Here is a 220,619-nt window from a genome sequence, read left to right as displayed (position 1 = left end):
AGAGCCGGGAGCAGGAGGAGTGCAGGGTGGGGCTCACTGCTGTTGGCCAGATGGAACAAATGTGTAGGCTGTATCTGGAAGCAGAGTACGAAAGCCGAGTTGTGGGTCTTACCATGCAAGCAGTGAGTTTGCTGCCATGGAGGGTTTACGGGGGAGATGTGAGATCAGTCCCCTCAGTTCCTGAATGCACATGGTGAGTGTGAGTGGGGAGACGGGTGAGCTGCAATGGGCGGTGGGGTCTTCGAGTGGTCGGGGTGACATGCTGGACCCTGAACCTGGAAGGCAGGAGTGGGTGGTGTGGGCTCCTGGCTCCGGCCTGAGGCGAAGGCAGGGTTCTGTTGGATCCTTGCCGTCTGTGCTGGTCGTTGGATGGACAGCGGGTCTAGACCTGTGGTTGTTCAGAAGCGCTCAGCTTCCCTGCCGCCTGGAGTTGGCCCCGTGGCTGCACCCGGTGAGCCTGGGGCAGGCCTCTAACGCGTGTCACTCAGCTACCCCGTGAGTGAACCGGCAGAAGCAGGGCAGGCGCCCCGCTGGCCGCAGCACACACCCCTACGCCCACCTGTGGCCTGGCCCGGACGCACCCCAGGGGCTGGGAAGCCCACTTCAGGATGCAGGTGGCGGGGAGTCCTGGCCAAAGGGGTCTCGAGATGGTGACCTGGTGGCTTCAGTCCCAGCAGCGCCTCCCGGGGTCTGAGTGCTTCCGCGTGTCTCCACACTCCCTCCATTCTAAAGCTGTGACAGCGCAGGGGAGTCCGACTGCTCTGACTGTGTGTTTAGCAGAAGGGTGTTTTGGTCACTTATTAAAGTTTCCTCTGCCCCTTACAGATCTGATACATTGGAAATACCTTATGTATGTTTTTGCCTTAGCGTGTCTCTGGTTACAGTTTTATCTTAAAAACAGGACTTCTCCAAAGCACCTTCCTGCAGACTGTCTCATCTGTCTCCTGACTTTCACACAGGGTCCCTGCAAGGACAGACACCCGAGAGATGTGTGCTGTGTTAAACTGATAGGAATTGAACTGAGCCACAGCCCTGCTGAAAATCGGCGCTGCTGCTGGGGGGGGCCTGGGCCCTGGAGCCAGACTCCCCTGGGCCGTTTTGTTGCCAGCTTTGCCGCTGCCTGTGGCGTCAAGCAAAACCACTCCAACGCGCTGTCTGTTCCTCGTGTAAACCGGAGATAATAAAGCTTCCTCGCCCAGGATAGTTAGTGAATCAAGTAAAGGAACCCACGTGGCAGGCTGGAACAGTCCTTTAAGCAACCCCAGGTATGTCTTATCAACCTCATTGTACAGGTGAGCAGAGTGAACGGTAGAGAGATTGTCTTGCTCAAACCGACACAGGTGACGGCACATCCTTCTGAGGACCTTCCAAATAGTCACAACTAGTAGTCAGGCAAGGCTGATCACAGACATTCCTGGTCTGCCTCTTCCTGGCAGGCGGCAGGATTGCATCTTCCTTTTGCCGGCACCACAGAAACATGGAAGCCCATGAACACACCACTGAGGTCTCCCCAGGACCTTAGAAGGGCCCAGAAGCGTCAGCTGCATCAGCTCCACAGTACGTTCCCCAGGCCCTCCTCTGCTTTTATCTGGACACTTCCATATATATTCTTCTCGCCCAAACCGTGTTGTCTCTTTGGCACTTGGGAAGGCCTGTTATTCACGGGAATCATGATCGGCCAGACGCCCCATGAGCGAATGCTCTTTGTGTCAATGGGGCGAGGGTTGACTGGTGCAGGGGTGTGGTGGAGTGTGTCCCCCCTCTTCAGTTCCCAGTGAGAACCTCCCACTGGGAGGAAGGGGAGAGGGGCCCGGGAGACCCAGTGGACGCCTTCCAGCTGAAAACCCGATCCCAGAAGTGTGATGACCTGTGGCAGGCAGTGGATGGGCGGGGAGGAGGGGAGCAGGGGGACTTAGAGCGGAGCCAAGGTCATGTGCGCCCGACCTTGCTTACTTGTGGACCGAGTGCTGCTCATGAGCAGTGGCTCTTCCGTTGCCCTGTGCTTGTCTCTCTTCACCCGGCGCCATGGGCCAAAGCCTGAGACCCTGATCTGGTGGGGTCCTGGCCCCACAAACAGGGTCTCAGCCCTCCCTGGTGAAGGATCTTAATCCCTGCAGGACCGAAGGAGGGGCGCCCGTTCTCTCTCCACAGGCGGGGGAGCAGGGGCCCTCCCAGCCCCCGTGCTCTGGATCTGTGCACTGGCGAAGGTGAGGTCTCCAGCCTTGGGAAAGGGCTGTACAGACAATCTGCGTGAACGATACCCAGGACCATGAACAGTAACCCAGGACGGGATTACCGTCCTCACCCCTCACCCATGCACACTAATTTGGCCCTTCAGGAAATGTCAGTGTTTCCCAATTTGTCTACAAATCCTGTGGGTTTGTTGGGCCATAAGTTCTTTCACAGGCTTAAAGATTGTCTGAGTCAGACATATATCTGATCCATCTCTTTACCCTCGGTGCCTTCCTGGCACGTAGGAGGAGCTCAGTGCCTGCTGAACAAACAGAGAAAGCCACTGTCACCAAGGAGACACTCACTGTGGCTGCAGGCCAGTGCCTTGCAGGAATAGGCATGGTACAGTTCCAGCCTCCAGTGCGTTGCAATGTAACGCAGTGTCTAACCCAAGCCCACAGGATGTGGCTGTGGGTTATCCGTTCGTACTCCCCCGTGGTCTTAAAAATCTCCTGGCATACAGTGGGCGATTGAAAACACTCTAGACCAACAGAACTGAAATTAATTACCAGGGAAAAACCCCAAATAAATTAGGGGCCTAGCTAACGATCAGATTGAGAAACCAGGAGTAGAAATTAGGCCTTGCTGCTCCGGGGCAGCAGGCTTTCCTGGCTGTTCGTGTGCTTGTTTACTCAGGCCACCTTCTGTTACTTTCACAGCTCAGATGACCATTTAATATGACTTTTCTTGTATCTTTATCAGATTTACAAAATACTTGTGTATTCTTATGACTTTCTTATTTTAAAGACAATTGTTTTCTTTTTCTTTAAACCACCCAAATAATTTTCAAAGAACTGCTTTCAGAGCTTGATTTTACACCAGTGCCTCGGAGAGCCTTGATCACATCGTCCTGTAATTGCGTAGTAACTGTGTTAACTGTTTGTAGAAGTCTATCACCGTAGCCCTGTTTAATCAGTTTTAAACTTTTGCTAATTCCCCCACCACACTGTGCCAGGTTCTTTCTCCAGTATCTGCAATGGACTAAACGTGGGATGATTGCTTCATGACTCTCATTGTAAAAAAACAGAAGAATTTTCTCTTGTTGAAATTTTCTTTCTTCTTACTTTTTGAAGGCTTAGAGTTAAGGTTGGCCGAAGAGAACCTGATCCTGCCCGTCACCAGAGTCCCCAGGGTGTTCACGCCTGGCTCTGTTTGGGGAAACAGCCTTTGTCCCTCCGCTTGCCCCCTGAAGTCTGTGCCGCCTGCCTGTTTCTCCGAGGCAGGTGGTGCTCGAGCAGAGGGTACTCTGCTTGGATTTCCAGGCTCCCCCTGAGGGGAAAGTCCAGCACAGCGTTTCCTGTGAGATGGAGTTACTTTCCCCAAGAGTCACCTGCGGTTTACCGTGTGCACTCCTGCAGGTGTGGCCATCTCCGGCTGACCGCAGCGCCATGGCCGCCCCTGCAGGGGGAACAGTGGCAGCGCGGCGAGGGTGTCCGTGCCTCTCCGGCCCTCTCAGTTGCGTCCAGATTCCACAGGTGAAACGCTGTCCCTGCTCCTCTTCTCCAGCCTGACCTGGGTGTCTGGTCCTCTAAACTCAAACCACCTGCCCAAGCACAGCAATGCCCCAGCTTCCCCACGGGTTCTCCGCTGTCGACCAGCAAATGTCCTTCCATGAGGGGGTCAGTGTGTATGACTGGAACCGCTGCTTCCCTTTTGTAGTATCTGAGGGGCATCTTTGGGCAGAAGGACAGAAGCACTACCTCTCTCGTGCCGTCAGCTTTTTCTTAGCTATTCCACTCTGATGGGTTTCCCCGGACTGTTCTGCTGCAAACCTTCTGAGTTATAGACTCTCTAATAGTCCTGACTTACACACACAGAGGGGTCAAATATGTCAGTTTTAGTCTCCAGATCCCAGTTCCTGATCCTCAGGTCAGAAGTGAGTCTAGAGGCCAGTCTTCTGAAGCATCTGAGCATGCCGTGCTCTGATCTGGTAACTGTCTTCTGTGACAGTCACCCCTCAGGAGTCAAATCAAGCACGCTCGGTGTCCTCACGGGCAAGGGTCAGTGTGAGACGCTTGTGCAGAGCCGAAAGCAGTTCCCACCACCACCCGGTGAAAGCAGGTCGGCTTCTTTAGCCTCAGGAAGAGGAGCCCCTCCACAAAGTTCGAAGTTTGTTTCCCTAAATGACTGCCTTTTCCGGGTCATTAAAGACAGCCTGGCCCTCGCTGACCCCAGACCGCAGCCCCTGCAGACACTCCGGACTGTCTTCGTGCCTATCACCGCCGCTGCCGTTTCCCTTGACTCAGGAGGACCCGCCCTCCTCAGGGGGCTCCCTGAATTTCGTGCTCACCCAGCAAACACTTCCTTGAGCCGTCCCTTTGGGTGACGCAGTGGCCGGCAGGACCTGTCCTCGGTGTCGGAGACAGGCTGAAACTCACTCACATGTTGATACTAGCATGTTTGAGGGAACAGACAAGGACTGGGCAGGCAGCGTTGTGGCCAGCGCAGCAACGGTTCCTGTAAATGGACGGGCGACGCAGCACTTAAGAAAGACAGACACAAGAGTGAGATCAAAGATGGGACCAGGGGACTCAAGACCTCATGGGTCAAGAGCCCTGAATGCCCGGTCTGCGTTGCGTTTATTATGATTCTCTAGCAGCAGATAATCTGGGAGTCGTTTCGAAGGTTACTGAAGCCTCGTAGCGACCACCAGCCCTAGCCCCCTGGGCTAGTTGTGAGGAGACTGTCCCCTCCTGGCTTCACTCTTCCGACTGTGCGCAGGTCCGACCTGGTCCTTCTGACCTTCCCTTAGCAAACGGCAGGGTGAACGTGCTGGAGCGGTTTTCTGCTCATGTTAGCTCAGCTTGCTGAGACTAACATCATTTGCCTTCAGGAGGCATCTGGTTTCTGTTTAACAGCCTTAACCCGTCACAAGGGAGCTTTGTACCTTCCTTATTCTTTAGGAGACATTACGTTGTTCTGCATCCCCACAGGGTGGGAGCTGGCTCACGGGTGGAACAGCTTGGAGGTGAGTCCAGGGGAGCCCTTGAGGGTGGAGGCAGCACGGGCAGCATCTCCAAGAGAGAAGAGACAAGCCCGGGGTCGGGGAGCCCCCCTGGGTGGCCGGGGTGCGAGGTGCGCAGAGCCGGGAGATGGGGTGGGCAGGGCTGGCGGGGGCGGACCAGCGCCTCTTCCGGATTACTCGGGTCTGTTATCCAGCAGGCAGGTGGGGGGGGGGGTGGTCTCTGTACCTTCCTCTCAATTTTGCTGTGGACCTAAATCTGCTTTTAAAAATGTCTTTAAAAAAAAGAAAATGTGGAGTGAGGAGGGTACTGAGGGGCTCAGGGTCTCTAAACTTTCAGAGTTCCTTCTCTTGTCTGGAATTTTCTTTGAGTTGTTGAGTCTTTTCAGGTAGGAACCACTACACCATTGAGAGAGATCTCTCCAGGGCCTTCACCTAGGCCACTGATCTGGTGAAGGCCACTAATATTTACTATTTGTGTTAATTTTTCCATTAGATTTGACTAATTCCTGGAAACAACTTAAAAAAAAAAAAAAGCCCTTCCCCTAACAAATGTGAACTCTTAAAACAGGCCTCCTCTTCATTATTCATAATTTGGAACATTTAGTAACTTTGAGAAATTAATAGCACTCAATTGGAAGTTTTGATTAAAAGATAAAGATTTTTAAAAACAAGTAACCCAATCAAAAAATGGGCAGAAGAGCTAAATAAACATTGTGTTTTCAACTGAAATGAGTAAGTATTTGTTGATTAAATGCTGTAAGAAGGAAAAGTGTGTTCTTGTCATAATGTGGGGCGGGGGGAGGCCGGGTCAGGGGCACAGATTCACTTAAAACAGGGTCCCTGCCATGAAAGCACTTATCACATCACTTGCCCCGTGGAGGATGAGCTCCTCCGGCTGGGACTGCAGCCTGGGTCCCGCCTGGCCCGGGTCCACGTGGGGCCGCGGAGGCAGGCGAGCCCCGCAGGGACCTGGCAAGTGGGGGCCTCGGGCTCCCTGGAGAAACTTCCCGGAGCTGAGAGGCCCCCATTCCTCTGCCCTCCCCAGCCTGTCTGGGGTTCCTGCCCTTCCTGAGCGGCAGCTGACCTCCCACCCAGAGCAAGCCCCCCGCCCCTGCCCACAGGGTCCCAGAGCCCCTTTCTCCGCCTTGGGACTGGAATCCTGTCCCCTCAAATGTCAGTATGTCACCCTCAGAGATAATTGAGTCAGTTCCCACTAAAAATCAGTGCAAATTGTTTTAAGGTTTTGTGGCTCATCTGTGGGCAGGTCACCACCCCTCCAGCCTTTCCAATGACACCAATTCTTGGTGGGTCCCTTGGTGCCACGTGGAAGCTGGCCGTCAGCCCCTCCGTGTGGGGAGCTCTAGGGGGTCACACTCGATGGGCTCGGGGGCCAGGAGGGGTGGCTGTTCCCCGCACGTGGGCCTGCGGGCGGGGTCAGCAAGCTTGGGCCGGGTCCTCCTTGGCCCAGTGGCCACTTTCATGTCCCAGTCATGTCCCTGAGGGAGCAACTCCAGTAGCCTGGTTCTTTATGTCAGTGGTCCACGCCTGCGGGTTAGAACCGCCTGGGGCAAATTGTTTCCTTTTTTAAAGAATACTTTTTAATCTGATCAGAGGTACAGGTGTAAGGAATGATGGAAGTCAAGTGTTTCGCAAGGTTTTAAAGAAAACCTGCAGCCTCTTGCTGTCTCTCCCCACTGCTCTGAAGAGAGAGTCATTTTCAAAACGTTCATCTCTTTCTTCTGGTAATTGTCTCCAGATTTCAAAACAACGCGGCCTAAAGTCCTACTTGTTGATTTTTAATTTTAGATCAATTTACTCAGTTTTTGGTAAAATAATTAGAATCCCAGGCTCCCATGCCCTTCCCAGCCCCACAGCCTTCCTCTGTACTAACCCTCCCAGCACAGTTACATCATGACTTTTGCTTAAATCAATGTCCAGGGTTGACATTAATAAGCTCATTGTCTGCAGCTGAGCCTCACGGTGACCTGTGCCAACATTGCTTACACAAAACTTGACTGTTGGAAACCTTGACTCTTCTCCCATTTGACAATTGACGTACCGGATACGCCAGACTCGCTGAATACTTACCTGTATTCCGGACTTTGAAAGGATGTATCTTCGTAGAATAATGTGGTCATAATGCTAATATAAAATAATAATAGTGTGTATAATGTAATTAGTAATACTAATGTAAATGCTAATATGACAGTACAGATTATTATTAATAATGTTACTATAAACATACATGTTAGGAGAGAGATGTTACAAAATGTGAATAACACAACCACATGAGCTAGACCTGGTGGGCATCTGTAGACCCATCAAATAGAGAATGTAAATACCTTTAAAATACGCACAAAGATTGATCACATTTGACAAAAGTTTATTTTTCAAAAATTGTACATGGAAAGGTTATCACTCAATAAAAGGTCAAAATCCAATGAAAAATTAGTGATAGTCACAGTCAGGGAATTAACAAAATATGAGACATATATTCAATGAATTTATGAAACCTTATTCAATCTCACTAAAACTTATATAAAATTCTGTTTATTGCAAGACATTCTAGATTCCAGTATGTCACATGGGCAATTTTCCTTAATCCAGTACAGCATCATGGCAGTATGTTAAGAATTGTCAAGACATGCTTATAACCTCTTCACCAATAATTCCACTTTTACAAAATAAAACACTGATTATATAATAGTAATCTTGGGAGAAGTTTTAACCATTCTCAAAAGTCAACATCATAGAAATCACATTCATGGACTCTGCCCATAGTGCAGGAGCATTAGCAACTTGGAGAAAACTCACACAGACATACTTGCATACTTAGAAATAATTCATGCATCAAGGGACCAAGACCAGGCAGAAAGACTAGAAGAAAACATAGGCACCATGGAGTAATTTACAGAATTACTAGCATAAAAACACATTTAGATCTTAAATGATAAGACCATAATAAGACCTAGAATCAATAGCAAGTGGGTAATTAATACATCCATGCAAGTTTTGCAGGAACACATACAACAAAGAATATAAAACAGTCATCCTTTGGAATCTGGAGGGATTGGTTCCAGGGCTTTCTGAGACACCAAAATCCACAAACGCTCAAGCCCCTTACAGTCAGCCCTCCACAGTCACAGATTTGGGACTCAGATACAGATGGCCAATCGTACAAAAAACACATTGGAATGACTGACCATGGAAAAGTGGAGGAAAATTAAAGTGGGGAACAGGGACACTGAAAGTCATCTAATAAAAGTAAAAGGAAAATACAAGTTACAAATAATAAATATTTAAAGATAGCTGATTTTCTGGTTTAGTCTTTAAAGATTTTTTTAAGCTCTCAGCAGTTTTAAAATAAAATTATTTGTAATTACGGTGTTCAATGTGTTTGCCAATGTAAGTAATATTACCCTTCACCTATGTCATGTCTAGATCCAGAAATATACAAATCTCAAGAGTGATGTGAACTGTTTCACATTATAAAACACGCATGTTGTTAAGCCTCCCACGGAACACAAGTGGGCCTGAGCAGGAGTGAATAAACGAGTGCTCCCGGCTATGGAAAACGGTGACTTCGTCCTGCCAGCATCTCTTCCGGTTCCGATACCTGGGCAGGAGGGCTGAACGAGGGGCTTGCCTTCTTCCTTCACCCAAGCACTTCCGCCTTCATGCGCTTCTGCACATTGAAGCATTACCTGTCTTCAACCTTGGCAACAGCCCACCTACAGCCCTCAGGACACTTAGATACAGGCATCTTCTGCTCTGAAGACAAACAGGCAAACGGTGTGCAGTGTTTCCATGGAGACTGAAAATGTCAGCCGAGAGTGAGTGCTTCAGGTTTGGAGGTTACCGGCTATGTTTACCAGCACCGAGGACTGGATCTTGAGTGACAAAGCATCCAAATACGCCTTGATAATGCAGGTTTGTTAGCGCACACTGCATAGGGTTTATATGAGCATTGTATTCATGTGTGTGTAGTGTAGGGACATTTGAGCGTTGCACAAAGCAGGGAACCCCCACTGCTGGGTCTAAGTAAGTCTGATTTTGTGACCTTACCCAGTTCACTCACCTGCTCAGGGCAGAGGAAGGAGACAGCAGACCGGTTTGTTACCTGAGCAAAGTATGAGCATGAGGTTAAGGAAATAACCATTTCTGACGAGGAAGAAAGTATGCTTTTGAATATATGAACCAGAATGAGTGAAATAAAATGAGAGACTGGAAGACTGGAACGTCAAAGACTGAGACAGAGCAGGTTTGGGAGATGTGGTGAAAAGAACGACTGTGGTCAGAACGTAGAATTTCTGGATCTTGTATCTTGGAGATGAAGTACTTCTGATGGCGAGTAGGTGAGGCGGGTTTGTGGATGGAGCATTGTGAGGGAGAAGCCTGGTATTTAAAAGGGTTGTTGTCAGGGTCCTGAGCACAGTGTCTGTGAGCAGAAAGAGAAGCCTGGATCCCTGCGGAGACAAATAAATGAACTTCGGTAAAGTAGGTAGAAAGGAGAGGGCACCAGTGAGAGTGGAAACACGGCCCCTGCAAACTGCAGATACAGTGAGTTAGGGAGAGAAGTTGTCGGGAGAGTGTCTGAAGCAATAAGTCAGCTGTGAGTTAGGAGAACCGCAGAAAAGGCCAGATTCCACTAGTGGAGTAGATCCTGAAAGGAGTTTTTCCCTCTGGTGTCCGGAGTAGCAGCGCGGAGAGTGGAAGTGGGTTTAAAAAGCAAGAAGGAGGGGGGAGGGCACAGCTCAGTGCTGTGCTGGAGGTCCTGGGTTCAGTCCCCAGTGCCTCTATTCCTCCATTAAGAATAAAAACCTAATTACCTCCTCCCCTCCAAATTAAATTAAATTAAATAATTATAAATAAAAAGCAAGGAGGAAAGAGACAAGTGCGGTGATACAAGAAAAGCGGAGGAAGGGGAAGTCTGGCAAGCCTCCTGGACGCCAGTCAAACCTTCAGCTGTTTGGTGGGAGACTCCCAGCAATGAACTATCCCCAAAGACACAGCCTCGTCCACACCGTGGGGGGCGCAGGCGCTGCTGCCACCAGAGGAGGTTAACCTGGGGTCGCACGGAACGGGCTGGCCGTTCCTTCTCATGTAGATGCAGAGAACTTTGCTCTGCAGAGTCGGGCGACCCTTGGAGCCTGGTCTGGGGGGGCGCACCGACCCAGCGTGGGGAACTCCGGGCTGCTGGCTGCGCCCCCGCGGGGAGGCGGGGAGGCGGGGAGGCGGGGAGGCGGGCCGCCCGGCATTGTCGCGGCTGCGCAGGTGAGGCGGGCCTGCGCCCCCGCGCCGCGCCCGCCCTCCGCCCTCCGCCCCCCGCCCCCGCGGCTCCGTTCCCACAAAGGGCGCCTCAGCTCCCGACGCGGCGCCAGGCGTGCGGGCTCCAGGGCAAAGCCGGAGCGCGGGTTCCGCGGGTCTGGAGGGTGCGAGCATCTGCACTTGGACGAGGTTCGCCCGCACGGGTCCGGACGCACCTCGGGGGCCGCGGCTCCGGGCCGGGTCGTTAGCAGCTTCAGGATCGGTCCGGGAGGGAGGAGCCCGGGCTCGCGAGGCGCACCCGCTGGACCCCCAGGTCCGGGGAAGGACCTTCCCGATGTCAGCGCTTCGCGCAGGGACGTGGCGACCGCGCAGAGGGAGGGAGGAGTCCAGGCCGGTCGGGGGCAGGGGTCCCTGCGGCCCAGAGCCCGCCGAGGGTGTCGGGGAGCGGCCCCGCGGCGGGTAGGGCCCTAGGGGTCCCGGGGAGGGGTGTCCCTGTCGTTCCGCGCTCCGGGTGCCAGGCGGGCCGGGCGGATGCAGACGTGGGGGGGAGGTCTGCGGAGGCGGCCTGTCCAGGGCTGGGGGAGCAAGCCTAGGGCGGGGGTTCGTCCACCTGGTGAGCTTGGGGCCGGGCTCTCCCCCTCCGCCGACTTCCCCGCCCGTGGTCCACCCTGCCGCCCGGCGCCCCGTCCCCGGTCGCCCGCGGGGCCTCGGTCGGCCCGCACCCTGCGCTCCACTCCGCAGCGCGAGGAAAAGCGTGGGCCGCATGGACGGTGAGAAGTGGAGCGGTGGGACCTTCAGAGCAGGGAAGTGGGAGACTGGGCTGGAGGTAAAAACGAGGCCCTGCAGGAGAGGCCTCCACGTTGCAGGCAGTGTTCTCTCTGCTGAAGACCAGTCGTGAGAGGCCGTTCCTCAGCCCTGGACCATCTCTGGCGAATCTCCCAGAGATTATTCTGTGTTTATAAACCTTCCGCGGAGGCTCGGTCCTCTCTCACTAGGTAGCCAGTGTCCAAAAACCCAGCGCTTCAGCAGAGACTGTCCATGCAGCTGTCCCGCTCCGGGCAGCAGACAGGGCCTCGGGGTGCTCCTGCCGGAGTCCAGGCGCCGCAGAAGCCAAAGACGGCTGCGCAGAATTCTGCCTTCCGGTGGGGCCCCCTCTGTCCTCCCCACCATCCTCCAAGGCCCAGGCCTGGCTCAGGCCCCACCGCCTGCCCTGCCTGGGGGGAGCCTGACCTTTGTTCTGTCCTGTTCGTTTAGCATGCAGACCCTCTTGGTGAGACTTGTGGCCCTCCTGGGCCTGATGTCAAGGCTACTGGAAACGTCTGCGCTGACCGGAGCCCCCTGGGGCAGGTGCGTTTGGAGGGAAGGGTTGGGAAGTTTCTGCCTGGGCTGGAACTGTGCCCGGGGCCCTGGAGGAGAGGCCTTCCGAGTTGCCCATCCTGTGAGTCTCGGGGTCGCCTCTGGAGGATGTCATGTGTCTCTGTCCTTGCAGGGCCTCCAGGGTTTTCCTCAGTCCCTCGCAGGTGAAGGACCGACGCTTGGGCCTGAAAGTTAAGGACTCAAACTTCACACTTGGTGGCTTTCCTTCCCTCATCTTAGCGGGAACCATCCACTACTTCCGGGTGCCCAAGGAGTACTGGAGGGACCGCCTGCTGAAGCTGAAGGCCTGCGGCTTCAACACCGTCACTACGTGAGTGCCATCAGTGGTGACTTCAGGAACGTATGCCTCGTCAGTCCAGTCTGAGCCGTGACCCTTTGGATACCTTCTTCACTGTTTTGAGGATGGCTCAGTCCCCACTTGGCCCCCAGAGTCTCCTGTGGGCAGAGCCTCCCCACTTGCTCTGTCTGAGCTGGTCACTCTGGCCTGCATGCAGGAGTCTCACATCAGAGGCAGTGGCAACCGCAGGCGGCCCTGCCAGTGGTCCCCACATCCTGAGGGTTCTGGGCACAGTGGCCCTGCCCGAGTCGTAGGCCCCGTCATGGGTTTCAGGTTGAGAGGCTGTTCCGGAAAGCTCTGTCTTTGAAGATGGGTTTCACTGAGAACAGGCCTGGCAAACACTGAGCATCCTCATTCTAGAAGCTGAGAATTAACAAAAATAAGAGATTTCTTGACTTCAAAAATAAGCTGAGAAAGTGCTAACCCATTATTTTCAGTTTTAGTTGTCCTTTTTTTCAGTGATTTGATTTTTAAAATACAGATCTTAGACGGAAAATATCTGGAATTTAATCTGGTGGATGATGGGGGTGATATTTTGAAGCACTTGTGCCCAAAGTGTCCTGAAGCCATTTACACATCACATCATTTTCCTTTTTTGTTTTCTTGTTATCTTGTTGGTTTTGTAAAGCAGTGATTCAGACATTGAAATTTCATGAACGTTTATATTCGATACAGATCCTGAATCACTATGCCGTGCACCTGAAACTAATATAACACCAGATTCAGCTATACTTCGGTAAAAAACCCACAAACTATTAAAAATGGAAAACGTTTATGGTTTAAATGGGCCTACCAAGATTTATTTGTTTTTCATATACTTGCTTAGAAACGTAAAAATGATTACCATTATTTCATAAACTGTAAAACGCTCTAGGTCATCCAGAGCGGAGGAAGAGTGTCATCTCAGAGTAAAGGCAGCACTGAGTGTGTTTAACATTGTAAACAGGCTGCATTCTCTTCTTTTTTTAATTACTAGCAACCAGCCGGCCAGAGGGGACTTTTGAAAGGTTGGGGTCCAGCCCAAGGCACTTGAGGGGGTCAGGAGAGAGCAGGCATGAATTCTGGATCGATTGTTGCTTCTGATGCAGGATTAGAGGAAGCAGCGATTGGCTCTGGGTGGGGCGCTGGTGTGAGGTCAGGGCGGCCTGGTGTCGGCTTTCCCTGGGGATGGATGGGTCTGGTGCCTGTGGGCAGGTACTGGGGTTGGTGCTGCCCTTTGGCTGTTGTGCATGGAGCTGCGGTGACCACTGTTGCGCAGATACCTATTCGAGTTCCTGCTTTTGGTTCTTACTGTGTGTACACCCAGAAGTGAAACTGCCAGATTAAATTGTACTTCTGTTTAATTTTTTGAAGAACCCTTATAATGCTTCCGTGGGAGCTGCACTGTTTTCCCTCCCACCAGCAACGCAGAAACCTTCCGGTTTCCCCACGTCCTTGCCAACACTTGTTTCGTTTCGTTTTTTCCAGTAACCATCCTGACAATGTGAAGTGGTATCTCATTGTGTTCTGGATTTGCCTTTCCCTAGTGATCAGCGGTGCTGAGCATTTTTTCTTTTGTTTATTAGCCATCTGCTTGTCTTTTTTCCAGAAATGCTCATTTCTAGATGCTCATTTCAAGTTCTTTGCTCATTTTTGAATCGGGTAGTTTTTTTTTTTTTTTTAAATATTGAGTTGTAGGAATTTTTAAGCATATTCTGGATGTTTGTCCTTTATCAGACATGTGACTGCAAGTAATTTCTTCTATCCTGTTACATTCTATCGGCAGTGGCCTTTTTTTTAAATTTTTCGTTTTTATTAGGTAGAATTGTGACAATTTGACTGCACATGTACAATGTATTGCATGTAAATACATGTATACAATATACTGCACGTATTTTTAAAATTCACATATACGTACTGTTCGTTGTTTCTAAGAATGTTTAGAGCTTTAGCTTTTTAAACTTACATAGTTACCAAAGAAATAAAGCCAACCACAAAATAAGAATTAATTCAGAAAGACACATATACCCTGCTATTATCAGCAACATTTTTTATAATTGCCAAGATATGGAAGCATCATAAATGCACATCAACAGGTGAACGGATAAAGAAGATGCAGCATACATGTGTGATGGAACACAGCTCACCCATAAGGAAGAAGGATATTTTTCCATTTGTGGCCTTTTGTTCACTTTTTTTTCCCTTTTCACTTCAAAAACCAGAATTTTATAACCAGCATAAACATTTCCATTGCATCGAAAACAACAAAATACCTAGAAATAAACCTAACCTAGGAGGTTACCTGTACTCTAAAAACTGTAAAACATTGATGAAGGAAACTGAAGATGATACAAAGAAATGGAAAGATATCTTGTGCTCTTGGATTGGAAGAATCAACATTATCCAAGTGGCCACAGTACCCAAAGTAATCTACAGATCCAGTGCAACCCCTGTCAGAATAAGACATTCTTCACAAAACTAGAACAAATAATTCCAAAATGTATTTGGACCCGTAAAAGACCCCGAATTGCCAAAGCAATCTTTTGTAGGTCTTTTTTTCTCTTTTTTTTTGTTCTCTTTTCTTATGGTTTGATGACTAGAGAAGTTCCTTTAACATTTGTTGTAAAGCCGGTTTGGTGGTGCTGAATTCCTTTAGCTTCTGATTATCTGTGAAGCTTTTGATTTCCCCCTCAAGTCTGAACAAGAGCCTCGCTGGATAGAGAGTGTTCTTAGCTGTAGGTTTTCCCCCTTCATCACATTAAATATATCGCGCTACTCCCTTCTGTCCTGCTGAGTTTCTGTGGGAAAATCAGCTGATAACCTTATCGGTGTTCCCTTGTACGTTACCTGTTGCTTTTCTCTTGCGACAGTGGCCTCTGATTTACAAAAAGATTTTAATTTCTGTGAAGTCCAGTCTGTCTCTTTTTCCTTTTGTTGCCTGTGCCTTTGTTGTCGCATCCAGAAAGTTACTGCCAAATCCAGTGCCATGCAGCTTCGCTCAGTGTTCTCTTCTAAGAGTTTTATCGTGTCAGTTCCTGGGATGTGAGCTTCATGAGGGCAGGACTTTTCTTGTTTGTGTTGTTGATGGTAATAATAGTACATGTAGCTCATAGTAAGTGCTCAGAAAAGTTCCTGAAGCACTTCTGTATGTTTCTACATTTTTTTCTGTCTTCATGTTAACTTTATAAGATGGATTTGCTTTGATTTTACATGGGTCCACAGCATGGAATCTTGGAATATGATTCCTACAACTGAGAGAATAATTGAAAGTGTCACTTGTGATGGCGAGGTTGGTATGGGGGTTTGTGTGTGCAGGGTTATTGCAGTTTTTTCCCACATTTTCTAATTTAATCAGATTTTCTAGCGACACTTCGGTACAGAAAGGACTTGATGCAGTCTCCTTCTGCCTTGGACACTGAAAGGCACATAGAGGTGGTGGCTCAGACCCCTCTGGGCTGGGTGGGGCAGAGGGTGGACAGAGGTGTGGTTTGGGACATGGGGCAGAGTGGGGATGGGTTCAGTTTCTTGTTCAGATGTCGCTGGTGCTGGGTGGACGCTGGGTGCCCAGGCTGGGTGCTGCAGTGGGGTCCACACCTGTCCGACCTGCTCGCTGCTCTGGGGCCACAACTGGACCTCCTCTGGGCCTCTCCACGGAGTCGCTGGCGTGGATGTGTAGGCTGAGGTTGTGCAGTGGGGCTGGGGCAGCCTCAGCCAGGTGGTGTGGACCACCTCGGGGTTTCCTCAACTGTGACTGGGGCGGGGCCGGTGGGCCTGTGGCTGATGAGATCTGGGCAGAGGGGCTCCCTGCAGGTCTTGGGTCGAGGTGAGTGCCCAGCAAGGTCGCCCGCTGGTGCTTGAAGCCCTTCTTCTCAAAGTGCTTGATCCCATCCCTGACTGGTCTCCCCTGTGCTCCGTCTGGCTTCCCTGCGACCAGAGACCCTGAGGTCCAAGAGACCCCCCAACAGGGTACCGGCAGGCAGACTGGGCAGGTGGTCCGCACAGCTGCCTCGCAGCGCGTTGCCCCTGGGGAGGCTGCCGCTGGTTGAGTACTGCGAGAGGCCCCTGACGTGGAGGGAGCCCCTGGGTGTGTCTTAAGCATGCAGCATGATCCGACCTGTGTGTACCTGTGAACAGACGCCCCCCCCGCCCAGTTCTTCAGCACATCCGTCACCTCACACCTTGGCCTGTCTGTGCTTGTTTGTTTCGGCGAGAAACGCTTCAGTTCTGCTTCCTTCACAAAGTTCACTTGTGCAGCATCGTGTCAGCAGCCCCACGGTGGACACTGGACCCTCAGACCTCCTTCATCTTAGAACTGGAAGTTTGTACCCTTTTGCAGATTTCTCCTGTTTCCTCCACTCCTCAGACCCTCACAACCACCATGCATTCTGTTTCTAGGAGTTCAATTACTTTTTTTTTAAAGATACAAGTGATATTATATGGTACTTGTCTTTCACTGTCGGTCTTAGTTCATTTAGCACAGTGCCCTCCATGTTCGTCGATGTTGTAGCAAATGACAGGGTTTCATTCTGTTTTAAAAACTGAATAATATTCCATTGTGTATGTGAGTATGTGAGTGTGTGTGTGTGTGTATGTAAATATTATATATATATATACATGTTATTTCCATACCTGGATTATTGTGAATGAAGCTGCTCTGATCTCTGAACATGGGTGTACAGCTATTTCTCTGAGATAAGAGTTTCATTTCCTTTGGATGCATACTCAGAAATAAGATTGCTGGGTCGTACAGTCTTAAATTTTTGAGGAGCCTCCATACAGTTTTCCACAGTGGCTGCACCGATTCACATTCCCACCGTGGTGTGCAGGGCTCGCTTTTCTCCGCATCCTCGCCAACACTTGTTATCTTCTCTCTTTTTGATGATGGACATCCCAGCAGGTGTGAGGTGGCACCGCGCTGTGGTTTGATTGCGTTTCCCTGATAACTAGGACCGGTAAGCTCCTTTTCATGGACTGTGTTTGAGATTTGTGTATATTCTTTGGAAAAATGTCTATTCTGGTCCTTTGCCCATTTTTAATTTGGGTTATTGGGTTTTTTTGTTTGTTATTTTTGTTTTGTTTTGTTTTTTGCCATTAAGTTGTATGAGTTCCTTGTATACTTTGGATATTAACCCCCATCAGATTTGAAAACTGTACTAGATTTGATGGTTTGCAGATATTTTCTGCCATGTCATAGGTTGCCTTTCCTTTTTTGATGGTTTCCTTTGCTGTGCAGAAGCTTTTTGGTCTGATATAGTTCCCCTTGTTAATTTCACTTGTGTTGTCTTTGCTCTCGGCGTCAAATGCCAAAGCTGATGTCAAGGAGCTTACCCCCCGTTTTTCTAGGACTTCTGTGGTTTTGTGTGTTATGTTTAATCTATGTGGAGTTGATTTTGTGTGTGGTGTAGGATGGCCCAGTTTATTCCTGTGCGTGTGGCTGCCCAGTTTTCTCCACATTATTATTGATGAGACCGTCCTTTTCCCTTAGTATATTTTTGGCTCTCTTGCCATAAATTAACAGACAGTATATGCCTGGGGTTGCTTCTGGGCTCGCTGTGCTGTTCCGTTGATCCATGTGTCTGTTTCTGGCTCTCTTGTTCTGGTCACTACAGCTTTGCAGTGCGGTTTAGAATCAGGAAGTGTTATACTTCCAGCTTTGTTTTTTCCCTCAAGATTTCTCTGACTGTTTGGTCTCTTCTGTGGTTCCGTACAAATTTTAAGGTCTTTAAAAACATTTGTGAGCAATGTCATTGGAACTCTGATAGAGACTACATTGAATCTGTAGATTTTTTTGGGTAGTACGGATATTTCAACATTTTTAATTCTTCACCAGTTGTGCAGTATGGGATATCTTCCCTTTAATTTGTGCTGTTTTATCTCCACGTATTTGTGAATTTTTCAGTTTTCTTCTTATAACTAATTTCTAGTTTCATATCTTTGTGGTCAGAAAAGATGCTTGATATGGTTTCAGTCTTCTTAAATTTATTAAGACTTATTTTGAGGCCTAACATATGATCTATTGGAGAATATTCAGTGTCTGCTTGAGAAAAATGTGTATTCTGCTGCTGTTTGATGAAATGTCGTTTAGACGTCTGGTAAGTTCCTCCGGCCTAATGTGCAGTTCAAGTCCAGTTTTCCTTGCTGGTTTTCTGTCTGGGTGATGTATCCAAGTGAAAGCGGGGGACTGAATTAAGTACTTTCTAAGGATCCTGGATTCGTTCCCAAAATTCTTATATAAAGGTCCATGCCTAAAGCCCTAAGTTCCTGGCTTGTTCTCTTCTCCAGGAAGGTGAAGCTGTCGCTGCAGAACCTTGCGCTTGTATGCGTCCACTGCCCTCTCCCTTTCCTTTGTGCTTTGTGCTACAGAATTCGTGCTAACATTTTTTCTGCTTTGAACATCTAATTGTATTTGAGAGAAATTTAAGATGATAAAAATGTCTTTTTTAAAGTTACTCACGTATTTACCATTTTTGATGCTTTCATTCTTGTGTGCAGATGACTTTTTCTGCTTGGTGTCACTTCCTTCTGCTGAAGAACTTCCTTTAACATTTCTTCCAGTGGAGGTCGCTTGATCATAATTACCTTAGATTTTGTTTTTTTGAAAAATACATTTCTTTCATCTTCAATTTTTAAGGATAATTTCACTGGGTATAGAATTTTAGATTGGTAGTTTTTTTTGTTTGTTTCTGTGTTTTAATTTCAGTACCTTAAAAATGTCTTTTCATCATCTTCCGATATACACATCACCTGATGGCAAATCTGCTGTACTTCTTATCTTGTTTTATTCTTCATATAAAGTGTTGCTTTTCTCTCTCTGGTTGCTTTTAAGATTTTCTTTTTCAATTTCATTTCATTCTTTTTCAGTGATTTGATTCTGATGTGCTGTGATGTAGATTTTTTTTCTACTTGTGGTTCATTGAGCTTCTTCAATCTGTAGGTTTATAGTTTTCATCAATTTACCAAAATTTGGTAAAATTTCAGCCCTATTTCTTCTAATATTTTTCTCTCCCCCTTTTTCCAGGATTCATTTACATGCTAGACTCTTGATGAGGTCCCATGTGTTACTGGTGCTTTGTTCATTTTTAGCCTTTTTTCCCCCCTCAGTGTTCTAGTTTGATAGTTTCTTTTGTTCTTTCTTAAAGCTTACTGACCTTTTATTGCCATTTCTGTTTTGCTGTTGGAATCAGTGGTACATGTTTCATTTCTTGCTGTTAACAGTATCCAGAGTATTTTTTATTTCAGACAGTATCTTTTTTAAAAGTTAGAAGTTCATTCTGGGTCTTTTTTGTATCTTTCCTTTTCCTCATCATGATCACGCCTTTCTTTACTTATTAAAGATGCGGTATGTGTATGTTGTACCTTTTTAACATTTTTCTACCAGTTTCAAACTGTGTGTCATTTCTGGGATTATTTCTATTGCTTGATTTTTTTCCTGGCTGTGTGTTGTATTTTCCTAATTGTTTTGCATAGTTGCCTCGTAAGCCTTTGTAATGGATCCTGGGTATTATGAATCTTACATTGTTAATCACTGCATTTCACTCCATTTATTTAAATCATATTGTATAATCCAGTTCTATAAACTTTTCAGATCTTTCTGGTTTCTATGTTATGGTTAATGGTTTTCCTTTTTTGCCATTATAGATGTGGATTTAAATTTTTTATGTTTTTGTGGGCATTAAAAAAAATTGCAGCTGTTCCCCAGCAGACATGACATACACATCTGTTTTACCTGAAGTCCGGAATCATGGACAAACATTGGCTGCTTGGATCTTTGTTGGGCATTTGAGGGAAGAATTTTGAAGCTGCTGCATAGTGCATATGCACGTAGAGATTTGGCTGTTGGGATGTTCAGTCTCTTTCTTGGTAGAGGCAGCCCAGGTGCCGTGTTAAAACTGAGGAGTCAATAGGGAATCAGAGCAAGTGGGTGAGAAGTTTTTATAGTTTTCTTTTTGCCGTTTCAGGCATGTTCCTTGGAATCTTCATGAGCCAAGAAGAGGCCAGTTTCAGTTTACTGGAAACCTGGATTTGGCGTAAGTTTCACATTTAGGTTCCCTATTTCTGTGGCTCAGAGACAGGGTTTGACTGTGGGAGCAGCTGAAGCAAGGGGTGCCTGTTTTCTGCTTTGAGAGCCACCAGGAAGCGCGGACAGTCTCGTTCCTCGGCTGCAGCCTCTTGAGCAGTGATTCTTTTCTCGGCAGTGGAGCCTGGACCTTCGTGTCTGGGGTGCATTTTGCTCACCTGTGGGTTAGAAAGTGTACATGCAGAGTGCCACAGGTTTAACCTATCATGGGGGGTCGGCTGTCTCACTTATGAGAGGAGACCTCTGATCTGTAGTTTGCAGGATTTCTGAAACATGGTACAGGAGAGCAGGTGTTTATTTGAAAATATGTACTGTCCACGTGCTGTGGTTCAGAGCTGTCTTTGGTGCTAGAGATGCACAGATAACACACTGTGTTGTCAGGAGTAAGGGTTCTCTGTAGAGAAGGCGGTAGATGACACAAAGTAGGGGGCAGCCCAGGGCAGATGACAGTGAAGTTGTAGTGAAATAAATCCGAAGTTGATCAGGAGTTTATTAGAGGAGGCTGAATGTTACTTCAGAAACAGGGTCCAGCCAGGGCACAGTCAGAGACGTGTGAGAATGGTTTATGTTAATTAAGCAGCGTTAGCTGCTGTAACAAGTAAGCCTCAGCGTCTGCATGATGGTCCCTTTAACTCTTCCACGGGCCAAAAATGTGACCTTGGAAGCTCTGACTCGTTAAGCTTTTGGTTCCTTATCTATAAAATGGAGGTGGTATTAGTACCCATCTCATAGAATCGCCAAGTAAAAGAATAAACTCACAGAATTGAGCTATCGTTCCTGATGCTGGGACAGGGTGAAAATTAGCTCCTGGTTTTGTTGTTGGTGCTGAGAGACTGGACAGACACTGGAGAGGTGTCAGGAGAAGGTAAGAAGGAAGGAGGGAGCTGCTGTAACAACTCCAGTGGAGATGAGGAGTTCTTCAAGCAGGAGGGTAACGGTCGGAATTAGAAGGCATCTCGTGTTCAGAAGTATTAAGTAGGAGGAATAAACACAATCTGGTGACAGACTGAAGGTGGGGATGAGGAGGAAGGAAGAGGCAGGAGGACTTCTTGTGCGGTGGTGCCAGTCAGTCGGGGGAGGAGACGCGGGGAGCAGGTCAGGAGGGAAGGCTGGCGTCCGGTCCAGGGTCCCTGCGCTTTCCCGTCGGTGTCCTGCTCTCTGGTCCTTGACTGAGCCCCTTTCTTGCCGAGTGCAGGGCTCCCTGCCCACCGGGTCCCGTCTCCTGCAAGGACTTCTGGAGGCCAGGCTGGGAGTCCCACCTTCTACCCATGGGAGAGGACATCTTGGGGAGAGATAGCAGCGAGTCCAGCCTCAGCTCTTTATGTGAAATTGTCTTTATTGCTTCACTCCCCAGGGTTTTTATATCCATGGCGTTGGAGGTGGACCTGTGGGTCATCCTGTGTCCAGGCCCGTACATCGGGAGCGACTTGGACCTTGGCGGCCTGCCCAGGTAGGCTGTGCTCTGGGGCCCCTGGCCGTGACTGCACGTGGGCCCCAGGCACTCTCACAGGTGAATCAGAGCAAAGCGTTTTCCTTGCTTTTCTATGTGCCTTTTTAATCTGCACTTTCCCCCTCATTTAATGATGTAGAAAATGAACCTTAAAATACTGGGAATTATATAGTATTTGTTTTTTATAAATCTCCATCTCATTTCTGCCATACAAATAAGGTAAAAAAAAAAGCTATTGGCTACCACTTAAGCAGTATCTTTGTAAGTTCTCGGTTTGGGGATAGCAGTACACACAGTGATTATCTCTTTTAAAAGAGGATTTTCTTTCTTTCTTTCTTTTTTGTTTCTATCATTTTTTAAATTGTAGTAAAATACACACAGTGTACAATTTACCATTTAAAAGTGTGCAGTTTTGTGGCAATTAAGTACATTGAAAATGCTCAACGACCGTCACCGCTACCAAGTTCCAGACCTTCTTCATCACTCGAAGAGGAAGCCCTCAGCCCCGTCACCCCCACTCCTGCCCCACAGGCCCTGGCAAGCACCCGTGTGCTTCCCGTTTCTATGGATTGGCCTGCTCTGTGTTCCATACACATGGGATCGTGCGTTATGTGACCTTTGTGCCTGGCTTCTTTCCCGTGACGTAATGTTTTCAGGGCTCATCCATGCTGTAGCATGAACCAGTTCCTCATTTTTAATGGCCAGATTATGTTCCATTAAAGAACATTTAAAAAGAAACTTTAAAACAGCTTTATAAAAATCTCATTCTAGCCTGGGGTTTGGCAAACTTTTTTGGTAAAAGGCCAGATAATAAGCATTTTCGGCTTTGGGGGACAGTCGCTGTTGCACTTACTCCGTCCTGCAGCTGCAGCAGGAACATGCTGTGGGGACTGCAGACAGACGGAGGGGCCGTGTGCCAATGAAGCTTTATTCACAGGCACAGACAGCGGCTCTGCTTTGGCTGGTGGGCTGCAGCTTGACGACCCTCCCGGGTCGTTTCCTCACCTCACCACCTCCAGTGTGTGTGGAGGAGAGAGGTGGTGGGGAAGGTGCTGAGCTCTTGTAACCGAGCACAGACTGCGTTTCCTGAAGACGCGCTGACATCTCGCGATGTGCTCGCTGCTCCCGGGTGGCTGTGCACATTTGGGCTGTGCTTGTAGCCCCAGGTGCGTGAACGTTTCGTTTTGCTGTCTCCCACCCCCAGTCTGAGTCTTGCCTTTTCAACCCCAGCTGGTTACTCCGGGACCCTAAAATGAAGCTGAGGACAACGTACAAGGGCTTCACTAAAGCCGTGAATCACTATTTTGATGAGCTGATCCCCCGGATAGTGTCCCTCCAGGTAAAGCCCAGCCGTCTCTGTGGCCCAGGGAAGGCGTCGCCTGCCCCGATTTCCTGGGTGGGCCGCCTCCTCTCCACCACTCACAAGTCGGAAGCATGTGCAGCAGCTCATTCCAGCTCCTCATTTAAGAAGTGTCAGGCTGTTTTGCTCTGCTTTTGTGCCTTTCCTCATCTGCTGCCCGACCAGATGCCTTGTTCCTGGCAGTGCGCTTGGAACTGCACTCTGTCCATTTTCATTTCATCTTCTCCATTATTTCTTTGCTCTCCATCACCATAAATGGGAAGTTAATGATAGTCACCAAAATGCCTTAACTTAGGTGCTAACTTAACTTAGTTACATAGATGAGCTTAGGAAGTTGAGTTTTATCACGCCTCCCCGTGCGTGGTGTCGCGCGTGCTCGCGCTTGAGTGGAAGTGGTGTGTCGCGGCAGCTCTTACGTGTGTGGGAAGTGCCTCAGGGACTGTAGAGCCGGGCAGACAGTGAGTGGGGGAAGGAACAAACGTATGGAGTCTGAGAGGTGTCGAGCAGCTCGCTGGGTGACTACCACTGAGCATGTGTCATCATCACTGTCCTCATCTGAATGGGCTTTGCATCCCGTGAGCCACTCGGAGCAGAGCTGGTTCCTGACACCGTGAGTGTCCCGGAATTAATCAGACTCAAGGAAGCCATTTAAACTACTCAGTCACTGAAGAGCAGAGTCAGTGTGCCGTTGGAAACAGGAGACAGTAGAGCTAGTCCTTTACAGAGATTGGAGCCGTGCCGTCCAGTATGGTAGCCATGGCCACGTGTGGCTGTTTAATTTACAATTAAAACTAAATAAAATGAACAGTTTAGTTCCTCATTCACAACAGACACATTTCAGGTGCTCAACAGCCACACGTGGACGGTGGCTACCACACTGGACAGTGAGAACCCAGAACATCTTCATCATCACGGAAAGTTCTGTTGGACAGCATTGAACTGGAGCGCTCACTCCGCTCCAGATAAGACCTCCTTAGTCTTGGAACTCCTGGGAAGCTGAAGGAGAAATCAGAAGGTTGCAGGGGCAAGCACAGAACCAGGGCCTGAGGAAGCCGGGGGTCTGGACAGCATGAGCACAGCCTGCTGAGTCAGCACTTGCCACCGAGTACCCTCCTTCTAGAACTTCCGAGTGCGTTTATCGTGTTCAGGGTCTCTTGCTTTAGATAATCCCAGGTGCTGTCAACTTCTGGGTTTTCCCCTTTCCTTTTCTGTTCTCTAATCTGTCAGATTCCTCATTGTGTGGGTGGGAAGGGGGAAGAAAGAAGCAAGTTTTGGAAAAGGTTTTCAATGTTTGCCATCAGAGGATGAGATGTGAAGACTTGGAACTCTCTGTTAGGCCTTGTGACCTCTTCTGTCCCCTGTCAGGGTGCAGTGCAGCCACTTACTCTTCGCTTGCTAAATATCTTCCCATTTCAGCTCTCTTCTCCCAGTTTCTCCGAGGTCATGATAATCACAGTGTTTGACGTGCAAGCACTTCAGTCACACTTCACACAGTCCTGGCTGTTAACCCAGATTCTTACTTTCGCTGTTGGCGTGGAGTTTAATTTTTAGGGGTCAACACTGTTTTTCTTAATTCTGCATTCTGAGAGGGATACCTCATGGTGGCTCATGTGTCTCCAAGGGCAGTTTGAGAGGTGCAGAAGTGGGTGTGGTGAAACCTGACTAGGACTTGGCAGGTGCAAGGTACGGAGAGAAGACACGCCGGCCGGCCTGGCGAGAGCTACAGAGGCACGGCTGATTACACGTGGTGACGTCAGCTGAAGGGAACTGGGAAGGAGGGACAGTGAGAACATACTGGCAAGAGGGCATGTTTGAGAGCTCAGACGGGGATGCGATCCAGCCCAGCGTTGGGACTGATGGGGAACCATGAGCAACCTCAACACTGAAGAGGTGGGTGGGGCACGAGGAGCTCACAAAGAAGACTTAGGAGGGGTGGCCAGAGGGGCAGCACCTGAGGGGATGTTCCAGAAGACAGCAGAGAGGGCTTCGAGAAGGAGGAGCTACCCAAGGGCTTCAGCTGTTGCTGGAGAGGAGTGAAGTTAGGGTTAAAATGTATGTTTAAATTCAGCAACGAGGCGGTCAGTGTTCATAAAGCAGGCAGAAAGGAAGGAGTGCAAGTGGGACCAGAGGGAGACGGAGTCAGTGGGAGGATAAGAAGAGTGAGTGCAGAACTGTTCCACAGAGTTTGTCCCCGAAGGTGACGAGGACAAGAGGGTTAGTAACTGGAGTCAGTTTACATGATGGTGGGAAGGGATAAGTAAAGAAGGAGATGAAGATACAGGAGACAGAGGGACACCCAAGGGGCAAAGTCCTGGCACAGTGGGAAGGAGATGAGCTCCTGTGCGCAGGAGTGAGACAGCGCCTGGCGGGGAGGAGGGACGCCTTACTCACCTAAGTGGCACCAAAGTAGAAAGGCTGGAAGCAGAGGCTTGAAGCCTCTGCTGATGCGTTGAACTAGGGGGCGCTACCGGGCACAAACTACTTAGGGGGCACCAGGGAAAGGACGCTACGGGCACTTAACCTCCTGGCGGCGGTTGCTGGCTGTAGAGTGAGAGAAATTGCCGCAACTATAGTGTACTTGGAGGCGAGTCTAGAAATATGTCACTTTTTATGGCACTAGAAATACGTGTGTGCGACAACAGGTTGAGAACATCCAGCCTTCCCCCTCTGGTCACATCACTCTCAGACTCTCATCTCCTTGACCCTCAGGTCCAAGAAGATGGCCCCATTATTGCTGTGCAGCTGGAGAATGAATATGGTTCGTATCATATGGATAAAAAATACATGCCGTATGTTAAAAAGGTAAGTGCCCCTTTACTTTTCCTCCATGTTTACCTACTTCTTTTCTCACTTTGTTAGTTTGTGGCACAAACATCCTGAGTACCTGCAGACTACATGGAACCGTGGGATATGGAGATGAATGAGGTCCAGTTTAGTTCTTCCATGCATTTACGCCCTAGAGAGGGGACTGGAAACTACCTACGTGACTCTGATGTAAGGCAAAGAGAGATGTTAAAATATTTTCCCTTCTGTGGGTATCGCAGCTGTCTTTTGGTGGTTGTTTGTATAGTACATACTCGTTTATCCTTTTACTCTCAGTTTTTCCATCCATATTTTTAAGATGCATACCTTGTAAGCAATATATAATTAGAAATTGTTTTTATTAATCCATTATGAAAATTCTTGTCTTTTAAATGAGATACTTGGTTCATTTACATTTAATGTAATAACTGTTATTTGCATTTAAATCCATATCTTGTTAATTTTCATTTTTCTCTGACCTGTCTATGGTCCTTTCTCTCTGGTTTTTCTTTTTTTGAGTTGACTGAGTATTTTTATTATTATGTTTTCTCCTCTACTAACTTACTACACACTTTTCACTTATTTTTTAGACTTGGCCATAGACAGTACAGTATTCATCCTGAATCATTAATATCTGATATAAGTTAGCATATTTGCCAATTCCAGGGCAAGGGAAACACCTGAGACAGTTCAGTTGCACCTTCCTCTCTTCTCCCTTAGGTGCTATTGTTGTCATTTCTTTCCATGCTGTGTGTGTCTTAGACCCACATGGCATTATTCTTTTTATTATTGTATGGAGTCACTTAGATTTACCCACATAATGTATTTTGGTAGCTTTTCCCCTCTCTCTGCAACTCTGAGCGTTGTCTCTATGAGCACTTTCCTCTTCCCAAAGAGTGCCTTTTCTGTTCTCCTTGTCCCAGGTATACTGCTAACAAATTCTTGCAGCTTTTGTTCAGCTGAAAATGAAAAGAGCCATTGCTCTTCCCAGGGAGGCACCGTCCCCTGGGCCTTGGCCAGTCACTGACCTTCCGACTTCTCCGCAGGCCCTGGTGACAAGAGGGGTCAAGACGCTGCTCATGACCGCGGATACTGGACAGGACCTGACGGGAGGCCACGTAAAGAACGGTACCATGCTGGGGCCGCCCGCCCGCCTTCTCTGCCAGTTGGGTGTGAGGCAGAAGAGGGTCCCTGAAGCCTCGACGTCCCCTTTCCTGGGGATGGCCTGGCGGTGGGGCTTCCAGGCAAAGCTGACTCGGGAGCCAGTCTTCTCCCTGACACCCCCACCCCCCCAGCCGCTGCCCCTGAGTGCTGGCCGCCTGCTCCTTCCTCCTCGGTCCTGGCTTGGGCCGGGCCGGGACAGAGCAAGCCGTATGGTCAGGCCTGAGCTTGAAAGGGATGCAGAGGGAGGGTCCTGCCCTGGCCCCAGGCCCAGGCACTCATCGCGTGAATGAGACAGAGACTCAAAGCAGGGAAGAGACTCAAACTCAGTAGAGCAGCCGGGGAGGCAGGGTGAGTCCGCAGGAACAGGAAGGTCTTGTGCAGACGGAGCAGAGGACGTGCCTTTGGAATCTTTAACCCAGGCCATTCTGTCGGCATTTTGTCCCCTGCTGGTCTCTCCCCAGGCTCGTTGGTGGCCTTCCACTGTGTGTGGGGCGAGACAGAAGTGTGTTCTGCACATGAAGCCAGGAAGCCTCTGGTCAGGGCTGGGCCTGACACCCTCCTCTCCCTGGGCTCAGCCACTTCATTTGGCTCCTGTTTATTCATCAGCACAAAGTGGTTTATTCCAACTGCCTTTCTTGTTCCCTGGGTCACTCACTGTGAATGCCAGGTGAACAGGTGTGCTTGAAAGGCTCTGCGTGGTGCCCACATGGGCACAGACGCGGGCCCCACCTTCGCTGGCCGTGGCTGCACGGTGTTACCATGACCACCTGTGAGCAGGCCCGTGGGTGGTGCTGGCGGAGGCCCGGCTCCCCAGCCGCTGGACACGCAGTCTCTCCTCCCCCTGCAGTGCTGGCCACCCTCCACCTGAGGAGCATAAACAAGGCCACGTATGAAACGCTCTCTTCCTTTCAGGTAAGGGCTGTTCAGAGAGGGAGGCGTTTTGATTCTCGCTCGTGCTCGGACCTCTGAGCTCATGTGCTGGGGGAATTCTCAGTAGTGATTCGTTCAGTTAAAACTGGGATCTGTTGTGCACTTGAAATGCCTGCTATCGGTGGTTCTAGGTGCAGTTAAATCAAAGTCACGTGCCCATGGTGCCTGGCCCCCAGCCCCGTAGAAAGACACAGATAAAGCACAGTGATGGGGCAGCGTCCGCGGGAGTCCTCCCAGCGGTCTGGGCTGTGCCTGCACACGGTGTGGGAGCGTTAGCATTACCTGAATGTAGGGGGAGAACAGAGCTTTCGGGCCCCCTAGTTTGTTTTTGCGTTTTTCTACCAAAGAGAATCCTGTCCAAACTGGGCAAGGTAGAGCCTACACAGTTAAGGAGAGCTAGGGCTGAACTAGATGGGAAATCAGACGTAGATGCTGCGGAAGAAAGGATTGATGGACTTGAAGACAGCACAGTGGGATTCATCCATCTGAAGAGAAAAAGAGAAAAAGAACGAAGACAGCTTACGGGGCTTGTGGACAGGTCAATATGTGCTTTATAAGGGTTACAGAAGGAGAAGAGAGAGAGAAAGGGGCAGAAAGCTCACTTACCAAAATAATGGCTGAAAACTCCCTACCCTGTGTAGAGAAGCAGACACCCACACCCAGGAGGCCCGGGGGTCCTAAGCAAGAGGAGCCCAAAGGAACCTGCAGCAGGACACGTGGTAATGGACGTGGCAGAATTTACATACAAGGAGATAATTGTAGGAGCAGCAAGAGGAAGACAACTCGTTACACGCCAGGGGGCCCACAAAAGACTGTCAGCAGTTTCAAGCAGAAACCTTGAGCGATTTTCAGCAGAAGGCGGTGGGATGCTATGTTCAAAGTGCTAAAAGGGAAAAAAAGCCCTGCCAACCAAGGGTACTATACCTGGCAAGGCTGTCATTCAGAATTGAGGGGAGGGTAAGTAGTTTTCCAGACAAACCAAAGCTAAAGGGATTTAGCACCACTAGACCAGCCTTAGAGAAAGTGTTAACGTGAGTTCTTCAAGCTGAAGTGAAAAAATCCTAATCAGTAACAGGGAAACGTGGAAGTATAAAACCCACTGGTAAAAGTCAGTGTCTAGTCAAGTTCAGAATATTCTAATGTAGTGGTGGTGGGTCAGTCACTTACAGCTCTAGTGTGGAGGTTAGAAGACAAAGCTATTAATAACAGCTATAAGCACAGTAATTTGTTAATTGATGCACAAGGTGAAAGATGTAAATTGTGATGTCAAAACATAGAACGCAGGGACGGGAGAAAAACGTAGAGCCTCAGAATGTGTTTGAAGTTGTTACTAGTGAGATAACCGTTGTAAGTGTGGGATGGGTTATGTGAGCCTCACAGTAACCACGGAGCAAAACCCTGCTGTGGACACACAGAAGATGAAGAGAGAAGACTCACAGCAAACCAGTATGGAAAGTCGTCAGATCTCTCTCACACACACACACACACACACAAGAGCCAGAGAGTCAGAGAGAAACAAAAGAATCACAGAACAATCAGAAAACAACAAAATGGCGACAGTAAGTTCACACTTATCCATAATTACTTTAAATGTAAATGCATTCAGTTCTTCAATCGAAATGCATAGAGTGGCTGAGTGGATTAAAAAAAATAAGACCCAACTGTATGTTTCCTAAAAGAGACTCATCTCTGCTCTAAGGACACGTAGAGACTGAAACTGAACGGGTGGAAAAAGATGGACTCAAGTGGAAGCCAAAAGAAGCAGGGGTAGCTATACTCACAGGAGACAAAAGGGACTTCAAGATGTCTGCATCAAGAGTCGCGGAAGGTCTTTATATGACGACAAAAGGGCCAGCTCGTCAAGAGAACGTAACAGCTGTGCACGTTCGTGCACCCCACGGAGGAGCACCCAGATGCATGAAGCGCATTAGCCGGTCTGAAGAGAGGCAGACCGGAGCACAGTCCTAGCGGGGACTTCAGCGCCCCAGTTTCAGTCATGGACGGGTTATCCAGACACATGATAAATACGGAAACACTGGACTTAAGTTATACGTTAGGCCAGATGGACCTAATAGGCGTATACAGAAGTCCAGCCGACAGCAGCAGAAGGCACAGCCGTGTCAAGTGCATGTGGAATTTTCTCCAGGATGCGTCATATGCTAGGCCGTGGAGTAAGTCTTAATATGTTTAAGAAGATTCAAATTATCTCGAGCATCTCTTCCAACCACAGTGGTGTGAAACTGGAAATCCGTTACAGGAAGAAAACTGGAAAGTTCACAAATATGCGGACATTAAACAACATGCTCCTGAGCAACCAATGGGTCAAAGAAGAAATCAAAAGGGAAATAAAAATATCTTGAGACAAATGAAAATGGAAACAACAAACCCAAACTTCGGCCTGTTTTAAGAAGGCATTATTTCTATAAACGTCACTCTTAGAACTGCCTTTGCCGCATCCCATAAGTACTCAGTGGTGGAAAACTGAAAGCATTTCCTCCAAGATCAGAACAAGACAAGGATGCCCACTCTTGCCACTTTCATTCATCGCAGGACTAGAAGTCGTAACTAGAGAAGTAAGGCTGAAAAAAGAAACAAAAGGCACCCAAATTGGAAAGAAAGAAAGAAAACTGTTTGCAGGTGACATGATATTATACGTAGAAAACCCTGAAAAACCACCAAAAACTGTTGGAACTAACAAAAGATTTTAGTAAAATTACAGGATACAAAATTAATATACAAAAACCACTTGTATTTTTTTTTACAGTAAAACAAATTATCAGAATGAGAAGTTGAGAAAACAATCCCATTTATAGATTCAGTGCAATTCCTATCAGAAGTCCAATGGCATTTTCCACAGAAACAGAAAAAACACATTGTGAAGTTTGTATTGCACCACAAAAGACCCCGAACAGCCAAAGCGATCGTAAGAGGGTCACGGCTGGAGGCACCACATGCTCTGGTTTCAAACTGTTACAAACGTGGGACTCAGAGCAGTACCGTATTGGCATACAACCAGCCAGATGGACGGAACGGAATGGAGAGTCCAGAAATAAACCTGTGCCCTTACGGGCAATTAATTTTCAATAGAGGTGCTAAGAATGTACAGCGGGGAAAGGACAGTCTGTAAGAAATGGCTTGGAAGAGCTGGATATCCACATGCAATAGGATGCAAACTGGAGCTCTGTCTTCCTCCAGAAACAACTCAAAGTGGATTAAGGACTTGAACGTGAGGCTTGAAACCCTAACCCTCCTAGAAAATATGAAGAGCTAACTAACGCACCTTGACAGCAGTCTCGCTGAAGGTTTTGAATTTGACGCCCAGAGCCAAGGCCGCAAAGGCAGAAGTAAACACATAGGGCTAATTAGACTAAAGCAGCTAAGGGAACCAGCGACGGGAGGGGAGGCCGCCTGCGGAGCGGGGCTGATGAGAGCCTAACGCCCAAGCTAGGCAAGGAGCTCGCACAACTCGGCAGCAGAAAACGAAGGACCTGCTTTAAAGGTGGGCAAAGGTCCTGAATAGACATTTTCCCAAAGAAGACATGTAAGTGTCCAACAGGTGCAGGAACAGGTGCTCCACACCCCCGATCGCCGGGGAAATGCGAGTCAGAACCACGTGAGCCATCGCCTCACACCTGTCAGGATGTCTGGTCCAACTCCCATTCCCCAGGGGAATCAGAAGGTGAGGACCTGCAGGAACCTAGGGAGTTCTGAGTGCTGGCCCGTGTCTGTCGCGGTGGGCGCGCCAGAGCTACGAGGCCCCTGAGTGGTCGTCTGGCCAGCACCGCCCTTCCGGGAACACTGGTGCACTCACAGTCGTAGAGCTTCCTGCCCCTTCATTTTGCTGACCAGTAACACTACTGTAAGTGCGTTTGGTGTTTTGAAGTTCACAGGGTATTAATATGTTGGAGCACTGTGTCCACTTGCAGTCATAAACACCATTTACTACCTTGGTAAAAATTTTTGTTTAGAAGACGGGAGATAGCGTGTTGGGGAGGGTGTGGAGAAAAGGGAGCCCTGCGGCACTGTTGGGGGGAATGTAAACTGGTGCACTCACCATGGAAACAGTATGGAGGTTCATCAGGAAATTAAAAACAGAACCACCCTACGACCCAGCAGTCCTATTCCTAGGTGTGCAGGAAGGAAATCAGGTTACCATCCTGAAGAGGGATCTGTGCTCCCAGGTTCATAGCAGCCGCATTCACAGTGGCCAAGGCGTGGGGACAACCCAAGTGTGTAAGGACGGATGAATGGACAAAGAAAATGTGATATGTGCATAAAATGGAATACATTCAGTCTTAAAAAAGAAGGAAAGCCGTCATTGGTGACAACACGGATGGAACTGGAGAACATTATGCAAGTGAGATAAGCCAGACGATGTAAGACATATAACAGTTATGGTGTCACTCAGACGCGGAATTCAGAAAACCAGAGCAAACCGTGGACTCATACCACAGGGTGGAGGAGCGGTTGCCAGAGGCTGGGGTCACCGAGGGGCGGAGAGAGAGGGTGGCGGAGGTTCAGACTTCCACCTTCAAGGTGTGTGCTGAGCGTCCTGACATACAGCTGATGACCAGAGCCGCTGACACTCTTACTAAAGTGCACGTTGGTACAAAAAAGGTAAAAGAAGGAACTGGGGGTGAATCTCTCGCGAAGGGGAGACCCGTGTGGTGGCATCTTCAGAAGTCTGGAGTGTCTTCCTGTGGAAGGGAAGTCCTTCCAGTGCTGGAGCTCAGAACAGCGTCGGCGGCGAGTGACAGAGCACACACTGGCTCAGCATGTGGGCTGTGCTTTCTGACGGTCTGCGTTCCCCAGAAACGGAATGCACTGCCTCTCGTGGTGATGGCTCCCTCCCTCATCCCGCGAGAGCCAAAGGTGGCTGCAGGGGCCCTGCTTGGAGTCTGCGGTGCCTGCCTGGGGTGGGGAGTGGCCGGCTGGAATCCTCCAGGGAAAGCCCTGTCTGATGTGAGGACCTGTGATCTGGGAATTCTGTGAGGCTGAGCGTGCGTGGAACACACAGCTTCCATATGATTAGCCTTTATTAAAAAGGTGAGAACGTCATTTTGGGAACTTAGTAGACTATTTAAAAATGTTAAACATGCAGAGTGTCAGGCAGAAATGCATACAGCGTCAAACCACGTGCTCTGTGGTGGATAAAGTTGGCAGTGCTTTTTTCCCCCTTTCACTTTCTTTGAAGCATTCAGCAGCTTGGGCACGGACGTGGATGCTGCGGGGGGCTGGGTGCCAGGGCCCCGGCATTGGAGCTGCCGGTGATGAGAGCAGAAACCCGGAGGAGGCGCGGACTCAGAGCTAGGAGTGCAGTTGGGAGGCGAACTGACCGGGGTCCAAGCCTGAGTAGAGAGGCTTGCAAATCCCAGAGGCTCAGGAAGGTGAAGGCACCGGTGACACAGGGATGGAAAGAGAGCATGGAGACGGGAAACGTGCGGGGGCTCTGGCATCCAGGAATTCGCATTTGATGGGACCCAGCATTTGGGCAGTGGTTTGCTGGACATTTTTAGTGCTTTCTCTGGGTCAGGCACTTCCTTACTCGACCTCTGCCCTGGTGGGCCGAGGGGCGAGGAGGGTCTCGTTCTGGAAAGGGAAGCGTGGCCATGCTGCTGATTTTACCTGGGCCCGAGCCAGTGAAACCACGAGCAGACCAGCGAGACCCGGAGCAGGACGTGAGCTGGGCAGCAGAAGGGGGGCTGTGCAGGGGTGTTCTGAGCCGTTGGGGGTGAGGACAGGAGCCTGCGGCGGTGCCCTCAGGTGTGATCGGGACGCCTGACCGCACCGGACTGGGCTGAGCTGGCACTCCTGTTTTCCCAGGGCCCCAGCCCCGTGCTGATGACCGTGTACACCGCAAGCGCCCCGGACGGGTGGGGCGCTCTCCGTCACAGCCTGGACCCACATCGTGAGTGCTCCGTGGCTCCTTTCTCAGGAGAGAACGTGACGCACATGGCACCCGCCTGCTTTCCCCGCTGGTTAGAGTACTTGTGCAATGGGGGACGCGGCTGCCGGCTGTTGCAGCTTTCTGGGTGTCAGTGTGGCCAGATAGCCCCCTGGAGACATCTGTGCAGGTAAAATGACGACGTAGGAGTGGGCGCCCTACAGTCCCCGGGATTAGCCAGGTCTCCAGCATGGCGGTATTTTGTTGAGGCTGGTAAAATACTTCGAGTGAGTCGTTCTGAGAGGCAGGGCCCTTCAAGGACAACATGTTAGGTGGAGCGTAATGTTATCTGGCCCCAGATGACCGGCCCTGTCCTTCCTGGGCGAGTGACGGAGATCATGAAAGTGTGGCTGAAGGTACATCTTCCTGGTGCCACGCCTTCAGGTCGGGCACCCTGAGAACCACTCAGAAACCCTGAGCTGGACATACGTTTGCATAAGACAAGGGCGCACAGACAGGCATTCAGTAGCGCAGTTTCAGGATCCCCAGGGGGAATTCCTGTCCGCCAACATGAACCCCCTCGCTTCTTCCTGCCGCGCACAGTGGTCATGAGAGATGCCCGTGAGATGCTCGCCTTCAGGTTCTCCCTCAACTTCTACATGTTTCACGGCGGCACCAACTTTGGCTTCATGGGTGGATCTGCTCCCCTGCACAATTACCTCTCCACGGTCACCAGCTATGGCAAGTCCTGGCCCCCTGCAGCTGCCTGTCTTTTCATCTTTAGCTCCTGGTGGGGGTGGAGGGTTAGACCTTTGTTTCTTTCAACAGAACTGGAGGTGATCCACAACCAGAAGCCAGGCTGTGGGACTTTGCAGGCAGGGAACTCGCCAGCTTAGCCTGACACTCTGCCCTGCAAACCCTTGCTCGTAGGGGGCTCCCCGCAGAACCCGCTTCTTGGCACTCTTGATACCCTGGGTGGTGGGCGTTGATTCCTGGAGCTCCCTGAGTCTGCAGCTCTTCTGAGACACCCAGGGGAGCGTGAAGGGTGAAGAAAGAAAGAGGTTCAGTTGGAAATTGAACGGGAGGGGAAACCACTGGATCCGAGTGTCTTGGGCTGTCAGCCGGACTTGCTACCTCCAGGGACTGATGCCTTTGCCTCTGGTTGAAGCCCTTGGAAAGCATGGCGGAGTCACCTGGTTAAGATTAGCTGGGATTTGGCATTTTCTAGTCTAATGCTCAGAGGTTCCTCCCACTGCAGAGCTGCCGTATGAAGAATTAAGTGTCACCCTTCACCCCTTCCTCTGCTGGAGCTGGGGCTTTCTAGGGGAAAATGACAGATTGCTTTATTTTTTCAGACTATGGGGCACTGCTGACAGAGGATGGAGATTATACACCCGAGTATGTTACATTTCAGGAGCTTTTCCGCTCTGTTACGGTACCCAGCCACAACCTCAGTCCGAATGGTAACTCAGCCCCCGCGTGGTCTCTGTGCTATGAAGAGGGGAGGGGATGGGTAGAGATGTCCTCCCTGGGCGGGTCAGGGGGACGTCCAGTCTGCCCCAGTGTGTTTTATCACCAGGCGCTGGGGATTCAGGTCTGCGTGAGGCATGGGACCCGCCCTCTAGCCCTCACCTCCAGGGTCACGTTGCTCAGTTGGGGCTGGACGTCAGAATCCTGCAGAACTTCTAAAAACCAGAGGCACCAGGCTCTTCCCAGAGCTGCTGGACAAGTGTGCCTTGGTTGAAATGGGGAGAAGAGGGCAGAATCTGTGCACTTGTATTTTCCCCCTGGACTTTGGGAGATTGGGATGGGCAGGCAGGGTGGAGGACCACTGGTCCAGAGGAGGGAGCGATGTCCCTCTTCCATCTCCCAGACAGCAGGGCACCTGCTCAGAGCCTGTGGCGCAACTGCGGCCTGCCCTCTGACTCTCCCTGACACGGGCAGGCAGGCCTTGGGACCGGCCCTTCGTTCTTGGCTGTGGGATGGCAGAGGGCTTGGGCCCTGGAGTCGGGTTGGAGTAGGATCCTGGAAGGGCTCCACCTCCTGTTTTTCATTGCAGAGGTCCACAGGCCCCCGCAACCAGAGTCTCGACCTAGGGTTGTGTATAAGCCAGTGGCAGCAACATACTACATGTCACTGTGGGACGCCCTGCCTTACCTGGATGAGGTGAGAGTCCCCTGGGTGTCGAACTGTGGGATGGGTGGTGACAGGGGAGAGGCTTCGCTCAAAGAACAGGGAGCAACTCACTGGGAACAGAAAGAGACTTTGAGGTTTCAGTTCCTCCTAATTTCACAGTTCAGGATAAGAAGCCTAGATTCAGAATTCAGAATAAGGAAATTTGAACCTGAAGAACACTGCAAACATCGCAGGGTCCTGGGGACGCTCCCTTGCACAGCCGCCTCAGCCTCCTGGGGACGACTGGGATGGAGCCCAGGGCCTGGGTCCAGGGCACGCGTTTCTGTGCGCTCATCCTGGTAGAGGGACTCTTCCTTCAGACTCGCTGCGAAGCTCAGTCCATGAAGCGAGGTTGAGTCGGAGGCAGTTTCCTCCCCGCTGCGGGGCAGCCGTCCCTCATCTGGGACGGTCCACGTGCCACTTTGGACTCTCCCTGAGGACCCAGAGGGGCACAGGTTGAAGCCACTGGTCTAGAGGAAACCGCAGAGTCATTCACACAACACTACTAAACTGTAGTGTCTCAGAACCGCCTTTCTGGGAAGTTGCCCTCGTCTGGGCGGTGGGAGAGCTGAGTGGAGGAGAGGTGGGGTCAGAGGGCCTGGAGGAGGGGCCAGGGCAGCCAGCATCGTCAGGGCGGATTGGAGCCACACTGGGTTTGGTCCTTGCTCAGTGTTTACCTGAGGGAGGCCATGTAACCTCATTCTACCTACGTTTCCTCACCTGTAGGATGAGGCTGATAATCAGGATAGCTGTGTAAATTAAACAGCAAGAAGTAAGTGCTCAGTGTGTGCAGTCTGTTCTTACAGAGATGCAGCCAGAAAGCTGACGGCCACCAGACCCGAGAGCGTGTCCACCTGCGGTGACTTTGAGATCCCAGGGATGAGCAGGAGCTAGTGAGGGGACAGCAGGGTGGAGGGGCAGGGGGAGCTGGTGCACCATGGTCACCGCTCGGCAGGCACGGAAGAAACTGCAGGGAGGCCTGGGGGGAAGCCTGTGCGGCCACAGCGGCAGGGAGCCAGCCTGGTGCTAGGGGCCTTTGTGGTCTCGTCTTCAACTTTTTCTTATGGAATTTTGAAAACATGCCCCAAAGCAGACAGAACAGTGGTGGACCCCGTGTGCTCCACACCCAGCCTCCACTTGATCGCTATCTGGCCAGTCTTTTTCATTTACACCCTTTCTCCCCCAACCCTCCACTCTTTACAAGATTATTTTAAAGCAGATTCCAGACATCATACAGTTCAGCTGTAAACAGTTCAATATATGTCTCAAAAGATAAGGACTCTTTTTCAGAAACACAACCAAATCAGTATCACCCCTGACGGGGACGGTGGTGGCGACTGTAAGGACCCTTGGCATCAGTGTCTCCAGGGACGTGTTCACCACTGACGCCCTGGAAGAAGAATTCTGACGAGCAGTGTCTGTCCGTTCCTGGGGTGCAGATGCCCCACTGCAGCCAGCTGAGGCTGCCGACGGGATGCGTGAAAGCCAGAGCTGGGAAGGGACGGGTCCGCTTGGCCCCCCGAGCTGGTGCACCACACACCCCGTGGTCAGATGCCCTCACTGTCTCGTCAGTTTTGAGCCTCGGTTTGTCTGTCTCAGGAGCTGATTTAGGTCAGTCACATGCTGCTTTCAGTTAAGTCTCTGAAGTCATTCTGGGCTCATTAGTCCCCGCGTGTCTGGGGACGGGTGCTTACACTCCCTGCATTTTCTGTGAACTGATAGAGATGCTTGGTGAGATGGGAGTTGGGTGTGGTCTTCTCTGTTCAACTGTTTGCAGCTCTGCTCCATCGGTGGTGCTGCTGGACTGCTTGTGGGCACACCGAGGCACCGAGTGGCTGGCTGTTTCTGTTTCCGTGATGCGTCAGTGGAGTCAGGCCCCGGTCTGTTCATTATGCATTTTCCCGTCACCTTCTGCCTAGTGGTTTCAGCAGCTTTGAGGACACCTGCCTGCACCCAGTGTCTCGGTGGGGCTTGCAGAGTGGCACCGTCTGCCTGTCGTCCCTTCTGCATTTACTCACCTGCCGGCCACGCCGAAGGGCGTTTCCTTCACCGGCTGTCTTGGTACCTTGATGCAGAACAGTCAGGACAGAGCTCGAGTGCTTTCGTGTAGCAGGATGGTAACCGGTGTATTCTCGGATAGTCTCTGAAGAAAGCCAGGGAGCTGTTTTGACTCTGCCGCTCTTTGTTTGATGATAAACTCACACATTTTAACACATTCAACGTGTTTCTGCCCCAAGGCAGCCGTTCTTCTTGATGCTGACACTGTCCCACTTCAGACCAGCGGGTGCTCCTTTAAGTTGGCTCCCGTCCTCTTGACACGACACCAGGAGCTTCTGGTCTTCTTTGCGCTTTGGTTCCTAGGAGTTGCAGGTGGTGTGGTGCCACCGGCTTGGAGCCGTCTGCTTCTCTAAGGAGTTCTGAAGGGCCGTGTTTTTGTGCTGAGAAATTGGAACGTTTCTCTGAAAGCTGTGGGAAGCTATTTTAAAGCAGGATGGGGATCAGCTGACCCTCTCGCATTTCAGGATTCCCTGGCCGCCAGATGGGGATGGATTAGAGCGGGACCAGGCTCCGGCCCTGAGACCAGGCAGAAGTCTGCAGATGTTGAGCCGGGATCATGGGTGGGGAGGAGGGTCCGTGAAGCAGGTGCCAACGGCAGACTCTGAGGAGGTGGTGGCCGGAGGAGGAGGTGTGGAGGACGAGGGAGAGGGAAGACACTGGCCAAACTTCCACTTTCTGGATGGGTGTTGGTGTTGCTGTTTGAGGAGGAAAAAGAGTGGGATGGGTAAGTGCTGGGATAGGAACATCGACGGACCCTCAGACGCAGGATCCCAGGGGGCAGGAGGGTCCACGGACGTGGAGAGTCAGCGCCGTCTGAGTGGTCCGTGTGTGATCGTCCTCAGCCAGACTGGGCACAGGGTGACTCTCTCAGCTGGGAAAGGGAGGAGAGGGGGCCGAGGGTGGGCAGAAGCTGGCCCCTGGGCTGGGGCTGTGCAGCCCATCGTGAACTGCTGAGCACATTCAAAACATCCTTCCACTTTCTTGACTCCAGCTTCTCCGTCTAAAAAACAAGAATGCATCACTGGCTGGCACGTGCAGAGAAACACGAGAAACGTGGAAATTAAAGAGGGCAGTTTACCATTACACACACCCCATTTCTTCACTCTTGTGCTCGAGACGCTCGGGGTTTCTCCTCTGGGGAGGCGGGTTTCAGCGGGAGTTTCTAAAATTTTCCTCTCCAGCCCGAACCTTTAGCCCAGGTTTTGCTCCTGTTTCTGCCGCAGCCCACCCTGTCTGCCAAGCCCGTCTCCATGGAGAAGCTCTCCGTGAACCAGGGGAGTGGGCAGTCGTCCGGGTACATACTTTATGAGACCGCCATCTCCAGCGGAGGCCTCCTCACCTCAAGGGGTCATGTTCAAGATCGGGGTCAGGTAGGGGACGGCGGGGGGTCCCAGCTGCACTTCTCTGCTGGTAAAACCCCGTGGTGTTGCTGAATGTTCAAACGGTAGTCAGATCTCTTTCTGACCTTCAGAAAGTCGTCCCTGTTTCCTCACTTCTGTCCCTCCATGACACGTTTTGTACATAGGCTCCTGCTCTCCTCGGTGTCAGGAGTGTGGACGTCCCCGGGAGGGGCCTCGCTGAGCCCTTACTGGTGCTGACGGGCTCCTCGGAGGAGACCTGGGGGAGCTTCAGAAGCCCCCGTGCACGTGGGCAGCGACCCGGGACATTGCATGTCACACTGCAGTTTTTAGAGAACTGAATGAGCAGAGCCGGCTGGCACTCATTACAGATAAAGCTAAGATATTTATCACAAGCAAGGGCCGCCCTGAGAAGGTAATGACGTTGAAAGGACATCTGATGGACAAGCCGCAGAGCTGAGGCTGGGGCCGCCCTGTCTCTCAGCGTCCTTGTTGTTCTCCGCCCCCTTCCTCTCCTTCCCAGCAGGCCTGGCACCTGTCCCCGCCCGCCTCCGCCTGCAGGGGCCCCGGCCCCGTCTGGTCTCAGGGCCTTTCTCACTGGCCTCCCGGCTGAGCCGCTTGGGATGTGCTCACTTCTGTAAACCTGTGGCCGCTGGAGCCTTCTGGGGACCAGAGCAGCCACCTTCCCCAGAGCCTGCCCTCCACTGAGCTTTTCCCAGGCCCCCACCCTTTCCCTGCAGGGACCTAACAAGGCTCCCCTTTCCTCGGCAGGTGTTCCTGGATAACCTGTACATAGGAGTCCTGGACCACGCCAGCACCGAGCTGACTCTCCCCAGGAGAAGCGTATGTAGTCCGGGGTTAATAGACCAACAGCCCCAGCGCCCGCCTAGGCCCTGGGCTTGGCCTTGAGCATGGCCTGGCCTGTGTGAGGCCGTCCCACTCTGCTGACCTCGGACTCACTGCGTGGGGCCCAGCGAGGGGAAGCAGTGCGTATCTCTAAGGTGCGGGTTCGTGGCCCTAGGCGACCCGAACTTCTCCACATGGGATGTTTGTTGCTCAGAAGACTCTGGGTTGGTCACCAGCCTCAAAAGGATCTCTAGTAAAATATCCTGACTTCTTGAAGGCACAGAAGCAGGGGGCGGGGCAGTGGGGGGCGCAGGGGGCGGGGCACAGAATCAGGGGGCGGGGCAGTGGGGGGCGCAGGGGCTGAGGGGCTTGCTTGACCCAGAGCTGGAGGTCTCGGGGTTCTGAGGGTGCTCTCTGTCAGTCACCCTGCCTGCGACCTTGTCCTAGTCCTGGGGAGCCTCAGAGTCCACAGAAGAGGGGCTGAGTGGCCCCTCTGGCTGCTCTGTCTCCGGCAGGACTACGAGGGCTCCCAGATGTTGCGAATCCTGGTGGAGAACCAAGGCCGACTCGCCTATGGGCCTGACATCAACAAGGAGAGAAAAGGTGGGCCCAGACGAGATGCTTGAGACGTGCAGGACCAGATTCTTGCTGCTCTCACCCTGGGCGAGGGTGGCTGCGTCCAGGTTCACTGCTTGGAAGAAAGGGCTCTTTGGGCCTGTGAGACCCCTGTGCATAGAAGCTTTGACAAAGTCCTGCTTTGATGGGAAAGGATGATAGTGGCCTTTCTCCAAGGTCCCCCCGAGGGTGTTCTCCAATTACCAACCAGTGTGCTGCCTTTCCTGTTTCAGAGTGTTTTGAAGAAGGCTGCAGAAATGCCCTTGGAGAGTAAGGTGGTCAGAGTCCCTCCCTAGGAACTTTGATTTTCCTTCTCTGGAACCCATGCCTGTGTCCTGGCCTCCCCTGGCCTCCCCCTGGCCTCCCCCGGCCTCCCCCAGCCTCTCCGGGCCTCCCCTGGGCTGCCCTGTGTCACATGCACCTTCCTTCTCTCCCTCCATGTGCTTTGACCTGCCCCAGAGTTCAAGTTAGCTGAACCACTATGCTGGCCAGACCTGCAGGAAGTGCAGTGACTTCTGCTGTTAATGTGGGAGATACAGGTGCCACTCTGAGAGGTGTCTGTGGGCACCTGAGAAGGAAGAATGTTTGTAGGATTTTGCAGAGACGCCCGTCCTCCTCTGGGGGAACCGCAGCCCGGTCACATCTCTGCGTCCTTGCCTTCCTCATGGCCTCTGTCCTCTCTTCGGCAGGTTTAACTGGGGACATCTATCTGAACAAGTCTCCACTGAGAAAGTTTAAAATCTATAGCCTGGAGATGAAGCCCAAGTTCATACAAAGGTGGGCGCCAGACCCCGGACTCAAGGAGACTGATCAGAGCGGGGGACACTGAGACAGAAAGGAGCCCGGACTGCCCAGACGGACCCCCCTCGGTTTGCAGATAAGACATGGAGACCGAGAGCACGGGAGGCTCCCAGGTTTCACAGCTGTCCGGGCAGAGCGGGGACACCCCCACTCCCCAGCCCGGGTCTGCTGCTTCCTCACCGTGCCACGGACCTTGAGCAGGCTGCGCTGGCGGGGACCCGGGCTGGGAGGGCAGGGAGGAGACAAACCTCGTTGTGAAGAAGGGCGTGAACTTTCCACTGGGCTGATTCTCCCTTAGGGACCTTCCGAACATCTGGAAACCAGCCTTATTCCAACCTCGGGGCCCGGCCTTCTTCCTCGGTCTCCTGAGGGTTGGTGATCATCCCAGAGACACCTTCATAAAGATGCAGGCCAGTATGCCTATCTCTGCCGTGTCCCCACACAACCTTCCACCCCAAAAGGCCCTTTAGGAGAGCTCCTCGTGTGTGGGCCCTGCCCCGTGCAAGGAAACCTGGGCTCCCAGAGACCCCACACCCCACAGCCGCCTGGGAGGCTGCCCCTGCCCTGGTGTTGACGAGGCTGGGGACGGACGCCCAGCAGATGTGACAGAGGTGCCTGCCCCTTGTTCTCTGGGGACACGGTGGAGTCCACTGCATGAGGAATTCAGTGAGCAGGGTCCACTGGTCTCCAGACATAGCTGAGACAAGCTACTGAGATGCTTAGCTCACTGCCTGCAGTGGGATGTTGTGGAAGAGAGTCTAATTGCCACACCTGAAATCCTGCTACCCGATGATAAACGTGCTGGTGGTAAAGGGAAGTACCTTCCCGGACTTGGGGCGGATATGGGGAGGTACCTTCGGCCTGGAGGCTGAGCCCAGGCCAGGGGCAGTAGCACCGACCTCCCCAGGCCGCCGACCACCTGGGCCGCCCTTGGTGACCCCTCCCGTGTGAGAGCAGCTCTGACTGTGCTGGTGTGTTGTGGTGTCTGAGCGGGTGTGTGTGCACATCTAGCACTCAGAGCTGGAACCCTCCTTTCCAATCTTTCTCAGGACTGGACAAAAGGGGTCATATTCATCAATGGACAGAACCTGGGGCGCTACTGGAATATAGGGCCCCAGGAAACCCTTTACCTTCCAGGACCCTGGCTGCAGCCTGGAGCGAATGAGGTGACCTTCCCTGTCACCCCTCCCACCTGCCAGTCCCCTCACTGGGGCTCCGCCTGGCCTCGGGGCAGACCCTGGGCTCACGGCCACCTCACTTCTTCCGACAGATCGTGGTGTTCGAGGAGTGGAAGTCTGCCCTTGTGATCCAGTTCACAGACAGCCCGCAGCTAGGTAGGCTGTCCTGGAGGGACTGTAAGCATCCCAGACGCTGAAGCCTTTAGGGTCTTCCCGGTCAGGACAGAGACAAAGGAGGCAGCGTGTCCACCGCTCCTAGGTGGTGGCCGGCGTCCTCCTACCCCTCCGTCGTGGGGACCCAGACTAGCCTGCCCTCCAGCATCTGGGACCAGCTCCCTTGGCCTCCTTCCCTCCCAGACTGCCCTCTGCACCCTGACCGAGGTGTACACCGAGGGCCCGGCACCCCCACTCCTGGCCTTTCCTGAAACTTTCCCACTTTCTCCCGCTGCCGCGGCTGATCATCTCAGGGCACGTTTCCTGGGACTCTCCCCGCTGCCATGGGCAGAGGATGCAGGGCCCGGCCCCACCAGGCACATACGCTCTGTTTTGCCAGGTGGGTGCCTGGGATCCCTGCACCCAGCCTCCCACCCTCCTCTTGTCAGGAGCAGGATCCAGATATGCTTCCGGGGAGTCACCGCACCCCTTTCGTTAGAGTCTCCGTGGGACTGACAGGCCACCTTTCCTCCCCGCCTGCAGCAGTTCCTCTCTCTGGGGATGGGCTTAGGGTGCACGGTCGGCAGTCTGCCTTTCTTTGCCAGGATACTGAGTCTTGAGGGAGCGGCGTGGAGGAGGAAGAGACTGAGCTGAGTCATCTGGATGGTGGGGCTGTGGGGCCCACCTGTGCTGACAGCTGCCAGTGGGAGCCACCCTGGATCCCCTGTTCATCGTGAGCCCTGTGCTGGGCCTGAGGTCCACTTCCTAACCCGCCAGGATGGTCCTGCCTTGGCGTGACTTAGCTCCCTGTTTCTGATGCTGACAACAAAATAAACCTGTTCCACGCAAACCCTTTGTCGTATTGCAATAACAGGCTGTTTGACCAGGGAATAAAGTGTGGAGAAAGTGAGACGATGCTCCGAGCGCTCGGCCCACAAGTGTGGCTGTGGAGCAGGGGCTCTTCCAGGGTGTCGAGTGAAGTGTAGCAGCTAAGTCAGGAATTGACAGGCAGTTCGTATGTGCTTTGTCTCCCTTTTGCCCTGCATTTCCGTTCCACCACTGCTTTTCCACACTCTGGCGGAAACCCTGCTTTCCCTGTCGGTGCCTCTCCGTGTGGCCACTCCCCACTCCCAGTCCCGCCTCTGGTACCTGACCCGCAGCTCTGGTCTGTGTGCCCCGGGTCCTCGGAGCCGCAGCCTGGTCAAATCAGCCCGGAGCTCACTTTTCCAGCCACCGGAGTTCCAGCTTGGTGTAGACAGCCCTGGGGTCAACTGACTGGCCTCAGGGAGCTGGGGAGAGGGTCGCCACGGAGGTGAGCTGGCACTGGTGGAGGCCGCCAAGACCAGAGAGGCCCGCTCCACCCATCACTGCTTCTCTCAGGCGAAGCCCGACCAGGAGACTCCAGAGCCAAGCAGGGTCAGGCGTGTCCCATGTCCCCGCCTGTCAGCTCACGTGCGTCAGCCTGCGTGTGCACGGCGGCCACCTGGAGGGCCTCAAACCATGGACGGCTGGGCCCCATCCCCAGAAGTCATGGCTCGGTAGGTCTAGGGAGGGGCTGAGGCCTCACGTTCCTGCAGGCTCCTAGGTGATGCCCGCTTGGCTGGTCTGAGGAGCTCGCTTTGCGGGTTTTGGTCCTGGTGCAGGAGCTCAGCCACAGCACGACTCCTCTCCAGGCCACATAACTCTGGGTGGGGCCCCCTGTGCTTCATCGCATGTTGAGCAGCACCCTCAGTCTCTCCTCACTAGAGGCCACTGGCACAACCCTCCCTACCCTGGTTGTAAAGCCAGAAATGTTCCCGGACCCCAGTGGACCTCCTCTGGGGGTCAGAATCCCTGCAGGTGAGAGCCTGGGCTGCAGAGCACACTGGGTTCTCCCGGTCAGAACTGCTGCTTTCCTGCCCGTTAGGGAGGCATGGTCCACCCTCTACAAATAAAAGGCAGCGGTGACAGAACTGGGGAAATCCTTCCAGACGACTGTCAGTGGTTCTGTTTTTCTTCAGTGTAATCCTAGCTCTGAGTGATGGAAACTGCTTGTTACTTCTGTTTTTCTGTCTGCACTGCTTTTAAAACAGTCTAATATCCCCACACATACATGGATCCCTAGGGTAAGTTGGGGTGAACGTCACCAGCGCTGTTCCCTTTACATCTGCAAGCAAGCAGACGCGGTGGCTGGAAGGGTGCTGCTGGTGTCAGGCCTCGGTCCCCGACTTCGTGATCCCGCAGAGCCCCAGGGAGAGAGGAGGTGCTGGGCCAGACGCGAGCCCTCAGCGCGTCCTCGTTCTGCTGCTGGAGGAGCCTTGGGCGTGGCTCAGCGTTTTCTCCTGGTAACCGAAGCTAGTGCCTCAGGCAGAGTGTCGGGCTAATTGTACACAAAGGATAGGAGGCGACTTCTCCACCCACGAGGGCTGGAGTAGGAATAGTTGTCCTTCAACTTGTGTCTTTAGGGTTTATCACTGTGTGAGGCTTGGAGGTGATGCTGAGAGACGCAGAATTCAGTTGCATCGAGCATTTCCACCTGGTGTCTGCCAGAAATCCCAGCAGGAGGGCGGGGTGTTTGTTGTATCAAAAGTGGATTTCGTTTCTGTTTTTCCAGAAGCAGGTTGAAGAAGCTGGGGGCTGACAGAATTCTGTGCTCTCCCCCTGGATCGTGTAAGGGTCCTTGTGCTGCAGGAAAGATTTCAGTCCACAAGCTCTCTGCCCTTCTGACCGTGGGAACCCAGACCTGTCTGGGAGAGTGCGAAATTTTGGAATCTGTGAGGAGCTTAACTGGTTTCTAGAAGCCCTTCCCCTTTCTCCTTTTTTTTGGGGGGGGGGTGGGGGGCAACCTAAATTTATACAGAAAGTGTGATTCGTTGTGACGCATGTGTGGAAGGAGAGAAGGGTAATCAACTCAGGTCCGGGAAGGTCCTTGTGTTTGTCACCCTCCGGGGACTTGCGGTCCTTCAGACGACACCCCCTGGAGGGCCACCCCAACAGCCATTCCAGACCCTCCCCTCCACCTGAAGTCCAGCCAGTGGCAACTCGCCGTTCCAGACCTGCCCACCAACGGGCACTGGCCCGCCAGGAGAAGCTGAGGGGCAGCCCCCGGTTCTCAAGAGACCACGACGCTGACCCGAGAGAGAAGCCTGCATTCTGGAGACAGGGGTGGTGCGGACATCACCTCCCCATCCGAGCGCTGTCCTCCGAAAGCATTTTGGCAGCTGTTAGCCAGGGACAAGGGGACGGACCCTCCAAGGCTGCGCAGCCAAGACCAGAAGGAAGGCTCCTTGGGGCCACGGGACAGGCTGCTGTGCCTCTGAGCTCAGTCACAGGCCGGTACCAAGGGCCCCTCCTTTAAAAGCAGGGCATGCCCTCTGCTTATTCTGTTCACGGAAACCCAGGGGAAGGAATATGGAGGCCAGGCCTTGTGGAAAGACGAGACTGTCACACAACAGGCTCAGTCCTGGAACAGAACCTGTGAGGACATCACTTCTGCTTTGGGGGCAGGAAGCAGGAACAACTGCTTTAGGCCATCGTGCTTCACGGCCGGAACCTAAGACCCTCCGGCCATCTGTGGACGACAGCTCGTTCGAGGGCGATCCTAGAGGAGGAGGCTGAGCCACCACTGTCCTGGAGATCAGCAGCCCTCATGGCCGCCCCGCCTCAGTCCCTCCCTGCGGCAAACTGCCAGGCCCCGGGGTCGTGCTGACCCCTCCTCCCCTGGCCCCCGCGGCCCACCCCCAGCGTGTTCCAGCCGTTTCATCCACCTCGTTTCCCTGTGGACTGAGCCCACGCCCCTCCTGCTCTGACCTGGAGTCTTCCTTTTCTCTTCCCCACCCTTCACATGGCAGCAACAGGGGCATTTTAGGAACCCAGCTCTGTTCAAGTCAGGCCCATGTTAAAACCTGTCAGTGGCTTTCTGTTGTATTCCAAGTACAGTCCCACGACGTCCTGGGCCCTGGGACTCTGCCTGGTTTGGATTCCATCAGACTGCCTAATGCATCACTGGGTTGAAGTCTTGCCTATGACATTTGACACCTGAAAAGGCAGCCCAGTTCCCCGGGGGACCATCCCACAGAACGTGGTGGCCTTCTGCCCCCGTGCTGAGTGCCAGGCGGTGCTCCCGGCCACAGAGCACGGGCTGCGGCACCTGCACGCCGACCCGCAGACCAGCACCGAAGTCTTAACTGTGACCGAGGGCTGGACACCGAAGGCCTCTCTGTGGAAACACACTCACAGTCACTGAGTCTGTGCTGCACATCGCGTGGCACGAGGCTGTGCACAGAACAACCCACGGTGGAGGAGGCAGAGGTGTCGGGACTGACAAAGCCAATCAGCCAACCTTCACCGCTATTAACGCCGTCGCCGGAAATGACTGGGATGCTCAGAACACCGTCTCCTAGTGCGCACGGGACCCACTGCCTCTGCAGTGACGACCTGAGTGGGGTGAGCTGGCCTGGCCGTCTGCAGTTGTTTACGAATGGCGCACACCTCCCCGCCTGTCCTTGGCTGAGCTCCAAGGCACCCAGAGCTCAGGGGAGGGGAACTACAGTAATCTGACGAGGAACAGAACATTCCTCTGCCTTTCTTTCCAGCACAGTACCCACCTCTGCTTTCTTCCTGTTGTCTTGTAACCTCCGCAGACAGATGAATACTGATCACTGTGTACTTTCTGAACTTGCTTTGACCCCAGGAGATGGTCTGACAGAGCCAAGACACCAGGAAAGATCTGAACTCGTACGGTGACCTCCTTCGGCGGTCCCAGGGCCACCCTCTTCGGCCTGCAGAGGTCACTTGTAATGGCTGCAGAGTGACCGTGGGACTCCTTGCTTTGGAACAAGAAGGCAGATAGACTGGCCTGTCCCCAAGGGGGGTGATGGACCTCACCTGGGGGCACATGTGGCTAGAATGCAGAAGGCATGGGGCGGGGGTGGGGAGGCAAGGAGGAGTGAAAGGCGCTCTGGCCCAGGCCTGGCACAAGCAGCTCCACGCAGCCCCCGCCGCCATCCTGACTCAGCTCGAGAGCTCCTCGTGCTGCTGGCCGCGCCCCCCCCCCCATCTGTTCCAGACCAGATGCCTCACCCCAGAGGAGCGGCGTGCCTGTGCTGGGCGCCAGTCAGAGCTGCTGGGGTAGTGGTTATGGCTCGTGATCCCCAAGGACCCGGCTGTGGACTGACGGGGGTGACTCTGGGTGGCCCTGGATGCTCCAACCTGCCCCTTGTCTACTAGCTGAGTGGAGACTGGATGGGTGAGCTTGCATTAGTCAGTGTCAGCTGCGTCTTTCCTTCCTGAGGAGGTCACTTCTTCAACCAGGGCACCTCCACTGTTAACACAGACACGAAGCTGCTTCCGCCCTCCAGCCCTGTAAACACCAGGGCACTAGAGGGTGGGGCCGGCACCCTGACCCCCCGGCTTAAGCACTGGGGTAGGAGGAGCCTGGGAGGACTGCGTGAGTTCTACCCCCTTGCTGCTTGTAAGTCTGTTCCCAGTGACACCTGCTGTGTATCTGCCCCATGTGGCCCCCGTGGTGCATGCTGGGGGCCCTTTGTGTGGCACTCCCCGATACCCACCCTTCCACTCCTCCTGGTGTAGGAAGCTAGGTTTCGTTGTGGAATCTACACTTTAGGAAGGATAACCCGACCTGTTACGTGGAGCACGACTCTGCTTTATCTGGGCCGATCATGGTGATGTTCTGTTTGTCAGGGACTGGTTTGGAGGTGGGCTGTGATCCTGCTCTGAACTAGGAGACGCAAGGGACATCTCGCCCTCAAAAGAGACATGAGAACAGACGTGGATGCTGGTGTCGCCAACTCTGGAACCGCTGTGGCCCCGCCGTGCCGAGAGGGGGCTGCAGGGGAGGAGTCTGCTCCCCAAGGGCAGCAGGGAGAGGGGATGGGATCGCTGCTCACCTGGGTCAATCCCAGGTGTACATGTTATGAAGCTTTTGTTTAATTTTCTCCTGTTAATTTGTCTCATGTTAATTTAATTCTTAGATCAGCCAGAAAAGCCTTGCAGGATAGGAGAAAATTTCTTCCTCTTCAATAATTTTATTGAGATGTTTTAGAACAATGTTGGAAGATCTTAAAATCCCATAGTTTCAAGCAATGCAAACATTGCAGACGATACGTTCCTGACTCCAGCTGGCATCACCGCTAACAGGGAGGGTCACAGTGTGGGTGTCTGGCTGTGCTAGCAGACTGTGACTGATGTTGGAGGGTGAGTAACTCCGGTGTATTCGCAGTCCTCTGGCTCCCTTTATGGTTGGACACCCTGAGGCTCGCCCACCCCCTACTCAGTCAGAGTTGGACAGGACCAGTGTTCCTGGTGGTCTCGCTTCATAGTCCCTACACCAGGGGCTGCAAGGGTGCGGGGGGCCAGGGAGTGACATGTGGTCACTGTGTTGCACAGCTGGCTACCTGGCTGGACAGCATTCCTGCTCGAAGGCCGTTTTAAGACACAGCACAATGCTAGTTTGTGTAACAATGCAAATGATACTTGCTGACTTCAATTCAGCCTCTGCTGTGGTGAAGTTGAAACTAAAGACTGCTGCTCAAGTGTATACATGACTTAAAGAGATTTGATTATCCACCCACAGCATTTAGATCAGAGAACTTATTCTCTACAAGGGTTAAGACTCAGCACGAGGGATGTTGTTGTCTTGGTCTCCTCTTGGAGGCTGCCGGGATCAGTGGTCGCCCACCAAGGCCATGAAACCACAGTCAGTGCCTGACTCCCGCCGTGGGGCAGCGAGGCCCCGGCGAGAAAGTCTTAAAGGGCCATCCTGGCAATGACACCCTCAGTTCTCCGTGTTGTTTACCTGTTTTATGTATAGTGGTGAGTATCTGCAAATCTCCATTTATCCCTTCTCCCTTCCTCCCCTCTCCATAACCATACATTTGTTTTCTGTGTCAGTGAGTCTGTTTCTGTTTCGTAAATAAGATTGTGTCATTTTTCAGCACTTCTCATCATATTGAACTATTTCACCGTGTGTCTGGAACCAAAGAGGGTTCTCACTAAAGTTGCTGAACCGGTCGAATCAAACCTTCCTGGCTTGGCTCTCGGGTGCATGTGTGAGCTCAGCTGTCCTCCTTTCCTCCCACTCCTCCCCGCCTTTCCATCCCGATTGGCTGATGACACAGTTTCAGAAAATCAAGGTCCGGGGTGATAACCCAGGATCCTCCCGCCACACTTCCCCCAGCTGAAAGACATCTGTGCAGAGTGGCGGTTCCAAGACCCCAGGTTGGATGCAGGGCTCTGCTTCTCTCACTGTGCAGAGCCTGCCTCTGTGCCTCGGTCTCTGGATCCCCGCACAGCGCACACCTGAGTCTGCAGCCCTGGGGTCCGGGCAGCAGAGAGGCGACGGGAGCAGCGTGGGACGTGGGCTCCTGGGCCTGGCGGTGATGGGTCCCCCACCGCGCTTCAGGTGAAGGTCCCTCGGGTCACTGGCCCATCAGCCCTTCCAGGCATGGGCTGCCTCTGGCCCATCCTGAGTTCCTCATCACTGCCTCCTCCACCCACTCTGTGCTCTGTGTCCCAGCTGGTCTCCCACAGGCATTTACTGCCCTGGGACATTCCCAGGGCAAGGGCCACTTGGGCCTGGGACACCCTCCTGTACCCTCACATCTGCCAAGATTCTCCTCATCCACTCCCCTTCCAAGCCCCCTCTCCACCGGCACTGGCTTCTGCCCCTTCCTTACCCGCCTGGGAGGGTGTGTCCATTGTCTTTGAGGGAGGGTCAGGCTGTGGTGCAGAGAGGTGCTCCTGCCCCAGACCCTGCGTCCTTCCAGGACCTGGTGGATGAAGTGCCTCCATCTTTCACGGAGCCCCTGTCCCCTCCCGTTCCCTGCGCAGGACTCCTCCCCAGCTCCCAGCCTGGTCATGTTCCCGCTCTAGGCTTTTAGGACTGAAGGTCCACCCCCAGCTGTCCATCCATACTGTGGTGGGCTGGGGCCAGCCCTGGTGGTGCAGGGGCCCTCGGTGGAGCCAGCAGAGCCTCAGGCTTGCTGCCCACTGGTTCAGCCCAGAGACCTCCCTGTGATGCCAGCTGCCTCTCCCCTGCCTCAGAGCTGCTCTCGGGCCCCAGAGCTCCACCCAGGCCTTCCTGTGTCACTGTTCATTTCTCTCTTTCCAGCCCCCATCTTGCCTGGAGAAGAATCCTGTGCATCTTTTTCCTGCCATTTATCTCATCAGGTTTCGCTCCTCGGATAAAATATACAGATAAATTTATATTTGGAAAAGAACCGCTGACGTCATCCAAGCCAAGGTCGGCCAGAGTGGGGAGGGAGGGACCTCTCTCCTTTCTGGGAGGACAGAACTTCAGACGTACATGCAGATCGTGGCCACTAACACATCTTCTCTCTCCGGTAGGGCTTCCACAGTCCCCTTCTTTCCCGCTGTCAGATTTAACTGGTCTCACCTGACCCCCCTGGAGCTGAAGGACCGGTCTGTAGGACTTCAGGCAGAAGAGGGAGTTGGGAGGAATCCGTACTTCACGCTGGAGGGTCATGAGTTCCTCATCTTTGGGGGCTCCATCCACTACTTCCGGGTGCCCCGCGAGTACTGGAGGGACCGCCTGCTGAAGCTGAGGGCCTGCGGCTTCAACACTGTCACCACGTGAGTGCGGCCCCTTGGCCCTCCGAGACGTTGCTACCCCACAGGGCTCCAGCACCTGGGCCCGGGTCCAGAGCCCCTGATTTGGGGAGGCCCGCATGTGCCTTGTACACTTAAGTGTCACTTACGTCTCCCAGTTAGTTTGCTGTGGTCTAAGCCGTGGTTCACGGGAGAAACAGAAAAGGAGCAGGGCGTCCCCCAGGAACCTCTCTGAAGGGGGAGTCACGTGCCCCTTAGGAGGACTCAGTTTTATAACAGATGCTCAAAGTATACTGACTGTTAAATACATGGCATTTTAAAACAACTTTTATTTATGTATCTGGTTGTGAACGTGTAGAGGAGTAATTGGAGAACAAAAAAATGACCGTGTAAGGAAACATCAGGGCCGGTAAAGCAAAGTTCAGTGGTGAAAGGGAATGAAGACTGTGGCGTAATGACTAGGAGTCAGGTGGACCTGGTCCTCAGCCCCAGCACTGCCTCCAGCCATCACATCCAGGGCCCTGTAAAGGGGAAGGATAATTGCCCCCTACAGCTGTACTGATGGTTAAATGAGATAAAACCTTTGTCTTACTTCAGGTGAACCATGCCTGTCACCGTGCTTGGCCTCTGTGTACCCAGCTACAGTGGCAAAAAGGAATGCAGATCCAGTTTAGTCAACCCAAAGAATCTGAACGTGGGTTTACCGTATTTCACGTGATTGTGTCTGGTGACAAAAATGACATATTTAGGGTGTACTGATGGCTAGGCATTTTCTAAGCACTTTGATGACATCGCTGAAGCCCCACACCTGTCCTGGGCATGGATGGTGTGACCCCCATGGGGAGCTGAAGCACAGAGCACTCTGTCGGCTGGTCCAGGGTCAGCATCTCCTTGAGGCCTGACCGTGTGAGTGGGTGAGGCCGTCCCTAAGTCACCTGCAGCAGAGGCTCCTGCCTGTGCACGGCCCGCCAGTCAAGTGCAAAGCACGCCCAAAGCAACAGCCATATTTGAATGAGGCAGCTCACCCTGGCTGAACATGTGCACAGTGTTTACACACAGCGGGGGGTGGGGGGCAGTGACCTGGCCCGCCCGCAGCAGCCCCGCGTGGTGAGGAGTGTCACTGCCTTCTGGAGGTGCGGACTCTCAGGCATGTTCCCTCGTGCCCCGTCAGGAACAGCAGGGCTGTGCCCAGGGCCCTGCTGCCTGTCATGACCCTGGCCTGTGCGGGGCGTCGAGGGTCTCACCCACAGCACTGTGAACCCTCACTCAAGTCCGGGTCCCTCTGCAGTGCATCTCGCCATCTTATGAGGCAGGTGTGTTTCTGTTTCTTGATGAGACGCCTGTCGCTCTCATGGTCAGGCTGCGGGGTTTTCAGAGTTAACCTGCGAGAAAGGAAAGGCGGTCCTGAGCCGCTCAGACCCACAGGATAGAAAGGGAAAGGGCAGAAGCGTGCCGGCAAGCCCCGCGGGCGTCCGATGCTGCGGTCCACCTCTGTAACTGTATTGATGATGTTCGTCCCAAAGATTACGTCCCCTTGCCTTTCCGGTTACTCCTCCACGGGTTGTGTGGATGGTACTGGTAATGTATCGAACTTTCAGAGAAGTGAGGACCACGGATGTCCTCACACCCCTGACCACCGCAGGCAGGACCAGCGCAGGAGCCCTTTGCTCCTGGTGCCCCCCGCCCCCTTGTGGCGGAGCTGAGAATCGCACCGCGGACGCCGTGATGCTCCCCTGGGTGGGTGGGTGGGGTCCCGCGCAGACCGGATACAACAGTGAGCCGCCGTAAATTGATAATCTGCCTTCTGACTTGCAGATACTTTAATCATAAGTGACTGTTAAGTTTTACTGAGAGTCAATCTGCGTCTGTTGAAAGGATAATATGTTTTTTTCCCCACTCTCCTGTGAAAGCAGTAAGTTACACTGACAATTTTTCTGATACTCAACCCATCCACAGCTCCGTGATAAATTCTACCTGGTTATGAGACACGCACCTGCAGGCGTGCGCGCACACACATGCATACGCACACACAGAGAGCTGGACTTGATTTGCTAGTGTTTTCTTTCAAATAAGTATATTTATCATTATAACTGAACTGGATTTAAAAATTTATTTTTGTCCAACTTTGAAATCAATCTTATTTATAATAAATCCATCAACTGACTTTACTGTCTTTCTCTATTCACTAAAACTGTTATGTGAAAGAATTATATTTACCCTGAGTATTTCCAAAAATTCACCTGTTAAACTCTGTGACTGCTGTCTTTTGTGGTTGTGAGTTGAAGATTTGGGGAACAGTATAACTTTTTTGAATGGTTATTGTTTAACTCATTTTTATATTGTTTCTAGAGTATATCATAGCTTTATTGATCTTTTCTATTTTTGTTTTCTATTTCACAACTTAAGAGTTATGTATAATTTTCTTTCCTATAATTTATTTGATTTTGTGCCCTTCCTTCCTTCTCTCCTTCTTGTCTGCTGAGTTTAAAAATTTAGCTTATTTCCTTTCCAGGATTTTGTGACTTATATTTATTCAAGGATATAAGTGTACCTCCAAGTATTGCTTTGGTTACGTATCCCACAAATTTTGCTATACAGTAGCAAAGTCATTTGGTTTCAAACATTTTTAGCTCTTTGGGAATATGCTTTCTGTTTTATTTGTTTTATCGTTTTCTATTTTTAAAGTGAAAATTTCTAATTTGCTTGCATTTGTCTTGGGATTACAGACTATGTGATGTAGATTTTTGGATTTTGTTGAGATTTATTTTGTATTTTATAACTCTTCCATGTGATATTTTAAAAATTGAAGTATAGTTGATTGACAGTATTGTGTTAGTTACAGATGTACAGCAAAATGATGCAGTTATATACGTATTTCAGACTATTTACCATTACAGGTTATTATATAATCCCCTGTGTTACACAGTAAGTCTTTATTGCTTACCTACATTATGAATAGTAGCTTGTATCTGTTAATCCCGTGTCTCTAATTTATTCCTCCCCTTTGGTAACCATAAGTCTGTTTTCTATGTCTGTGAGTCATTTGTATAATTTTTTAGATTTACATGTACATGGTATCATATAATATTCGTCTTTGTCTGAGTTATTTAGTACGATATTCTCTAGGTCCATTGCTTTTTGTAGCAAATGGCATTAATTCATTCTTCTTACGGTGGAGTAATAGTCCATTGTGTGTATGTATGTGCACTTGGCTTGTTCCCATGCGTGGCTGTGGAAGTAGTGCTGCTCCGCTGTTCCACGTGTCACTGCTGAGTTCCCTGTGTACTTGTTAGATCCAGGATTTCAACTGTGTTGTTCAAATATGTATCCTTGCAGTTTTTTTTTTTTTTTTTTACTGTTACTATCTTTGCTTCTTAGAGAAGTATTTTAACTCTTCCCGCGATGGCTGTGGAGTGGTCCACGCCCTCTCTGATTCAGTGAGATTCTCCTTTACTTGAAGCCACATTGCTGACAGCATAGACGATGATGTCTTATTGGTGGATTATTCCTTTTATTATTATTTGGTACCTCTCTTAACATCTATTTGTGAGGTTTTACTTTTTGCCTTATAATCCATTTTGCCTGCTATTTAAGATTGCTAGGATAATTTTTCCTCCTCCAGGTGAGGTCTTGGCAGGGTCCCTCTTGCTGAGGCCTAGGAATGGCACCATCTTCATTATCCTCATAGAAACTCCTCCTCTGTTCTTATTTTGATTAATTCTTAGCGATAATTCACTGGGCATATATAGACGTTTGTGTTTTTTCCCTTTTCTTTATATTTTTCATGGATGGTACAAAGCACAGGCAGAGTAGGATAGTTCATGCGTAACTCCAAGGGATCTGAACTCAGAGGATCATTGGCAGCTTAGAACACGAGTGGGTAACAGGGAAAGGGACTATTGGAATAACCACCATTCGTGTGATGCAGGTTTAAGTGCTGCTGGAGGCTTCAACTTACTCCAAAATAGAGCGACCCCAGGGTTCGACGCGGGTTTGGGACTGGCCTAGCAATTTGGAGGGAAGAAAGAAAAGCATGGTTATTGTGCTTGTCTTTTCCTGCCACAGCTACGTCCCGTGGAACCTCCACGAGCCAGAAAGCGGCAAGTTCGACTTCTCCGGGAACCTGGACCTGGAGTAGGTGCTGCTGCTGCGCCCGCGACCCTGCGGGGCGGGGCGGGGCTCCTTGGGGCGGGCGGGGACCGTGGGCGTCTGCACTCTGCTCCCCCCCCACCCCCCCGAGAGCCAGAGAGAGACTGGGGTCTGGAGCCTGTTCCCAGGACCCGGGGGACTCGCTCCCGTGGTGACCCTGTTACTCCCAGGGCCCAGGCCATCTCCCCGTGCCCAGAGGTGTCCGGCCCCGTCCCCAGGGTGGGCCCCCCTCTGCAGTGCAGTCCATGCGTTCTGGCCACCTGGGCGGGGACGGGGGCTGCCCCTCCAGGGCCGCAAGGCCATCCGGGCCAGTCTCCCTGTCGGACCCCCGTACCCCTCTGTGCCCCTCCTCCTGCCCTAGAGGGCTGTGCAGACGTCCTAGGCTGGGGGCCTCTGCTGTGACCTGGTGGGGGTGTCCCCTGCTCTGTGTGTGGGGGCCGCGTCCTGCCCTCAGTGCCACCAGCCCTGTGAGAAGAGGGGAGGCGAGGAGGGGGCGCGGTGGTGCCGAGCTGTCCGCCACTTGGCTCTGAGGCCTGAGCGCTGGTGACTCTGGCTCCCTAGGGCCTTCGTCCTGCTGGCCGCGGAGGTCGGGCTGTGGGTGATCCTGCGTCCGGGCCCCTACGTCTGCAGTGAGCTGGACCTCGGGGGCTTGCCCAGGTGAGCGGGGCTGGGGGTGGGGGGGCAGGCTGTCCTGAAGGTCTCTAGCGCTTTCGTCCGGTCGGAGAACCGCGGGCGTGCGCTCTGTGTGCAGGGGGTGCTCTGAGCAGCGGCTCCTGCTCTGACCCCCATTTCCCTGATGAGGCGTCGCCCCGCGTGGTAGGCGTGCGGCCAGGAGCGTGTGCTGGGAAGGGGCGCGTCGGACCACTGGCTCCCACTCTCCTAACCTCTGGGAGGGGCCAGGCCCACTGTTTCCGGGGGCGGGAGGAGGGGAGGAGGGGAGGAGGGGTCCTGAGAACTTCTGGGCCTGTTCTGACTCCCGGTTCTCCTCCGACTCTGTTGATGGAAGCCCGAGTCCGCACTGTGCCGGGGGCCTCAGCTCCGCGCCCCCGTTTCCCTTTGGGGGATTCTCCATCTGTGATGCCGGCGGCCCTCGGAACAGACAAGGTTCGCGGTGCGAATCCAAGGTTGCTCCTCCGTTCTCCCTGAATCTGGCGGGACCCCCGCCCTCCCACGCTGTTCCCCGGGACGACGTCTGCTCGCTGGGCATCAGGGGCGTTGCTCTTCCCCAGAACGGGCCTGTGCCCATCGCAGCCCCCAGCGAGCGCGGGAAGCCCGACCACGGGAGTAGAAGGCCCCGCCCAGCCCCTCGCGGGTGCCCGGGCCTTCCTGGCTCTCAGCCTCTCCGGGCTAGAAGTCCTAGGTCTTAGGGGAAAGGGAGCCCTGTGCCTAGGGCTGTGCTGACCTGGGGAAGCGTTTTGAACGAGTATTCGATGCGAGGTCACGCCCGTCTCATCAGGACGTGGGCGGAAGAGCCTCTTGGAGCTGACAGCACCTCCTGCTTGTGAAGTGTCCTGGTGGTGGAGGTGGCATCTCTCCTCCTGAATCTAAGTCCGTGAGAACGGTCCAGAAACCTGGGCACGGTACACACCCTTCCGGGCCCTGGGTGCCCAGACCGTGGACGCGAGGACAGAGGACTTACCACCTCTGAAGGGAGCCCTGGGCATCCTGCTCACCCTTCCCCGCCTTCCCTCCGCCCGCTGGGCTGGCGCCCTCCCGCGCCCAGCCGGTTACTGCAGGACCCCACCACCCAGCTGAGGACCACCAACCGCACCTTTGTGGAAGCCGTTGACAAGTATTTCGACCACCTGATTGCCAGAGTGGTTCCGCTCCAGGTAAAGACAGATGACCGTCCCCTGTTTTCTTGTGTTTACTTTAGAAAAACAGTTATCCTGGCTTGCTGTCCCCAGAGCCCCCATGAGAACTGAGGCTGAGGGTCCTGCAGTGTGATTTCTAGACCCTCATCTTAGTGCGGCATTTCCTGGGGCTTCTAGAAAGAGGCGGATGGTGAGGCTGGGAAGGAAATCGTGCTCACTGTCCTCCGCTGGGACTCACGCCGCCTCCGCCTCCGGTTGGGAGGGTGGGGTGCCTCCCTCTAGGGCTGGCGTTGGTCTTGTGCTGGGGCGCCGGTGGGAGGGCCGCTCTGCTCCCCACCCACAGGCTTCAGGAAGCAGGGAGTGGACGCATGATGAAAGATTAAGTTAAGGGTGAAAATGTGATTCTGGCACATCTAGGTCCCTGTCGCCGGCTTAGGTGGTGAGACCTGGGTGGAAACTCCACCTGTCCCCAGGGTTTGAGGGGTGGGCTCACGGGAGAAGCAGAGCCGGTCAGTGTGGACCTGGTAACTCAGGAAGGGGGCCCTTAGAGTGGAAGGGGCGGGACTAGGGTGGAGGGGCGCCGTCCTGGAGCCGGTCCTCCTCCCCCTCCCTCTCTGTCGTGGGGGTTCTGGGTACATTTCCATGGTGATGGAAGTCGGTGGCATGGAAGAGAAGGTTGAACACACAGGAGGGAGGGGCAGTGGGAGAACCCAGCCCCAGCAGGGGGCGGGAGGCAGAGGGTGTGCAGAGTGGTGGCTTCTCCTAAGACCAGGGAGCCAGGATGACGCCATGTTCTCATTTGTCAGGTGGGAAGGGTCAGCAGGTGAATTTGTAGCTTTGAGATCTCGCAGTGGAGGAGCTACTTACTCTGAGACATGGGGGAACCACTGCAGTGGCTAGCCCACAAGACTAGGCAGGCAGGACGGGGGAGGGGTGTGGGCGACGCGGGTGCACCAGGGGCTTCTTAGCAGCAGCAAGCCTGGGGGCCCCGCTCTGCCGCGGCTCACCCTCTGCCATCTGCTCGTCCCCCAGTACCGCAAGGGTGGCCCCATCATCGCCGTGCAGGTGGAGAACGAATATGGGTCCTTTAACAAGGACAAGAACTACATGCCTTACCTTCACAAGGTGAGACCTGCCGGTCGCCTCGGCGTTTACACACCCCCTCCCTCACTCTGCCTCTTACAGCCCGCGTGTCCCTGCAGCGTGCCCATCCTGCCGCGCAGGTGACTGTGTGGGGTGCTGTGGGTGATGAGACTAAATCGTGTTCAGTTTCCCTGCAAATCTGTGACACAGTCAGGGCCATTGGGAAGGGCCAAATCACATCATTACGAGGCTGTTCCTTTCCGTGCCCGAGCTCTCACTGAAGCCGGGCAGGTGGACCCTGCGCCCCGGGCAGATGAGCTCGCGGGGTTTGTGCTGAGGTACCGCCTGTGGCTCTCTCTCTAACGCTCTTTCTGTTGTTACCTTTGCTCGCCGCGGGGTCGGGTTGCGGGGTGGATGCCTCAGGCCAGTGGGTAACTGCAGCTCTGTCTGGTGTCCCTTCTGGTGGATCCAGCCCCTCCCAGCCCCAACTTCCCATGTCCAGGAAGCAGGTGAGTTCTAGTCCAACCCCCCCACCCCCACCCCTGCCGGGCTGCTGAGTGGGATGCAGGGGTCCCGTGTGCTCTGTCCACGGAGACCCCTGGGTGGGGGCAGCAGGGAGGGATGCCCGCTGGATGGGGAAGCGGGCAGTGACGAGGGGGGGGGGCAGGGCTGGCCGCTGCAGTTCTGGGGACGGACATGGTCTGTGAGAAGTTCCCCTGCCTGACTTGTCTCCAGGACTTCACCTCAGACCCCTCACGTCGACCTCATTCAGCTAGCCTGGTTTTTATGCATTTTTCTGACTTTTACAATGTACCCTCGTCCTCAGTCCCAGGCTCAAGTCTGGCTCGGGGAACACCTAAGACACACGAGGGGGTCCCATTGCCCTCTGCTACCCGGCTGCTCCTGTGCTCTCAGTAAACACGACGTGCAGATTAGACCGTGCCTCCCCGAAGGCAGGCAAGCTTCCTGGAGGGTCCAGAAGGGACCCGAGTTTGTGACGTCACCTCTGATTTCTCAGGGTCCCCGGCCTTGGCCTCCCCCTCCCGCATCTTTCTGTCTCTGTCTCTTGTTTACTTGTCTGTCTGTCCACCCACCTGTCTATCATCTATATGTCTACGCATCTCCCCTCTCTCGTGGGGGTGGACCCCCCCCCCCCCCGTGTCTCCTTCAGGTTGAGCTTTTCCTTTAGAGCTCGAGGCTGGAGGGTCAGAGCCTGCACACAGCTGCCTGTGTGGTCGCCCCGGGAAGGGGCCGTATGCTGAGCTGCACCTGAGCAGGCTGGACTTGAGCCTTCCCTCCTGGTTCCCACATGCCTGTCTGAGCGCAGATGTATTTATTTCCTAGTTGTCTTATATTTCCTCTTCCTGTGGGAGCAGGGAGGTGGGTTCACTCTGTCCGGTTTTCTCTGCAGGCCCTGCTGGAGAGAGGGGTCGTGGAGCTGCTCTTGACCTCGGACAACACGAACAAGGTGCTGAATGGCCACATAAAAGGAGGTACAAGTTTAGACTTGTTTTATGGGAGAACCGAGGCTCTGAGCCAGACAGCTTGAACCTTGAAGGAGCCTCGAAGGACCAAGCACATCTCTGATGTCCTGCTTTCCTGCATGCACTGAGGTGGACCTCAGAGTTTGAGGTCGGAGCCAGAGGCCCCGGCCGGCTCCCGCCCTGGCCCTGGGGCCTGCGACCTTTGAGCAGAGCCGTGGCCCATCTCTTCTGTCCTCGGGGCCCCTTTCCGTCTTTCCTGGTTTTCCTGTGGCCGAGAGTCTGGGTTGGGGCCGGGACGACGGCTCACTGGGGACGCGGAGCAGCACCCGGGGAGAAAACTGGCAGAGCAGTTGAGGACAGAGTCATAAGGTGCTGAGGGTGAGGGAAGTGACGGGGGCAGCAGCAGCCACACGGGTCCAGGGGACATCTGTCGGTCCTGTCCCCCTCAGTGGCATGTCCCCACAACTCTGCCGTGCAGTGGGGGGTCTGTGGCCAGCCAGGAAGCCTGCAAGCGGGCCCCGGTCCCATCCAGTCACGCGGCCTCCGCCCGTCCACCTTCTCTGCATAAAACATGAAGACTTCCAGCCGCCTCCCTCCCTCCCAAGGCCCGTGGTGTCCAGGGGTGTGAGGGCTCCGCACCGAGCGGAGCAGTGGGGCCCGCCATCCCTCCCTCCCTCACTTGGCACCTCCCTCCCTGCGCCCCGCCCGGGGCTCACGCCGCCCTCACCCTCTCTCTGCAGTGCTGGCCACCATCAACATGAACTCGTTTCGGGCTGACACGTTCGAGCAGCTTTTCAAGGTGCAGGTAAGGCCGTGTTTGCCCCCCGCCCACAGTGAACCCGGCCCAGGCAGTGGTGCTCGGAACAGGGGCCTCAGCTGGTTCCAGAGCAGTTTGGGAGCTGATGCTGTTTGTCCTGGGGATGAGGAGGGGGTCTGCTCCTGTCACCGGCTAGTGGGGCGCTGGCGGGGAAGGGTGGGGGTGGCGAGCGGGCTCAGATGCCGGCTGTGCGTGTTGCTGGGGGAGGACTCCCCCAGCATCCTGGGGTCAGCTGTGCTGTGCCAGGCCCTGCAGACTGGGACCCAAGCAAGGTGCGTGGAGTAGCTCCAGTTTCCGCTCCTTGGGGGCCCCTTGGGATGGTGATGGAATGTGGACCAGTCCTAGCCCGTGCCTGTGGGGTCACATCCTTTCTCCCAGCACGGCTGCGTCAGCTGGGAGGGACCGACTCGGCCTCACTGACATCCCGGGCTCCCCTAGTGCCTGGGATGCTGTCCAGGCCTGCAGCGCCCGCGGGGCCTGCGGTACCCAACCCTCCCTTTCCAGGCCCAGCACCCACCTCCCGCCAGCACTCTCCCCTCAGCCTTCCACCCTCCTCTGAGGTTGTAACCGAAGAACGATTTAGCCTTAATTCCTTTGCTCACCAATTTCTGTGCGACTTCTGGCCTCGTGAAAAGGAGGGGCCCTGCCGGGGTAGAGCCCTGGCGACCTCTAGGTTTTAGTAAGTCTCCTCTGTTGTTTCTTTTTCCTTGTGGCTTTTTAAAAACGGCTTTATTGAAACATAGTTCACGCACCATTGGAAGTGCAAACTCAGCGTATGGAGTCTCCCAGCCACCCCCACGCTCTAAAAGGCTTCCTCCTGCCGTGAGGCCCCTCCCGTCGCCAGCCTGGGCCACGCTGCCGTGCTTTCTGGCTCCACCAGTCTGCCTTTTCTAGGCGTTCCATGTCAGTGGGATCAGATGAGATCCAGCCTTTGCTGCTGCTTGGAGTTTTGAGGGTCACCCGAGTGGCAGGATCGCCGAGTGGACCGTGCTCTTGCTGGTGCGGGTCGGATGTGCTGTGGGCTCCTCACGTCCCCCCTTTCCTGAGAATGGTTTCTGAATGTGAGCCCGCCTCGCGTTCCGGGGGTGATTCCCCCCACCCCCCGGGCGGGCTGTGTGATCGCGCTGGATTCTGCTGGATTCAGTTTGCTCCTCTTTTGTTGAGAATTTTTCTTCCATGTTCACGGGGGATATTGTTCGTCGTTTTTCTTTCCTTGAAACGTCTTTGTTCCATTTTGGAATTAGAGACACCCAAGTGTCCATCAGCAGATGACTGGACAAAGAAGATGTGGTATGTATACACAATGGAACACTACTCAGCCATAAGAGGACACAATTTTGCCATTTGCAGCAACGTGGGCAGACCTGGAGGGCACTGGGCTAAGTGAAGGGAGTCAGACCACGAAGGACAAACGCCTCATGACCTCACTTCTGTCCACTGCGCCCATATTTTGGCTACTGCGCATGTGTCTTTTCAAGTTAGTGTTTTCATTTCCTTTGGATAAATACCCAGAAGTAACATTACTGGATCACGTGGCGGTTTTATCTTTAATTTTCTGAGGACTCTTCATACTGTTTTCCATAGTGGCTGCACCAGTTTACATTCCCAGCAACAGAGCACAAGGGGTCCCTTTCCTCCGTGTCTTCACTGACACGCGTTACTTCTCGTCTTTTTGATAAGAGTCATTCTGAGAGGTGTGAGGTGACACTCACTGTGGCTGTGGCTTGTGTTTCCCTGGTAACTAGTGATGTTGGCTGTCCTTCCTTGTACCTGTTGGCCATCTGTATGTCTTCTGCCCATTTTTAAGTTGGATTTTATTTTATTTTTTACTATTGAGGTGTATGAGTTCTTTATATATTTTGGGTGTTAACTCCTAATCAGATGTGTGACTTGCAAATGTCTTCTCCCGTTCAGGAGGCTGCCCTTTCGCTTTGCTGATGGTCTCCTCTGCTAGGTCGTAGCTATTTACTTTGGCGTCGTCCCACTTGTTTACTTTTGCTTTCGTTGCCTTTGCTTTTAAGGTCAGACCCAAAAAACAATTGCCAAGACTGATGTCAGGGAGTTCCCTGCCTATGTTTTTTCCTGAGAGTTTGTGGTTTCAGATCTTACATATGACTCCTTGATCCATTTGGAGGCTGTGTGTGTGTGTGTGTGTGTGTGTGTGGGGCGTAAGATAGCAGTCCAGTTTCATCCTTTGCTCATAATGGTCCAGCTCTTCCCCACACCGTTTATGAAGACTGCCCTTTCCCCGTAGTATATCCTAGGTTCCTTTGTCATAAATTAATTGACTGTAAGTACGTGACTTTATCTGTAGAATCTCTGTTCTGCTCCGTTGAGCTACGGGCTATTTTTGTGCCAGTGCCACACTGTTTTGATGACTGTAGCTTCCTAATATACTCTGATATCAGGAAGCATGGTGTCTGTAGCTTATTCTTCCTTCTCAAGATTGCTTTGGCTTTTCATAGTCTTTGGAGTTCCACACAATTTTAGGATTATTTTTCTATTTCTGTGAAAAAAGCTATTGGAATTTTGATAAGAGATTGCACCAAAGCTGTGGATTGTAGTGTGGACCTTTTAACAACATTCATTCTTCTGATCCATGAGCATGGAATGTCTTTCCATTTATTTGTGTTTTCTTCAGTTGCTTTGATTAATGTCTATAATTTTCAGTGTATGAGTTTTTTTACCTCTTTGGTTAAATTTAGTCCTAGGTGTTTTATTTTATTTATTTTTTTGATACAGTTGTAAATGGGATTGTTTTCTTAATTTCTCTTTATAAGAGTTTGTTATTAGTGTATAGAAATGCAGCAGATTTTAAAAAATTGAAGTATATTGACTTACAATATCAGTTTCAGGTGTGCAGCATAGTATTTCAATATTTTTATAGGTTATACTCCATATACAGTTATTATAAAATATTGGCTGTATTCCCTGTGCAGTTCACTACATCCTTGTATTTGTTTACTTTATATGTGGTAGTTTGTGTCTCTTAGTCCCCCTCCCCTATCTTGACCCTCCCCCATGCCTTTCCCCACTAGTCATCACTAGTTTGTTCCCTGTACCTGTGAGTCTGTTTCTATTTTGTTGTATTCATTCATTTGTTTTATTTTTAAGATTCCACATATAAGTAAAAACCATATGGTATTTGTCTTTCTCTGTCTGACTTGTGTCACTGAGCATAATACTTTCTAGGTCCATCCATGTTGAAAATGGCAAAATTTCATTCTTTTTTATGGCTGACTAATATACCATTGTGTGTGTGTGTGTATGTATATATGTATATATACACACACATATATACATAATATATACATAAAATATGTAATATGTTTTATACTTTTTATCCGTTCATCTATTGATGGATACTCGGGTTGCGTCCATATCATGACTATTATAAATAATGCTGCTATGAATTCTGACATGTATATATCGTTTCAAATTAGTGTTTTTGTTTTCTTCAGCTACGTACCCAGGAGTGGAATCGCCGGACCATATGGTAGTTCTATTTTTAGTTTTTTGAGGAACCTCCATACTGTTCTCCATAGTGGCTGCCACAGTTTACATTTTCACCAACAGTGCACTAGAGTTCCCTTTTCTCCACATCCTCACCAACGCTTGTTATTTTTTGGTTACTTGTCTTTTTGACGAAAGCCCTTCTGACAGGTGTGATGTAACATCTCACTGTGGCTTTGATTTGCATTTCCGTGATGATTAGTGATGTTGAGCACTTCTTCTCGTGCCTGTTGGCCACCTCTATGTCTTCTTTGGGAAAAAAGCCTATTCAGGTCCTCTGTATTGATTTTATGTCCTGAAATTTTGTTGAATATGTTTATTAGTTCTAACAGGTTTTTTTGGTGGAACCTTCAGGGCTCTCTGTGTATATCATGTTGTCTGCAAATAGACACTGTTTTACTTTTTCCTTTTTGACTGAATGCCTTTTCTTTCCCTCCCTCCCTCCCTCCTTCCTTCCTTCCTTCCTTCCTTCCTTCCTTTCGCCTAATTGTCCTGACTAGGTCTACAAGTACTATGTTGAATAGAAGTGTTGAGAGTGGGCATCCTTGTCTTGTTCCTGATCTTAGAGGAAAAGTTTTCAGCTTTTCACTATTGAGTGGGATGTTAGCTGTGGGCTTGTCACATGTGGCTTTTATTAGGGTGAGATATGTTCCTTTTATACCACTTTGTTGAGAATTTTTGTCATAAATGAATGTTGAATTTTGTCAAATGCTTTTTCTGCATCTACTGAGATGATCGAATGATTTTTATTCTTCATTTTGTTAATGTGGCATATCATGTCGATTGATTTGTGAATGTTAAAGTATCCTTGCCTCCCAGGGATCAGTCCTGCTTGATCATGGTGTATGAGCCTTTTAACATGTTGTTGAACTTGGTTTGATAACATTTTCTTGAGGATTTTACCATCTGTGTTCATCAGGGACAGTAACCTTTAATTTTCTTTTCTTGTAGTGTCCTTGTCTGGTTTTGCCATTAGGGTCCTGTTGGCCTCAAGAAATGAGTTTGGAAGTGTTTATTCCTTTGGAAGAGTCTGAGGAAGAATTGCACTAGTTCCTCTAAATGTTTGGGAGTTTTCACCAGTGAAGCCGTCTGGTCCTGGACCTTTGTTTGCTGGGAGGTTTTTGATTTTCTGTCTTCATGATTCAGTCTCAGTAGGTTGTATATTTTTAGGAATGTATCCATTTCTTCTAGGTTATCCAATTTTTTGGCATAAAATTGTTCAAAGTAGTCTTGTTTTCCTTTGTATTTGTGTGGTAGCTATTGTAATATCTCATTTGTTTCTGATTTTGTTTATCAGAGTGAGTGAGTCTTCTCTCTTTTTTCTTCATGAATGTAGCTAAAGATTTGTGTGTTTTATTTCTTTTTAAAAGAAGTTTTACTTTCATTGAACTTTTCTATAGTCTTTTCAGTCTCTCATTTATTTCTGTTCTGATCTTTGTTACTTTCTTTCTCCTATAACTTTGGGCTTTGTTCTTTTTCTAATTCCTTGAGATGTAAATTTAGGTTGTTGATTTGAGATCTTTCTTGTTTCTCAATGTAGATGTTTATTGCATACATTTTCTCAGAACTGCTTTTGCTACAACCTGTATGTTTTGATATGTTGTATTTCCATCTTCATTTACCTTGAGGACATTTTTTGATTTGCCTTGTCCATTTGTTGTTTTAATAGCAAGTTTAGTTTTAGCCCTGTATTTATTGTCTTTTGCTATTTATTTCTTACATCCCAAATATTCTATTTAGGATCATTTTTCTTCTGCTTGAAGCATGTCCTTTTGAAATTCCTTTAGTGACATCCGGCTTGTGGCAAAATCTGTCTTTTTAAATGTCCGTCTTTCCCTAGCTCCAGGATTCCAACCTGGCACTTGTTTTCTTTTGGCACATGGTCTGCCAGCTTCACTGCTGCTTTTGAGAAGTCAGGCTAACGCCTTTGAAGGTAATTTTCCCCTTTGCCTGCTATTAAGTATTTATCTTTGTCTTTCGGTGTTGCAGTTGGACTATAATCTGTGTGAGTGTCATTTTAATGATTCTTCTTACAAGTGCTGGGCTTCTTGAATACATAATCTAAGTTAGCATCTCTTCAGATGTTGCTCGTGCCCTGTTCTCTCACGCCTTCATTCTGGGATTCCAGCTAAAGCTGTGTCAGACCTTCTCAGAGGTGCTCTGCACCTGCAGCTACCTTGTGCACTTTTGTCTCTTTATGCTGCCTTTTGGATACTTTCTTCTGATATGTCTTCACATGCGCTGTTCTCTTTTCAGCTCTGAGATGATGTATTTTATCCAACATACTTTCTTGTCCTTAGTGAGAGGTTAGTCCAATTAACATAGATCATAATTATTGGAAATTATAAGTATTCTATTATATCTTTTTATATGCTTTTATTTGTTATTTGGTTTAATCTCTTCAGGGACACAATTCATATGTAGCACAAACTTCTTCTGTCTCTGACATCTCCTCATCCATTTCTCTCTAATCCTTTCTGGTCTATGTTCATTTCCATTTGATTTTTGTTCACTTCTCACTATCTTTCTTTTCATGTCCCTTAAATTGTTCATTTCCTTTTTAGCTGCTTGCAGTTTTGACTTAATATTTTCTACCCTTTAAATATATCTTCATATACCTTCAGTATATTTACTTTAAAAAACCCTCTGCCAGGTTATCTTTTAGCTCCGTGTGTTTGCTTACCATGTCTTCCTTGAGCATTCTTAGTTCTGTTTCATGGTTTCAATGTACAGAGGTGATTGCTTCACTGAGATTTTAAACTTTACAACATTTTTGGGCCACACCATTGACCTGTCTCATGGCAAATTTTTGGCCTTTCTCCTTTGTAATTTTCCCCCTGTTTTCTCCCTTTTTTATTGTAAACTAAAGAAACAGGTCCTGTTCTTGTCCCTTTTTTATTATGACTCAGTTTCGGCGGGATGGGTTCTTGTTGTCTCAGGTACTCTGGGAGGGAGCGCACGACTCCATCCCGGGCTACGGAGCAGACCTGGTGCACGTTGCAGCCTGCAGTCTGAGCTCTTTTCTCTGCCGGCCTTCCTCCCCTTCCTGCCTCTCCCAGGGAGCCAGCTGAAATTTCAGGGCTGCTCTCAGATGCTTCACAAGCAGACTTCCTGCTAATGCTTTTATCCGTGATCCTTCAATACTTCCTTCCTTCCAAGCCTCTGACACATGGACTTATGCAGCGTGTGCTCCTTTTTGCCGGCTTGTGCACCCCATTCTGAAACTGCAAGTAAGAAGCTGTTGCTATTTCACTATAGGGTCTGATTCTCGCAAGAAATTTGTGCTGCTATGCTTTTTAAAAATCTTCAAAGATCATCTTCTTTCTGCATTTTTGGAACTCCTGGTAGACCGTCGATGTTCTGACACTCTTTCCTTCTAATTTGTGTTTCCTGGTTTCAGATGTCTCTTAGATCTGTGGGAGATGTCTTTGTCTCTGCTTCTCATTCTTCATTCTGACCTTGGGGATTTCCAGGAGGAGGACATCGAAGGCACTGGTCGCACTGTCCACGGTGACACTGAAGTCAGTCCTCCCATGTAAAACAAATGGAGAATCAAGTATTTATTTAGTAAAAGTTCCCAATGAGAAAATAATTAAGCTATAAATAAAGAAGAAAATGGACACCATGGAATATAGAGTTAACTCAGGAAGTGGAATCTAATATCAAAAATGCTCATTAATATGCATAGAGGTATGGATAAGATTATTTATGCAGACACAGGGTGAGCTGTTAAGGAAAAGGAATAATCAGAACCAAAATCAACTCTTTGAAATTAAACTCTAATATCTGAAGTTAAAAATTAAGTATGAGGTGAAGGTAAAGCTGGGGACATTTTCTAGAAATAGTACAAGCCAACAAGATATAAAGTGTAAGAGACAACACGAATGTCTTGCAAGCTAGCGCAGGGCATCCGGTATCTTACTAAACTACTTACTCAGCTACAGAAGAGAAGACAGAAGACGGAGGAGAGGAAACTGCAACTGACACAGAAAGACTTCCTCTGCCCAAAGGACGTATTTCTAGACTGAAAGTGCCCCTCAAACTGTCAGCACAGTAAGTGATTTAAAACAGAGCCACGTTGTGAGACTGACGTCCCACAGAGGGAAAGACCGGAGGCTAGCGTGCGAAGCAACAAGAGGCAGGTGTACACGATTTAAAAGTATCAACATTGGATGGCAGAAAGCTATGGAGCACGCCTTTAACACTTTGAGGATAAATGACTTTCAGCTCAGAATTTTACACCCAGTCTAAATATTTAGCAACTGTGTTGGTAGAATAAAGACCTTTTCAGACATTCAGAGACTTACAATACCAATTTTCTACTCACCGTGTCTCGGAAGTGTTTGGAGGATTCAGGAAATGAGGGATTAAACCAAGACAGAGGAGCGTGTGGGACCCAGAAGTCATGCTGTCCAACCCCAGGCACAGCTGAGAGGCGTCCCGGGAGGACGGCTGGCGGTTCTCGCCTGCGATGGTGGTGTGGTCGGGAGTTCGCGTGGACACCCGGCGGTCCCCGGGAGACTCTGCCGCTGTCAGACACGTGGCCCGACAACGGCTAGCCCAGCTAGTCCTGTGATTCTGAAGAAGAGCCCACATTATCAGCAGAGTGGGAAATGCTAGGCTAGACGTGGATGTGGGTGTCAGGCCGAAAGCCTGTGGCCTCTGACGGTTTAGGCCACAGAGATGTGAATTTTAAGAGAGATGCCTGTGTTTTCTAGGCAAGAGTTGGTCCAGAAGTTTTGGGAAAAGGAATTGCTTTGGTGTGTTTCCTTCTATTTTTAGAAATAAGTCATTTACAACCCAGAGGCAACACAGTGTAATGGTTAAGAGTGTGGGTCCTGGAGCCAGGCCGGCCGAGTTCACATCCCAGCTCTGCCACTTACTGGCTGAGGGAGCTTGGGCACCATCTAACCTCATTTCTTTGTTTGTAAAATGGGGACTGATACTATCTGTCTTAGCACATTGTTACACAGAACAAATTAAGTTCAAACAGTGCTCAGCACGTCAGAATTCAGTGGTCAGTAGTCATTGTCATATGACAGTAATTCCTTTTATAAATAAAAGACATAATTCATAAAGACACGGCAACATTTATGAGTTGTTAAATACCAGATTGTTTCTTAACAAAAATATGCAAAGTAAGACCTGTTAGAAATTGAAAATAAATGATAGAAACACAATTGCAATGGGCGCTTCAGCACAGATGAGGTAGAATACAGTTAAACAAAGATGCAAAGAGCTCTAGTGATGAGCTCAGCGGGCAATATGAACTGGTGGCTGATGGTTGGTCTCGGGGATTTGACTGTGGCTCCGACCTTCCAGCCATGTGACCTCTGACTCTCGGTCTCTCCATGAAGATTTGCTGTCAGGTCCTCTTCCAGCCCCGCTGGGCACGTGGCAAGGGGCGCGTGATGCTAGAAGGGTCTGAGGTGGGGGGCGTGGGGGAGCCGCTGCTGTGATGGTGGCGAAGGTGTAGTGGGCAGGGGATGGGAGGGGCGCTGAATTGGGGAAAGTGGAAAGCGTGAGTTCCTCAAATTTTCATCTGTTGTTTTCAGTTTGTCTGACTTGTCTTTTCCCTTTGTTAGCCTGGTTATTTGGTTTGGTTTGTTTCTAGAAGAATAAGCCCATCCTGATCATGGAGTACTGGGTTGGCTGGTTTGACACGTGGGGGAAGAGGCACACCCCTACAGACGCTGGCGGTAAGAGTCCAGGAGCCCGGCAGGCCGGTCTGAGTCAGGATCAGTGCTCATTTCTCTGATGGTCAGTCAGCTCTTCGTCCACACTGGTCTCTTCTGCACCTATCATGGACAGGGACCGGGCCAGGCCTGGGGATGCCCGGTGGGCACACATTACCTGGCCCCACCCTGGGAGCCTGTCACGTAGTGGACGGTCAGGTAATTAAGAAGTGCACAATCAGTGCAGGGTCCCCGTCCGACAGGTGGCTGGAAGCAAACTAACAGGTGCGGTGACAGGAGAGATGGGAACAGACCTGCAGTGGGGCCGCGGGAAGGGGCCCTGAGTAAGGGGTGTGTTGCTGCAAGTCCTGGTCCTCCCTGGAGGTGGCACAGGCCCTGCTCTGGGGACGTCAGCGGGTGGTAGAAGGGATCAGGAGGGAGAGCGAGGGCCCTGGAGACAAGGACTTCAGTCCTGGCTCCGCTGCACCAGCCGGGGGACCCCTGAGCGTCCCCACCCAGAACGGGGCTGCCACGCACCCCGCCTAACGGGGCTGTCGTCATGGTGAGATGTCGCCACCCACGTAACCACCCAGGACAGCGCCCCGCAGGTGATGGTAACGAAAGTATTTTTCGGCTAAAGATACCTCACCTATTGCTGCCGTATGAACAAGCTCACCGGTGCCTGAAATGAAGAGAACCGCTGAAAGGTGGTGGGTAGCTGAGAAGCCCCTGCTTTGGGCTGGCAAATGGAAAACAAAACAAAACAAAGCAAAAACAACCCCCCCCCCCCAATAAACAGCAGTTTTCTGACCACACGGACGCCGGGCACTGAGTGGTGTTCCTCACACACGTGCCCCCACCAGTCCTGGGTGTGGCAGGAATTAGGACTTCCATTTAACAGAGCAGGAAGCGGAGGTTCAGGGAGAAAACAGGTGGAACAGACCAGACCATCGCCGGGCGCACAGCCGGCGCCGAACCGCCACGCCGCCAACCTCTGACCGCCCGTCCCTGTTACGGGCAGGGCAGAGGCGGGCGTTTCTGTGGCTGAAGATTGTGGACTGTCGCAGTGGTTCTAAGTCGGTGTCCCCTGAGGCCTCACCTAGGAGGTAGTACTGATAGTGTACTCATTACCTGTACAATTTCAGAAAGTTTAGTGAACATGAGCTATTTAAGTGACATCAAGGCTCTCAGGATATTATTTAACAGATGTAGTTTGGAGTCAAATTTTGTCCATACTCTGGGAAAAGTAATTTTCAAAAGGTCTCTCTGTATTGACGAGACTTGGTTTCAGAGCATAGTTCTGGCCAAACCCACCTGTCACCTGAATCTGGTGGAGGCTGAAGGGGAAAACAATGAAGCTGATTGTGGGGCAGGGCTGGGAAGATTTCGGAGACTTCTGTCTTCTCGTAATTGTCCTCTATTTTTCATCTTCCTCCTCTGCAGACGTTGAAAATACCGTGACTGAATTTATCCAGCTGGACATCTCCTTCAACGTGTACATGTTTCACGGCGGGACCAACTTCGGCTTCATGAACGGCGGCATACACTTCACACACTACAGGGCTGTCATCACCAGCTACGGCAAGTGCTTGCTGCAGGGCCCCAGCGTCTGTGCGTCCTGGCGTCACCGGCTTCTTGACCTGTAATCTACGCTGAGCACTGGGGGTTTCCTCGTCTGCTTCTCCTCCTTTCCTCTGAGATGCTCACAATGTCCCCGCCTCCCGCCGCTGGCAGTCACTGCAGCAGAGGGGCTGCCTCTGACCTAATGCTCTGCTTCGCCGTCATGGACACACCCTGACCCAAAGCTTCTGACGCAGAGTGCCTGCGGTGCCTGCCACCTGGGCACCGACAGGCCTGCTGGGCCGTCAGGTTGAGGAGAGAGGACAGTGTCCACTCCAAGGGAAGGACAAGGATGGCCCAGTGCCACAGCCTCTGCCCCGGGAGGTCTGTGGGGAGTGCTCCCAGGTGGGCCCGGCCGGGCCAGGGGCGGGTGGGAGATGTCCCCCGTCTACCTCTGTGGCCCTGGCCCATCTCTTGCTGGAAGCACAGCCCAGTGACGGCGGCTGGTGTCTTGCAGACTACGATGCCGTGCTAACTGAGGCCGGGGACTACACAGACAAATATTTCAAGCTTCGAAAGCTCTTCCAATCCGTCTTCGGTACGCAGCCACCATTTTACCTGGGGTGGCCCTCCGTGGCGGGCAGGGGAGGGAAGGTTTCTCTGTGGGCAGGAGCTTCAAGGAGCGTGTTAAGGTCAGGGGCAGCCTTCAGTTCAAATCCTGGTTTTTCCACTTAAAAGCTGCGTGGTTTTGCACGAGTGTTTTTAAGCCCTTTAAGCCTCAGTGTCTTCACTAAATGTCTCCTATAATGACTGTGAAGATTAAGTAACTATTTATAAAGCTCTTAGTTTGATGTAATGCCCTACTTAAGTGTATTTATGACATGAAGTTAATGACCGCCTCCTGGGTGCCAGCAAGGAGATTAGCACGGGCGTTGTGGAAAGGCAGAGGTCGCGCTCCCTAAGAGCCCTCAGCCTCCCTGGCCCACGTTGCCCCTGGAGGGTGTATCTGTCACCCTCCACGGAATGGCTCCGACCTGGTTCCTGCTGTGTCTCTTCACTCTTGGGAGAGCTAGGCTAAGGGCACCAGAGCTCCTGGCCAGGTGTGGGGAGGCTCGGAGAAGGGCGAGTCATTCCAGGTGATGCTTGTCCAATTTCTCTGCAGTAACCCCCCTGCCCCTCCTACCTAAGCCCACCCACAAGGCTGTGTATCCGTCCATGAGACTATCCCTTTACTTGCCGCTGTGGGATGTCCTGCAGTACTTAAATAGGGTGAGTGCTGCCTGGGCACCAGGGGAGGGGTGGCCACTGGGGACATGGCGGGGTGTAGGCCCAGTCCCCAGAGCAGAGACCCCTCCAAGGGCTTCTTCCTGGGAAACATGAGAGTACTCCTCTGCATTTTGTCCAAATTTAGAACTATGGGGCCAGAGCTGGGAGTTCCTTCTGGCGGACTAGGAAAAAGCGTTTCTGAACTTGAAGCACGAGACGGGGTGGGCAGAAGTGGGGCCAGGTGGGGGTCCTCTCCCAGCTCAGGTGACCCAGCGGGGGGAGGCGCTCGAGCGGGGCTGCTCCGTCCGCAGGGGAAGGCCGCTGGGCCACCAGCCCGTGAAACTACTTTCTGCCTCCTCTTTGCCACCAACTGGCCGAACTACTGGTCCTCCCTGGGCTCCTGCCCGCCCTTCAGGGTCAGACGCCTGTCCGTGAAGACCGGTGCGCGGTTGGGCTAATTCAGTGTCCCACCACCTGTGCTCCGTCCGACAAAAGCCGTGCCCGGCATGTGGGTGTGCGGGGCGCGTGCTCCCTGGATCGCCCCCGTCATGTTGGATACAGCCATTCCTGTGTTTGTCCTCAGGATTACAGCGATGCCCCCTCCCAGTGCCCCCCACCCTGTTTCTTGGTCCGTGGAGACGTGGGCGCAGGGCGCCGTCTCCTAGCCCCCGTTTCAGTGTCTCCCCCCAGAGAGCCCCTGGGGACCAGGAGGCACAGCAGCCCTTGACAGGGTCTCACCCTGCCCCCGCTCCTGCTGTGTCCCCCCAGCCGGTGGTCTCCCGGACGCCGCTCAACATGGAGAACCTTCCCATCCACGGCGGGAACGGCCAGGCCTTCGGGCTGGTGCTCTACGAGGCGACCATCTGCTCTGGAGGCCGGCTCCACGTGGAGGCTCGGGACGCGGCGCAGGTGGGCCGCGGGCGGGACCCTGGCTTGCCCTCAGGGCGGGGAGTCAGCTGCTGGGCAGCGTCGCTGACAGCACTTTGAAACACCTACTGTGTGTGAAGCCCTGGGACATAGAGTCAAACTAAAGAGACTGCTTTGTTTATCTCAGCTTAAGTCTACTGGGGCGTCTGGTCGGGCTGGCCTTTGCCCCCATGAGCACCAAAGCCGGTCCCTTCCTTCTGAAGCCACCCCCCCCCCACCGTCCTTGGGTGGGCTTATCTGTCTGACACCAGCTCTTCTTTGGCAGGTGTTTCTGAATGAGACAAGTTTGGGAATCCTGGCTGACGAGACTCAGAATGTGGACGTTCCTACCATCACGGTATGTAATTTGGGAACCTGGAGCTGCCCTGGGCTTGGACTCCCGTGTGGCAGACCACGCCCTTTGGCACCGCTCTGTGCTTAGGGCCCCGCAGGACGTGTGCAGGGCACCAGGCCTCTCCCAGGCCCGGGTGCACCAGGGCTGCAGCTGGTTGCTGTGAGCACGGCCAAGTCCCCCCACCTCTCCTAGGCGGCTGGCGGGGAAGCGAGGCCCAAGTCTGAAGCCAGAGCGCCCGGGGTCCCTCGGGGGAGGGGGCTTCGGGCTCTGGGGCCCCCTTTCTCCCATCCGCGTGTCTTCCATCTGGGACTCCAAGGAAAGAGTGGGTTCCCGAGTAAAAGCCCCACGTGGCCGTGTGGTCCCCACGAGCTGGTCTGTCCCTACCAGGAATGTCAGCTTCTCAGGATCCTGGTGGAGAACCAAGGACGAGTCAACTTTTCATGGAAGATTCAAGACCAGCGGAAAGGTGGGCTCTGGGCCTGAGAAACAGGCCGGGACCTCCCTTCATGGCGATGGGACCCAAGACTGGGGCACTGCTGGGGTTGGAGGGAAGACTGGGCCCCCAGCTGTGGTAGGGCCCCCGGGTCCTGGAACCAACGGTGCAAGCTGCCCTCTCCCTTGTCCTCTGCCTCCCACTCTGGGGGGACGGGGACTTGTGTGGGGTCCTGTGTCTGGAAGAGGACCCTGACCCCTTGTGGGGATTTAAGGGGAAGCTCTGATCCTGGGCGGGGAAGCTTCCTTGGAAACACACGACAAGTCAGACCGGCGTGTGCTCTCCTGGCTGAGCCCTGGTCACGAGGTGTGTCTGGTCTGCAAATCTTTGCTGGAGAACGTCCAGTCCGGTCTGTTTCCTCCCTCCTCCTCCCACCCGCAGGAATAATCGGATCTGTCACCATCAACAGTGTTCCCCTGGAGAACTTCACTATCTACTCCCTGGAAATGAGAACCAGCTTCTTCAGGAGGTGTGTTCTTGCTTGGGCCCCGAGACACCCTGGAGGGCAGGGGCTTGGAGACCTCGAACTCTTCCCTTTGTAGAGGTGGGGCTGGAGTTCAGAGCACCCAAGTGATGGCCTCAGGATCCCCATTTAATGCTCTGGCCTCGCAATCCCCCCACCCAGAGCCCTAGTCCCTGCGGGGGCGTCTGGGCTCAGTCTGGAGTTAGGAAGGGACTTTCCTGTCCCTCAAGGCTTGGCCCTTTCCCAGGCTCCGCACTGCCATCTGGAGGCCGGTCTCAGACGACCACTTGGGCCCTGCCTTCTACCTGGGGACCTTGAAGGCCGGCTCTTCTCCCAGGGACACCTTCCTGGCTCTCCCGGTGAGTGGGCCGCCCTCCTCTGCTCTGGTGGCCCAGCCACATGTTCTCTGCAAGAGTCTCGAACAGGGCCGTCATGTTCCTGCAGGTTTCTCCCCTTTCTGCTGTTCTGACGTTTCTCAATCTTCCTAATGCATCACTGTTTAAAAATAATACATCAAAACGCAATGGAAAAATTCAAATAATAAGATGCAGAGCAAATGGTGGGAACCCTCCTCCCACCCCCACCCCCCCACTTCTAGAATCAGGCGCTGTCAGCAGTGTGAGTGCTCTCGTGTGCAGCTTTGCTTAAACACACACACAATCACTCTTTACAGCAACGGGATCCGTCCACAGATTGCGCTCCAGCTTGGTTTTCTGGGGCATTAATTTTCAGGTAGTCTGTCTTTTATGGATAAACACACATAGATAACATGAAAGCACAAAATATGAATGTATAATCAATAAAATATCACAAAGTGAACACCATAGAATTACTGTTGAGAGCTTTAGAAAATGAAACCTTGTCAGCACCTCTCCCAACCTGTGCCTCCCCTTCTCCCTAAAGGGCCCAGCGTGGAGTGTAGATGGTTTAACAAGGTCCCTTGATACTCAGTTTTTCTAAACAAAATCTAAACTTGTGAGGCTATGAAGGCCCTGCTTCTCAGCCCCCTTGTCCTGAATGAGCAGGTGCCTCCAGTGGGAAAACTGGCTCAGTGTCTTCTCCGAGGTCTTGGTCCTGGAATTCTTCATTCTACTGCAAGCAGGTTTATGGAAAATTCTGTAGCTTTTCTAGTCGTTGCAGTAGTGCTCACCTTGATTACTAGTACTTATTTCTGGAAGCAGAAGACCTGGTTTTAAAAAACACAAAGCACTGTGTGTCGCAGGTCTGGAGGTGCAGAGCGTCAGCACTGAAGGTCGTCCGTGTCCTTCTCTGCCCTCCCTCGAGTGGGTAGCCAGGAGAATGGGTAATCGCACCCGTCCTGAACTCACTGCCACTGTCACGCCCGAGTGCTTGAGGCTGCACCTCCCAGGGTGAAGCTGTTCCTCTGTCTCAAGCCTCCTTCCCTTCCAGAGCTGGAAGTATGGATTTGTGTTCATCAATGGACGTAACCTCGGGCGATACTGGAACATTGGACCTCAGGGGACACTTTACCTGCCTGGTGCCTGGCTCAACCCAGGGAACAACGAGGTGTGTCACCTCTACCCCGTCTTTCCATCCAAACGTGCAGATCTGCCTTCACCCCCATAGTGGGGTCACCGTATCTTTCTTGTCCTGTGTTCAGTGGGCTTACCTTTCCTTCCTGCCACCTGTCTGTTCTTCCTAGATCATCCTGTTTGAGAAAAGGAAGAGTGGTTCCTACATCTACAGCACAGACAAACCCGTGCTGTGAGACTGTGTTCTAACCCACTTCTCGGATTCCTGGAGTTCAGCTACATGCGGGTCTTCAGGAGGAAGGTTAACACCAGGAAGATCAAACACAGTGTGCCTACAATAGCAAAAATGTGAAAATGCCCTAAAAAATCAATAGGGAAACTGTCGTGTATGTTACAGGATCTGCATATGATGCCAATTTTAGGCTTTCAAAAGTCTCCGAACTCTGCAGTGACTGATTTGCTAGTTAGATGCTTAATTTAGCAGGTCTTGCTCTCTGCTCAAATGTGCCTTTAGGTAGATAAAAATAAAGCAAACACATTTTATTTCTGCCTCTCGGTACTCGGCTGGGAGGAAGGGAGGAGTCTCTGACTGAAGAGAGGGTGAGGACTGGCACTCTCCTCAGGGCACAGTGAGTATTGTGCGTGTGGTCTGCAGAATCCTGGTGTGTGTGTGTGCGCGTGCGTGCAGGAGGGGTGTGCAGCAGCAGTGAACCATGTCTTCAGACATTTCCCTGCAGTCTGTGTGTCTCCAAGATGACCTGGTGGGTCACGTCCCATCAGAGACGGTACGGCAGTATGGCTGTTTGGTTCTGATGTGTGTGACAGCAGAGCCTGGGGGGCACACACTGTGTCTCACCTCTCGGCCTCTGGGTGCAGTCGAAGCCCTTAGTGGGTGTGGACAGATACTGGTGGGCTAAGCCACAAATGCTTGAATTCCACAGCCAGTTTTCTCAGATGACACCACTGGAGACTAGCCACATGCCATCCTGCCTTGGTATCAGCAGGGGACTGATTCCAAGACCCCCGTGGACCCCAAGTCCGTGGACACTCAAATCCCGTATATAAAGTGGTGTATGTAGTAATTGCGTAAATCTACACACGGCCTCCCATACGCTGTACTTTACATCCTCTCTGGGTCATTTATAACACCTAACACAACGGAAATGCAAGGAAAGAGTTGCCAAGCTACAGCTAAGTTAAGTTTTGCTTTTTGGAACTTTCTGGAATTTTTTTTCCTGAATGTTTTTGTTTCCCAGTTGGCTGGATCTGTGGATGTGGGACCTGTGGATGCGGAGGGCCAACTGTGCTTATAATCAAAATATAGGCCCTGGTTAAATTCAAACCACTGCACCACAATAGAGCCTCTCACTTTGTTAGACAGCTTATCTAGGGGCTTCAAGAAATTTGGCAAATCATCTGGTGTCCAAAGGGAGGAAGAAGTCTTCCTGTTTGGGATGAAGACAAAGGAGTCCCAGTCTTCTCTCCCACTACTGTGAATGACTGGCTCGCTGAAGGAGAACCCTACCTTGAACCACACGGCTCCTACAAAAACCCTTACTCTCTGGGGCTTTAGACTCAAACCCATGGTGTCTGTGGGTAAATTACAGACTAACGGAGAAAACCAGAGATAAGGCTTGTGAAGATCACGAGGACGTATTATATTTCAGATGTAATATATGCATCACTTGTAAACCGTAGCAACGTGCCCGTTCTGTAGATGGAAAAACCAAGGCTCAGAGACGTGTGAACATGTGTCTCTGACTCACACCTCTTCTTTCTACTCGGCCTCAGCCCTGTGCCAGCCTCTCCCAGGTGTGACTGCAGCACAACCCAGAAGATGTGATACTCTCCGCATGCTTCGGGAAGGACACGCACAGCTTGGAGTTCTTTACCCAGCAAAACGGTCTTTAAGAAAAACAAAACAAAGGAAGAAAACAAAATACAGACTTTCACATAAACAAAAGCCACAAGATTTTGTCAGCGTTTTATCTGCATCCACAAGGGAAGCTGGCTTTCTCAGCGGGGTTCGGTGAGAGAATGAAATCCTACAGAAACGCCTCAGTGATTGGTTCCTTATGGTGTCATTCCAGATGCACACTGAGGAGGAGATTCACGCAGACCGTGGATGCCTTAGGGCATTGCAGCTTGTCTCTGCGGAAGCCCTGGGTGAGAAGAGGTGCCCTGAAGATCAGTACTGTCAGCAGAAAGAAACTGACCCCAGAGGGAGGCCTGGGATTCGGGAAAGGACGAGAGCGAGGGGAGGATCTGCCGAGTGAGAGCTCTCAGTCAGAGTCTGAGGGTAAAGTCAGTATGAAACCATGAGGCTGGGGGCAAGTCAGGTGAGGTGAGAGGCGGCAACACTGGGACCCCAGGTCCCTGCAGTTCTTGGACACTGACTTCAGGCCTGGTTGAACGTGCGCGTCAGTCAACATGGTGTAGCTGTTAACGAACGTACGTGGTGCTTGAACTTGAAACAAAGCCAAAGGGAATAAATGGAATGGAAAAGACCCAACAACTGAAAACTGAAGAATGAAAGGGACAAAAGAGTAGAAGACGAAGAAGGAAAATGAGCTTAGGTCAGGAGCATGTGATCAGACAGTGGAAAGAGATACAGGTGCATCGAGACCACAGTCAGCTTTGTAAATGGACTAAATCCTCTGATTAAAAGGTAAAAGTCATCGTTGGCCCGCACAGGAGCGGGGCTGGATCCAAAGCCAGGACCAGCCTTGGGACAGCCCGGGCCCCGCAGCAGCCGAGTGGGAACTGGCCCAGCCCACCAGCAGGCCAGCACTCGATCTGGGACCCTCAGCCCCATGACCACCCACCAGTGGACCGGTACCAGCCCTGGGACCCCCAGGGCCCTGCAGCCATCGCCTCGTGACTTGCCCTGCCCACCAGTGTGGCCGGCAGCCCCTGCACAAGGCGAGACCTGGCAAGCCTGCAGCCTAGGGGCCAACCACACCCACCAGACACAGTCCTAGCCCGCCACCCCAGGGGGGCCCACGCAGCTCAAATAAAGGTCAGCCCTGCGTATGTGGCACTGGTGGCCGGAGGGGAGTGTGCTGCTGGGGGGCCAGGGTGTCTCCTACAAGAGGCCACTTCTGCACGGTCGGGACACGTAACCAACCTACCAGATACATAGAAATAAAAACAAAATGGCAACTGAGGCAAAATGAGGCGACAGAGAAATATGTTCAAAACGCAGGAACCAACTAAGACCCCAGAAGAAGAACTAAGTAATGAGGAGACAGGCGGGCTACCTGAGAAAGAGTTGAGAGTGTTGATGGTGAAGATGATCAGAGAACTTGGGTGGAGAGTGGATACGCAGAGTGAGAAGTTAGACGTTTTTAACAAAGAGTTAGAAGACGTAAAGAAGAACCAAATAGACGTGAAGACACAGCAACTGAAATGAAAAATACGCTGGAAGGACTAGACAGATGACTAAATGAATCAGAGGAGCAGATCAGCTAGAAGGCAGGGCAGCGGAAGTCACTGAAGCTGAACAGAGAGGAAAAAAGAGAAGAGCTGAGGGCAGTTTAAGAGACCCTGGGACAACAGCAGGTGCAGCATTATAGGGTCCCAGAGGAGGGGAGGGAGGGAGAGGGGCAGAGAGCACACTTGAAGACATCGTAGCTGGAAACTTCCCTAACCTTGGAAAGGAAACAGACATCCAGGTCCAGGCAGCGCGGAGAGTCCCAAACAGGATCAACCTAAAGGGAACCAAGACACATTGTAATTAAAATGGCAAAAGTTAAAGATAGAAAATATTTAAATATTTAAGGCAACAAGAGAAGAGCAACACATTTCTTAAAGGGAGCTCCCAAGAGGCTATCAGCTGACCTTTCAGCAGAAACTCTGGAGGACAGAAGGGAAATCTGCACAATATATTTAAAGTGATGAAAGGGAGAAACCTACAACCAAGAACACTCTCTGTCCCGTGAGGCTCTTGTTAAGGTTTGAGGGGGATGCCAAAAGCTGCCAGACAAGCAAGAGGTGAGAGATCGCAGCACCCAGCCAGCGCCCCAAGGACTGTTGAAGGGCCTTCTCGGAGGGAGAAGAAAAGGCCACAGCAGACACATGAAAATTAGAAAAGGGAACTCGCATTGAAAAGGCAAAGAGAGTGGAGGTAGTAAACCAACCATGATAAAGCTAGTGAGAAGATTAAACGACAAAAGTAATAAAATCGTCTGTATCTGCAGTAAGTAGTTAGGGGAGACACCAAACAGGAAAGGTAAAATACGTCAAAAACGGGTGAAAATGCAAGGTTGTTAAAATGCATCTGAACTTAAGAAGTCAGCAGTGTAAGCTAACCACATGTCTGTACGCTGCTCTGTCCCGGGCGGGGCGTGTAGTCAAGAACTGCGTCACATCTCTGTGTGGTGACAGATCGTAACAGACTGGCTCTGGTGATCACTTTGAAATGTATAGAAACACCGAATCACCGTGTTGTGTATCAGGAACTAACACAGTGCGGTAGGGTCAGTCATACTTAAAAACAAACAAACAAGCTCATAGAAACAGAGACCAGATTTGTGGTTTCCAGAGGCAGGGGTGGGGGAAGGGGAGCTGGATGAAGGCGGTGGAAATGTACAAACTTCCAGTTTTAGGATAAAGCAGTACAAGGGGCGTACTGTGCAACATTATAACTGTGATATGTGTTGCATTCAAGTTGTTAAGAGAGTAAATCCTCAGAGCTCTCGTCACAAGAAGAAAATTTCTATTTCTTTGATTTGTGTCTGTGTGAGAGGAGGTACAGTCCCTAGCTCACTGTGACCACCGCGTCACGGTGTCTGTCAGTCACACCATGCCACACAGCTCACATGCTTCCTGTGCATGTCCGTGATGTCTCAATAGAAGTGCGAGAAAAAAAGACGTAAAGGACAAGTGTCCATCTCCCTCCAGGACCCCAGTGCCTGAGTTAATGCAGAATCAAGTCCTGTCCAGCCGTGTTTCCCAGCACCGAGCGCAGAGCGCGGCTCCACAAGATTCTCTGGATGAGCCAACTGCATGCCTGCAGGCACAGACGGCCGTGACAGCATTTCAGGGGAGGTACACGGGCAAGTGTCAGAGGGTCCTGGAACGTTCCGGGAACCACAAATACCTAGTTATATCGGAGAACGTGGTTTGGGTGAGGAAGCACTGAAGAGCGGGGCTAAAAAGAGAGGATAGAACCCCCGGGTTATAAAACTGCATCAAATAAAGGACTGTCTTCCAGGAATTCACTTCCCTGAAACCTAGAAGCAAGTCAGAGCACAAGTCAACCTCATTCACGTATTAGCGGTGCCTTGACGATCCTCCTGTGCGGTTTCCTGACTTTGGTTACTTGGCCAAAAGGAAGCGGAGCCTGGTGTCTCAACAGTGAAAACATATTTCTTTTGGTTGGAATAATGAAAAGTTCCGGAGAGGGACAGTGTTGCTGGTTGTACAACAAAGTGAATGCATTTAATGACACTGAATTGTGCACTTGAAATGATTAAACTGATAAATTTTACATTATGTGTATTTTACCACCATAAAAATATTTTTTGAAAACCTAAAAACAAGGTAAAAGTTTAACATGATTTTTAAAAACCCCTAAGTGTATGAGGTGTATAAGAGACACACCTTAACATAAGGACACAAAATGGCTGAAAATTCAAAGATTAAAAAGAAATGCCTTGTAAATTCTTACCAAAGCAAGCTGACAGATTCAGATGACAAACGTGGCTCTCCTTTCTGCAGCGCCCTGCCGCTCTGGTTGGAGCTCGCTCTGCCTCCCTCGTGCACGTCACAGGCCCAGCCTGCCCTTCCCTCGGCCACAGGCCCCACCCGCTTGCACCTCTTCATGGGTGCTGCCCGCTCACTCCTCCACGGTCTCTCCTGCTTCGCTGCTGGTCACTCTCCTCTGCGCGCGATCACTGTGTGTCCAAGCTCGCCGTGGCTGCCCCACCTACAGTGGAGATGAAAGCAGGGCCATGCCCTTGACTCAGGCCCCACGCCACCTGCTGCATTCCCATCTGTTCATTCCTCCTTCCAGCAAACATCCTGGAACGCGTCCTCTGTTCACTCCCAGATCCCTCTTCCCCCTTGGAACCTACTCCAGCCGCCCCAACCCCACCACACCTGCCTGCATCGCCATCACCCAAACCCTCCGCCAACTAAGCCACGGCTGACCCCCAGTCTCTCCTTAACGTGACCTCTGGGCGCAGGGGACGCAACCCAGCAGGCCCTCCTCCTCGGGACCGTCTCTCCATCAGGACACTGCCTTGGTGAACGTTCTGCCCCCTCATAGGTACTCCCTCCGGTCCACCTTTGCTGGTTCCTCCTCTTTCTCCATGTCAGGTGTCCAGCGCTCAACCTTGGTCCGCTTCTCCGTCCTCTCTTCCTTCACGGGGGATCTCATCCAGCTTAATGCCTCTAAATACCAACTCTGTCGACTCCTGAATCTCCATCTCCACCCCGGACCTCTCCCTGAACGGCAGGCTATAGTCCAACAGCTCACACAGTGTCTGCACTCGGGTCTAGCAGCTGTCTCAGGGCCAGCTGGCCCAGGCTGAGCCTGGAGACTCCCCTGCAGGCGTCCCTCCCAGCCTCCTCCATCTCAGGTGGAAAACCTCCTCTGGCTCTTTCCCTTTCTCAGGCCCAGTGATTGGAGTCATTCTCGAGTCCTCTTTATTTCTCTCACCCCACAAACCACCCAGGAATCACAACAGTCCTCTTGTCTCTGCTTGACAAATATTTCCAACACTTCCCTCCACACCATGGCTCCTGCCCGTCTGTGCCAGCACCATCTCATACACGGACTATTGCAGTAGCCCCCAATCTGAGCTCCTTCATGCTGCCCTTGCTCACTCCCAGCAGCCAGGGCGATCTTTTAAAGCAGAGCTGATGCCCCGTCCAAAGCCTGCCCTGGCTCCCGTCTCATTCACTGTCAAGCTCTGCCCGGGAAGGCCTGTCTGGCCTCACCCCCTGCAGGCCCCCACCCCCGCAGGTCCTGGAACACCGTGTACTGTGCCTCCCAAGGGCGTTCGCACTGGAGGTCTCTCTGCTCGGATGGCGCTTCCTCCAGTCCAGGCCTCTGTGCGCAGGAGCACTCCCCCTCAGCTCTTTGCTCCGTGACACCTTCTCAGGGAGGCCTCCGCTGTGCACCCTCTGGCCCTCCATCCTCCTTCCTTCACCCACTTCCTTTGTGCCATAGGATTTATTGCCCATGAACAAAGGCTGCAATTTACTGATTTGTTTGTTCGTTCTTGTTGTTTTCTTCCTCTGTAGAAGTTTTGTGTTTGTCCACTGCTGTACCCCAAGCACCTAGAAGACCATTCAGGCACAGTGGATGTTAAACACGGTCGATTTCTTCTTAATGAAGGAATTGCTGTGCGGTCAGGATCTTTGGCTTTTCGGCCTCCCAAAGACTGAGCTGAAAAGTGGCATTTTGGGGCCAGCATGGCCAGCATGAGGTGGGTGCAGTCCTTCCTAACACACAGTCCCCTTCCAGCCCCTCCAGTGCACCTTGTGGGGGAGAGGCCTGGATCGCTCATCTGAACTGGGCCTTGCTTTCCTTTTTCATTTTCCAGCGATGAGGATTTTCTACTTTATTTTTGTCCAGGGTTGAAATTCCTTGCTTATTCCTGGGATTCCCTATGTCCCTATTTCTTTGCTCAAGACTCTGGCAACGTGATGTGATAACTTGACTTCTTGAGGGACCCAGAGCAAAGGGGCTGGAAGTCCGGGCCCCAGGACCCTGATCTGGTCACGTGCTGGCTGGGGCCCGAGTGACTGCTCTGCCACAGCGGCCACGTTCTGCATCTTGTCCTCGTGACTTCAGGAGGGGTTTTGTCACATGTTTTCCTAAAATTCAGGTGCGTCATACTTAAGGCAGTAGCTCAGAAGCAGGACTTGTGACTGTCTGACCTATAAGCCCGTTTGTTACTTATTGAAAATGAAGAGTGAGTCAGCTGATGCAGTTAGTCTGATGGGACTGGTTTTCTCACATGTCTCCGTGTGCTAGCTCCCAGTGATAACCAGTTTCCCTCTCCCTGGGCTCTGTGCTCACACCTCTGTTTCCCGCTGGCTATGTGGGATTCAGGGACTCTCAGGGAAGGACTCACCTCTCTGGGTCTGTTGGAGCTCTGACTCAGAGTGGTGGGCTGAGGAGACCCATGGGACTTCATTTTTTTAGGAAAACTTTTTTTAAATTTTTTTCTGAACCAGACCCCCCGGCACCAGAAAGGCAGCCTGTGTGGGTCGTGATGGCTCTGAATCAGGGTTCACGCCCCACACGCCTGGCCAGACCGCTTTGTTCACAGCCCATCAGCCAGTTCATTCAACTGCAGCTTCTGTTCCCAGCGATTTGAGGATTTCATGTTCTGCTTCGGGTCAAGATCATCAAACATTTCGGAAAGGAGTATCTTGTGAATATTTTAAAACCAGAAGTCCTGGCTCGTCAGCAAACACACCTCTGTTAGTGCCACCTCTGTAGCCATCCTGGCATCACTAAGTCCACATAAAGCAAGATTGTTTTTAAGCCGTGAGGAGGGTGTGTTCATAGGTCTGCGCGTCCCAGCAGGGTAAGAGGTCATGATTTTTTCTTTAGCACTGAGTTATTTACATTTTTGTTCCATAAATAAAAACAGAGGACACAGGGATGACCTGAGGATTTCCGGGTTTTTATAGCCCGTGTTAACAAGTTTTACTACTATCCGGGAAAAAATGGAGATGCCAGTGCTGTTTAAATAACTTAAGGGTGCCCCGACTTACGGGACTGTGGGGGCTCACTGCTCAGCCCCAGGGGAGACTGTGGGTGTGTTGGGGATGGGCCTCTGCAGCTCGAAAGGGGACTAATGGCTGATACTGCCTCCCAGTCTCATGGGCTACCTTCTACCCCAGTTATGTCAAAATATTTTCATCACAGTCTTAACAACAACCAATCAATTTTATGACTTAGAAGTGGAAAGAAGGTACTGATTTCGGCGCATGTGCTTAGGGGGAGGTACTGCTCTCTGAGCTTCCCACCCCGTGCCCCTCTCTGGCTCTGAGTCACCCTCCCCCGCCAGCCCCTCCCCTGCTCTTGTTTGTGCGTTTGTTTTTGCCTCTCGTTGGCTTACCTTTTGCTACTTGACTAAATATTTGCTTAATGTTAGAAATGGGACCCTTCACGCTAACTCTGCATGTCTTTGTTCTAGAAGTAAAATCCGTTGTGTTCTTATCAGCTTTATGAGTCCAAAGCTATGTACGAGCGCAGGGAATGGTTTTAAAGCATGCAATGGGGACATTTTCTAGAAACTCTGATGCTGTGAAAAAGACATCAGCCTCCTTAGAAAGTGTTTCAGATTTTCTTTCAGTAAAATTTGAATTTTGTTCTTGGGATAAGTTGGGTTTGTGATGGTTAGAAAATATTAATTTTGCCCATATATTACACAACGTCCTTTGTGACATAATTCTGTGCCAGAATAAGAATTTTATCCATCCTTTCCTAAACTGTGAGGTTTTATCTGCACTTTTTTAAAGTTAAAATATTGAAAGTGGTGAGCGTCAGGTCCAGAACGAGACCTGTGGAACTAAAATCGGAAAATATTTCCACGTTTCCCCTCGCAACCCCGCACCGCCCTATTTGAACAGGAGCCACACTAAGCTACAAATGTTCTAGCTTTTCACATAAGTCACCACTTAAGAAATTTTTTACTTCAACCCCCGAATTGTTCTAAGATTTTGTGTTGGCTTTTCAGGAGCCTTTAAGCACCTGCTCGCTAATGCAGCGCAGCGGGGTGACTTCATCCCTGTGCTCTGCGAGTGTGCAAGGGCTGGGTGTGCAATGCGCGCCCTGTACGCCTGCACCTGTTTGCACATCGCGAGCAGGAAAGGAGCCCCCAACACTCGGAGTCCTCTCGGGGCGCGGGAGGCAGGCGGGGACCCGGGGCGCGGGGGAGCTGCAGACCGCCGGACCCCCACCAGCACCCCTACCTGCGCCCCTACCGGCGCCTCTCCGGCGAGGCCCCGCCCCTGCCGCGCTAGGCCAAGCGGCGCGGGGGCGGGACCGTGGGCAGCAGCTAATGAGCGCAGACGGCCGGGCGGGCGGGGACGCGTTGCCCCGGCGACCGGCCCCGCCCCCGCGGCCAGCCTCGGAGCGGAGTGCTGGCTGGAGCTCTGTGAGCAGGTGAAGGAGCCGCGGACGCGCGATGCCCACGTGGAGCGCTCGGCGGCGGCCGGGCCGCACACTCGGACTGCTGCTGCTGGTCATCTTGAGCTTCTTGGTGCTCCGCAGGTGAGCAGACTCCCAGCCCTGCACACCTGCGTTCTCGCCTCCCCTCGCACCGGGGAGCCAGCCCATGAGCCCGCGCACCGCCGCCCGCGAAGCCCGAGTCCCCACGGGACCCGCTCTCCAGCCTCTCTGATCTGGAGCGCCGGCACCCGGTACCTCTGCGCTCCCAGCGGCCTGGGTGACGCCAGGTGCTGCGCTCCCGGTCCCCGGGCGTCTGTGCCCAGGGCTCCCCATTCCTTCTCCTCCTGGAGGTCCGCAGAACGGGCCTTCAGACCCCTCTCCGACGTCCCCAGAGCCGCGCGCCCCTAGTCTTCCTGCAGGAGCCCCCTCTGCTCTTCTCCCAGGTCCCCACATTTCCTGCCAAGCCTAGTGCTAGGCTTCTCTGTTCGGCAGAGGCCAGAGCTCCAGGGCTCACACTAAGGTCAATTTGGCCTGCCCAGTGCAGTCACAAGGACGCTGTCCCAAGGGTCCTCCAAGATCCTACCCTGGGTGCATTTGCCCTGTTCTAGGATTGATGAGCCTTCTCTCTCCACTCTCCCACCAGTCACCGGCTTACCCCTCTGCACTAGCCCCTTACAAAATGTTTGGGGGTGCATTTAGTGATAGAATAATTTACCCACAGCCAGTGTGGATGCTGGAGCCCCAAATTTTCCTAAACTGTGTCTGTTTATAGGATGCTACAGCCCTGACCCTATCTTTGAGGTCAATGACTCGCACTTTCCATATTCAAAACCTCCGGTGTTGCTGGGAAGGCAGGCCACAGTATCCAGTGCTTTGGCAGGAAAGTTAGTGTTGCAGCTGAAGGCTGAGCCCTTGGACCTGGCGGCAGGCATGCCACCATCGGCTTTATCTTTTGCTTCTTCTCTGTCCCCGTCGGAGGTTCTCTGGACTTCCTCCAGGAGATAGGGAGGGACACTTTTGATGGAGGGCCCCTGACTCTTCCCATTACCCCTTTCCAAGACCTAGGTGTCGTCTTTGTTTGGGAGGTAGGACGTCACGGTGTTGTTTGGGATAAGGAGATGGTGCGCTTCTCACTCTGGGGCCCAGAAGATTTAAGGGGTATTTTGTTTTCCACTTGTTCCCAAGATGTCTTCTTTCCTGTCTGTGGCCACTTACCCCTTCCTGGTTGACTGGTCCTGGCACCTGTAGTTGCGAGGCTGATGCAAAACCCAGGGGGATTCCTCAGCACCTGTGGCCTACGGCAGGATGTCCAGGAACCAGTCCCCCAGGAAGAAAGGCCAGAAGTGTGCAGGGAGCATGTGCTGTGCCCACTGTTGGAGGTCAAGGACGTGGCAGTTCTGCAGGGGACCCAGACAGGTCACTGGGGGGTGGCTCTGAGGGGCCTGAGACAGGCAGGTGGTACACCCTGGCCATCCAGGGGAAGTGGGGGTGGGTGCTTGTGGGTGTCTGGCAGGACAGAGGGCAAGGTGTCAGGCAGCCGAGTGGCCATGAGGAAGCCTGGGCTCTCAGGGTGAGTGAACATGTCCCCGGGTGGAGTGGCCTCAGTAGGAGTTGGTTGGGGCTCCTGGGGCTGCTGGGAAGAGCCACAGAGAAAGAACGGCTGTGTCTTGAGCCCCGGAAGCGGTGGGAATGCTTAGGAAAGGTGTTTTTCCCGCTGAGCCTTCTTTCTGAGCAGGTAAGACAGAGGCCAGAGCGGCTCTGAACCTAGCTCAGGGCCGCCTCTTAGCGTCCTCTGGATGACTCGTCTTCCGGGTGTCTTTTGGACTGCATCACCCTCCCAGGGGGCCTTCCACCCAGCTTGCGCTGGACAGCAGGGATTACGTCTGGGGGCCTAAGCAGAACATCCTTTGTGGCTTCCTCTCCCTGCCCTACTCTAGGTTGACTGGGTCATTAACTGAGTGGGAGGTGGGGCCTCTGCCAGCTGGTGTTGGGGATGTGGGTGTGGCCAGTGGGACAGAGGTCTCCTGGGGACTGGCTACTTGGCTGATGACTTTGTGGGGCGAAGCTGTCAGGATCAGAGGCAGGTATTTGGATGGGGGAGGGGCTGCTCGGCTGCAGCTTTTGTGTCTGAGTTTTTTTTAATTTAAGTATATTCAGTTTACAATATGTCAATTTCTGGTGCACAGCATAATGTTTCAGTCATACATGTACATACATATATTCGTTTTCATTATAAGTTACTTCAAGATATTGAATATTGTTCCCTGTGCTCTACAGAAGAAACTTGCTTATCTATTTTATATATAGTAGTTAGTATCTGAAAATTTAAAACTCCCAATTTATCCCTTCCCACCCCCTTCCCTTCTGCTGTAACCGTAAGTTTGTTTACTATGTGTATGAGTCTGTTTCTGTTTTGTAGATAAGCTCATTCATGTCTTCTTTTTTCTTTTTTTAGATCCCACCTATGAGTGGTATCATATGGTGTTTTTCTTTCTCCTTCTGGCTTACTTCACATAGAATGATGATCTCTAGGTCCATCCATGTTGCTGCAAATGGCATTATTTTATTATTTTTTATGGCTGAGTAGTATTCCATTGTATAAATATACCACAGCTCCTTTATCCAGTCATCTGTTGACGGACATTTAGGTTGCTTCCACGTCTTCTTAGCTGTCGTATATAGTGCTGCACTTTTTAAAAAATGATCTTTACCTTGGGCTGGTTCCTGGTCAATCACAGCTGTTTGATTACATCATATCCAAGAAACAGGAGGACCGTGAGGACTTTTCAGGAAGATTTTACCCTTTGGTTTTTAGTTGAAGAAAGGTCTTTTAAAAAGTTACCTTGATAGCAGGGTGATTGTCATGCAATAACCACGTGTTTGGCAGGGAGAATCTGCCAGGTTTTGATATGTGGACCTGCCCATGGACCCACCGCTGAAGTGAAGATAGTGAAAGTACCCATCAGCCCCAGAAAGTGCTTGCGAGGCCCTGGCGTCTCCCTGTACCCACCTCCCTAGCCGTGACGTGCTGCTTTCTGCCACCACACATTAGTTTGCATTTTCTAGAGTTTTTCAGAAGTGTGACCCTGAGGTACATCCTCTGTCTCGTTGGCCTCCTTCTGTCAGCATGTTGTCTGAGGTCCAGGACGCGTGGGTCTATGTCAGGGAACCACGGCTCTGGGCCTCACTCTCCCGCCTCTTCCAGCTGCCTGGACACAGGGATGCGAGCCGGTGTTGTCAGGGCGTGGTGCCCACTCAGGGCTTTCTTTTAATATCAGTGCATCCCTGAGCAGTGGTCTGGTTAGCTCGGCACCCATCACACCTGAGAGCTTAGCTGGCAGAGTCAGCAAAGAGGAGGCCGTCAGTTAGACCACACACCTCTCGCCTTCTCTGGTGCGTTTGTGTCTCCCCTGCCCCAGCACTGTTTGGATCTCAGGCCCCAGATCCTCTCAGAGGACAAGGACCCCCCCAGACCCCTTGGGGTAGATGGGTCACTCAGCCACAGAACCAGGTCACTTTGTTTGGGCCGAATCATGGCCAGTCTGTCTTCGAAGGGCAAGTGCACAGCTCTGCCTCTCATCCTGGGCTCCTGAGAGGTCACTGATTTGATGAGTTTTGCCTGTTCTGGGCTCTGTGCATGAGGCCTGAGTTGCGTTCCCTGGGGGGGCTCTCTGCACGCTGTCCTATTCATCTGGCAGTGGAAGTGCCACCCCTCTGACCCCTGGGGGGGAAGCTCACACCCGAGGCAGTGGCACAGGTGGGGAGGAGGTGTCTGAGCCACCCTGGGCCGGAGGGTGGCGTGGGCTCTGAGAGTCTCGGGACAGTCCGAGCTGGCAGCTAGAGGGGACCAGAGGGTCTCAGCAAGCACGCAGACAGTGAGGGTGTGTTGTCCCAGGAGACCACTGGGAACTCAGCACTAAGGAGCCACAGGTATCAGGAAGTTGGCCAAGGAGTTCTCTCCCTCTTCGTGCAGGTAAGGGGCTGGTGAGATAAAAGCTTTTCATCTTCCATTATGTCACCTTGAGTGCTCTTCTGATGCAGATTTGGGAGATGCTGGAGCTTAGAGAGATCTTTTCAGAACATGTAGTACCTGCCAAGGACTCTGGAGTCCGCCCCCCCGCCCGCCCCCTTGATCCTGCTGAGTTCTTTTGGAGAGGGGGCGTCTGCTGCTTCCTCTCCACTCCGTTCTACCTTTTGCTTAAATTGATTGCCTGGATATTAAAGGCTGTGTTGGCAGAGAGTCCCCTGGGGAGGGGCCCCCCCTGGGATGGAAGGGCGGGGTGGGGTCCCCAGAGGCCCATGGTGGGGAGGCAGGCCTGTCTTGAGGGGGTCTCGGGTGGTGACTATGGGTTGGTACCCGCTGCAGGACGGTGGCCGGGCCCCCCTTACAAAAGCACATTGTGTGTTCATGCCAAATTTACTTTGTGCCTGCATCATCTGTGAAGAGGATGGAATAGCTGAATAAAATGAGCTTCTCCCGGTCCTGGCCCCTGGGCGCCCTCTCCCCCACCGGAGGAGGTCCCAGCAACCGCTTCTCTCGGGGCCCCGCACAGAGGCCGGAAGCTGTAGCGTCTCCCCTTGTGTCCGAGGCTCAGGCTTATTCAAACAGCCCTCCTCCTGGGCATCGGTTGCTGCAACGTTGCAGGGAGTATCTGTTGGGTGTATTTCTGTGCCTAGAATGGCTGACCCTTGGAGATACTCATTTTAAATCCTGACGGACATTTGAAGTAAGTAAAAATAAGTTAGAGTAAGTAAATCAACATCATGTTCCGTTTCTGTTGGATCGGGCTGCGCTCTGAACCTGACGGGGAAATTCTGTTTGTGCTCAGAGCGATCTTGTAAGAACGAGCCCCACTCTTACATACCCAGGTCTGTCGGCCCCATGTGGTGGATTTTAAAGGCTGTTCACCACGTTGTCCCCTGTTTGATGAAGTCCTTCTTTTCCGACTCCGCAGGCATCTCCCAGTGTGGAAGCCCGTCGTCAGGGGAGCCCTTGGGGTTATCTTACAGAGCCGTCCTCTCCCCCGGGGCTCAGATGTGGCACTCTTTCTGTTTACGATGCTGGCAATGGAAATTTTTCCCAAAGAAAGAGCGCGGCGGCTTGTAACGTCAGGTCACTTTTGTGGTTGTTGTGTGGGTGATCACTAAGGAGGCGATATCGTCATTTCACAAGGGGGTCTCAAGCCTTTCTCTGGTACACGCTTGTTTGCGCACAGAGCCCTGTGGTCTCTAGATGTGGCCCCACCTGACCTGCCGCAGCCTGGTGCCGGCCAGTGCCTGGCGTGCCTGGGGCCTTCCTGGAGCCGCAGCCACGCCACAGACCTGAGTGGTGCTGCAGGACGACTGGGCATCCCCGCGGAATCAGTGGCTTGCTTTTGGACGGAAGGCCAAGCCCTTTGGAAGTATTCAGTACCTCTCCCAGCAAAGGAGGAACCAGACCCTCAGGCCCAGGCCAAGGAGCACATCCAGGAAGCTGGGCCAGGCCTGCACACAGAGCTCCGTCTCCCGGGGCCGAAGTCCTTGGGGCCCAAGGGTTGATCCAGGAGGCAGTCTTTTAGAGCAGAGGCATTAGGGACACCGGCTGGGGCCAGGGAGTGGGTGGTCCCTCCTTCCCCAGCTGAGGGGGCATGTACAGGGCTGAAGGCAAGGCCCAGACATCCCCGGTGGGCAGTTCAGGGGGTTGGGGTGGCCAAGGAAATTGGAGCCACATCAGAATCTTGAGAGTGATAGACAGAAATTTGTATTTTGGACCCAAGTGAGGATGTGTCATCCGGGCAGTTTAACGTGTCCGTCTGAGTGAACCCGGCCACTTGGACGGGTGGAGAGGTGACAGCGTTCTTGGTCAGCATCTTTAGTACGATGCCTTCGACCCAGATTCCGTTGACCCTCTGCTTAGGGGCCCTAGTGGGTCCCAGAGCACCTGGAAATTGGGTTTGTTAAGTCATCATCTCAGATTAGCAAGTGCATGTTATGTGTGGAACCAAGCCATTCAACCCTCAGGACCAGCAGGGACTCAGGTTCTGGGAACCGAACTGAGGACCATTTCTGCAGGGTCCTACCTCGCATACCAGCTTGTCCACAGCCTTGGTCAGCCTGAAATTGTGTGAGTGCTGCCCTGTCGCTGCTGGAGACAAACACCCTGCAGGGCTTGATGACTCTGTCTCTGCCGCTTCTGGGTGCGTGGACGCCAGCCTGTCTGGATCTGGGCACGTCTGTGTGACCCCATGGCAGGCCCGCCTATCCCACCCCGACCCAGTCGTGGTCACCATTTGCTGCACCTACAGGGGACGCAGGGACGCCCTGCGGCAGGGCAGGGGGTGCTCCAGGCCTGTCCTGATTAGCGCACTTTGTTCAAGGAGGGGATGGGGTCTGGCCCTCCCCCACCACCGGCTGGGAACCCACTTGTGGGCCCGGCTCATGGGAGGGGTGCTGTGAGACTGTCACCTGCTCATCTGCCCATTTTCAACCAAACGTGTCCACTCGGTCCCTCTGACCACATCCCGTGACCTGCAGACCGTGCCCTCTGTCCTCAAGGATGGTGTGAAGTATGAGCAGGCTCCTCCCTCCCCCCTCCCTCCCCCGTCCCCTCCCGATGACACCCCTGCTCCAGGAGGGTCTCTGCTCCACGTTTCCCTGGCAGCCTGCGCTGTGCCTGCAGGAGGGGTGCCAGTGACAGGATCGCGGAGACCGTGAGGCTGTGTGAGGCCCCGCCAGGGTCCTGACACGGGACCTCCTGCCAGGAGCCTCTCAGGAGGCTGCAGACAGAGCAGAATAGTCCAGAGGACGATCAGGTCGGGGTTGAGGCCCGCTGTCCAGGTTGTTCTAGGACCGAGAGGCTGCTCACCCACAACGAAGCAAAGACAAAGGCAACAGGAATTCAGAAGGTGTTAATATGAGCTCCGGCCGGAGAGAAGGCAGGTGCCCTGGTCAGCGAGCCTGCCGTCCGTCCATGTGTCGCAGTGGCCCCAGGCCCGCCCACGGTTCCCGTCCAAAGCCGTGCTTCCCAGTCTGTTACTACACAAAACACAATAGAAACAAGTGACTGGAGAAAGGACACAGACAGAAAAGTATACAAGGTACCGCCCAGCCTTTCATGACTGGCGTCAGTGGACACATGGCCACTGCCATCGCAGGGAAGCGTCCCCACCTCTGGATGGACCCGGCAAGGACCAGGCGCTGGCTGTGTGGTGAGGCCAGCGGGCTGGAGTGGACCATCTACACCCTCTCCCGCCCGTCTGCTGGCCGTTCCCCGAGGACACTGGCCTTCACGTCTGTGCTGTTGCCCCCGGTTTACTGTGTGTTCTTGTATCCCTGGGTTCAAGCGCCCTCTTCTCCACGAAGTCCCCTCCGGCTCTGCCCAGCTGGTTTAGGTGGTTTAGGTGGGTTCTTCGTTCAGCAGTTACCTGTGCACTTGGCCGCTGTCCTCTGTCGTCATGAAGCCGGCTGCCCAGTGGGGCCCAGCACATGATGAAAACGGGGGCCTCGTTTAAGCATCACTAAGACTTTCAGGGTGGGGATATGTTTGCATGTGGTGACGTGGTGGCCACTGTAGCCACGTCTTGTGCCATCAGGGTGTGGGGTTGCTTGTCAGGCCCCAAGCTCACTCTCACGGGGGCCTCCTGAGTGTGGGGCCCTGGAGCTGCATGGTCCCTGCTGCAGAGCCGGCCTGCCGTGTGTGTGCGCGCGCGTGCGCTCACGCGCGCACGTGTGGCTGTGTGTGTGACTCCCTGCAGCTCTCAGGACTGGAGCTGTCCTCCCCGGCCTGCCTGGGTGGCGGAGGCCGCAGATGTCGGGGTCCTCCCAGGGCTGGGTGCTCGGAGGGGCTTTGGCGGGATGGGAGCGGGCTTTCTGAGGAGCTCACGCTCGTGCAAGCAGCTGTGTGTGTGCGCCACATGCAGTTGCTGAAGTGTGAACCGTTAAAGACTGCGGCCAGTGAGCAGCAGGGCCCTGGCTGCTCCACAGCACAGAGTGTGCATGTGGACAGTCAGAGCTGAGGCCCTTGGCCTTGTAGGTGGAGGAGAAGCCACCGGCACGTGGGAGAAGGAGGCCAGTGCTGGTGGCGGAGATGGGGGCACCCAGAGCTGGAGAGGGGCCCGCCCGCAAGCTCAGTGGGTGTTGGCCATGGGCCTGCGGGTCCGCCCAGGGCCTCCACCCGAGGCGCTGCAGGAGGAGCCGTCCTGGAGGGGAGTCTGGAGTCAGGACTTCTGGTTCTCACGTGACTGTTTCAACCAGCGTGTGGTTTTAGCCATTGTTTCAAAATGAGTGGAAAGACCAGAGTGGTTTAGGGACTTTTAAAGCAAAGGAAAATCTGCTTTCGCACCAGATGCACTCACTCTGGTTGTGTGTCTCCAACTTTCCGAAACTCCTGGCTGGAAACTCCTGCTCCCACCTCTCTCGCTGCTCCCTCTGGCCGTCAGGAGATGGGGCGCAGCAGAGAAGGAGGGGTTCTTGGAGCCCTGAGTCTCAGGGTCAGTTTGAGGGCCTCCCCATGGCCAAACCGCTAGATGCCAAGAGGTGCTTCTTCCAGGATTAAGACTTTCCAGCGTCCCCCAAACCCGCCCTGGGGCTCCCTGTCCTGCCGGCTTGTCCCTGGGCCAACACTCCATCTTCAGGTCACAGTAAGACCTGGAATCTGGTCAAGAGCTGACACCGTTCCTAACCAGGTGCCTCTTTCCAGGTCTCTGCCCCTCACGCCCGGCAGCTGTGACCATGAGGTGGCTCGGAGGTACTGTTCCAAGCAGTCGCTGCTTCGGTGTTTAGTCAGATGGCCTCGTCAAGCTGGCCATCGTAGGAAGCCGGGTCCTCCCCCGAGTTCCCCCCCGAGTCCCAGCACCCACAGGCAGCTTCTCAGCCCTAAAACCCCTCCCCGTGCAGTGTGACCCTTCCTCCTTGCTGTGAGCACATTCTCCGTGTGAAACACCACGTGTGTCTTGTGCACGGGCTGGAGGGTGAGGGTGTGGAGCTGGACACCGGGCAAGAGGAAGCCTGTCCCGGCTGCACTCTCACTGCCTGGACACCAGCTCGCCCCCCAGGATGGGCGTCCGACGACTGCTCTCCTTGCAGGTGGAGCTGGCGCGGCCTGGTCCCCACGTGGCTGAGACACCGGCACTCGGGGCTGCAGGCCAAAGGCCAGAACTTCATGCTGGAGGACTCCACCTTCTGGATCTTTGGGGGCTCCATCCACTACTTCCGGGTGCCCCGCGAGTACTGGAGGGACCGCCTGCTGAAGCTGAGGGCCTGCGGCTTGAACACCCTGACCACGTGAGTGCGGCCGCCCTGGCCACCAGGCCGCTTTCCTGGGAGAGGTCCTGGGGTCTGCGTCCCGGGCCTCTTGGTGTTTTGTGGACTGGCTTTGAAGACAGTTCTAAAAAGAGTTACAGGGATGTTCTGAGCTAGGACAGCATAGCTGAACAAAGTGTGTAATTTTCCAGGAAGACTACCTAATAAGGTCCTTTTATTGCAAATGTGAGTTCTGATCCGGGGGGGATGTCCTCATGTGGTAGGGCTCCTGGAGCCGGTGGCAAGATTGCAGGGTGAGCATTTTGCTTTATTAAAGCCAGATAATCTGTATAATCTCTTGAGTCTGAACTGGAAGCTGGCAAGCCTCTCCCTTTACCTGTGCAGGCTTGGCAGGGGGGGGAGGCTCCACCACAGCGGGGGCGGGGGGGGGGGCCGGTCCAGGAGAGAAGCCGCCATCCTTACTGTTACCACGTGTGACTCCACGCCTCTGCCTCCTGAGCGGGGTCCCTTAAAGGACCTGCTTCGTGTCCTTGTCTTCTCTTTAGAGTAAGAACCTCCATTCTGTCACCGGGTTTGGGATTCTGGAGGCGGCGGCAAACATGGGCTGATGATTGAGGGTTCCTCTTACCCTCCGTTGAACTGGGTTTCCTCTGAAGCGACTTCTCTGGCTGGGAGGGAGGGGGACGCGCTCGGGCTCCCCTGTGGCCTGTTTCACCCCCCCCCCACAGGAGGTGGCTTACCCTGGTTTCTCTGAGGTCCCTAAATCTCCTCAATTAGTTCTCGGTTCCAGTGCTGACACCATTAAGACAGTGCACCTAGGAAACACATCTTCAACCGTCATGACGGGTTTTGGGGATAGAAAGTGCTAATTTTTAGGGAGATGAAGTGGAATAAATGAACAGCTCATGCCTGTAATTCTCTTTCCTGCCACAGCTACGTCCCGTGGAACCTCCACGAGCCAGAAAGAGGCAAGTTCGACTTCTCCGGGAACCTGGACCTGGAGTAGGTGCTGCTGCTGCGCCCGCGACCCTGCGGGGCGGGGCGGGGCGGGGCGGGGCTCCTTGGGGCGGGCGGGGACCGCGGGCGTCTGCACTCTGCTCCCCCCCCCACCCCCCCGAGAGCCAGAGAGAGACTGGGGTCTGGAGCCTGTTCCCAGGACCCGGGGGACTCGCTCCCGTGGTGACCCTGTTACTCCCAGGGCCCAGGCCATCTCCCCGTGCCCAGAGGTGTCCGGCCCCGTCCCCGGGGTGGGCCCCCCTCTGCAGTGCGGTCCATGCGTTCTGGCCGCCTGGGCGGGGACGGGGGCTGCCCCTCCAGGGCCGCAAGGCCATCCGGGCCAGTCTCCCTGTCGGACCCCCGTACCCCTCTGTGCCCCTCCTCCTGCCCCAGAGAGCTGTGCAGACGTCCTAGGCTGGGGGCCTCTGCTGTGACCTGGTGGGGGTGTCCCCTGCTCTGTGTGTGGGGGCCGCGTCCTGCCCTCAGTGCCACCAGCCCTGTGAGAAGAGGGGAGGCGAGGAGGGGGCGCGGTGGTGCCGAGCTGTCCGCCCCTTGGCTCTGAGGCCTGAGCGCTGGTGACTCTGGCTCCCTAGGGCCTTCGTCCTGCTGGCCGCGGAGGTCGGGCTGTGGGTGATCCTGCGTCCGGGCCCCTACGTCTGCAGTGAGCTGGACCTCGGGGGCTTGCCCAGGTGAGTGGGGCTGGGGGTGGGGGCGGTGGGGCCTCCGGCAGTGGCTTGACTTGAATTCTGTGCTTGTGCAAAACGCTAATCAGAAATGTAGGTTTAATTTCATTGTCAAAGTTTATTTTTCATTCTGTCCTGAAGTTCCTTTTCAGAATAAGTGGCCCATTTAAGTGATGCCCCAGTTGTGGCCCTGGTCAGATTCCACGTGGTCCTTTTGTGGCGAGCAGCAGGGCCGCCATCCTCCCAGCCCTGGGCCTCCGTGTGGAGCCGGAACTCCGCGGGTTATTTGTCTGCCCCTGACCGGCCTCGCTTTCTGATAAGCAGGTTTTTAAAGCCCCAGTGTTGTGAGGAAGTGTAGGGGAAGCAGCTGCTTTGCTTCCTCCTTCGTCTTCAGATCTCAGACCTTAGTGCGCCGTCGTGGTGTGTGGTCTCCACGGGGGTCAGCAGTGTGTCTGGTCAGATGCGGACTTGGGCCAGAGTCCCCGGGCAGCACATCCAGTCCTCGTCCTCATCCTCGGGGCCACTGATTTCCAGCAAAAAGGTCTTCCTGTGAGCAGGAAGCCACCCTCAGTGCTCCAGCCAGTTAGCCTCCCCTCCCTGCCCCGCCGCTGGCAGGGGAGGGGAGGAGGCTGGTCCCGTCTGCTCTGTCTGCTGGGCCTTCTCCTGGGGGGCCCTCACACTCTCATCTCTAGAGTGACCCCGCCCCACCCTAGGGGCCCAGGCAAGCAGTCTCCTCTGTCCCTGGGCCATTCAGCTTGGCCAGGGCACCCCCAGCAAGGCTCACACAGCCAGAGTGGCCTCCCCACACCTGGGGATTAGAAACCTGTGTGTCAGCGATGTCTCTGGCTCAGGCCCCAGTCGGGAGATGGGGGGAGGACAGGATTAAGTCTTGGCCGAGTAGCAGCAGGGGCTCCAGCGCTCAGACCTCCCTGCACTCACCTGTCCATGCAGGTCTGGGTCGCGGGGAGGACAGGCTCGTGGTGGTGGGGCAGCCCCGGGGAGGGGGCGAGCTGGGAGCACTGGGAATCCCACAGGATCCCGGTGAGGATGAGAGACAGAGCTCTCTAGATAAGACGGGGTCAGACCCGAGGGAGCTGCCGTCTCCTTGTCCAGGGTTACCTGACTCAGATCGATGGCTTTCTGACCCCGTTCCAGACTTCAGATCAGGATGAAAGATGCATCAGAGCCTCTTGTAAAAATACCAGTGTTGCTCAGAATTTCATGTGAGAGGGGAAACACCCTGGCTCCAGCTCTGGGAGTGACGCTCCGCTCACCTGGGGAGCAAGGTCACACAGGCAGGTTGCAGGAGGGACTAATCTTGGTCTCCAGCTCCTCCCATGAGTGGGCTCTGAATACTGATGAGGGGAAGGTGGGCATGGAGGCGGCTGGACCAGAGTTGGCCTCTCAGCTGCATCTCATGCTTCTTCTTCTGGGTGACCTGGAAGGTGGCACCTGTGTCCTCTGACCCTGTGATTCCTCATTCCATTCTCCTCACCCCTTTGTATTGAGACTGGAGTAAACGCTTGAAAACTGGGCCTTGAGTTCAATGAGAAGCCTTTCTCACGCTGACTGGCAGCCAGCCCTGAAGCTGGAAATAGAGTGGCCTCAGGGCTGTGACTTCTGGGGACACGGGGCCGTGACCTCGGGGGATGCAGGGCTGTGCCCTTTGCGGGAGGCAAGCATGTGACCTCGGGGGGCGCGGGGCTGTGACCTCGGGGGGCGCGGGGCTGTGCCAGGCCTGATCCAAGCGGTGTCTGCCCCCAGTCTGTGGTGTAGCATCCTGCCTGCCACCCCCGCCCAGTGGAGGTGGCTCAGAGGTCCTTACTCGTTCCCAAGCTCTCTGACCCTGCCTCTTTGTCACGCATCACCCTGCCCAGGGCGAACCCACAGACAGCAAAACTAACCACCCTCCCCTTTGTTCAAGCTGGCTACTCCAGGACTCCGGCATGAGGCTGAGGACAACCTACAAGGGCTTCACTGACGCAGTGGACCTTTATTTTGACCACCTGATGTCCAGGGTGGTGCCCCTCCAGGTAAGGGTGGGCACGCTCTCCCTCCCCCTCCCCGTCCCCCAGTGGTGGCCGCAGCCTGGGTGGAGCCCTCAGGCCAGGGGCTCGCAGCACCTTTGACACAGGGCCCAGCCCTCCCCACGGCGGGGTCTCTTTGGAGGTCTATTTCAGTGTTGCCTCCAGGGGCCCTTGACGCCCGGATAACTGGAAACCCCCGTCTGTGTCCCCACAGCCCAGTGGCTCTGCTCTGCTGGGGGGAGTGTACGTGGGGAGGCCCCTGCCTGGGGGACGGCAGGACTTCTTGTAGTTGTAAAGTTACCACTGAGGACATTGCACGGTACATCCTTCTGCTACCAAAAAGGTGCCGCATGACACACCTAACATTCAAAGCATAGGCGTTAAAGCGAATTTTGGGGAGTATCTTAACATTGCATGTAATAATCGGAAACAGTGAAAAAGCAGGAATGAAAGTAATTAACCCAGTTGCTTCTGTAAAAATAAGAAGTGTGACGCCAAGAAGTTAGAACATCAGTAAAAACTGCTTTGAGTCAATGGTTTGGGATACTCCCAGCACACACAGATCAAAGGAACTGCTGGTCATTTGCATGGTAGGCAAATAAAACACAGGATACCCGATTAAATGTGATTTTCAGATAAGCAAGGAGTAAATTTTTTTTAGTATAAATGTGTCTCCATCTGTTTTGTTTCTGATTTTTAGTTATTTGAGTTTTTTCTCTCCTATTAATCTGACTAAAGTTTTGCCAATTTTGTTGATCTTTCCAAAGAACCAGCTCTTGGTTTTGTAGCTTTTTCTCCATTGTTTTTCTAGTCTGTATATTTTCTCTGCTCTAAAATTTATTATTTCCTTCCTCTGCTACCTTTGAGTTTAGTTTGTTTCTCCTTTTCTAGTTCCTTAAGGTGAAAAGTTAGGTTGTTGAGTTGAGAGCTCTCATCTCTTCTAATGTGTTTACAGTTGTGAATGTCCCTCTGAGCACTGCTTTCACTGCATCTCATACGTTTGTTCTGTTGTTTTCATTTTAATTTGTATCAAGATATCTTCCAACTTCCCTGTAATTTCTCCTTTGAGATACTGGTTGTTTATTCACATACTTAGGAATTTTCCAGTTTCCTTTCTGTTGCTGGCTTCTAGTTTCATCTTATTCTGACTGGAAAAGATACTCCATATGCTTTCAGTCTTTTAAAATTCATTAAAACTTGTTTTGTGGCCTAACATATGGTTTATTCTAGAGAGTGTTCTGTGTACATTTGAGAAAAACGTGTTCTGTGCTGTTGGGTGCTGTGTCCTCCGTGCACATGTGGGGTCCATTTGGTCTGTGGTACTGTTCAAGTCTCTGTATCCTTGCCTTGCTGATCTTCCATCTGGTTGTTCTATTACTGAAGATGGGGCGTTGAAATCTCCTGTTTTTATAGAGCCACTTTTTCCTCTTTAATTGTCAATATTTGCTTCAAATACTTTGGAGGTCTGATGTTCTGTGCATATATGTTTATAATTATTATATCTTCTAAATTGACCCTTTTATCATTGTGTGAATATATATATATATATGTATGTATATATGTGTATGTGTGTATACACACATACACACACACACACACACACACACACACCCATGTATATTATACAATGTCCTTCTTTGTGTCTTCTAACAGCTTTTGACTTTAAGTCTATTTTGGTTGGTATTAGTCATCCCTGCTCTCTGTTGGTTACTATTTGCATAGAATATTTTTTTCCATCCTTTCATTTTCAACCTGTGATTGTCCGTAGATCTAACATGAGTGTCCTGTAGACAGCACATAGTTGGATACTGTTTTTTTATCCACTCTGCAAATCTGTGTCTTTTGGTTGGGGAGTTTAATCCATTTACACTTAAAGTAATTACTGATAGGAAAGCACTTACTTTTGTTATTTGTTTTCTGTATGTCTTATAGTTTTTTTTTTTATCCCTCATCACCTTCATTACTACCTTCTTTGTATTTAGTTGATTTTTTTTAGTGATAAGTTTTGATTCCCTTTTCATCTCCCTCTGTGTATATTCTGTCGATATTTTGATTGTGGTTACCATTGGGATTACATATACTGTCCTAAAGTTATGGCATTCTGTTTTATGTTGACACCAGCTTAACTTCAGTCACAAAGGCTCTACTCCTTTACAGCTCTGCCCCCTTTTTATTACTGTTGTCACAAATTATACCTCTATATATTGTGCCAGTTAATACAGATTCATAATTATTTTATGCATTTGTCTTTTTAAATCCTGTAAAAATAAAAAGTGGAATTATAAACTAAAATTCTAATAGTGCTGGTTTGTACATTTTTTTTCACATATTTACCTTTACTGGAGAACTTTATATCTTCATTTGGCTTTGAGTTCTCGTCTAGCATCTTTTTATTTCACCTTGAGGGACTCCATGTAGCATTTCTTGTAAGGCAAGTCTAGTGGTAATGAGTTCCCTCGGGTTTTGTTTGTTTGAGAATATCTTAAAGTTTTCTCTTATTTTTGAAGGATAGTTTTGCTGGATATAGAATTCTTAGCTGGTAGTTTTTGTTTTTCCTTCAGCACTTTAATATATTATCCCACTGCCTTTGTCCTGCAAGATTTCTGATGAGCTATCCACTGATAGTCTTATTGGGGATGGTTAGCAGACATTTGGTCCTGTCCAAAATGTGCATAAGACATTTGGTCCACGCTAAAAGGTCTTTGATGTTTGGTCTTGTCCAAGACCATTTGGCATGGTCCAAGTATGCACATCGACATTTTGGACAGGACCAAATTTCAAGGACCTTTTGGCATGAATTAAATGTCTTATGGACTGAATGTCTTATGGATGTTTTGGATAGGACCACATGTCCTGCAAGGTTGGGGACCCTTTGTCCATGTCAAGTTACTTTTCTCTTGCTCCTTTTAAGAATCTCTGTCTTTGGCTTCTGACCATTTGATAATGTGTACTGGTATGGGTCTTTGATTTAATGCTCCCTGGAGTTCACGGAAGCTTCTTGGATTTGTATATCTATGTCTCCTCAAATTTGAGAGGTTTTTTAGCTATTATTTCTTCAAATAATCTCTCTGCCCCTTTCTTTATTATCCTTTTAGGGTGTCTGTACTGAATATATTAGTCTGTTTACTGATGTTGCTTAAGTCCCTCAGGCTCTGTTCACTTTTCTTCTTTCTTTTTCCTTTTTGCTCCTCAGACTCAATACTTCAAAATGACCTGTCGTCAAGTTTGCCCGATCTTTCTTCTGCCTGTTTGAATCTGCTGTTGAACTCCTATGGTGAATTTTTCTATTTAGATAATGTACTTTCCAGCTCCAGAATTTCTGTTTAGTTTTTGTAATAGTCTCTGTCTCTTTATTGATACTCTCACTTTGTCTGTATGTCCTTTTCCGGATTTCTCTGTCCATGTTTTTCTTTAGCTCTTTGAGCATATTTATGACAGTTATTTTAAAATCTTTGTCTAGTAAGTTCAGTGGTGTGTTTCTTTAGAGACTGTTTCTGGAGATTTATTTTGTCCCTTTGAATGAGGTATGTTTTCCTGTTTCTTTGTATGCCATGTTTTTTGGTTGAAAACTGGGCATTTGAGGAAACAGCCCCTCTCCCAGTTCTTGCAGTCTGCAGGGACACCTTTACTATTCAGGGGGCTCTTGGAGATCAGCCTGGGATGAAGGCTTGAGATCATTTCACATGTTTCCTTGGCATGTATCCTATCCGGCTAGTGTGTATGTTTTTATTTATTTTATTTTTAATTTACCCCAGCTGCTTTTATGCCTTGATTCCCAGAGTCTCACCCTGGCTTCTTCCTGTGGCCTGAGGTGTTCTTTGTGTTCCTCTGCCTGTGACACTTTGCCGCCAGGCATCCTTGGGTGCTGGTCCCCAAGAGTGCTGACATGCTGTGGGCCATGCCTGTCTTCTGCAGCTCCCAGCCAGAGGTCCAAACTGTACCAATATGCTCTGTCTGATCTCAAAGTCAGATAGCAGCGGCTAGTCCACCAGGCAGCGGGCAGCCTACAGACAGCTCTGAATGTTGCAAACAAGCTCTGTCCCTTCTATCCTGGGGAAGGGGACTGTAATCGGGGTGGGTCCTTCTGACTGTACCATGAGATACCAGGGAGGGGGCGGGACACCATGGAATTTCCTGCCATTTGAAAAATGTCTTCTTCTTGATTGGGCATTCAGTTGTTTGCTTAAACACTTGGCTTCTTTCCAAAGCCCCTACAAAGTTATTTTAGTCAGTGTGTAGTTGTTTATTTGATGTTTCCACAGGGGAACAGGGTCCTGGAGCCTCCTGCTCTATGTCCTCTGACGTCACTCAATTATACACCAAGCTTTCTGAGACCTGCTCTTTGAAGTGGGATGTATTTCTGGTATTCGGCGACGAGCTTCTGTGGCTCCCATGACACCCATGCCCTGACCGTTTCTCTCTTCCCCAGTACAGGTACGGAGGACCTGTCATTGCTGTGCAGGTGGAGAACGAGTATGGCTCCTATAACAGAGACCCTGCCTACATGCCCTATGTCAAGAGAGTAAGCGTCAGCTTGGGCCCTGTCTCCATGCTCTTTCCGTGGGGTGTGTTACGGGCTCTGGTGTGGTGTGCGGGTCTGGTGCTCCTCTCCGGTCAAGACCACATCTCCCGGCACCATTTACTAATTAGTGAACCCATTCTCCCTCCCTTTAGTTCCACAGAGTCCTCACCTGTTTACCCTTTGTTGGTTGACATTAGTGGAAGCACAGTTCACACGTGGTGTTGCCAGGGCCAAGGGTAAAGGATCCTTAACTGGGTGGCAGTGGTAGGGGGTCTTCCTGGGGGGCTGCTCTCACTCCGGCACCTGAGGCCGTGGCCGCACCCTCCGCCGCACATTGGCTCCGTATGGGGAGTTGCTTCAACTCGCTGTGCTCGGGCTACATGCTCTGCCGGTTAAATGAGGGTCCCTGGGGTGGAGTCAGATATTTGGGTCCAGTGTATGGTGCAGTCGGGAGTGCCACGGTGGGAGCTCAAGCTGACTGGAGCTTTGTTGAAATGCAGGCAGCTTTCTGCACAGAACAGTCGTTTGCGGAGACTCTCCCCCTTTCTCTCCTTTGAGGAACGGCAGGCTGACTTGTCTGATCCCTCACAGGCCTTGGAGGACCGGGGTATCGTGGAGCTGCTCTTGACCTCAGACAACAAGGACGGCCTGAGCAAGGGGGTCATGGATGGAGGTACTTGCCTGTTGGGCATGTAGGGGATGGGGGACTGGGGCGGCACCCTGGCCTGGCTGTGCTCCCCCAGACGGCCTGAGCCACAGCGGAGTTCTCTGTTGCCTGTTCTCCTGTGTGCGTGGGTCTGGGCCTCAGGGGGTAGGGGAGGCTGGGACAGGTGGACTTGGGTAGACCCTGTGGCTGGCCTCTCAGTCCCCACACCGGGCCGTCGCCCTGCGTCTCCCTGTCCTGTGGACGTGCTGCTCCCACACAAGCAAGCCCTTTCTCCCCAGCCCCGTCCTGTCGGCATAACCAGGTTTTCTCCCTCCTGGTCTGTAACACCCGCACATAAACGTGCTGCTCTTTCTCCCCCCGATAGGGCTCTGCTGGCCCACGTCCCTGCAGGGTGTTCTGTTTCTCCGCTGTCCCCTTGACCGTCCCCTCCTCCATGCTCCCTGGCCCCTGGCCCCTTGCCTCCCGGTCTTGGCCCCAGGCGAGCCCAGTACCACCCTCCTCTCTGCACCAGCCCTGCCCCTTTCGGGGTCGCGGTGGCCTCCCCATGCATGACACTGTCCCCGACCTCCGTGGTACCTTCAGTGTCTTTTCCTTGAAACGTCGTCGTTCTCCCTGGCGTCCGGGGCGATTCTCGGACCTGGCTGGTCTCCTGGGGGCCTGTCCTCCCACCGTAAGACGGGCGCAGTTCCCGTCGCTTCCACGCGGGGCGCTGTGTCCCCGCGGCTGCTTCCTGGGCTCCGCGCACTGGCTCAGCACCTGGAGGGGCTGCGGCCGTGCTGGGGCGGGGCCCTCTGGGCGGGGCGGGCTTAGCTGCCGGCCTGTCCGCCGAGGCGCAGGGAGGGTGGATGCGCGCTGGTCCCCGCCCCTCGCGCCCCCGCCTCTCCTCCTCCCACTCTCGTCCCCGCCCCCAGCCTCCGGATCGCTGCCTGCCGCCCGGAATTACTTATTTTAAATGATTTAGTTCAAATAAAGTAAAGTAAGGCTTTCCCAAGGTGTAAAAGTAAAATCATAGGAACGCGCATAAAGGAACAGTGTGGCCCTCCGCGCCCAGCAGTGACCATTCTGAACGTTTACGCTTCTCGGGCATCTTCTCCGTAAATCTCGGTAACGTGGGACTGCGCGCTCCTTCCCGCCGAGGGTTCAGGTCTCCTCTGCCGCTCTGGCCCCGCGGCCTTCCTGGCGGTGCAGACCCCTCCCCGCCCTGACTGGCGGCCGCACTGCTGCTGTAATTACCCCGTTTATTTTCCTCTCCTGTTGAGGGCTTTTCTCTCCCTCTTCCTCCCTCCCTCTTTCCTCTTCCAAACTCCTGTCGCGGTGTTGACAGGTTTTGCGCTGTCAGATTCTGATCCAGCCCGATGGCGCCGGCGCCGCGCTGTCCCAGGCCTGACCACGGCCGGCACGCCTTCCCTGGGACTGGGCCTGGGTCCCCATCCTCTTGTCTGTCCGCCTGTCTGTCCAGGTTTCCCAGTGGTGGTCTCTGCGGGGCGCCCCGTCTGAGCTGCAGGGCGGGGCGGCCAGCTGGCCCCTCCCGGCTGTGCCGTCCCGTCTGGTCTCTGACCGCTTGTGGCCGTGCCGCCATGGTGACCCTCCAAGTGCTCAGTGGTTCATCCCCGCCTTCCCTGCTGTGTCATGGGTGACATCCTCAGCTGTTTTCCTCCAGTCCTAGTTCCTGGGTCACACTCACGTTTCTCTTCAACGTATTTCTTTCCTCACAGCCTGCTTATTCAGGGACTCTGTCTTTCTCATCTCTCTCAGGGTATTTCACTGTTTTGCACATTAACTGGTTCTGCTCTGTTCCCCATGTCTGGGAGCCTCTTGATGGATCATCCGGCGCTGACCCAGCAGTTTAGGGAAGAGGCACCGAGTGGCCCTGGGGGCTGGTGGGGGTGTGGCTGGTGCTCTCTCTGTGGGTGATGGGCGAGTCCGTGTTCCAGTGAGAGGAACCACGTATGTGCTGCGGGTGCTGCTTCGCAGGATGAAGTGATGCTTGAGGAGAACCCTCGGGCCGTCACTGCGGGTGTCTGGCAGTAGGAACGGCAGGGGTCACCTGTTCATAGTGTCCTCTTCCCACCAAGCCTCTGCTTTCCTGGGCTAGAGGGGGCGTGAGTCTGGGATGTGGAGATGCAGGGGGCTGGGGTGGGGGCCGGCGGTCCCCTCGGCTCTCAGGTGGGTTCCAGACCCACCGCCCCTTTCCAGGCACCCGAGGTATCCTTGAACTACCGTCCCGTCTCCCGTTCTTGCTCCCTACTGTCTCCTCCTCCGTCTTGTTTCCTGGGCTGTCACGGAGGACGGAGCAGGTGCAGGGTTCGCTTGGCCGTGCTGACTGGGCTCTGAGACCCTGCCAAGGTTTCAGACCAGCCCCCTGTCTCAGGTGTCCACTTCTGGTGAGGAGGGCCTGGATGTGCAGTCTTACCCAGACTGGTGGGTTACTCACCAGTGGTGTGACCTGAGACAAGTCGTTTAACCTCCCGGAACCCCAGCTATTGTCTGTCTGTCTGTAATCACTGGTGCGTCGGGGGGCCAGCTGCCCAGGTGGCTGCCCTGCCTCCCCAGGCCCCCCATCTAGGGGCAAGACGCAGGCAAGGAGCCTCAGGGCCACGTCCATGGTCTCTTTCTCAGGGATCCCGTCCTCTGGCAGAAAGCCGTTTAAAGATCTTGGGGGTGGAACAGAAAATCAGCCATTCCCTAAGATGTAAAAGGGAGCCTTGGTTTAGAAGGGCACCCTGTACTGGGCACTGGACGTGCAGTGTAGGCTCCAGGCTCCGGTCTAAAGAGTATGTCGATCGAGAGCAGTGCAGGGTGGGTGCGTCTCTGGGGGGTGCGCCTCTCGGAGGGGCTCTGCCAAGTGGTGGGGTTTCTCCTGATGTTACAGGAAGTCAGCTGTGACTGGAGGTGGGAGACAGAGGCGAGATGAGTTAGTTGATTTGCCGGTGGGGTGAGGAGGGTCCAGGTCTTCCTGGATTTGGGGAGAACTCTCTGTTCTCCTCCCCTGCAGTGCTGGCCACCATCAACCTGCAGTCACAGAGCGAGCTGCAGCTGCTGGTCACCTATCTGCTAAGTGTCCAGGTGAGTCAGTGAGCACGGACCAGGTTCCCAAAGCGGGGCTGAGCCTCCATGTGGGGAGCCTGCCCCTGGCTCGGGTCCGCAGACTGAGGGAAGGCCCCGGCTCAGCCCCGGCTCAGCCCTGGGCTTCAGCCTCCCTTCCCCAGGGCCCATCCCACCCCCGTGCCCCTCTTCCTGCCCCGGCGAGGTTGCTCTGAGGGGTCCCTGTGTCGGCTGGTGCGTGAAGCTAGTTTCCTGCCTCTTGAGAAAGGGGCACTTTGTGAAGCTCTGGGCTTGGTGCGCTGTGTCCCAGAGGCCTTTTGTCTGGAAGTTTGTAGACTCAGGAGTTCCAGGTGTGCTCATTTTGGCCCTAGGGGTTGAGGGAAGAGACATTCCCTGCCCGTTTGTGTCTGACCTTAACCTGCTCTGGGCCCGGAAAGACGGTTGTCACCAGAAAACGGGAGTCCTAGTCCCTTCCAGGCCAGGAGGGGAGGAGCTCCTGGATGTATCCAGGAACTTATGGTGAAGTCCTACCCTGACTGACTCCTCCGGTCTTAGGTCCGCGTCCTCTCCCAGGGAGAGCGATGATCTGGCCCAGGCCACTGTGACCATTTGGGGAGCAGAGGCTGCATCTCACCCTGTGTTATGGGGCTGTTGGTGGGGGAGGCTGGGTTGTCCCCTGTTCCAGCTGTTCCTTTTCAGGAGCAGATGTGGTATCCAGAGGGACAGCCACGTGAAGCCATAACCACAGTGTGAAGCCGCCAGGGTGAGGGCCCCGGTGTGTGGGAGGTGCTACTGGAGTTTAGAGGGACCAGCAGGATGCAGAGAGGTGCCCAGGACGAGGTGGGACAGAGTGGGCCCCTGGACAGCTGCTCCACAGGTCCAAGAAGACAGCATGCAGGCGGCCCGCGGCCCAGCTTGTGTCCCCGCTTCCTCCGCCTGCCCAGCAGGGGTCTGAGACGACAGGGTCTCTGCCCACTGGGGAAGAGACGTGTTAGGGAAACAGTTGCCCAGGAGCCAAGTGGGCTTGTCCTGGAGTTTTCCCAGGATAGGGATAGTGTTGTGCCCCTCACCTTCTCTTCCCTCTTCTGTGAAGTGGGGGTCACAGTGGGACCCCTCATAGGGCAGTTAAAGGTCAAGTGGGTGATGTCTGGGGGGAACTCAGGCAGCCATGATCCCCAGAGGCTCCTGCAGCGTCGTCCGCAGAGGGGTGGCCCCAGGCCATTCGTCCTGTCCACAGCACTCGTGGCCACAACGTGTGCTTTCATCCAGGAAGGGGCCGTTCAGATCAGAGGTCCTTCAGGGGGTCAGTGCCCCTGCCCTGCTTTACTTGGGGTGCCAGGCTGTACCTTGCCGGCCTGGGTCTGTCCAGTGACTAAAAGATGAAAGCAGGTATCCCTGAGCACATCTTCAGGGGGCAGCGTGTGCTGAGGGCTCCAGTGTCCCATCCCCTGTGATTCTCCCAGTGGCCACAGGAGACAGATTCCAGGACAGGGAACCCCTGGCAGGGGCAGGTCAGGGAGTCCTGCACAGTCCAGGTACAGCCAGCTCTTGGCTACGTCGGGCCATTGGTGGACAGCCCGGCCCCTCAGGTGAGGGACCCCTCCTGGCACTGGAGGCTGCTGACGTGTGTGACTTACTGACCTAAACGAGGTATAGGGTGTCCCCTTGGAGGTAGGCATCCATGAGGAAACCAAGCCACTGGTCTTGCTAGAAAATTGTCGTGACTTCTGTGGCCTTTCCTGCGGCATGGTGGGGACCTTCTACTCAACGGACCACAAACCTGCCACCACCCTGAAGGGACAGTGACGCCCTGTGCCAGGGGCCCCTGACCGCCAGGCTGTCAGTGGCAGAGGGGGTGCTTGATGGGCGAGGAAGACCTGCGGTGCAGAGCCAGCGACACCAGCATCAGCCCCAACGCCTCTCTGGTGCTCTGGCACTTCTGCGAACGTGGCTGTGCGGAGCTGGTCCCTGGAGTGATCTCTGTGTCCCTGGGGCAGTCTTGCGCCAAGTCAGGATCTGGAAGCAATACTAGACTCTGGACCGTCCTGCGAGGCATCGTGGTGGCAGTCTGCGCTGGGACAGCTGTGGCGCCCTGGTCTTCTGGTCTGGTTTTGCAAACTTCTGATGAAACTGACCTGGGCCTGGTGGAGGGCCCACCCCACAGCCCCCGACCCCTCCAGCCAAAGGGACGTGGCAGCTGCGGGTCTGTGTCCACATGAGCCTCTCAGAGAGGGTGACTCTGGTGGAAGGCTCTCCCTCCCTGGAGAGGACACATAGAGCTTGGCTTGATCTAGAAAGCAAACCGGTGTGAGGACCACACGGCTGTGCTGCTGGGAAAGGCTCACCTCAGGCGGAACCCGGGGTTCTCCACCAGCACCGTGGGCAGCATTGACACCACATCCACGGGGCAGTGTCTGCTGTGTCCGCTTCGGTAGCCCCAGCCACTCACTCTACTCCGGGTGGAGGCTGCACATGGGGGACGAGCAGGTGCAGGTGCATTTGGTGCTCACCTGTGCCCTGCTTACAGGTGTCTGAGGCTAGGTGTGCAGCTGGGAAGGGTCCAGAAGTCGGAGGTGCTGGACTCCTCAGGAAGGGCCCCCATCTCCCTCAGCCAGCTAACATCTGCTTTTGTGGTGCGCAGAGCGTTCAGCCCAAGATGGTAATGGAGTACTGGACCGGCTGGTTCGACTCGTGGGGCGGCCCACACAACATCCTGGACTCCTCAGGTGAGCGCCGTGCGGGGCCGTGTCCAGCGCGAGTGTGAGATTAAGTTCTGGCTTGGCTGCTACGTGATGCAGAGGAGCTGCCGGGCTCCGGGGAGTCTCTGCCGCATAGTCAGGTCTTGATGGTCCGGAGTCACCAGTCCTGACGCATGAGGTGAGCGGTCGAACGGGGCTCTGGGACGCCTTTGTGAACAGGTGAGGACGCGTGTCTCTGGAGACACCTGGCCAGCACAATGTGTCAAGAAGAAGCAGAAGCCCTGGAGCGCAGAGCAGACATTGGGACGTGTGTGGCCCAGGCATCCTCCGTCTCCGTCCTCAGCCCTGGGCGCACCTGCAGACGGGTGTGGGCAGAGGTGGGCGCACCTGCTCCTGCAGCCTCGCGTGCCCGTGAGGGACACAGGTGCACAGCTTCCTACATGGTTAGGTGTGGATCCCATCACCACTTGAAGGAAAGCAGATAGCCTGGAGGGCTGATTCGGTCTCTTGTTGATGAGGACCTGGGTGGCCCTCCCGTGGTCAGGTTAGCTCACCTGGCCTGTCTCCTGCAACACCTTCCCAGCAACAGCCCTGCTTCATTAATGCACGTCTGACCGTGCTTACTCACCTGCCCCAGGAAGAGCCTAGCCGTCCCATTTCCAGCAGGCGCATTGACACTGAGTGTGAAAGTAGTTTTGGTGCTTGGTGGTCTGATAGGTCCTCGTTCAGCCCTCATGTCTTGGACCAGTGCTGAGGTTTTAAACCGTATGTATGTTTGTATTTATCAGCCGTTTATATCATTGCTCTGCTGTTACTGAGTGCTGAGGGTTCACTCTCCAGTCCAGTGGGACCAGGGAAGGGAGGGGGTCAGAACCACATCTCTCTTTCTGAATCTGGTCTCCCTGTCTCCTAAGTGGGCGTCACAGGAGAGGCCCGCCAGGAGGAGGGGCCCGCCAGGAGGAGGGGGCCGCCGTACTGCGGGCTGCAGACTTGGGTCAGTGCAGACTTGCCTGGGGTTCAAGAGCCCTGGAAGCCCAGGCCATGGGTCCGAGATCTGTCGTCTTCCCCCACAGCCTATGGTTGGGTTTAGTGGCAGCTCTAGGACGAGCGGTGAGGGGGTCGGAAGAAGGCCTCAGCGCGTGGCCCTCCCTCTCTCTGTCTCTCTCTCTCCCCCTCTCTCTGTCTTTGTCTCTCTCTCCGTCTCTCTGTCTGTCTCTGTCTCTCTCTCTATCTCTTTCTTTCCTTCTCTGACTCCGCACCCACCCGCCAGAGGTTCTCAAGACGGTGTCTGCCATCGTGGACGCCGGCTCTTCCATCAACCTCTACATGTTCCATGGGGGCACCAACTTTGGCTTCATGAACGGGGCGCTGCACTTCCAGGACTACAAGTCTGACGTCACCAGCTATGGCAAGTGTCCCCAGCTCGGGCCTTTCCTGTGCACCCAGCTTTGTGGGTCTGGCCTTTGAGGGGAACCCCTCGGGACGGCTTATGGCCCCATCAGTGTGATGGCCAAGGTTCTGTCTGCGTGATCACTTCTGAACTTTCAGAGCTGTTGGAGACGGGGGGGTCTTCGGAAGTCAGCCAGGGGAAGAGGGGGCACGGGCTGGGGAGGGAAGACCCTCAGGTGGGGGAACCCCCCTCCCTCCTCAGGCCTTGAGATGAGGCACCCCTGGCCCCCTGCCTGGAAATTCAGGGCCTGGCATTCTGGGTGGCGTTCAGTAGTATTTAGTAGGTGTGGTGTCTCGACTGATGACGCCCAAATTGCTGGACGAGGACCCTGCTGTCTGCTCAGCTTCTCCCCCTCCATCTGCTGCCACGCATGACATGTCCTGGGGCCCAGGGTCCAAGGCCATGACGGTGCTGGGTGTCTTGCAGACTATGACGCGGTGCTGACGGAGGCCGGGGACTACACCGCCAAGTACGTCAAGCTCCGGGAATTCTTCGGTTCTGTTTCAGGTACCTGCCTGCGTGGACCCAGGCCCTACTGGGCCCGGCTTCTGCTCTGAGACCCCAGATTTTGCTCTGAGTTGCTCCCCTCAACCCCAGCCTGCACCCCAGCTGGTCTGTGTGTGGGAACGTCCCAGACAAGGACAGGCATGTGTGAGGGGCAGTTCTCATCAGAGTTGGGGTCCCGCCAGCCCCACCTTCTCACAAGTGTCAAGGTCCCTGAGGACATGTGGATGCCCCTGCCCGCCCCCGGCCTTGCCTTCCCAGTGGCGTCTCGGCTCGACTGAGAGTGGCCTGGGCCAGGGGCGTGCTGGGCTGTGGGCAGGAGCCGGGCCCAGGGAGGCTGGAGGCGCCGTGACCGGGGGATCCTCTCGGACGGCCTTCTGTCTGCTTGTGTCACAGGGGCCCCTCTGCCTCTCCCACCCGACCTTCTTCCCAAGACGGCATACGAGGCAGTGAAGCCAGTTTTCTGCCTGTCCCTGTGGGATGTGCTGCCCTACCTGGAGGAGGTGAGAGCCACCCGCGGCCCTGAAGGAAGAGAAGCTGCTTGGCCGCGTCACGGTCTGCTCCCCACCTTCAGAACTCAGAGCAGAGAACCCACTCGTGCTGGAGCATGAGGCGGGAGGGACAGAAAGCAGCAGAGGAGGGGCTGGTCACACAGTCGGGACCTGGCCTCCAGTCTCGGAGGAGGTGGGGGATGGGGCTTCAGCCTCTTGAGAAGGGCGCCCCTCCTGGAGCCGCTTCCGAGCTGCCCTGGTGCAGAAGGTGTGGTGGATACAAAGCCGTCAGTCACTGCGCACTGGGCTTCGTGCTGCTCCCCCCCATCCCCACCCTGGTGACCGTGGGGAGCCATGCAGGCAGTGGGATGAGAAGTCAGGAGCAGAACCACGGAGCTCAACTGTGTGATGAGAAGTCAAGTGGAAGAAGTGTTCCTGCTGCCCAGCCGCCCCTGCCACCAGAGAGCTAACCCTGGGTCGGGGGGGGGGTGCCTGCTGCCCGCCACCCCCGGGAGACGAGGCCCTGCCCGTCTCTTCTCCATGCAGCCAGTCAGCTCGGAAAAGCCAGTCAACATGGAGAACCTCCCGATAAACGATGGGAACGGGCAGTCCTTCGGGTACACGCTGTACGAGACCACCATCACCTCGTCTGGCATACTCAGTGGTCTCGTGCGCGACCGGGGGCAGGTAGGAGCGGCCTGTCTGTCCCGCATGCCTGACCCTCCCCTGAGCGTCAAGGTGTGGAGAAGGCCCCTCGGCAGGAGTTGCGGCCTCCACCTCCTCCCAGGCTGGTGCACATGGCTCCCTCTGCCTGCCCCAGCCAATGGGGTGCGTCCTGGTCTGTCTGCTCGCTTGGCAGGTGTTTGTGAACACAGTCTCCGTAGGGTTCCTGGACTACAAGAGGAAGGAAGTCGCCATCCCCTTGATCCAGGTGTGCCCTGGGGCTGGTGGCGGGTGCTTGCCAGCTGCGCTCTGGGCAGGTGTGGGGGCGCCAGGCAGGGAGGCTGAGACACAGAGCTGCTGATGGGGAGGTGAGCGTGGCTTTCTGACCAGCGGGAACCCTCCCTGCCGTCCTCAGAGCTTAGGGAGAACTGGGGCTCCACGGAGAAACCCCGAGGGGCAGTTGTACCTGTGTGGCTGGGAATCAGGCTTTCCTCAGTGACAGCTGCATTCCTGGCAGGGGTTCATTTTGCTAAGGATCTTGGTGGAGAATTGCGGGCGAGTCAACTATGGGGATAACATCAACGACCAGCGCAAAGGTGAGTCACGACACATGCCTGGCTGTTCCTTCTCCATGGCAGCACACGGAGGCTGAGCTGTAGGTGGGGTCACGGGGGCCACTGGGGGGAGGGGGTCACGGGGGCCACTGGGGGAGGGGGTCACGGGGACCACTGGGGGGAGGGGGTCATGGGGACCACTGGTGGGGGTTACGGAGGCCAGTGGAGTGAGTTGGCATAAGACATTTGCCTTCTTGGTTCTTCACGCTGAATTTCTTTTCTCACTCTCTGGAGCCCGTCGATAGTCCATTTTGTGTGGGAAGGAGGACACATGAACAAAATGCTCCTATGCTCCTCCAGGAACATCCCACCGATTCATCTTATTTTTCCTGGCCTTCTAAACAGTCTCTGTTTACATCTGCCTTTTTTTTCCCTTCTGTATCAAAACATGGGTGGTTTTATGTAAGTTATGAAGTCAGAACTCAGACAATAAATCAGACTGTGGCAGGAAGCCTGGTGGCCTCCAGCGCTCACGGGTGTTGGTCTTTGTGACGAGGGAACCTGCAGAGCCCTTCCTCACCTCAGGGAGATGTGGCCCAGCCGCGGGGGCTCTTGGACCCCGGGGACCAGCCCGTCCAGAGGGCCTCAGCGCTGCCAGGCTGCCCAGGAATCCCTGTGTTCCTCTCTGGGTCTCAGCATCTCCTCTGGGCGCTCCCTCTGCAGGCCCACCTTCACTTCCCTTTTTCTTCTGGGGTGGGAGGCACTATAGCCTGGCCCTGGTCCCCGTCTTCGCCTCCCTGGGCCCCCGACCAAGGTGTGTCCTGGCCTCTCACTGTGGAGTCCTGTCCTAGTTCGTAAGTCACAGTCCTGCCTGCCGGAACTGTGTGCCCCTCCACACCTGTCCTGGCACTTAAGAGAGTCTGGGACCCCACCAAGCTGACCTGGAAGCTAGGCTGGAGCCGCTGTGAGCTCTTGGTCACCTGCCCCTTTGGCCTCATTTCATGGGGTTGGGATTCTCAGCCCCTGGAAGGGAGCGTCCCCCTCAGAGGGGCTCTGGCCAATGTTGCCCTCAGGCGCTGCCCCCCTGCACATCCTGGGGTCACTCACCACTTTGGGGTTGCTGGGGGAGGCTTTGAGTCGTGTGGAGAATGCCCTCAGGGAGCTGGCCCTTCAGAGGGAATCCTCGCCAGGAGACTTTCCAGAAATGTTTCTCGCAGGTGCCTGGGTGGTCAGCTGTCCCCTGCCATTGGTCTTGCTCAGTGTCCCCGCCTCCTCCCCACAGGTTTAATTGGGGACCTCTATCTGAACGATTCTCCCCTGAGAGGTTTCAAAATCTACAGCCTGGAGATGAAGAAGGGCTTCTTCAAGAGGTCGGTCCCTGCCCCGCACAGCCTGGGAGCTGCCCTGGCCTCAGCCCCAAGGCCCTGGAAACTTCCAGAGCCCAGAGCGGCTCCGCACCCCCCCCCAATGGCGGGGGAAGTGCCAGAGCTGGGGCGGATGTGCCCGTGGTACCCCCGTGCCCAGTGCTGTGCCCCAGTGGGGGCTGGGGGGCCTTGGGAGCCTAACCCTAACCCTCTTGTCCTCCATCCTGTCCATAGTTTCCTTGGAGACAAGTGGAACCCTGTCCCCGACGTGCCCACATTCCCTGCTTTCTTCCTGGGTGTCCTGTCTGTCCCCCTCTCCCCCTATGACACCTTCATGAAGCTGGAGGTTTGTAGCCCCGCCCTGCCCAGGCTCTGTGGGCTTCCCTCTCAGAGGCCCCACACTGCCTGTACCCAGAGGGTCTCCAGCTTGGCCTCCCTGGTGTGGGAGGGGTGGGCTCAGAGCAGAAGGACCACCTGGTGGACTCTCAGGCCCAGGCTCCTATGTCCAGTCTGAGCCTATGCACTCTGCCTGGGGGGCTCAGCACTCACGGAACGGGAGCTAGAACTCCCCACCTGTTAACCGCATGGCTGTTGGAACACCATCCCTGGGAGCTGAGAGAAGAACTCATGGCCTGTGTCTGTGTCTCTGCCTCCTGTGTGTGTGTTCGGTGGTCCTCGTGGTCGACTGACACCGTCGCTACTCTGCTTAAAGGGCTGGGAGAAGGGGGTTGTATTCGTCAACGGGCAAAACCTCGGACGCTACTGGAACGTCGGGCCCCAGGAGACCCTCTACCTCCCTGGTGTCTGGTTGGCCGAAGGCATCAACCAGGTGAGGGCACTTTTCCCAGGGACCGGTTCTCAACAATGCCCTCCCTGCACACAGTTTCCCTGGGGGCATTCGGCAGGCAGGAGGGGACAGAAGCCCCTTCTGAGTGGATCCCTGCTCCTTCCAACCGGTCCCCAGCCCTTCCTGAGGGCCCTGGTCTGGCTCCAAGACCTACCAGCTGTCTCTCCCCCAGGTCATTGTCTTCGAGGAGAAGATGGCGGGTCCAATGATACAGTTCACAGAAACGCCCCACCTAGGCCGGCGCCAGTACGTCGACTGAGCAGCTCCCGGCAAGGAACCAGCAGACCCTCCCTGCTGACCTGCCCGGTGCTGCCCCACCCACTGCCCGTCCAGAGTCCGGAGTGCTCCTCAGTCGTGGCGTCGGGGCCAGGACTCAGCTCTGCTTCTGCTGCAGTTCAGACCCTAACCCTGCAGACTGAAGGAGAGTAGGGGTGAGGAGGGACCCGTCTTCCCTGGAGTGCTTCTTGGCTGGGCTCTGTGCTGGCTCCTTCCGACTCCCCTTGACGGGCAGGCACGACTCCTGGAGGGGTTGCTCCTCTGAATGTCCCCCGGACCAGCCACGACCCTGACCCTGGGGCCCCTGTTTCTGAGCTGGTGTGCGTGGCACTGTTTGTAGAGGATGAGGGGCCCTGGAGTCGACCTGTTTCTCCTTCACAACCCTGCCCGAGCCTTCCCTGCGATTCACAAGGAAGTCCGTGGGATGGATGCAGGCCACCTTTCACTTCTACTCCAATGGCGCTGACAGAGTCAGGAAAATGGGCACTTGTTTTCTGAGTGCGAGGAGCTCCAGTTTCACTCTGTGAGAAGCAGTAACAGCTGAGGAGGAAAGGTCGCCACTCTCAGAAGGTCCAGGAGGACGGGGGCACCAGGCGTGGCTGTGGGGGCGTTGGCAGGAGTGTTGGGGTGTCAGGGGCCAGCGCTGGGCCCCAGGCGTTGGTCAGGATTCCCAGGGCTTGGCGGGGATCTGGCACTGTGTTACGGCCTAGCTTCGCTGCCCTGAGTTGCAATAAAGTAACAGAGTTGAATCAGATCCCCCTTGGTGATGTTCTGTGATCCCTTCTGTGTGCTGGGAGCCAGAGGTGAGGGTGATGTGGGGCTGGGCTGGGGAGTGGGGATGCGGACTCTGCTGGCTCTGTGTGGTGGGCAGGGTGTGGCTGCCAGCAGCAGAGCTGCATGTGAGCCACGGTGGGGACTCTGCTTCCCAAACCACATCTGGAGTCTCCTGCACAAACTGATGATCTTCGATAGGAGTCTGGGTGGAAGAGAGAGGCCTCCCAGGGGTGGGGATGGGCAGGGAAGAGCAGGTGTGAGGCTCCCAGCACCCCAGCGTTGGCATCGCGTGCTTAGCTAAAGAGGGGTCTGCCCTGGGGCAGTTGTGTGCAGCCACTGGGCCCTGGAGCTGAGCCGTCCTGTCCAGGCTCACCAGCTCTCCCAGAACTGCCTGAATGGGAATCATGGCAATGAGACAGAGATTGGACTCCGTGGGCAGGGCCAGCGCCGGGGAGTGTGGCAGGGCGCTGTGTGTAAAGGACTCCTGCAGGGACCCCCTCTGTAAGATTAATCCCCAGTTACTCTGCCACACACACCAGCTTGCACACGCACGGCTCTTTCCTGGGCAAGGACCTCCTGGGCCAGCCTGCTGTCCTCGACCTTACCTGTCAGATGACCCCAGCTTTTTGTCCAAGCCCCTCGGCAGGGAGCACCCTCCAGGCTTCTTTCAGGGTTTGTTGCCAGTGAGTGGCCCCACTCCTGTCTCTTTTGAAGACTCGTCAGCCCACCCTGTAAGTGCTGGAGGTCTCAGCCCCTCCCCGGCCCCCTCTTCCTTCGGTCCACACTCGTGCCGGAGGCCTCACCCTTGGGGCTGGTGACCAGCCTTCACCCCAGTTCTCTCCAACGTGGGCCGTGGTCTGAGCTCCAGGCACGCCAGCCGTCCCCAGCTGCAGCCCTGGTCAGCACACGCAGCCGCTAGGCTGGGTCTCAGGTCACTCTTGGCTCTTCCTACCCACGTCCAGAGTCCGACGGCTGCCCTATCCTCCCCTCATCCAACTCCACCGTCCCGGGCCTGGGTCACCAGTGGAAGCAAGTGACTCTTCCAAAAGGCTGGTTAGACTGAGTCCATCTCTGCTCCAAACCCTCCGACAGCCCCTCTCTTACAGGGCTGGTGTGTGCGGATGCCCCTGCTCCAGGGTCCGGCCACCCCCTCCTCTCCCAGTCGGCCGCCCCACAACGGCCTGTTTGCTGAACTCTCCCACTGGCAGGAGGTCCTCCTTCCTGGGCTGCTATGACCCTGGGCCCTGCATGTCTGCTGAGAGGTCACCTGGCTGGCCTGGGCAGGGGCCGGCGCCTCCCAGCTGCACGACCTTTCCTCCGCCCCCACTGTCTCCTTGAACAGATTGTGGCTGAAGCGCCCTGTTGTCCCTCTGTCTCCTCCCACGAGAAGGCAGCCCCGTGAAGGCAGTGCCTTGGTTTCCACTGCTCTGTCCTGGCTCCTGAAAGAGGTCCGTGGACCAGTGCAGCGGGATGGTTACATAAAGGAGAGAAAATAGGCAGGGCTGACGAGGGCTAGGACTGTTAAAAACCATATTTGACTTTTAATTTTGAAACAAATTAAATACAGTGGAATTAAAACATCAGATGGTGCAGCTGCGTGGGCTCCACACCCCCCACCTCTGTCCTTGGGACCCCCGGCCCGAGGGTTTGGAAACACACTGTAGTCATGGGCCCAATTCTGATTCACAACGAAGTCGCTCCCAACAAAGATGAACACTGCAGTCCACCTGGGTATAACTATAAATAAACACACATGCGGCTAAGAGAGGGTGTTAGGTGCAAACAGCTGGACTGGCATCAGAGAGAGAGAGAGAGGGAGAGACTAGCCCAGCTTGCTGTTCACTGCCAACCTCCTGAAAACGAGCCCTGGGTTTTGGCCAAGAAGGTGGCCCCAGCCCAGCCAAGCTGCCCTGCACTCGGGCTGGTCCTGGAAGCGAGGCAGCCAGGTGCCCAGAGTCAACTCACTCACAGACCGAGGCCCGTGCCCACGCCCTCCCCACCTCTCCCGCCACCTGCTTGGTCCCCAGGTGCTCCCACCTGGTGGCTCAGGGCTCTCAGGGAGGTGAGCCCGTCGAACGGTCTCATGACTACGGGGGTCGGGGGGCGGCGGAGTTAAACCCATTTCAAATAGTCAGCCAGTGCTGCTGTGTGACTGTTAGGTCCTGGACTGAGTCCCACCTGCCTGTGCACCCACGCACGCACACAGGGGTGGTTCTCAGGGGTCCTCAGACCCGTCCTGTGAGTTTCAGTGGAGTGGGGCTGTTAGCAGTTAAAAGTGAACACCCCCTCAGTAGGCTCAGGCCCTTCCTCTTCCTCCACTGGGAGGGAAATTGTGCTTCCAACCGTCAGGAGCGTGAGTGAGAGACCGGCGGAGGCCGGCCGGCCGGCCCATCGGGAAGCTGTGCACAGGCCCAGGGCCCAGAGCAGGGAGACAGGGGCCTCATCACCTGGGCCGAGGGCCGCATGCCGCACGTACTGTTCCTTCTTGGAGGTGGAGGGGGAGCTGGATGTGAGGCCAGCTTGCTCTATGTGACCCCCCACCGTTGAGGGAGAAGTGAGGTTTCCTCTCCCACTTTGTGTGTAAATTGCATGATTTCCAAAGTAGTGTGCACTCCGGCCTCCTGCCCTCAGTGTTCAGATCATCTCTGCCCCTTCCATGAACTCCTCCCGAATCCAAAGTCCCTCAGCAGGAGTTGTGGGGCTGCCCGGGCCCTCCTCCTTCCCTCACACCCGGGCCCCCTCGACCCCCTGTGGCCTGAAGTTCTGAGGGCTCTGGGGGCAGGGAGGGCTCCCACTTCCCCAGGCTCAGCCTAGGCAAGGGGCCTGGGGCCCACGTGGTCTTCATCCAGGTCAGCCCACATCCTGTGCTAGCTCAGGGTCCCACCTCCTTCCCTGTGCTGGAAGGAGCAGGCTTGAGGGACGAGGGTTGGGGAAGGGGGTCTACTCCCACCACGAGGTACGGGAAGGGGGAGCCCGTTGGCAGCCTGGCTCCCCTCACCCTGGGCTGGCTGCCTGCTGGGAGCAAGACAGTCTTATGCTCTGGAAACAGGAGCTGAGGAAAGCCAGACGGCTGTGTCTCCTCTGAGCAGCTCCAACTGATGCCGGGCCAGGGGCCGCTCTCCGTCTTCAGAAGTGCCTGGCCAGTCTGTGCCATGTGGTCGTGCGTGGGGCCGGGAGCAGGGATCGGGGGTGTGTTTGGGGGGTACTCTGCTGGACCGCCAGGTCCTTCACCTCCCTCCCAGCCCAGCATCGCTCCTGGGCTCAGGGCCCACGGTGTCTGCTCCAGCAGGCCCTGCCCTGGCGGGATGGAAGAGAACAACGGGTCTGGGGTTTCTGTGCTTTAGGGTCTCCGTCCTTTGTCCTGCCATCAGCTGGTCTCTCTGAAGGCCCCAGAGTAGGAAGGAGGGTGATGGTGATTCCTTAGGAGTTTGCCCCGGAGGGGCCACCAGCTGTGGGGAGAGGAGGTGGCCAGGACCGGGTCTGAGAAGGAGGCTCCTGTGAAGGGGAGGGAGGGAGGGTGAGGCGTGAGGGCCCCCTGGGGGGGCCACCCAGGGGGTCCGCAGAGCTCACCCCGGGGTCCCCATTGAGAGGCAGTGGGGGCAGGCGCTCCAGTGTCAGGGATGGGGCAGGGAGTGATGCTCTGTGCCAACCGCATCAGTGGCACCGACCAAGGTAATTTTCTAATTTCAGGGACAAGACAGGCAGAATGACACCCTGTGGTCCCCGTGGGCAGGCAGTTGCCAATGTCATACAAAGCTGCAGCTTGACTCCCGGCCAGAGGACAGATGTGTGTCCCACGGTCCAAGCTCCTGCCTCTGTGACAAGACCACAGGAAGCCCACACAAAATCCCCAGCTTGCCCATCACCTGGTACCATTCACTCCATTCAGCTTTTCTGAATGTTTCTTTACCCCTAAAGTGTAGATGGAGCCTGTGACCTACTTCGATAGAGGGTTTTAAAGAATGAAACAAAAGTAGCAACATGCATGCAGAACTCACAGTTCCAGAGACATGCCTGGTACCCCAGCAACCCATTGTGCAGATGAAGACATTGAGGCCCAGAGACAGAAAGGTCAGACAGTGAAAAGTGGCACCTGGGGGCCGAGCCCAGCTCTGGGGGCCATGCTTCCACCATGACTGAGGAGGAACCCACAGGAGACAGAGCCTGGGCGAGTCCACAGAGCAGAACTTGTGAGGAGGGAGCTGCGGACGGGCGGTGCCTGGATGGCCAGGCCTCCCAAGCAGCTGGTGGCAGAACGACCCAGCATGCAGGGTTGGTGGACTCCTGTTGCTCCCGCTGATGTCTGCCCCATGACCACCACTACTAAAGACAGAGGGGACAAGCCTCGGCAGATCTACTCTGCATCCAGACTTGGGTGGCCTGCCCTGTGTTACCTCCCTCACCCTACCTGTGTCCTGGGGCTCAGATCTCCACCGTGGGGTCAGTGAAGCCTTTTTTCCCCTCGTTCACCAGCACCGGCTTCTCTGTCCGAGTGTGCCATACCAGGATCTGTGTGTCCAGAGACACAAGAGGATATGGGGCGGGCCCTGACCTCGCCCTGCCACCGCCTGCTCCCTCCCTCCCACCACTGCAAGCATTCCCTGGCCCCTCCATCCTGCCCTTGTTCCCTCGGGGTTTCCTCCTTTGTTCTTTATTTCTACCCAGCCCTCATTCTCGCTGTTTGTACATAGGATGCATTCAAAATATCTGTGGGAAACAGAACGTCTACAGCTACAGAAACAGACAAACAGGCCCCAAGATTTCCTTTTGCTTCTCATCCTCTCCTCTGTTTCTCAATGGGTCTCTCCAGAGGGAGAGGGTTCCTCTGGGCCTTCAGCTCAGACAAGTGACATGACAGCCCAGGCCCTAGCCGGAGAAGTCCCAGCTAGAAGCGCTGTGTGTGTGTGTGTGTGTGTGTGCGCGCGTGCGTGTTCTTGAGTATGCACGCAGGTGTGTGGGAGTGTGCACACGTGTGTCCACGTATGTTCCTGTGCATGTGCGTGCACGTGTGTGCCCACATGCAGGTGTGTCTGGTGGGAGGTCATGGAGCCCAGCTGCTTCTTGTGAGAGACAGATGCAGTTCTGGGCTCTGCCCCGCTGGTCGCCCCTCCCTGCTTCCTCCTGCCCTCAGTGTGGCTGCCTGATGGGCAGTAACCTGCCCTCCTGGGAGGCCGGGTCTCCCAGGCCCTGTTCCCTTCTCCCTCCTCCGCAGGGAGGGTTGCCTGGGCCGGGAAGGCCTGCACGACTACTGTCAGCTCTGCCGAGGGTCTGACCTTGGTGCAGTTGGCTGCCTTGGGCTCCAGGTCGTTGAGCGTGACGAGTTCTCGGAGGAGGCTGCTTTCCTGGTAGCCTCCCTTCACGCCACGCAGCTTGAAGTAGGCCTGGCTCCGCTGCAGGATGAGCCTCAGGTTGACTGCAAATCCTGCCATGTCGATTGCAAATGGCCGGTGGGGGTCGAACACCGTCTTCCAGCCGACCACCTTCCCTGCCCCGTTGACCCGTGGGGCCTCGTACCGAAGGCCGCCGACAAAGGCGACGGGCCACACGGACACCCTCCTGGTGCTGCGCATCTACAGGGGAAGAGTGTCAGGGCGCCTGCGCTGCCAACCCGCGTGGAGCCCCTCCCGCGGAAGGCGAGTCGTCAGTGAACTGTGTGCGGCTGGGCCAGGGGCGCTAGCCCACCTCTCCACCCAGGTCACACTCCCCTTCTCGCGCGATCTGCTGCCTGCTTTGCCCCCTCCTGCAACACTTGTCTTCTCAGGTTAGAGTCTGAAATGACTCCTTCCCCTCCCCACTGCCCTGACTCCCAAACCACAGGACCCTCCGAGGGTCGACACAGAACCCCCGCCCCTGCAACCTGCAACCGGAAGCCCTCAGACAATGCCCCGAGGCCAGGGCTATGGTCTGGGAGTCCCAACGCCAACCCCCTTCCCTTCAGCCAGTTCTCCCAGGCTCCTGGGGCCCTGCAGGCTGCCCCTCCCAGGATTTCCCAGGTTTCCCTCGCGTGTGCGCGGCCCGCACCTCCTCGAAGAGTTCCAGGCTGTAGGTGTTGTCGTCGTCTGCGAAGTACACGACGCCCGGCTGGCTGGAGTTGCGCGGGAAGGTCTCGCGCAGCCAGCGCAGGGCCAAGTTGCGCTGCATGGTGCCCCGCGGGATGCGCGGGTCGCGTGCGTCTCCGCGCAGCTTGTAGTTGCGCGGCGTCTCCACGTGCAGATGCGTGTAGTTGAGGCCGGTGTCGCGCAGCAGGCGCGCAGTCAGCGGAGTGCGGCGGGGCGCGTCCTCCACCACCAGCCAGTGCAGGTTGGGCACGTGCAGCAGCGTGTTGGCCATGCGCGTCAGCTCCGCCTTCTGCACTGGGCGGCTGTAGGTGGGCGTCACCACGTGGATGGTGGGCAGCGTGTCAGACCAGGGCGGGGGCCGCGTGTACACGTACTCCGTGCGCACCACCTCCACAATGTCGCGGTCGGACATGCAGTACTCCCTGGGGTCTGTGCCGGGGGGGACCTCACGCCGGGAGTCACTGCCGTCATCTGCAGGTGGGCGGAAGAGAGCGGTGTGGGCTGGCTCAGGCTGCAGGTACCGCAGGGGCCCCAGCCCTGCCCTGCCACACCTCTCCTCTGCTCCTCCACCTGCCGCAGGGTTTGGAGTTGGGAGGGGGCAGGGAGGCTGGGGCTGAAGGTCAAGGCTGCCTGCCTGACATCCTTTCCCGGGTTTCTCCTAATTCTGACTGCTAGAGACACAGAAATGACCTCTTCCTCCTTCCCACATTTGACAGCTCGGTAGCTATTGAGGGCAGCTGGCCAAATCCCAAGCCTGTATCCTCGGTTCACAAATGTATTGGGTTTAACGTGACAGAGTGTTCTGCCCTTGCCACCCTATGCCCTCCTCATCTGGCCAGAGCCAGTGTGGGACTGCAGAGCCTGGGCACTGCCTCCCTCTGCTGCCGCGCCTGAGGGCGGTGTCAGAACCTTCTCGGACAAAGCTCACTGTGCCCTGGGGTCTAACATTACCCTGCCCGGGTTTTCACAAACCCTCGCGTTGGGGTTTCATAATCCAGCCTCTGAATCTTGGTGTGGAATTTGATATTTAACTGCTGCCTGTTGTTCTAGGGTGTCGCCCATAGTTGTCAAGAAAATTTTGTCCTGATCCTGTCCTTTCTGATTCTAGGTATCCCCACATTTGGGCAAAAGGACAGAGTGGAGGCCTGTCTTAGTTCTTCTGTGGTTTGGTGTCGGTCTCCTAACCTGCACTTTCTGGATACGCGCTTTCAACCATCTGGAACCCTACCTGTCCCTGCACCCAGCTGTGTACACCACGTGTCCCAAGGACCCCAGCAGGGACTTGGATGAAACCTGGTGGAGGCCTGGCCTCAGGTGAAACACTTGGAGGCATGGGGAGCCCCTCCTTCTGGCCCAGGCAGCTCTAATCACCAAGCCTTTCTTACATCCTGGACATCTTCCCTGTGGGCGAAGCATCAGTCCCACCACCAAGAGGAATCAGCACACTGGTACTCTCATCCCTAAGAGCCCTCCCTTCCTGTTTGGATGACTGGGCCCTCACTGCCCTCACAGCATCTCAGCAGGAGGTGGCAACGAGCAGAGGACAGACCTAGGATCCCAACACCTGGCTCAGACCCTGCCCAGCTCTGTCACGTACCAACCATATGGCCTTGAGCAGGGAGCTTCTGGTGCCTCAGTTTTACCAAATGCAAAAGGGAGCTGATAACAGTGTCTACCTTATCGAGTTACTACGGGGTTAAAGGGCTGGAACACTGCCCAGCAGGTCACTCTCAGCTCCTCTTGTATAGGAGGAGGGTGGTAAACAGCTCTATTCCCCGTGGCTTCTTGCAGCTACAGAAAGGATGGTGTGAGCGGTTACACCCAAGGAGGGAAGCGTGGTTCTGGAAGGATGCTGTGAACCAGCCGCTGCCACCTCTCTGCCCCAGTCCCATCATTAGCAGGTGGGGTCTGACGCTGGGCTCCAGAGGGGACACAGGTCCGGGCTCTCAGGGAGCTCAGACAGGCTGAAGGCACGACGGGACACATAGCGGCAGCCGGAACCCCGCCCCGGCCAGGGATGCGAGGCCCACGGGTGCAGATGCAGCAGGAAAATGAGCACAGATGCAGGGAGCAGAGGGGGCTTCCCGAAGCAGTTCTGGGTCAAGCTGCTAAGAGAACAATCTTGAGGAGAGGAGACTCTGACCAGGATATAAAGACGGGCAAATTCATCCCGCCCCGAGGGAAGTTTTGGTACCGAGGCTGGGGAACGAGACCGAGCCTCCCCTGCCTGCCTCTTTCCGCCACTGCAATCATCCCCTGGGTGGGTCTGTGCCCTGGGAGGCTGCCCGGGCCTCACAATGTGGCTGGGCAGGGCTTCTGCCACCTTTGAGCCCTACGGGCCTCCCTAACGTCTTTCAGTGCCGCTTTCGTTCGGTCTGCCTTGGCTGCTCTGGGGAGACAGGCGGCCAGTTCCCTGTCCTCAGGCAGGGACATCAGTGCTAAGCACAACAGCCCGACTTCTCTGACCCCAGAGCTCTGCCGAGAATGGAATCCACGTGGTGCTGTCTTCTGACATGTGGTAGTTATGGCCCCTCTGGAATGACAGGTTGCAGAATGACAAGCACCAAAGAGACATGTTGGAGTCAAGGAGAAAGGTCAGGGGCTCCAGGTGCCCAGCCTGGCAGAGGGCTCACAGCGACCTTCACCTTGGCTGCTCCTGGTGGAAGCCTTAGGACCCCCGGCTGAGTAAGACCCGACGTGTGATTCCATATCAGGAATCCAAACTGCTTCCTGGCCCCTGCCTGCCCCCAGATCACTCATTCCCAGGCCCACCCGGACCCTGCCCTGTCTCTGGGGTGGGCCGGGCATGCCCATGCCTCATCAGGCCCCCAGGTTCTCACACACATTTCAGTGGGAGAAGGGCTGCCCTGGAGGATGGTGTCTGCGTGTGGACGCAGGGGCGGAGGGTGTGGGACCGGAGACTGCGGGATGGGGGCAGGCCAGGTGAGGGCACATGCCCGGCCTTGGGGTGAAGGGAGCCCCCCGTGAGCGGGAAAAGGTCTGGCCTCAGAGCAAGAGAAGCCGGCTTTCCCACCCCTGCTCCAGGGACGGTCTGTACTTGGTAGGGCTGGATCAGGGCTTCCTGACCAGGAAGAAAGGGAGTAAACAGCACACTCTCCCTGGAAGGCTATGGCACAGCTGGGAATCCGCCCGCCCACCAGCCCCACCAGCCACTGAGTGCGCCCGGGGAGCGGGGACAGCATCTGGCCCCTGAGTCTCCGCATGTGTGGCAGCTTCTGTCAGGTCCCTGAAGCGGCCAAGACCCCCCCCCCCCCAGAGGAGGGTCGTTGGCCTGGCTCACCCTATGGCTCCCCAGCTGCCAGCAGCCTTGGCTTTGGTCACCCCCATCACCAAAGCCCATGAGCAGTGGGCCAGGGGCTCACCCTTGTGGGCGGCCAGCAAGGGCGCGATGGTGCTCTGGTGCCACACGGTGACCAGCAGCGTCCAGGGCAGCACAATGAGGACGATGGCGAGGACATCCCGTCTCTTCGGCATCTCCAAGGCTGGCTGGGTCCACAGCTCCTCGTTACCTGCACGATGGTGGTGGATGGTCCAAACACAGGGGAGAAAAGAACAAGAATGGGCCAGGCAGGCCGGGCGTGGGGGAGCGGGAGGCCGAATGCTGGCCAGCAGGCCTTACCGGTGCTCACAACCTACCCATTGCCGAAGCAGTTCTGCAGAGCCCCACCCGACTGGAGGCTGAGGAGTGTGTTGTCCAGGATGCAGTCAGGAACCCTGCAGGGTGGACACCTGCAAGACAGAGCAGAGGAGGATGGCCAGAGACCTGGGTGGGACAGGCCCCAGCAGGGCTGGCTGGCTGGGGATACAGAGCATTGAGTTTCCTGGGTGGATCCCGGCTTCTGCCTGCTAACCTTTGTCCCCACAGGCACAGGGCATGTGCTGCCCACTTGGAGTCAGCAGGGTGCAGATGCAGACACACCTGCCTGGGATCAAACCCCAGCTCATCTCTGTGTTCCAGGCTTCTCATCTATGAAATGGGCACCTTCAGCACCTCCTTCCCGGGGCTTCTGGGAATTAAACAATTTAACGCCCGTGGAGCCCGTGGGCCAGATATACTCAGTGAGCATCTGGAACACATGAGCGTCTGTGAATGCTGAATGCTGGTGCCCCCATGGTTGTTCCACAGCCTGGATTAAGGGGTTGGTGCTGGGCTGGGTCCTCTGAGGACCAATAAGAGGCATTTGGAGGATGGGTCCTGGGAGGGAACACTCTGCTCTTGTTGACGTTGGTGGGACATTCTCGAGAAGCCCCCCCCCCCCCCGTGGGTAAGACAGAGCCCAGGTCTTGCAGCTGGGTGTCAACGAGGAGACGAGGCCGGGTGGGTTGCCACGTGCTGGTCAGATGGCACTCAAGTGGCAGCAGCAGAGGCCCCAGGAGAGGGGCCCTGCATGGGGAGATTGCCCCCGTGCCCCGACCTGGCCTCCCACGTGACGGGAGGTGGGCGCTGAGCCTCCTGACGCCATGGAAACTGTCACATCCCATTTCCCACCTTCCTCATCACTTCTGCCCTGAGCACCATGCAAGGTGCAGCTGGGTCCACAGGGGCGACGGGAGGGGGACCACCCATCCCCAGCACGGCCAGGAGCTGGGCTGAGCAGGATTTGGGCCCCGGGTTTTGGAGGCAGTTTGTTTCCCTGTCCTTGTCTGGTCCTCATGCCTCGTGGAAGAACCATGTCATCTTTCAGTGACATGCACTGTGGTGTCCTGGGGTGGCCACCCTGCCCCCACCCCCCCTCAGCTCCACCTCCACAGTCTCTTTGGAGGCAGCTGGGGAGGCCCCCAGGTTAAGGTTACAGGCAGGGATGGTGGGGGCACAGAGAGCAGAGGAGAATAATCCTGAGGCGCGTGCTGGGTCTCCTTCAGACTCCCATGCCGTGGCCCCAGCAGGTGCTGGAGCCCAGGATCCCACCCCAGGATGCCAGTCTGGGTCTCCTGTGCTGAGTGAGCTCACGCTACACCCCTGCCGATCTCCCACCCGCCCCAGGCCAGACAGGCTGCAAAGGGGCTCTGTTTGGCTGGGCGTCTTAGGAGGAGAGGCCCTTCCAACAGGCCTGGCTGGGAGGTCTCCTCTGGTTCTGTGATCACCCTGGAGCTTTTCCAGGAGTCCTGGTCTTGGGGAGGGCACTACTTCAGGGTGGGAAAGCCACGGCAGGGTGAGCTTGGGGCTGTTCTGCACACACCCGGCCTGCCTGGTGCACTCAGGTGGCTGAGCTGGGGCAGCCTCCTGCTTCTGGCACTGGCTCCTCTGTGGGTGGTCTGGGCTGCGGTTTTAACAAGAACAGCTGTTTGGATGCACTCAGCACTTCAGTCCTCAGGACTCCTGAGCCGCAGGTGAGGACCTCTTCCCCGTTTCACCCGGGGCTTGCTGAGACGCGAGGGTCAGTGTCTCGTCCAAGTCACAGCACATGGTGGAGCCAGACCTGAGCTGCCAGACCCTTTAGGTCTGTGCTGCAGTCAGGAGCTCGGGAAGGGAGGTCAGGCCCCAGAGTGGGTCCCAGCACCTCCCCAGGGGGAGCAGGAGGGGGCCGGAGTGGACATGGGGGGATGGAGGCTGGGGCCGTGGAGGGAGGCTCTGATCCCATCCAGTCTGTCTGGTCAAAGCATCTATAAGAGGAGGGGGAGGGGGTGAGGCAGAAAAGCTCTAAAAATAAACTTAGCCATAAACCCAGTTGTGCATTAATTACTCTGGAAGCCATTACGGCCTGAAAACCCTATAACTTTAATGGAGACTATTATAAGCAAGCAGCAAAATTGTGGAGATAATTACCAGGAGGTTATTAAGCAGAGCAGGGAGGGCTCCAGCCTTGGGGGAAGCCAGCTAGCCAGCAGGGGGCGGGTCTATGGGAACTGGGGCCTGGGTCCTGGGGTGGGGGTGGAAGCTGTACCTACCCCCACCCCAGACCTAGAGGCCTAAGTCTGAGATGGGGTAGCTGCTCCTAACCCTAACCCTGAAGTAGGGGCTGCCTGCCTGTAGGTAGGGCTGGTGCCTCTGCAGACCCCGCCCTCGGTGGGCTTGGGCAAAGGGGGTGAGGCAAAGACAGAGGAGAGCTGGGTCACACTCAGAGGGGGGAGGGGCGTGGCACAGAGAACAGATGTTTGAGGGAGGCTCCTGCAGGCTAGAGTGAGTAGGGGCTCGTGTCTGCTACGGCCGCGACTCCCCGCCCTCCACCGCGGCTCGTGTCTGTGTCCATCCTCCGCCGCCATCGTCCTGTGCCCCTCAGCAAGTACAGATGGGGGCCCTTCCGCCCCTGGGCACCTCCCAGGGCCTCGACTGGACACAGATCAGGGCTGTAGAGAGGGGCATGTGAGCCCAGTGGGCCGGGGGCCGGCCCTTCATGGGGGCTCGGGGCCCCTGCTTGTCCTCCTCAGCCCCTGCCCTCATCTCCAAAAGTAGGGCTGGACTGGGATCACCCTGGTGAAGTCTCAGTTCTGTTCCGTTAGCAACTTGGGGTTCGGACAGTGAGGGCTGTGAGGATGGAGAAATGTCCTGTGTGACAAAACGGGGGTCGGGGTCCATCAAGGCCAGAGTCAGAGCAAGAGGCCGCAACATGGCTCTCCAAGGAGCTCGGTCATGGTTTAAGGGCCAGTGAGCCCTGGAGGTGGGCCACGTCTGGGAAGACCTATGAGTTTCAGAGTGTCCTGGGACCTAGATCAGGGGCTCTGATGGGTCCGAGGCTGGGCTGGAGCCAGTCAGGCTGGACAGGAGGGGCGAGGCTGGGGAGGCAAAGCCAGGTGAGGTCGGCTTGAAGGCTGGACGGTCCCACACGTGCAGGGAGGCATCTTCCCGCGGAGGAAGCTTGTTTAAGTCTCAGCATCGGTGGTGGGTGGGGCTCTGGGTTAGGTTCCAGGGACAATGCGGAGGCACGGGAGATGGACAGGCGGCCTTCCAGCAGTGATCAGCCCTCAGGGAGGGGCTTCACATGGCCCTCTCTTGGGGGAGGTGCTGCAGAGACGGCATGTGTGCACCTGTGTGTGTGTGTGTGTGTGTGTGTGTGTGTGTGTGTGTGTGAGCGTCGAGTCTGTTACACACAGACCACCCAACCCCACATCTCTGGAGTGGGACAGTGGCTGGCTGGCTGGCCAAGGAGGCCGTGGGGTGAAGACTCCTTCCAGGTGACACATACAAGCCACACGTGTCAGCTCAGGAGAAGCAAGGACTGAAGCGCCCAGAGTTGGATGGACGGTGGTCCCCGATGACCGCGCAGTGCAACCCAACACTCCTCCTGGCCAGTGCAGCTCCGCCCTCTTTGGAAGCAGGCTTCAGCCTTTCCCGGGAGCTCACTGCCCTCTGGGAGTGGGAGGGCCGGGCGCTGTGCCTGCAGCCTGACCTCTCCAGAGTGACAAGACCTGGGGATGCTTTGGGACGCTCAGTGAACAACCCAGTGCCATATCCTTGAGGAGTTTCCTGACATTTCCCGCCAATCTTCATCTAATTTGGAGAAGTTTTTTCCCAGGCTCACCTCATGGAATCGAGAGCATTCCACTTAGTTTTCATAGAAACGTCACATTCTTTTCTTTCCAGCTCACAGTTCATGGTGTGTCACATTCTGTGACAATGAGAACAAGCAGGACCGTCACAAACAGGCTGGGAACAAATATTACAGATGCTCGGGAAGGATGCGGCTCACTGGCCACCAGAGGGGACCCCAGGCTCCCACTGGCCTGGGTACCATTTAGTGCACGGACAGAATAAAGGACATTGGTCTTACAGGGATGGAGGAGAGCCCCGGCTGTGCCCGCGAGGAAAGAAGCCGTCCTCGTCTTCCAGGAGCCCAAGCCCCCCTGGGCCTGGGAGGGATGCGGGTCAGGGGGCCGGGGCTGCAGAAGGCAGGGGAGGGGCAAGGTTGACAGAAGCTGGGGCCCCGCGAGGGGAGGGTTGACCCTGCCCAGAGATCTGTGGGAGCCCTAATGGGATCAGGGGACGAGTACTGATTCTGCTGCTGCTGCTCAGGAGAGCCAGGACACCAGAGCTATTCAGCTCCGGTCCAGCCAGTCCACACTCCATTAGCCGGCCCCAGAGCCCTGGCCCCCGGCCCCCATCCCCGCCCTGCCTGACAGGACACGAGTGGCCTCTCCACCCGCTGTCCTCGCCCTGGAGCAGGTCCCACAGCTCACTCCACTCTCAGGAGGGAAGTGAGGTCCTGGACGGCCGTGCTGTTGGAGCAGGTGAGGTTCAGTTTTCATGATGCCCAGCCCTTTGGTCTCCACTGAAGGCTGAGAGGCAGGCAGGGGGCTTCATCCCCATTGTACATATGAGGAAATTGTGGCTTGGCAGGGCCCAAGGTCTGGGAGTTAGCGGAGCTGCTCACACCAGGTGCCTGTGCATGCTGCCTCCCGCCTGCAGGCCCAGGACAGGCTCCCAGCTCACTGGGACGGCCCTGCCCTGCCCACCCTGGTCAGCTGAGGGCCCAGGAAGGGGCTCCCCCACAGTTTCATGGTACAGGCTGCTGGGGAGGGAAGGCCAGGCCCTGGGGGCTCTGCGTCCTGCCATGACCTGGCCACCTTTGGCCTTCACTTCAGAAGGCCTGGCAGGAAGGGCAGTGTGGACTCTGTGCCTCGCCCCACCTTGTCGCCTCTCCCCAGGAGACCAAACCCTGGGCGGGGGCAGCAGGGAAGGCCAGCTCCACTTGGGCCTGGTGTTAAACCCCACATGACAGCTTTGGTTTCTTCCAGCCGAGCAGAGTCAGAAAATACACTTCACTTTTTGCATGTTTGGGGCAGTTCCCTTGTTTGCTTTCTGGTTTTTCAGAAATAGCCTTTGGATTAGGTTTGGACTCTGACTCGCTGAAGACTGAAAACAGGTTTGGACTGCGTGTTAACATCCGGTTCACTGTGGAATCTGAACAGATCGAAAACTTCAGTGTCATCCAGGCTCTGCCGTGCGGCCACACCCACCACTCCCTGCGGCCTCTCCCGTTTCCCTTCCACCTCTGCCCACGGCTGTGTGACCCACATCCAGTACAGCGCCTTCCCTCCCTGCAGGGCTCCCGAGAGCTCTGGAACCCACCAGACCTGCCCTTGTCCATCCAGATGGTGACTTCCCCTCCCACCCAGGGTCTGGGCCAGCCCCAGGGGCACAGGTTGAGTCCAGATGCCCAGAGAGCAAGCCAGGCCCAGCCTCAGCCGCAAGCACCCCCTTACTTCCCTCATTTCCCTCCTCAGATTGGCCTCTGACCCCTGCTGTTGCCTCTGCCATGGCCCAGCGTGGGGCCTGCATGTCCCTGTGTTTTATCATGCCCCACTCCCTCTCCCCACTGCCCTCTTGATGCTGTCTGACTTGGCCTGTAAGCCTGGTGAAGGCACCAGAGGCGCCTGCTGCCTGTCCTCCTGGACGTGGAATTTGCCATTCATCCTGAGAGCTCCTGAGGCTGCCTCCCTGCCTGACCCCTCACAAACCAAAGAGCTCCTGAGTGACCTCACAGTGCTGCAGCCCACGTCTTCACACACGTGTGCATGCATGTGTGTGTGCATGCATGTGTGTGTGCATGCACGTGTGTGTGCGTGGCCAACGCCCGGTCTGAACGAGTGCATGTGTGTCCGTGGGCGTGTGTGCACACCCTCGGCTTCTGAGCCTGGCTGGAGCCCTCCTGTGATTGGGTCTCCACTTGATGGAAGACCAGCTCAAGAGCAGACCGAGGGCGGGTCCCCTGTGCCTGAGTCACAAGCTCGGGGAGCAGAGGGGCTCAATCCACAGCTCCCAGGACCGTCTCCCCACCGCCTCCATCTCCTGGCTGCACCCCGCCACTGGGGACAGGCCAAGCAGAACTGGCAGCGGGTCACCCTAGCACAGATTGAGATTCTGCCCAGACAAGGTCCTGCCTGGTTCCAATACAATGATAGCAAAATGCCCTTGAACACGCTGACCTTTCCTGCCATGGGCCCATCTCTGCCTCTCTGGGTCTCCCCTGTGGATGGGGGTCAAGGAGACCCCAGCTGCCCCCCAGCTCCCAGAGTCCCGGGTGCCCGGGAGGTGGGGGATTGGGGGCCCAGTGGGTGCCCCTTCAGCAGCCCACCTGGTACCTCTGCTGGGAGTGCTCTCCCCAACTTGCTCCTGCCCCACCTTTGGGGACTGTCACATGGGCTGGGCACTGCGTACATGCAGTTGGCACTGGACAGTCAGGGGAGCAACCAGAGGCCCAAATCAGACGCCTAGGACTCAGCACAGAGGTGTCTGCACCACCTCCCACCCGACAGCCCCCGGGCTGGGAAGGGCAGTGGAGAGACACCGCAGTTAGCACACTGCCCTATGGTTGGTCTGGCATCAAACGACCCCCAGCCTGACAACGAAACACATCCACATGGTGGGACACAACCTGAGGGGAAGAGAGTCCTGACACCTGTTAGCACGTGGGACCCCAGAGGATGCTGCACTCAGGGAGAGGCAGCGCAGCAGGACCAACCCTGTGTGACCCACTCACAGAGATGTGTAAGTGGTCAGACCTCTGTAGACAGAGAGCGGAAGGGCAGGTGCCCGGGCTGGGGGCTGGGAGCTAGGTCGGGGGTAGTTTAACGAATACAGAGTTCCCCGTTCGCAGAAAGAAAAGGTTCTGGAGGTGGATGGTTAAGATCACTGAATGATGAATGTTCTTAACAGCACTGCACACTTAAGAGCAGTTAAGATGCTACATTTTAATTTTGTTGTGCTGTTGTTCTAACCACAAAAAAAGAACCTGCCATCCAGAAGGTCTGGGTAGATGGGTCAGACACACCTGGACATTGAAGGAGGGGCACAGGAGGCCTTCCCTGCAGCAGGGCTGGGTGGGCACCTGTGTGTTGTCCCAGTGCGTGCAGCTCCCTGCTGGCTGTTGCTTGGCAGGGTAACCGCCAGGAAACACGCACAGGGCATGGCTGTGGGAAGCCCCCAGAGGCTCCAGATGAGTTGTTAGGAATGAGCAGGACAGGACGTGGACAGATGATGTGTGCGTGTACACACACACATGCACACATGCATGCCTGTACATACTTAAACACACATGCACTCATGCACATGCACACACAGGGCAGCCCACTGTGTCCCCAGTCCTCGGGCGTGGAGGGAGGTGGTGGACATCGGGAGCAAGTGGGACACTTGTTCCCAGAGCGAGATTTACAGGAGGGAGAGGAAGTTAACATCGACAGGTGATGAGGTAGGTGAGTAATACTTCAGCTTTAGTTCAGAGCTTTTTGACAGAAAAAGAAGAGAAACACGTGATCAGAGTCTGTACAGCAAGTTGAGCTCAACTGCCCAGGAGCCGAGCGTGGGTCCCGCCTGGGCACGAAGGGGCGAGGCACTCAGTACACGCATGGACGCCCCTGGAAGGAGGTGCTCCAGGTGGCCTGGTGTGGCCTGCTCCACTGGCCGCACCCTTCCAGAAACTGCATCTCCAGGGACGCAGCCCTGACACCTCTGAGTCTGCACTTACCTCCCAGCGTGCTGGACAGTGGTGGGGATGGGCTGAGGATGGCCTAGATTTGCTCGGGCTGAGAAGCCCACCCTAGAAAGACCCCAGTCAGCTAATGGGGACCCAAGGCTTTGGGTCTGGTCTGAGCAGAGCCGGCACCCCAAACCCTCTCGAGCCATTGCGGGCCCAACGGCTCACCCCACCTGATTTCCAGGCTGACCTCATTCCTTCGGCCAGAGCATGCGTGAACATACCATGCAGACTGATGATTCACTGGTTTAATTAAAGTTTCACATGTATTTTTAATGTGTCGCCTGTGGTCTGAACCAGCTGACCTTCCCTGGGGCCCTGTCAAGGCAGTTTAGGTCTGTCCTCTGGGGTCAGCTGTCATGAGGGGGACAGAGGAGGCCTGTGCCGGCGGGTGGGTGGAAGGGGCCTGGGGGTCCAGTGTGGGTCTCCTATCCTGAGCCTGGGGAGCTGCTCCTGCCACCCCATTGCTCGTCTCTGTCCTGCACAACATGGGGGGGCCTGAGAGCGGGAGGGCTAGGCTCTGAGGACTTAGGCCACCATCTGGGACAAGGCACCAAAGTGCTGTGTGACCTGAAACAGGAATGGAACCTCTCTGGGCACTGGCTTCCTCATTGGTAGAAAGGAGGAAACAGCCTAGAGCCACAGAATCCGCCCCTTTCCCAGTCTGGGCCAGACCACCTGTGGGTCCACGGCTAGCTCGTAGCTGCAGATGCTCCCCAGACCCATTTACTCTTCTCTCTGCCTTCGCGGCCAGTGGGCTCCCTTGCTCCTGCCTCCTGCTCCAGGGACGTCTGTAAAGGAGAGCTTTCCGGGGTCAGCAGCACAGTCTGGGAGGAAAGCTCACATGCTTCATGCCCCTCCCATTGTAGATGAAGAGACAGAGGCTCCCGAGATTCTGTCCCTTGGTGAGTGGCTGACACACCTGGTGCTGGGACCGGCTCAGCCAGGTGACCTCTAAATCCTGTCTGCCCAAGGCCCCCCTCCCTCTGCTGGGCTCTCCTTCCCTCAAGACCAGGGGCGGTAGCCCAGGCGGAGCCCTCAGGCCCTCACCCAGCAAGATGCTGATGGCCGGGACCTTATTTGCTCCATTTATTTTTTATTTCTATTTATTTAATTTTTGAGGGGGGGGAATTAGGTTTACTTATTAAATTATTTTTTTAATGGAGGTACTGGGGATTGAACCCATGACCTCATGCACCTCCTTTTATTTTGAACGCGTGGGGGCTCCAGAAATGGTCTTTGGTGGGAGTGGTGCCACTAAACGGAATCTCAGGTGTGCCCACTTCCCCCATGCGTGTGGCATCGTTCGTGTGCAAAGACGGACACCCCCCGTCCTCTGTCCTGGGGAGAGCGAAGCAGGCCCACCCACCGGCCTCATGCCTGTCGCAGGTGAGGAGACAGGCTCAGAGGGGTCAGAGATGGAAGCAAGGCCATGCGCCGGTTCCACAAGGGTTCGCTATGTGAAACGTTAACTGAACGAACAATAAAAAATTGCAAAGCAAAGCACTTGCTACTCCTCTTCTGAGTGGTTAATGTGATTAACCGTAACACTCAGTCCTGCCTCACAGACATCCTGCTATCGTCCTCGTTTAGAGATGAGGAATGTGAGGCACAGAGAGGTTAAGTACTGGCCTTAGGACACACAGCTGTGGCGGCAGAGCAGGGATCTGAGTCCAGCAGTTGGGCTCCGTGCTCGCAGCACCTGGCTGAGCCCTCTGTGCAGAGTCTAGGGCAGCATTTGCCAGGAGAACTCTGTGATGCAGGGAATGTGATGGCTACTAGACACATGTGCTACTGAGCTGAGATGTGGCTGGTGTGGCTGGGGGACAGCCCACCTGGGAGGAAGAGCAGCCCACCCCATTCCAGCATTGGGCTCAGGCTTCTGAGTGATGGTTACATGAACAGCCCAGAGTCTTGAGCATAAAGGGACTCATGGCCTCAGAGCCCAGATTGTTCGACTGCTTCATGCAGAAGAGAACGAGATGGAGGGAAGTGAGGCAGAGAGGACCGCCTGTGCCCAGCCTCACACAGCAGTCGGCGAGCATCCGCAGACCAGGGCCAGCTGCAGGTTGGGTCCACTCCTGGTACCCACGGCCAAGCCTGCCGTCTCTACACCCCTGCTCCCCTCCTTCCCGAAGCAACTGTAATGGCTTGAAGAGAGAAACCCGGTCCACGAGTCTAAAACTGCAGGCAAGTTTTATCCCCAAGCCCATCCAGATCCTGGTGGCCCAGACACTCTCCACTTTGGGCTTATTGCTGGCGAAGCCCTAAGCCCTGCCAAGCACTTGGCTGGGAGGCCGCTGCTCTGTTATTGCTGGTGTGTTCAGGGAGTGCAGACTCATTTTAATATTGGCTGGAGCTAAACCTCATTAGAAAAGTAAATTTGCTATAGCTGCAAAAGAGAAAAAAAAAAAAAAAAGCAACCCACACAGTCCTTTCTTCCAAAGCTAAATAGAAATCCTGATCTGACTCTGACGCTTCAGTTCCCGGCGTGGCCCACAGCCTGGAACACAGTAGGTGCTCAGTGAACGAGCACGAAGTGGGGGTTTGGAGCCATCTCCATCCACCTCGCCATCCTTCAGCACAGACACCAAGAGGCCACCGGGTTGGAGCTCTCATCAGTTGCATGGATTTTTTTGGACAACCATTGGCTGGTAAGTGGAAGGACCACATTGCTACTGATCAGACATGGAAACGGTATTGCTGCCATGATGGGTAAGGGGGCACCGGGAAACAGGCACTGCCAGGCAGAGAAGGCCCAGAGTCTGGAGGCATGGGAGATAGGAGAGATGGCAACCCCAGTGTGACTGGCTCCAGGTTGGCCACAGAATGGCTACTCCAAATTCCAGAGCCACTCAGAAGACATGCGGAAGTGAGCAAATTCCAGACACTACGGTGACATCCACCTAGAACTCTACCACAAACAGCCTGGTACAGAGGGCTCCTGGATTCACAGGCCTTCAGGGAGCCAGGGCTTAGAGGGCTCAGCTTCCCCCACAGTCCACCAGCTGGTCATGGAGGGCCTGAGGCGGCCCCGCCTGGCTGAGCCCGTGCCCTACCCCGTGCTCAGCGGGGCCCCCAGAGGCCTTCCGGCTGGAGACCTGAGGCTGCAGCAGGAGGTTTTCCTTCTCCTTATCTCCAGGTGTCGGGTGCCCCCAGCCCACTGTACCCAGGGCTGGGGGTGGGGCAGGCCCCAGGAGGTAGGGGAGCCCTCAGCACAGGGGCTGGTTCCCGGCCACGTCTCCCTGAGGGTCCCGGTCTCACAGGCGGTCCCCCTTCTGCCTTCGGGCCTCCCTCCGAACCCCACATTCATGCGAGCCTTGGGAAGAACCTTCCTAGGAGACTGTGCCCCTGCTTCACCCAGGGTTGGGAAACTCGGGAAGGAAGCCGGCTGCCGCCCCCACTTCCCGCCCCACTGGGCTCCCTGCTGGCTGCTCTGTGAGCCTGCTTCTGTCCCTTCTGTCCCTTTGTCTGTTGTCTCTCGCAGCTGCTCTGCCTGCCTGACTCTCAGATTCTCTTTTCCCGAGCCCTGCTTCCCTTCCCCTCCAGTTCTCAGCCGAGGGGAGCTCTCAGGCACCTCTGTGCCAGCTCCTCCTGCAGCCAAGCTGAACCAACACGCCCAGATCCTAGGGCTTGGCTCCAGGTCAGCTCACCCTGCGACAACTCTCACACTTGCAGGGCTCCTGCTCTGTCTCCCCCTCGGTGCTCACGACCAGGGGTGTACAGTGACCTGGTCCCCTCACCCCTCGCCCCTGCCCCTCAGAACTGCGGTGGGAAAACCCAGGTGGGTCCAGAGGCCCGAGGGAGGGGACTGGGCTGGCCCTGCCAGCATCTTCCTCTGAAGCTCCTGGTCTCTGCCTGTGCCCCTCAGTGATTCACCTGCCTCACACTCTGGGGACTAGCCAGTGCCTGTTCAGCCAGAGACCTACATGCACATATTCAGCCCAGCGCCCGTGGGCCTCTAATGTGCCTGAACACACAGGGATGCCCAGGTGTCCAAGGGCCTGGGACAGAATGGGCACGGCAAGCCACTCGGCACCACTGCTGAATGGGGCCCAAATCCATCAGCCCTCCCCATTCCGTACTCCCGGCAAGCCTTTCTGCTCCCACCCAAAGGGGCAGAGGGGAATGGCACGCAGCTCCAGAACCTTAGGGGTTGCTGGGGATGGACTGAGCACAGTGCACAATCTCTTTGAGGGTCTCACGGGAGGGAAGGGGACTTGAAGTTTGGTCCAGTAAAGCCAGTAATGGCCCCCAGCTGTGCAGGTTTGGGAGGAAATATGTCCGTCTCTGTGGTGGCCACTGACAGAGGTAGGGAGACACAAGGCACAGAGCAAAAATTTCAGAAAACCTCAAGCCATGTTCCTGTGAAGCCACACGCTGCACAACCCCAGTACCTTATGAAGCTGTGTCCCCATTTCCACACAAATGCACACAATAGTGTCACAGGCTATGCACTAAGACATCCCTACCCAGTCCTGTGAAGCAGTACAAGCCACAAAACCCACACTCAAGTCCAAACAGGCACCCCACCCAGACTGGTTCCCACGCAGGTGTAGCTGCCCTTGCCCCCGTCCCCCTCCAGGCACGGGGCTGACAATGGTCAGCAAGGCCGGCTTCAGAGTCCAGTGCATCAGAAATCCCTGGAGTCCCTCAGCCCCAGCTTCTGCAAGAATCCATGCAGACAGTGCCAGCTGAGACTAGGCCTGGCCAGAGAAGGGGAAGGGGAGACTGGACAAGGTCTTGTGTGTGTGTGTGTCTCTTGACCTCAGCGCTTGGTCCCAAGCTGTCACCTCCTTCCTTGGCACCGCTGGATGCCATGGCCTCTTTCTTCCTTCTTTCCTGCCTCACGTCTCAGCTCCTTCTCAGAAGTTATGGGCTCTGACTTGGGAGGGATCAGGACCCCATGCTGGAGCCCCAGTGCAGCTGGTAGAGGGTGAATGGGGTCGTGCTTCCCTCCTCCCTCTACACTGAACATCCTAAGGACCCTGGGACACCTGGCCACCTCATAGCCCCTCAGCATCCCCGGCAGAGCTGCGGAGACTTAACTCGCCGGTGGCTGCAGCCTCAGAGCGGTTGAGGACAACGCTGGGGAGCCCGTGTAGCGGGTGCTGGCCCCTGAGGCCCGGGCCCCCAGGAACCACCTGCTGAGGTGGGGAGGGACCAGCAAGCTGAGAGCAGGCTAGCTGTTGGGAGCTGCTGAGAACCAGCTCCCCACTCCACGCCGCCCAAGGAGGGCGGGCATCGCCCAGGTTTTGTTTCAAGGCCCCTCGGCCCCAGTCCGGTTCCCGGCGGCTCTCCAGCTGCCCCGCTGCTCGCACAGCCACACACACGCACACAAGCACACACACGCAACACACAGGCGCGCGCACACGCGCCCAGGAGGACATGGCGCGGGTACTGATGCGGACGCATAAAGGGGCTCTGTGCGCGGCGGCGGGGGGGCACTGACCTGCGGCGGCGAGTCCAGATCATTCCCGGTGAGGTCCATCGCGGGCGGCAGCCCCTACGCCCCGGCCCCGGCACCCCCAGGCTGCTGGACCCGGCCGCGCGCGCCTCCGTCCCAGGGGGCTCTCGGGCTGCGGGCCCCCGGGGGCCCCTTCATAGCCGCTAGGTCCGCGCCGTCCGCCCGCCGCCCCGGCCCGGCCTGGCCTTTCTGCGCTTAGCTCAGGAAGGGGCGTGGGGAGGGGAGCCGGGCAGAGAGGCCGGAGGCGCGGAGGGGAGTGGGGCGGGCGGGCCCCGGGAGCGCAGAGCGGAGGCGCGGGGGCCGGGGCGCACGGCCGGAGCCCAGCCGACTGGGCCGGCGCAGAGTCCCCTCGGCAGCGGCGGATGCGCCCCGGCCGCCGCGGCTGTGACAGCGCAGCCGGCCCCGCCCCCGCCCCCGCCCCCACCCCAAGCGAGCGCCAGCTGCCGGCGGGACCCGCGCGGCTGATGGTCGGTACCAACCTCGCCCGCTGAGGCGGGGGCGCGGAGGGAAGGGACCCCCGGATTGGTATCACCCCCGCGCCCTCCCCGGCGGAGGCGGCCCTGGAGCTGCAAGCTGGAGCCGGGGCTGCGGGCGGAGCGACATCTCTGGGCCTTGCTCTCTGGAGTTAAAGCCCCCCACCCCCACCCCGCCTCCATCCCAGCGGCTCCTGGCGCCCGGCTTGGCAGGCTTTCTCAAAGGGTGATTGTTTCCGGGCCGGGCAGTTGAGGGGCGGTTCTCTGGGACCGAGAGGCAGAGCCAGGAGCTGGGAGGGTGCCGCTCCCCCTTGGCTTCAAGAACCCGGAGAGGGAGATGGCTGGTGGGGCAACTGGTACCTGCCAGGATACCAGGGTGCCTGTTGGGTGGAGATGGGTGTCTCAGGCTCCGGCCTACAGGGGGGCCGCACCTGTCAGCACTGCTGCTTTCCGAAGGCCTGCCAAGCTGCTGTGTGTCCTTCTGGACATCCCCACTCCCCCTCACCCCAGTGCACTGGACATTCCAAAGAAAAGGCAGCCGGCAGCGTGGGGGCTAGAGAAAGGCTGGAAAGGGAGCAGAGGGGAGCAGCGGGACCAGCAGGCTGCGCAGGAATTTCCCAGGGCTCCTTGGGCAAAGAAGCCCCTGCATGTTTCCTGCCTGTATGTGCTGGGTGGGCGGGAGGATGTGCAACCAGTGAGTCCTGGGTGTACACACGTGTGTGCATGTGTGTATGGGGTGCAGATGTAGCCGTGACACGCAGTCATCTATGGGGACACTTCTAAATGCTCTTTTATCAAGTTGCCAGAGACTTACAGGCTATCCAACATATGTTTTTAGGGTTTGCATCCCTGGCTGATCCTCCTACTAGACACCTGTTGTCAGGGCCACACTGTGTCCGCCTCACAGCCCCAGAAGGCAGCTCCAGTAGGTGGGTTCTGACCTTAGAGGGACTAGAGGATGTCAGTGCTTCTAGTAGCTCAGACTCTCCCATCAGGTCTGAGGACTCCTTCCCTCACGTGGTGATGACTCTAGACCCACTGTCGGTGTTGCTGGATCAAAGTGGCACCACCAGGCAGTGTGTTTCTATGTACTGTGGACCCATTTCCCATCACCCTCTCTGCCCTGCTCAGTATGCAGCCCTACTCCTTCTGAGTATGTGTGGTGGGGGGATCAGGTGGGACCAGGGGCTTCAGAATCAGCTACTTTGTTCAAGACCTTGAGGTGAGGAAGGGGTCCCACCATGCACACCACCTCAGGGACACATGAAAATATAACTAATTATGCTTCTAAGGACAACTGTCCCTCCCTCTCACCGCTTCTTTTGTCCCTGTGTTTAACAGCCTTCTTTGCCATCAAGGAAGTTCTGCCAAATCTAACCTGAGTATGTCCTGCTGCAGTGCAGGATCCTGTCCTCATTCTGTTAAAGAGGCAAGAATTACAGCGAGTCCTGCTCTGCTTTTTCCTCCCCTGTTTCGACAATCCTTGCTCCTTGAGACTCTGCTGAGAGAACCTTTCTGATTCCGAGTTCTCCTTGCCTCCACATTGACTGGAGAGGGGAGGGCTGCCCAGATGAGCCCAGAAGAGGGGCCTGGCCACCACTTTGCTTGAGTACAAACTGCCTCCCTCCCCAGAAACCCCCCAGAGCCCCTCCAGGTCCCTCACCTCATTTTACAAGCAGGGAGATGGAGGCCCCCAGGGGGCTCACCTGTGTGGGAGCACAAACTTGGCTTATCAAACTTTGATACTGTAAAAATTGCTTTTACCAAATCATATTCTCACCTTTATGTATTCTCATCTTTATGTAAGGGCAAAAGAAATGTATAATCAAAACCAATGCTTTCTATATTTGTCATTATACTGCTACCTCAAAGCAAAATGTCTGAGAGCACAAAAGACTAAACTCTCAATACCAGTCACCACCTCATCTAGGGAACTTAGCTTAGTTGCCTTGAAGCTGCTTTGCTAGCAGGATCTGCTACAAACTGTCTCCTTGCCGTAAAAAGCGGAGACATGCTTTGCTTGCTTTGCTTAGTTCGAGGTCATAGATTCAGGGCCGCTTGTGCTTATGGAAAACCATAGCTTGTCCCCTGCCCTAACCGGCAGGACATGCTTCGCTCATCAGGCGCAGGTGGATAGTGTGGGCCACTCTTGCTCACAGAAGACTGTGACTTAGGCCTCAGCTGGGGGTAGCTGGGCTGCTTCGCGTGCTTAGACGATTTCTGATCATAGTATGGAGACTCTGTGGTGGTCTGGGTTTTCATTATCAATTATTCGGAACACTGTAACCTTGCTCACCATTGAGGTTTAAAATAACCATTTGTACTATCAATATCGTAACCTTCTCTCTAAGTATAAATTAAGATTATAATGTTTCTGCTTTTCACTAACCGAAACTGCTGGCCTGCATCCCTGCAGGTGTACCATGCCCTTTATTCCTATGACGTATTTCACTTTGATTCTTTTGTTTGACTATTCTCAATAAATACAAGAGCTTTGGAGGAGCTCGGAGAGTTGGTCTCTAGCTCCCTCTCACTCTCTTGACTTAATAAAGTCTTGAGTAATCTCGTTCTTCCGCGGTGGGACTTTTGCTGGACAAAACCCACGACGACCAGAACCCACACACCTGGGAGGGTGTGAAGGCATGACAGAGCCACCCCATCTCTCCATCAGCTCCCCCAGGACAAGGCCTTGGGAGGGGGCCGTGTGGAGGCCCTGCCTGAGTGACACACTCTGGCTGCCAGTCTCTTCAGAAGCAGTCAATCCAGGGGTTGGACTGCCTGCTCTGAGTCCTGTCTGGTCCTGACCACTGTGACTGAGGGCCCTCTCTGCAGGTGTCAGGCTGCTCGCCCTTTGTCTAGCGGGAGGGTAGGCAGATGGGACAAGTGGGGCGACTGGCTGTACCCTCACCATTCTTGGAAGAACAACAGTGACAATAAACCCCTTTCCAGGAGGACCTATTTTGTAATTTAGCCCCAGGCCCTGCTTATGGAGTTTTTAAATATTAATTTTTAGAGCCAAATAAGAACAGTAATGTGGGATTAAAATTAGCATAAGCCTCGGTGAAGAGAGAACAGCCTGCTGTTAGTTTGAGTGGGAAGTTTTGGCATCACCCCAAGTGCACGGATGCACAGAAATACACAGACGGCTCTGGGGACAGGAAATATGCACACAGTGGCTGATACATGCACAGACACACACAACTACACCCTCCTATACCTTGAAGGCACATGTGCACATGTGCGCCCACCCGTACATGTGGTCGGCTGAACTGCTGCCTTCCTACGCTTTCCTTGTCTTCCTGTTGGCCTCTGCAGTTCCGTGGGAATCCCTGCTTTCCACATCTGGATTTCCAGCCTCCCCCTCACTTAGTCCTGCTCGGAACATCTGGAGCAGCCCTGGGTCTCCTGAGTGACTGCTCTTCCTTCCTCACTCCTCTGCTGCCAGGAGCGAGCCCCCCTCTCAGAGGCCCCCAGAGCCTAGCCCCGCAATGTTTAGTATGCAAAGCTGGGTCTGTCCTCTGGGACAAGCCGTTATGTGTTTACTGTGTAGTTAAGCAGGACGGGAGCCCTGCCCCGCTCCGGTCCAGGCCCAGCTTCTGCAATCCGACTCCCAGAAGGGTCCCATAAAACCATCATCTGCAATGCAGAACTCACAGGACATCTAGGAGGGTCTGTGGGTTTTCTCCAAATCACCTGTGCCCTAATTTAATATGAATAACAATTAGCTTGCTCTTATCAGTTAATTGTCCCCCTTGTGGGCTCCCTCTGTCTTGGCCTCTCTCTCTGCAGGAGCTTTGTTCTGCTCCTGATTTGTAAGGATGCTTCCTTTTCCAACAGCCCTTCCCTATCGGCTCACTCCCCAACTCCCAGAGAGGTGCCAGAAAGCAGTGGGTGCCCCCTGCCCACCTGGAATCCAGCACCCCCCTCAGCTGTCTCATTGTTGGGACCCCCATTTCTAGGGAGCCATCCAGCACCCCCTGGACCTACAGCAGTGGTTCTGGGATGTGAGTGTGAGGGTCCAGGGTCCATCTGGGTTGGGGCAGGAGGGGAGCTCCCCGAGGAGCCCAGGGCATCTGGCAGGCACTCGTCAAGCGGCCCGCGGGGCTCCGGCTGGCTGTGTGCAGGCTTCTCCTGGCCCAGAGAGATGAGCGGAGGCCTTTAACTCTTCCCCTTCACTGGGAGGCCTCTGGGCGGAGCTCTGGACCCTGAAGTCCTCGTTTCACATAACAAACTGGAAACGGTCCTTTGGTCACCAGGACTCCCAGTGCCCTCTCTTCTCCCTCCCTCCTGTGGCAGCATCCTTCCTGAGCTGCATCAAATCGCTGCGTCCACAGGAAGACACTGTCGGTGGCTTCAGACGTCTTCAGTGAGAGGACTTTTGTCTGGCTTTGTTCCCCTGCAGTTGAGGGAGGCCTGAGAGGCAGTGGGAGGGTCTTGTGACTTGGAGGAGAATCTATCAGAGGCAAACGTGGGACTATTCTCTGTTCTCCTGGGGATGAGAAAGCAACCCACGTTGCCCCATGACCTGCCCACTCCCCTAACTGCCCCTCAGAGCCCACTGCCTCTAGTCCCTCCAGAACCCCTCACGACCCAGGCCTGGGCCCATCTCAGGGTGGGTCCTCAGGCCCCCAGGCCCCACGACCCAGCTCCGGCCCCCCTGCCCTCTCCCTGCAGTCCCTCCTGGTGCCCAGTCACCCAGGAGTGGCTGCCTTCCTCCAGGCCCCTTCCGACTCGCCTGGAGACTCTTGGTCATGTGTGCATGCTTGCAGGTGTCCAGCCAACGCCTGATGCCCATTCTGAGCATGTGGGGTGCGCCAGGCACTGTTCTGGGCACCAGGTCATGGCAGTGGTGACATGCAGTACCTAACAGCCACTGGGAAAGTGAACTCAGAGTAGGCCCTTCCCTGGAGCAGTGCTCTCAGCCTCCACGTGCCTCAGCTGGTCTCATGACACAAGGTATCACTGTGCTGCTTATGAGAGGTTCCTTTATAAATTCCACTTTGTAGGTCAGGAATCTGGGGCATAGTATCCGGATAAGTGAGCCAAGGTCACATGTTCGTAGGTGACAAAGGTGGTGTCTGGAGCGGGCAGTCTAGCTCCAGGGCACATGCTGTCGTCATGTGAGAATTGCGTGTGCTGCTGGGTGGGAGGCACGCAGAGCAACAGAATAAACATGGTGCTGAAGCATGTGTGGGATGGGAGCCGGCAGGTGGGGTGAAGAGCTGGGGAGAGCCTGGGGAGGCTCCTCACAGAGGAGCATCAGGGGCAGCCTCTGAGAGGTCAGCGTTGAGCACTGATCAGCAGGTAGAGGGCCAGCTGCGGGAGGAGCTGGAGACCAGAGCCGGGTGAGGGGAAGCAGTTGGCCAAGCTGGGAGGCAGGAGGGGCTCAGTGTGTCTGAGGGACAAGATCCAGCAAGTGCTGGTGGGGGTGTGGAGGGACAGGGCAGGGTGGTGGGGGTGGGAGCATCCTCACACTCACGTCCTCCAGAGAGAGGCTGTCAGTAATGTGAGGGGTGCTGACTCTCCTCCCAGCCTCCCCATGGCTAGGGCGGCACCTTTCTGGGATTTGGAAGAGATGAGGAAGAGATTGAGTCTTCCCTTATGGGGCTTTGATTTCACTCACTCACTCACTCACTCACTCACTCACTCACTCATCCACTCTCCTGCCGGGAGCTGGACCAGGGGCTGAAAACAGGGAGATGAAAGACAGAACTCCTGCTTTCAGTCCAATGGTCCTCTCAGCCTAGGTCTCCTGCATTCCAGCTTCGTCACTTCCCATGTGAATCCCCTGGATTCTTCGAAGGGAAGAGGCGGGCAGAGGGGTGGGTTTTCTGGGGGCAGACCGAGCTGAGGCAGGGGCTGCTGTGGACAGCAGAAAGTAGGAGCGGAGTGGGGATGGCCATGGCCTGTAGCCTCCAAGTCCTTTTTGTCATCGCCTAGGGTGCTGCTTGGGTGGGAGAGGAGGACAGGTGCAGGTAAATTTCAGACTTAGAGTAGTGAATTTTTACCAGGCATATTTTGAAAGAGAAGTTTTGTGTTAACAGATTTGGGAACTGTTGTTGTGCTCAGAGTATCAGAAGCAGATCTCTCTCCTCTCTCTCAGGATTCTCCAGGCCTGTGAATTCCTCCCTTCCTCCTCCCTCTCTCCCTTCCTTCCTTCCTTGGGAGCCAAGAGAAGGGCAGACACTGGGGAGGAGGGGGATGCTCAGAGTTGCTGGGCCTCGATGCTCCTTCCCACCCTGCAGTGTCCTGGTGTGGTGATGGTGACCAGGAGAGAGAATGCACACTGGGGGCTCCCCGACAGCCTCATCGATCACAGGAAGCAGAAGGGGCTGGCCTTGCTGAGGCCATCAAATCTGTCACGATTTCTGGGAAGCGAGGGAGAGGAAGTGTGAATGGATGCATGGAAAAGGTGTGGACCGAGGACCAGGCTTTTCCTCAGTGTTGGGAAGAAGTGAGGGGCGAGGCCACTGGAAGGGCTGGACGTGTCCCAGCAGCAGGCCATTCGGTGAGAACCCAGGGATGGCAGTCCTGAACCCCCAGGATGTGGGGGTGGCCGCACCCGGGCCTGGAACTGGGAAAGCGCATGTCACTTGAGGGCTGTTCCCCGTCTGAGTGCTCTTGGATCTCTGTAGGCTGGTGGGTGACCTGTCCTCGCACAGCCCACGATGGATGAAGGGCAGGAGTTAGGGAGCCCACTGGTGGGGCCCTCAGGGTCAGAGCGCATATCTGACAGCCCTGATTCTCCAGCTCAGCTTTCTGCAAACGGATGGTCACTTGGGGCTTTATGGTCTCCAGTCAGTCATTCGGCAGAGCAAACATCTTAAATCCTCAGTAATGCAGGTTTTACAGTCTCACATCTACATGTGTGCGCTTCAGCACCGAGGCCAGCGCCACTCACGCGACATCTGTTCTGACATCTGGACGCCAGCAGTATCAGGACTTGGGAAGCCCCCTGGGCTAGGCAGGAGAGCCTCATGTCATGGGGGCTGCTGGGCTCACATCCACAGAGAGCCCTGTTTCCAGGCCCCAGAGTTGTGTTTCTTAAAGAGGACAGGATCGTCCTTAAAGTGACTGCTCAGAGAGGCTTCAAGGAGAACGAGATGTTTGGGGGAGGATTGGAGAAGGTCAGGAGGGCCTGTGTTCCAGGTGAGGGGACTGAGGGACACCAGGGGGACACATCAGCAGGCTGGTTGTGGGTGTGGGGACACGATGTGAAGTCTGAGCCACGCGGGGAGCAGGACACAGGCCATGGGCCACTGGAGATGTTTGCCATGAGTGGGTGGAAGAGTAGTGATGGTGTTTCTGCCGACCAGGGGCATCTCAGGTCCTCTAACTCCCAGGATTAGAGGTCATTAAGGACCAGTGGTCCTGTGTGTTCTCCTCTTTCTGTTCTCTCTATTTTAAAAAAAGTACACTCATTTGTTCACTTGTTCAGATGATGTTTATCGAGCTAGTTTCTGGGCAGCCCATTTACTTACCCTCAATGAGCTTACAGTCTGACACGGAAGAGGGACAGCTAAAGAGTAGGGTGAAGTTGCTGCTGTGACCCAGGTGCTGTGTTCTTGCTGCAGAGGAGGCAGGGTGAGACCCTGGTGCAGGGCTCCCCAAGTCAAATTCCAGCCCCCTCTGCACGCTGCTGCCCACCTGCTGGAACCTGGACGTGGGCTCCATGACTCAGCTCCAAGTGGGCCAGTAGATTGCTGGAAACCCACCTTGTGAAGTGGCATTTGCCTATGGATGTGACAGTGCCAGAGCCCTCCCTCCGCCTGGCCACCTGTGGTCATTGCACACTGCCTGGAAGGACTGCACGGCTGTCACATGGGAAGCCACAACAGACCCCCAACTTGAAACCACCTTTGACACTCCCAGCACTTTTGAGGGGCACTGGGACGCCCATGTTCTAGATTAAGGGCTAAGGGGAAGGATGGGGTGTCCTGACAGTGAGAGGACTTGGGGAGACCACCAGAGGTACGGGGGCAGACCCTCTTGATGACCTGTCCCCTCATTCCCTGGTGAACCACTATCATCCTGTTAGTTGCAGCTGACTCGTTTGTGGTAAACTGGGCTTAAGAAGCCTTAAGCAGAGGGAAAGTGGACATTTTAGCTTTATAGTTGGACCCACAGAGGCCCAGGGAGGCCGTACATTGTGACTGCTGACCTCCCGCCTGCTCTGACCCACAGCAGGCCGAAAGCCAGGACGTCACAGTGGCCAGAAGGGCCTCCTGGGGCTGAAACTCTATTCATTCATCGTGGTGTGAGCAGTGAATCTTTCTGCCTCTATTGAAGTTCCCATAATTAAACAGGCAGAGAAATGTATTTCATAAAATATGTATATTGTTTGCTTTGTACAAAAGCTTTTTAATCTCTCTTAGTTCATAGGCAGGATGTGCAGTGGGTGTGGAGAAACAGTCGTTCACTGCACATTAAAACCAGATGCTGGGCTGTGGCCTCTTCTGGGGTGACTGCCTGTCTCATTGTCACCTCTACCACCATCACCACAATCACCACCGCCATCACCACCATCACCACCACTACCATCATCATCACCATCTCCACTGTTTATTTGGTCCATGTATAATTTCAGATGAATTCTGCAGGAGAACAGTGTCTTGTTCATCAAACCAGCCCTCTCCCCCAGCACAGTGTTTGGTATGTGCTAGACGCCTAATGAAAGTCAGATGCTGTAAATGTTTATTAAAATGAGTGAGTGAAAAAATGAGGTTTCACTATGTGGGGTTGTTTGTTCCTGAGTAAACCCCAGGAGATGGTCTCCCCTCTCCCCAGTTGTATGTGAGGAGACAGTGGCCCAGATGGGGGCCTTGTCCTGACCTCTTAGAGGTGAGTGTCCTGCTCTGTCTGGGCCTTCTTCCCCAGGCAGAGTGGCCCTAGCTTCCCCACCCTGCCTCCCCCTGGCCTTAGCTGGTGCCCCACCTGGGGTGAAGGCAGCCCTCGACCCGTTTGGCACCCATGTCCTATCAGACTCACATCACTCCCACGGACAGTGGTTCCTGTCAGCACTGGGCCTGAGGAGTGAATGCCTCATTATCAGAGGGAGCTGGCAGGCAAGGACGATTGGGCTAAATTGATTGTATTTTCCACCCAGCTTCTAATTCTATCTGTGAGATGAACTAATTTGAACGAGAATTAGCTTCTAAATTGAGAATTCCAGCCCTTGACCAGAAGGAGAGGAAAGGGTCTGTGTGAAATCTAGGCGGAGAAGGTTTGTGGGCCTGCGACAGCCTACCCGGGAAAGGGCCCTGTGTGAGGGGGTGACGTACCGTCGGGACGGCCTGGTCCCTCTCTGCCGCCCGACGCTGTCCTTCCACCATCCCCCGTATTCACAGAGGTGTTGCAGAGCCAGCTGAGTGAAGCCCTGGGCAAAGCCAGGGCGGTGGGCAGGGGTAGGATGAATGCACCTTACTCCTCGGAATCAGGGGACCCACCAGCCAGCCACGCAAACCCCGCAGGACACTCCATCCCTGCACAAGTGCCTGATGGGGCCTCTTCCATTTCTGTTTTAACCCACAGCCAGGCGCCCCTTTGCCTTTAAGTCTCCCCAGTTCCCGCTCTGTCTGACCCTAAACTAGAAAGTTCCTTCTATTGAAACTGAAAACTGCCTCCCTTTGACTCTTCGGGCTATATCCCGGAGGACAGTGCCTCTCAAGCTTTAAAGTTCTAACTTAGGGATCTCCTGGTTCTGATTAGAATCTGATTAAAATGGAGGTGCTGATCCAGAAGGCCCTGGGTCCTCGTTTCTAAAAGGTTCTACGGTGGTGCTGAAGCCCTGGGTCCACAAGGCTCTCTTTGCGTGGTGAGGGCTCCCGGGCCCACATTGGGGTTTGAAGGCAGCGGCACGTGCATCTCTTGATCTCTTTCCACAAACTTGCTATATTCCATAAACTCACAGCAAACAGGCTTATGAATTCGTACATTGTCGAGCCTGGGGGAGACCGCCTTCAAAAGCGATCTTGCCTACTGTTTTTTCATCTTGTAAATGAGGGAAATGAGGTCCAAGAAGGACCAGAGATTTGCTGAAATCACAAGGTCGGTGGAGCTGGGAAGAGCTGGGCTGAGCCGGCATTTTCCTCTTCAGCTTTGCCTCCTTCAAGTGCCGGAAGTCAGAAGAGCGAATGAGAGAAGGGACAGAGATAAGGGGAAGGTGTGGGCCTCTCACTGGCACTGCGGGGGGTTAAGGGCAGTGGGATGTAGTGGGTCCTGCTAGGGAGAGATGGACGGGGCTGGAGAGGTGTTTGTGAGGGAAGGAGGCAGGGATGCGGGGAGGAGGGACGTGCCCACGGAAGGAGCGAGGCCTTCGGGCTACCTTGAGTGGGAGAAGGTGCTGACAGTGGAGGGAAGAGAGGACTGGATACTGAACGTGTTGGAGAAAATGGACAGCCGTCCTTCCTGGGCCCTGCAGGTCCGCTGGTGCAGGACTCTGCCCGCTGTGGGACTCTGCCCGCTGCACCATCCACCGTGCACAGGACTCCCCCTGCCGCACCGCTTTGCTGAAGTGTTTCCCCGCCTGCTCACAGGTTGCGTCCTGAGGGTGGGGACCGCGACGTGCTCACCAGCACTTTCCAAACCAACTCAGGGCCTGGCAGGTGCTTAGTGCATGTTTTGAACAGAACACCTGACTAAATAGAAGTAGGAAGTCAAAATCTAGGGCTGTACAGGCAATAAAGAAAATCTGATTACTGCAGACGGAGGAAAGATACCTTGATAGGAATGTGTGGTGGAGATGTAATTAGAACTTAGACTTATGGGTCCTGGGTGCACAAGATGAGGGAGACTGAGGAGCTAAGTCTGTGCCTCCATCTGTGTCTCAGAGAAACAGGGGAACGCGGGGAGAGTCGCATTTCTTAGGAAACACTAAGAGTTCTATTCTGGGGATAAAGTTTGAGACGAATATTAGGTATTTCACGGAGGGCCTGAGGTGGCTGTCGGGTGTGTTGGGTCTCCCCATATCCTGGGGCGGTCGGGCTGGCCTGAGCCCTTGCCCATCCCTGTGGCTGAGGGAAGGCTGCCTGCTCCCCCGCCCCCTGGCCTGGGGTGGAAGCGGAGAGCCTCCCTCCTGGAGCTGTGTTGGGGCCGACAGCTCACCCCCAGGGCTCACAGGAGTTTGCGGGGCTCAAGGGACGCCAGCAGCTTGAAGTGCCCATGAGATAAGCACGGGGCAGCATGTAAGGATGAGGCCCAGCAGAACGCCGGGAGCAGGACACCAGGAGCCACGCCCAGCTCCAGCTTGGAGTGCCCAGCGGGGGACCTTCTAGGGCTGAAAGTCATGTGTTCCGAGTAGGAAAATCCAGGAGCCGAAGTGAAGAACAGGTGGCAACTCCTGAGAAGTAAAATAGTGGCTTCAGAGAGCAGGTGGAATAAATATCTCAAATATGGAGCGAAAATAAAGCCCTGGGGGATTACGAAGAGAAAAGAAATAAGATATTCAGAAGACAGGTTCCGGAGACGTCACATGTAAATGGTAGGATTCCAGGAGAAAAAGGACAGATGGAGGCTCGATACATAAAGGAACAATACAGGAGATTTGTCTTGGTTTGTCAGAGCCCTTGAGTCTAGAGGCTGAAAAAGCTCCTTGTGTTCTGGGTGAGACTGAGGAGAAGCCCCCGCCAGGAGCCGGGTCATCCTTGCCCCCCACCAAGGCTGGGATGAGAGTCTTTCCTCAGCACACTGACGCCCTCCCACTGCCCCTGGGAGGAGCTCTGGCACCTCCGGTCTAATGGGTCCCACCGTCAGGGTGGAGGGTGATGGGACAGGGAATGGCTTTAGACCACACCCGAGGTGGTGGCAGGACCTGCCCTGACGTCCATGTGTCCACAGAGCATGCAAAGGACCGAATCCCAGATACACATGGAGGCAAGTGGGTGAAGAGTCGCTGTCTGGGTTCGGAGGGTGGAGGGAAATGGGCATATTCCAGATGCTGAGGGCTCTTCTGCGAGAGAGGCTGCCCTCCCACCTTCAGGGGCATGAGGCCAGCATCTCCGAAAGCCTGCAGGCAAGCTCAGTGATGCGGAGCCATGATCCATCCACCAGCCTGGCAGGGCTAGTGTACAGGGGCAGACACCTCAGATCACTTCCTGTCCTTCCCGGGGCTGAGGACCAGTCCTTTACCTGACGTGTGGGAGCTGTGGACACCTTGCAGTGACGTGACTGCTGACCAGCCAGGACCCACAGGGTCTGCAGCCCTACGTGAGCAGGGGTGGGTAGCAGCAGGTGGAGCAGCTGCGACAGGAGAGGTTCTGGGGGCTGGGCACGGAGGAGTTGGGACACACTCTCTCCAGCGGGAGGACTTGGGGCCTGTCCCTCACTGTGCTGGGAGAGGCAGGCTGAGGAGGTGAATAAGCAGAGGCAGCCCCCAGACCAGCCCCAGGACAGAAGCTGTTGGACGAGAGGTCATCCAGCCCACTTCTGTCCACCTTTCTGGATGCCCGTGTGAGCTAAGGAACATAGCACCCCACACAGCTTAGGAACCACCGCCGGACTCATCAGCTTCTCCTTATGAGGCGGTCAGTCCTTACTGTGCTTCCAGGGGACAGGAGTGGGAACCCACTTAGGGTCACTGAGAATTGAGGCTCTTTTGTGTATGCAGAAATGAGAAACTAAGGATGGCTTGGCCCCTTGGTCTGGCTCACCCTCCCTGAGCCCACAGCCTCGCGTGGGCTTGTGTGGAGCCTAGTCTTCACTCTGGGCCTGTGTTACTTACGTTGGATGTTGGGGGGGTGGTCCCAGGGGGCCGCGTCCTTCCACCTTTGCCCTGGCAGTGAGATGCGCTGCCGCCCTGCAGCCTGGGCCCCCTGCGGGGGGACCCCTGCTCCTGCTGCTGCAGCCTGGAGCTGGGCCTGCTGACCTGTGAGCACGAGCAGCTGCAGTTTTAAGCTGCGGTGGTTTGTGGGCTTGTTTCCATTCTGCAGAATTATTTGTAGCCACAGCTAAAGGATGCTTTCAGAGATGATGTGTCACTGAGACCGTCCTCAGCTTCTTGGGCCAGAGAGCCACTGAGGCGGCTGTGAAGACAGACTCCCAGGACCGCAGGAGAGGCTGATCTGCTCATTTGAGAGAGGACCCAGGAATCCTTATTTTAGATTGCTGCACTGTGTGCTGTGACAGGTGTCTGCTTGCTACACACTGAGTGGGAATGCATTTTCAACTGAGGACTTTTGCTCTCAGGCAGGCTCCAGATATTTCCCCTGCAGCCTGGGTTCGACAGCAGAGTGTGTGTATGTGTCTTTGTGTGCATGTACATGGTGGGGGTGTGTGTGTGGTAGGGACGTGTGTGTGTGTGGTGGGTGTGTGGGTGTGTGGTGGGGCACATGTGCATGGTTGGGCACGTGTGTGCACATGGGTGGGGGGACGTGTGCATGGTTGTGGCATGTGGGGGTGCAGCCCACTCGTCCTGCAGCTCGGGACCCTCCTCTATGCACTGTGTGAGGTGCAGTTCTAACCTGTCAGGTTGTTCAGGAACTTGGTTAACGTTGTGCTCCGAGCTGCTTGCAGCTGCAGCTTCTTGAAGGAGTTGCCCGTCCCAAGACACACACACACGCAGGCACACACCCAGGCGTGCGCACACACACGACAGCACTTTTCTTTCTGCAGAGATCCAATTGGCCTCCTTGTTGCTGACTCAAAGCAGCTGTTTATTTGTTGTGTTTGTGTTTTCAGTTGTTGTGATGAAGTTTGCTTCCTTCTCCTTTAACTGAATTACGCGTCATTCAGCTCCTCAGCATGCGCTGCACAGGGAGCTGGGTCCTCCTGCTGTGTAGGCTTCGGATCCCTTCTCTGTCCTGCAGCCCAGTTAGAGCAGCGGAGCCACTGGGCCCCTTGAGAGAGGAAGACCAGAAGCACAGGTGTTCCTCTGGCCGAATCCAATGTGCTCTGTCATCTCACCTGGGGTGCGGCTCGGACCGTGACAGGTAGGAACCCATTGTGGTGGGAGGAGCACGCTCTCCCAGTCTCATCCTCACACTCCTGTTGTGAGTGTTGAGAATGCAGGACCCACATCTGGCCTCTGATTCTGGGTCCCTTGGCCACACTGTCTGAGCTCAGGTCAGCTGAGTTGAGGCACAGGGGAAAGGGTTGGGGAACAGGAACACGCAGAGATGGCTGGAGGCCAGTCATGGACACAGAATTTCAGAAACTTCCTTTTATCTCTTGGGACCCATGTTCTAGCAACACCGACCTTGGAGGAGCCAGAGAAGCTCCCATTAGCCAGATATCCCCCCTGTTTTCCCACAGCTGAGCCCTGGCCCCACCTCCCGCAGCCTCCACGCAGACATACCTAAACCATCTCCATTGTCCTACTGGGTCCCGAGGAACCCTTCTCACCTTTGTAAGTGGTTGGAGTGCGGTGTGACCCTAGTCATTGCTTCCCTTCCCTGAGTCTGAGTCTTTTTAACGCTGGAATGGGGTGGCTGGGCGACATGAGCCAGGTCTCAGATTTCTGTTAACTCTAATATCTTCGATTTGCACGTATGACTGTGTCTAAACTTAGTTACTTCTTAGTCATCGTGCAGTGAAATGGTTTAGCATTGTCGGTTTAGCATTGAGGTGATAAAGATCCTTGCTTCTCAGGTAAATCAGTCATGGTGATGGGCTTGATACCATTCAAAGGGGACTGGGCAGGCGCCAGAACTGAGGGTTTACTCGGCACCAAGTACATCTGGGGTGGTGAGGTCAAGAGACTGGGCAGAGCAGGGCAGCCTGGGGCAGGTTTCAACAGCAGGGAAGCCAGCCAGATGGGTCCCAGAGGCCGTGGAAGTTGAGGTAGGCTAAGAGCTCGGCAGGTGGGGCAGCCAGGAGAAGGTCAGGCTGGCAGGCGGTGGGTGCAGAACGGTCTGGCAGCTGCAGAAGGGGACCTGCTGTATGCACACCAGCCCTGGGAGAGGGAAGCAGGAACTTCACACACTCCATGTGGGGGAAGGACCACAGTCCCCTTTCCTGGATGTTGTCTGGCTGCAGTCCTGCTGGGTGAGGCGGGGCTGGTGCTCGCCCAGGATGCTGGTGGAGGTCAGCAGGGGCCACAGACACTTTCCCCCTTGCCCTCCCCTGCACCTGGCAGGTCAGCAGGGCAGTGGACTGCCCGGCAAGATGCCAGGAGCCTGAAGGGCTTGTGCACCAATGACACACCAGCCCAGGGTCCAATCCACTCCCCTGCCCCTCCCAAGTAAAGTGCAGCTTCTCACAGCAGGATTAACTGACGCTTTTAATAACAATGCAAGGAAATCATATTTTTCTTTCCAATTAAGCCTCTAGGAAAAAATAATCCAAAACCAGAATCCTGAACAAAGGAATGCTGTTTCTTAGAGGCATTAACCCAGTGTTCTTTCTGTCCAGCCGGGGGGAGGGAGTCCCGGCCCCTGGGCTCTCCTCCTGCAGTGCCTCCTCCCTCCCATCAGTGCGGTCTCCAGGGAACACTTCCTCGTTAGTTAGCAACGGAGGGGAAACCGAGTGTTGGGGGGCGAAGGCACCTGCTCACGGACGCCCAGCTGTGGTTGGCAGGGGTGGGGGGGTCCGAGCCGCTGGCTCCTTGGGGAGGTGGCATCACACATCCCAGCCCCTTCATCTCTCCTGTGGGATGCCCCCTTGGGAGCCGCCTGCGGTACTGGCCGCAGCCGGGCTCTGCTGGCTTTCCAGCTCCTCTGGGGGACCAGGACCCTGTTAGGTGGGGGCTGAGATTTAAATCGCTTTTTTGACCGTACCTCTTTCTAGTTTCTCTCTGCTTCTGGGCTAGGAAAGGAAAGGAAGGAAACAGCACTTACTGATTTCCTCCGCGTCTGGGGCCCTGCACCTACACTGACTCATGTAATTAAAAATGCCCCATTTACCATGAAGACCCTGAGGCTAGCACTCTTTCCCCTTCCTGTGATGCCCATTTCTCTGGCCCTGGGGCAGGGCTGGGCTTGTCAATCACACCTCTGTGGTTCAGACAATAAGCCACTCCCTCAGGCTTGTCCAGCTGAGCTGGGGGCGGGGGGGGGGGGGGGGGGGGACAGCTGTGTTATTTATTCGGGCCAGAGCCACACTGGGTGGGCCCACTTGTCCATGTGGGTGGGTGGGTGTCTGAGAATCAGAGCGCGTCTCTGCACCCTCCAGGACTGGGGATGGCCCTTCCCCTAGAAGTCACTGGTGGTCCCTGGGGCTTGGACTCTGTCCATGGCACTCAGCACACTCAGCCCACTGCCTGCCCCTCCCAGAACCTCCTGGGCCCTCGCCCTGCTCCCACGTGACTGGTTGAGGCGGAGAGGAGACTGGCTAGAGCAGCAGACCCCAGAGTGGCCAGTGGGGGGCCCTCGGTCACTGTCGCCCTGCCCTGCTTCAGCCCCGGGGCAGATGGCCTGGGCTGGCCCCGTGCCCTGTAGGTGTGTCAGGCCCGGGTTAAATTGAGTTCCCTGAAACAGGGGTTGGGGGCTGTGGACAGGACCTTCCAGGTTTTCTAATCAGTAAGCAAATGTAGGCACAGCACTTCGCAAATTGGCCTGGCGACTCGGAGAACAGAAGGACTTCCAGGACTATGTAGTCCAACCTAGTCATGTCAGAGATGCAGACACAGGCCCCAGGGAGTGGGGAAGCGAGCGGGCGGGGGTAGGGTTCACATTCACTGGTTCTTTTTCGGGTGATTATGCTATGATGTTGCTACTTTCTACATCCTGTTTCTCATCTTCATTTTGGCTCCATTTACCAAACTATTTCAGATCAAAATGTTCATTTGGGCTGTAAGTCAGCTGAGTAACTGCTGTATGGAGGCCACATTAGAGCCAGTGGGCAGAGCTCTGCTCCAGGGAGGGGCCCTGCCAGACACCTGCATCCCCCACGCTGGCCCCCACAGCCCCCAGACAGAGCGCCCCACACTCACAGGGGGGCCTCGGGAAGAAAGGGACCGGAGAAAAGTGGGCATCGTAACGATGTCAGTTCTTCCCACATAAACTCAGAGGTTCAATTTTTCTACAATCAAACTGATTTTCCAGGGGGAATGGAAGATGACAAAATATTTTTTAAGTTCATTTGAAAAAGCATACAGATGAATAGCTAAGAATTATGACAGAAGTTGAATGAGGGACGGAGGTCTGTTTTCCTGGCTATTACAACGTATGATACATTACCGAGAATACAATGCAGTGGTTATTTACAGCCCAGGGGGACCCAACAAGGGACCTCACATAATACGGGAGGTTTGGGGTCTCAGTGTGGGAGGGAGAAGGGGACGCAGTAGATACTGCTGGGAAAATAAGCAGTTTACAACCTCACTTTATACTGTGTATCAAAAAGGGTATGTGTTAGTGGGAAAAAAAATATAACCATATTGAAATGAGAAGAAAATTTAAGTCAGTGCTTACCTCTCAATAAAAAGGTATTCAAGGCATAAAAGTGACTATGAAATAAATAATTATGGATTTGATTACATCAAGAAACCCTATATGTCAAAAGGATTCTACTACAAAAAGGCAGATATAAAGGAAAAAGAGCTTTCAAAAACAGTAAATTGTGCCGATATCGGCTAAAAATTCCTAAAACTCAATAGGGAAATAGGCAAAGATCGTAATTGGGCAGTTTGAAATATCAATGACTAAGAAAATGCATCAGAAATGTTAATTCTCCCTCGACATCAAATGCTAATGAACAAGAAAGAGATACTATCTCATCTACCAAGTGAGAAAAGATTTTGAAAGAATACGTTTGTTGGGCTCCCAAGAGTTGAGGACATACTGGCACTTGCTGACGGGGAGTCACCAGTGATAAACGGTTACTTCACCTAGAGGCCGCTGTACACATTAGGACGGTCTAATCAAATAGTTCTCCTTCGCGTCTGAGATTCACGCACAGTGTTGTTTATAATCACGACCAAACGTTCATTCATTCGTCACGCCATTGGCTCAGTGAATATCCAGATGTGCTGTGTTCTAAATCCGTCTCCGATGCCCGGGTCTCATTGGTAGCAGACAGTGCACGGTTTCTACACTTTGTGGAACTTACCTTTAGTGGAAGACAAGGTCACAGAGGAGTTAACAAGCGACTGAGAGTTGTTCAGTCAGCAAGTCCTTACAGTGAAACGTTATGGGACCATAAATGTGACTCCATCCATCTGCCTGTCCAGCAAGCACGGGTTGAAGAAGTAACTCGCCCGGGGACTACACAGCTGTCAGAACGGCACTGCTCCCACCCCTGGGGCCGTCGCGCAGCCTGGAGGTCCTGCTACTGCTGCTGAGGATGCTGGTGGAAGAGGTCCAGGACCAGGTGGCTGCTAGGAGAGTGCATTCCCCGAGAGAGGCCTCAGGGGAATCTTCTAGAAGAAATCCCGTCTCAGCTGGACATCCGAATGATAATGATCAGAAAGAGAAGCGTGTTGCAAGCAGACCTTGGGGAGGGCTAGGAGAAGTGAGGACACAAGACTGCATCCAACACGACACCAACGGCGTAGAAATCTGTTAGACAGACCAGGAGGAAGTGTTGGCAGGGCTGGCGGGGACCCCCTGCCCACTCTGTTTGTGGAGCTGGGCCCAGGTCTGGCTGGGCTCTCTCCTCCCAGGCCCCCGGTAACCGCTGGCCAGTCCTCAGTGCGCCGTCTGGGCTGTTGACTGCAGCAGCACCCGGCGCAGAGATGGTCATCGTGGCTCCAGAGGCTTCGCTGGTTAGGAAAGTGCTGGAGCGGCACGGAAGAAGAGGGACCACCCCGCCCCCACCCCCGACCAGAGAAGGTGGGGAGTCGAGTTTTCTGGTGAACTGTGCCCAGGGGACCGCAACATTTCCATGTTGTTTTGGTAGAAAAGCCTCTCTCGGACGAGGAGCAGGAGCGTCTGCACGCTGTGCGGGTGAGGCTGGAGGACGGCAGGGCTGCGGGCTGCGGGCTGCGGGCTGCGGGCTGGGCCAGGAGCCAGCTGGGGACGGAGTGGCGGGTCCTTCCTTCCCTGCACCCCAGCAGCCCCAGGCCCGCTTCTGGTGGGAACCTCTCCACTCCCCCAGCCCCTCCCTCGGACCCCCCACCTCCAAGAAGGCCTCTCCCAGCTCTGTGGCCAGGGGCTGCAGATATCCCGCAGTTTGGTCCTTCTGACCTCATCCTCTGTGTCGGGGGAGGGCCCCTCTCTCCAGCTGCTCTCCTCAGGAAAGCCACCTCTTTGTGTAGGGTCTCGTAAGAACCCTCACCTGACCGCTCAGATCCCAGCAGACCTCTTTCTCTGACTTGTCTGGCGTTCACTGTCAGAAGCACTCACGTGACACTGATCACGCTCTGCTCTTTACGGTCAGTTGTTCATGCTGTGTGTGGCTCCCCCGCCCCCGCAACATGTAGTGTTGTTCCGTCTACTCTGAAGGCGACCGTCCCTTTCCACCTGCTGAACCCCACTGCGCACTCCCAGGCCCAGCTGCAAAGTCCCCTGGTCCCAGCTTCCTCTCTGGCTTTTTGTGACTCGCAACCCACTTTTATTCACAGAAGGAATTCCCTGCAAAGCTAGAAACTGCATCTGGCTTGTCTTAGCGTGTCCTGAGGTGCCCGGCTCAGCGCCAGGGCCTGATGGTGATGGTGCGATGGACGCTGAGTGTGGGCGTGAGTGAGCGCACCTGCGCTGTGAGCTTGACTGAGCCGTAGGTTATAGGATTGGCTGCGTTGTGCTTTATTTCACGTGGCGCAGAGAGTGCTGTGCACGCAACAGTTGCTTTCTGAATAGGATACACTTTATTAGCGGCAGTGTATGTACGGATAACATCATTACTGACATTCTTGTGCAGCGCTGCCTGCCTGACAGAGGCTGTCGGAGAGAAGCAGGTGCTTGGTCCCTTTCTCACCCTGGTGGGAGAAGCCCCTTCTGGAGCCGCCCCTATTCACAGGGGAAGAAGCCAAGGCAGTGGGATTCTGATGCGGCCCTTGCCTGCATCTGGGGGTTGGTGCCATGGCTGGCGTCCAGCTGTGTCCCAGTCGGGGTGCTTTCATGAGGCTCCCTCGCGGGAGGTAGGACTTGCATGTAGGCCGTCACGCCTGCAGGAGCAGAGTCAAGGTCTGCGGGCCGTCTGTCCACCGGCCCGTGTGGACCCTGGAGACAGGATTCCAGGAGCCACCCAAGTGCCTGAGCAATCCTGGGACCAGTGACCAGCTGGGGACCCCTCCCAAGACTGAGGTCTGGGTGCTGGGCCCAACACCAGCCTGGGTGGCTTGGGGCACTTTGGACAGGAGGCTCCTCCGTCCCCTCCCGACTTCTTGGTGAGAGGCGCTGACTGTGCCTGCAGCTGTTCTACCAAACATCTCAGAAAGGAGAAAAGAAAACAAAGCCAAACCCCAAAAACTCCAACTCAGCAGAGCTGTGCTGTCTGACTGACTGTACTCATCCTGACAATTTCTGTCCGTGTCCTTTGATCCCAACTCTAGAGAGAAGCGTGGCTCGGAGATGATAATTTGCCACGGAGACAGAGCCCCGCCTCCCTGAGAGGGCAGGTTCTGCTGGAGAGGGTCCCCCGGCCATCTCCTCCATCCTCGACACACAGCGCCTCGGCTGTGTGCCTGGTCGTGGGCTAAGGTGAGGTGGCACAGGTTCCCGAAGGCAGTCCTGGCCCCCAGGCTCTGCTCAGCGGACCCCAGTCCTGGAAAGCCCTCACACAACGGGTTTGGGTCCTGCTGCTCTGGCAGAAGGCTTAGGGGGAAGGACAGCTGCGAAGGACCTGCGGTAGATCCAGGGCCCCTCCGCGAGTAGCTCGGGGGTAGGGGGATGGGGAGAGAGGACAGGCAGCAGCCATCACCCGAGGGTGGGAGTGCAGAGCAGAGACACAGGGGAGGCTTCTGATCTCCCTCAAGGAGCCAGTGGCGAGGGTGGGTGGAATGGGACTGGGTTTCTCAACCCACACAGTTTCTTCTTCTACCAAACCCAGCATCCTGGGGAGAGAAATGGATGATATAACGTCCGTTTGGTGTCAGGGGAGATTCTGGGAAGCCTGGTGGGGACGGACCCGCTTCCTTCTTGGGCCTGACGGGCTGACTCCTGAGCCAGGTTGTGGGACGGGGGCCTGGGGGCACAGAGTTCTGCAGCCTCTACCCAGGGTAGGAGGCAGTGCTAGGTCTCCCCGACCCCTTTGGCCGGACCCCTTTCTGTATTCCTGGGCCCGCTCCTTCCATGCGGGCTCCAGGGTTGCACAGCTCTGGGTGAGAGCATGGGCTGCCCTATTTCCTGGAAAACTCGTTTCACCGCCCTGAGCGTCTGCTTCCTTGAGGCCCCACCTGGTCACATGGGTGAAGCCCGTCCCTATTGGCCGTCCTGCTCTGAGGGTGCAGTGTCCTCCGGGAAGTTGCCCACACCCCTGCGAACCCACTGGTGGGCAGAGTAACCCTGGTTCCGGGGAAGCTAGCATGGCATTTGGAGGCACGTTTCTGGCTGGCATATTCTGAACCACCTCTGAGATTCCAGAGAACGTGGAATACAAAACCCTGCCTTTGGTGACCAGGACTGGGTCATGAGCCCGGGCCAGGGGCTGTGTCAGCACAGCCACCCCTGTGGGGTCAGGGAGGGCTTCCTCTCCTACCTGGGTTGGGAGGCTCAGGCTCGACAGCCCCAGGAATTTAAAGTCTTGACCTCTGGGTGACAGTGGGCTTCACAAATCACCCAGAGATAAGATAGCTGGATCTGATCTCTCTGCATTTTCCCCTAGGCCTTTTCCGCTCTTTGCTGCAGCACCAAAGCTGCATTAGAGAGCCCAAAGTGCCTTTGTAAATGGTCTGACTCCAGAGATCTGTGGTCTGTTTGGGGGGTTGTGGGGGAGAGGCAGGCTGGAAGCTTCTGGAAAATGCCTGTGGGACCTCCCCCTCCAACACCCCCAGCTCTGTGGTTTGCTGCAGGGACCCCTCCTGCTTCCCCCAAGTGGTGTGTAGAGGGGTGATGGGCATGTGTCTGTCCTGAGGACGAATTTAAGGAAAGGATGAGAAAGAAATAGAGGTAAGATGTACTTCACAGGTGGACCCCGACCCAGTCCTCAAGAGACAGGGACCCCGGGCCTGAGGGCAGGCGAGGAGGCCGCCCACCCCAGGAACAGGGGCCAGCCCTGCTCCCAACCTGGCGGCCCACAGGACCCTGTGTGGGATCAGAGAGGAAGACTGAGTCATCCCTCTCTGCTGCCTTTCTGTCTTGGCGTGTCACCGGATGGCCTCCGCCAAGTCCCAGGTGGGACCCCCAGTGGTGCTCCTGTGGGCTTCGCTGTCCAACGCAGGGGCCCATGGAGGGTGGAGCTCATGGCCGAGGGCAGTTCCTGGCTCACTTTCCCCTCCGGTCTCCCAAGGGTGGGCTGCCCGGGGCCACCCCTGTTCTTCATGTGCTCCCCGTGGGGGTTGCTCATCCCCTCCCTGCAACTTCACACTCCTTACCTTTGCACGAAGCCTCAAGCTCTGAAGATGCTGGGGGACTGAGGCATGAACCCCACCCTCTGACAAAGGGCAGACCCTGGCTCTTCCTCCCTCCTAAGTTCCAGTCTGGCCTGTCTGTCGACTCATCATTTTCAACACAGAACCCGTCACCTTCTAACTTTCCTGTGGTTTCTGGTATCTCCATTCTCCCGGTCACCTTCCAAATCCTGGAGCCACTGTTGACTCCACTGGTCTCACCCACGTCCCTCCTGTCTCATGTCCAGCTTCCTGCCCATCTTTCCCCCGGGGTCAGCCCTGACTCAGGCCCTCTGGCCACACCTCTGGGCTGGGCTCCCTGCAGGCGGCAGGTAGACTGATGGTCCCAAGGCTCTGCTTTGAGATTACTTTCACAGACACATGAAGAGAAGCAGTTAGGCAGTTTTTCATGTTAAATCTCAACCTTCTTTACAGGTTTTCAATGCAGCTCATCAAAACTGTCACCAGCTAGAAGGTCCCACGTTTTCAGCATCCAGGGAAGGACCTGCGGAGGCACCGAGACAGATGTGGAGCTGGCTCTGCGGGCTGTGTCCTCCCCCAGGTCTGACCCCCCGGGCCATGGCCGCTCGGACCTACCCCAGGCCATGTCCCCTGGGTCCCCCCAGAGCCCGTGGGACCCCGTTTCACTCAGGAGGGATAAGCAGTTGCACCCTCTGGACACCATCAGCGTCCATCTGCCAGAGGCCGTGTGTCACAGAGGCTAGCAATGGGGGCTGTCAGGTATGAATCTTAGCGTTGCTGGGTGGGGGTCCCAGGGGGCCCAAGGGAGGTGCTGGGGTGGGCCGAGTGCACAAGCTTCAGCCCCAGGTATTGACCAACCAGCAGGGGAGCAGATGCCCCAACCCAGGGATGGGGCTAGAAGGAAAGGGGGCTGGGGTTGGGCAAGAGGAACTGTTTTCTGTGACAGCTCAGTGGACATTGCTGCCACAGTTGGTGATAATTAGGGAGGTAGCACTTCTGAAGAAAGGAAGGCTCTGGGAGAGATAAATAATTTGGTGCATTCTGGAGCCAGACTCCCTGAGTTTAGAACCCAGCTCCAACCATTAGTGGCTGTGTGACCTTAGCCCAGACACTCACCCTCTCTGGGCCTCAGTTTTCTCACATGTAAGATGGATATAAGACAGGGTCGTGGGTTTAATTTTGACTTAGGATCTGAAAAGTGCTTTGACACAGCGAGTGTGGCTGTGGTGCGGGGGCAAGGGTGGACTGGGTGGGACTGCTGACTGGCTCACCCTCTGGTTCCTGCACTTGGTTTGTGTGGGTCGCTGCTCCAGGCAGGGTTTGACACCACCCCCAGGCCTCTCCTCCCACCCGCGAGAGGGCTGCTGACTCCTGGCATCTCCAGCCCCCAGGAAGCCTTCTTCTTCCTGACTCAGCTTGCCAGGGCGTCTGCGTCCTCTGGTCCCAAGGACCTACTGTTAGAGCCGTCCCCTCGACGCCTGTGTGTGGTCCCCGAGCTATGTGTGTCCTGTGAGTGGGGCTTGTTTTCCCGGTTGGTTTGTCCACGCGCCCTTGAGAATGTGGACGCTAACACGTAAGTTCCTCCCAGACCCTGCAGTGTGCGGGTGGCCGGAAGCACTCCAGGAGTCCTGTCTAGTTGATGTTAATTCCCTCCCGAGACCGTGTGCTCGCTGCCTGGTGGCTAGGCTGGGGGGTGGGGTACTGCGGGGCTGAGGACGCCCCGGACCCCCTGGGGCACAGCCTGATGTTGGCACTGCCTTTTCTCTCACTAACATTCTCAAAGCCATCCACCTGTGGCAAAGATTAGCACGGGCTGAGTCCAGTGGGTTCCTCTGCCCCTTGCTGTCCTGAGTGCAGCAGGAGGAAGGTTCCCTGACCAGCCCCCCAGGTAAGAAAGTGACAGTGAGCTCAGGCAGGGTGACAGCCCTTCTCGGCTGGGCAGGGCAGCACCACAGATGCACATGTGTCCCCGACTTGGACTCAGACTTGGGCTTCCAATACCCACAGGGGTGCTCACCTCGAGGGCCATCTAGAGGAGGCCGCTCTGCCATGAGGGCAGCCTGCTTTCTGCGCCAGGAAATAACTGACTTGGTCCCACAGAGAGAGCGCGTTGGTGGCAGTAAAAGGCCTCAGTTAACTGCTTTCGTTTTAGCTGCGTTCTGCGTCTCCAGGAGAAGGAATGCGGGTTTTGGAGCCAAGTGGCCAGACGCTCTCAGGAAAGGCGACACATGCCCTCCTTCCCATTGGGTCGGGCCTGCTCAGTGACAGGGGCACAGGGTGTGGCAGCCACTGCCAACCACAGGCTCTGACTCTTCCACAGGCTCCTGGCGGGCAGGGCAGGGGATGTGGGGACCAGCTCCTCGCTGACTGGTGACCCATGGCTGACGGCCTCTAATGGGCTGACCCACTTCTGGGCAGGACAGGCTGCTCTCTGATCTGCTTTTGGAGAATCCCAGATTCATCACATGTCTGCTGGCCCCACGTGGAGGAGGAGGGTCCTGTGTCCAGGACGTGGCTGTCAAGGCGGGGTCGGCGGGCGGTGCGTGTGGTGGCCCATGATGCCATCAGGTCACAGGGTGATGAGGTGGTGATGCTGTGCACTTGCTTGGACCAGCGCCTGGCCCCACATCCTGTCATCCTCTGATCCTGCATCCACCTCCCCTGATGTCCATCTTTGAGGGACTGCCCTGGTCTCCGTAGTCCTGCTCCAGCCATGCCCAGGGCCTCCACCTCATGGGCTGGTCCACAGACCAGGACGTGGATGGGCCTCCCAGGCCTGAGTTGCCCAGTGGACCCCACGGTAAATGCGTAAACATTGTTTTGAATGAATGAGGAGGTTTCACAGGTGTTTACTGAGTGCACGTTCACTGGGGTTACAGTTAGACCCGGAAGGACTGTAAACAAATAAAAAAGGAAAACATGTGTACCTGGATGGTTTTGAGGACAAGAAGAACAACAAAGAAGCAGGGAGGAGATGCCAGGCAGGGCAGGGTGGGGAGGGGCGCGTGTCAGGAACAGTGGTCTGAGTTGGGGGGAAGCACCTCTGGCCTCTCTGTCTGTGGGGTGGACGGTTCCACCCCAGAGTCAGCACCTCTGAGGGCTTTGTCCAGGCCTGGCGCCAGAGGGTCTGGTTTCCTGGATCAGCCCTGGGGGCGGAAGAGAACGGGACCCCCAGGCTGGGCCAGAATCCCCGCTGGAGGTGAGACACAAGCTGGCGGCCTCGAGAGCACGTGGTGAGGACCGACGTCAGTGGTGGGGGCTGCGGGACTCCCCAGGGGCCTGAGGAGCACGTCACAGCAGAGCCAGCCAAGGCTGCAGTGTTCCCACTCCACTCAAGGCCACAGAGGGACTGTCCACTCCAGGAGCGTCCTCCTCCGCCCGCCACCTGGCCCGGCCTCAGTTCCACCTCGAGTGCTTCCTTAAGGTGGACGCACTTCTTCCTCCTCTCCCAGCACCGAGTTTCATTTTCCAAACAGGGTTTTACATCTTGGCTCCTTCCAGAAGCCTTCCAAGACTGGTCGGGTGAGAACCCACAGCTTCCCTGGCCCCGGGGCCGAGGGCGACTTTCCCCAGCCCTGACCTCCCAGTGTGCTTTTCCCAGTGCAGGTTGGGTGTGAAATGTGCTGCTGCTGAGTCACTTTGGGAATTGTGGGCTAATTCCCCTCATGCTGCTAATTTTTTCCCCTTCGAATGAGTGGCCTTTATAACATCTTTAACAAAGTCTTTGAATTCAGCAGATTCCTAGAAAGCAAGTCCCTCCCTCCCTCCATCTCTCTCTTTGCCCCTCCATCCTTCCAGTATTTATTGAGCCCCTACTCTATGCCCAGATTTGTTTTCAGCCCCAGGAACACAGCCGTGAACAGTGCAGCTATAGCTGCTGTCAGGGGAATTGCATTCCAGAGATTCTGATCAGTAATATGAAGTCTTTGGGTGTTGCTCATGTCGGAAATGGAAAATGTCAGGTCTGGAAGGTACTTTATAGATCACCTAGTAAAACCTCCTCACTTCACAAATTAGGAATCTGAGCTCAGAAAAGGCACATGTGTGGCCAGAGGTCCCGCAGCTGGTCAGGGCCAGAGCAAGAGGAGCCCAAGTGGGGCACAGAGCATTCCTGCTGGGTGGTGCGTCGCCAGCCCGTCGTCCCCGGGTCTGCTTGGTGTCTGAGTGGGTGGTTTTTAAGGCTGAGTGACATCGTGGTCTCAGTCAGAACAGGGGATACAGCGACATCCCAGGTGACTGAAATCTGGGACGAGGGGGAGCGTTTCTAAAATGGAAACATCTTGTGTCTGTGGGATGTGGGTAGTGTCTCTGGAGGGGTATCTCTGGGGCGCCTCTGGGAGGCGGAGGAAGAGACAGGTAAACACGGTTGGCCTTGCAGAGCTTCACCCCAAGTCTGGGCTCCTGGGGGCTAAACACCCCCACCCCAGGCCCCCTGCCCACTTGTCCGGGCTGGACCCCAGCTGCCCGAACTGCAGCTTGGGGTCTTGTCCCCCTCCCCCATGCCTCCTCAGGACCCTGCCCTGTTGGCAGCTGTCTGCTCCTCTGATGCAGAGCCTCGCTGGGAAGCCTGGCCTTCTCCTTGGTTCCTTCCCACAACACTTCCTGAACTTGCACAAGGCTAGTGTTGAGTGGTGCACTGGACAGCTGGGGGTATCCGGGGGCGTCTGCATGGGACTCGGAGGAAACAGTCATCACATTCCATCTGTATTGCTTAAGGTTGATGAGAAGTTATGAAACATGCAATTTAAAGAACGATATTAAATAATGCATTTGTATAAGAGTTCCAGAAATCCATAAAAATGGTTAAATGAGGAAGTTGAGCTGGCTTTCATGAGCATAACTGTTTTATGTGTTTCAGTTTTGATGCTTAAAATAGCTACCAAGCCACATCTGCCTCAGACGTAGGGGTAATCTGTTCAAGCTCCAGATAGGCACCAGTAACTAGAAACTTTGTTCATGCAAGTAGGTGATGAAAGTTTTAAAACCATTCTTTTACAACCACTCAGAAACTCAGAACAGTGGAAACTGTTCAAAGGCTCAGAGGGCCTTCCCGCTCCTTCCTGACAGAGGTGGTGCTGGCGTCGCCTGTGATGGTTTGAACAGCTTCTTTATTGGCCTTTTCATGTCAAGCACTTTGAAACTGTGGCTGTGTGTGTCCCATTAGAGCAGCGGGCTCTCTACTGGATGGTTTTGATGCACTGGCTGTGCTGGAACATGAGCCCCCAGTGCCCTCCCCTAGCCCTCGGAGACAGTTCCACTGCACGTCCACAGGCAAACAGGACGGAGCCCCAGCAGCTCAGCAGCACCTCTTGGCCTGTGTCCCTCCCCAAGTCCCTTCACCCCGGTCCAGGCATCCCTGCTCAAAACCTTGACAGAGCAAAGCCTGTCGTGCTGTGACTCTGGACTCCGACCGCAGAGGAGGGAAGGCGTGAGCCACTGGAGCAGGTGAGATGTAGGGGAGAAGGCGGCGGGGGGGGAAGGTGGGGAGGGCAGAGGACTCAGGGCAGCAGAGGAAGGGGTTGCCCGGGTCCTGACGATGTGGTGTGGACCTCCCACGAGGAATGCTGGGGCTGCAGGTACCGCACGGAGAGCCCTGCCTCCCTGCTGGACAGAGCCCAGGCTGCCGGCTCCTCTAGACACTCACACTTCATCCAAATAGCCGACCTGGAAAGCGGGACCCGGACACTGACGTGCTCCCTGCAGTTCCTTCGTTAGGTCACGGTCCTGCAGGGCCTGCCTCTGCGATGAGGCGTGCCTTCCGTGGGACGGTGACGGTGGTGGAGGTGATGCCGATTCATGTCCGCACAGTGACCGCTAACACCAGCAGCGTCCTCTAGTCCCGGACGCCGTTGTAAGCCTAAAGATAAGGGCACATCCGTGTGTCTGACCTCACAGGTGAGGGGGTTGAAGGTCTGAGGACAGGGTGACTCACCCGCAGTCAAAGCCGGGCGTCTGACTCAGCCTGGACCTCCGGGGACCAGCACGGGGCAGTCGGAGGAGACAGAGGTGTCAGGGGTGGTGACTCTTGCTTGAGACCATGGGGACACAGTACTCTCAACACGGGACAGCAGAAACTGTGTGTACTCAGGGGAGGGCAGGCGGTCAGGCCTTTGAAAGATGTTGGTGAAGCTGGGGCTTCTGGTGGCTGTGCGCGGGTGAGACGGAGGAAAGGCGTGGCTGTTTCAGCACAGTGCCCACCACCAGGGACTCCTGCAGGATGTCTGCGATGGAGCAGGGACCACCCTCCCCACCAACGGCCAACACGCAAGGAGCATGGTGTAAGAGTCTGTACGCTGTGGTGTGTCACCCGCAGGGCAGCCTCTCACCGGTCTCACTGCAGGGCAGGGCTGCTCGTTCTCAGGGACCCCTGCTATCTTCCAACGCCCTGAGTTACACAGCCCTCTAGTCACAGTTCCCCACAGACACCGGGGCTGCAGACCCTCCCTGCTTTCTTGGCATCGCAGAAGGGAGGGTCTTGCCCACCCCACTCACGGTGGTCACAGGCTCTGATCCTGTGAAAGTGCAGTCCGACGCCTCTCCAGGAGGTCCCTGCGGTTAGCGCAGTTGGAGGGAGGCGACTTTGTGATGTGAATGGAAGATAAACGTTGCATCTGATGACACAATCTGAGCAAATTTCTAAAAGGCTACTTTCCGAAATATCTATTTGTCCAGCTGCCCGATTAAGATCGATAAGGATTTCACAGTGTTCATCCAGGGCAGCAAACATTAGGGATGTTTTGTCAGTTGACTTTCTTTCTCTTCTCCAGACGTAAAGCACTCCCGTATTTAGGGAGGGGCTCATCTCCTCGTCAGAGGCCCCCCGGGCCTGGAGTGGGAAAATCCACGAACACGTGTTAGTGGGGCTGGTCTCAGATGGGTGTGGCGGGTGTGACTCCTCACAGGTGCCTTGTTCAGCCCTGTGCCACCTCTGGGGGCTCTGCCCAGACACCAGTGTGGTGGCAGGCACACCTGCCCCCTAGCCAGCCCTCCAGTCCTCATCATGGCCCCGAATTAAATGTGCAGCTCGTAAGGCAGTCATTGCCACGTCACCCGGGCCAGGATTTACCTGCTGTGGGTGTGTTCCGTCTCCCCAAGTTTTGGCACCTGTGCAACACCCATGGGACTGCGCCACAGCGTCTCACGGTGGCTTCCGCTGGGTGTCCTGACACTGTGCTCGCTGCTGGCAGGTGCACGGATGCCCTGGGCTTCAGCCTCCAACCTGCAGAAAAGCACTCCGAGGGCAGTGCAGGTGGCAACCAAACTGCAGTGGGGGCGCAGGGTCAGGCACGTGTCGCAACTTCCCACAGCGAGAGTCCAAGTCAGTCAGCTCTGCCTGATCGCACACCAGCTCCCGAGCATCCAAGGCTTTTGGTTCTTACATCGTTTCCTGTAAAAGCGATGCCCCAGCCAAGGCTGTGACTGCACAGATGACTTCGTGGGTGACCCTGATCACTGGCGCAGAGTCAGCAGAGCTGGGTCCCGAATGGGAAGACGTTTTAAGACTATCTTAGCCAACTTGTGGAACTGACTGTTTTCTTTTCATACACGTGAGAGAGCAGGATACAATAAAAGACTCTGCCACGGGGAGCCTCAACAGCTCTTCGAACAAATACAAAATAAAACCATGCTGTAGGAATGCACTGTGTCTGGTTAATTGGTAGTCTTTTGTTTCTTAATAAATTGTACATAAAATTATAAATGGAATATAATTGTGTCTTAGATTCGTTGAAACACAGAGCTAGGTAAGTCACCATATCCGTGGATCCTACGGTAATTCTCACATGACAGGGTCGTGTGGGTGTTTTCCTCGCTTCTGATTGAGTTTGGGTTAGTTTGCCACTGTTTTCCTTGGTGATGATCAATTTTTGTGTCGATGTGGTGTCTGGTTGTCCAGTCAAATTCTGGTTGAGATGCTGTAGGTATGATTAACGTTTCTGACCAGTGGACTGCAAAGAAGTGGAAGGGATTATCTTCCACAGTGGGGGGTGGGGCCGGGCCAAGGCCTCAGGACCCAAAGAAGAAAGGGTTCCAGCTCTGGCCTGCACTTCCTGGCTGCCCTGTGGATTTTGGACTTGCCAGTCCCTGTAATCCTGCAAGCCAGTTCCTTAAAAGGAAGTTCTTTCCATGGGTTCTGCTTCTCTGGAGAAGCCAGATGAACACAATATATGCTGGGTGGATCTGAACAGTGTGGCCAAAATAAAACAGCAGAGACACTATTCCTGCCCCAGCGGGGTGAGCCCGCTTAGCGGCCCGAGCCCGCTTAGCGGCCCGCTCTCCTCTGGGAGATCTGCGGGCTGACCCTGCGTCGATCCCAGGCCGCTCCCATCTCCCTGCCTGAGACCTGCGCTTCAGGCTGCGGGGACCCTCACCACTCTGCCGCGTGAGGCCTTCGAGGGCCGCAGGGACGCTTCTCCTGGACGGAGGATAGGAGTGGCCACCTCAGAGCAGCTTGCCGTTTCCGAGCCACCTGCTCGGCCGGGCTGCGCGTGCGCAGAAGTGACTGAGCTGTCCTAGTGGCTTCCCCAGCACAATCCATCATCCCTCAACTGTGCGTCTCTGACAGTTAATTAGAACCCACAGGACTGAGTAACGAACATCGCACTTGGACTCACAGCTCTGCTGATGGCCAGCGGCGGCCCTGCCCCGCTCCTCGTCCACGATCAGCACGTCTTCACCAGTCATTCTGCCCAGTGTGCTCAGACGGCTCAGTCTCACTGAGGGGCAGACCTCCCTGGCCAGGGGCAGGAGTCCAGGGATGGAGGGAAGAGAAACCTCGGTGCTGACGGCCACAAAGCCCATGCTTTCCCGGGGCCGCAGTGATGGTGGGTCCAGGAAGGGGGGATGTTTGAGCTGGAGGGACCCTAGAGTCATCCAGCAGAATCCTTTCCTCCTTCAGAGGCTTAAAGAGGATGCGAACGTCCCCCTGCCTCCTGTGCTGTGCTCTCCTGTTTGCCCACCTGCGTCGGGGGACGTGCAGCGGATGGCAGAGGTGCTGGCCTCTTGCAGGAGCAGCCGCTGCCCACGTGTCGGCCCCACCAAGGCAGTACCGCTAGCTCACCTGCTGGCGTTCCCTCTGTTCTGTTGTCACCTTCTGGGGACCAGTCCCACCCCAGAGACCAGGAGGGGCGTGCCTGAGAGAGGGGGCCCTGCAGAGAGCCAGCTCTGTGACCCCCAGAGACGTGTCCTGCCATGCTCTTTTTGGGGCCCACCTGTTCCCCGTGCGCCTGGTGCAGTCCTGCGGTGGTGGTTCCCGGGGGCAGAACACACATCCTGGCTCCAGAACCAGGTCCCCACACTCAGGCTGCCTGGGATTCAAGCCCCCCTCCATATGGCAGGGCATACAGCAGTGTCCATGTCTTAGATTCTACAAGGAATAAATAGTGCAATGCATAAAGCGCTCAAAGAACCTGAGTGGGAGCCATCACTCCCACTGACTCCTCGTCTCCATGGGGCAGGAGGTGGTGCCCCTCCTCCCTGCCTTGGGGGCAGGTGGACGCATTTCTAGTCTCTTCTGACCAGTCAGAACCCTTCCCAGGCCTCCCTCCTCAGCAAAGCCGAGTGACAGGTGGCAGGTTGCGAGAGTCGCCTGGCCGGCAAGGGTGGTGTAGCTGGACCACAGGGCGGGATGCTGCCCGCTTCCAGACCGGCTGGTAGAGAGCTGCCTCTCCGGCCCTGAGTGGCCTCTCCCCATCACCAGCTCCCCAGGACAGCTGCCCCGCCCATATCTGGGAATCTCCAGACTTGTGCCTGTAGGACGCTGCCCAGTGTCACAGCTGATCTTCATCCTGATTGGTTGACACCTGTGTAACACGCTTGTCGAATATTTTGAATTTCATCCCATCCTTAACATATTACTGACTGCTTATCCTGTGCTGGGCACCGTCCCATCTGTGTCAGATGCACTAAATCACAAAGTCCTCACAGCCACACCAGGGGACAAGTGTTATCACTGCGCCCGGGATGCGGAGACAGGGCGAGGGCTCTCCTGCCCAGGGCCACACAGACCGAAGAGGTAGAGTCGACCCTCTAACCCCTGGGCCCCCTGCCTTTTCAAATCAGCACGAACAAGGACAACCACCCAGGAGAAAAACGGGCGAAGCGTTTGAACAGGTGGTTTGTGTGTGCATGGGAGAGACATCGATGCACACTGAACCCACAGAAAGCCTTCAGCTCCTGTTGTCTTCAAAGGTTTTAAGTAAGTGCAAGTAGCAACAATAACGAGGCATTTTCCCACGACCGTATTGGAAAGGATTTACAGGACGGATGGAACCCAGTCTCAGAGGTTCTGTGAGGATTCAGACAAACGCTGCTCCAGGGACTGTGGGGACATTTGGGGGCAGTTTGGTCGCATGTGTCAAATGCAAATGAGTTTGCCCTTTGGAAGGGCAAGTTCACTGCTGGGTTTACCTTAAGCAGGAAATCACAGCCCGAGGGCGTTCATAAAAGTACTGCTTGTAACTGCAAAGCAGCGGAAACCACCAGAACGCTCATCAACAGTGACTTGTGAGTAAATTACAGCAAATCCTGACAATAAAACACCGTAACCCTTAAAAATGGTGGTTCAAGTGAAACCCTGGAGGGACATTTTGCATAAACAGGATGGTGGGGCAGCTTATGCAGAACGGTGTGGATTGTAGAGAATTATTCGCAGTCCGTCTACACCAGGGGTTCCTCTGGAAGGAGGGGTGCTTCAGAGCCGTCCCCAGGGGTGGGTCTCTAGGGGCAGGAGACTGTTTTATCCCCTTTGGGGCACAATTTCCATGTTTGAATATTTACACTTGAAAGGAGTCATCCAAATGGTCCAGCCCGCGGCCTGCTCTGCCGCTAAGCCTGCCTCGCCCGTTCCTGCCCCGACACCACAGTCTAGGCTTCTGCTCCGTTCTCCTCTTGCTCCTTCTGACTCCTGACGGACCCTCCCCGGGCCCCCGCGGGCCCTTCTCTTGGAAACTGTGAGTGGCCGTCTGCCTGTGGTGGCTGTGGCCTCCTGACCTGTTGGCCTCACTGCGCATGATTAGAACTAATCTTGGGTATGTTTTCAAAGGTCAGTCAGCCCCAAGTAATGCAGGCACTCGAAATTCCCAGGTTATTCAGAATTGTTAGTAGTGGGCACAAGCCCTTTGAAGGTTCTACATCCTCACTTTGCTAATGGAATTAAGACCCTGAGCCACCTAGGGGCTGAATGCACTTACGCCCCTTCAGAACCGAGTCCAGGGCTTGGCGCAGCCATGACCTTGGCCACTCCCATAGCGTCAGCTCAGGAAGTCTGCATGAGGACACGTTTCAGGGCTGAGCATTTGCAGGGACGTTCACCGGGGGCCCTGAGACAGTGGGAATCATCTCCGTCCGTGATGTGTCAGCAATTAAATAATCCTCTTCCTAGTCTTTTCTCAAAGCTCTTTTGCTGGAGGTGTGGAGCTGCCTAACACCCTTCCTGATTACCTGAGCTGCACCTGCAGCTCTCTCTCACGCCTTCCTTGCAAAGGGTGGTGTGAAAGCTTTCAGGCCGGTTCACACCAGGGAAACACCGTATTGGAAGCACTCGCGCTGTTTCCACACTTGGCAACAGGAGGTTGTCAGCCAATCTCTTGAGCTCCTCGGAGCTTTCAAGGGCGGGCGAGGATCCTTCCCTCTGTGTTCAAACATGACACCAATTCACTTACAGACGAGTACAGTTCTAAGAGACCAAGAGTGAGGCTCAAAGCTCCTCCACTGGGGCATTAATTTTCTATTAAGAACAAAATTAATGAGTTTAGCCAATTTCTGGTGCTCGTAAAGTCATGCTTTTCATTATCAAGGTTAAAAGCCTGCTGGAGACACCGGCTCCTTGAGGGGAGCCCCAGAGCTAGGGCTGGAGGTGCCGCCTGCTGGGCAGGGGCGGGTGGCAGGGCTTCGGGATATGTGGCTCAGAATTAGGGCCCCATCCGCTTGCTGTGTTTCCTCTCACCTAGCACCCCTCCTGGCCAGCGACCAGCAAATCGCTCAGGACAAAGACTTGTAGAACAGTTGTTGGAAGATGACTGGCCTCTGCCACATCCCTCCCAGGTCCCCGACCCCTGACATACCCCCCGATTCCCATGAGAATCCCCAAAGTCTCATCCAGCCACTGCCGCCGGGGCTGTCAGTGCTGCGGGACTGGCAGGGCCTCAGCACCCTCCCAGATATGCTCCTTCTGGCCTGGAGTCCCCTGGGCAGAAAGCCCCCTAGTCACTCCCGGCTACTTAACACTCCGCTTCGCAGAGAAGATAAAATACCCACAGATGAAGATGACCACCTTCCATGAATGGTCCACGCAACCGCTGGCCCTGCTGGGCAGGGGTGGGAGGCCGTCGCCAGCCTCCAGGGAAGCTCCTTCGATGTGTCCCCTGAGTCTTCGGCTCCACCTCAGGAGGGTCCCTGTCAGTGTCCTTGCTTCCTTGGACTTGGCCGTGGAGAGGTGGCCCTGCAGGCACCAAGATCTGACCCCAGTGCTGTAGGGCCAGGGAACAGGGCTTTGCTGTCTCAGGCTGATGCAGCCTGGGTGTGGGAGCTCTCCAGAAACACGGTTCCACAAATCCCAGTTGGCTTTGGTCTATTTGCTTCTGAGTATTTCAGCAAGCAAACGACCGCAGCCACAGATCTCCTTGTCTGGACACAGCTTTAAGCCAGAATATTTGTCTTACTCACTGGCCTCTGGAGCTTGGCCCTTCCCCTTGGCTCATAAATTAACAGTGACCCTGGTGATAACAACCTTATCTGATCTTTGTGGGGCATGGGCCTCCCTTTGTCTTCAAGAACTCAATGAGAGGCCTGATAAGGGCTGATAAGGCCTGGGGTCACAGTTTTGTCTTCTGCCAGGGCTCCAGCTCACAGCCCCCACTCATGACGCCACTCGCTGGTTCTCTGTCAAAACCCTCCTCCGGGGGATGCGGCACCTCCTACCAGCCCAGCTCTCTCCTGTGGGGTTTTGTTAGCTGACAAGAGGGAACAAACCACAATGACACTGTCTTGATCCCTCCCCTCTGCCGGTGCTGCGGCTCGGAAGGCCTGTGGCCAGACTGCTCAGGACAACAGCTTTCCAGGGCGTGGCTTTGCCCAGGTCCTGCTGACTCCCTGGCCACAGCTCTGCTCCCTTGGTTCAGTTTGACCAAGGGCAGCACCAGGCCTGGTCTGAGTCGATTCTCAGTTAGAAATGCCTGGCTCTTACAGGGGCCGGACCCCAAGTGGCGTGAACACATGAAAGTTAACCAGCAGCCTTGGCTCCTCCTGAGGCTGAGCAATGGAGCCTCCTCCCAAGCCCAGGGCTGCCTCCCTCCGCCCAGCGCAGGTGCCCCCCAGCTGGGGTTGCCCCACCTGCGATGGGGGTGCCATCCTCCTGCCTCACGGGCGGCTGGAGGGAGATGTGGGGGTAAGTGTCCCAAGAGCAGTCACGTCTTCAGGAGTGTGTTTTCCTCTCTGGAAAACTGACCTGCAGCTTAGAGGGGCTTCCAACGCGCAGAAACACAGTAGCAACGTTTTTGCGAAGTTCCAGCATGAAGCCAGCTGGACGCGGGGAGCACTTCCAGCCACTTCCCTGCTGTCCTTCCCTTTACCAGCTCTCCTTCCATGCCCCTCCCCACTCCAAACCTGCTCCTCAGCTGTGCCACAGCCTGAGGCTGAGCGGGGAGCTGCCTGGTGAGAGGGAGTCCCCCCACCAGTGGCATTGCGATGGGCCAGGCGGTCAGGAGGAGACCTGCAGCCTCAGTTGCAGGGATCAGGAGGGCTTTCTTAGGAAAGCTGGCACCACAGCGGCCAGGTGGCAGCGTGGGTCCCACGGCTCCCAGAGCACAGACAGTGAGGATGGCCGGCTGAGCTCTGGTTGGCTGGGCAACGGCAGGGAGGACCTGGACATCGGCACTGGGGACATTTTGAGGACATCCTAAGCGGGCCTGGATGGGGAAGAGGAGGAAGCTGGGCGACGTGTGGGCTGTGGGTGGGCTCCTGCAAGGGGAGCACCATCCGAGGGGCGGGGGCTTGCTACCCCCACATCTGGCTGGGGTTCCTGCAGCACCCACATTTCATGGGGCTGGAAGCCAGGGCTCTGATTCCTCAAGCACTTCTACCAGGAGCTTCCCCACGTCCTAGGTCTGAATTCCTAATCAGTCCACAGTTCTTCCTCCTCCGTTGCCAAAGTAATTCAGCTAAAATCAGATCTGAACCAACTGCTCCCCTGCATGAAAGCCTCCAATAGCTCCCCATCACCCAGAGACAGATGGTCTGCTCTGAAAGGGGCTCTGGGGCCCTGTTCCAGCTTCCCTGACCTCCTGCCACTGATGGCCTCCCCAGGAGGGATGCCCCAGGCCAGGTGCTGCTCACCTCCGTGCCTTCTCCTGCTGGGCATCTCACCCTCTCTCTGGTCAGTGCCCAGCCACCCCTGCAGGCTGGCTCAGGCATGCATGCCCTTGCCTACCATCCTTCCCACCCCTCCCCCAACACCAGCCGCCGTCCCTGCGCACTTCTCTGTGGATTCTGCCCTCTCCCCCTGCACTGCAGGCACTGGGCCAGTGTTTGTCCCCCACCAGCCCTGGTTCCCTGGCCGTAGCTCTGGACTTCGCACATGCCAGCTGCGGAACTAGAGAGGGGATGGGGCTGTGTTCTCTAACCTTTGGCTGGGAGGCTGTGTCAGTAGATGCATGGAGGAGAGTTGGGGGTGGAGTCTAGTCCAGGTGCTTGTCCCGCACCTGCCCCTTGGGGGTTCTTCCAGATCAGCAGTTCTGGGGCCCTGGGCGGTCATGACCCTGCTGGGCCTGGGCTGCACTTGGCAGGGGCGGTGCCTGGCCAGAGCTCACCCACCTTGTCCACAGGTCCCAACTGTGCTTTGGCTGCATGCCCAGCTGGTGTGCGCAGCCTTGGGCAGGTCACTGCACCTCCTTAGGCCTCAGGCTTCCTGTCCCTAAAATTAGCAGGAAGGGCCCACATTCCTTTGACGTTCACCCAGCCCTGAGGCTCTGAGCTCCCTTTGCAGCAGAATTGCCCAGAGTGGAGGCTTGTGCAGAGGAGAGGAGAGGAAGGCAGGGAAGGAGGTGCCTCTGCTCCACGACCTTGGGGACCTCGGGGACCTGGCCTCCGTCAGGTTCTGAAAAAAGCTGAAATGATCATTTCTCTCTTTCCTGGTAACGAGCCCTGATCGGGGGTGGGGGGTGCGGAATAGGGAGCCCTGCCCCACAGAGCCTTGTCTTCCCACCTCTTCCTCTGCCCACACCCTGCCACAGCCGAGCATCAGTCAAGGAGCTGAGCCCTCCTGGGGGGCCTTCACCCACAGGGTCCAGAAGCCCTCGGGCCCTATAGCAGTGGGGATTCAGGAATCTCTTGCTAATATTTCAAAAGAATCTAGTAAAGACTGTGTTTAGATCCCCGTGAAAGCTGCAAAGGCAACTGGAATGTCAATGTCTTTAGTTTTGGCTGGAGTCACAGCGAGGAGGTGAGGGTACTTCGTCCCAAGCTGCTCTGGGGGCTCAGGTCATATCTGTGACTTGTTGAAGAAAGGGGGGCAGAGCAGCAACCAGAGTCCAGCGCACGCTTCATTGTGACGTGTGGGGACACAGTGAAGAAGAAGGACCCGGAAGCAGCAGGCTGATCCTTGGGTTGGTAAGTGGGGCTCTGCTGTGGGGCGTGGGGGCCTCTCACCAGGCCGACCAGGCTGCGCCCAGTGCTGGCGCCTCCTGACCTGCAGGACTGGACACACGCAACACTCCCTCTCAGTGGGGAGACGCACCCTGAGCGGGGTCTCAGCGCCAGGTCCGAGCCTCATGCGCTGTGAGGCCTTTATAGGAGGCGTCCCACCCCTAGGCCCTGCGTTCTCGCCGTGAAGGTTCCAGCATGGTTCTCACAAGTTGGGTGTGAGGGCTGGGCGGGACGTCCTGAGACCCTGAAGGTAAAAAGTCGCTGCTCGTCCAGGAGGGCCGAGGAGGTGACGAGTGTAAAACGTGTCCCACTCACTCCTCAGATGCCTCCTGCGTGACGGGCCCTGCGCTGGGCGGTGGTGTTGGGACGGCCAAGACACCAGCTGCCCCAGGCGCACCGCAGAGACAGGCACACAACTGAAGACATCGACGGCTGAGTCAAGAAGTGAAGGCGGTGAGTGTAGACGGTAATACTAGCCTGTTCAGGAAGGCGCCATCACTGCTGGTTTGGGGACCAGGGAAGAGGGAGGAATTTGTGGATCAAGAATCTCAGTGGGAAGAGAGGCTGAGGGAGCAGCTGGGCAAAGACAGGCGTGTACGAGCCGGGGGTGCAGGGAGGCTTTGTCAGGGGTCAGAGTTCACCTGTGTGTGAGGTGAGACAGCTGGGGGCAGGTCTTAAAGGGAACCAGAGCTGGGGTGGCCATGTGGGGCCTGACTGCCCTCCTGGAGGGGCCTGGAATTGCTCACACTCAGGGCTCTGTCCTAACTTCAGTCCCAGGTTGAGGATAAGGAGAGAGGGGACCAGACTGTCCAAGCCCTGTGTCCTCTGCCCTTGTGTCCCTTCCACCTCCTGCCCATGCAGACTCAGAGAGCCAAACATGTATGAGGCTGGGTCCTGGCTGGACCCCACCCTCAGCCTCAGAAGGGAGGGATCCCAGGGCACAGCTTATCCAAGTCCCGGGGTCCCCCTTGGCTTGACGACTTGGGTCACTGAAGTCTGCAGAAAGTGCTCCTTGGGGACCAGTTTGCAGTGAATTGCAGAGGCCTGGAGCTTGCACTTGCCAGCTGGGAAATAGCCCTGGCTGGAGCCTGCCCAGCACGGGGAGGGAGGGGCCTCTGTGGAGCCAGCACCGGCCCGTGAGGCGCTTTGACCCTGAGGCTCAGAAAGGTCAAACTCGGGCCCTAAACCCCGTGTTTAACGAGGGAGGTGCTGGGGTGTGGACTGGAGAGCTCCTTCTCCCTGCGCAGAGCACTTCCCACCCGACTCCCTGGCCCTCTCCTCCACCCGCTGCTGAGATCTCAGTGTAACTGCAGAAGGTTTGCCGGTGTCTTCTCTCTGCCCTCAGCATCACGGTGGCTGGGCCTGTGCAAGAAGATGACCAGATGGTCTAGGAGATGGCCCATGGCTACCAGCCCCCTACCCTCGCCACACAGGCCTTTGGGTGGCCTCTCCAGCAGACGCAGGGTGACACCCCATGCTGTGTGCAGCCTGGCTGTGTCTTGCTCAACCTTGGGGAGTCAAGGGGTGGGATCTGAGGACACAGACATGGGGGGGTGTGAGGACACAGCTGGGGGAGGGGAAGCAGAGAGGACCTGCGGTCTCCATGTCCCTTTGGAGCCAGTTCTGACTGTTCCTGGACACCCCCCATACCCCTTCCCTGAGCTGTCCCTCCTGCTGAGGTGGATTCCTCCCTCCAGCACCTATGAGGCTTCTGTGCAGAGGCTCCAGGCAGAAGAGGAGCTGAGGGTGGTGCCTCCAGTGGTCATCCAAGCGGTCGCCCGAGGCCGGGCGAAGGCTGAGGCCGTGGGTGCCCCCCTGCGGGGGCTTCTTGCTGAGGTCAGCAGTTTGCAGCTTCCCTGCTGCCCGCAGAGGCTGCTGAATGCATTCCTGTGACTGCCTGGCCCCCTTGCCAGAGACCTTGTTCCCCTGGCCCGAGGCCTTCCAGTCGGTGCCTAGGGAACTCCCATCAGCATCTCCGTCTCCTCCCTGCAGCGGGAAGCTGGGGGCTCCCCCAGGGCCATTATACAATATAGAATCCAGCACGTCAGTCTGTGCCCTGATCAAGTGGATCTGAGGAAGTGCCTCCTGCAGGACTGCTGCCAAGGCTGGAGTCACAGAACAGAGGCAGGTTCTCCGGTGGAGGGTCTGCCCTCCTTGGAATCAATCTTACTGTGGAGGCACCATGAGGAGCGGTACATGCTCAGTGAGACTGCAGATGCGTTGTGCCTGTTAAGTGGATGTGGGCTCAGAGGGAAGAGGGGTGGCCAGGGCGAGGCTGAGGGGGGAAGCCCATCGGGGGCCAGGAGGGTGCAGAGAGCATCCTGGAGGCAGAGACCCCGAGGCTGCGTCAGCCCGACTCTAACCCACAGCTGGGAGATCGTGGATGAGTGTTTCCATCGCTCTGGGCCCCCGCCCCTTGTCTGTGCATCATGGATTTTGGACTAGATGACGTCCAGAGATTTCACCAGTCCTGACGTTCTGGTTTCTGTAAGCCTTTGTGGAGAAGAGATCTTTGTGGTTTCATTATGTTTGATCTCTGCTCTTCTTTCTTGGGAGAGACTATATTTAAGGAGGGAACCCAGAGGCCGGTGGGAAATGACCCCAGGGACCTGGGAGACGTGCATGTCCGCCTCTGACTGTGGACCTCTCCTCTCTGAGCTGCACTTCTAGGGATTGTGTCCAGGGACAAATGGGTGGGAGGGGCCGAGAACTGTCCAGCAGGGGGAGCTCCTGAAGCCCAGGACGGAGTGGGGTGTCCATTCCAGAGAATCCGGTCCTTCCAAGGAGCTGGAGTGGTGCCAGATGCCAGGAGGGAGGAGAGGTGGAGCCTGGATCTTGTCCCTGAGTAGCCGACACCCAGGAAGGGAGGTCTGCTCCAACACCATGACTTTTGCTGATCTGCTATCGAAAAAGACTGACCTTCAATAGTGCAGGGTTCAGAGGACAGAGGGGGAAGTGAGCTGTGAACACTCACTAGGGGGCTGGGGTTGGGAGTGGCTTGCAACACGCGTGAGCAATTTGGTGGCACATTGGTGGAATTTCGAACAGAAGGGATGGCACTGGCCAAAAGAGATTTGCAACTTTGCAAAGGGTGAGGAGGGAGTGCTAAGGAGGAAGGACAGGGAGGAGAGGAAGGAGGATATTGGAAAGAGGAGGGCGGGGAGGGAGGAAAGGAGGCAGGTGTGGAGGAGCCTGAAGACAAGCCCGTGTGAAGCCCGCGTGCTCGCTGGCTCCGCTCCATGCTGTGGGCCTGGAATTCAGCCTGAGTGTAGGGGAGGAAGGGAAGAACGGAGGGGCGGTCCTAATGGAGCTGTGCTCCTGAGAGGCCCAGGCCCTCCTGCTGTAGGGACAGGGCACCTCCACGGGTCCAAGGTCCAGGAGGCTGGGCCCTTAAGGTGGCGGAGACAGAGCTGCCCCTGGCCTTCCTTCCTCCCTGCTGAGCCCCTCCTCCCTGGGTGACCCTCCTGTTTGTGGGGTCACTCCTCCTGAGGCGGAAAATTGGTGGCACGTGCCCAGAGATGAAGGTTGCTCCTCTGCTGGGTGTTAGCTGCTTCTGGGGAGCATCCACTCCTCGGGGTAGATGAGGCTATGGAGAGAACACGGCACCTGCGCCGTCAAACCCCTGCCCCGCGCCCCAGCGCCTGGGGCTGGACTCCTGCCCCCTTCCTTCCCTCTGGGGGCCTCCTTGGAGCCCACCCGTTCTGAGAAGTCTCTGTCGCCTACGCTCTCATGCCAGCATCGTCTTTACTAAAAGCCCAACTACTGAAGTTTTCACTCGGCAGTTTGGAATCGACTTGGTATTTCTGAAACACCGTTTAACAGACATGCATCCACTCCTGTGGGGCTGCCTTCTTTCTCCCTTAAACTGGTCTAAGGGAGGGCTCTGTGCCAAATGAGACTCTGTTAATATCCCCACCAGCAAAATGCACTAGGTTATTTCCGTGCCCGAGTTTCCTCCCTGCACAATAACCTCCTCCGTCCCTTCCCACCTAGAAATCAGGGGAGGCAGTGGGGTGGGAGAGATATGCCTCAGTTAAGACAAAGGCCTCTCACAGCAGATGGCCACTGGAATTGTTTCCTTATGTTATTTATTGCTGGGGCTTTCACACAGGCGTTCAGCCCACACTTTGAAGCCTCAGCATCAAGTAACAGTTGGGGCCAACTCCCTCCTGCTGAAACACAGGAATAATAATCTTTCACAGCGAGGCAGAGTTCGGTGGTTTTCCGTAAGAAATTCTAAAGTGTCAAGATTCTCATGGGTGCATTTTGCTGGAGAGGGAGTCCCCAGGGGTCCCAAGTGGAGAAGGGTGGTTGATGTCTCTAAAACAGGCTGAGAACAGTACAGGTGGGAGGTAGTGCTGCCCTGGACCACACAACCCCTAAACCTCTGATTTTATGACACTTCCAGCTCTGGCTGAACTCAAGTTTCTGCTCCTCCCTCCATGCTGCCCTGCGGACCTGAGCTATTCTCTCCTCTCTGAAAGAGAAGGAAACGTCCATTATGAAGATCGATTGATATCATTTGAATCTGCGTGCAATTAAAAACCAAACTAAGCACATTCATTAAAATCTAACCTCCTGGTTTAACAAGCTTGGTTCTGGAAGTGTCTGCTCAGACCTGGCCGAGAGGAAGTGAAGAGAGGACTCGGGGGAAGCCCAGCTGTCGGGGCGGTGGCCTGTGGTTCTCTGCCCTTTCCATCCAGATGGGTTTGCAGCACCTGGCCAGGGTTCCCACAGTGCAGGTAGGGGAGGCACTGTGTGCTAAGAGGGGCTTCCTGCACCCCTGCCGGTCACTGCAGGCTCACCTGATGCCCGTGTCTGAGGGCTCTTCTGGGCTGGGGGTTTGGGCACACTTACAGCAGCTCCAACAGCAGGCTCCCAGCCCTCCTGCCCCACCCCCACACAGCCATCACTGCCCACCATGGACTGGGTACCACACCTGTGTATCGAGAAGAAAAGGATTCTTAAAGATAGAGAAGCTCCCCCTTGGCTTCTCTGAGAGTTGAATTAGGCACTGGGGATTGAACCCAGGACCTCATGCATGCTAAGCATGTGGTCTACCACTGAGCAATAGCTTCCCCCACTCCTGATGGTTTGTTTTGCAGGATAATAAATTTCCTTATTGGGTTGGCTTGTGAGCTGGGATATTTGTACCCATAGATAGTCGTGCATTTATTTCTTACACCAACAGTCTTAGGAAGTAGGTATTACTATTAAATTCATTTTACTGGTGAAGAAATCGATGCTCAGAGTGGTTCAGTAACTTGCCCGAGGCCATGCAGCTGGGGAGTGCAGGGGTGAGCCAGGCCACTGCAGAGCCATTGCTCCTGGCCGATGCTCTGCCCGATAAAGCACAGGTGGATACTCATCTGAGTCCCCTGGGAGGCCAGCCAGATGGACTGGAACCTGCTGGAGTGGGTCCCTCCTGGTCCTCCTCCCCCAGCCAGCAAGTAACTGCTGCTGACAGCATCTTTGATTGCAAAAGGTGACAGTTCATGTCTCTCATTTCATCATGCTACCCATCAGCAGACAGCCAGGCTCTGAGAACAAATCCCACACTGACTCATCTCCACAAAATTGTGGCTGACCACAGGAACCACCTCCAAACTGCAGGCTGCACCCGGGCATGAGTCTCCAGAGGGCCTGTGCAGTGTGTTCAGCTCTTTATTCTGAGACTCAGCCAAAGTTCCCTCTGCCTCCCTGGCTGATGAGTCCTGCCCCTTGGCGCTGGTCTGGCAGAGACTGAGCCCACGACGTGGTCCTCCTTGTCCCCCTGGCCTGGGCTCCCTAAGTGGTCCCTGTGGTCACATTGTTGTTTGATCCCGTTAACCATTTGACCCAGCAACCATTAGGACACAGCTGGGTTATGGGCCACTTTGTCACAATGGCCCGCCCTCCCATGTCCCTTCCCTGCATCCAGGAAAGTGCTAGGGGCGTGTGGGGGAAGGGGGCTCCCGGATTCGGGACTAGAACCCAGGGTAGGAGTCAGAGCAAAGGTGGGAACAGAAGGCAGAGAGAACACAGTGGAGGGGGCATCTGACCTCAGGGAATGGGAAAGGGGGCTTAGGGGTGACACTGACAACAGCCCCCACACCTGCATTTTCATCGGTTTGGAGCCTCACAACCCCCAGACCGTGGACTGAGTCAGCATGACCAGGGATGTGTGACAGACAGAACGACAGTCGCTGTCCTGTTCTTGAGTCATTATTTCGGGCTGTCACTTTGCTAATGACACAAATCACCTCATTTGACGCTTCCAACAACCCTGTGAAGGAGGGACTATTACTGTTCCCATTTTACAGGTGAGGAAATTGAGTCCCAGGGTTTAAGGGAGTTTAGCAAGGTCACACACCTGGTAGGCATCAGAGCCTCAGGTCTTCTGGCTCTGAATTTCTGGAGCCCCAAGCGGCCGAGACAGAAGGCTAGTCCCTGGGCCTTTAGCTGGGCCTCAGGAGAGACGCTCCTCTAGTGGCAGAAGTGGGTGGAGATGCCAGGGGTTGGCCTTTCATCAGGGGTGCCTGAGTCCGCCACCGGGATTTGCTCGCGGGGCTGTTTGTTAGCGTCCAGGGCTTTTGCTGACGGTGCAGTTTGCAGAGCTGTTGGTGGAAACGAACATGGCAAGTGTGAGACACACAAGGGCCTGGGGCGGGCGAGGCCGCCAACTGCTTGGGGAGCTACCCTTCCTTTTGGCGTCCACGGCCAGACGTCCTCCTTTCCTGCCGACCTGGTCGCTGGAAAGGCCTGCCATGCTTCCCTTCCGTGGCCAGGTGTGGGGCTCTGACGGATATTTCAGCAAGTTTTGTGCTGGAACCAACTCTGGATTCAACTGCTGGACCTCTGAGCCTGTGTTTTCATGGCCTGTGATTCTCGTACAGTAAACGGGGGAAGAGCTCAAGCCCACGATGAGGAAACCTTGATTCCTGTAATCTACCCCCAAGCAGAGTCATCACAAGCCACTCGCTGACGTTCTAAACGAGAAACATGGACGAGCCTGCGGGATCCCCACTGCCCGTCTCGGGGCCTGGTTCCCTCGGGCCTGGGCTGAGTGAGCCTGTGCAGGGCATCTGGGTGCCATCCCTCCTGGGCCAGGGGACAAAGGAGATGCAGTGGAGCCAGGAGAGAACAAGCTGATGAGACACCCCGCATCCCGCTCAGGTCAGTCCTGTGAGCACCGTTCGCTTGGGGTCAGCCTCCTCCCGGTTTGAGGACAGAGCTGCGTTGAGGGCCCAGGGCTGGCATCCAAAAGCTTCATCCGCTGGTGGTGAGTCAGTTCATTTAAGGAGGAAAAGGCCGGCAGAGGCGCGGAGAGGGGAGGAGAGGTGCTGGTTCCCGGAGTCGGGGGGCCTCGGGCAGGAGGCTGCGTGGGACCAGGGCAGGGGTGGCATGGAGCGGTGGGAGGGGGCAGTTCCTTGCCTCAGACCCAGAATTAACCCGCCCAAGCCTCCGAATCCTCCTCCATGAAATGGGGGTAGTGAGGCCCATCTCACTGGACTGCAGTTGGACACGAAGGGAACTAGTTACTCTACATGAGGTCCTTCCTGTGAATGCCAGTTTCTCCTCTGAACTCCAGGGGCAGAAGATGTGCAGGGAAGAGCAGGTGTGTCCAGAAAAGGCCAAGAACTGTGACCGTCCATCTGTCTGTCGGTCCAGCTGGGGCATCTGAGTAAGAGTAGGGTCTCGGTCTGGGGTAGGTCACTCCCCATTGGGCTCCCCAAATAGGCCCTGCCCCATCTCAGCACACAGTTCTTGGCCAAGGTGACTGGGGCCTTAGAGTTGAAATTATGTCAGTGAAGTTAAGAACCTATGGAGATGGCAGCTGCAGAAACTGAAAACCACAGGGAAGCAGGTGGTCGAAGATCATCATGCAGGAGCAGGGTGTCAGGGCCCAACGGTGTCCCCCCACCATGGGCTCCAGGTGCTGGAATCAGCCAGCAGGTGCCTCTCAGACCCCCTCCCAAAGAGAGGTGAGCAGATCTGTGGGCCCAGGAATCTGCATGCATAAGGGAGCCTGGTGATTCTGACCCTGAGACCCTGAGCTGGGAGCTAGCACCCACCACCCACCTTGCACACACCACCCACAGCTGTGGTAGTGGGCTCAGCTGCATGTGTCCCTGGAGACGCCGCGTTGTGCACACACACTGCATACTCATTCGGCAAGGGTTTATTGAAGACCTCCTACGTACCAGACACCGCTGAGCACCACCGCATGTCTAACGGGCCAGGCCAGAGTAGGGAGCTCAGCCAGGGCAGGTGGGAGGGAGCTGTGTGGGGTGGACAGACAGGAGGTCACTCCCGGGGTTGGGAGTGGGGAGGCCAGGCTCAGAAGCAGGAAGGAGAGACTTGAGCCCAGCGGGTGGAGGCAGATCACCTTCCCAGCACTGCGTGGAGGTGAAAGTGTGATTTTAACGTCAGAACTGTGTCCCCATCTTGGCTGTGCTGCTGGTGTTGCAGGTGGCTCCACTGTCTCAGCCTCACTTCCCTCCTGTCTGTGTAGGGGTGGTGCTACTATCACTTCATTGGGGTGTTGTGAGCTGGGAGGACGCTCAGGCTTAGAGTGGACATGGGATGGGGTGCAGGGAGGTGGGCAGCATGAGGCTTCCTCTAGGGAACCAGGTGCGAATGCAGATTCCTGCATCTATACCTCCCAGATGCTCCTCCCCCCAGGTGCTCCTCCCCACCAGATCTGATTACTCCACACGGGGTTCTCTCTTTCTGCCGATTGGACCATCAGCCGTGCGTTTGCAGCAGTCCGGTGGCCCCATATCCCCCGTGGCTCCTGCTGGCACTGGGGTGCTGGGCCCCGTTGCTGTTCTGTTCCCCCGCCAACCCGGTGCTGACTCAGGGACCCCTGATTCCATCCTGAACCCTAAGACCAGCTCCTGGTGCTCCTTCAGACTGGAAGGATGCCCATCCCTCATCACCCGCCTGCCCCACCAGGACTCACCTCCAAGGAAAGAACTTGGGGGAAATTGGAGCAGCTTTAGGCATATACGCTAGGGCATAGCAGGATCTCATTAAAATACAGAGAGGTTAACACAGTCTCATTCCCTCAGTTATTAACCGTGTACTTGTTCTCCAGAAAAGTGCCCATGAAAAATTAAAACAGAGGAAAATGGTCGTTCACTTAAAACTGCTCAGTTAATCTGTGAAGAACGTTTTATTCAGCACATTAAATGGACACGCGAGGTCGGACACCTGCTGGTCCTGCACCCTTGGTCACCTCCATTGCGGAGGGAGAGGCAGGAGGATGGGGTGAGGGCCCAACAGCAGAGCCCTCTGCCCGGTTTGTCATCCGGCCCAGATTCCCAGGTTCTGAAGGCCGACATGGAGCCAGGAAAGCTGCTGCCCTGGGGAGGAGGTAGGAGGCCGGGGGGTCCTCGGCTGTTCCTGCGGCCACCAGTGCCTGAGAGCATCCCCTTTCGTCCCTAGTACCATGAGCGGGCCGAGGAGAACTCAGTCCAGACCCAGCAGGGCAGAAGGGGGCGACTTTGGCCCCAGAGGGCAGGGCACAGGCCCACCTGACGTTTGCAGGTGAACAGAAAGGCCAGAGGGGACCTGTCTGGGGCCCAGGTGAGCGGATGGCTGCGCCACTCTCTGCTGAGTGTTCCCTTTCCTGCCCCTGGGCCTGAGCTGGGCTGGGGGTGGAGGTGAAGAAGCACCTGCTGAATGAATGAAAAAATGAGTAAATAAATGAACAAGGAAGGGGGCCCAGGCCTTCCCAGGATGCCACAGAGGCCTCCACCTGCCTGCCTCCCAGGCTCGGCTGTGACCGGGGGACCCACAGGCCTGGAAGACCAGGCACGTTTCCTGCTGGCCCCACAGACTCCCCTCTGGCTGAGTCCTGGCCCCTGGGAGTCATGGGAACGGGGCTCCAGTACCCACTGGCTCCCCCAGGGTCGCTGAGCCCCTGCGAGGGCAGCGCTGAACGTGGGACTGGGGCCGAGGTCTCCAGGCTGAGCAGCTCCCGCACTGCAGTGCTCTCCTGAGCCCGTGTCGTTTCCCTCAAGACACCCCCAGAAACTGAGCAGAGGGGTGAACACGGCAGCCAGGTCTGGGTGTGGGGACGGGGCTGGAGAGGCGCTGGTTGGTCAGCAGTTGGTGCAGCTGGGTGGGGCAGGCAGATGGGGGAGCCGGGCGTCTCTAATGGTCCCCAGCGAGGCTGGGGTGTGGAGGAAGTAACGGGGCGAGGGCGGGAGGGACTCCCCAGCAGTGTGCCACCCTCAGGAAGGATGTGCAGATAGGGTCCAGGAGGCTCTCTCAGAAGCGCAGCACTTCACAGTTGGCAGAAACACAAGCCCGGGGCCGCTCAGTCACGCACACAGTTGAGTTGCAACAATAAAGCAGGTCTGAGGGAACCGCAGTTGCATCCACGTAACTATACACGTTAGTCTGTGTCTAGTGGGCGTCTGCATCTCCAGTCACTCCAACTGGATCAGAGATTTAAAGGCAGACCAAAAATGGGCCATAAGGTTACCAGGCAAATTAAAACACAGGAGACCCTGAGGATGCAGGAATCTGCACTCACACCTGTTTCCCTAGAGGGAGCCCCGCCGGCTGAGAAGCTTCTGGGTCCAGAGGTGCCAGGGAGAAGGAGCTGGGGTTAGACACATGGGCCTGCGTCCTGGGACAGGGGTGCTGGGGCACAGAGACCACTTTCTCAGGCACGAGTCTCGGTGAGGGGTGTTGATTTCCAGGGAGGAGGGGAAGACAGGGTGGGGGGACACCTACGTGGCTGAGAAGAGGGGCCAGGACTGTCCTGGTGACACCCCACCTCTGCATGGGGACTGGAGCTCAGATGGGCCAGGGGTTGGCCTCAGCCCACACAGCTGTCCCGGCAGAGCTCTGCCGCCCTAGCCCTGACCCTGGCCTCTCTGCCCCAGGGAAGAGGGAGCGGGAGTGGGATCGAGGAGGTAGTTCTGCTTTTCCCCTGCTGGGCCCTAGAGGGGAATCTGGGGGTGGAGCAGGCTGGCACACGGCTGCCTTCCAGACTCGGGAGCACGGGATAGGGGGAGCTGGGTTTGGAGCAAGAGGGGCCCTGAGTCAGGTTCACTATAGGAAAAGGGGGGGCTCCCCTGAGTCAGGTTCACTAGAGGAGGGGGGATCCTGAGTCAAATTCACTATAAGAGGACGGGGTCCCTGAGTCCCGAGTCAGGTTCACTATAGGAGAAGGGGGATCTGAACCAGCCTCACTCTAGGGGTGGGGGACAGGCAGCTCTGGAGCCCAGGGTCTCCCCCAGCCGGGGCTAAGCCCACCACACCCCAGCCCCGTGGTTCCAGCACTGAAACCTCATGCTGAGTCAGGGATGGATCTCACTGCTGAGCGTCTGCTGACGCCGAGGTCTCCAGGATAATTACCCTCCAAGTGCCAGGCTATTTCTGTCTCCAGCAGGAGGACAGATCAGGAGGGGCAGGGTCCAGAAATAGCATAAGCAATTAGCAGGCAGGCTTCTCGGGGCAAAATTACCGTGTGCAAATTAGGACCTGGCCAGGTGAACCTCTGCCCAGTTGCTGGGTCCGCGAGATACGGGGGCATCGTCCTTGCCAGGCCCTCACCTGGCCTACAGCAGGACCACTGGTCTCAGGGTCATCCCTCCTTACAGAGCCCTTTCGGACCTGGAGGCCTGGGTGGGCTGAGGGGTTCCCTGCCCGGCACCACTGCCGTGACTTCCAGGATGGGATGGAAGGTCGGGGAGGCTCTGCAGGGCCCCGCCTACTCCCCAGCAAGCGCAGCTGCTTTACGGAAGATGCACTGGACCGTCGGTCCTGAGAAGCAGTTTGGGACGGCGCCCAGATCTGAGTCAGGAGACACGGTTCAAGCTTTGGAGGTTTCACTCTGGAGCTCTGTGTCCTTGGGCGAGTCACGTAACCTCACTGAGGGTCCTTTTTCTTCCCTGGACAGTTAGCAGCCCAGACATCGGTATTAGTTGGGATAGGCTCCCCTTCCGTAGTGAACCTGCCCCCACCCCCCAGTTCCCTGGGTCTCACTACACTTTGTCCTCCTTCACCGTGTCCCCAACTTATGGGGAAGGAACAGGTGGATGAGAAGAGGGCCACAGAGTTTCCGGGCCAGCATTCTCCAAACCACTGGTGCCCAATTGTGTCTTTCATTTTCTTTCTGTTAGTCCCTGCGGTCTTTGGAGAGGAAATCGTTACATCATAACCATGTGGCTGGTATTTGCGAGACTCTTCTAACATTGGAATGAACGAGAGATGACTGGCCGTCAGAGGCGGCAAGTCCCTGGCTGGTCCCCATCAGCTGGGGCTCAGCTCAGACGTAACAACTGAAAAAAGCCGGCATCTGGGCCTCTGCAGGGCTGGTCCTGCCTTCAGGAAATCCAGTGGGGGCCCATTTTTATTCTGGTCCTTTTCTCACGTCGGCTCTGATGAATCTTGAAGCAAAAGTCTGAGGCCGGGTGAGAACAGACTGCACACGAGGTCACCGCCCAGGTCTGTCCTCCTAAATAAATGTCACCCTTCCTGGTCTTGCTACCACCCTGGGCCCTGCCAGCCTCCCAGATCAGAGACCCCACTGAGGGACTGTCAGTGCTCGGCCAGTTCCCCACCCTGGTTAAGCAGGTGAGAAAAGACAGTCTGCTGCCTAAGGCCTGGCGTCCCTTTCTCCTCTGGGTGGGAGTCCCTTCACTCTCCAGAGCTGGCAGGTGCTGCCGCCCAGACCGGCTCAAATCAGGCTGGAGACTGGGGACCGGAGCTGGGAGAGGACGGGATGTTTTTCTTCCGAGGAGGACAGTAATTGCAGGGACACTCAGTGAGCAAATAGTTCTGGGGGACTCCCTCTGTCCCCAGCAAGGCTCCTGCCCCGAGCAGCCCTCTGCTTAGGAGGTGCTCAGACTCCCTTTGAGAAGACAGGCTGATTTGCCCGACACCCAGTTCCCTGGGGCAGCTGAGGGGTCAGCTGAGCGGTCAGCACACCAGGCCCTGACCTTGGTGACGTTGCTGTGTGCAGTGAGGAGGAGGCACAGAGCACGCTGGCGAGGGTAGCGCCTGAGCCAGGCTAGCAAGTGCCGAACACAGAGCCCTGAGGAGCGGACAGTGTTATCATTCTCATTTCACACCGGGAAGGTGAGGCACAGAGTGGGAAATCAGCTGGCGCAAGGACAGACAGCCCAGGGTGGCAGAGCAGGATGGAATCCATCCCCTTAACCTTAGGGGCTCCCCTGGGTGTCCCTAAGAGCAGGTGGGAGGGAGTACTTGGGAACTGGGCTGGCTGGTTCAGGCCAGCATCACCATCTTGACCCTTACTTAGGCAAACTCTTATCTCTTGTCCTAAACCTTAAGTGTTCTCATCTGTGAAATGGGACAGTGGGACCCACTCCAAAAGGTTGTTGTGAAGGTCATGTGGCAGGACACTGAGCTGCCTCTTGACCCCAGTCCTGTCTGTTCCCAGGGCCAATGTGAGGTTACCTTCCCAGAGCCCACGGGTAGCTGCCGCATACTAAATTGTTGTCTAGACTGGTCTGATTTCTAAGGCTGAAGGACAAAATTTAGAACTGAACACCCTGGAGATTTGGAACCTGAATACTATTTCATTCTTAGCAGCTCCTGCCAGCAGCCCCAACTTCCCTGCTGGGCCTTGAGGGCTGACTGTTCAGAGGCCAAGGTCACTTGCCTGGGGTGGGGGACCCAGGACAGGCTGGTGGGGGCGTGGTCAGTCATCTGCACGAGTCAGAGAGCAGATGGAAAACGATTTAGTGCTTGAGGAAGATTGACTTTCCTTATGATCTTCTCCAGTCGTAGTAAATTAAGTTGTGAGCCTGGAATGGAGGGGCTGGAAGGAGGGGCCACTGATGCAGCGAGGGGAGACGGCAGGGCACCGGGGCTTCTTCTGTGACGCCTTCACCTCTGTGGCCTCAGCTTCTCCAGGCTCCCAGGTCAAAGGCTTATGTGTGATGCCAGGTGAAATGTGTAATCTCATCTGAAGTTTAAGGGCAAAGCGGACCCCCTGGCCCATGTGGAGGAGAGTCTGCATCCGAGGGAGTCAGTGCACTCTCTGAGGTCCATCCTCTGCCCAGGAAGTGCTAGTCCCGGGGCATGGGGGGCAGGAGCCAGACTCTCCGCTCACACCTGCGACCACACAGAGGATGCGCCACCCCAGACCTGCTTCCTGCTCTCACGCCCACCTCCTGGGACTTCCGGGGACAAGATGAGGGGGTCCTCGAGTACAGCCTATCAAAGGCACTGGTGCCCATGTTCCCTGCCTGTCTCTGGCATTGCCGCTGCTGAAGCCTCTCACAGCAAAGCAGCCAGCTCCATGGACATAGGGAGGAGGTCCCTCCAGACCCGGGATGCTACATGGGCTGCAGGGAGGTGAGCTTTGCAGGAGAAGAGCAGTCAGCCAAGTGGCCTGGGGAACTGCCCCTTCTCCCGGCCGCACAGGACTCCATCTCTTAATGGTAGGGGCACAAGGATGGGGGCTTCTGTCACGTTTTCAGGTTAATTAGCAGGATTGAGGTCACAGGAGCTGGGAGATTCAGGCTGGGGGATGTTTCTGTGGGTTTGCAGAACTTCCCGTCATCTGCCCCATGTGCTTCCGTGGGGTGGGGGGCTCAAATGGTCAAGAATGTCTACGCTCCTTCCAAACAGACCTGAGCTCATCTCCTACCTCTTATTGTCACAGGCTGTGTGATTTAGATCAAATTACTTAACCTCTCTGTGCCTTGGCTTCCTCTTCCTCAGTTGAGGAGAGGGATAGTGGGAGCACCTCCCCCAGGCTGGTGAGAATTACGTGAGACGAGATCCGTGAGCTGCTGGGGTGGGGCCAGCGCTTAGGACATGCCCGCAATGTGAGCGCTGCCTGCCCGTCCCCCTTGTTAACAAGGCCTGCTGTCCCCCCAAGAGACCCCCTCAGCTGTCTGTTCTCACCTGGGGCCAGAACCTGTGCTTTGCACTCACCTTCTTGCTCATTAAAAAATTTTTCCATTTCTTATGGTTTCATTGATTTTTGTGACTTTTTGTCTAGCTATTTTTTCTTCATTGAGATATGTATTCTCTAAAATTGATGAGTCATCTATCAGTCAATCTATCTACCTACCATCTGTCTGTCTTTCCTCTGCCTACAACTATATTACAACCTGGCTCCGCCCGAGGTGCTCTGCCCTGGGGCCTCTGCACCCCATGAAACTTGTACCTTGGGGTCCCCAGGGAGGGAGTTGCCTGGGCTGGCGTCCACCTTGCCTCAGTGACCAACAGGACTTTCACCACTGTAATCAGGCTGATTCGAGCCTTTGAGCTCAGGGTTTTGGAAATCTGAACTTGGTGAGCATTTTTTTCCCTAGTAAGGGGGTGTTGCCTGTGCCCCCTCCCTGGCTCCCCTGGACACCCTCCTTCCCTGGGGCCCTGGCATCTTTGGTGGCCTCTCCGCCTCTCCAGCTTCCCAGTAAAGGTCAGGCTTCATATCTACATCCGTATCTGTGCCTGTTTTCCATTTCTCTCTGTGAAATCCTTCAAGGTTACCTCCAGCTGGCCGCCCAGCTGCTCAACTGCTGGGAAACGTCTCCATGGCAACAGTTCCTGCTCTTCCTTCTTCCCAGGCTGGAAGCTCTGCCCCAGGGTCCAGCACCTGAGCGGCGCTGGTTTCAAGGGGACGGGCCAGGCCCCCTGCCCTACAGCTGCCGTGAGAACCGCGTAGTCTTCCAACTCTGAGTGCTTCAGCAAAGAAACCAAACGACTTGGATTTCTCCCCAAAATGCCATCAGTAATGGCGGCACTAGGCTCCTCTGAAGGCTGGTGAGGTTAAAAGAGGGATGACCCGTGGCTCCCTGCAGCCAGCTGAGGGAGGCGATGCCACCTGTGGGGGCTGTGTGTGGGACTGGATTCCCTGCGGAGGGCCTGCAGCTCTTTTCCAGAAACAAGGAGATGCCCCAGAGAATGGGTAACGATCAACACTGTTCTGGGCCAAATTCTACCAGTTTTAAATAATGCCATCGCCTTTGGAAGCCTGGAGGTCCCCAGGGGCCTTCATAGTAGATGAGCCCCCCTCCCTTCCCAGGGCTCTGCTGGGGGATGCCTGGGTGTCCTGTCCCCACATCACACATCACTCGGGCCTGGGGGGCAGGGCCCTCAGTGCGAGGGAGCAGCAGTGGGCATGTCCTCCCCACCTTGAAGATGCTGGTCCAGACCTCTTCCCACCCTCCCAGGTGACGGGCCAGACCTGGGTTCCCCACCTCGGCCTCTGTCTCACCGGCCTGTGTGGAGGCCAGTCCTGCAGATTCTGCCGCCCTGGGACCTCAGGCTGACCCTTTTGCCCTCAACCCTACCCCACTGCCAGAGCTGGGTCCTCAGTGCACCTCCCAGGACCAGTCCCACAGCCTCCTGCGGTCTCCCCCGCCAGCATCCACCCTGTCCTACTCGTGCCAGTGACCCTGGGAGACCCAGGTCTCGTTCTCCAGAGCCTGGCCTGAAGCCCTCATGGCCCCTGCTCACAGGATCGGACCAAACCCCTGGGTTGGTGTGCAGACCCCTCCCCTCCCAGCCGTCCCCTGTTCAGGGCCCCTCCTCCTCCCTGCACTGGGTCCCCTCCTGACACTTGGTGCTGGCCCTTTCTGCCTGTGGCCCTTTTGCAGATGTTTGTGCTGACTCTGTGTGACTGTGTGTCCCCTGGACTTTCATCCTTCCTGCTTCATGGCTGTGACTGTGGCCCACCACTGTCTCGTCAGTGCCCAGGGCAGTGCCCGGCTGAGAGGCTGCAGGATAGACAGACACGTGGGCAAAGGGAGGGGTGACGTGGATGAGTGAGCACAGAATTGGTGGGGAGGGGGGCCTTTCCACACTGGGAGAGGTTTGTGAATTTCCGAGGGTCCCGTGGAAGTTCAGAGGCATGACTCAGCTCAGGACCAGGTTAATCTGCCCCTCAGCCGCCCAGGGAGCCTGGAGGACAGAGCCAGTCCCTGGGCCGACCAGCACCTGCTCACAAGGGACATCCATTCCTTAGACCTCCTGTTTCTGGCAGAGCCCTGGTTCTCAGCTAGAGACAGCCCAGCCCAGAGCTCTGGGGGCCCCTTCCCTGTGCCACGAGGGGCCCTGCCTTCTCTTGATGGTTGAGGCCTCCTCTGGACTTCAAGACCCTGACCCTGGGTCTGGCTCCCTCGGGCAGGCCCCCCATCTCCGGCGACACTTGCTTGTATCCAAGCACGGAGCAAGGAGGCCTGTGCACCCGGGGTGCCCAGTTAAACGTGCATTTCATGTAGCAGCACGTGGTTTTAGTGTAAGTATGTCCTTAACGCCACAGGGCATCCTGGTTATTGTTTCCCTTCTAACTCAGCAGCCCGGGTGCATAGTCACCAAGGGCAGAGTCAGGGCAGAATCCAGTGGGTGCACGGGCATTCCCGGCTCCAGGCTCCATGGGCAGATTCCTACCCACACCAGCAGAGGTGGCAGGGTCCGACCCTCACAGCATTCCCGCCTGAAGCCCAGCCTTTGCTCAGGGCTCAGGGCACCCCCTGCTCTTCCCCTAGCAAACTCGCAGCCCCTGACCTGGGTCTCTGTGACGGCCACCAGCCCCTGCTCTCAACGCTTTTTCCTTGTCCCTAGAAACTTCCTTCCTGCCTCTACAGCCTGTGCTTCCTCACAGGGAGGTGGATGAACCCTAGGGGAGAGGCTCTCGCTGCAAAATTTCTCTTTGCTAAGAGCAGAAGTTCATCCATCAATCCCGGTGGAGGCTCTGAATAGTGATCCTGACTCCCTCGCCGGCCAGCTGCCCATTTTTCAGGATGAGGAAGAGGGACCCTCACCAGGCGAGACAAGGGAAGGCTCCCCTAAACGGCCTCGCTTGTCCATTGCTTGCGTGTCCAATATAGGACAGTATCCATTGCAGGGGCTGTGGGCCCTGGGGGGATGACACTCTCCACAGAGACCCCGTGGCCTGTGAATCACTCAGCTGGGGACAGGCAGACGCAGGGGAGGGCGTGGGGGAAATGAAACAGCAGACATGGAGGGGTGGGTGGGGAGATGGGAGGCCTTAGGGTGGCCAGCACCTGGTCAGGGCGCAGCGGGATGGGGCCTGGGGGCTGGGCCAGGCAGGGAGCAGGCGGAGTTTGTATTCAACTGTCCCATGAACATTCACTGGGAGTCGTGTGCCAGATGTCATGCTGGCCTCCGTCCAACAGACCAAATCGTTTAATGCCCACAAAAACTCTCAAAGGGATTTTTATTAGAGTCACAACAGATGTTACTGTTCAAACTGAGGTTTTCTGAACTGAAGAAACCCATTGGTGTGTTGGGGTGTCAGCCGCCCTCCAGGGTCCTGTGCAAGCTTAGTTGTGGGGTCACCCCAGGAAACGGGGCTCAGAGACAATGGTGCATTTGCCCAGGCTCAGGGCACCGTCCTCCCCTCCACCAGGAGACAGCACAAGTGAGCCATGAGCACCTGATGGACCTACGGGTGCCCAGCGCCCTGTTCCCCAGCCAGCCTGGCTCCTTCTTTGGGTCAGAGCTGACCCAGTGGCAGGCGGCGGCCCCTCCGAGCCATGATCTTGGGCTGGTGGGGGGTGGGGGTTAGGGGGGTCCCTGTGGTCACTGTCCACCCCTTGGGTCTGGATAGCACTGACCTGCACATCCTCTGAGGGTCAGTTTGTCTATCAGATGTCTTTCTCCTTCCAGCCTGTGGCCTCTTTCCTGGAATGTGGCTCCTGAGGGATGGGACGGCTCCTCCTGCTGCCCCTGGCCTCCCAGTGGTATGCATGTGCGTACGTGTGTGCACACGTGTGTGGGGACAGGCCCACGGCTGTCTTCTAACTGGCGCCACTGCAGACAGAGTAGTGTTTTCCTGACCTGTTTTGCTGCAGACAAATTAGGGGTGAAGGACAGGGTGTTTTGTCTCCTCTTTCACTCAACACTATTTATTGAAAACCTACTAAATCCCAGACACCTTATAGACTTTGAGGACACAGTAGTTTAAAAATTTCAGAAAACTCATGATGCTAATTTTATTGGGGGATACAGACAATAACCAAATGACAAAAAATATTTGAAATATCAGGAGTTCATAGTGCTCTGAAGACCCCTAAATCTGGGGAGAGGGAGGAACCAATTCAGAAGCTTGAGGCCCCCAGGGACACAGGCTGGAGGTGAGGGACCCGATCCTGGGCTGTGGGCGCCCCACTCCGGGCAAAAAGCCGTCAGGTGCTTGAGGACACGTGTGCTCAGTGCTTGTGATTCAAAGGTCAAGTGGTTCGACAGCTGGTGGGCTGTTTGCTGAGTGGAAAACAGCACAAAATGCTCAGAGAAAATGAATTTAGTCAAGAGGCGAGCGAGCCTCCTGGGAGGAGGGGCTCCCACGTGGACCCGGGGCCATCTCGGGGCTGGTCAGGGAGGACTCGGCATCTCGGGTCCCTGGAGCTCCTCTGATCCGAACCCCTCCGCCTTTCCCACGGACCTGTCAGCCCCATGGTTCTGAGTGTCCTCTTGGGGGCAGTCACAGCCCCTCCCTAAGCCCTCCCGGCTCATAGTCTGTGTGTGTCCCCCACTTTGAGTTTCTTACTCCCCTGATCCCTCCAATCTAGGGTAGGGACAGTTAACAGCCTTCCCTCTCGCCCCTCCCTGCTCCCCCAGGGGACCTCGTGTGGCAGCAGCTAGGCCCTGCCTGGGCTGTAGGTCAGCACTGGGCAAAGAAGGATCACACTACTAGGCGGCTCTGCCCACAGGACGGGTGTCAGGGGCAGGGTGAGCCAGCAGAGCTTCCGGCACACAGACATGCTCATCCTGGCCTAGCTGCTGCCATGAGTTGTTCTTATTAAGCACAGGGCAAGTGTTTCACCAAAGTCTGCCTGATTCAACTCTCACAAATTTACCTATTATTCCATTTTACGAACAAGAACACTGAGGCTCAGAGAGAGTGGGTGAACATCGTAGGTCACACAGCAATTATGAGGAGCTGCAGTTCCACGCCAGGTCTGCGTGACCCAGAGTGGCCTGGGGTGGGGCCAGACCTGTGTCCTCCTCTTCCTGGGAGCCAGGGCCGGGGAGCACGGGCAGGAGGCACATCTCACGGGGAATTTGGAATCCAGCTTTGAAGCAAACAGCAGTCAGAGGACAGTTGGATGCAATGAAACAGTTTGTGTTGGAATCTATTATGGTCCTGACATGAATTAATTATGACCCTTCTGCAGGAGGAAACTTCATGTGTAATTAATGTTTGCTGGAGGGAGGAGGAGCAGGGAGGGTGGAGGAGCTACCATATTTGAGGGGGGCCCGCGGGGGACGTGATCCTCTCTGCTGGGGTCAGGTCGGCAGAGACCCTAACGTCAACTGCCAAGCCCCCGGGAGAGGGAACACCACACACCTGCTTAGTTCAAGCTGCACAGCAGCCTCGGGCTACATGTTACAGATGGGGAAACTGATCAGAAGACTTGCTTGGGGCAACACAGCCGGGAGAGTGATGGTGTGACCGTCCACCTCCCGCCTCTAGACCTTGGGGCTGAGCCCACACTTGGACTCTTTCTAGCTGCGTGATTGTGATCAAACCACTTAGCTCTCCAAGCCCCAGGATCACGCGCCGTGAGGGAGACCAATTGGAAAGTCTGCCCGCTCACTTTGGGGCCGGAGGAACTCAAGGTGGGCATGTCACCTGCTGTGTGCCCAGCGTGAAAGCTAGAGACCCCGTCCCGGCAGGCTGTGCTGGTGTCTGGGCAGTGCTGACAGCAGAGATGGATGAGCAGGGCTGGGGCCCACCTTGGCTGGGAGGCCCCACAGGCTGCCAGGTGCTCCCTGGGGGCTGGATGACCAGGGACTGTCACAGTAACCCTGCAGCCATACCCACCAGCGTGTTCACAGGCCAGGCTCAGGCCTGTGGGTATAGACACCGCCAGCCCAGAGTGTCTGCAACGTCCCTGTGAGGCCTGTGTGCCTGGAAGCCAAGCATCTCCAGATGACATGCGCCTGGAAGTCTGCGGGTCCGCCAGGTCCTGAGGCGAAGAGAACAGAGAGCCCAGGAACTTGAAATCTGACTGCTTCCCTCCAGGCGTCCTCCCCTCTGCTCCTGCCGCCACCCCCCAGCAGGTCCCCACCCCTCGCCCGAGGTCATCTGACTCAGATCTCCCTCCTGCCGCCTGTCTGTCTGCTCTCACCACCAGGCAAGTTAAGTTCACTTGTCCCGAGCACAAGTGTTCTGCTTGGTTCTGCACTTGATGGCCAGGCCCATGTGGACACCAGACAAGTGTGGACTCAGTGAATGATGAGGGGGAGCGAGGGCTCAGGGGTTGCTGGGCGGCCCCTCCCATGGGGAGATGGGAAGGAAATCTGAGAACCCTGAGTTGAAAGCCTCCTACCACATACTGACCTCCCCCCAAGGCGGGAGAGAGGGCCCCCCAAGATGGGAGAGGGGTCCCCCCCAAGGCAGGAGAGGGCCCCCAAGATGGGAGAGGGGTCCCCCCAAGGTGGAAGAGAGGGCTGAGAGTAACTGCAGTGGCGAGGGGGCCCCGCCGCCCCAGCTGGGACGGGCCAGCGCCGCACTGATGAGCTGGTGACTGCAGGCTTACTTGCCCTGTTGTCGTGGGCGTGGCCCTCACCTCCACGTCTTCCTCCCCAGGCCCCTACCCCAGCCTAATCACAAGAAAAACTTCAAACCCCAACTGAGGGTCATTGTACGAAACACCTGAAGCATACTCTTCAAAACTGTCAAGGTAATAAAAATCAATGAAGTCTGGAAATCAGCCAACAGGGGCTTAGGAGACGTGATGACAAAATGTAAGTGGCTTCATAGATGAGGCCCTGGAGCGGGAAAGCAACCTGGGGAGAACAAGGAGATGTGAACACTCTATGGACATCATTAAATGCTTTACCAATATTGGGTCATTAGGTGTGGCAGATACTATGGACAACGTAAGACGTTAGGATGGGAACAATCTTCACAAACAGACAATTTAAGGCATTGACAACAGAAAACAGGAGCAATCGGAGCCTCTGGGTGTGGGTACGTGGGAACTCTGCACTCTCTTCACGGGTTTTCTGAAAATTTAAAACTATTCAGAATTGTAAAAGTCGTCAAAGGGCTCCTGGTTTCTGGCCAGTCTTTGCTCAGAGGACCTGGGGGACACTGGCTGGAGCCGAGCGGATCGGAGGCAGCCACGAGGTGCAGGGGCACCTGCGGCTCCCCCGTGTAGTTCTCTCGAGAAGCCCTGCAGAGCCGAGAGGCACACACTCAGCTCATTCAGTTTCCAACCAAATATTGACACTTGAGACATCACTGGAGGAAAGTCTGCACGCTGCTTACTTTCTTGGGCTTCCTTTGTGAACTGTCCGGGGATCCTCTAGGGCATCTGGGAGGCAGCTTATGACCCGCATGTCGTGGTCTTGCTGTCCGACCCTGGTTCTGGGTCGTGTTGGCCTGAGGGTTGCTGTGGGTGTGGTCCTGCAGGGGCCAGTGTGGACCAGGGGGCAGCACCTGATATGGTCATTTTCCTGGGAGGACAAGCTGTCCCCAGGCTGTGCCTGGTCCGGGGCATCCGCTGGGCTGTCAGCTTTATGCCCAGGAGCCCAGGCTCATGTCCCTCCAGGAGGTCAGGGCAGGACTTGTCCAGTATCCACTGCCCTGTGGACCTCACCAGCTCCCTTCTTCCCACAGAGCCATCCTAGGGGCTGCCAGTTTGTCTTTTAAGTTCTCAAACCCAAACAGCAACAGCGACGCCCAGAGGTGAAGCCCCCCATGGACATACTGCTCCAACTGGGGACCCAGGTACGGGCATGGGAAGATTTCCTCGTGATTTTAATGAGCATCTAAGATTTCAGAGAACAAAAAAATAGGGCCCCAGGTTAGTCTATGATGCACCCCTTCTCACTCCTGTGACTGCCAGGGGGACTTCTGAATGGAGTGCACTCCCAGCCAAGTGCTCTGATTAAGAGCTGAGATGCAGGGCCGGTGTCCAGACAGCCAACAGGGGAGACACGAGGTATCAGTGAGTCACTGCCCGGCCGGCTAAGGGTCACCTGGTCTGCAGAATGTCTATCGGGCCTTTCTACTTGCTGGCCTGTGATCTCTTGTCTTTGTTAAACTAGCACAGTTTCAGTTTTCCAGCAAATGTGCTCAGGAATGGACAGCTACGCATCCTGTGGGGTGTAGGGGGAGTTGGGGGGAGAACCCGAGCACCTCCAGCTGGATGTGGAGAGTCCTGAGGAGTCACCGGACAGAGGGGCAGCTGGAGAAAGAGGAGGAAGAGGGAGGAAAGGGGGTGGAGCGGGACCCACAGACAAGAAAACCAGAGGGTCGCAGTCTGGCCGCGTCTGCGACTCTGCTGACACTGCAGGGCCCTTTAAGGGGGGAGGGCCGGGGTGTCTGGTCCCATGTTTTTCCCAGGAGGGGACTGGGACCCTCACAGGACGTGGGACCATCTTACCAGATGTTTGGCTCAACGGAAGGAGGCTGCCTGCCTTTGAACGGCTGTGTGCAGAGGATGAGATTGGACACTAATCACCGTCCTGCTGTAGGCCAGGCACTGTGCAGACATAATCCCATTCTATCCTCCAGTGATCCCTTTGGGATGGAGATGCTCGCTGCTCTTGTGGAACAGGCAGGGAAGGGCGGCACCAGCCAGGGTGGAGGGAACAGGCCGCCAGGCAGGGTTGTCTTCCTGCGGGCGCACAGCCTCCTTCACCCCCAACCCACTGCAGGCAGGGAAGCCCTTACCCTCGGAGGGACTGCATGAGGATGGGAGCTTCTTGAGGGATTCAAGCCCAGGCTGGTGGGCCCTTGCCTGCCGCATGTGGTGGGATGTTCAGACTTCAGACGGGGACGCCCGGTGACTCTGCCCACAGTGCTGCCACGAGTTTCCTCCAGACTCTGTGACCACCCGAGCTGGGACTAGAGCTGGGTCTCCTGACTGTCTGCTTCACTGATGCTTTCACGAGAGTGAAGAGGAAACTCAAACAGTGAGAGGCTTACGCGGAAAACGCAGAAGTAGAGAAGAAGAGGAAACTCAAAGGAGATGCTTCCAGTGTAGGTAGGCAGGGCCATCCTCACCGGCTGGGCTGTGTCTGTGCCTCAACTCATAGGGAAATATTTTGAATTTTTTAAATAAAATTAACTTTGTTCATCTTCCCGGCCTAGGAAGTTCCACCTTTAGATATTTCTGTCTTTGGACTGTAAATATTTTCAGTCTAAACTAGACACCCCTGGGAGGAATAACACACAAGGTGTAAGGGGAGGTCGGGTTTATCAACTCCTGTCCCTCGTGGTCTGGGGGTGAACAGGCCTGGGGGGGGGGCTGGCAGGTGTGAGCTCGGGCCTGGGGGGCTCCTAAGAGGCCTGCTGCCCACTTCTCAGCATTGCCTCCCTTCAGACCAAGAGGTAACAGGTTACTTTTGCTGTCCTGACTCTGACTGAAGCGGGTCCTCCTCAGTCAGGGCCTGCAACTTTGACCAGACCCAAGGGGCAGTGGCAGAGGGTCTCAGAGAAACCTCGGTGAGAAGGAAGGACTGGAGGCCTTAACGGTTCAGCCCCACATGTCCAGAGAGTTGTTCTGGGGAGAGGGTGGTGCAGAGATTCCATTAACACCGTGGGTCAGGGACTCAGGTCCTCAGGAGGACTATGGCTGCAGGAGGCCTGCCCTCGGGGACGCGGTGGGTGCAGGGCTGTCCCGCCAGGTCAGGTGACAATGGCCCTGCTCTGGGAGGGACGAGACATGGGGAGCCCTTAAGGCCAGGGCCTGGGACCCCTGACCTTTCAGGCCCTCAGATTCTGGCTGCGGCTGCCCTGGCTCCAGTGCTGGGTCGTCATGACCAGGGACCGTGTGTCTGTGGGGTCAGATGGAGAAGGGGCCAGAGCAGAGGGGGACTTTGCTGTCTGGCTGTCTGTCACCACTGCTGTGACTCTGCTCAAGTCAGGGCCTTGCTGGGAGGGTTTCCTATCAGAAGGGTGAGGACAGTGTGGCCTGGCGGGGACCAGAGCCAGGCAGCCCTCCCCTGTGTCCCAGATCGCCTAGACCTTCCCTCCACTTCCCGGAGAAGAGGGAACTAGGAAGAAGGCAAGGCCACCAATGCCCCCAGCCTCACTTTCTTTGCCCTCCGAGGTCCCGTGAAAACACAAATAAGTGAGGGAAGGGCTAACCTTCCGGCCAATCGCAGTTCAGCTGCCCTGCAATTAAACAAATCTGCAAGCCCACAACACGTATTTACATCTCATTAGCAGAAGCCAAATGCAACAACGGCATTAAAATTAAGAAATGAGGCACAATTATCCTGTCACAGCAGTCGGGGAAGTTGTCAGGGGCTGGTTTATTCATTAGTTTGCACAGAAGTTCAGCAGCTCCCTAATTGTGTGCTCTACTTCCCCTCCTCCTCTTGCTTAAAAAAATCATTTGAAGCTTTCGTTTCCCTGCAGCACAGCCGCCTGGAATGCGGGCAAGGATGGCGGGACCTGGGAAGGGCCCCCGACCTGGACCCCGCGTCAGGGCCCAGCCAGGCGGTGGCGGAGCCACAGGTGACAGGGATGAGGGGGCATGGTCCCCCCAAGGTGCCCAGATCCCTGAGAGGTGCCATGCGGTGTGGCCCCTTCAGGTGCGGCCATGCCCAGGGAGGGGGTGCTGGAAGTGAGGCTGGTGATGTTGGCGGGGACCCCACAGGGAGAAGCCCCTCTGTCCCTCTGGGAGGACAGGCCCTTCCTCACCCCGCCAGCTGGCCTCAGGCTTTGCAGTGGTGCTGACGTGACAGGGCTTCTCGGGGCAGCATGGCAGGGGTGTGGGAGGGAGGGTGAAGGTTGGGTCAGGCAGCCACAGGAAGCAGAGGCAGTGAGGTGGGTCTCACGTGGGGACTTCAGTAATGGGGGTGGTAAGGGGACGCCCTGGTTTCCAGAGCGGGTGGAGATGTGGAGAGACCGGGAGGGAGGGCGGCTGTAGGGTGGGGGTGAGTCTAGCCCTGGACGCATGGCTTTGGGGTGCCCTAGGTCAGCAGAGTGGCTCTCCCTGCGTCCAGGGGTTAGACTGACTGGGTGCTCGAGGGTTCTTGAGCAGGGGGGCTTCCTTGGACTTCGGTCTTGGACTTCGGTCTTGGAGCCACTCCTGTCCCCTCTCTTGTCACTGCAGCTGCTGTTTGATCCCTGGAGATTGTTGACATCTTTTTTTTTTTTTTTTTTTTGGCCCCAGGAATGGAACCAAGAGAGACCCACAGCCCTGCCCTGGGCTGAAGAAAACTCCAGACACCCCGACCACGGGGAGGAACACGGAGTCATTTTCTCTGAGACATTGCAAGGAACGTCCAATGCTTTCTAGCCAACAGGAAAGGCCAGGGAAACCTCCCTCCCCTTCCTGCGGCCCCACCTGGGGCACACAGCCCTGGGAGGCCAGCTCCCGAGTCTCTGACACGTGAGGCCTGAGCAGAGGGTGGCCCTCTAAATTCCTTTTAGTCCTTTTTTCCTTTCCTTTTTTGATTTTGAAATAACCTAGTATTTTTTGTTTCATTTTTTTCTATCATCTTCTTCTGCACACCTTCTTCTGCAACTTTTCGTGGTTACTGTAGACAGTGCAACAAACATCTTTGACTTCTTACCATCTAGTAAAATGGCTTTTCTACCACGTCTCTGAATGTTTCAAAATGCTGCCTTTTGCTTTAATGATATTATGGTTAGTATTCATTTTAATTCGACACGTATTTGAAGTTCTACAAGCTGCGGCTGTGATCGTTTTCTACAGTCGATATTCACTTTATTGAGCCATGTGTTTTCACTTCCTGGTTATTTTCACTTATTCATGCAATGCTGTGTTTCTGTTGAGGACATTTCCTTTCAGGCTGATTAATTTACTTAGTATTTACTGTAGTTAAATTTGTGGGTGCTATTTTGCCCACATTTTTTAATCCAAAAGATCATTTTAAAAAATCACCTCCATTTTTATAAGATTCACATTTTTGTCTTTTAGTGCTTTAAAAATAACATTTCATTATATTTTGGTTTCAATTCTTTCTCTTGAGGAGTGAGCTCTTATTATTCTTCCTTTAAAGGTGATTTTCCCCAGCCTTAGGTTGTTTTAAAGAGCTCCCTCCCTCCCTTTCCCTCTGTCTCTGTCTCCCCCTGTCTCTGTCTCTCTCTCCTTCCTTGTCGTTTGGCACTTTGACGATGGGACGCCTATTAGCGTATTTTGGGGTATTTATCCTGTTGAGGTTTGCTGACTTTCGGAAGTCTGTGTGCTGCTGTGTTTTGTCAATTTTCAGTGGTCATTCCTGTGGGCAGTGCTTTGCTGAATGCCATCGCCCCAACCCTCTGCTTCCCCAGTTACATTGCACTCACACCTGCTGCATGTGTCCTGCACACTCTCTGCATGGGCCGTCCTTCCCCTCAACGACTCTTGCAACTCACTAACCCTGTGTTTGGCTACTATTGGCGTGATTTTAAATCTGTCAAGTAAATATTAATAATCAATCAATATTTAATAATTGACTAATACTCAGATATTGCATTTTCACTTATTTATAGGTTCATATTACACATGTCAAAATGTCCACCTTTCTATCTGTAGTGTTGATCTTTTCTACTATTCACAGCGTTATTAAGCAGAGTTGTAAAAGTTTCTGTTTCTCATGCCAATGTCCCCTTTTTCTCTTAATTAGCAGGCTTTAAAAAAAAAACTCTTTTGCCTGTCTAGTGATGTTTGGCTTTACTGTGTGTCACAGATTGTGCATAAAGAGCTTTAAAGACTGAAGGTGATGTTTCACTCCTCAGGCTGGAGTTTCCACTTTCCTCTCTGAGGCAGAAGGGGGAAGACTTAGCTCCTCAGTAATAAAAGGAGCTGTATTTGGGCTGGATTGCAGCACAAAGACTCAGCTTACATGCAATGGAGCAGACAGATCTCCGTTGGGAGTGAGTGGAAATCTGTGTGGGGACTTCCTCTGGGTTCTTCCCAAAGCCTGGGGTGCCTGTGGGAGGTGAGAGCAGTGAGGTCCACGGGGCGGCTTCTGTGGGTCCGAGGACATGTGAGGGCCCTAGAGGTGCACCAGCCCTGAGATATGGCATCTTAGCTGAGACAGAGCAGGAACAGCTCCTGCACGTGTACCTGGAGGAGACACAAGGAGCCGTTGCTCCCTGCAGAATAAGGCCACCCCACCCGAACTTCGCAAAGCCTAAAATTAATCAACACTTTGAAAATAACTTTGGATTTGGAGGCTGAGTTCTGCCCGTCAGAGGGGCTAGGATTTCCCCAGGTTCACATCACAGCACATGGAACCAAGACTGTGTTTAAGGCAGTACACGTGTAATTGAGTTAATTATTAGCACAAACCATCATAGTCTTCAGAGAAACATAACAGAACCCAGAATTTCTGCAGTGAGTGATCACAGTGTCTTGTTAAAAATAAAATATTACTGTAGAAACAAAGAGACAGGAAAACCGATCTGTTGGCAAGAAGTAAAATCTATGAATGAAAACCTTTTGCGATGGCCTAGACGTAGGGTTAGTAGACCAAGCACTGAAAGTGGTTGTTGTAAATGTTTTAAAGGACTTTTAAAAATGAATTTGAATGGGTGAGTAGGTAGGGACTGTCAGCAAAGGAGTGGAAATTATGAGCAAGAGTCAAAAAGAAATTCAGCACTAAAAATAGAATAACTTAAGCGAAAAAATTTACTGACTGGTCTAAACAACAGATTGGAAGTGGAAGGAAAAAGAATTAATGAATAAAGAGGCAGTAAGATGAAAATTACACAATCTGAACAACAGAGAAGAGAAGGAAATTGGAAAAAAAGCAAAGTGTCCCTAACCAGTGAGACAACATTACATGATGTAATTGGGTCCCAGAAAAAGTAGATCATAAGAACGTGGCCATAGCAGGTCTTTGAGGAAACAGTGGCCAAATATACCCTAAATTTGAAGAAAAACAGATGCAAGAAGCTTAGCAACCCCTTAGAAGGACACATACAGAGAAAGCCACACCTAACAAACTCCTAAAGGTAAACAATGAAGGCTGAATCCTGAGAGCAGTTTGAGCAAATAGACCCCCAACAGGTGGGGTCGTTGATGTGCGGGACGGTGACGTTTCATCGGGAAAGCCAAGGCCAGAAGATAACAAAGCAGCATCTTAAAGATCTGAAAGGAAAAAAAAGTGATGTCAATCCAGAATTCTATATCCAGTGAAATGTCCCTCAAACCTGCTGCAAAAATAAAGACATTTTCTGATAAACAGAAGTTGTGAGACTGTTCTGCCAGCAGACTCCATGGGGGGAAACACTGAAGGATGTGCTTCTGGCTTAAGGGAAATGATACCGGATAGAAACTGGGATCTGCAGGAGGAGATGAAGGCAACGGATATGTTACGTGAGTGGGTCAGCATAGAAACTGTCTATTTTCTTCATTAATCTTAGCAGACGGATGTGGGTGTCTAACATGTGGAAGCCAAAGGTACCACAATGCAAAGGAAGTGGAGCCAGGAAGTGAAATTATCCCCCTTTAAAGGTCTTCCACGCTTGAAGCATGAGGTTGGAAGTGGGGTCAAGGGGTACAGTATTAACTGTAACCAGATCCTGGTAAGATACATCTTATTTTATGGGTATTATAGTCCCCAGAGGAACCATGAACAAAATAGTAGTGAAGAGGTCAAGCTTAGAAACTAATGCTGGAATGCTGAAAAACACAAAGGGCCAGTGGAAAACCAGCATCCAGAAGACAGGCTTGGACCTGGCTGTACATGACCACTCAGTGTCAGTGGACGAACCGTTCCGACCAGGAAGCAGAGCCTGTCAGACTGGGTAAGAGGCCTCGGGACCACCTTACAGTAGGTGGAGGGCAGGAATTTTAAATATAAACGACAGGCTGAAAGCAAAAGTAAAGGGCGTGTCTGCTCAGCCCCTAGCTGGCGCTGCCCCTGCGGGATCCCAAACTCCAGCCTGGGACCCCAGGAAGGCCCACAACCTGCAAACGTCTCGAGGGGGAGGCTGGCCCTCTTCCCTCAAGTGGGCCTGTGCTTCCTGAGAACAGCAAGACTTCTCTGGAGACCCCATCCTGACTCCTGGAAGCGTTAGGCTCTGAGCCGACTCCACGGTCTCCCCCTCCGACCCCAGCAGACGTCCCGGTGGGGTCTGAGCGTCTCAAACCCCAGCCTGCTGCTCTGGCCAGCACAGCCGCGGGCTTTGCTTGTCATTCTTTCCTCTCTTCCACCCGAGCCCAGAACCAGCCAACACGCCCTCCGGGAAAGCAGCCTGTGGCCTTCCCTCACCTTCCGCTCACTCGGCAGTGTTCCTTTCTCTCTGGTTTTAGTGCCTTTGCAGATGTGACATCTGTACTTTCTCCTGCCCTTTTACCACACTTACTTCACTTTCTGCCGAGGAACTGGTCACCTGCCACACCCAATGCCTTCGCTGGCCGAGGGGATGGGGCGCCCCACCCAACGGCCCTTTGGAGTGGACCTCAGGGTTGAGGGTTGAGGGGTCTGGGTGGGCGTGGGGGGACACCACCTACAAGCACAGGGTGAGGTGGACATATTGGCTCAATGCCATAGGATCCTTCCAGAACCTTCCAGGCGTGCACAAGGAAGAGAGTCTAATTTCTAGAGTTCATATTCTAGCCACAACGCCACTCTAGGATGAGTTCCTAGAAGAGAGAAAGGGTTACTTCTAGGCTGGAGGAGCACACGGTGGCCTGGGACTTGAGGCAGGGGACAGGCTGCAGCCCTGCTTTGTACTGAGACGTGGTTTGGGTAAAGGTGTGTGAGCTTGTGTCCTCAGCTTCCCTGACTGCGAAGTGGAGAAAACAGAAGTGGGTCTCTCGCAGGGCTGTGTGAGGGTCCAACACAGCAGGTTTGGAGAAGGTATCTGTGAAGCACAGCCCCAGGCCAGAGGACTCCCGTCCGTCTCTAAAGCAGGCACTGCTGCGCCCGGGCTGATAACCTCAGGAGGCTCGGTCCAGAAAAAGGGCTGTGTCGTCTTTTTTTACTCCGAATCAGTAACCAGTTCAGGCTTCCTTTGTTTCAGCATTCAAAGGCTGGGTCTTCAGATTTAAAACCTTCAAAAAAGCAGGCAGGGGCTCAAGGCCCTTGGGATGGAGCAGAGGCAGTGTTTTGGGTCAGGTTTGTTCTGGGACTGTTTGACCCCTGGGGCATCTGCAGTGACCGGCTGTTCCTCAGGGAGGGTGGGCCCTGCAGCCCAACTCAAATCGCTGAAATGAGCCTTTTCTCCAGCAATTCAGCAACCATGTTATTTGTCACCGAAATAAAGTATCCAGTTTCCCCCGCAGGTTTCAGGAAGCTGTTTTCAGCTGCATCTCCAGCTGGGTTTATTTCTGAAGAGCTCATCCTGCAGGTTGTGGCTGGCAGTGCTGAAGGACATCGGGCAGTGTCCCTGCTGGCTGGTCTCGCTCGCCCCCTTGGCCAAGGAGGTCTGGTGGCACAGGGAGGCAGAGGGTGGCTCTGGCGTGAGAGGGTCCCACTGGCTGGGCCAAGCCTACAGGGGAGTCCGTGTCTGCCTGGGTAGTGCCCCGAGGGCTGCGAGGAGTCTCAGCTTTTGTCCCTGGAGGCCCAGACCTGGCACACCTGCACTCAGGAGCCTCAGGCTCCCTGTCCACCGTCAGCCCGGGGTCCCCCCGAGCACCCACCTCCCGCTGCAGCCAGTGCAGCCTGGGCCTGGAACCAAGGGCAGAGTGGAGGCTTCAGGATTGTTCTCAGAGTGGTGGTGCCTGTCACACCAGCTGCTCACGCTGGAGTGTCACCCCTGCCCAGGGCTGTCCTTACTCCACGACTCATGACAGAGAGAGGCAGTGAGGGCCGGGCTGCCCACAGTAGAGGGAGCTTGGGCACTACTTTCCAGATCAGGCTTTGAGATTTAGGGACCAGGAGTCAACATTTTAGACTTTGCAACTGTAAGGTCTCTCTCAACCATTAAATGTGGGGACACCATGCCATGGGCAGGTCCACGTGAGTGGCTGCCCTAGGCCGTGTGTGGAGGGACCCCTGCTCGGTGCAGATTCAGAGGATGTGAGCTCCTTTTCCTACAAGTGGGGTGACTGAGCTGCAGTCACCCCAACTTGGCCACTTGGTCCCTCGGGAGGGACGCACTGTGCAGTGGACACTGTTCTCTGGGAGAGGGGAGGGCCTGCTCTCTGCCTCTGGGCTCAGGACTCAGCGCGTACCCAACCAGGAGTCCCTGAGCTGGTCACCCCCGGGTGCCTGGCCCACAGGCGGGAGGACCCCTGGCGGGGGAGTTTTCACCAGCTGCTCCTCCTGCTCTGCTTGCTTGCTCCCACAACCCCCTGCCCCGTTCACATCCAGAAACTGGCTTCTTTAAGTCTTCCCTCTTGTCTAATGGTATACAGCACGCACTGATTAGGCATCTGTCTTGGGCTGTGCGCTGAGCAGTGTACGGGGGAACAGCCCTGAACCACAAGCAAAGCAACAGCAGCGAGGCCATGACGGCAGTGGGAGCCTTGCTGAGGGCAGAGGGCACAGAGGCCCAAGCAGGCGGCCCAGGGTGGGGTCCAAGCTCCTCTCCCCCGGGCCTGGAGGTCCCAGCGTCTGTCCCACCCAGACCAGAGTGAGGTGTCTGCCGGCGGACCCCGGGCAGCCAGGGCTCCCGTGGGACCCCACGGCCACAGGGCCTCACCCAGGGGAGGGCTTTCCCACTCCCTCGCTGAGTCTGAAACAGGAAGGGAGCAGGGCACAGCCATTCAAGGAATGCCACAGCAATTCACATCAAAATGGTGACAGATTCAACCCCCAGGAGGCCTTGAGGCTCAAGATGATGGGAGATTTAACTTCTGCATCAGTTACTGCCTGTTCAGCCCGAGAGCCACCCTGGGAGGTGCGCAGAGCAGGCTTCACCTTCTCCTTGTTACAGAAGAGTGGATGGAGGCTCAAGAAGAAAGTGGTGTGTCCCAGGAACAAGGGCTGAGCTTCCGCCCAATCTGTTCCAGCACTAGACACAAATCGTGTTCTGTGTAGGAACCACATACTTCACAGTGGCTACGAGGGAGAGGGAGCATGTAGGGCCCCAGTGATGCAGGAAAACAGATGTGGGGTGTGAGGAGGGCCGTGTCCCAGGCCTCGGTTGAGCCCCTGGGATGCCCCGCCAACTGTGGGTCCTTGGCTTCGCGCAGGAAAGAATTCAAGAGCGAGCCGCAGTTGAGTGGAGGTAGGTTTATTCAGAGATACATCGAAAGGCAAGAGAAAGGCCACGAGGTGTGGGTGTTGGGTGCTCAGATTAAAAGTAGGTACACACTCCATAGACGGAGTGCGGGCCATCTCTGGAGAGGGAGAGAGAGAGGTGGCAGCTCTGAGGGGCAGTGTTGCCTGTTTTTAAGGGCTCAGCAGCTTCATATGCTGATAAGTGGAAGGACCAGTCTAAGTAGCCTGGGGAAGGGGCCGGGATTCCCAGGAAGTTGGCCGTTTCTGACTCTTTGACCTTTTGTGGCCAGCCTCGGGACTGCCATGGCACCTGTAGGCATGTTATTCATTGTGCTAACATATTACAATAAGCATATAATGAAGCTCAAGTTCTACTAGAAGTTAAATTTCCCACCATCCTGAGCCTCAAGGCCTACTGGGGGTTGAAACTTTCACCATTTTGATGTTAATTGCTGTAGCATTCCTTGAATGGCTGTGCCTTGCCCCCTTCCAGTCTAACCAGTGCACCCAGTTGGGTGCCAGGACTCGGACCAGACTCCCTGTCTCCTGGGTTAAGGGCCGAGTCAGAGCTGCTCCAAGCACAGAGGACTGGAGGGTGGGGGGCAGCTTTGCTGGGAAGGAGGGGCATGGCCTTGAGGGCAATCAGTTAAACCTAATTCAATCTATGGAAATATTTGACTACACCAGTGTAATTTATTATGCAAAGTTGCCCTTTCTGACAGATGGAAGTTGCTTCCATAAGTGAGGTTGCAGCAGAAGAGGGTCCAGCAGGCAAACAGACCCAGCTGGGGACCTGGCCTGTGGCTCGCTTTCCATGGGACGTATGTCAGGAGGTGACTGAGGAGGGCGTCTGTGCGCCGTGTCCAGGCCGTGTGGCCCTGAGCGTGTCCGTCCGCCTGTCCCGGCCTCTGTCAGTCTTGCAGCTTCCCGAGAACAGCGCTGATGTTTGCTGAACCGGGAACCCTCACTGGAAACCCTTCCATCCTTCGATCCTCACAGCAGGAAGTGTGGGAAGCCCTAGGGGTAATGCCTACCTGTTCATTTTGCAAAACTCATCAGACAAACACATATTTGATTACTTTTATGTAGATATGTCTTCCATTAATTTAAGTGTGTGTAAAAATCAATCTAAATTTCTGTGAAACTTCTGTAACCATGTATCATCATGGGGCAGGTTCACAGCAGAACGTATGAGCTAGAAGAGTGTCATGATAAACATTCTTACTCTGGATTGTTTTCCACGCACAGCTGCACTTCTTGTTTAAAATTGGATTCTTCCTCATCCTCTGACTCCCTACTGCTCAACGTAGACTAGTAAATGCTGCTGCCATTTCAAAAACCAAGCCAAACAACTCTATTAGGATTCTATTTTCAGTCTCCATTAGAATTTAAGCATGTATAGTCAGGTATCCATTAAGAAAGCTTTCAGATGAAAATTTTAAGGTGTTAATTGATCCCTCAGGGGCATTTGAAGTTCTTTTCCTTTTGTAGTTTCTTTGAAGCTTTGAATGGCTTCAACAAAGAGGCACCAGCTGCTGTCAGTCCAGTCGGGATCTAATTGTTTGCATAAAAGCCCTTGGTGCCTGTACTCAGAACTGAGATTGACCTGCATTTCGCGGACTTTATAAAGTTTCCTTCTCTGTGAGACTGGTAAGTTTCCTTTACTCTGTTGAGTGTTTGCTCATGTCTGTTTTGGAGATGCCACTGCGTCAACCTTGGAGGCCAGCACTGCAGCACAACCTCAGGGAATTCGTACACAGGAGGAGCCCGCAGCCTCAGGCTGGAGGTGGGAGAGTTTGCTCCAGGTGGACACCAGCCTTACAGGTCGTGGGCTCCAGAACTGGGTCTGTGTCCCAGGTAATTTCCCAGGGTCCTACAAGGGAGCTTAATTCTATATTCCCATCTCTGAAGTGAGGTAAGTAAGTTACACTCACCGATCACAGACACTTGCAATGCCCTTCCACAAGCCCAGCCCCTGCAGGCGTTGCAGATGACTCTGCAAGGAGCATGTCTTGTCCCCAGAATGAGCTCGTGACCCTGCAGGGGAGACAGAGGAGCAGACTTTCAGCTGCAGTGCCGAGCGGAGGCCACCCCTGCGCTATGCTGGGTTCAGTTGCTGCCACCAAACCTTCCACCCTCCCTGGGGGCCTGTGATGCTGGAAACCCCTTGATACGTTCCTGGCAGCTGGGTTGTTTGCAAGCCTGAAAAATGGTCCTGTGCTGTCCTCTCAAAGCTGCCGCAAGATGCTGGCTACCAAAAATAATCCTACACACTTGTACTGAGTGTTTACTGCCAGACCTACGGTAGATGGCTCTGTGTGTGTGTGTGTGTGTGTGTGTGTGTGTAACTTTCACAACAGAACCGCCTGTTACTTCTAACAAGTTTTACATGAATTTTGTGTTCACAACCATGTTCTTGTACACAGTGCAGTTTATTTCCTTCTTTCCAGTGCTGTATTTCATTCTTTTTCTTGCCTTATGCGCTGGCCAGAACCCCCAGTGAGATACTGAGTAGCAGCAATCAAAGCAGGAACCCTTTCTTGTTCTTTCAATGATTCACTGTAAGTATGATGCTTCCTTAGCAGGTTGGATCTACAAGAATGGCAGTTTCGTGTGAGTCAATGTAACAGGTAAACCTCACAGAATTCATAATGTTTTCTTCTGGTCCTAAGATTTTTTCATGATGAATGAAATTCATAAAATGCATTTTTTTAAAAAAATTAAGTAGTCACACATTTTTTCTCCATTTTAATTAATGTCCTGGGTTACACAGACACAATCCCACCCAGAAGGGAAGTGTGGCTGGAGGTTTAAAGAAATTTTTTTTTATTAACAGAAAATTTTAAGAACAGTTTAGATTTACAAAAAATGGAGCAGAAAGTACACAGAGCTCTATGTACCCCGACATGAGTCCTCCCTCAGGGTCCCCACTCTTACGTCTTGCATTAACTTGTGCGCTACATCTGGTACAACAGGCATATCAATATTGATACATTATAATTAACAGAAGTCCAGAGTTTACAGCAGGATTCTCTTCTTCACTGTCCACTCCATGGATTTTGAAAACGTATAATGTCATGTTTCCAACATTACCGTCCCATGCAGAGTATTTCACAGTAGTTTCAGTAAAACTGCCCTAAAATCCCCCTGTTTCTCCCCTTCCTCTCCCTGAACCCCTGGCAACCACAGATCTTTTTACTGTCTCTGACTACAGAATGTCATGGAATTGGTATCAGTCTGTAGCTTTTTCAAATTGGCGTCTTCCAAGTAGCAATGTGCATTTAAGTTCCCTCCATTTTTTATGACCTGATAGATGATTTCATTTTATTGCTGAATAATATTCCATTGTGTGTATTACCATGTATTATTTATCCATTTATCAATTGAATGGGATGATGGGTTGCTTCCAAGTTTTTGCAGTTATGAATAAAATTGTTATGTACATTGACATGAAGGCTTTGTGTGGACGTAAGTTTTCAACTCATTGGGATCATATGATAAGAGTTTAGTTTTTTTCTTTTCATTTCAAAAACCAGAATTTTATTTCCATTGCATCAAAAACAACAAAACACCTAGAAATAAACTTAACCAAGGAGATTACCTACACTTTGAAAACTGTAAAACATAGTTGAAGGAAACGGAAGATGATACAAAGAAATGGAAAGATATCTTGTACTCTTGGATTGGAAGAGTCAACATTATCAAAATGGCCATACTACCCAAAGCAATCTACGGAAATGATGCAACCCCTGTTAAAATACTCAAGACATTTTGGTTTAAAAGCACCTGTGGACGTGAGACTGTCTCTGTCTGTGCCTCCTCCTCCACTCCCCACGCCCGGTGCCCAGTCATCTCATCCTTCCCTGTGCCCTGTGCAGGGTGCCCCGCTTCCATTACGTGCCTCCCAAATCCAGCTGTGTGTCCGTCCGTCATTAGAGTAATACCACATTCTAGCCTTCGTTCCCGGTGGTGTCAGGTTGTTCTCATTTTCATCACCTGAACTCTAGGAGATAGGGTCACGGTAGTCACCGCATTGAACAGTAAGCTGGTGCCTTCTTCACACAAAGCATGGTAGTTGGTCCCCAGGCCCATCGGGGAGGGACGGTTACTGTTCACCATCACACACATGGCAACTGAGTCACGTCTCTCTGGGGGAGGCAGCGACGCCTGAGCTAAGGTCACCGTTCCACAGGAGCTGCCAGCAGTGCGCGCATCCCTGTGAGGCACCCTTTCCAGGCCGTGGCCGTCTCAGCTGTGTACCGGACACGCATGGTCTCCGGGAGTGACCTCAGCTCGCTGAGCCTCAGCCTCCCCGCGAAGCTGGGGTCGGTGGTGTAGCCTCCCAGTTTGAGCTCTCAAACATGGTACTCTTCCCCTCTCTCTCCGCCCCAGTTTCTCCCGGTTCAGCTGAGCCTCTGACGGCTCAGATGGCCAAGCAGGTCAGGGCCAAGCTGTCGCCCCTCCACGCATCTTAGTCAATCACAGCGTCACGGTATTAAACTAAAAATGTACCTTTCACTGTCAAGAAGCAGTTCCACATAAATCCAAGAGTTCTTGGCTGTGAGAGTTGGATGTCTTGGCCTGGAAATGGAGAATCTGAGCCAACTCAATAACTTGGTTCAAGAATTTGCAGATTCTGATGCCAAGAGTGTCTATGCCGCATTTGGCCCACTGAGGATTCAGATTTCAACACAGGCGTGGGCTTGGAAGACGAACATGAGCAGGGGGCTGGGCCGGTTGTCTGCCACAGTCTCAGCAGAGAGAGGCTTCAGATGGACGACCAATAGGCAGACAGCCATGCTAGGCAGCTTTGGGTCTGGGGCAATTGTAAGGGTTCTGATTTGTGTTTAAAGAAATGGAGAGACTTTGGAGAGTCATGCAATTGGGTTTTCATCTATAAAATGATCAGAATTGAACTTTTATCTTTAATTAGTTACAATTAGGTCATCACACAATATGCAGAATTAACAATGATTTTTGATATATATGTATATAAATGAATCACTGCTGTACACCTGAAACTTGCACAACATTGTAGGTGAACTATACTTCACTTGAAAAAACAAAGCAAAAGCCTAGTGCTTTTGGATCAAATGATGAGCTTGCACCTAGGAGATGTGTTAAGTCCACAGAAGCCAGCAGAGTCCCCGGGGTGCATCAGGCTCACAGCGCCTGGCTGCTCCTTGAGGGAGGAGTCCCCGTTGGACACCATGGCGGACACCCTGTAGGAAGATGCAGGTCACCTGGCAGATTGTTGCTCGGCAGATCTGGACCTGGCTTAGAGTCTCCTTGTCCTCCCTCTGGAGTCTACAGGGGTCGTCTGGCCTGTGTCCCGGGGTGTCTACCCTTCTTGACCTGGGAAGCCCACTTTCTCCTCCTAGATCAGACCTGCCAGGACGCTCTGTCCTTCCCTCCCGCCCCCGCCCCTCCACCAGAAGGTCCTGGTTGGAGACCCCTGGCCACTGAGCCTCAGCCTAGCGTGACCTCTCTCTCGTCTCTGGGCTGCAGGGAGCTTCTCAGGGTCTCAGGAAGTCACCTTCTCGGCCGCCTGTGCCAAAAGCCTCCTGTTCTGTCCCCCAGGATCAGGGAAGCCTGGTCCTCCTCAACCCCAGGTCACCCTTCAGCTGTACCATGAGTATTTGCCACCAGCCCGAGTCTTTCTGTGACCTGTGTCCCACCACTCCCAGCCCTCCAACCGGGGAGGCGCCTTCTGTCTGAACCATCTGGGGCCTGGTGGTAGGTGTGGAAAAAGCCAGCACCCACCCCTGTTTTAACTTTGTCACCGATTAGGTAAAGCCCCTTGGCATCCTCAGAGGAAGAATTGTATTATAAATTAAAAACATATTTAGAAATATCAGTATGATTATTATAATGCATAATTCAGTTAGTTAAATGTGTTTCTTTTTTAAAGAGGAAAAACCATGAAATATATCTTCCTTGTAAGGGCACGGGTTATTTCTTGCAAGCCATTAGCTGTCACTGAATCATCAATTTTTTATTCTATTGTGTGTCTCAGGCTATTTGTTCTAATTAAAAACCATGCATGAAGCTAAGCAAACCTGCCTCATTCTGTACAAATGAAGCTTTCAGCCCTGCTCTGTCTAAACATCCCATATGTCCGGACCAGCAGTCCCCCAGGAGGGACCAGTCTCAGGATGTGGGCAGGGTGTGGCGTTCCTGACCTCAGCCCCAGCCTTGCAGGAATGCTACAGCCCCCAGGACCCCTGAGGATGGGCCTGCAGAGGGGGGTCCATCCCAAGTCCCCTTCCTGCCTGGGGCAGCTCTGACTCAGAGGACGGTGTGCAGAGGGAGCCCTGGCACCTCCCTGTCCCACTGCTGTTGTTCAGGCCCCCAGGGGACGCAGGCCACTGTGAGGGGTCCCTGAACTCTGGGCCAGGAAGGAGGCTGGGGCTGCAGGAGACCAGGGTTGGGAGAAGGAGGTCCCAAGATGGAGGCTCCTCCCTGAAGCCTGTTCTCTGAGATGCCGTCTCACCTGTGGGCTTGTGTCCTGGGTTCCAAGACAGACAGGATGAAACTGAGCAAGTACCCCGCGGGGCCTTCCCAGGGACAGAGCCTTCCTACCCCGCATCACCCTGTCTTGTCTGTAGAAACAGCTTTAGCCTCCAAGGCCTTCCCTGAGTTCCAAAGAGCAAATTTAATCAGAGAAGTGAGCAAATGCAGAAACAAAGGAAAACAGTCAAGCAATAATAACTAATAATAGTTTAGTCATGAAACAAAAAGTCAGGGACCTTTAGTTCCCCCTCAAGGGCTGTAGGTAATATTCTGAGCCACAATCCTGGAGCTGTTTTCCAGATAGTAAAACCCCAGCAGGTGGGAGAACTTAACCGCATGCTGCCCACCAGCACGTGGACCCCAGACTGTTGGAACCGGAAAACTGCTCATTGAGATTCCTGAAACCTCACCCTGTCAGCATCACCAACCAGTCAGAAGAATGTCCACGAGCTGATCCTGCACTCACGGCCCCCTCCCTCACTTTGCCCTGAAAGCCCCTCCCCAAAGCCAGTGGGAGCTCAGGTCTTCTGCGCGAGCTGCGTGGTCTCCTTGCTCAGCCCCACTTTGGATGCCCGCAGTCATGGCTGCACTTTCTTCATCATGACCCGGGCGGTAGACTGACTTTACTGTGTGCAGTGAGGGGTCCTCGGTTTGGTTCTGTAACGAGGAGTGGGTGGTGCTGAGAGGCGGTGGGGGTGAGAGGTGAGCTTGGGGGCAGGGAGGGGCGATGATGTTCCCTGGGAGACACGGTGGAGGAAGGTGTTTCTGGAGGACAAGGCAAAGAGAGCTGAGCAGTGATGGTGAGGAGCTGGTGTCAGAGGGCTGCTGGCTCTCCCATTGGCCCAAAAGTGAAAAAGATGGAAAATACAGACAGAAATAGAGCTTCTCCTTTTGAAGGGCTGTTCTGAGGTCAGCACTGCACACAATGGGCTGGGTCTTGGCCTCATTCCAGACTCCTCCAGCCCGGCCCCCAGGTGTCCCCACATCCAGGTCTCTGCAGGGAGACGCCCCCTGCCCGCCCAGCCCACCACCCAAGAGACCACTCGTTTCCGTTGTCCGGACCCTTCCCAAGACCACCCTCTGCTGTGAGTCTGGGGCCCAGTCTGTCCTGGGAGATTTTCCTTCTTTGGGTATGGTCCTGATTGTTCCTTGGCTAAAGGCTCAGGAACCAAATCCTCTTGATGGTCTGTAGGCCAGTTAGACAAGGTCCTGGGGCTTTGGCAAAGGCGTCAGTCCTCACAGCTCCGGGAGCTGGTGTGCATGTGAGAGTCAGAGGGGGACCCTCTCATACTCTGCAGGGTCTCTGCTCCTGCAGGTGCTGTTCCAAGGGTATGATGCTAAGAAGTGAAGTTCCCAAGGGGCTGAGGATCCAGGGGAGAAAGAGAGGGAAAGTGTGGGCAGGCTGGGGTGTCCTCTTCCAGGTCCAAGGTATCCTGGTTCCCGCGACCTCTGCCCTGGAGACAGAGCCCTGGAACCTGCTCCCACCCCTTCCTAATTCCACCCTCCTGCTGCCCAGGAATGCCTGTTCTAGTGGCAACACAGAATCTTTCATTTTTAACTTGACTTTTTGTTTTGCGATAACATGCAGTTGGAAGAAGAAATGCAGAGAGATGCTTGTACACTTGACCCGGTTTCCCTAGTGACAACATCTGGCAAAACTCTAGCCCAGCATCGCACAGAGGTATGACCCTGACGCATTCAAGTGCAGAGCCACCCAGGCCCCCGAGAGTGCTTGCTTCCCCTTTGTAGGGGCACCCACTTCCCTCTTGTCCCCGCCCCCCGGCAATGACGCGTCTGTCCTCCACTTCTAGTACTTCGTCACTTAGAGACGCTACAGGCATGGAAGTACACAGTGTGTACCCAGGTGGAACTGGTGATTTTCACAGGGCACAGTTCTCTGGAGACTTGCCCACACTATTGTGGGTACCACTGGTTCCTCCCTTTTGATTGCTGAGCCCCGTCCCGTGATGGGAGATGCTGCAGTTTGTGTGATCAACCACCACTGAAGCACAAATAGGCACAATTAGGTTTTTTTTTTCTAGCTTTTGGCCACTCTGAAAAAATTTG

General features: G+C 54.8%; 4 protein-coding genes across 19 annotated transcripts; 3 read left to right on the top strand and 1 right to left on the bottom strand.

Annotated features, from left to right (window-relative positions):
• The first annotated feature begins 10,440 nt into the window (after positions 1–10,440).
• LOC102505559 (beta-galactosidase-1-like protein 2) lies at positions 10,441–43,859 on the top strand. 10 transcript variants are annotated; one of them, XM_032472274.1, is made up of 21 exons: positions 10,441–10,471; positions 11,720–11,812; positions 11,955–12,152; positions 20,117–20,185; positions 21,590–21,685; positions 22,916–23,024; positions 25,755–25,847; positions 26,894–26,975; positions 27,859–27,923; positions 33,765–33,849; positions 34,429–34,566; positions 35,181–35,288; positions 35,885–35,991; positions 39,282–39,428; positions 40,188–40,259; positions 40,778–40,865; positions 41,567–41,654; positions 41,977–42,088; positions 42,728–42,844; positions 42,949–43,012; positions 43,324–43,608. In XM_032472274.1, exons 2-21 carry the CDS (start codon positions 11,721–11,723, stop codon positions 43,506–43,508), a joined length of 2,115 nt encoding a protein of 704 aa, XP_032328165.1. In that variant the 5' UTR covers positions 10,441–10,471; position 11,720; the 3' UTR covers positions 43,509–43,608. The 10 variants fall into 10 exon arrangements, 9 of the variants coding, with proteins under 9 accessions (XP_032328165.1, XP_032328164.1, XP_032328159.1 ...); XM_032472273.1 differs by lacking the exon at positions 10,441–10,471 and adding an exon at positions 10,484–10,654; XM_032472268.1 differs by lacking the exon at positions 10,441–10,471 and adding an exon at positions 10,484–10,924.
• A 45-nt stretch (positions 43,860–43,904) lies between these two features.
• Positions 43,905–77,177, top strand: GLB1L3 (galactosidase beta 1 like 3). Of its 4 annotated transcripts, none has more exons than XM_032472278.1 (20): positions 43,905–44,547; positions 51,120–51,251; positions 51,356–51,601; positions 55,643–55,711; positions 56,288–56,383; positions 57,450–57,558; positions 58,573–58,665; positions 60,035–60,116; positions 60,848–60,912; positions 70,052–70,136; positions 71,556–71,693; positions 72,190–72,270; positions 72,835–72,941; positions 73,707–73,847; positions 74,131–74,202; positions 74,587–74,665; positions 75,074–75,161; positions 75,403–75,514; positions 76,566–76,682; positions 76,819–77,177. In XM_032472278.1, the coding sequence occupies exons 1-20, from the start codon at positions 44,510–44,512 to the stop codon at positions 76,882–76,884; spliced, it is 2,016 nt and encodes a 671-aa protein (XP_032328169.1). In that variant the 5' UTR covers positions 43,905–44,509; the 3' UTR covers positions 76,885–77,177. The 4 variants fall into 4 exon arrangements, with proteins under 4 accessions (XP_032328169.1, XP_032328170.1, XP_032328168.1 ...); XM_032472277.1 differs by lacking the exon at positions 43,905–44,547 and adding an exon at positions 50,162–50,411 and having other exon boundaries at positions 70,055–70,136; XM_032472276.1 differs by lacking the exon at positions 43,905–44,547 and adding an exon at positions 50,162–50,411.
• Positions 77,178–86,762: 9,585 nt separating this feature from the next.
• On the top strand, positions 86,763–117,584 carry GLB1L2 (galactosidase beta 1 like 2). Its single transcript, XM_032472464.1, has 19 exons — positions 86,763–86,888; positions 95,850–96,047; positions 96,960–97,028; positions 97,616–97,711; positions 99,630–99,738; positions 104,162–104,254; positions 104,846–104,927; positions 107,917–107,987; positions 110,608–110,692; positions 111,936–112,073; positions 112,542–112,622; positions 113,016–113,122; positions 113,657–113,797; positions 113,970–114,041; positions 114,291–114,369; positions 115,610–115,697; positions 115,926–116,037; positions 116,404–116,520; positions 116,711–117,584. The coding sequence occupies exons 1-19, from the start codon at positions 86,803–86,805 to the stop codon at positions 116,795–116,797; spliced, it is 1,911 nt and encodes a 636-aa protein (XP_032328355.1). The 5' UTR covers positions 86,763–86,802; the 3' UTR covers positions 116,798–117,584.
• Positions 117,585–119,104: 1,520 nt separating this feature from the next.
• B3GAT1 (beta-1,3-glucuronyltransferase 1) lies at positions 119,105–140,911 on the bottom strand. 4 transcript variants are annotated; one of them, XM_032472333.1, is made up of 8 exons: positions 140,532–140,911; positions 131,129–131,215; positions 127,305–127,397; positions 127,031–127,177; positions 123,610–124,118; positions 122,862–123,158; positions 121,997–122,097; positions 119,105–121,083 (listed from the first exon to the last, which is right to left on the bottom strand). In XM_032472333.1, the coding sequence occupies exons 3-7, from the start codon at positions 127,306–127,308 to the stop codon at positions 122,011–122,013; spliced, it is 1,044 nt and encodes a 347-aa protein (XP_032328224.1). In that variant the 5' UTR covers positions 127,309–127,397; positions 131,129–131,215; positions 140,532–140,911; the 3' UTR covers positions 119,105–121,083; positions 121,997–122,010. The 4 variants fall into 4 exon arrangements, with proteins under 4 accessions (XP_032328224.1, XP_032328221.1, XP_032328222.1 ...); XM_032472330.1 differs by having other exon boundaries at positions 127,305–131,215; XM_032472331.1 differs by having other exon boundaries at positions 119,105–121,037; positions 127,305–131,215.
• Between the last annotated feature and the right edge of the window lie 79,708 nt (positions 140,912–220,619).

This window comes from Camelus ferus, chromosome 33, assembly GCF_009834535.1.
Source record: "Camelus ferus isolate YT-003-E chromosome 33, BCGSAC_Cfer_1.0, whole genome shotgun sequence".
NCBI lineage: Eukaryota > Metazoa > Chordata > Mammalia > Artiodactyla > Camelidae > Camelus > Camelus ferus.
This window is presented reverse-complemented; position numbering and strand designations above follow the sequence as displayed.

Excerpts from the sequence above, each read along its gene's own strand:
- GLB1L2 (XM_032472464.1), top strand. The coding sequence starts at position 86,803 with ATGCCCACGTGGAGCGCTCGGCGGCGGCCGGGCCGCACACTCGGACTG. Across the intron at positions 112,623-113,015 it reads ATTCTTCGGTTCTGTTTCAG|GGGCCCCTCTGCCTCTCCCA; the intron begins GTACCTGCCTGC and ends CTTGTGTCACAG. Across the intron at positions 113,798-113,969 it reads TCGTGCGCGACCGGGGGCAG|GTGTTTGTGAACACAGTCTC; the intron begins GTAGGAGCGGCC and ends CTCGCTTGGCAG.
- LOC102505559 (XM_032472267.1), top strand. The coding sequence starts at position 10,997 with ATGCAGACGTGGGGGGGAGGTCTGCGGAGGCGGCCTGTCCAGGGCTGG. Across the intron at positions 27,924-33,764 it reads AAACGCTCTCTTCCTTTCAG|GGCCCCAGCCCCGTGCTGAT; the intron begins GTAAGGGCTGTT and ends CTGTTTTCCCAG. Across the intron at positions 33,850-34,428 it reads TCACAGCCTGGACCCACATC|TGGTCATGAGAGATGCCCGT; the intron begins GTGAGTGCTCCG and ends TGCCGCGCACAG.
- GLB1L3 (XM_032472276.1), top strand. The coding sequence starts at position 50,233 with ATGCAGGGCTCTGCTTCTCTCACTGTGCAGAGCCTGCCTCTGTGCCTC. Across the intron at positions 50,412-51,119 it reads GGTCCCCCACCGCGCTTCAG|CCCCCATCTTGCCTGGAGAA; the intron begins GTGAAGGTCCCT and ends CTCTCTTTCCAG. Across the intron at positions 75,515-76,565 it reads ACACCTTCCTGGCTCTCCCG|AGCTGGAAGTATGGATTTGT; the intron begins GTGAGTGGGCCG and ends CTTCCCTTCCAG.
- B3GAT1 (XM_032472330.1), bottom strand. The coding sequence starts at position 127,635 with ATGAGAAGCCTGGAACACAGAGATGAGCTGGGGTTTGATCCCAGGCAG. Across the intron at positions 123,159-123,609 it reads GCCTGGAACTCTTCGAGGAG|ATGCGCAGCACCAGGAGGGT; the intron begins GTGCGGGCCGCG and ends CTTCCCCTGTAG. Across the intron at positions 122,098-122,861 it reads AGGCAGCCAACTGCACCAAG|ATCCTGGTATGGCACACTCG; the intron begins GTCAGACCCTCG and ends CTGGACACACAG.